The following is a 281,520-nucleotide window of genomic DNA, read 5'->3' as shown; positions in this document are numbered from 1 at the left end:
TAATAAAAAATTTTAGAAAAACAAAAGAGAAAATATTTTAATTAAGGGTTCTGTTATTTATACATCATTTATGTACACTTTGAGCTACACAAGGCACATAAATAACATACATCGTCTTATTCCGCATTGGGTGAGGGCATTTTAGACATTTTATGTATATATTGAGTTACACAATGATGTACTAATAGCATTTTTCTTTAATTAAAGGTACAACTGGTGTTTGACTTTAATACTATGTTTCATTTATTTACTTTTACTCACCCCAAAACTCAACTCATCAGTTTATTAGCTATTTCAAATGCCTTTTTGGTTTCTTTTCATTCTTTCTTGGCTTTTGTCTATACATCCTTTTATCACTTGCTGCCTTTCTTAATTTCATTCTCTCATATATTCGTAGTTTTCAGTTTCAGTGTTGTTTAGAGGTGTGCGCGTGATTGTTTGTTGGGTAGCTTTATGTTAGTATCACGACATAATCATCAAATTATTTTGGAAAATATATAGTCTTATACAGAATTATTATGTTATTCGCGTCAAGCAAGATTATAATTGTCCAATGCAAACAATTTGAAAGAAAGGTGTGGGCCCCAGGGAGGTGATGGGGTCCACACACCACCTCCTTTGCTAGCTGACAACATATCAGCTCTATAGTGTGCTATATATATATTAATTTTGAAGTTTACTTAGATCTTGTTTGGTTATGTGGTTTAAAGAAAAAAAACTTTCAAACTCTATTACTTTTAAGTTGTAACAATATATAGCAATAATAAACTATCGAAGTATTTAGATAAAATGTAATTTAAGTTGTCAATTATATAATTATGTGTTTGATAAATAAAAAACTTATAAATTATTAAAAACTATAAAATGATCAAGAAGAAAATATCATTGATCTTAACAAATAAATTTATAAAAACGATGTTTGAGTAAGGAATTTAATGGATTGTAGTTTGTGACAAATTACAACATATATTATCAAGAGTGACATAATAAATTTAATATTTAATTAATAAATATAAACTAAATCTATGTTTAATTAAATCCATTTGAGTAAGAGAAGGAGAGGGATGAAAGGACAAAGAGGTAAGGGGAAATAGCCTGATCATGGTTTGGTTCGAATTGTGAATTGAATTGGAACTATTCTTCTAAAAATCAAATCAAAATTGTCTTTTTGGTTTCGGTTAAAAAATTGAAACCAAAATCGAAAACTTATGATTTGGTTATGATTTCGATTCTAACCGTTAAAAAATAAATTTAATAAATATAAAATATATAATACAATACATAATAATTAGTACTTTCAAAAATAATTCTGATTAAAGTAAGGAGGTTATAAATTTAAATGGTATGTGAACTATATGAGTTTGAATTCCTTTAAACCCCAAAAGGATATATAGGCAACTGGATTTATATAAAGTAAGTTTGAACCCTTTTTTTTTTTATTAAATCGGTTTGAATTAGAATTATAACTGAACTGTTAGAAAATCGAAACTATTTATAGACGGTTCGATTCTAATTCCACTAGAAAGTGGAATCGGAACTGACGATTCCACAACTTTGGTCAGGCCTAGAAAGAGAAGAAGGTCTAGGAAACTAGGGTACAACATTTTTAATTGCTCTCAATTATGTTATACTTATTTCACATGATATACTAAATAGCATAGACACGTGAGAAAAAAGGTTATGTTTGTGTTTGTGTCTATGCTTTGTCAGACATGGACCCAACAACTAACACAGCTCTCAATTTTATTAAAAATAATAATAAAAAAAGAAAATTATGAACATACATGCTTGACACTTTATATAGACGTGTTGAATAGTTATAGACATACCGTGGGGGTTTTTAAAATTTTTTTAATAAAAAAATGGGTTAATTTTTAAAAATAATTTGTATTTTATATCATCAAAAAATTTAATAATGAACTCTTTTATAACTATTATTATAATATGTGTATATATATATTATATGAATCATATTAGATGTACACCCATTTTGTACATTTTGGGCTACATAAGAGGGTATTATGATCAAAATATCCTACGCCTCACATGCGCCTCATAAGGAGTCTTTTTATCATAATACTCCCTTATGTAGCCCAAAATATATAAAATAGGTGTACCAATAGCATTTTCCATATTATATATTGTCACCTCCTTTTGTCTTAATTTTATTTTTATTTCTTATATCATGTCTGTGTGATGGATGATGTTTAGCTGAATCCTAACATTTTTAAAAGCAATCTTAATTAGGCAATTACTCCACAAAGAAGTTTCGTAGGACCTAAGATGTTCTTGTGACTGCATCTACAGTGTAAGATTATTGTTTCTCCCTTATAAAAACCAAATTTGTCAAAAAAAAGTATAACTGTGATTCCATCTCCACTTCCAAGGAGAGAGGAAAGCCCAAGAAACTTCTCAGCAGGCTTACCAACGCGATTATCAAATAGGGTAAAATAATAAAATTGCTCTCGCCCATTTTATAAATTTGCAAAGTGGGCTAGTGCCCTGCTCCATCGTCTCCCCTCCCATGACCGTCGCCTCGCCTCGCCGACTGTGGTTGTATCTTTAAGATGCAGTGAGGTGAGGCAATGACGGCATGGCAGTGAGGCAAGGATAGCGATGAGGCGGCGACGACCATGGGCGGAAAGACGAGGAAACAGAGCAGTGGCCCACTTTACAAATTTGCAAAGTGGGCAGGGATAATTTCATCATTTTGTCCTCATTCGATAATTGCATTGGTAAGTCTGTTTGGCTCTCAAGACTTTTCCCTCCTCATAATCCATCCTGGGGCCTCTTCTTTAGGGTCCAAAATTATGTCAACTCATCTTTGATATTTTTTATTTAAAAATTTAGAACAGAAAATCTCAAAAGAAATAGATATTTTTTTATTAGTTAATTTTAATTTCTATAAATAAATGAGTGATTCATTCGATCGAGATATGAAAAGAATTCTATTCAAATTGCTTTTATATATTCTTTTGCATAGATTAACTTAAACATCGAAGAACTCGTGAAAAATATCCTGCACCCTTGATTATTTTTCTTTCTATAAGTCTATGAAGAATCAAAAATTCAATATGAATACTCTTTTGCATTACAAATTTATTATTGTATGTGAATAACAATACTAATAAGTGCAATATCAATATGAGACAATCTTTTCTCTAATGCAATTTGATATTTTGCCTTTTGATTTTGCTTTTTTATCTTTTCCAAACATGGTATTAGATTTTGCTGTCAAAATTAGCCGTGGATGATTGACAAGGGCAGAGAAGGAGGTTGAAATAGTAACTAATTAGAAGTTAAGAAAGGGCATGTTTGGTTACATTTTCTTGTTTTTTAACTTTAATTTTTTTATTATTATTATATATATATTCAATTTGTAAGAATGGTCTTATAATAATAATTGAAAAATGCTATTGGTACACACATTTTATACACCTTGAACTACATAAGGGGGTATTATGACAAAAAAATCCCTCATAAGACGCTGTATATTTTGATCATCATACCTCCTTATGTAACTTAAAATATACAAAATAGGTGTACATCTAGCATGATTCATAATAATTTAAAAGTATCATGAGAGAGAGAATTATAGAGATATTTTGATGCTATGCTATTGAGGATTATAGGAGTTGGAAGTGCAACAATATTACGTATGGAATCTGATATTATTTTACAATAAAATTAATTTAATAGGAGAGAAATGAAATTAAGCGAAGAAGAAGAAGAAGAAGAAGAATTTTCATTCTTAATAGGTGAGTTGACTCAACTCAAGAACCCTAATTGACGTTATTATTGCTTCTATTTCTAACGATCATCATGGTGACATACATGGCAACTCAGGGCAATTAAGAAAAGTACAATAATTGGGCAGACGGAAGGGAAGGATGAAGGAGAAGGAGAAGGAGAAGGAACCAGACTGCAAGGGCTGCGGCGGAGGGGGGAAGGCGGTGATCCTAATGATATGCGGTAGTTTGGTGTACTACCATTGCGCCTTCAGGAATTCGAGCATCGTCTCTCTGATCTCCGACGTGTTCATCGTCCTACTTTGCTCTCTGGCCATCCTCGGCCTCCTATTCCGGCACATCAACATCCAGGTCCCCGTCGATCCCCTCGAATGGCAGATCTCTCAGGATACAGCCACAGCCTTCTTTGCATGCTTGGCTAATACCATTGGCGCTGCCGAGTCAGTTCTTAGGGTTGCTGCCACCGGACACGACAAGCGCTTGTTTCTCAAGGTAATGAAAAACTAACTTTGTTTTATTCGACAATTTACCATGAATTTCGTGAAATTTGCGGTTAGGGAGGAAGTTTTTTGATCGTGTATTTGTTTTTTTTGTTTTTTGTTTTTCTTCTTCTATATAGGTCGTTGTCTGTCTCTACTTGCTTTCCACTTTGGGAAGATTGGTGTCCGGGGTTTCCATTGCTTACACTGGTACATCCAGCAAGATTTACATTTCACCTCTTTGTCTTGAATTTGACATCATGATAATTTTCTCAATTCTCGTAGCATAAGAAGATCGTTACAGTGCTCTGACTGCTTTCTTATCTTTGATCAACTCTGAGCTTCAAGCTCAATTTTTAAAATTCAGAGCAATATAAAACTTATCCATTACCTGTGGTTGGGTGGAAGCTGTTGGATTGTTTCCGATTTTTTTTTCCCTCCTTAAGCTCTGAGCCCCATCGTTGAGAATCTTCTGCACCTTCCTTAGGCTTCTGGAAATTTGAGTTTTACGGAGAGGCATATGGCAGTTCGGTTTTCAAGTTTATGTCTTACATTTCTCCTTCATTTTGTTACACTCTCTCCTTGTGCTCGCCTGCATAGCATAATGAATACACACTACTCCAAAACTGGTGAAATAATTAGGCCTAACTTGTCTTTTCCTTCTTTTTTGAATGATTGAAAAAGAAAATCTATGTCTAGGCAATATCTTCATCTCACGTGATGGTAGTGGAAGTGGTGGCATATGGAACTCCTTGAGGTGGTGGAGTGACGAAATATGAGAAACATGTATTGGTGCCAAAGTAGATGAAATTCCACATATAAAAGAATATGTTAACAAATTAGGAGTCTCAAAAGCATTCTACATGGAAACAACAACCATTTAACACTAAAAACAGGATTAATATTTATATTCATAGGCAAATTAAATGAAAACTCATTCAGTCCTAGTTTACAGATAATGCAAAAAGGTGCAGTGGCTTGCACATGTATGAAGTTTTGCAAAGCAATCTTTTGGGCAAAGCTTCGGAAGTAGACAAGCCACAGCATGCTGTAAATTTATAATATTTACAACTCAATACCCTTTTTCCCTGCTAAAATTATGTAAGAACAATCTCAAATGGATTCTTGCTGGTAGATTGATTAGTCAAATTATTGCAAGTAAACTTTATGGTCAAGAAGATTAAACTCCAGTTTCGGAATTTTTTGCGCATAATACACATAAGTAAATAATTCAAATTATGATTAACAACCAGTGTTTACTCATCAATTGGGAAGAAAAATTGGAGGAAATTTCAAATTGATTTCAAATAATTTCTACTTTTTCTTGAATTAACTTACAAATTTAACCTGTAGGTTGTACATAATGAAAGTAGGTAATCTACGTCAGGTGAAGCATTGCTTGTTCACTACAAGGGATGAGATAGGTCAACTTAAAAGATGAATTAACGATTACTAAGTAAAATTATACCCTTTGAACATTTTTGGAATTCAAGGATAAAATTCAGGCAAAGGTCTTGGCCTAGATTTTATTGAGACCGCCAAAGGTGTATGTGAACCATAATTTTTGTTAACAAAATTTCTTTTCAGGGACAATCAACACTTGTCCTTAACTAGCACAATAATCTTAACTGTACCAAAGTGTCCAGGTAATCCTTTGCCAAGATTTGACAATTGGCATTCCTGGACAAGATCTATTGTATTCTGAATGTTCCTTTTAGGTGGTTACTCATCAAGTAGCTCTTGGGTCACATATTAGAATTCTTTCAATTTAATCTTTGGGGAATGCTAAAGAATATGATCAATCATGGCCTTGAGGAACTCTTTTAGCCATGAGGTTAACATGAAACCAGAATTCCTCCCTACTTTTTTGAACTTACCTTTGGTTAAGACATGAAGGTTTGCTTGGTAGGTGCTTGGAAGGAGGCCCATGTTTTACAGTGCTATCTTTTTACTGGTTTTGCAGATTTTAACATTGTAGTTTTGTCTCAAAACTTAAATATGCAGTTATTTATGTATTCATAGCTAAGTGTGACTTTCTTACATTGACAAGGGCGGCAACATCCACAAGTTAGATGTCACTCCAAACCTTTCACACTTAGGTCATTGTTTTGCCTTTTTAGGTGATATTCCTAGAATCCTCAAATATAGCCAGGGTCATGGTAATCCCTTTGTAGAGAGTGTTATTGGCATCTCTTCTGGTGCCTACACTGTGGTCAGTATTATTTCTGAAGTTCCTCATGCTATTAGATGCCTATTTACATAAAGAACTCCTATGGTCATGAATCTTATTAATTTAGGCAAGTGGAGGAACTAGGAAGCACAAATATTTAATTTTCAATGACTTACTGATGTTTGACATGTATCAAACACTGCTACACTTTGGGCATGCTTATGTTTTTTAATTTTAGACACATGTAAGACAGTGGACATGTGGACTCGAATGCAGTTTTGAAGAGTTTTTAGAACTTTGTTAGGAATGAAATCCACAATATATATCTCAGGGAAAAAAAAATCTACAGATATAATAAGTTTTTGGACAAATAAGAATACGTATAAAAGACAAAATTGATCCTAATAATAACTTTGAGAAAAATAATTATTCTTTATATATATATTACATGATGTTTATTTTATTGTTATTATGAATTTAATGATATCTATAATTTGGATTAATGGTATGTATAAAAATATAAAATATAAAAGAATATTTCTGTCATATTACTTCTTATCAATGTCCATATTTTTTCTTTTCTCAAATTGGCACATCATGCCCGTGCTTCTTAATGGAGGAACTCCGATGTCTAGTGTTGGACTCTATGTCTAAAATGTTAACCTTGGACATATACATCCCTGGGTTGAAGAAGAATGCCTAGCTGTGGACTACATGAGACATGACTTTCAGTACCATGACTGTGTGTGACAAATGGGTAAATGCTAATACACATACAGGTTTTCCTAAAGATTGTCAAACTGGAAAATTTTCTTATTTGCCTACTTTGTAATCCTTTAGATTTGTGATGCACTTGGTTTACTAAATATTTTAGTTTCCATACTGGTTTGAAGGGTTTAAACTCTTTGTTTTGATGCCATAGACTCAATTTTCTTGTCATGAGTGGTCATCCTAAGTATGTTGTGGGAAAATTTAAGTCAAATTAAGATTAATGGGTGCATGATGCCAATATAGAATCTGTACTGCTGTAAAAAGGTACAATGCACAGAAAGAAACTTAATCGAATGAAGTGATTATGCAAGTCTCTATTTTGAGAGTGGTGAAGGATTAAGGTGCAAATGGATTTTATTTATTGAATGGAAAACTGTAAGTCATGTTTTCATGTTCTACAAGTTGATTTCACAATATAAAAAAGGTGATGGAACATGACCATATCAATTATTTTTATTTATTGCAATCTCATGAAACTTTTCCTTATGAAGTCAATTGACATTATGAATGCCCTGCCACTGATCTGAACTTGGTTAGGAGAAGATGATGATGATAATGTGGATGCCTTGTTTTCCCCGGGGGGGTGGTGCGGGGGTTGAGATTGCTTCTTGTAGGACGCAATGAGATTCTTCCAGGTTACCATGAAAGTCACTGGACAGGATTCAGGCTGTTGGAGGAGGGGGAAGGAGAGGGAAGACCTTCGGCAGTGGAGTAGAGAGAAAGATAGGAGGATATCTGAGAGGGGGAGTCATAATTTGACAATTTCTTTTAATTGCCTTATGTAAGGGCTCTAGGTCCTTTGCAGGAGGATGGATGCATCATGGGACATGGATGTAGTAAGTTTTACATGTCAATGACGAAGGCTGTGTCTCCTTCGAAATGCGTTCCACCACATGCGGGATAATGACGATTGGTGGCACCTGGCTTCAAGGGTGATATAGGGATGTTCCAACCGTCTCTCCTCTCTCCACTAGCTGGTGTAGGAAAATATTCCCTAGTGGGAGCCCTTGAATGTCATCCTTCTAGGCCACATCCTCTGGGGTCCAGAGTAGGATGCCAAGCTTCTGTCAAGGCTCTGATATAGATAGGTGGTTCTATTACTTGTCACCCTTATCTATATATTCTGTAAGTAATGCTATTATTGCGAGGAGGTCCTTGGCTCAATAGGTGGTTCTCAGCGGGCTGTTACAGTGCTTGAGCCACTTTAGATGCAGTGAACAAGCATCTGGAATTGGCTCAAGCTATCCGCCACACCTCATTCAAGGTGACCAGAGTACAAAAGGTAGTGTTTATTTACACGTGTCACCTTAAATGGGTTGACGCGTAGCCAGCTTGTATTTGGAGGAAGTGTTGCCTTGTGGTGAGCTGTGCTGAGTACCCACACATATTAGGAACAATTCTTTTTTCTATCATGGATGGGCGCTTAAAATCTTGTTAGCTGAATATTGTTATAATGGATTCTTTTCTTTTTTTTTTTGGTTTGATTTGTGTCATTTTATGTGAAGTATTATTTCCTTGGATAATAAATACTAACCAACAAAGTTTTTGTCTTATCTTATCCTTAATTGTTCTTGCTGCAACAGGATTGTGCTTGTTTTGTCTCTACATGCTTGCAGAGAATTCACAGTTGATTACGTCCTGTATGTCACGATTTCTGCGGAGAGAAACGACAGTGCCGGTCGAGGATAACGGATTACCTGCTGAGGTTGGCAGCTCAACTGGATTGCAAATTTAGTAATATCCACTTCTTCTTTCTTTTCCATGGCTGTTACAGTAGTAGTGTGTATGTAAATCCCCATTTGCACTTGATTATCAAATCACCACAATTTAGGTTGATCACGTTTTCTAAATGAAGCAAGTATCACAGCGGATCTTGAATTGCGGTGAAGTTGAGATAAATGCTGCCCTCTAGCAATTATACCCACAACTTTAGCCTATATTTGTCATTCTTCATTCCTTGTCTTCCGGAAATGCATAATTTCTGATGAAGTGAGAGGATAAAATAAGGGCAAGTTTATTGTAGAGAGAGAGAGAGAGAGAGAGAGACTTAGTGAGATAAACCCTTTAAATATAAATAGAATGGAGAGTTGATGTAGTATGAATCAAATCTAGGGATGTAAATGAGGTTCTTATTAACTTCATTTATATGTTTATTTTGATAAATTTTTATACGAGTCTTGCATTTATATCTTACTTTTGTACTTATTTTTCTTTTTAAATAAGTTAGGAGTCATTTATATCTCTAACCAAAGCCCATTTAATTTAATGCTGCTTTGTCTAATCGAGGATGACGAAAGTATGATATGGAAGTTTCAATTTTTTACTGCATGCTGTGTCTGTGTGTACGTAATTGTCCTCACATTCCTTCTAAGAACATAAATGAGGAACAAAAATGAAGAAAAGAAAAAGACGCAAATATTACGGCAGCTTTTTAATTTTTAAGCCAATGCAATTAAGATGATCCAACATATATATACGTATTGAAGCTCAGATGGACGACCAAAAGCGGCCATAGGTAGTAAAAGATTATATAAGATTGGATAGTGAGTTTTTAAATTTAGGTGATCAGATATTAAAATTTAATTCACTTAATAAATGTTAATACTAAAAATTAAATATTAAATATTAAATCTAATGAATAAAATAATACTGACATTTAACATTTAAGTAAGGTTAAATTTTATCCAGGCCACCACAATGAGTGTGTTTAAGAGAGTTATTTGACTTGAACCTACACAATAATAATCACTTCAGAATTGATTGTCTCAAAGTGGCAAGAAGAAGAAGATGACATAAGAAAGTAGAAGATTTGCTTGCTTTTGGATTTTTATGCCATTAATGATAGAAAACATAATTTTTTTTTTTTGTTTTTTATGACTTAGGTGTTTAAGTTTTGTGTGACTATTTTTGAGAGAGAGCAGTCTTCTCTTTTGGTTCGCCTTCTGAATAAATTTAGATGTAGTTACAGTCTATACGCATCTATTCTATAAATGACAAAGACCTCCTTATCATAAAAAAAAACTTGAGTGAAAAGACTATTATACCTCTATAAAACTTTCTTATGCCCTCCATTTTATCTCTCTTTTCTCTCTTTTGAACTCTCTCTCTCTTCTTCCTCTTTGTTCAATTAATGAACAACATTTTGGACCAATTAATGAACAACATTAAGGTCTTATCATTGATGAAAGTTGAACTCATTTGCATGGAGGATGAAATCGATTAGTGGGGGTTGAAAAGTGACTAGAAGGAAGAAAGAAGTCAGTGAGTCAAGGATAAAATCAGGGAGATCGAGAAGGAAAAATATCACAAAAAGAAAAAAAGTTAAAAAGAGAAATCGGGGGTTGAGGACCCAAAAAAAAGTATGGTTGGTGCTAGTTTTATACTCACAATTTGTTGGCTTAGTAAAACCCACACAAAGAAAGGTCGAGTTTGATGGTGGCTCATGGCGGATTGTGGTGGTTGGTTAGAGAGGCAATGGTTAATGGATTGGCTTATGGTAGAACAATGGAAAAAGAGGGAAATAAATAAAGAGGGGGTGGTGTGGTGAAAAAGAAGAGGAAAAAGAAGAGGAAAAAGAAGAGAATGAAGGTGGCAGTGGTTTTGAGCCAAAAACAACCATTCTATTGAAATTTGGTCAATTGCCATTTTGAGGAAAACCTTCACTAGCCAACTTTGGTCGATCAAGTCAGAACATTGGTTGACCAAATTTCATAAAAATTTGATAAAATATTAAGATTAACTTTTGATTAGCAATTTGGCGGAAAATATGGATCATTTAAACCACTTGGATTTTACCGAAATAAAAAAGAGAAACTCAAAGTATTTTTTCCTTTTTGAGATATGAATAAGATTAAAGCTAATTGAAAATATTTTCTAGAAGATCATTGGTTTTTAAAAAAAAATGTTTTTATTCTCATCAAAATCACTTATTGTACCATTGAAGTTAAAATTGGTTCCAAACACTAGAACTCCAACAATTATTGGCATTTTAGAGAGAGAAAGAGAGAGAAAAAAAGAAAAGAAATAAAAGGGTATTTTTGACATTTTATAAAATTCAACAAATGTTTGGGTATGGTAGGGCAAAGGGATACATGGTTAATGAAATTAAGAGGGAGATCTTAATTTGTTATTTTTCTGATGTTAGGGCTATTTGTGTCTTCTTACTAAACCTCAAAACGTGTGTGTAAGTTATTTGTTTTATTTTTTTTTTGTTTTTTAAAATTTTGAAAATAAAATGAAAAATATTGTTTAGTTTTTCCTTTTTGTTTTTCATCTTCAAAATTTTGAAAATGTGAGTTTTTGTGTTAGGTTGGATATTTTTAACCTAACATATTTTTGAATTAGGGCAAAGAGGATAAGTCACCCATGCATGATTTTTTACCACATGATGGATGACTAGCAATAGGGCTTATGACAATCGACGACTAACCTTCAATAAGGAAAGGAGACTAGCAATAGAGTTTATGACAATTGGCGACTAACCTTCGATAAGGAAAGGAGATCTCCTTTTGATGGTACATTTGACATTGATTCTAACCTTTCAACAACTCATTTGAAGTTCTTTCTAACTCTCTAATGGCTTATAGATGTTATTTAACAACTTTATTTTGCTAACAAGTTAGATCCTAGTGGATCTTATGCTTGACAAACTCCAACAAGCTAGAGTGTATCACCAACTTTGCCAACTAGCCTAGGGGAGCCATGCATTATTAAAAGAGAGAAGTGTGTCGACCCACCCATCATTGAGAAGAATTGCCACTATGATTGACTTTCTTGAGAAGGAAGAGAAGAACTCTCAAATACCTTGAAACTTATTGATCCTCTACAAGAATTTGAGAGATTTATTCATATATGTTATTCGTGGGTATTTATCCACATATAATCGTAATATGTGTGGGTAATTAGGTCCATTGTAGGAAGTGATGGTATGCACACATATTTGGATTAATAATTGTAATTGGATTTGTCTATTATTAATTAGATATGTAGTCAAAATCAATTGGATTTTCTTCAATTCAACTTGATTTAAAGATTCTAATATGGAAATTTAATAGTCAATACACTTGTTTATCTTTCCTTCCTTTGAGGGCACAAAAGAAGACAAACAACTTCATTCTTTGCTATCGAGCACAATAAATAGATTTTCTTATCATTACAGGAGCTATATATAGTGTACTTAGAGAATTCAACATGGAAATTACTACAGAAGGCTTTATATATATATATTGTAGCCATGTCGTCACTCATTGGAAGTCAGCCACACCATACTTGTCAAAACTTACTCTTAGACCCATATCGGGTTGGCTAGTCATATTACCCAAGACTTGTATTGGGTTGGCTGGGATGATGCCTTATGCTAATAATGTTGCCTGTTTTTTGTTTTGTTAGGGGTTTACTAATGTTGTGGTCTTCTTCTATGTTTTACTTATAAGAACGAATTAAAGGGTTTGGAATTGGTTTATTAGCTATTAGCCTAATCTAGAGGGGCGGAATTACATATGTTTGAGGGTGGACAACTTCTAAAATTACCATCAATCACTTGATATATTGTCCATACAAATTTTTATGGATTCTAACACTTGTCCCCTTAAAAAAAGAAAAGAAAAAGATAAGAGACAGTTAAATAATGTCAAAAAAGTTTAGTATACTGATTTGAGATTTTTACTCCTCTTCACCTAAAGTACTGACTCCGCCACTACTAATGTAACTAGAGATGACAATTGCAACCGAAATCGTGGAGAGCTGGATCGAAATCGAATCGGTCGATGCGGTTAAAAATCGTTTGATTAGATAATGGTTTAGTTTGGGAAAAAATTGAACACTGTTTCAATGGGTATGATTTGGTTATGATTTTCACTAAATCCAAACCGAAACCGAACCGAAATATTATATATATATAATATAAAATATATATTATATATAACAGTGGTGGTTGAGAAACCTAGCCCACTTGCCTGCAAACCTATCCCAGCCTAATCCACTTGCGAAACCACCCCACCCCATTTGCAAACCCTTCTCTTTTCCTTTCTCTCTCGACCTCGCTCTCTCTCACCCTTGCTGTCTCTCGCTCTCTGGCTCATCTTTCTTGCTCGTCCGCTCGTGCTTGCCCTCGCTCTTTGCCTATCTCTTGCAGTTTTGCCCTCGCTCTTTGCCTATCTCTTACAGTTTTGCCCTCGTTTGCCCTAACTGGTTATCTCTTGCTCTCGCTAGGGCTCGACCCCTCTTGCTCACTCTCTGCCTCTCTCTTGCAGTCTTGCTCTCACTTGCCCTCTTGCTCGCCTTTGCTGGTTCTTTCTTGCTCTCGCTAGGGCTCGGCCCCTCTCGCTCGTGCTCGCTCTCTGCTTCTCTTGCTCTCGCTCGCCCTCGTTGCCTTTTCTTTCACTCTCACCCGACCTCTCTCGCTCTTACTTTCTCTCTTGCTTGTCCGCTCGCACTCGCTCCCTGCCTCTCTCTTGCTCTCGCTCGCCCTCATTAGGTCTTGGCCCCTTTCACTTGCCCTCGCTCTCTGCCCCTTTTGCTCTCACTTGACCCCTCTTGTTTATGCTTGATTTGTTGTTGAAGTTATTGTCTTTTTTGAAATTTTTTTTACAGAATATGGCATGCTCGCAAAGTGGAGTTATCAAAATTTTTACTTGTTTATGGCATGTTTATAGAATATGGCATGCTCGTAAATTTTTACTTATTTATGCTTGATTTGTTTGTTGTGGAGTTTTCAAATTTGTTTGATCAAAGGGAAATAAAACAATCAATGGATTAGGTTGGGGAAAGTGAGAAACAAAACAAAAGAAAAAAATTTAAATCGAAATCAGTTTGATCAAAGGGAAAAAAAGAATATATACCAATCAATCGACTGGGGGAGAAGGAAAAACAAAAATATCAATATCTATCAGAGACAGGTTTCGATCCTGTGTCCTGTGGGTTATGGGCCCACCACGCTTCCGCTGCGCCACTCTGATTCGGCACTTATGTTGTCCATATTTATGATAATTAATTCTTTGAGTGACGTGGGATTTTGTCCATATTTATGATAATTAATTATTTGAGTGACGTGGGATTGCACGCCTTCTTAGTTATACTAAATTACGCTTGCCGCCCTTCAGGATTTGCGTAATTAGGTGGCCCAACCTTCCCATCATTTCGGGAATAACACAAAGTACATCCCAACTGTTCAAAATTCCCCCCCCCCCCCCCCCCCCAAACTAAATATATATACAGAGACATTCTTAGAAAATCTAATTCTAAATAAAAATATATTTTATTGTTACAGAAATTATTACATATTTTAAAAATTCAGTCAAAATCTATATCAATCCATCTATCTTTTATATATATAAATCTAATCTAGAACATTTTATATCACATTAAATTTAAATCATATATATAGAATTCTTTGAAATAATTTAAGCAATTGTTCTCTCATTTTCCTATTTAAGTTATTCAAATAAATTTGTAGGGATTAAACACATTTAACGGACTTCAAAAAATTTTATCAATTAAAAAATTCTTTAAAAAACTTTAAACAAATAAATAAAATGATAAATTAATATCGCAAAGACGTAAAAATCTAACAAATGTTCTGTTAAGCTCAAGAGTAAGTAAATATGATTTTGATGATAATAAAAATATTTTTACGAAATAAATGTATTTTTTATTCATGCAAAATATAAATTTATTTTGAATTAAAAGTGGATACAAAGAGTAAATTTATTTTGAATTAAATGTGGATTGTCTTTAAATATGTTTCCTTGTTTTGATCATTTATGTCTCAAAAGTTTATGTTTAAATTTTCATATTTTGATAAATACATTTTTTACTCATGCAAAAAGTAAATTTATTTTGAATTAAAGAGAATTATTTTGAGACATATTTTTCTCGTACTCATGCAAATAGCAAATTTATTTTGAATTAAACGAGAATTATTTTTAAACATGTTTTCTTGTTTTAATCATTTATGTCTCAAAAATTTATATTTGAATTTTCAAATATTGAATTAAAGGAGAATTATTTTTAGATATGTTTTCTCTTACTAATGTAAAAAGTAAATTTATTTTGCATTAAATGAGAATTGCTTTTACACATGTTTTTTTTTCTTTTAATCATTTATGTCTCAAAAACTTATATTTGAATTTTTAAATCTTGATTTCTCATGTAAAAAGTAAATTTATTTTGAATTAAAGGTAAGATATGTTTTCTTATTGTTTGAGAAAGTCTAAACATTTTTTGAATTTCAAATTTCATATTAACCTTTTTTTTAATGGCTAGTGTGTTTTGAAGATGTATATATATAGGGTAAGTATGGAGGCTCAAGGTGGAGAACAAATTTGATAGAGCATTCAAACAAAAGTGAGAATGTTCGAAGTGCTGAAAATGTACTAGCTGGTGGAATTCTTAACTATTGATGACTTGTTTGTAATTGTCTCTAGTTGTAAGTTTGTTATTTTTCCTCATTTGTTGTAATATCCCGAAATATGGAGATAAATATTGATTATTAATTTTGGTGTTTGAAATCATTAAGAAATATTTGAGGAATTAAGAGAAAATAATAATTAATGTTGTTTGAGGCAATAGGAAATTAAGGGTAATCAATTAAATTATTAAGGAATGGTTAATCATTATTAATGATCGTATTTATGGTAATTATTGAATATTTGTGGGTTAAAAAGGAAATATTAATTTATTTGGGTATTTGGAGATTTTTGAGAAAATATTTATTTATGAAATTTTGAAGAAATAGAAAATTAAGGTGATTAATTAAATTAATTGGAAGTATTTATAAAAAATAATAAAATAAATATAGTGAAATAATAATAATAATAATAGTAAATGTGTAAATTATATTAATTTAATTTAAATGAATGAATTAATATATATATATGTATGTATAGGTGCGCATGGGGCATTAATTTGTAAAATCAGAGGAGAGAGAAAGGGAGCCTAATTATTATATATATATGTGTGTGTGTGTGATATGATGTATGTGTGGACGCGTGCATCCCTACAAGAGTTTAGATTTTTTCCGACGGTGAGAACCGTCGGAAAAAAGTTGAATACTTAATACATAACTTTTGAAAATTAATAGTTTTTGATTCAATAGCAATAGGAAGAATACACCAAATGTGATTCATAAATTTGAGCAGAGGTAAGATATTATAAATTTGAACATAAGTAAACAAAATTACAGAACAAACATATCTTAGATAAGTTTGGAGTCACCATACCAAATGGAGCAGCAGGTAGCAGCGATTGAGCGAGACGAGAGCGAGGGCGGCGAGTGAGCAAGAGCGATCGAGAGGCAGTCAGGCAATAAGGACGAGCGCGACTAAGAGTGAGTAAGCGAGGGCGAGGGCGAGGGCGAGGGCGAGGGCGACTGAGAGTGAGCGAGCGAGGGCAAGGGCAAGGGCAAGGGCGAGCGAGAGAGACACAGCGAGGCACGAGTGAGAGAAAGTTAGGGTTTGCAGAGGGGAATTTTAGAAGAGAAAGGGTGAGGGGAAGATTTGGGCACGGGCGGGGAATTCTGTGGCTCTTATATATAAGTAATATCCCCGGCGGTTTAAAAACCGCCGGGGATGGGTTTGAAAACTGCTGGGGATATGTCTAAATCACCGGCAGTTTCAAAACTGCATTACCGACGGTTTGAAAACCGCCGGGGATGGGTTAACATTACCAGCAATTTCTTAAAACCGTCGGAGATGTGTATGGAATAACCGGCAGTTTTAAGGTTTTAAAACCGCCGGCTATTGTGTTAAATGCCCGACGGTTTCATAAACCGCCGGGGATTGGGGTGTTTTCCCGACACTTACTCAAATCGCCGGGAAAATTTTGCCGGCAATACCACTTCTTCTTGTAGTGGTGGTGCGCTGAGGGCCGTCGAAATTGCCTTGGCCTCCAAGCTCCTGACTGTGTCATTTATAAGGCCAATCGGCCACTTTTGCTACCACAACAGAGAAGGGAATTGAGAGGAATTAATGGGAGAAGAAGAAGGACGCGAGCAGCGGAAGAAAAAAGTGAGGAAAATCAAGGAATTTTGGTGATTAATTGGTGTTTAAAATATCCATGTAAGTGAGTAAAATTAATATAAGTGTTATATGTTTAAATCATGAATTTTATACGGTTAAATTATACAGTTTACGCGGTTAGAATTAATTGATTTAAGCCACGGTTGTGTTAACTGCTAGGAAATATTTTACTTCCCATCGGGAGCGCAAAAAAGGCAAGAATCAGCCGATTCCAGACAAGCTCCTAACCTTCTATTCGCGTTATTTATTTCCCATGAAAGTTTTCGAGGTTTCTTGTACTCTAAACCCTCCCTCACCTTAACACGGTTCCACACTTTAATAATAATACTCCGCGTGGCAACCACCCTATGATTTATATGTTATTTAATGAGGTTATTGTTGATGAAATAAGTTGAGCAAAGATATCTTGGGGTCTTTCTTTTTTACCGTTACGGAGCTTTGTATCGCTCCATTTTCCTTGGGAATGATGCCGAACCCATTGGGGCTAGGTTCTTAAAAGAGTTGATTATGGTTTAATGGGGTTATGTTAATAATTTGTTGTGAATGTGTAGATGGTTTTCTGTGTATGAGAAGAGATGAGAACATGAATGACATAATGGTGTGTATGTTGTTATGGATAAAGTGAGCGAAATGATGAGTTTAAGTGACCGAGTTTAATGTTGTCTATGTGTGTCTTCAGGGTATGGGGTACAAAGCCACTGACTGTCGATCGTTGGTCGTGGCAGTGGATGGCTGGATGTATGGGCGCCAGTCATCGACTGTTACGATAAGCGTTAGACAGACCAGAAGAGCTGGTACTACCAGATTCCCGCCTTGACTTGTGCATATCATGATATGTGTGCTGCATAGGGTTTGTGTTGCATTCACTTGGGGACATACTTTGTGTGTGTTGGGATGTGTGAACATCTGCATGACCCGGTTGGTCTAAGAGCTAACCTGGGTTCTTTAGGTGAGCCGGTGCATTTAGAGGCATTTCGCATGTGTGAATTCTTATGTGTGGGTGTAGCAGGGCCTGATGCTTGGTTTATGGGGGCCTTGTTATCACGTTTATGCTACAAAAGCCGTTACATTTCTTATTTGTTGCACTACATGAGGAGAATGTGCAGTTTTAAATGTTGAGTATAGGTGGTGGATGTGGTCACGGTAAGACAAGGGGTTAGAGTCCCACGGTGGCGTGGTCCACGATGTGGTCACGGTAAGACTGGGGGTTAGAGTCCCACGGCGACGTGGTCCACGACAAGACCAGGGGTTAGAGTCCCGCGGCAATGAAAGGATAAGATGATAGTGACAGGGAAATAGACTTGAAAGGGGAATGGAATAGTAGCCTATGGAAGGCTACCAACAGGTATGTATGTGGGACTTGGGTGCTAATGTGTGTTTTATGTGGGCCCCAAGGACCATTTATGTGAAGTTTATTGTATGTTTATGCATCTAGAAGTAAAGCAGGTATTGGACATGGCATGACATGATGTTGCATTGGCATGAATTGCATGAGATGTTATGGGAAGAGTCAAATCCTAAACCTATAGCCTTTCTTTCATGAGCTTGCTGAGTCTCGCGACTCACATTTGTTTTCCATCATTCCAGGTAAAAATCGCCTGAGATAGCAGGTACGTTCAACGGGGTTTGGGTCCAGACCGTCGTGTCATGATAGCAAGTGCAGAGCTCTCCCGAAACTAGATCCCGGGTGTCGTTGTACTTCTGTTAAGGTTAATGTTTACGTTTTTTGAGATTGTCGTATGTTATGTAAGCCCAGGTGGGCCCAAGAGATGAGTGGTTTTATAAAGATGTTTATAAGATGTTATAATAAAAAGAGATTATGATTTTAATAAGGGTTGTGTGTGAGTTGTCGATGCGTCATTGTTCGATATCATTTAAATAATGACCCTCTCACGGATCCTCTATCCGCGGTAGGGGCTCCGGGAGGCGAGCCGTTACATTTGTTGTGTGAGGAGATTGTATTTGCTAGTAGTGTGCTAGTGGTTATTGCTTGGTTAAGGGATTGTATGTTAGTTCTAACTCCAATTAAAAGCTAGTGTTGATTCTTCCTAGTGAAACCTCAAGCGAAGTCTTGAGAGAGGAGATTAGGCTCTTTAGAACCGAATCTCTATAAATTTCTCTTATTTCTTATGATTGTGTGATTTTATTATTATTAATCTTATTACAATCATCACATATTAATATTACAAATTTAAGAGTTTTTAAAAGAACTAAAATTATTAATTTCTTTGAAAAACTCAATTCACCCTCCTGAGTATTTTTCTGAGCAACATGTTATTTTCACTTTTACCATTAATTAAGTTGCATTAAATGTATTTAAATTGATCCTATTATATTTTTTATTTCTATCATCAAAAGAAAATTCTCTTAAATCGGTGAACCTAAATCAATTCTAGTGTTGCTTTATATTTTTCTTCGTTTATCTTTTTAATCATTCCCTTCCATCCCGACCATGCTCTTTCGAGCCACAATGGCTTAATTCTTTTTTTTTTTTTCTCTCCATCCATGTCATTTTATTTCTAAGAGAGATTTTTATTGTTGGTATGGTTTAGTGAATTCTGCTAAAAAAAACTTGGCTACAGTCGCTTAACCTCTCTCTCTTTTTGGTGTTTTGTTTTCTAAGGTTGGGGAAAGGGAGAAACAAAACAAAAGAAAAAAAAATTAAATCGAAATCAGTTTGATTAAAGGGAAAAAAAAGAATATATACCAATCAATCGACTGGGAGAAGGAAAAACAAAAACATCAATATCAGAGACAGGTTTCGATCCTGTGTCCTGTGGGTTATGGGCCCACCACGCTTCCGCTGCGCCACTCTGATTCGACACTTTTGCTGTGCATATTCATACTAATTAACTCTTAGAGCAACCTGGGATTGCACGCCCCCTTGGTTACACTAAATTACACTCGCCGCCCATCAGGATTTGCGTAATTACGTGGCCCAACCTTCCCATCCTGTCGGGAATAGCACAAAGTACATCCCAACTATTCAAAATTAGGACAAATTGCTCCCCCCCCTATCGCACCTCCAAACTAAAGATATATATACAGAAACATTCTTAGAAAATTTAATTCTAAATAAAAATATATTTTATGGTTACAGAATTTATTACATATTTTAAAAATTCAGTCAAAATCTATATCAATCCATCTATCTTTTATATATATAAACCTAATCTAGAACATTTTATATCACATTAAATTTAAATCATATATATAGAATTCTTTGAAATAATTTAAACAAGTGTTCTCTCATTTTCCTATTTAAGTTATTCAAATAAATTTGTAGGGATTAAACACATTTAACGGACTTTAAAAAATTTTATCAATTAAAAAATTCTTTTTAAAACTTTAAACAAATAAATAAAATGATAAATTAATATCACAAAGTCGTAAAAATCTAAAAAATGTTTTTTTTTTTCACTTTTATCTTTAATTAAGTTACATTAAATGTATTTAAATTGGTCCTATTATATTTTTTATTTCTATCATCGAATTTTTTTTTTCTAAAATCGGTGAACCAAAATCAATTCTAGTATTACTCAATCTTTTTCTTCATTTATCTCTTTAACCTTTCCCTTCCATCTCGGCCATGCTGTTTCGAGCCACAATGGCTCAATTCTTTCTTTCTTTTTTCTCTCCCTTCATGTCATTTTATTTCTAAGAGAGATTTTTACTATTGGCGTGGTAGAGTGAATTTTGCTAAAAAAACACTTGGCTATCGGCGCTCAACCTTTCTCTTTTTGGTGTTTTGTTTTCTAGGATTTTCTTTTTGTTAGCTTGTTTAGGTCTTCTTTTTATCTTGGTGCATTTACCTTTATTTATAAAAGAGAATTTTATTGATGGTGTTGTCTTATTGGTGTGGTAGAGTGAATTCCACTAAAAGAAAACTTAGCTATTGTCGCTCAAACTCTCTTTTTCTAGTCTTTTATATATTTTCCAGGATTTTCCTTTTATTTGTTTGTTTAGGCCTTATTTCAACAATTTTTTTTTTTTTTGTTGATGATCCAGGTATCTGGGCTTCGCTTGCCTAACCCTGGAGGAGATCAATTTTTCCTCATTGGTTCGACTTCTGAGTAAATTGAATGCGGTCGCAAAATTATACACTCTCAAGCAGAGCGCAGTCAGTCCCTATTAAATGAAACATTTTTACCTTCATCAAGAGTTGATCCCCCATCACTCTCAAAAAAATTTAAGAGTTTTACCGCTTGTGCCATGTTGTGGAGACCTTATTTCAGCATCTTTCGATAGACCTTAAGTTTTATTTGGTTTATCCATTGTTTGACCCCATGTGCTTACTTAGTTGTATTTTGTTTCTATGATTATCTGTTTGTTTTTCAACCACTGTAATGCTTTTGTTCCCTGGCCTAAGAAATATTAGGGTGCATCTGTCCTTATTTGGTTTATTGACTTGTAAGGATCTAATTTAAATAAAAATAAAATAATATAATTTTCAAAATTTCATGTACTTTATTAAATTAAAAAATTTCTTCAAGTATGAAGCCACCATCTTTTGGGGGTTAAGTTCATGGTTATGACTGATAACATTGCCACAAACTATTTCCAAACTTAGAAGAAGCTTAACCTATAAAAGCAAGCAAGGTGATGAGATTTCTCGGAAGAATTCGACTATGCACTGGTTTACAAGTTAGACCGAGTTAACTATGTGGTGGATGCACTTAGTTGAAGAGCCCCTTTACAGAGCCAGACGCGTTTACCGACGGGTTTACAGAAGCGATATCTCGCGATATTTTGGTCGTCAAAATATTGCGAGATATTGGGGTAAATTTTGATGGCTTACTGAGATCGACTTTTCTTCCTTCAGCTTGCGTTTGCACATATCCCACTAAAAGAAGGAGAGAGCGCTTACCTTATCGACGACGATCTCGATCTAGCCGCGACGTTTCCTTCGGCGATCGAGACCTTCATTCGATGATTGAGATCAACCTTCCGCAATAGAAACCGATCTTCGGCGATCTTCCCAGTACTTCCAGCAAGCGATGGAGACCGATCTTTCGCGATCTTCCGCGATGGAGACCGATCTTCAGTCTCGTCACCGTTCTTCCTCGCCGATGTCAGAGCAAGGTAAGCTAGACTATTATAATCCTCAGAAGGTTTCTTCCTTCAGATTTTAGTTTGTCAAGGACTTTTAGTTGGTTTCTTCGGATTGATCTTTGATTTTAGTTTGTCAAGGGCTGTACTCGATACTGCTTAAACTAGTTAGAGGCTTCTGCTTAAAGAGATTTGTTGTTGATTTTATTTAGATATAAAAGGTCTACTTGCTGAAAAGAGGAAAAAACTGTTTTGTGATGAACTCATTGATGATGATGTTATTTATTGTTTTGTGATATTTTGTTTATGATGAACTCACTGAAAAGAGGAAAAAATTGTCGGTTTTTGAGACCTGATGTTTTTGCATTAAAATTATTGTCTTCAAGCTTACCTGGTCGAGTCTTTTTGTTGCTTGATAGGTCGTTTATGAACTTATCATGAGTTGCATCAATTATTCGTTTGAGGTTGAGAGGAGAAAAAAATAAAAACCAATTTTGTTTGTGGTTTAGTTCTTGCTAGAATGGATAAGGAATAATTTCATTCATTTGATTGTATTAGTCTTTAATCTTTACAATTACAGTTGTGTTTTTATAATCTGCCCTTTATTATATCAATGATTTAGCATTATTACAAAAGAATGTGGCTTAGTATAATTAATTCTGATTATTAGTTAGGGAAATTACAGTTGTGTTTTTGTAATTACAGTTGTGTTTTTGTAATTCTGATTATAATTACAATTGTGTTTTTGAATTAGGGAAATTAAATTATTTATTTAAAATTCAATAGGCTGATGAATTTTTTTCTTAGTTCAATGTCCATATGATGAAGAAGAGAATGTAGTAGTTTTTGATAATGAGATTGAGACTGAAGTAGGGGCTGACAATGAGATTGAGATTGAAGTAGGGGCTGACAATGAATGCACATTAGAGGGCAGTGAGATGGTGCCTACAGTAGGGATTAAATTTAATGACCACAACGAGATTTATGAATTTTACAAAACATATGCTTATATTGTGGGTTTTCCTGTCAGAAAAAGGAATTCAAAAAAGGGTGATGATGGGTTGTTAAAATATGTGACATATGCTTGTAGTCGAGAAGGTCAGAGAAGCAGTGAAACAAGTAGCTCTTTGAAGCCTACACCAACCATTAAAACAGGGTGTTTAGCTAGGATTACAGCTGCGTCAGATGTGACAGGAATATGGAAAATTACTAGGGTAATCTTGGAGCATAATCACAAAACAAGTCCATCAAAATCTAGGTTGTATCGATGTAATCGACAATTGAGTGAACAAGTGAAACGAAAGCTTGAAGTAAACGACCTAGCTGGTATTCCAATGCACAAAAGTTACAACTTAGCTGTCGTTGAAGCGGGTGGTTACGAGAATCTATCATTTGTTGAGCAGAACTGTAGAAACTATATTGATAGAGTTAGGCGATTAAGACTTGGGGAGGGAGATGCAGCTGCAATACAAGCCTACTTTGCAAAAATGCAATCACAGTGTCCTGGTTTTTACTATAGTTTGGATTTGGACGATGAGTCCCGATTGAAGAATATGTTTTGGGCTAATAATAGGTGTCGGGAGGCATATAAAGAATTTGGTGATATTGTCACATTCGATACCACATACTTGACGAATAAGTATGACATGCCATTTGCCCCTTTTGTTGGTGTGAATCATCACGGGCAATCGACGTTATTTGGATGTGGTTTAGTATCTAGTGAGGATACCGAGACATTTGTTTGATTGTTTATGACTTGGCTTCAGTGCATGGAGGGTCAGGCACCTATTGGTATAATTACTGATCAGGATAGGGCTATGCAAAATGCCATTCAAATTGTTTTTCCGAACACAAGACATAGATGGTGTTTGTGGCACATACTTAAGAAGTTGCTTGAAAAATTTGGGGGCCACCCTTATAAGGGTTCAATACTCTCGGCTGTGCACGAAGTGGTCTATGAGTCGCAAAGTCTGGAAGAATTTGAACGGGGTTGGCATTCATTGATTGATATGTACGCATTGCACAACAATGATTGGTTGTCCGGGCTTTTCAGAGAAAGAGGTCGGTGGGTACCTTATTTTTTGAGAACAAGTTTCTGGGCTGGGATGTCAACAACGCAACTGAGTGAGAGTATGAATGCATTTTTTGATGGATATGTCAACTCAAAAACCTCGTTGAAGCTATTCGTTGAACAGTATGAGCGGGTCTTGAGGAGCAAAGTTGAAAAGGAATTCCAGGCAGATTTTAAGTCATTTTCACAGATGGTACCGTGTGCAACTAAGTATTGTATAGAGAAACAGTTCCAAGAGGTTTACACAATCTCCAAATTTAAAGAATTTCAAGAAGAGCTAACTGGAAAAGTGTATTGTGATATTATCTCTACCGAGCTGACTTGTCTTGGAACTAGGTATGAAGTCCAAGAAGATATAATATTTAACGCAACAACAAAGAGGAAGACTTTTACGGTGATGTTTGAGGGAGAGATTGGTCGCATTGTTTGTAGCTGTCACTTGTTCGAGTTTCGAGGAATACTTTGCAGACATGTTATTTCTATATTAATTCGAAACAATGTCAAAATGATTCCTGAGAGTTATATCTTGAGGAGATGGAGGAAAGATGTGTGTAGAGCATACACAAGGGTCAAGATCAATTACAGTGGTTGGGTTAGCACTCCTGAGCAGGTAAAATATGATAAATTGCAAAGTTTATTTGCCAAGGTTGCAAATTTAGTAATGGATGATGAGGAACGAACCCGCGAGGTAATGGAGTTTCTTGAAAATTAAATGAACAATGCGAGCATATCGAGACGAAGCATAAGTTCCGACAATAATATCCTTTCCCAAGGCAGTGTTCAAATCGCATTTGATTGTGGCGAAGTTGCAAGGACATCATCTAATCCCATTTTGGATCCGCATTGCGCAAAAACAAAGGGAGCTCCTAGAAAACTTCGTCAAAAAGGGGCCATTGGAAACGAAAACCATTAAACGGAAAGTATGTTTGCAACTCTATTTTAGTTATCTATTATTATCTACTAGTAGTATCATATAATTGGTTATACTGTTTTTTTGCACATGTCACTTTGAAGGCGAGCAAAGGAAAGCGGTCAATGGAAAATAATACACAACCAGCACAAGCCGTAATACAAGTAACGCAAGAAGTATTAAATCCTGTGTTGACCCAACTTACATACCTACAACCACAACAGTTGATGGTGCATGCTTCTTATATCATATACTTCAATATTAAAATATTTTTCATTTATTTTAGTTAAACTAAAATTTCTTATCTTATTTGCAGGTGGGGCCGAATTATCAACCTTGGAATGCAGCGTATGGAGTGAATTGGGTTCCGGCTTATACAATGGGTCAACCATTTATGCCATCTTATTTGCCACCTCGATGACCCCAGGAAGACGAGGTGGGCATAGAGCTGATGAACCCTGATTTGCTCAAAGAGAGGCTGCCTTGAAGAGTAAGTGAAGCGGTTTGGTCCTTAATCATATTTATTGTTTTTGCTATTACATTGTGGTTAAGATCACTTGAATAAGTTGATGATTCCTAGGTTGCTTAGTAACATTTTACTAATATGTTACTAATTTTGTTGATTCCTTAGTAATTTGATGATTGCTAGAATGATTAATCATAATTTCATATCCAAATCCTTGTCAACCTGAATGGTGTAAACCAAGGTATTTCCTTCTATACTTGACTTTAGTAAAATGTTCCATATTTTTTGCAGTCTTAGTAAGTTCGGGAATTAGCTTATTTGGGATCGGTGCTAGGCAATGATGGAAGATCGAGTAAGTTAAAACTATCATAGGCTTCGGCCCAAGATTGATAGATTAAAGAGAGGTCCAAATCCACTAATTGGTGGCCTGATAAGAAGATGGCCCAGGTAAGTTTATCTTGTTTTTGAGGAAAGCGAGCTTCGCCCAGCTACTCAAACAAGAACCAAGCATTGGGACTGATTCTTGGTTTCACCTTAGTGGGTCTTGGACCGATTGATCTGAGCCTTGAAGCCCCGCATTTGTCTCCTCCATCGCCGACGATTCATTGGAGTGAAACATGGAGTATTGTTTTGGTTTTGTTTCAATTTCTTGTTTCGTTATTTATTAACTGTTTTGTGCAATTTTTTTTATTATGAACTCATTGATGATGATTTTATTTACTGTTTTGTGACATTTTGTTTATGATGAACTCAATGTTTTGTGCAATTTTGTTTTTGATATGGCCCGAGAACATGTTAAGGTATCTCAACAGATTATCGTGGTTAAAAATATGTTTTTGATATGAACTCACTGTTTTGTGCAATATGTTCGACCAATTGATGATGATACCATTTGTTTATGATGAACTCACTGTTAAAAATATGTTTTCATATGTCAATTGCATGAAAGTCAACAATACTTTCATTTCACTGTTTTGTTTATGATGAACTCACTGTTTTGTGCAATTTTGTTTATGATGTACTCATTAATGATGATGTTATTCACTGTTTTGTGCAATTTTTATTTTTTTATTTTCTGTGTAATCAAAGCAGCCATAGTTACAAATGTAGATGCGATCGTCGGGGTGGTTTGGGGTGTAGGGTGGTTTGGTTGGTAGCTCTGACTGGACTTTTCTAATGGTTTTCTTTATTTGGTTTTGCCATTTTACTTCATTGTCCACTGTTGGATGCCTAGAAAGAGACTGGGATTTATGTTTCTTAAATTTGAATAGTCGGGTTTAGCTTACATGTTTCTCGATCCATATTGTTATTGTTTTTGGAAATATGGAACTTGCAAATCCAACATACCATTGGCTGCAATTTAATTAATTAGTTTCCCTGACTTGATATTTTATCTATTTGAATTTTCTATCCAGGAACATCTTAAGCCATATCATCCAGGAACAAAATGCAAAGAAGTAGCGTGAAAATCGACAACATACTAAGGGCTTGTGTGGGGTTGGCTCCAGAAAACAATATGATTTTGGAATACAAGTGAAGCATCATTGTTTAGGAGGAAGAATTAATAGCAAAGAACTTTCTTATAAGAGGAAGAATTAATAGCAAAGAACTTCCGTATGAGAAATGTTGTTTTTAATTGTTTTAGGGGCAAACTTGTACGTGAACCCTCTGCCCAAGTGTTCTTTGTATTAGGAACTTCATGTAGCGTTTCAATTTTGAAGTGTAAAAAAGTAGGGGCAAACTGAGATCTTGATTTTCTATCTCGACGTCTGTATTATACGGAAGCAAGATTATTATTAGGTTTTTATTTATGTCATGGACTATGCATCCTCAGCTTTGATACAGCTATCTGCCAATTCAAAGTGATTTATTCATTTTAGCACTCACTATAGTTTACTCTCTGTCTTGTGCCATGTTATTTGCATTTTTTCTTTATTCTTTCAATCTTTCTTTGGATAGATTGTTTTATGTTATTATGGTTTGAGGGATTTCATCTAAATGATGTTGTTTGCTGAATATATGGACTTGCACAGTTACATGACCATCATATTCAAATTAATTTACATATGTTTTCTTCTATATAGGTTTAATACAAGTAGGAGATCCAATCATATAGGTGTAGTTGCTTATGAATATACATAGGCTTAGCCCCCCAAATGAGAGAACATGACTGTGAGATTGTGCCATGACTAACGATCACAAACACATGCACTGCGCATGGAAGCAAGGCGGTTGCGGGTCTATCGAGCATTTAGTGGGTCAATTTACCCTGCTGATTTTTTTTATATGTAAAATATGAGTATAATTATATTTTGATCTACTTTGCAATACTTAGATATTACATGTCTATCTTTAAACTAACGTTTAAGGCAAGCTTAAGAGTGAATTCAGGGATTAAGGTGAGCCAACAAAGATTGAAAGAAGTCAATTTGAGAATTAATGGCTTGATGAGCCAACAAATAGAAAATAGTCATGTTACTTTCTTATACTAGTTAGTACTTAACGTATTTGTACAATGTGACAAAGGTCATTTCTAATTTAACAACACATGTTAACATCATTTTAGTAGATTCGAGGTTTGACAAGCTCAAGAGGGTGCGTTTCCTTTTCCCTTGCGAATTGTTAGATTGAGAGATATCTCCACATCTTTCTCTTTAGAAATGCGGCAAGACGTTGAACTAAGCGAGCCAGCTCCACATCTTTCTCATTAGATGCTTTGGCCGAAACACCACCACTTGATTCACCTTCGTCATACACCACTTCACTTACTTGTTCTCCAAAAGCATCAGCTTTCTTTTCAGGGCTTTCGTCAGCCCACTTGAAATATCTGCAATCAGCACTACAACAAAAAAACATACGTCCTTTGTTCACCGTATTTTTCTCTACCTCCATCCACTTCACAAACCCCTGTCCACATGAAGGGCAATGTTGCTTTGTGGGACATTCCGACAAATTGTGACCAGAACGTCTACAGCTATGACAAATTCCTCTATTCTTTCCCGTCATTGTCAAATTCTGCAATGTCTACAATCACAAACAAATAATAGTTCAGCAATTTCAACCGTCTAATATAAACTAACATAAAATTAGATAATAACACAAGTACTTCACTTTTTAAAATGTTTCAACCAAAACTATGATTTCAAATTAATGTAGCTTAATTTATGCATATCAACCTATCTAACTTAAAAGCTCATCAATGCTTGGATGGGTAAGCAATATAAGGAGAGATTTTAACAATGAACCATGGGTTAATCAAAAGCAAAACCATATTGCTCCCATTGGCAATGTCACATAATTAGAGTAAATATATATTGTTTTTGCTCAATATATGATATCACATTGGCAATGTCACACACCATTACTATGAAATTAAGCATATGCTTCTCAAATTGATATCATATCATAAGGCTAATGTCACATAATTAGAGTAAATATATATTGTTTTTGCTCAATATATGATATCACATTGGTCCTTCAGCAAGCAGAGCCTTCAGTAAGAAGACTTAGTCAAAATTTATCACATTCAACCAAAAAAAAAAAAAAAACATTATGCATGCATAATATAGGTTAATGTAAGGTAGAAGAGTAGTATTGGTATACTTTGTAGGTGTGGTTCAGATTAGTTTTTTGACTGTTATGGCATGAATAATCAGATACCTCCCAGATATAGATATTCCCTAGTGTAGGTTATATCTCAAAGAATCATCAAGATTCATTTTATGCATGCATAAGAGGAATCTTCACAAGTCATTTAACATAGATTTGCAACATTCTCTTAATGTGTGGGTACTAAATGGATTTGATTCATGTTTGTTTGTTATTACCTGGATTCTCCACATATACTACAAAGCTTATAATAGTTTTGCAGTTGATAATGGATCAAGGAGGCATACGTTGTACGCTAGATAATAATACATTTAGATTTTTGATAAACTCGTCCTACGTGGCTATTTTCTTACTTTAGTACTTTGCAATTTGGCAAGTCTTTAGCTTGTGAATCTAATGTGTGTTTTCTTTTATTATTTTTTTCTTTTCCCTTGCATAGCTTCATCCTATTCTGATTTTGATTGGCCTCATCATCTTTGGAGGAGAAGGTGATTTGTGATTTTTTTATTGCTATTTTCATATAATTCATGACAGTTATTTGTTCCCATGCCATTACTATATCTTTAATTATTTTCTAAATGCAGCCATTATTAGTTACAAGACTCTTCCTTGGTATAATTGGTGTTTATGCCGCATTCAAATATCACAATGAGAGCCATATAAGTTAATGTAATATGCCAGTCACAGCATCACAAATATCACAATGAGAGCCATATTATCTCTTTATGAAAATACAAATTAAATGTCTGAAATGTTTACCTCTTCAGGTAGGTGCGACTAGCCAGCGGGTGAGGGGCTTCAAAGACCGTTGGCCGACGATGAGGGATGTAGTGGCTAGCAGGTGGGGGCGAAGTAGTTGCAACCAGTGGTGGCCCCAGATGGTTGTGGGGTTCGTGGGTTGTTGCGATTGGGGGCGATTGCTGCTAGGCGATGCGATTGGGGGCGGTTGCTGATAGGCGATGCGATTGGGGGCGGTTGCTGCTAGGCCATGCGATTGAGGGCGGTTGCTGCTAGGCGATGCGATTGGGGGCGGTTGCTTCTAGGCGATGCGATTGGGAGCGGTTGTTGCTAGGCGATGCGATTGAGCTGAGAGAGACGACCGCTCCTGGTGTTCTGGTGGTCTCGTCGACGGAGCTAAGAGAGACGACAGATGCTGGTGTTCCGGTTCAGTTGACGAGAACGACCATCTTCGGGCAGCTACTGAAATGATGATGAGGAAGGGGGTTTGACGACCATCTTCGAGCGGCTACTGAAAGGATAAGGAGGAAGGGGGTTTCAATCTTCGGGCGAGAATTGAAAGAGCCAGGACTTGGAAGGGGTTTCAGGGTTTCAATGGTTTCTGTGAAATATGAACAAAAACTGAGGATAATTTTGTCAAATGATGGCCTTTCTGTAAACCCGTCTGTAACTTCTTTCTGGCTGTCTAGAATTACGCAACTTAACTTACCTAAGCAAATTTGCAGCGACACTCCTTACCCAAATCCAAGATGGGTTGGAGCAACACCTAATAGCTCGAGGAATCTATACCAAAGAAATGAGTCTATATATGCTGAGGTGGGATGGCTTACGTCAGGAGTTTATTAAAGAGTGCCATGATTCAAGATGTTTATTTATATGTTATAATCCTCGACTACTTTGGATTATTCTATATCTCTTTATAAATAAATATGCATTCATTTTAAAAAAAAGATACATTTCTGATACTTGATTAAATTTCTATTGTTAGGTAATCAATATTTACAGTGTTTGACTTAAGTATCGGAGTGTTGCGTGTGGATCTCTCTGTACTCTTTGACTGTTTCTTTCCTTGCAGACTTAGACTGTCTACATCTTTCGTCAAATAAATTGATTGTTGTATGTTTGATTCAGATTTTAGTTTTGAATCTATTAATTTTAGTATTAGATAAATTAATATATATATATATATAACTATATAGGTATAGGTAGGAGACCTATCTCTGCTACTTTATCTGTACCCAATAAAAACTTTAAGGGTGTGTTTGATAGCATTTAATTTGAAAAGAAAACATTTTTCAACTTGTATGGAAAATAAAAACCACTTCTCCCTAGCTGAAATTTTTCATAGAAAAGAGGTAAATTGATACTTTAATGATTATATCATAGAATTCAATTTTATGAAAAATATGGTGTGTCAAACAACAAATATAAAATCTAATTTCTTGAATGAGACATTTTTCATAAAATTTTTATACTATTAAACACACCCTAAATCTCTTATCTATACCTTCCCCATGGATATTTTTTGATACCCAAAACGCTCCCCTATTAGGGTAAGATTTTGGTTATACGTACCAACGGGGTAGGATACTTATCGCCATTCTTAACAGAGTAGTATTCCCTTGATAGTAACACTATGCCACACTCGGTTTTTCTAAACATTGTTACCTTGAGTAATAACTCTTATACTAAACATTGTATAGCATTATTTAATCTTGTCACTAATTTATCTCTTCCTTATTATTATTTCTTTTTTTACTTGAGAAAAAGGGAGAGATGAGTCTACCAGCGTAGCAATCCCTTATAGGAGTAACCATAAGAGCTAGGTGAAGCTAGAAAATGTCCAATTTGAGCTATAATAACTAGTGTATGTAAAACTAAGTCTATTACCTTAACCCCACCACAATGCACACGATGTGGGCCCTCACGCTCTCTTGTGTATAGTCGTGTATATTACTTTAATCAGGTTTGTGTTTGACAATACTATAATTCAATTTCCAGACCCACCAGCAACAAGGGATACCCCTTACCACTATGATGAAATGTCATCGTAGTTACAAAATAATTCATGTACCAAATACCCAGTAGTGTTAAGCTATATATGCATGGTTATGTACTTCAAATAATTGCCAATAATTAATTAATCATCAGAAGACACCCACTCTCTCGTCTTTCCCATATGATCATGATGTAAGGTTATATAATATATATACACACACACACACACGTACGTGCATGATCTAATTTTCCGATGTCCTTCTGAGCTGTACGTATTATTATTGCTGGGGTAAGGGGCCGGTGGCGGTGGGTGGCATATCATCATCCACCATTCCTCCGCCACCAGCTGCTACCTGCTAGCTGATTGCACCAACCAATTGAACGTCAACTCCTTGGTTCCTTAATCTCCAAATTAAGAGTAATTACAATCAAAAGAAATAATTAAGACTACTCCATCGAAGGAGGCCATATATAGAATCTCTGTACGCAATTAGAGATACGATGATCATCGTCTTTTACTTTCTAAGTTATGATATATAGTGGTTTTCACGTACCTTTTGCGTACTTGTTTCAGATAAAATATAGGATGAACTTTCCAAGAGATCGAGTCAGTCAGGATGAGAACATATATATATATATGTATATATATATAGCAATATATATGGTGGTTGATTAATTGATGCCGAATATATATGGGATGATATACTTGATTCGATTTCCAACATTTACAATAATATTGCATGAAAACAATCATAGAGTTAGCCAGGAGGCTGCAGAATCCACGAATCCGCCATTAGTACGTACTTTTGTATTAATTTTGATCTGATTAATTAATATATATATTTTCTTGAATTTTGTAGTTATTTTTCCGTTGGCATCAGATCGTATCTTATAGCTTTATATAGTTTTGTTTAATCATCTCCAATCATAACCTCCTAACTCGCCAGAGAGAGATGGATCCATCGATGGATGAAGAAGAATATATATTGTGTGTGTTTAATGATTTACTTAATTTGTGAAATGAGTAATTTATTCAACAGGAGCCTAAACAAGACACTAATTGCAAATTCTCATTAAATAAAAAGGTAATTTACACTTAACATCCTTGATATTTAACTAAACTACACTTGGTACCCACCCCACATTCTTAAAATTGGACTAAGCCCTCATCAAAGTCAAATAATTGTTAGCAAACTTTGTAATTTTCTAATTTTTGAACACTAAACATAGCTAGTATAATTTCTAAAAATTAGTTATATACCAAATCAGGAGCGGATCCAGAAAACAAGTGGACAGTGAACTATGTGGAATGGACAGTGAACTGCCTGGAGTAGACAGATAGTAAAAAACTGAAAATGGTAGATTTAGAGAGTAGGTGGGCACTAAAGTTCAATTGGGTTGAAGTCTGTGCCAGCCCCTCTTTGAATCCACTCATGTACCAAACCTAACGGGTGCGCGGTAGATAATCTTTTATATTAACTTATACTCTAAAAAATTAAGATCAATTTCTTGTCAAAATTATTTTGATATAGTATTTTTACATAATCTTTTATATTATTCTGTACGAAAGATTTTATTTGTGTGTCATTATTTATTTTATATGGTGTAATTATTTAATATTTGTATATCATTGCCGAACATCATCATTTTAATTACGAGGAGAGTAGTCTTAATATATAGTCCCACTGGAAAGAGTTATGACATTAATTCCCTCACCTGCACTCAACTTTCAAAGAAATCTCTGCAGGTTTAATTAATATATATTACCACCGACGACATAATTAATTAGGTTCATCATTACTTGTGTTTTAACTAATCCAAATTAATTGCAAATGGATCTGCATCTAATTAATTTCCTAATTGGGCTGTTCGATCCAGTAGTTTTCTTTGATCATTATAAGCTTAATTAGTTTTAACGAAACTGACCATCAAAAGTCAACTGTCTCACATGGGGTCATATAAAGAACTACTATGGGAATGTGATGTTTTTAATTTCAACTGGCCTAGCTGTTTTATTAGCAAGGGCACCTGATCATCATATATAGAAGTACTGGTATATATAGCAAATCGAATATGTAGATGTAGGTGTACGGTCCAAATGATATTTTTAAAATTGATTTAGAGCAATATATCTAGTAATAAATAAATAAATAAATAAATAAATAGGTAAAGTAAATTTAATTATAGTGAAACAGACATTTATCACTATGCAATCTCACATCCATAGTATATTAATTCATATATATATATAATTTAAACACATTATAATTTATCATAATAGATATTGGAGAAGAAACCTAAAAACAATCAATCGATGGAGAGGAGCTCATGCCTAAGAAGTAGGGCACTCTATTACTGTATGGTCCATCGACTTATATTTAAGTGGTAATCGACTACACTCATACAATAAATGAACCCAAAATTAAGTTCACCAATTTATAATCTAAATTCATTTGGTGCACTATATATCCTTATCTATCTGTCTAAGGACGAATTAATTTCTTAGAGTTGATGTTCCAAGGGCTTCTATACATCACTATTGGAATATTAATGCTAATTAAGTTGGAGGAGTTGAATATATAAATGCAATAAGATGATTAGCTATTAATTTAGCATCTTAAAACTTTTAATTTTCCATTAAAGCCAAAAGAGTAGTGAATAAGATAAAGAAAATGAAAGCACAAAAGAGAGAAAAAAAAAAAAGTTAAAGAAAAATCATCATAAATAAGGTAGTTATTACACTTATTATTAAAGGAATATATTCTATTCTTCTGAAGAAAGAGAAAGGAGGTTCAGTATTAAATTTACATGTAAACTTTGTATAAAATTTATATTTATACATAAATTATTAGGTACCCTTAAAAAAATAAAAATTAATGCGTGCATCCCAACACAATCTATCGAATATCCACACCCATATATATCAACACACATGATTCCATTTTGTAGCCAATTGTTCAAACTAAACCACAATGATCGAAGACAATAATTCACACTAATAATAATAATGTGGGTTATGTATATATGTGTGTTAATATATGATGCATGAGACTGTAGTAGTAGTGTTTCCTTAATTAAGACGTCAACTTGCATGGATATAATAAGCCGTACGTACATCCTCTCTATCCTCTCTCGCTCTCCAGTACCGTTGAAGAAATGGGGACTTTCACGTGGAGCTTCCAGCCACCTGCTTCTGTGCATCCGCTCCTAAATATTATAATTAATTAATCACTCTCCAAACCCAACAAATTAATTAAGAAAAAGCAGCTTCGTACCAACACACAGCAATTAATACGTACACACATATGATCCATCCATCCTCACTCATCCTTTATACTCACCCAAATGTTATTAGAGATACTTAGCCGTCATATTTTTAATAATATTTGTGTGTTAATATATTATTATATTATATTTTATAATAATATAAATAAATACAAAATATGTTAATACATGATTACTTAAAAAATATTATAATTGAGTGTTGAAATACCATTTACCAATTTATATCAATTTATCGAAAATGTTATTAAGAGTGAGTGGCAGTACTCTTACATTATTAATATATTGTATTATATTTAATTAATATAAGTGTATAATAATATAATAATATCTCACTAAATAACAGTATTCAAATAGCATTTTCATTATTTTTTTTTATATATATACAATAACGTGGTTCTCAAGAGAACCGCCCCGCCCTTCCCTTTCGCTCCCTTGACTTGGTGCAGGGGTTTGACTGTTCTGTCTCATGGCAAACCAATTAATGCATGCACATATAAAGTTAATTAATCTGATTCAACTTAATTATAATTATTCCTTTCGGTCCAAATGAGATGATCGAATAGAGTGCTCAGGACATCAACGATTTGCATGGCGGGGTGATTGATACCTATAAATACTCACACTCAAGTAATTGAGAGTTTAAGGTAACAAAATTTTTGTAAAGTTAAAAAAATGAACATATATTGGTTGGCGACCGACTAACTTATATATAGAAGAGAAATGTAAAACTCTTTGCATGTTGCTAGTTATTATAGGTGAGTTGGTAGTCGAGGATCTTGGGATAATTGAGGCTCACTATGGGCATGGGTGATTTGAGCATGGCATCGATGGAACAAACGATGTTGTTAGTCTTGACATTGATGGGAGGAGTCTAAGGGATTTGGCCCAACCGAGTTATGGGCTTTCGGTTGGGTCAGCCCTAATAAAATTAATATGATCTAATAATTATCATTTATTTCTTTAAGAAATGCTAATTTGACTTGCATGTAATAAGACCAGTCCCCTGTGTCACATCTTGTGTCCATTGAATTATGGGAGCTTATTATAAGTAATTGATATTACAGCGAGATTTATATATTTATATATATAGGGCAATCTAAATTATTGTCTTTTAAGGATAATAATTAAATAATAATAAATGTATATTATTTTAAACAATTTAAATTTATTATATCTAATTTTTAACATTCAAACAATTTTATTAGTTGATTAAATAATTCAAAATACATGTATTTATTAATACAAATAAAATTATTTAAATATTAAAAATAAATATATATCATTCAAAAATAATGTACGTTTATTCTTAATTAGCATTACCCATATTTCATTGGAAACACTACTACTAAAGCCGAAATATATAGATAGGGAAGATGAATGTTCGGATATTTATTTGTAGCTATTAAATCAAATCATTTAAAATTAATTAATTAATTAATTAAACTTTACTTCAATAATACTCCCACGTTGAGAAGAGAAAGGAAGGGTAAACATAACTAGAAGGTGTGAGAATTGGTAAAGTGATTGGGGGATTAAAAATGAGTGGGATTTAAATGGGCAATTTTAACTAACTTTAAAGGGACATTAATTAATTAAAATCATATTGTACGTATCAAACGTGACGGAGAGGACGTACGTTGAGGAATCCTATGCCAAAGCGACGGGTGCCAACTTTCAAGGGTCTGAAAACTAACCATAGGGATCCAAAGCTTTTATTTATTTATTTATTATTTATCTTTTTTTTAATTAATTAATTAGTAGATGATCATCCCCCATCCCCTTTAATGGGGTTAAAATAACTCTCATTGAAAAGCTAACGATCCTCTTCTCTCTCCTCTCTCTTTCTCTCTTTTTTTTTAAATTCTCCCTCTCTCATCTCTTTTGTCTCTTCCCATCCTTTTCGAACCAGTCAATCTCGTGTCGTCGCCTCCAATCACTTGTCGATCACCAAGATTTCCTTGTGAGTTGACTGCCTTGCCTAGTCACTGCATTCGTGAGAATGTAGCGAATGTAACAACGAGGAGGCAATGCAACGGTGAAGTGATGGTGAGGCGATGATGCAGCGACGAAGTGGGGTGAGACGGTGATGCAACAGTGAGGCGACGGCGACAAGAGAAAGGCTATGAGAGCAAGGGAAGGAGAGAGAGAGAAACGATACAAATAAAAATGCTCCCAAATAACTTTTTACCTCTCAAAATGATGGGATAAAGTTACTCACTAAAGGGGTGAATAAAATCCTACTGCTCTCCCGAGTCCCGCCCCCCACTAAATTTTGTGGCAGTTGGGACCACCAACCCCAATGCATACTGCGTATCAAACTACTAATAGAATTAATTATTAACAACAATTTGAAATCCCCATGATGCCCCATTCCAATCCCCTCTATGCTCTCTATATATATTCAACTCGGTCTCCACCCACTTGGCCTCCCTTTCCGCCATGGATTCAAGCTCCAGCAAGTCCATGAAGATCAGAGACATAGTCAGGCTTCAACAGCTTCTCAAGAAGTGGAAGAAGCTCGCCACCAACGCCCCCAAGAACTCCACCAAGAGAATCACCAGCACAGCCGCCGCCGCCGCCGCCAACAACGGTAAAACCATGAAGTTCCTCAAGCGAACGCTCTCTTTCTCCGACGACGTCGTCCCGAAGGGGTTCCTGGCGGTTTGCGTCGGGAAGGAGCTGAAGAGGTTCATAATTCCGATGGAGTATTTGGGCCACCGGGCGTTCGGGATTCTGCTCCGGGAGGCGGAGGAGGAGTTCGGGTTTCAGCAAGAGGGGGTCTTGAAGATCCCATGTGAAGTGGCTGTGTTCAAGAAGATCTTGAAGATGGTGGAGGAGAAGAGGGACGTGTTCTCCTTGCATGAAAATGGGTTGGGCGGCGGCGGCGGCGAGATCATGGAAACCGGCGTTAATGGCGCCTGTTTCTCGCCGGACTGTGACCTGATTGCGTCGCCGTCGACGTCGCACCATCCTCAGCTGTGTAGATGATTATTATAAGTAATTGGATGCTGTACTGGTTCGTTTTGTTTTTATTCTGATTAATAGTTTTGGCTTAATTAGTGACAAAAGTTAAGGCCCTTAATTTAAAGTTTAGAAATTTCAGGTTCTAATGAAGTCCTATATATTATATACAGATAGACTATATACTTATATAATTAAAATTGAAATATATTAATTAATACTCATGAAAAAACATGTAATTCATTATCAAAACATAATTTTTTTTAACATTTTTGTATAATAATTATATATATAGTACAAGTAGAATTAAATGTTATTATATTGACAATTATTAATGGGCATGTCACATGCATTGTTAAGAGTCTTATACCTTGGCTGGGCTCTTGATCACGTTCTGTTAGTTAGTTAATACTTTGATTAATTAAGTATTAAGCCTTCTTTCTCACCTGTTTTACCGTTTTGGATGCACATCCTGCCATTGGAAATGCTGCAACTCCTCATTTGACTATTCCGGCCATCCATGTGCCACATCTCACCCATCATTTAAAGCCGTCATCACTACTCACTCTATCTGGTATTCTTCGAATATTGAGCGGAATATATATTCAAAGAGATTTAATGAAAAACTCTTAAACATAGTGATGATGCTTGATAATAGGCTTATGGGCCAGGCCTTGCTCGGCCTTGGCCTGTAGAACAAGCGCAAGCCATCCTCGGCCTTGATTTTCAAGGTATCTTGCTCAAGATCAAACTTCTAAAATTTGGGATTAGTTTAAATCTCGTTGAACTTGGAATTTTGAAAGTATGTTTTATAAGGGTAACTCTAATTCCCTTAGTTTGTTTAGGATGACCATTCCTAGCTAACACAAAATTAGGAGACTTAATTCTCAGGCAAGAGTCATCTCCACATGGCACGCTGCAGTCATCATCTAGGGTCTTTCTCAAGGGCTCTTTCTAGGTCTTCCACAGGGGCCTTCTCCAATCCTTCCTGATGGGCCCTAGTAGCAGTCTTGTCGATGACCAAGACTTTCGAAGCGCATACCAAAGGTGGCTCAAGTTCTTTAGCGTCGTCTGCTTTGGGGTTGGAAACGACCTGTCTAATTCTAGGTCGATCACCTCATTTGTCGAGCCTCAAGAACCTCGGCTGCAACAAAGGTACAAGGGTCAGCCTCAACAACTTGCTTGGGGAGCTGTCTGAAGGGTCAAGTTCGAGCAGTCTTTTACGATTAGGCTTCCCCTCGGTGGCAGCTAGCGTCAGTAGTCTCCCTTCGACTTTCTCCTCCAACGAGCCTAGGTGGGGATTGACCATCTGAATCAAGCAGGTCAGGGACCTTCCTCGAAAGATCGGTAATCAAGACTACACGCATGAAGTCGTCGGCCGTAGCAAAAACCAAAAAGCAAGAGGTCAAGAAACAAACAAAGTAGAAAGAAGAGGTTTGATGACAAATGAGAGAGAGAAAAGGACTTACATGCCTACCCAATAATTTGTAGTTCTAGGGGAAGGCTTTGGAAAAAGGATTGTACTACATTGTTCAATGACATAATTGAGAGTATCATTGAATGTAATATTTTAACAATTAAATTATGAAAATATCTCTCATTTCTTTCTTTGACTATCTCCTCTCTACTTTTTCACCTTTCCTTCCCATGGTCGTCGTTCTCTACTTTCCTCATCATTGTCTCGTCTCGCATTGACCATCGTTACATCCTCATTTTCTATCACGAAAAGAGATGATATAGTAGCCATCTGCGTGAGGTGAGGTGGAGATGAGGAAGGCAACGAGTGGCGGCCATGGAAGGGGAGAAAAGAGAGCAGAAAGGAGGCGTCCAAGGGTGAGGGGTATTTTCGTCATTGCACGTGTATATGTGAAGTTAAATGTGAAGCTCTCAATCAATATAATAAAATCCTTGAAAATTCTTGAAATGACTAAAGGTTTTTCAAGCACTCGTAAGAGGAATCACCTCCAATCCCACCCCACAATTAAGGGAAGCCTTATGTTTCCAACGGTCCACGCAAACCACACCCATTTTTGAAGGATCGTCGACTCGAGGTCAAATGTAAATGAAGGAATCCTTCCAATTATCTAAATACTTTGAACCAATACTTGAAATCAGCTCTTCTAGTTCATGCTTTGGGAATTTTGAATGACAATGACACTTGGGTAAAAAGTAAGTCCAACTTCCCAAATCTTTTACTTGGTTAAACCAATACTAGAAAAGGTAAGGCGTAGCTTCAACTTCGATAGTTGAGCACAACATCAAGAATGCAATAAGTTATCTCCATGCATATAGGTAAATTAAGTTGAGTAAAATGATCCCAAACTCATGTAGGAAGTCCTAGACATGAAGCTAAGAAGGAAGTCCAAAACCAAAATTGAAGCCTTGCAGGGGACACAAACTTTGATATAATTATATAGTTATGACACCACAACCTAAGAGGGGAGTTGAATTGAGTTATTTTAAAAAAAATGATTAAAATTAATTTTTTTGGTTGAAAAATAAGATTTTAATGCAAATGAGATTAAATGAGAATTGTTTTGCACAAAGAATAAAATCAAGAACCAAAAGCAATAGAGGGACACAATAATTTATAGTGGTTCAGTTAAACTAAGCCTAATCTACTCCCTCAACTCATCACTAAAGATTTTGAAACGATTCACTATATCCTCCTATTTGATCTCAAGTAGGCCCTCTAAGTCTGCAAGACGAGGAATTATAATTCTCTTATTTACACAAGTAAGCCCTCTAGCAACAAGTTAAGAAAAAAAATCTCTTACAATCAATGTAAGCTCTCTAGCAATTTTGCTAGGAAATGTAAGAGATATACAAAAAATAGATTCTATGAGATGAATCTCTTAGATACAAGATATTTCAAAATAAACACAAGACTTGAAAACAAATGAAACAATAATGAATGGGCTTTGAGAGAAAAATGAATGGAACAATTGAGCACTTGAAATATGGAGCACTTGTAAGTTTGTAGTAAAGTCATTTAGATTTTTGAATGATACACAAGACCTCTATTTATAGTATTTGGCGAGGGATTTCAAAAATATGGTTGTTGGTGGTAGATAGCTGCAAATGATGACTTGAATTAGCCAATGGAAGTCTTTACAACAGAAACGGTTGACAGATTCAAAGAATCGGTTGACAGATTAGTTCAAAAATTCAAATATTGGTCAACAATTTAAAAAAAAAATGGTTGACACTTAGTGATGCAAGAATTCTATCGATCAACAGTTTACGAGAAACGATTGACACTTTTAATGCAAAAGGCAAGCTACCAATAACATGCTTTATGTCGGTTGACAGCCAAAGAAAACAATCGACAACCAGTACCATAACAACCAAAACGATCGACAATTTAGACCAAAACATCAAAATAGTTGACAGGTTCTTAGAATCGGTCGATAGCTTGGACTTTTGTCTTTGAAAAATTTTGCTCTATTTTAACCAACGGTTCAAGACCAATTTTTTGAAAATCAACTAGGAGATTCATTTAAGTCATAATACTTAATTTTACAAATCTCCATTTAAGATATGAATAAAGACATAGTTCATTTGATTTGATTCTCATTTTAACAAAATATTATTGAAATTAATGTTTATTTGAAAAACATAAACTTGACTTAGGCTACAAAACAATTTGTTTTTCATCATAAAAACCGAACATAAGAGTAAAATATCAAATTTCTTCAATGACAAGATGACATGCTTGGAGATTGGTGTTGAACTCCACAACCTATGTGTCTAAGGCCTCATATTTCATCAGGAACTCCTATTGTTTCGGTGACTTCCATTTCATCTTGCATCTTTAGTCGAGTGTTTCTTCGAAGCAACTAATTCTAGGTTCTTAGCATTATAGATGCTGGATGAGACATATTATGACAATCAAGAATAGATCATCAAAGATGAAGGAGTAGGGAAAGTGATAAAGAAAATACTACAGAAGAAGATGAAGAAAGAAGAAGAAGAAGACCTAGTATGCTACGATCCATTTATATGAGAAGGTTGAGATGATGATGTGAATTCCTAGGAGTACCTCGACTATAATCATGGGCACAATTTCCTTTAAAAAGTAAGTTGTTAGGGTCTGTTGTTTCCAAACTACAACAATTATATTTATTTATCTAGGATCAGGCAAAATAGAGTCATTTGCTGAGAACGAGGGTCCGAGATGTCGCGAGTGAGGTCAACTAGGTTAGACTGGGTCGGATTCGTAGTCTTAGAAGGTCGAATAAATGAGAGCCCGGATGAGATCCTCGGGGCCTTCAAGATAGCTTGCCCGGATGGGTCTTCGGGGGACTGATAAAGAGAAGTCCCAATGAGTCTTTGGGTCTTCGAGGAGCACGACTTTGTTTTAGCCTACGAGCACAAAGGACATTAGAAAGGTACGTGGGAGACTCCTCCACGCCTACCCTTCGATGCTTGAGTTAGATAATAGTCCAAGAATGATGCTCAAATGTATGTTGATGAATGTTGAATGTATGATGTATGTAGATCTTCCAGTGTCTCGAAGAGTGGGATAAAAGTAGTTTCTGGATGGGTTCTAGAGAGAGAAAAAGTAGGGTCCAAATGGTTCCAAGAAGATTCGTTTGCTATGGAAGAGGCAAATATTAATAGACAATGAGGGGACCGTGTTGAGTCCAGAGACTCTTTCAAAGAGTACAACTAGAGAGGCCAGAAGACTTAGAGACATCTTCGAGGTAAAACCCCAATGGCTATCTCCGGGTGGTCCCAAAGAGGGCTTCGGGGCCACCAAGTGGCTTTGATCTGGGAAACCTGAAGGGTATCTCCAGACTTATGCAAAATGGATAGGCTAGATCGTCCCGAGTAGACCTTTCGGGGCCTAGGAGGCTATTGTCTTGGAGACTCTATGGGGATAGACTCATTGAGAAGATACTTAAGACTTAGCGAATTTTATGACACCCCACAACAGGGTCAAAAGATGAGTGGTTTGCACAGCCAAACTAAGTGTGTGAGCTTCACACTATTATAGAGAGTGGAATTTAGAATGGTGAAAAGTTGCATGCGCCTGCACGTCACTAGTGGAACAATAGCTGCCACTTTTTTATGACTTTTGAGATTATGAAGATTTTCAAAAAGCCTAATCACAACCTTGGCTTTTTCGAATGCCAACCTTAGTCTCGATATTTCAAATGCCAACTTTAATCTCATTATTTGAAGGTTAACCTTAGCCTCAATAGTAGGCACTAAGCCAAGCCCTCATCCACTAGGGCCCTAACACATGTAAAATCGATTCTAATTACGAATAAATGGTGTTACTCCTACTTTGTTATTTTAATTACACTAAGCTAAAAAAGTAGGGGACTTCTATTAATGCCTGAGAATTGGCTTTTTTCTCACTCTTTGTCTGACTTAAGCATTAAAGTAGCTTTTTTGATCAATCTCAAGATAGTCTCATTATGTCCTTTGTAGATTGTAGTTTGCCAACTTGTAGTCTAATTGAGATTTTTGTCATCTAATACATTTCTTTCTTGGGATGCCCTTCCTTGCGAGGAGGGGGGGGGCGTCGCTCGGTTAATACATTTCCTTCTTAATAAGTACATTGATGGTCAGTAGCATCCATCACATATAAGAGCCTTCGCAACAATGCCATTCCTTTTTTTGAACTGTATTTCCCTTATATGATGCTTACATAACCTATAAATAAAAATAGTTAATTATCAATTCCCATCACTAATTTTCTAAGTTATAACAAATTTATGGTATCTTTCACTTTAATTATCTTCCATTGTTAGTAGTTAATGTGACTCGATGAGGTAGAATTTGTTAGACATATTGACTTGTCAATGACATACTTAATCCATTAAAAAGGTGACGATGGAAATTAAAAGGAATAAAAAATAATTTTAAATTTAAAAATAAAAGAGAAAGTTAATATTTTTTGGATCGTGCTATATGTACAGATGAGATGTATAAGCCTGATGATCAAATCAGACTTCATCATTAATCATCAGGCTTCATCAATCATGAGCTTCAATCACGATGCTCAAAGGTATAATTCAATTTCTGTCGGTGACGACATAGAGCAAAACCGTTCAAGTGGAAGTGGCTAAATTTAGTTCTCATAGATTTTACAAAATTCTCCCTTAGACTTTAGAGAGATATTTAATTTACAAATAAAATTTGTGTTTAAAGGATGGATGGAGCTCCACAATTACATTTTGGGTGTGTTTGATTGAAAAAAAATGGAAAAGAAAAATATTTTTCAATGCCATGAAAAACAATTTCCACCTTTTCTCTAATTGTAATTTTCTATGAAAAATGAATCAAAATATTCTTCAATGTGTTGTATTATGAAAATTTTCCATGAAAAATGTTAAGCAATCAAACATACAAGCATAAAATTTTTTCCATTGATATGACATTTTCCATAAAAAATAATTCCAATCAAACACACCGTTCAACTCTTTTATTTCTTGAATAGATTTTAAATGAATATGATTATTGGCATTGGTGCAATGGTATAATTACTTTTGTGCTACTATAATTTCTTTGATTGTTCATTTTTAACAAAACATATAAAAAAATAAAAAACTTGATAAAAATTCATAACGTTTACTTATATAATCTAATACATAGATAAAAAAATAAAAAATAATTATAAAATTATTCCTTTATGATCAAAAGTCAAAAATTCAAATAATAAAACATTTTTATAAAAAGACAAACAAAAAATTACCTCCAAATATGACTATCAATTCTCACACTTTGATGCACGAAAATACTGAAATTGTGCTATTTCAGAAACATTTCATATCCTAAAATGCCAAAAAATATTTCCAGATCGTTTTCATAATTTTAAAAACATTTTAGGATAGTTTCACAATATTAAAAAAAAATATTAAAAACATATTTCTCTAGATCACGTTAGAGATGTGAAAGCAATTGCGTCTTTCTTGTCCAGGCAGCCACGTTAGAGAGTAAAGCAACTTGTGTTAATGTTTGCTTAACTAGATGATGAAATTTATTCTTATGTTTAATTAAATAATTATTTTATTTTTTATTTACATATTTCTCCTTATTTCCATTTTCTATTTTTAAAAAATACTATTTCCTGTTTTCATTTCATATCCATTTCTTGTTTCTATTTCCATGCAACCTAATTCTCACAAACCAAAAATCTTAGTCAAGCACATATATTAACATATCTTTCCTTATGGTTAGCGTTAACATGACCATAAAGAAACTAATATTGCGCACACCATAGCATGGATATTATTTTGTTTGAATTATGGATAGCATTTATCAAGTGAAAATCACATGCGTTTTCTTTTCCAGATGATTTGTTATTTACACAACATGGTTGTGGATGTTTGAAGTGAATGATTAAATTAAACTATGAAATTGAAGCCAACTTTCGTGCTCTTTGCTAGGCCAATGAATGATGACACAACTCAGAGCCCGCCCAACAAAGTTGGGGTCTTAGGCGAAAAGGTTTGTTGAGTCCTTTTAGTATTAATTTTTTTTATAAAAAAATAAATAATACATTTTCTTACATAAATATTTCATCATTTTATTAAATAAAAAAAAGTTAAAATTCAATCAACTACAAAATATAATAATCTCTTAACAATAATAAATTTTCAACTAAAATATAATATCTCAGAAAAAAAAAAGCTAAACAACTTACAATAATAAACAAAGAAAAACAAAACTAATATTTTTTGAAAGTCTAAGAAGATCAGTGCGAGTAAAAAATTATACATTCATGATTCTCTTATAAAGAGAAACAAAACATAACATTAAACTGATAGTATTAAAGGATAAAATTCACCAACAATAATTTTTCATTCTACAAATGTGTTGGACTATGTTCATCTTTATATAAAATTAATTTTTCTTGCTTTTTGAGATGCAAAATTGTTAATTAAATTTCTATAATCAAGTTTATTTAATAAATCATGAGTTTTATGGAAAACACCACAACAACGGTTAAAAAATGAAAAATAGTGAACGAAGTTAAAAAAATTTAAAATGTTTTATATTTAATTTTTAATAAAATATTAATTATTAAAATATATATATATATATATTACAAATTTCTAAAATCTGGAGCCTTCTAATTTGGGGGTCTAATGCCATGGCATAAATGGCTTCAAGGTAGAGCCGCCCCGAGACAACTGTATAAACAAACATTGAGTTGCTTTTATTTTGCTAAGCCAATACAATTGTATTAACATAGCAGGGGCTCAAGACGGAACAAAACAAAACTGGGATTAATAGAGACTTGATGAAGCCATAAAACAATTAATAGAGCAGGAAATGGGGGACGGTTATCTCTTTGGATATTGGCATCCAAGAGGGTGCAGTGCACCTTATACGGGAATTCTATGATAGTCACATGTAGAACACAAAAGGTATTTCCTACAATGTAAATGGTATATTGTAACAATATAAAAACATGACATACAACAAGTTTCTTCCAACTCAAAGGGTTGCCGAACGGGGAGATTCTAATAATGTTGGAGTTGGTTCCGACGACCGCGGGGGGTGGCGACACCTGCAAACACTTTGATGGTGAAATAAGTAAGAAATTTGGCTGACAGAATATCAATGAACTAAAAAAAATATATCTTGATATGTGAGCAGATTGATTTATATAGAGGGAAAAAGAGATTCCCTGACATACAAGTTGGCCTTGGGTGTTGTAGCAGGATTGAATAGAAATATTTAACGCCGATGGAACTTTTCTGACGGAGGTGTGGTGCTGGCAAAACCTTCATTAAATGCTATATTGAATGCCGATGAAACTAATAGTAGGGGTGAGAGTATTGCAAGTACAGGGGGTGATGATGATCATTGCTGGCAGATATAGGACTGAGATCATGCCGGAAGGCTGATAGAGATCTTAGGTCTTCATCGGGCTGGGCCTAATTGGGCCAATACGGTCCACAACACACAGAATTTTTGTATTATATAATACATCTTTCCTTTCTTGTACCTTTTATATTGTATACAACACAGATAGCATAGAATAGAAGCCCCCAAGAGGCTATGCTAAACACGACAGCCCTTAGATTTTGACATCATTTTGTTTTTACGTTGGACAAGGCAAAGGATAAACAAACCCAGTGCCACTAGAACCTGCATCTTAGAAGAACCGGGCATACATAGAGACTGATTTTCCAGAAAATATTGGGAGTTAATTCTGATTATTGATTGTGAATGAGTGAACAAATCACGTATTAATGTACAATTTCAATGGCAAACTTGCCAGTCTTTGAGTTGGAACAGATTGTCACCGTCTTGAATAACGATCTACCAGTGCCTTGGCATTCTCTGGTGCAAAAAACCGTGCCTGCACATATGGTCAAATGAGTCAAGGCTCCATTTTAACTGCCATAATCCGACTCATACTGGGAGAGGCTTAATAATTTTCCAAATGCAGAACAAAAACCATTTAGAAATATCTCAAGTTTGTGCAACAAAATTAGAATGGATGTTTTTAAAAATTAACCGAGCCCCAATTGTCCCTGTCCAAGTGCTCATTCGTAGGCACTGTATTGAGAGATAGGTACCTTATTGCCCAACATTTTTTGTTATTAAACAAAGATGATCTTTTAATTATCTGATAAAACTTTTTTTTTTTTAAGAAATTTTATGATCATATAAAATATTAGATGTACTACTTCTTTGCGGAGTTTGAGCAACAAACTTTATTTTTACTTAATTTAAAACCTCCGAACTCTATGGTTACTTTTGGTACATCCAAGGTCGACTGAAGGGCAAGCTACTAAGACCTATGTCTAGAGCTCCCAAAATATTTCCAAAAGTCAGTCTTGTCTGCTATACAAAATTATAAATAATTTTTTTTATTATATTTTAATAGGCTCCTAAATTAATAATGATCTAGGGCCCTCAACCCCTTGAGTCGACCTGAGTACGATCAGACAAGAAAAGAAAAAAAAAATGGGAATAAGAACGGAATGGAATGGCTACGCTATTCCATCGCTATGCTTAATACAAGTATGAATGGTACACCAGCATTTTAATAAAATGAAATAGTACAAATCAACCAGTTAATGAAAATTCTCTTTTATATTACAAAAATGAAAAAAATCATATAAAAATAATATTTAATTTCAAATAATCATATAATTATCAAATATATGTAAAAAGAATTATTATTTTTGCCTTTTTTAGGTAAAAATAATCAATAAAAATTATTTAATTTTCAAAAAAGTTTTTAATTGCAAATACATAAATAATAATCAAGTAACATCTAGTGTAGGAAATATTAATTCAAAATATAGATGTATGAATTGATTACTACTTGCAGATTAAATTTGTTCACGTTTAATAGCTAAAAAAACACATAATTTAATATAATTATATGTAATGTAATTAAGAAAAACTAGCTTCATGTTAATGTAAACCCTAACCATTGGATCTGGCAATGGAAGGAAGAGAGGGAGGGGTGGTTTGCGGCGTTTGCCACTAGCAAAAGAGAAAAGGGTGGGTCCCGTTGGTGCTGGCTGCAGAGGAAGGGTGAGTAACAACAATTCTGACCATCAGTGGTGGAACTACATGTTAGTGAGGGTGTACAATTCCCCCCCCCCCCCAACACACACACACACACACAACTTTTAAAATTGCCTTGGAATAAATTACTATGCCTCCCCTGAAATAAAAAAGATGAGCGGCAATTAAGTAATGTCCCCCGACCCAAGTTCTTGACTCCGCCACTGTAACCATGTCTAGTTTGGAGGAGGTGGATGGTTGCAGTGACTGTTAGTGAAAGAGAAGGGTTGGGATGCAGTGATTTCGGGCTTATCTAGGGAGATAGAAGGTCGTGGAATGGGTGGTTTTTTGGTGACTTTTGGCAGAGGAAGAAAATGAGGGTAGGTTGCAGTGGTGTTGGTGGTGGAGAAGGGGCAGTGAATGGTGGTTTTTGGCAAGATATGGTTCAAATTAGGCAGATGTTCATGGTGTCTGACGACGAATGAAACAGGGTTGGAACCCGGCCATTTCGGGTAGATCTAGTCGCATGAAATGGAAGGTCACAAAATGGGTGGTTTCTGGTGAATTTTGGAGGAGGATGATAGGAGGGTGGGTCGCGGTGTTACTAGCTGCGAAAGAGGGACAATGAATGGTGGTTTTCGATAGGATATGGTTCGAAGGAGACAGAAAGTCGTGGTGGCTAGCGACAAAAGATGGAGGGAGATGGTGGTTTGTGGTGGAAGACGGCAAATGACGTTCGAATATGTACCTCGCAGGCGGTAACGACAGCCGACAACGGTAGATGGACGCAAGTGGCAATGGCAAGGAAAGACTCCACAAAGATGGGTTGATGAAAAACTGAAGAATGATTTGTGAGGTTTATTATGTGTTAATTTGTAATTAAAAGAATATTACGAGGGTAAAAAGGTAATTGTGTCACCTATTCCATAGAGTGGGTGAGCTTTCCATCTAGTTTATGATGGAAAGCTTTTCTATCATTTTGATGGAATGGCTGTTCCTCGGGGAATGGACCATTCCAATCCTTTGTACCAATCAAATGAAGAAATGACTGAATTTCTTTCCCTTTCCCTCCATTTGGTCCTAACAAATGTAGCTTAAAGTGTTTCTCTATCATTCAAGTTTATTATTCACAACTTGTTTTTGTCTTACCCATCAAGACAACATCTACAAAAAAAATAAACCAAGTCACTTCTTTGTGGATGTGCTTTGTGAGTTTATATATCACAAGAACAAAGAGGTAATGGGTTGATGCACATCGTTGACGTAATTCAATTGTAATTGAGAAAATCTATTTATATCCTCAACAAATCTTAACACATGTTTCTTCTTGAAGATACATGAACTTAATAAACGTATATAAGCAATCCAAACTCCAAACTGCATTCTTCTCCAACACCTTCCACAAGACTTCTATGAAGACTTTGTCATAGAATTTCTCCAACTCTAATATTATGCTGTTTTTTGTTTTAATTTTGTTTTTGTTTTTTCTTATCTCTGGACCTTTTAATCAGGTGTCCGAGTAAATAGATGCTAGGTTGCTTCCATTTTGACCTATTAGGGATAAAACTAAATTGACTTTCAGAGACTTTAGTTCCTCTAAGTACTAGATAGCTTCCATTGTTGACCTATTAGGTATAAAACTAAGTTGACTTTCAGAAACTTTAATTTCTCTATTTAACCTTTGCTCAATTACCTTCTCCCAAAGTTCTATATGCGATTCATTAGCTTGGTACCTCTATAATTATCACAAGTTCACAATTTTAAACATCTCCCTGTATTCTTATAAATAGGCACTTTGGCAGATGAAAGCCAAAAAGAAATTATACATCCCTGCCTTACTTTTATTACTCAAAATATGTGTGTGTGTGTGTGTGTGTGTATTATGGATAGTACTACTTTATTTCAAAACTTGCTCCTAGTTTATATGTTGGCCAACAAAAACACTGGAATAAAATTGGGAAATGATCACCATCTTATAAGAATTGTTTGTTGCAACAGGTTGAGGGAACTGCAGTTTCTTTAATTTATGCTAGAAGTTTGAGCCTGGATGCATTTTTGAAACGGAAATTCAAGTATTATTTCCTTGCTACTGAAAACTAGTGCTATAATTTCTAATAATGCACATAGCTACAGCGGTAATTTACTTGTGTTTATATGGTTGAACTAGTCACATTAATCCAGGTATTAAGACATGAAAATTTTCTAGCACGCTAAAACACTGAAAAGGCTCCAATTTTCTCAGTGGCAAATCATGTCTCAGTGATAGAAAACAAGTGTCACATGTGTGCATGAAACATAACCATATACTTACTTGTATAAACATCCTCTCCGCCTCTCCAACTCTACCATTTTCTTTCAGAATAATTCCCTGCAGAAGTAATAATACAATAAAGTTCACCAGCAATTATTCATAAAAGAATAACCATAGTGTTGACTACAATGAGAGAGCATTATTCTACAGATGAGTTAAGGGCAGAAGAAGGTATCCAAGCATCACCAAATCAACAAAAGAACAAGCTTATGAAGATACTGCAATCAGCATCAGTAATTCCTTCCTTCTAATTTTCTGTTTTGTACTACAGAACAAGAAATGGCACTTTTGACATCTTTGCTCGAGTATCTCTTAATTCATAGCAGTACAAGTAAGGATCGCAATTTGGGTTGGTTTGGCCCAACCTGTCCCATACCCATTTAAGCATACGAAATGGGTGGAAAATGTTTCTCATTCATTGATAACAAATACTTATATACATATATTTGTCAAAATATTTACACATGTATACACATATGTACACATACGCGCAAGCGCGCGCGTGTACATACATATATGGTATTAGTATATATGCATGCTTACATATGTGTATGTATATATATGTCTTATGTATACATATAATATTTGTATATATTTATATATGCACGTACATAAATACAAGGGGGGAAGAGGAAAGCATAAATGGGAAATTAGGAGTTTAAATGGGTATATGGGTGTAGGAGGTAGATGGGGGCGGGCAAGGGGGTTAGTGGGGCTAGAATGAGAGCTTTTAAATGGATCGTGGCAGGTTGATGCAATTTACCCTTATAACCGACCCACTTCCATCCCCAAGTACAAGGGGGAAGAGGGAGGTTGATGTTGATTTGAGTATTGCTATCACTCGAATTAGAAGCTTGTTTTATTACTTTGGTCTCAAGGATCAAAATATAGTTTCAGTTTACTGTTTGTGTAGCCCAAAGGTAGTTCAAAGACAAATTATTTGGAAATGTTTGGCAAACACATAGGCAGCAACAAAAATAATCAGAAACATGAAAACGTTTGGAACAAAATCTATAAAATATAGAAATGCAGTTCAAACTCAATAATTGAATAATAGTACATGTTTTTGAAGTCTACACGTCCTTCCACTCAATGGAACTAATGATCAATATCACAAGCCTTATCCCACTAGGTGGGGTTAGTGATAAAAATTCTAGCACTTCAATTATCTCCGTCTATGACCATATTTTCTGGAAGGTTGAAGAAAGAATATGTATCTTTAAACATGTTCCTTCTCTTTGGCATTTTTTTTTTCTCCACTGAAATAAACTTTAGGTCTCATTTGTTTTCCAATATCATATTTTAATAGAAAATATGAAATGAACAATTTTTATCAAATATTTGTAATGAGTATTGAACCAACATTATTTTGGATATGGTTTGTAGAGTTTTGGTGAGTTCTAGGAAGTTCCAACATGTTTCAGTAGGAATATTTCATGTTGATCTCCTAGAAAATGGAAATATTTTGGCTGTTTTGATGGAAAAGAGAGGATATTTTATTCTTCATCTCATCTCCATTATGTCATCAGGTCCATATCCACTCCCCATACATCTTAAGAGCAAGATACTAAAGACAGACCATGGACTGGTGATGTGTGTTCTTTCTCTGTGTGTATATTTATACAGACATATATGTCTTGGTTTCACACAATACGTATACAAAAGACATATTCTATCTTATTATATTTTAAAGTTAAAAGCATTTTATAATTGCAAAAGTTCGATGTGCCTGGCTATTGATATGGTGAATTATAATATTCTGAAATAGTTAGCTGTACATTTATTCTGGTGTGTATAGGTTGGATCTGTTAGTATCAAGGAATATTGAGAGATCATTCCTTTGTAATGCCTATTGAGGGTGAGCCTTGGTGGAAAAATGGAAGGTTATTCCTTTGTGACAGGAAGTCACGGGTGGGTTCAAGTTGTGAAACCACCTCTTTAGAAAGAAAAGGTATAGGTGCTTAAAAAAATAAAATAAAAAATAACCCCTCCCCCCGCCTTTGAAAAGCAATGAACCTCATGCACTAGGATACCTTTATTCTTCATGATGCCTTTTCCATCACAGCTGCTCATTAGCTGTGGAGTTCCCTCTGATTATCCTTCACTGGCGGACCAGCTCAATCAAAGAAAATAATAATAATAAAAGACCTCGTGTCTTAGAAATTAGTAGGCTGACAAAATGCTCAATTATGAATATTCCTGTGTGTTGTGCCATTATTTTTGGGTATTCATAATTTTCCAACAAAAAGAACAATTACACTATATCATCTAATAAAAAAGCTGAGGTGAATTTATAGGTTATAGTTTTGCATCAGAAAATTTTGGCATTCAAATTTAAATGTTGCAATGATGCACTAACCAATAACAGAAAGATATTGGAAAATAATTGAAGCTAAATAAAATTCTTGATTTAGAGTGATCCAACTTGTTCTTGACTGTAGGAGCCACTTGCTAACATCCACCAAGGGGCACCAGTCAAAAATGTGTCCCAATCAACATGAGGTGCAAATTAGGTTGGAACCAGTACAATTGTTAAACATATAGTAAGAATCATCATATTATTTGGTCCTTGCATAGTTTTATATATATATATATATATATTTAAGGACCCCAGCAATTAAATCTCTTGCTCCCCTCCCCCACCTCACCACCCTCCAAAAAAAAAAAAAACAGAAAAGAAAAGAAAACCTCCAAAAACAAATCTATAAAACTGATATAGAACTGCCCTCAAAATGCCACGTTAAGCTCTCAAGGGAAGTACATTTAAAATGCTCTGCTATCTCCATTGCCTCAGCGGGAAACTGCTCAAACTATAATGCACAATGATATTTAGATATTTGATTAAATGAGATTATTTTACTATTCAGCAAAGAAGAACATTTCTCGCCCATAAAATACTCAGGATGGTGATAAGAATTTCCAGTTCAAGGTCAGGCATTTCTTTGTGGAGGAAAGAAATGCACACCCATCAAACCTCAGAAACTTGTTAAAAAGACAAAGCAACAAGAATTAATCTGAACCACAATATGCTTGGAAAAATAGTAATTACCTTTGCTAGGTAACCTCGAAAGTCATCAGGGTGGCTGGAGATGAGTTGATCATAAACAGATACAGCATCACTGACGTGTCCCCAATCAGAGTAGGCTTTCCCAAGAAGCATTTCAACCTGAAAATAACATGTCATAGAAGAAAATAAAAAGATCCCATGCATAGAAGTGTCATACAATAAGGAATGGTGTATAAATATTTTTGGAAAGGATGGATAATACATTGCCTATCATGTTAAAAGACTAAATTATTTTGCTCTAAAAGTAAGTAGGGTCATCATCAAATTCCAAGCTCAAGTATGGATTATAACTGAAGGACATGGTTACAGAAATGAAGAACTGACATATGGCATAAGGAACACAACTTTACCAAAACGCGAACAGAAAAATGAATTTGTGAAGTTGCTAAAGTATGCAGAAAAACAGCCCTCTGCAATTTCGGCCTCAATGATCTAGATGATGCAAATAAAATAGGATGCTAAATGGTCCAGGATGGAATGAAAAGAAAAATGCTGATGGACTGGAATACCATCCATTTTAACTGGTCGCAGAAATGGTATATTTCAATAAAAACATACCAAAAAGAAGAAGAAGAAAAATCCATGAGAAGAACATTGCAGAAGTACATATATTGAACCAGACAAACACAAAAGAAGGATTGATCCAATAATGGATGTGCTTAGAAGGTCTGCAAAAGCAAAACAAAGGGAAACATTTTGAGCGTTTGAAGCTTTGAGATTTGACTATTTCTTTTCTTTTTGGGGAACCTAATAATAATAGAGAAATTGAATTTCAATTACAGAAAATCCTTCTCATATACTTCATATCTTATTGACAAAATTTCATATGTTTATTATGCAATAAAAACTTTTAATGTTGTTGTTTAAGTATGAAAATGGGCAAATAAGAAAACAATAAATTCAAGACAAGTGCAAATATAAGATAACTAACAAAAATCTTGTCAACAGAACAAATGATAAAATAGTGGCTTTTCATATTGCAAGTGAAACAAGTGAAGGATGCATGGTAACCATTTCCAATATATCATTGACACAAAACAAATAAACAAGCAGAAAAAGGAGGAAAAAAGGACTAGGAATTTTCTAAAGAATAAATTAACCAATCAATCAACTTTGCAGGAAGCTATTTACAAGCCACATGCATGTGATTTCTGAAGAGAGAAACTCTTAGGAATGGTGCCACCCCAAGAATGCTAGATTTCAGAACCATTGCCAGTCACAACTCACTTGGATTGGATCCACCAACTGATAAGTACTCTCATCAGCACTGGTACCACGATCATTTGATTTTTCTGTATTCAAGCGTTCACGAGATGCCAAAAGCACCTGAACAGCCTGTATTCACAGCAAGCAGCAGTTAGTAATGTACTTCTGGTGTGCCATTTTCCAGGAAACATCATCTCAAGCCTTAGTCCCACTGTGTGGGGTTGGTTTACATAAATTCTAGCTCGTCTGTCATTGCAGGATGATACTCAAATTCAGAATAAAATGCTTTTTTTTCCCTTGGTAAAAGCACTTAGGTACACAAAAGAGTCATAAAAATATGTAAATAGATGAAAAGATTATCATATTATAAACATAAAAAATTTAAAAGTTTATTAGTTGTTCTGTCTTTATTGATCAAAGCATAGCAGTTCCAGAAAGTACAATTAACTTTTATGCAGTAATGGATCATACTTTTACAGAGTAATGGACTGGTAGAGAGAGAGCCATTGCAACCAAAAAAAACAAGGGAAATAATCTTGGGATGTTTTTCATTTACTCAAGCAACTTAAATTGAAATATGATTGAGATCTTGAAGAGGACCAAAGTGATCTAGTAAATTCGAAGAAGCACCATGTCCAGAATGAGTCTAATGGATAAAAGCTGTTACCAATACTAATCATTAAGAGCAACAGAAATCTAGTTAACTGATTTCAGAGAGCCTGCCACCATAATTGCCGATAGAATATCAAATCTTAGTATACTCAGAGTCTCAGATCATCACCATGAAAGAAGTAAACTCCAAAGAGGCTTGACAAAAAACTCATAATCAATGACCAAAATTGATGTGGAACAGCACAAAAGTGTAATAAATACTAGGGCACAAAATACTGAGATCACGAGAGGGAGAGGAATAAGAAGAAGACTCTCGGTAATTTCACTAATCCAAGAAAAATGAGAACATCATCTAACAAACAAAAGGTGCAGCTATATATATACATAGCGTAGCACTCTTAGTAATAAACAGCGCCTAGGTGCCTAACTAACAAATAACCATAAGAACGGAAACACAATGAATGATAAAACTTAAGTACAACAAGACAATCAAGAACAACAATACAAAATACTTATGTTTCCACACTCCCCCTTAAATCAAACTCCTCGGTAGGGGAACACTCTGTGATCTACAACCTGCTGGAACATGAAGTATCATAGGTATTTCTCTGCAAAGGAGACACCTTAAGTCCAAGCTTGGTACATCTATCTCGATATGCTCAGTACGAGAATGGAACACAGGGTTCTCAGCCATACTTTTTGCTACCAAATTATCACTCCAAACAACTGAGGTAGCATTACACGGATATCCCAATTCAACAAATAAGGACCTCAACCACAACAGTTTAGTAACTCCAAGTGCTACAGCCCTGTACTCAGCTTCTCCTACTGATCTAGCCACCACAGATTGCTTCTTAGATCCCCACACAATCAAATTGTGTCCAAGAAAAACACTGAAACCACTAGCTGTCCTCCTTGCAGTCAGCATGGTCTGCATTTGTGTACACTGTTAAAGACAAATCACCAATTGAGGAAGAGAACCACAAGCCCAATCCAATTGTGAAGTGGCCCACTCCCGGATAGTCCCGCTAGCATAGGATATCCGAAAGAAGGTCATCACAAAGATGATATAGAACAATAACATACAACACCACATTACAATCCCTAGATAAATTCAACAGAAACCAACATAAAGGTTTACAACATCTTGGCACCATGGCCTACACAAATGAAATATAAGGGCACTAACAAATTTTACAACATAAAATTTCCTCACACGTGCCCTCATCACAAACACTAACATAGACTATCTGATCTAGGAGGTCTCTGTACACCTCTAACCATGGGCTCTAGCCCCATTGGCCTCGCCCTCAACCACTACTTGACCTTTACCTGGAATGACATGAGACTAAACAAGGTGAGCCACAAGGCTCAACAAATATATATAAAAAACATGGAGATATAGAATCAAAGGTATGGATAACCAAAATAGAGTAAACAACAACTCTATGAAAAGATATCAGTATACACAACTCATACGTTTTCCATTTACAACCATTTCTCATGCCGTGATTATTATGCACACCACGTAATCATTTCCATACTCATGCACATGCATCAATAATAAGGAATTTTCCACAAAATTTCCAAAGCTCCCACGGCCAATATATCCATACATGAATATATATTCATCATAAAAATACACCAACAAGCAATAATAATTTGAGCCTCGCCTACCGGGATGATGGTCACCTCACCCGCGTTAGACGTTCATAGGATATCATTTTCTCACCCACAGACATAACCGCCACACAAAATAATAAGTACGCAAATCAATATAATCATGCATCACATAAGTATATCCCAATTTCATGTCAATCCTCAATGATTAAGAAAAAACTCATATCATACTTATAGAAATTCCCAACCTATATTCATGGTATATTTTTACCCCAATAACAATCGTAAGAAACCAAAATTTATACATGCAAGAAATATCAAATCTTGCATAACTCTAAACCCTAGACTCTAATAAAAAAATGCATCATTCCCTAAGAAATATAGGGTGAATTGAAACCCTATTAAGGTTTTTAAATAAAATACTTCAAGTATTTAAGAAAAATGATCAAAGGTAAACATCACCTCAATTATAGAAAGAATAGCCAACATAAAAGGATTAATTAGGCAAAATTTTAGAAAATTTCCAGATTTTGAAGTCTAACTTCAAGGGTCTATTTCGGGTTCATATCTCAGTCAAATATCATGAATCATATATCATATCGAAGTCTCGGATCTCTAGTTTCTGAAACAACAACCAGATCCAGAATTGGAAATAACCATAAGGAGATATCCCACAAAGACCAAAACAAGGCAGAATTTGTAATAGCAAAATTTCAGAATTTTAGATAGTATTCAACAAGTCTGTTATGGGTTCAAATCATAACCAAAAATTTCAAATCTTATATCAAATCGAAGCCTATGATATCTAGTTTATGGAGAAACAAACAGATCGCAAATCAAATATAACCAAAGAGCGTTATACCCCAAAAATCGAAGCAAGGACAGATTATCCGAAAACAGAGCAGAAAATTTTCAGATTCTGGTCAAGAATTAACAAGGCTGCTGTAGGCATAAAATGCAACCAAAAATTCCAAAAAATATATATATATAAAACGAAGTTTATCGAGTCTAGTTTATACAGAAACAAACGGATCTTGAATCGAATATAACCACAGAGAGTTATACCCTAAAAACCAAAGTAAGGTCAGATTACTCAAAGCAGTAAAATTTGTAGATCTTAGCAGGGATTTATAGGGCTATCACGGGCTCAAATCTTAATAAAAAATTCAATTCTTGTGTCTAAAATGAAGCTTAAGATGTCTAGTTTACACCCTAACAAACGGATCTCAATTTGGATATAAACACAAGGAGTTATAGGCCAAAGAACACAGCATGGTCAATGAGTCCAAAATTAAGGGCAAAAACTTAAAATTGAAGGAAACAAGCCTTCTAAGATGAAAATAAGGTTGAAGAACTTGCACAATTATAATGAGAAGAAGAATAAGATCTTGCATATGAAACAATAAGGAAAAAAACTTGCCTTAGAAGATGAAACCCAAAAAAGAACTTGATGAAGCTCTTGAAAATCCCTTTGCTTGAAGCTCTAATGAAGGTTAACAATGGAGGAGGAAGAAGAAAGGAGGAGGAGAAGAAGAAGACAATCGGGAGAGGGAGAAGGGAGCAAGAAAGAGGAAAAGAAGGAGGAGTTGTCTCCAATCCAACCCCTCTTTTGGCTTCCCTAATTTGCCGCTCACATAACACACACATAATTCAAATATCTCTTACCTTTTAAGTCATTTTCTTAATCTTTTTCCTTTTTAATTAAGATACCACTTTCTATGCCCATGGCTCAGCCCAAATGTATGGCCCAATCCAACTAAGGCCCAATGGACTTTTCTTGAAATTTGAATTCAACCCAATTCATTTACAGTTAAAATTTAAATACTTATCAATGGCCTAATTCAAATAAGGCCCAAACCCATTTAACCCACAACCTTGAGACTTTTCCACTCATTTCATTTATGCTCACAAAGACATTGATCCACTTATATTTATTTTCCCACAATTATTATCTTCATTAATTTGCCCCATTACCGATACATATAATATTTCCAACACTTCATTCAATAAAGACCAAAAATTCTAATGCTCGAAAGAAAATACCACTCGACATCTAGACCCACCAACGGGTCGTTACAATTTTTTCCCCCTTTAAAGAATTTGGTCCCCCAAATTCATACCTGGCCACGCAAACAATTGGAGAAAGAGATGCCTCATCTCATCCTTAAGCTCCCAAGTAGCCTCGTTTGGAGAGTGACGCTGCCATTGGACTTTCACAAATGGGATCGTCCTGTTTCTCTATACTTTCTCCCTCTATTCCAATATACTGACTGGCATTTCCTCATAAGAAACATCATCTCTGACCTCTATGGTCTGATAATTAATAATATGTTTGGGATCCAGCACATACTTCCTCAATATAGACACGTGGAAGACGTTGTGAACACCGGATAATTGAGGTGGCAAAGCCAACCTGTATGCCAAAGTCCCAACTTGCTCCAAAATTTCAAACGGTCTAATATAACGGGGACTAAGCTTCCCCGAAACTCCAAATCGACGCACACCCTTCATGGGCATTACCCTCAACCATACATGATCACCCACATCAAATTCCATGTCACGTCGTCTTTTATCCACGTAACTCTTTTGTCTATCTTGAGCTGTTTTCATTCAGACCTTAATAGTTCGGATCTTTTTTTGTTGTCTGTTCAATGACCTCGAGTCCCAACAATGCTCTATCTCCCAATTCCTCCCAACAAATGAGCGATCTACACGGCCTGCCATATAATGCCTCATAAGGTGGCATCCCAATACTCGCGTAATGACTATCATTGTAGGCAAATTCCACTAACGGCAAATAATCGTCCGAACTACCATGAAAATCCAATACGCATGCCCTAAGCATATCCTCCAGTGTTTGGATCGTCCTCTTAGTCTGCCCATTAGTCTGCGGATGAAATGCAGTACTGAATCTCAACTTAGTGCCCAAAGCACCATGTAGAGCCTCCAAAAAATGTGAAGTAAAACGAGGATCCCAATCCGACACAATACTAGATGGAATACCATGCAGTCTCATGATCTCCTCAATGTATATCTTCGCTAAGCGGTTCAGAGGATAAGTCTTCTTTATTGGTAAGAAGTGGGTTGATTTAGTTAACCTGTCCACTATTACCCATATGGCATCGTGCCCCTTCACTGTCCTAGGCAAACCCGTCACAAAGTCCATGGATATATTGTCCCACTTCCACTCCGGAATAGATAACGACTGTAGGAGACCGGCTGGTCTCTGATGTTCCGCCTTAATTTGTTGACACACCACACATTGCGAAACATACTTTACCACATCTCTTTTCAAACCATCCCACCAAAATTGTCAACGAAGATTATGATACATCTTTGTCATGCCCGAATGGATAGTATAACGAGACTTGTGAGCTTCTGACAAGATTCCATTCCTAATCTTTGCATCATCGGGAACACAAATCCGCCCCTGAAATAGCAACATGCCCTCACCCCTCTGACTAAATCCCACTGAGAAAAACTTTTCCACATCTACCAAAATCTGGGCCAATTTCACATCATGTGGCTGTTGAACTCAAATTTGCTCAATCAAATCAGATTGCACCCTCATGTAAGAACAACACACGATAGGCCTCTCATCAGGACTAGAGATAGACATCTCACCCATCTATCTCAATAGCGTCCATTCCTGGACCATCATAACTGCTATGGAAGCTCCCCTGCGACTAAGCGCATCAGCCACCTCATTGGCCTTTCCCGGGTGATACAAAATTTCACAATCATAGTCCTTGAAAAGCTCTATCCATCTGCGTTGTCGCATATTCAAATCTTTTTGGGAGAAGAGATACTTTAAGCTCTTATGATTTATATAAATCTCCACCTTCTCCCCGTACAAGTAATGCCTCCATATCTTGAGTGCAAATACCACTGCTTCCAATTCCAAGTCAAGTGTAGGGTAGTTCATCTCATGTTTCTTCAACTATCTCGAGGCATAGGCATTCATTCGCCCATCCTGCATCAGAACACATTCTAATCCAGAATGTGAAGCATCACTGAAGATAGTGAACTTTTCCCCACTCTTGGGAATAGCTAACACTGGAATCGTTGTCAACCTCTTTTTCAACTCTTGAAAGCAATTTTCACATGCCTCATTCCACTCAAACTTTACTCCCTTCCGAGTCAATCTGGTCATGGGCAAGGATAATCTGGAGAATCCCTCGATGAATCTCTTATAATAGCCTGTCAATCCCAAAAAGCTTCAAATATCAGTCACAATAGTTGGTCTGGGCCAATCAACCACTACCTTTACATTTTCAGGGTCCACTGCAATAGCCTCGCGAAACACTACATGTCCCAAGAAACTCACCTTTCGTTGCCAAAAATCACACTTGCTGAATTTTGCATACAACTATTCTTCTATAAGCCTTTGCAACTGCCCTAAGATGGGTCTTATGTTCTTCCAAGCTCGGCGAGTAAATAAGGATATCATCGATGAACACAATAACAAAACAATCCAAGTATTCCCTAAATACCTTGTTCATCAAATCCATGAAGACTGTTGGGGCGTTCGTCAACCAGAAGGGCATGACCACAAACTCATAATGGCCATACTAGGTGCGAAATACTGTCTTCTGCACATCTTCTTCTCTGGCCCTCACTTGATGATACCCTGATTTCAAATCAATCTTCGAAAAGATTGAGGCTCCCCAGAGTTGGTCTAACAAATCATCAACACGTGGGAGAGGATATTTATTCTTCAATGTCACCTGATTTAACTGCTGGTAGTAAATGCATAGTCTCACGGATTCATCTTTCTTCCTCACAAACAACACTGGAGCACCCCAAGGTGAGGCACTCGGGCGGATGAATCCCTTCTCAATCAGTTCTTGCAATTGCACCTTCAGTTCCTTGAATTCATTAACCGCCATTCTATGAGGAGCCTTGGAAATAGGCTGCGCACATGGCACCAACTCTATAGAAAACTCAATCTCCCTCGGCAGTGGCAATCCCGACAATTCTTCAGGAAACACATCTGGAAATTCCTAAACTACTGGAATGTCTAGCAACTCTGTCTTATTCTCCTAATTTGTCGTCACAAAAGCCAAATATGGCTCGCATCCATGTCGCACCAACTTCTCTGCCTTCATTACAGAAATCATGGGTGTGGAGCTCATAGGCTTAATGCCTCGATACACTATAACCGGCTGCTGAGGCAACTCAAAATGAATTACCTTATGCTGACAATCAACCTTGGCATAATGTTGAAATAGCCAATCCATGTCCAAAATAAGATCAAAATCTTTTATGTCCAATACTATCAAATTTCCTGGGAGCTCCTTATCATGCACCATAATTTTACAAACCCTATAAACTTCTCTACATACCAATTCCACATTCCTCGGCATAGACACAATCAAATAATACAGCTGTAATGTTCTAAGAATTGGAATAAAACATACAACTCGAGGTGCAACAAAAGAGTGTGTGGATCCTGTGTCAAATAAAACACGCACGTCAATATCATATAAGGAGAGGATACCTTGCACCGTATCCTTCCCCTTCTCAGCATCAGCTGTAGTAAAGCCAATAGTCGCCCTTGAACGTGGGGTCTGCCAGCATCTTTGGTGTACGGTCCCTATGGTAGTGCCAAAAGTGGAGCCGTGCCCTGAACTCTGGGTACTGTCGACCTCTGACCTTGCTTGTAACCCTGATTCCCAGATTTCTGTCCTCCTTGTCGTGGTAGTTGAATACAAAGATTAGACTTGTGCCCCTTCCAACCACACCGGTAACAAATCACTTCTCTGTCGCCTGTCATGCCCACTCTCTATGGGCATCCTTCTATAGGTGCCCTATCTACCCACAAGTGTAACATGTCCGACACTAACCTCGATGTTTTCTACCACAAGTCTTACATGGTGGGGTATCAGATGCATTACCTACTGAACTTGGCAGCCCCTTCCTCTTCTTATCACTGCCCTATCCACAAAATGAACTCGCTCCCCGTGAAGTTGCATGTGCTGCTCTCAACTCATTTCTCTCCCTCTCAATTATGTAGGCCCTCTGCACCACTGTAGCATAATCTGTGAGTTGAGCATCGGCCAACTGATATCTAATCTCAATACGTAGTTCGCGCTAAAACTTCGCTACCTTCTTCTCATTTGTAGATACTGAGTCTGGAGCAAACCTTGCCAGAGAAGTAAACCCTGCCTCATACTGTGCTACTGATTTGTTCCCCTGAGTTAACTCAATGAACTCGTAGGTCTTTTGGTCACGGATCCAGGCAGAGAAATAAGTGTCATTGAATGCTTCGCTGAACTCTGCCATGATGGCCCTCTACCCCTGAATCTCTGCCTAGTGGTTTCCCACCACCTCTTAGCATCCCCTCGAAACAGAAATGTCGCCAACTGGACCTTTTGAGCATCACTGCACCCTATAGTCCGAAGGTGCTTCTCTATAGATAACATCCAGTCCTCTGCTGCTGGTGCTTCTGCCCCTCCATGGAACTCTGGAGGCCTGAGAGTCATAAAGTTCCTTACTAGCTGGCTTCCCGCATTTCCATCTGTCCCCTGGGGCTCCATTCCCTGATTCACTGGGTTCGAAGTTTGCCCATTATTATTTTCATTCAACCCTGGTTCATTTCCTACCCCCTGAGATACCTGACCCTATCTCTCTAGGTTTGCCATAAAGGCCTCAAGATGTCTCAACATGGTGGCCATTGTACCTCTCAGCTCGCTCACCTCCTGTCGTAACTACGTCGTAGACTCCCATGGAGTAGCAGGTGCGAGAGGTGGTGTAGGGGTAGGAACAGGTGTAAGAATAGCCTGACCTCGGCCTCGAGTATGAGTCGACGACCTTCCTCGACGTCCACTCATTTTCCTGCACAATCAAATTACTTTTAGAACACTATCATAACTTAACCTTATTTAAACCACTAAACACACCCTTAACTCTACCCGTCATTCTTATGCATACAGAGACTCCTCTCATCCCAAACTTTTGCTTTTATAGCCTACTAATGATCTCCTGTCTAGTGTCCCCGGTCCAGTACCCCAGCCTTTGCCTAGTACACGGTCCAAGTTGCTCTAATACCACTTGTAACATCCAGCATCGAACGATAGGAAGGACCGGAACAACTTACTCTGATGGGCCTACGCGAACTTCCCAGGGGTCACCCATCCTTAAGCTTCTCCAGCTCAAGCATGCTTAATCCGAGAGTTCTTTGCCTACATTCAGCCCAAAAGGTATCCAGCTGGTGTTGTTTCCCACCTAACTTATCTTCAAATTGTAACGACCCGTTGCTGGGTCTAGATGTCGAGTGGTATTTTCTTTCGAGCATTAGAATTTTTTGTTTTTATTGAATTAAGTGTTAAAAATATTATATGTGTTGGTAATGGGACAAATTAATGAAGATAATATTTTGTGGGAAAATAAATGTAAGTGGATCAATGTCTTTGTGAGTATAAATGAAATGTGTTGAAAAGTCTCAAAGTTGTGGGCTAAATAGGTTTAGGCCTTGTTTGAATTAGGCCATTGATAAGTATTTAAATTTTAACTGTAAATGAATTGGGTTGAATTCAAATTTCAAGAAAAGTCCATTGAGCCTTAGTTGAATTGGGCCATATATTTGGACTTGGGCTGGGCCATGGGCATAGAGAGTGGTATCTTAATTAAAAAGGAAAAAGATTAAGAAAATGACAAAATGACCTAAAGGGCAAGAGATATTTGAATTATGTGTGTGTTATGTGAGGGGCAAATTAGGGAAGCCAAAAGAGGGGTTGGATTGGAGACAACTCCTCCCCCATTTCCTCCTCCTTTTCCTCTTTCTTGCTTTCTTGCTCCCTTCTCCCTCTCCCGATTGTCTTCTTCTTCTCCTCCTTTCTTCTTCTTCCTCCATTGTTAACCTTCATTGGAGCTTCAAGCAAAGGGATTTTCAAGAGCTTCCTCAAGTTCTTCTTTGGGTTTCATCTTCTAAGGCAAGTTCTCTTCCTTATTGTTTTATATGCAAGATCTTATTCTTCTTCTCATTATAATTGTGCAAGTTCTTCAACCTTCTTTTCATCTTAGAAGGCTTGTTCCCTACAATTTTAAGTTTTTGCCCTTAATTTCGGATTCACTGACCATGTTGTGTTCTTTGGCCTATGGCCTATAACTCCTTGTGTTTATATTCAAATTGAGATCCGTTTGTTGGGATGTAAACTAGACATCTTAACCTTCATTTTAGACACAAGAATCGAATTTTTTTATTAAGATTTGAGCTCGTGATAGCCCTGTAAATCCCTACTAAGATCTGCAAATTTTACTGCTTTGAGTAATCTGACCTTGCTTTGGTTTTTAGGGTATAACTCTCTGTGGTTATATCCGATTCAAAATTCGTTTGTTTTTGTGTAAACTAGACTCAATAAGCTTCGTTTTATATTTTTTTTTTTTAGAATTTTTGGTTCCATTTTGAGCCTACAACAGCCTTGTTAATTCTTGCTCAGAATCTGAAAAATTTATGCTCTATTTTCGGATAATCTGTCCTTGTTTTGATTTTTGGGGTATAACGCTCTTTGATTATATCCGATTTGCAATCCGTTTGTTTCTCCATAAACTAGACATCATAAGCTTCGATTTGATATAAGATTTGAAATTTTGGTTATGATTTGAACCTGTAACAGACTTGTTGAATTCTATCTAGAATTCTAAAATTTTGCTATTACAAATTCTGCCCTGTTTCGGTCTTTTTGTGATATCTCCTTGTGGTTATTTTCAATTCTTGATCTGGTTGTTGTTTCAGAAACTAGAGATCCGAGGCTTTGATTTGATGTATGATTCATGATATTTGACTGAGATATGAACCCGAAATAGGCCCTTGAAGTTAGACTTCAAAATCTGAAAATTTTCTAAAATTTTGCCTAATTAATCCTTTTATGTTGGCTATTCTTTCTATAATTGAGGTGATGTTTACCCTTGATCATTTTTCTTAAATACTTGAAGTATTTTATTCAAAAGCTTTAATAGGGTTTCGATTCACCGTATATTTCTTAGGGAATGACGCATTTCTTGATTAGGGTCTAGCGTCATGCAAGATTTGATATTTCTTGCATATATAAATTTTGGTTTCTTACGATTGTTGTTGGGGTAAAAATATACCATGAATATAGGTTAGGCATTTCTATAAGTATCATATGAGATTTTTCTTAATCATTGAGGATTGATATGAAATTGGGATATGCTTATATGATGCATGATTATATTGATTTGCGCACTTATTATTTTGCACGGCGACTATATCCGTGGGTGAGAAAAAGATATCCTACGAGCGCTTGACGCGAGTGAGGTGGCCATCAACCCAGTAGGCGAGGCTCAAATTATTATTGCTTATTGATGTATTTTTATGATGAATATATATTCATGTATGGATATATTGGTTGTGGGAGCCTTGGGAATTATGTGAAAAATTCCTTGCTATTGATGCATGTGCATGAGCATAGAAATGATTACGTGGTGTGCATAATAATCACGGCATGTGAAATGGTTGTAAATGAAAAACTTATGAGTTGTGCATATTGATATCTTTTCATAGAGTCGTTTACTCTATCTTGGTTATTCATGCCTTTAATTCTATATCTCCATGGTTTTTTATATATACTTCCTGACCCTTGTGACTCATCTTGTTTACTCTCATGTCATTCCAAGTAAAGGTAAAGCAGTGGTTGCGGGCGAGGCCAGTGGGGCTAGAGCCCAGGGTTAGAGGTGTACAGAGACCTCCCAGACTAGATAGTCTAAGTTAGTGTTTGTGATGAGGGCACGTGTGAGGAAATTTTATGTTGTAAAATTTATTAATGCCCTTATATTTCATTTGTGTAGGCCATGGTGCCAAGATATTGTAAATCTTTATATTGGTTTCCGCTGAATTTATCTAAGAATTGTAATGTGGTGTTGTATGTTATTGTTCTATATCATCATTGTGATGGCTTCCTTTCGGATATCCTATGCTAGCGGGACTATCTGGGAGTGGGCCACTACAGTTTTGGTATCAAAGCTGACCCTTGGAGAAGGCGGTCCGATGAGGGCAGGAAGTGGCGCCAAGGCGCGAGGGCCTGAACAAGGAACGGCTCCTAGCAGGCTTTTAGGATGACAACCCCCAAATGGGAGAAGATTTGGGACCAGTTGTAAGGTCGCATGACGAAAATGTCATGTGCTCAAGGGGGGGAGAATGCAATACCCCAAGAGTCCAGAGAATGGTAGTATATATCGAGAATAAGTAAGAAAGGAAACTATACCAGCTAGATATCTTTTGGACTGAATGTAGGCAAAGAACTCCCAGATTAAGCATGCTTGAGCTGGGGAAGCTTAAGCATGGGTGACTCCTGAGAAGTTCGCGTAAGCCCATCAAGGTAAGTTGTTTCGATCCTTCCTATCGCTTGATGCGGGATGCTACAAATTGTCCCTTTGATGTATCTAAGTAGTCTCTTGCAGGTAGTCCAGTGCTGCACTTTAGGAACAGACAAATATTGACTTAATTTGTTAACAACAAAGGTAATGTCAGGACATGTATAGGTAAGATATTGTAGAGACCCAATGAGAGTCCTATACAAAGATAGATTGGGAAAAACATCACCCTCATCAGTCAAGCAAACACCAGAAACCATGGGTGAATCACAGGGTTTACAATCTTGCATGTTAGCCTTTTTCAGCAAGTCTAGACCATATTTAGATTGAGTCAAGTATATACTACTGGTATCTCGAAAGGCCTCAAACCCTAGGAAGTAATTAACTGAACCAAGAGTCTTTAATGCAAAATGTATATCCAAATCAGCAATACAAGATTTAAGGGTCATATTATTTGAACCAGTGATCAAGATATCATCCACATACACCAGAATAAACAAGACATAGGCTGAGGTCCATTTAATGAATAAGGATGCATCAGATGTTGCCCTAGAAAATCCCTAGCTCTGTAAAGCCATCCTCAACTTATTGTACCAAGCCCTAGGTGCTTGTTTAAGACCATACAAGGACTTCTTCAATTGACAAACATGTGAGGGAAACTTAAAGCTAACAAAACCTTCTGGTTGAGTCATAAACACAACTTCTTGCAAGTCCCCATTTAAAAAAACATTATTTACATCTACTTGTCACACATCCCAACCAAAGGCTACTGCTAGAGAGAATAATAGCCGAATGGTAGGAGCCTTGACCATCGGACTGAATGTTTCACCATAATCCACTCCAAGGGTTTTGAAGAAAACCCTTTGCAACTAATTTGGCGTATTTAAGAATTGAACCGTCAGCCTTATACTTGACCCTAAACACCCATTTGCATCCAATCAAATTTATATCCTTTGAAAATGGCACAAGAACCCAAGCATGATTATGATGCAATGCAAAAATCTCTTCCTCCATAGCTTGAACCCATCGTGGGTCTAAAAGAGTCTCATGAACTGAATCAGGTTCAAGAGTGCTAACTAAAGCATGAAAAGAGGTAGAAGCATTTTTGGTTTTGAATCTAGTGACCATACGATGAATAGAAGGTGCAGGGGCAAGTTTAGATCTAGGTAAGGGAGCCTTTGAAATGGGCAGTGAGGGAGAAGATGAAGAAGAAGATGAAGAACTGGAGCTGGTTTGAGGAACAGGAGAAGATGAAGATAGAACAGGATTAGGAGGCAGTGCTACTTGAGGAGGTGAAGAAGAAGAAGATGGAAAAGAAGAAAACACGGTAATAGAGCCTCCACTTTGAAACGCCCTAGAGGCGGACTTAGACACATAGGAAGAGGAGACACAAGAAACAAAGTGGGATAAGGGAACTCGAAAGGATTGAATTGGACATGAAGTGACACATAAAAAAGATTGGGGGGAGAGAGAGAGAGAGAAGAATAAGAGAACTCAGGTAGAAAAGCAGTAATTTTGTACTCAATATTCAGAATATATTGCGCCCCTGTTCATAGGCAAAATTGAAGCCTAACTAAAACATGATAATACAATATTATCTTAACTATAATTATCTGAACAAAATAAATAAAAGATAAAACCTAACTAAAAGATAACCATCTAATATCTAAACCAAATATAACTCTAAAACTGAACAAAAAAAGATAAATTTAAATTTTAAATATCCTATCAAACATTGAATTTTGATAATCCTCATTCCTTATCTTTTCTCTGCCCATATAAAGGGGTCTTAACCACTTTCCAGATATACATACACAGACAACCATTTCTGTAAAGAATCTCCATGGCCTCACAATTATTTCTCAGAGTTGACACCATAAATCAGAATCCAGCTGTCACAAAATTGGTTCGGTTCACTCTCTTCACTCTGTCTTGGAGAACTCCCTTCTGTGTATCTTGGTAACTATCATAACTTCCAAAATACATCCAGCTAAATATCCTACAGAAATTATGTGGTCTCCAATGTTACACTCACATAAACTCTGCTTATTTATATTGATATCACAAATCCTAGTCCATGTGCATGAAATAAAAGGTTTCCAACAATGATGTGAAGATAACAGTCACAATTCAAGGTAATCTGATAGAAAGGGACATGAACTCTGCATTGCAGAAGGATTTCAACATTGTTAGCAGTGTGGCAATTCATTTTTTAAGTATGAGCTTTTCTACGAACCTCATCTGGTCTCTTTGCAGCAAGCAATGCATTTGTAAGGCCACGCAGCAAGTCAAAATTGACAGTTTTAGACACCTGCAAGGTAACATAAAGAGTCATTAATAGAATTGGCAAGCATTCAATCAGGGTAAACGAATGGAGAAAATGCTTGGAAAAAAAATAAATAAGTAGCTGACATTGATATATTCAATCAAAATTTCATAGTTCCATCATAAAACTCGTCCTTAACATGTGTTTAATGATAAATTGATCATCAGCTTCTAATGATCTGGATGCATATTACACCAACAGGACACAGATAAAAAATAAATAAATAAGAAGAGTCTTGGTAATTTTCAGCATAGAAAAGTCAAAGACATCAACTTCACAGGTCAGTATAAGTCATTGATTTTAATAAAGATCAGAGCCTGGTAGTTGCATCATGAAACAAAATTTCATAAAAAGATGTCTATGTATATGTTGTAGTATAACACAACAAGCATCCTCCAGCCAGAGTGTGTTACCTCTTCATAGCAGATGTTATGTTAATGTTCCTTCAAAAATATTATCAACCAGTCACCCCCAAGAAAAAGGGAAAACAAAAAAATTGACTCTTCCCAAATCACAAAGCAAATAGAAGTTTGCCCTGTTCCACAAGCTGCTAAGCTCTCATCAAATCATGTTGAATCTGAACAACACAGATAAAAGTTTGAGGTTTCCCTCATATCAAGGGCATACCGACCATTGCAGACCTCTTATATGCAGCAGCACTCCCATCATAATCTCTGAGTTCATATTTAGCTTCTCCAAGCAAGCGAAAAACATCAGGGTCATTTGATTTTTTCTGAAGAACAAGATTGAGTCGGAAAATGAGTTATCAGATTGGAAGAACTTCAGAATGGTAGAACTCCCCTATTTTTTAGATACGAAGTAAGTCAATACACACCTTGGCTAGATCTTCCAGCATTGAGGCAGCCCGAGTATACTCTTCTAGTTCTGTTAATGTTACTGCTGCCCCCTGAAAACTCAAATGAATCATATCAAGCTAATATGTAAAAGAATACATACACACATTCTCACAAAATAAATAATTGGCAATATGCTATATCAGCAGGAATAACTTAGAGAAGTAAAGGAATGAAAAATATTTAATATCTACTGTAGATGGCATGTTGCAATTCTGAAATTTGTGATCCTGTCATCATACCAGAACAAACCAACCTTAAAAATTATTGAAAATCAAGAGAAGAATGGTAAGTCAATTACTGCATTCTGTATATTCTCAGCCAAACCACTCACAGGGAAAAACAGTAGAAAAATTATTGTAGGGTAAAGTGAAATTACACCTGGATGGAGTGGAATACTGAAACAAGTTTCATGTCTGATTCAAAGAGATGGTGCAAGGCATAATGGAGTAAAATTGAATATAATAAATTCAGTCAAGCCATCATAAAATTACATTTTGAAGTAGCTTCACGTATGCATGATGCACATCGGGGTAAAAATTATGGGTACATGCTAGTATGTTACTCATCATATTATGTCTTGAGTCTAAGTCTAGGAAACATGCGGGCCACCACATAAGTTACATGCTCCTTACACTTTCATCAGTGTTAAATCATTGCCAGTCACAATTGAAGGCGTTACACATGGTGCTTTACTTTGGACCTTGGCACTCAGACCATCCTCTTGAGAAAATGCTCACTGTACTCTTGGGGCCTGTGGGTTGGTCAAGCAAATTTTCAAGTTTGTAGATCATCCCCCTCTATTTTATTCCTCCACCCCTCTCTATGCCACCCTTATCCACCATGTGATACAGGTCAAAAGCAAGACCAAGAGAGGAGCTCAGACACAGTTCCTATGTCGAGGATGCCTCAGCAGAACCATGTGGCCAAACTGCAGAATCTCTAGGATCACCTGGCATATGTCTGGAACCTGAGGTTGCATATTTTCCCTTGGGGATTTATGCTTTCCCCCATCATTGACAGAGAGATATCTCCATGGTACTTATTTTCAGGGACATAAATCTTTGTCATGCATTCCTCTGTACTGCAAATCATGTCTAGACACCTCTCCTGTCTGTCTTCACATAAAGTTACCTTATTCACAGGACATAACCCCTACCCACCCACCTGAGGCAAACATTTATCCCCCAACTTGATCCTAGCATGTGCCATCAGTTGACTTCCATAGCCCAATTCTTTGGTAGATAAAAAGAGGGGGGGGGGGGGGGGGAATGGATAAAAGTACTGTCATCCAGTCTATTGTCCATGGAGACTTCATGATAGTCTATTCAACAAAACCCTAAAAAAAAATTGTTTTTCCTCTTACATGATTTCCCTCTCTTCCTCAGAACATTGCCTCAGCTCTTATCCAGTCTATTGTCCAAGGAGACTTCATGATAGTTGCAACAACTATGCACTACTCCATTAAAATGATAGTTGGTAAGCATAATGCCAACTTTGATCATGCAACTATCATGCTTAGCAAGATGCTTCCAAAGATCACGTAACACGTTTTCATGTGCTACAATCATTTTCATTATTTTCCATAAGATTATTAGTTGTTGTTAGGGTCTGCCTACAGAAAATACTGATCTCTCAGAGGGAACCAAAGTAAGAGGACCAAATATCCACCTTCCCACTGACCCCACAAAGGATAACTTGGTCACCGAGAAAGAGGCAAATGAATCAAATTAAATCTTAAAAGGTAACCACCTAGCCTCTGAGACAGGCTCTGAAAAGGAAAGTAGTTGTTGACATTTTGGATAAAGTTGTCCAAAATTTAGCATGTATCAAACAAGGTGGCAAGTATTTTCTTGTCGAAAACAATTCAGAATTCTGTGAGGGATTAGAATTTAGAACCATATTTGGTTTCACAATTTGGATAACAAAAAGACAAGGAAAAAACCACTAAAATATCAGAAATATCAAGTTCCTATAATTGTCCTTTCTAGTTGAGAAGCTTCTACTTTTTAACAGCAATTGCACAAAATAAACTTGTGTCAGCAGAAGCCAACATGACCCCATGGTACCCACCAATTGCACCAAGTAAGCAAATTCAGATTGTTCAGTGAAGTCCCTGAATAACTTGAATGGATTTTATGGAGTGACAACTCTAGACCTCAACAAAGCTTATTCCAAACCAGAAAATTGACTGCAGAATTTTTCTACATGTAATTTTCTTCTGAAACTCTTAAATATACTAGTTCCGAGGTTTGATTTTGGGTGGACACGATTCAACAGTTGGGTGGATCCTGTCTGATAAAGGGGGAACAGACTAATTTGGACAGCTTTTCCCAAACCCTGAAAAATTGTCAACTCTAAAAGGGAACAGATGCAAATACACATCAAGATGAAATATTGGTTCAGTAAATCTCACACCATAAAAACTTGCATATATTTGTACATAAGTTAAGAAACAAATAGTAAACACAGAAGCAGCACCATTTGCTTCTATAATGATATAATTTACCTCAAGAGCCGTGGGGTCATCTGGAGAGGCAGCAAGTCTCGCCTCATATTGTTGAAGCCTAGCCTGCCAAATGCTCAGTTTTGTTAGAAGAATTCACCAATGAGTCTCTCAACAGACATCTTCATGACAAAATTAACCTACTCGTGACTAGTGGCAAAAATAAACAAAACTTGACAAAATCAGAAATAAATTGCATATAAGTTATTGCAGAAGAAAAAAAAAACACATGATGCCAAAATAACACCAGCACAAATTCATTTCAATTAGCAAAACACTAAAGCATGAAGAGGAAAATATTCCATGAAAATATTTTGATTGTGCATGTGTATCTTTATTTAGAACTATAAAAGATAAATGCTGCCTTCTTGTGATATATTAGATTTCTTCAGGAAGTTTGGCGATGTTAAGAATGACAAGAGAAGAATGGTTCATGCAATATACTGCGTAGCTTATTCCTAATAAAAATGATCAAGTAGAATAAGAATATATGGGGCCGAAATTTGGTTTAGTAATCATGATAATGGGAAGAAGTTTGGTAACCCCATAAAATGATTTAACCCAAAAGGGTATTATGCAAGTCAGTAGTTTCTGCAGCAATGATCCAGTTTAAGTCAAAGATGGATGCTCTAAACCTGCTAAAGGGAAAAAAAAGTAAGCTAGTTCCAAAAATTTCACCTGAAGAGTTTGTTTCTCTTCTTCTGAGAGCTTATTACGGACAACTGCGGCCTCCTTAGTGGGAGTGTCACTATAAAACAGTAATCAATGAGATACTATTTACATTTACATTTTGACAAGCGTAAGTTATGAAATATTCAAATCAGAAATAGCATGGAATTTTTGAAAATAACATTGTTAAACAGGATCAACTAAGACCATAAAGGGATATTTGAAAATATCTAAGAAAACAAAATAGAATAATCCATGTAGTCCAGCCACTTCATGGTGTGAAGTCATGCAACCTAAGCTGAAGTTTTAAGCATGTCAATGAGAACATATCATGCCATCACAATGGCAGCTTTCCCAAGTAAATGAGTGAAATTATTAATGAAAACTTTTCTTTGGCTAAATGAGGAAGATAAAAGATTGTTTCTTCAGTTTGCTTGATTTAATTATTCAGTTCAAATATCCACATTTCTATGGTAGGAAAAGCTAAAAAAATCAACAGCAGAATACACGATTTTTGAGCAAAAAGTAAAGAGCCCATAAGACTGAATTTGCTCAGGATTTTTCCTATTAAGAACTAAATATAAAAGGGACAACATACAAGTCTTACCCTAGTATGTATGCACCTCTTATAACAAAATTACAACTTGTTAGGATTTCTTAATTGTAGGGATTTGATTAGATTAGATATCTTAGTTGATTCTCTTTTTTATTAGAGATCCTAGTTAATTAAGGAATACAAAACCTAATTGACTAAGGATTAAGAGCTGTCTCTCTCTATATGTGTATGTGTATTGCCTCTAGCTTATTTTTCTTAAGCAATAAAATACAACTCAAAGCCTTTGGCTGATTCAGAGATTGTTGAATGAATCACGAGATTACAAATGATTTGGAGAGGAAGATTGCAAGCAGCCTCTCCAAGAATATATTGGATTCTCTCCAAAGATTAGGAATGTAATCATAGTTTAAAACAGTTTCCTAAATCTGTAAAGTTGTATATATGGTTTCCTTGTTTATTGTGTAGCATATATTTCCTTTCATAGAACTTTCCTATAGTGTATTCTCTTCCCTATTAATAGGGAATGTATCCTATTGTTCATTACACGATTTTGATTTTAAACTTCCTTTCTACTCATCGATTTCTACATGGTATCAGAGCCAACCTAAGGAAGTTCTAAAAATCGTTTTTTCGGCCTTCATTGCCTCTGCTACAATCTTGTTTTTTCGGCCATCATTGCCCTGTTTGCTTCCTGTCCTTTCTCGATTAATTATCTTCCTACAGAATGTCAAAGATCACAGAAACCACATCTCTCACGCCAGCAAAAAAGGTGATACCTATTGAATCTACGAATGGAGGCCCATCTTCTTGAGAGTTGCCCAGCATGCATCAATCATACCAATTGGATGGTGGCAACTACCTCCAATGGTGGAAGATCTCCCACCTCACTGGACCAGCCCCTAAGTCCTCGGATTCTATGTTTCCTGCTTGGGACATTGAGGACTCCATGTTAATGTCATGGTTGTGGAGTTCAATGCAACCCGAGGTAAGTAAAAATTACATGTTTTTATCTACGGCCAAGAATTATGGGAGACGGTAAAAAGGGCATACTCAAAGATGCAAGATGCATATGTTGTTTATGAGATTAAGACCAAGATTAGTGGCACAAAACAAGGATCTATGAATGTAACAGATTATTATAACAAGATGAATGGTTTTTAGCTTGAATTGGATCACTACCAAGACATTAAAATGATATGTAGTGAAGACACTATTATTCTAACATCAATGCTAGAAAGAGATAGAATAGTAGAGTTTTTGGCTGGACTTAACCCTGAATTTGATCAAGTTAGAGCACAGATTCTTAGCCGAGAAAAACTGTCATCTTTGAACGAGGTCTACTTTATAGTTCGGAGTGAATAACATAGAAGGATTGCCATGTTTAGTGATAATCATATGGAAGGTTCTGCTATGGTTTCTAATAGAATGCAGGGAGCATGGTCAAAATCATCTCAAGGCAAGGAGCAGTTCTCTTCAAAACAAAATAAGGAAGGCGTGTGGTGTTCTTATTGCAAGGTGTTCTTATTGCAAGAAACCGTTCTTATTGCAAGAAACCTAGACACACATGCGAGACATGCTTCAAATTACATGGAAAAGAAGCAGTCTTAAGCAAGATGGGAGGAGGATTCAAGGGTTTGCAGGCCAAATAGTCCATGAAAGCTTATCTGACCACTAAAGAAGGAGAAGAAATTGCTAGAAAAGAAGAGGCTGCAAACATACCTGATTTGGGAGGACTAAACATTGAGCAGATCAGTAATTTGAAATCTTTTTTGAAAACCTTTCAAGGGGATTCATGCTCTCTAGCTCAAGCAGGTATGTACTTCAATTTTGAAAATTTTATTGTAAGGGCCCACTCTCGAATAGTCCCGCTAGCATAGGATATTCGAAAAGAGGTCATCACAGTAATGATATAGAACAAGACCATATTAAAACAAACCACTCACTTCATTTCTAGTAGTGGAATATAATTAGAGTTCCAATACTTCATAAGTCTAAGCGTGAAGGCTATACATATAATCAAAAGCCTCTAGAGAGTTAACAAAAAAAAAAAATCATCTCATTACAAGCCTCAACGAAATATCACTAAGAATCTTCAAGGTAGGTCGCGTCTCCGTACACCACTATCCCTAAGCCTTAGTCCCACTAGACTCGCCCCCAATAACAGTCTTTCATTTGCCTAAAATGGCAAAGAAGATCAAGTGAGCCACAAGGCTCAGCAAGTTCGAGAACAATGAACGGTAAATAAGGTCCAAGAATATAGTGACACCAAAAAGAGAAATCAATGACTCAACAGTTCTATAAGACCCATAATTTATGACTTGATCCATTTCAAGTTAAATGCAACATATCATCATGTATAACTATGCAAGTGTACAATCTTTATCAGTCATAATATCACAATTCCCATGGGCTCGTAAGCTATATGCCAAGCATGCATAAATGCACCATGTTAAAAATATACACAAATAATAGTGAGCACTACCTGCCGGGTTATGGCCACCTCATCCCATGCCAGGCACACCTAGGGTACCCTTTTCTACCGCGCATAATATCCGGTGAACTAACTTATAATAAAATGATGCATCATAATGAAATTATGCTACTTACGCACATCATATTAGGTTCCCAATAGTACTATCATGCTCACAATGTGTGTATATATATATATATATATTTTAATTTTGACAGAACTACACATGCACTAAGGTTGTGTGTAGTCTATTGTAATAAATTAATTAATACAAGAGATGACAGATGCAATAAATTAATTAAATGTAATGCAATAGATAATGAATGAAATATTATAAATTAAGTGCACATATCCAACGTCTCTTTTTAATTTAATTTTCTCTTTTATTTTTAATATATAAATTATATAATGTCTTTATATGTACTTTTATAATATATTATAATATGTATTATACATGTGTGAGTCAAACAAGTTGTTGTTTTCCTTCTTTTCTTCAGTGGCCCTACCCCATTAGACCCTCTTTCCAATATATAATATAATATTATATATACCTATGTACGTTCATTGTCCATTTTCCCATTTCAGTTTCTGTTTAATAATATAATATGTGTTACATAGCTTCTATATATATACTACACATATATATATATATGTTCCCCGCATAATTGCGGCTTCCCTCTTCCTTTATTTCCTTATTATATATATATATATATTTTCTCTTTAATATAACATACTATACGCATCAAATATTATAATAATATTTATCAACATTAAACATCTGACCGGTTATTAAGAACACTAGTGTCTCAATGGCATTAATAAATTAAATAATTAGACTTATGTGTATTATGAATTTATACATACCGTTTGAATCGAATATCATGAAATAATTATGGTTCATCAAGGATCCAGCTGTTAAAAAAAACATGGATCATAGAAAGAAAAACATCATTCATTTGAGAATTAGGGTGGATCAAACCCTATTTAAGCTTTTGAACATAATTCAAATAAAAGGATCAACAAGATTAAACTGATAGGGTAGGCAGAAACAAAATATCAAATTTATCCGAATTTAAAAAATTTCAAGAACAGAAATTTAGCAATGACAGGAATGAATTTACTGAAATAATAATAAAAAAATAGATACAAGAACTTGCCTCATAATAAAAGAGACAACAGAACTTGTAAGGGATTAGGAACTTGCACGAAAGTAAAAATATGGTGCAAGAAGAACTTGCCTTGATGAATGATTAAATTAGGAAAAGAAAAAAGACCTACCAAATTTTGTAATTTACACCACTTGTAGCCATTATCAAAGAAAAAGAATAAAAAATAGTAGAAGAAGAAAGAAGAATAAGAAAAAGAAGTTGTAGGAGAAGAATAAGAAGAAGAAGGGGAAAAATAAAAAGAAGGAGAAATCATTTGGGTGGAGTCAAAAGAGAAGAAAATGAGGGAATAAGGGGACAAAAAAAAGAAAAGTAAGAGAAATTTTGGGGGATGTCTGTCACCCCACCTCCCGCAAATCCCTTTCCAATTTTGCCCCTCCCAATTGCACACATGCATGAGCTATGCCCCTTTATAACATTTACTAACACATTTTCTATTTCTTTATTTAATTATTTATCACACACAAATCCCTAAATTTCTTAATGGGTACATGCTCACTTGTGAGATCACCATCTAATTAATTTAGGCCCAACTCACTACTTCAACTCATAAAATTTTTAGCCCTTTCATTATAAGCCCAATGAATTTATTCTCATCCTTAGAAATTTATATCATTAGAATTTTATCGTTTCCAAAAATTTCAAGAAATGTAAATCATAAAATATTACATGCTCTAGACCTACTAATGGGTCGTTATAATTTCTCCCCCCCTTCAAAGAATTTGGTCCCCAAATTCGAACCTGGTCATTCGAATAACTGGGGGAAAAAGGTCTGACCCAACCGGATTCAAGTTCGACCCATCCAATTAGATTTGACCCATATTTGATTCGATCCATCCAATTAGATCTGACCCATACCTGATTTGCTTAGATTTAGTTAGAACTCAAATCTATCGTGCCAAGAATCCTATTTCAATGCGGTACCTGCAGAGTTTTGAGAAAACAGTGTACCTCGCTATATATCTTTGCTCCTTATTTCTGTCATGAGGAAGGATCCACTTATTTTGCTGCCATCCACCGCATTTTTTGTGCCAAAAATGCCTCCATCCTATTGGCATATCTTCCGGTAAGTGACCGGTTTGGAGCTGTTATGACACTCTTATTTGAAGCTCAAGCTCGTTTTCAAGATCCCGTCTATGGCTATGTATCTCATATTATTGCACTTCAAAAACAAGTTAGTGATCTGCAAACTTATCGAGCTCTATTGCAGGATTTACTATTCGCACACTATTTTGCACATCCTCAACCTGTTCCACAGCCTGATCCAAACCCAAATTGGAGCTCTGATCTCCCCATCATCCCAGAAAACGCATCACTCCCTAGTTTTCCCGAGGCAACTTCTCTACCTCACCCTGATGACACTAGCAGTAGCCAGATGCCACTCCCAGATGACATCGATGAGTTGGGACCAGTCGTGTTTGGCAATCATCATCATCTCTAAGCATCGACAACATTGTCAGTTCTTTTTTTCTTTGAGCAAATATATGGCTTGATCTCTTGTAACTGTATTTAAACATATGGAATGAATGTTATGTTTTTGGTACTTTAACGTATCATTTCCTTGTCTTACCCTCGATCGCATATCAATCATAAGAAAATTATCTCAGCCTCTGCAGCTGTATAATAATTCATCAAGTCGAGGTAAAAGATACAGAATTTTAATTGTCATCTCATTCGAAGCTTGCAAATTTACATCCTAAGTCAGGCTACACAAACTTCCAAACCGCCGCGCCACGCGGCACTACCACGACACTACAATCCGCACGGAAATCAGACTTAGTCCAGACATAACCTATAGTTCGCTCCAAGTCTTCGACGTCTAATTGTCTCCACACCAAACTGGTTAGCCCACATAGAGGGCTGCAGTCCCTCAACATGAGCTAACTTGGTGGCCATTTGCCACCTACATTCAGTGGTCCCTAGCATTAGACCTATCACTGGCAGGCATCACCTGTAGCATTATTCCATGCTAAAGCCATTCCTCGTTCCTTGGGTTCCCCTCTCCATGGACATCTTGAAACACTACATGGTCTCAACATTCGGCGAACCATTTCATCACCGCTTCACTGCTATAAAGGACTTAACCCCTCATTTTCCAACACAATCAAATTACCTTTTGAACACTATCTTAGCTTAACCTCATTTAAACCACTAAACACACCCTTAACTCTACTCATCATTCCTATGTGTACAGAGACTCCTCTCATCCCAGTTTTTACTCTTATAACCTACCAGTAATCCCCCGTCCAGTGTCCCCGATCCAGTACACCCAGCCTGTGGCTAGTACACGATCATTGGTCCAGTACCCCCAGCCTTTGGCTAGTACACAGTCCCAACACACGGCCCGGGTTGCTCTAATACCATCTGTAACATCCCGCAACAAGAGATAGAAAGGACCGGAATAACTTACCCTGATGAGCCTACGCGAACTTCCCAGGGGTCACCCATCCTTGAACTTCCCCAGCTCAAGCACGCTTAACCCAGGAGTTCTTTACCTACATTCAGCCCAAAAGGTATCCAGATAGTGTTGTTTCCTTCCTTACTTATCCTCGATATATATTACCCTTCTCTGAACTCTTGGAGTATTACATTCCCCCCCCCCCCCCTTTGAGCACATGACGTCCTCATCATGCGACCTTACAACTGGTCCAAGCTCTCCCCCCATCCAGTGTCCCCGGTCCAATACCCCCAGTCTTTGGCTAGTACACGGTCCCAACACAAGTCCCGTTAGTAGGTCTAGAGCATTTAATATTTTATAATTTACATTTCTTGAAATTTTTGGAAACGATAAAATTCTAATGATATAAATTTCTAGGGATGAGAATAAATTCATTGGGCTTACAATGAAAGGGCTAAAAATTTTATGAGTTGAAGTACTGAGTTGGGCCTAAATTAATTAGATGGTGATCTCACAAGTGGGCTTGTACCCATTAAGAAATTTAGAGATTTGTGTGTGATAAATAATTAAATAAAGAAATAGAAAATGGGTTAGTAAATGTCATAAAAGGGCATAGCTCGTGCATGTGTGCAATTGGGAGGGGCAAAATTGGAAAGGGATTTGCGGGAGGTGGGGTGGCAGACATCCCCCAAAATTTCTCCTTACTTTTCTTTTTACTTTTCTTCTTTTTGTCCCCTTATTCCCTCCTTTTCTTATCTTTTGACTCCATCCAAATGATTTCTCCTTCTTTTTATTTTTCCCCTACTTCTTATTCTTCTCCTACAACTTCTTCTTCTTCCTCTTCTACTACTTTTTCTTCTTCTTCTCTGATAATAGCTACAAGTGGTGTAAATTACAACATTTGGAAGGTTTTTTTCTTCTCCTAATTTAATCATTCATCAAGGCAAGTTCTTCTTGACTGTAGTCAATACATAATCTCAAAGATCCATCTTTCTTCCTCACGAACAATACTGGTGCACCCCATGGGGATGAACTGGATCGGATAAAACCCTTTTCTATTAACTCTTCTAACTGGGCCTTTAACTCTGTTAGCTCATTAGGTGTCATCCGATATGGAGCCTTAGAGATAGGCTGCGTACCAGGCAATAATTCAATAGTAAACTCCGATCCTCTCCGAGGAGGTAATCCTGGTAGCTCATCTGGGAAAACTTCTTGGAAATCTTGTACTACTGGTACCTCGGGTAAATTCTTCTTGCTTCCTTCGTCAGTGGTTACAAAGGCTAGATAAGCCTCGCATCCATCACGCATTAGCTTTTCAACTTTCATCACCGAGATCATAGGAATCGTAGACATAGGCTTGACTCCTCTATAAATAAGAATTGGCTGTTGAGGTAGTTTAAAATCAATAATCTTTCGCCGACAATCGACTCTTGCATAATGTCGTGATAGCCAATCCATGCCAAGGATCAAATCAAAATCCTTAACATCGAGAATTACCAAATCTCCCAATAGCTTCTTATCATGGACCTCGATCTCACAATTTTCAAACATTTCTCTAGCTATCATAATCTTATCTCCCGGCGTAGACACAATCAAGTGGTACGGCAAAGAAATCTGGGAATGGGGAACATAACATACTGTACGCAGTGCAATAAAAGAATGTGTAGAACCAGTATCAAATAATGCACGCACATCATGACCATATAGGGATAGAATACCTTGGATAGTCCCGTCGCCCTGCTCTGCCTCAGCTGTGGTAAGGGCATAAACTATACCCTGCACTTGTCTATCTGCGGGCGGTGGATGCTGAGCTACTGGTAGTGCTGGTATAGGTGCCGCTCCTAGCCCTCTAGCTGCTGGTGGCCTCTGATTCGCCTGCTGACCTCTATTTTGGGGCGGTTGAGTACACCGGTTGGCTGTGTGTCCTTTTTGTCCGCACCTGAAACAAGTGACCTCTGGTGCAGGGAGTGCTGCTTGATTCCTCGGGCAATCTTTCTTTCTATGCCCCTCTTGTCCACACTTGAAACAAACGTTCTTCCCAGCTAGGCACGGTCCTCCGTGCTTCCTTCCACACTGACCACATTGTGGATTATTCTCTGTTTTATTTCCTTGTCCAGCTGTCCACTTCCTCTTCTTATTATTATTGGACGAACCCTGAGATGTACATATGCCCTTCTTGGCTGCTTGTGTTGCTCTCCATTCATTGCGATCTCGCTCGATAGCATATGCTCGCTGGACCACCGTGGCATAATCCACACTTAGAGCTCCTCCAAAAGCATGTCGGATATCCGCACGCAATCCTCTCTGAAATTTGGCGGCCTTCCTTGCTTCACTGGACACCAACTCCAGAGCATATTGGGACAATGCTGTAAACTCCGCCTCGTACTGAGCCACCGTGTTAGTACCTTGTACCAATTCCACGAACTCATAGACTTTCTGCTCCTTGACCCATGCTGGGCAATAAGCGTCGTTGAACACTTGTTGAAACTCAACCCATGTGGGCTCTCGATCACCAAACCTCTGGCGGGCAGTCTCCCACCATCTCTCGGCATCGCCTCTGAACATGAACGTGCTAAGTCGAACTCGTCGGTCGTCCGCACAACCAATAGATCGGAGATGCTTCTCTATTGATAGCATCCAATTCTCCGCTGTTGCTGCATCTGTACCTCCATGAAATGCTGGTGGTTGGAACGCCATGAAGTCCTTCAATAATTGACTCCCAGTGTCTGTCGCTACAACTGGAGTTGTTGGGGCGACTAGCGGTTCGCCTCCACTGCCTCCTGCTTCTTGGTGTACTTGCGGCTGCCTCACTTGATTCGTCACTAGGGTATCAACTACCCTCATCAAGCCTGCCAACATGCCTCGCATCTCGACCATACCCTGTCGTAAGTCACTGCCAGAATTCCCTGGTGAGCCTGGTGTGGGAACTGGAACCTCGCCTGGCGTAGAAGTAGCCTGGCTGCGAGTACGAGGTCGTCCTCTTTGATTACAAGTCATTGCTAAATTTCTGTTCTTGAAATTTTTTATATTCGGATAAATTTGATATTTTGTTTCTGCCTACCCTATCAGTCTAATCTTGTTGATCCTAGTATTTGAATTATGTTCAAAATCTTATATTCTCAAATGAATGATGTTTTTCTTTCTATGATCCATGTTTTTTTTTAACAGCTGGATCCTTAATGAACCGTAATTATTTCATGATATTCGGCTCAAACGATATGTATAAATTCATAATACACATAAGTCTAATTATTTAATTTATTAATACCATTGAGACACTAGCGTTCTTAATGAATGGTCAGATGTTTAATGTTGATAAATATTATTATAATATTTGATGCGTATAGTATGTTATATTAAAGAGAAAAAATATATATATATATAATAAGGAAATAAAGGAAGAGGGAAGCCGCAATTATGCCCGGAACATATATATATGTGTAGTATATATATAAAAGCTATGTAACACATTATATTATTAAACAAAAACTGAAATGGGAAAATGGGCAGTGAACGTACATAGGTATATATAACATTATATTATATATTGGAAAGAGGGTCTAATGGGGTAGGGCCACTAAAGCAAAGAAGGAAAACTGCTTGACTCACACATGTATAATACATATTATATAATATAAAGACAATATATAATATATTATAAAAGTACATATAAAGACATTATATAATTTATATAGAAAAAGTAAAAGAGAAAATTAAATTAAAAAGAGACGTTGGATATGTGCACTTAATTTATAATATTTCATTCATTGTCTATTGCATTACATTTAATTAAATTATTGCATCTATCATCTCTTGCATTAATTAATTTATTACAATGGACTACACAGTCTTAGTGCATGTACAGTTTTGTCAAAATTAAAGTATATATATATATATATATACACATTATGAGCATGACAGTACTATTGGAAACCTAATATAATGTGCATAAGTAGCATGATCTCATTATGATGCATCATTTTATTACAAGTTAGCGCACCTAATATTTTGCGTGGTAGAAAAGGGTACCCTAGGAGCGCCTGGTACTGGACGAGGTAGCCATAACCCGGCAGGTAGTGCTCACTATTATTTGTGTATATTTTTAACATGGTGCATTTATGCATGCTTGGCATATGGCTTACGAGCCCATGGGAATTGTGATATTATCACTGATAAAGATTGTACACTTGCATAGTTATACATGATGATATATTGCATTTAACTTGAAATGGATGAAGTCATAAATTATGGGTCTTATATAACTGTTGAGTCCCTGATTTCTCTTTTTGGTGTCACCATATTCTTGGACTTTATTTATCATTCATTGTTCTCGAACTTGCTGAGCCTTGTGGCTCACTTGATCTTCTTTGCCATTCAAGGCAAAGAAAAGACTGTTATTGGGGGCGAGTCCAGTGGGACTAAGTCCCAGGGATAGTGATGTACGAAGACGCGACCTACCTTGAAAATCCTTAGTGATATTTCGTTGAGGCTTGTAATGAGATGATTTTTTTTTTTATTTTGTTAACTCTCTAGAGGCTTTTAATTATATGTATAGCCTTCACGCCTAGACTTATGAAGTATTGGAACTCTAATTATATTCTGCTGTTAGAAATGAAGTGAATGGTTTGTTTTAATATGGTCTTGTTCTATATCATTACTGTAATGACCTCCTTTCAAATATCCTATGCTAGCGGGACTATTCGGGAGTGGGCCCTTACAATTTTGGTATGAGAGCCAACCCTTGGAGAAGGCGGTCCGATGAGGGCAGGGAGTGGGGCCGAGGCATGAGGGCTTGTACAAGGAGCAGCTCCTAGCAGGCTTCTAGGATGGTAGCCTCCAAAGGGGAGAAGATTTGGAATCAGTTGTAAAGTCGCATAACGAGAACGTCATATGCTCAAGAGGGGGAGAATGTAATACCCCAAGAACCCAGAGAAGGGTAGTATATATCGAAGATAAGTAAGAAAGGAAACAACACCAGCTGGATACCTTTTGAGCTGAATATAGGCAAAGAACTCCCGGGTTAAGCGTGCTTGAGCTGAGGAAACTCAAGGATGTGTGACCCTCGTGGGAAGTTCGCGTAGGCTCATCAGGGTAAGTTGTTCCGATCATTCCTATCGCTCGATGCGGGATGTTACATTTATTACCTCCAAAATACCTAGGAATGAGTTATGGATATTGGACTCTGGAGCTACTGGTTTTTAAAGTGCAACATGTTCTTTATGTTCCTAGCCTTTCTACCAATCTTCTTTCAATCTTTAAATTAACTCGAGACCTCAATAACAGTGTAATTTTTTCACCCTATGATTGTGTGTTTCAGGATCTGGCCACGGGGAGGACGATTGGTGTTGCTAAAGCACACCAGGGACTGTAGTATGCAGCAACAGTAGATCCATGATTTCCCTACAGGAGATTAGCCTATCCTAACCCATGTTTCCACATCAAGTTCTACAAAAGAGGCTGTATGGCTTCACCATCTTAGATTCGGACACCCTTCTTTTTCTTTATTGAAATCTATGTTTTCTAAACTATTTCATGGTCTTAATATTAGTGAGTTTCACTGTGATGTGTGTGAAGTATCCAAACATCATAGAGTTCCCTATGTTGTCAGTAATAAATTGTCCTTGTTTCCTTTTTTATTAGTGCATTCTGATATATAAGGACCCTCAAAAATTCCTAATTGTTCAGAGGCAAAATGGTTTGTTTCTTTTATCGATGATTGCACTAGAATGACCTGGGTTTACTTATTAAAAGAGAAGGCAACCCTTAGTAGTGTCTTACAATCTTTTTACATGATGATTCTCACCCAATTTGGGGTATCAATTCAAAAATTTTGAACTGACAATGCCCGAGACTTACTTTAATCACACTCTCAATCAGTTTTTCCAACAAAGAGGAATTCTCCATGAATCCTCTTATGTTGACACCCCCCAACAAAATGGGGTTGCTGAGAGAAAAATAAGGCATCTTCTCAATGTGGCTCGAGCTCTTTTGCATCAGAGTTATGTCCTTAAAACCTTTTGGGGTGAGGCTGTGCAAACTACTACCCATTTGATTAATCGAGTCCCCTCTCGAGTGCTTGGAAATTTTAGTCCTCATCACTGTCTTGCTACTCATTTTCCAACTCTCACTCTTCATTCTCCTCTCCCACTTAAGGTTTTTGGGTGCGTGGCCTTTGTGCATGTGTCTAAACAACACCGGGACAAATTTGACTCGAGAGCTCTTCGTTGTGTCTTCCTTGGTTATTCTTGTTGGGAGGCCGAGCTGCCGAGCTGATGGAAGGCCGAGTTGCCGAGCTGATGAGGCCGAGTTGCCGAGCTGATGGAAGGCCGAGCTGTCGAGCTAATGGCCGAGTTGCTGAGCTACTAAACTCGTTATCATCTGATTTATCTTCTGTGATTTATCTTGATTTATCTTGATTTATATTGTTGTTATATCTTATCTTTCCTTTTTATTATATTTGTTTGTATTTAAGGTTGTTATAATCTAGTCCTAAAAAGTAGGAATCTAATCTCTAAAATTTAGGAGAATTCTTAAGATCCACTGTGTATATATTTGTGGCATTCTCAAGGGAATAATTGACGAAGTATTACTCTTTCAAAAGAAGATTTCTTCATGGTATCAGAGCCTACTCTTCAATTCTAAAGCAACCTCTAGTCTATTTTTCCGTCCACACCTTGCTTCATCAATCAGTTTTATTTGTTTTTTCCGTCTACACCCTATTTCATCAATGGCAGATACTCAACCTAATCCCACTCTAACCGAGACTTCTGCCACAAGTTCTCCAAATCTTTCCAGCAACTCAATTAATCATCTTCCTATACAGATTACTCACCATAAGTTGAATGGTAATAACTTTAGGGAATAGTTTCAGTCAGTTATGCTGGTGATCAAGGGAAAAGGAAAGACTGGTTACTTAACGGGCTCTTCTCCTTCTCCACCGAGCACAGCAGCCACATATGGTACCTGGGAAGTCGAGAATTCCACCATAATGGCCTGGCTGATCAATTCGATGGAGCCTAGAATAGGAAGAACTTACCTATTCTATAAAACCACAAAGGAGATATGGGATTCGGTCCAAGACATGTACTCAGATTTGGAAAAATCATCTCAATACTTTCATATCAGATCTGACATTAGGACCACACGACAAGGTAATCTAAATGTTACAGATTACTTTAATGTTTTGGTTGAACTTTAGCATGAGATGGATCTGTTTTACACCATTAATTGGGAATGTTCTACGAATAGTACAAAATATAGTAAGATGATTGAGAAGGATCGGTGTTTGATTTTCTACATGGTCTTAACCATGATTTGGATGAAGTAAGAGGCAGAATCTTGGGTACAAAACCTCTGCCTTCACTTCGAGAAGTTTTTGCTGAGGTTTGGAGGGAGAAAAGCCGAAGAAAGGTAAGGCCAAATCAGCAAAGTGAGTCCCCTTTAACTCACCAAGATAGAGAAAAGGAGAATATTGAAGGGAGGAAAATCAGCAAATGTGCGTATTCAATATCATCAAAAGCATTAGTTTCTGATTACATCATAAGCCTCTTTACAGGCCGAAATTGTAACTAAAGTATAATTACCCTAGTTAAGATTATCTCAACAATATAAATGAAAATAAAATCTATAGAAAAAATCTAAAATCTAAATAGAATAAGGTAATTCAAAATAGCTAAATATCCTATCATAATTACCATAACTACAATTATGCAAACAAAATAAATAAAAGTCATAAAATCTTAAATCTAAGTTTCAAAATTTAAATAGATCCTAAATCCTAAAATCAAACATTAAAGATCTAAAAAAGATAATTCCCCACCATTCTAGACCATGAGGTCAACCATGGCTTTATCTTGATATGTGGTGGGAAACTACGAGTTTGCCAAAAATATTGGGTCTCAATATTATCTTCAAAACCTACAGTGTCATGAAAATTGAGTCGGTACAGACTAGCCTTGACTTTAAAAAATAAAAATAAAAAGACTCTAAAACAAAAGAATTAGGGTTCCATAAGTGATTTGGAAGTTCAACACCAATGGAATTGGCATTTATCTTAAATAAACAATGTCAGGTTTTATCTGTGGATCCTTGGATTTGAAATACTGGACAGCCACCAAAAGAAATAAATTGAGACCAGGTTGCCTAACAAAGATCTTTCATGTCACAAAGCATGCAGCCTATCATATTCTCTTTACCAAAAAAACTAGATTCTCCTTCACATATGTCATTAGATTAAATATGGCAACTCTCTTATCTATGCATGCATCTCTTATCCATGAAGACTTCTTTTAGGAATTCTTAGAAGTCAAATGCTCATATTTACAAGACTTGTTTAAGATTTTAGTGTCCTTCAAGACAAAGAAACTAAGCAATGAACTTTAATGGGTTAGAAACCAAGTCCAACTCACCTGAAACAATTAAAACAGTTCTCATTCAAGTTGGGAATACAGAATAAACAAAAAGAGGAAGTGGAAAAAATAAAGAAAGATAAAACTAGAAAACAAGTGAGAAAATGTTTGTTGCAATGTGTATTTCTGAAAATGTAAGCTATTAAGCACTCATGAAAAACCAGAAAAGAAACAAGAAAGAAGTGTCAATTGCATTTTAAATTAGCATTGGAGGAAAATTTTCAATGTAGAATGGCTTACCTTGTTGTGGGAAGAAAGTCTCCAAGAGCAAAAACCAACCCAAAGGCTACAACAGCAACTCCTATTCCAATCTATTCACATTCAAAGTTTCAATTATTAACCTTGTATGAAGAACATTCCCAACTTGTAGGCAGAGTATTGAAGGCTAGTCAATGAAGTGCAATTACCTTAGTGCCAAGTCCAATCGTACTGGGATCAGATGCAATTGGTTCATCATAGTCAATTGCTCCATCATAGTCAATTGCTCCATATTCTTTACTTTGATCAAACTTTTTCTGCTCAAGTGTGGACCTAAGCAGTGTAAGAAAGACCTAATGTCAGGAAAATATGCGTAAATTCAAAAAAGAAAATAAAGAAACCCAAGTTTAGATAATACTTAGAACATTAATTCACTCTATATTCCCTAATTCCTTCCTTTTAACTCCAATCTATTATTATAACTGATGAATAGAATTGATTTGTGTTGGTAGCATGTCATAAATGCTGGTGGTAGGTATGGACTGGTAGAAGTTCTTCTCTTCCAAAAGATTCCATAGAATAAAAGCAAGACTATTAGAGATATAATTGAAAATTCCTTAACCAGCCTTTGCCAGTTGACTTCTTCATCTCATGAAAGTCCAGGTGAAATCTCAAGTAATACAGTAGATAATTGGAAATGCACAGTTCATAAAACAAAATTGCAAAAAAAAAAAAATTATGCTGTTAAGAAGAAGTCTTCATCACTCACCTTCCCTCCTTCCCAATTTACTACAAATTATATATGAGTAAATGCTATAATTGGAGGATCAAATTTGCTGGTGTAAAGCTTCCATAACTAGTGGCAAAAGAAATGAAAAAAGTACACTTATGACGGGGAAGACACAGATGAACATTTTTAAAAAAACATTACACTCCAATGCTTCCTATCTTTGGCCTATAGAACTAAATATAGACTATATGTTTATTATATTAACTGTTTCATCAAGATTATCAACCCAAATGGGGTCATAACCACCAAATTAGCCTGATAACAGTCCCTAAGTGCTCAACAAACCTCAAAGCTTTTAAAGTGTTAGGTGCTTCTTCCTTCACAAAGACAACACCACCAAGCCTTAATCCCACCAGGTAATTGTCATGTACCTAGGGTTTAGCCTAGGGTTTGGATTGGAATTCGGAAGAATCCGAGGGAATTAAGACCAAGAATGGAAGGATTGGAATTGGACAAAAATGGGGGAGATAATAGACAGAAATGAGGGAGAGTTGCAGATAGAACAGAGAAAGGGAGAGATTAGACAGAAACCAGAGGGAAACAAGAGGGAATTTGAGAGAGAATTGATGAGAGGAAAAACTGAAATTCAATTATCATTTAAAACACACGTTCTCTAACTACCTTAGCCTATTTATAGGCTGTTCCAACCTATCTAACTTAGAACTACAACTATTCTCAGCAATCTAGAGTACAATACAGTAATGCATGTAAGCTAACTCATGACCCATTCCCACATAATAGTCCACTGAGAAGGTCTAGGTAGATTACTTGGTCCCATGAACCCAAAAGTTACCTTCAGCAAACATTTTTGGGTCAGGACTTGTGGTCTCATACCAGTAACATGTATTTAACCCAGTACACATATCTAGAACATTTAATACTATCATAAAATGTATTGATTACATTAACACCCATGAATATATATGCACACATATGAATGACCCTATGAATAACATCTATACATGTCCATAAATGTCTTGAAACACTAAATTGAGTTTACTTTCCAACATGGACAAGTAGTTAAAAATGCTCAAGACCTTTTAACTGCTTCCAGCCGTTCCTCAAACTGAAGGTCTGTGGAAATACTGTTTGATTTTCCATCAGTTCGTAAGCTTAATGCAGGTGCTCCTAGAAGCAAAAGCCATTTTAGTGACAATGCAGCAGAAACCAGAAGAGGAACATAAGTAAAGAAAATCCAACACAATTAGGTGAAAACAGTAGGATGTAAGTTAACCTTGCATTACAAGTGTCATGACACCAGAAATCACTAGCATAACCTTGGCAACGTCATAATCACAGCCAATAGCAGAGACAGCAACACTTAAATCAAGCAAAGAGAAGTTCCCAGACACCCAACCTTAAGAAAACTAGCCCCAAAATGCCATACTTAGGGAAAGACCAGGAAAACCAAATTGGAATAGAAAAGATCAGAACATCATTAACCACTGCTGTCTATACAATATAGCACAAAGAAATAATTCTCAAATCCAATGTATAAATTCATCGACCGGGATCTCTATGCATTCCCAAGTTATTTCAATTTTTGCTGATGATGCAAAATCAAACAAAAAATTGACGCCCCAGCCCAGGTCATAGATGGAATAGAAATTACGAAGGAAAATGCTATTGGTACATCATTATGTACACCTTAGGATACATTGTGTACACCTTAGGATACACAATAATGTACCAATATCTAAAATGTCCTCACCCAAGGCGCAATAAGGCGAGGGGTATGTATGTCATTTATGTGCCTTGTGTAGCTCAAGGTGTACATAAATGATGTACAAATAGCATGACCCAATTACAAAACTCCTGTGCCCTTTGTCATATCATGTTCTAGAAGTTTCACTATGGAGAAATATATTTGGATGAAAGTGCAAGAATAATGATGCACCATGTTTTGGCTGATGTTTAGGAGCAATTTCAATGGAAACTAGCAGGTAAGGACGTTAGGCAAGTATAGACATGTCAAAGCACAGTATACAAAAACAAAATACTAAAGCAGATAAAGGGCTGATGAACTTACTATTCACAGTGCCAGACTGTTTGGTAGATAATTTCCTGCAACAATTGGCAACCATGACAAGATGCAGCAATCATTAAACAAGCCCAGAATCATGCAATAGATATAATATGTAATCTATGTCTTTTTTTTATTTTTGGATAAAGATAATAGAGGACTCATAAGGTAATGAGTTTCTAATAAAGGTGTCAAAAGGCCATGGTTATCAAGTGACATCAATATTTAAAGACAGAGGATACTGGTCAATGGTCATTAGATTCACAGTTTTGATTGGTTTTGAACCTAATTAAATTTCTTTAGCCTTTTTTTTCTGCCTTGCACCAATAGTGGATGCACATCTCATCCTTTTTTTTTCTTTTACTTGTACCATCAATCAACCCCTCCTAGTGGAATTAAGGCTTACCATCTTCAACTAAACATGTCAATGTACTCCTGGGCATTCTTTCTCTTGTCTCACATATATCTGCACTTTTTATCCACCAAAAATAAGTCACTGTTATTTATCTTATTAAAACTTAAGGGTTCTCATTACATCTCTGAGAATGTTTTTTTTAGAAGCCTGATAGTCTTGATCCTTGATCTAAAATGAGCAAGGAAAACAGGGATAAAATCAAAGAAAAGTCCAGGAAATTTGAGTACAAAATCAAGGTACTTCTTATCTATTTTAGATCACCATGATTCCATACCAATTGAATAGAGGATAGTTTACCAACTTTGTGATGGAACACAACCATATCAATTATCTTTATTCACTGCCATGAAACTTTTTCATATGAAATGGTGTTGGAACTTTCTCATCATTCCCTCTATTGGGTTGTGTCAGGAAGGGCATCTAGAATCAAATTTTGCAGCATTGTTCTTTTTCATGGATTTGTATTGTAAATGTGACTTTTAGAAGTCAATGGGCATTATGAATTTTGAGCCACTGACCCTAACTTGCTTAGGATAAGGTGCAATTGATGATGAATAATTGAACACCAAGTTGGCTTGGAACTATCCATGTTGAATTCTCAAAATATCATCGATGTATTTCTTTTGTGAAATAAAAATTTCAATATCCATCTGAACAACCTCATTCTAAAAACAAAATAAATAAGACATTAAACCCATATTTTCATCTCAAACTGACTAAGGTGCATCTTGCGTTTTCATTCTCTTCCTTTATAATTGAGTATTAACCCCATGAGTTTGACGACATTCTTACTTATATAGACAAATAGAAACATAAAACTTCCAACTCTGAGAAAGTTTGGGAAGAAACAAATTAATGTTTGTTTATTAAATATTAAAGCAGGTACAATCATACATGGACCAATTTTTTTTAAACTAGTGTAGCAGACAACAAAAAGGTCACTTCTTCTCAACACAATTATGCTTTTCTCAATTTTTCATGAGTAATTTTTACCTTTGTTAATGCTATGCATAACTTTCAAAAGAATCATGGAAGAAAGAAGTTGGATTTATAAGAATTCCCTATATGTGATCAAGTTATATAAAAGTTAGCAAATATTCACTTGAGGTTGTTCACCAAGGCATCTATTCAAGTTTCAGTTAAGATGCAAATTCAATAAATCATCTAGTCAAGTTTTCATTTCACGAACTTAGATTGTCTTTCTTATTTCACTCTTCTAGTAAGAGGCTTAAGTTCCTCTTTTGTGTTACTACTCTTGCTAGGAAAATGTAAAAACATTAGCAATACAAACATCATTTACAATGCCGGCAAGTAAGCTGCAAAAAGGATATGATTCTCAATTTATTTCCAAAAACAAGATATGAGATATCACCTTTTCTCTAGCATAGCCTGCTTGTCACCAGAGGTCGTCACTTTGTTTGCCTGAATTGAAACATGGAAGGGTGTACTGATTACTGCAATATAGTTAATATGTTTACAAATGGGGCTACAGAAGCCCTAATCAACAAAAAGGTTAATAGGTAATAAGACTAAAGGATGATTGAAGATTCCTTCTAGTCTTATTTACTGTTACTTTCGAAGATTTCTTGACATAAAGGAGGAGCGGCATCCGGCAGAGAAGACGTACTTGATAAAATATATTTATCTCCAAACAAGAAACCCTTAAAAGAATACCCATTAGTTTTCTTCCCAAAGCATAATACTTCTTCAATAGAATATAGCAATCACACCCAAAATATGGAGAAAATATTCAAGTTAACCGTTATCGTGCCATCACACTGACGTGGCATCGCAGTCTAATGATGATCTGAAATACATGACCACGTATTGTTGGATTCGTGAATACATGGCATGTGGTGAAGATCCACTCTGTTTCGAATTTTAAATTTAATAAAAATCACCAACTGTCATGCATTCACAATTTGAATACACGACAACTACATCAACACGATAACATGGTATAGCAATTGCATCGAATATCTTTTTCAAAATATGAGGGGACGGGCTTAGGTGTCAGCAACAAAATAAATCAATCAACATTCGTTATGAGAATTTGAAAGTTTTTCTTCTTCTACTTTTTTTTTCCTTAAAATCGCTTGCAAGAACGGATGACAACACATTCTAGAGACGAATAGGGAAAGAGAGAAAGAAAGATTACCTTCTTCTTGTTGGAAGGTGGAGGGCCAAAGCCCCGGCGTGGCTTTGAGTTCGAACCAGAAGAGGAGCAGAGTACTGGAAAGGTACGAATGCGACAATGGCCATGGCGATGTCTTGTGATCGCAAAAATGCAGCCTAATCTGTTCAAAGTAATGCCACTGCTCGGTGCGGTTGCCGTTGGGATCGTGATGACTGCCATGGTGGTGTTGGCCTGAAGCTGAGAAATCTGAGTGCTCGGACTCGCACTCCTGAGCATCGAGTGCTATGATTGCTTGCCGGCCAACTACAATCACCGCCGGAACCGGCGTCCGTACATCTCTATCTCTATGCAGAGGGATTTTATGATTCAGATAAGGTCTCCCAGTCACAGAGGTTGCCTTGAGTGGAGACCTCAAGGCACGATCCTTCGCTCACGCCTTGCCACGTCGAATAAATCAACATTTAAAAAATAAAAATTTACCCCCTAATATTATCGTCGTATACATAAATATGATCTTGTATATAATACTATGTGTTGATGTACAACAATAATATATAACTTGAAAAAATAAATGGCTTTTTGCTTGATTTTTATATTTATTTTTAAATTTTGAATTACCAATTTACCTCCTAATATTTAAAACTTTATTACAATATTTTGTTTTATTATTATGTTCCCGTTTATGTCACGACCCAAAATTCGAGATTGTGGCCGACATCATCCCCTAAGAAATCACAAGCTCCAATAAAAAATAATAAGCCTTACAATACACATAATCCTTCAAACATTTAAATATCTCATATGCATTACAAAATAATTACAATTCATTTAACTGATATTGAAGTACCCACCGAACTATAAGTCCATTACATGCTTACAATAATCAAAATTTAACAATTCATGTACGAATGAAACATTTAATCCTCCATATTATCAATCTCGTGAAATGAGATATATGTGCTGTAACTAGAGCGTGACTAGAGTAAATAGAGTAGAATTGTTTACCAAGACTCCTATCATCAAAAGTAATACTAACCTACAAAATCTAAAATATTGAGGGGTAAGCCTATCACTAACTTAGTAAGAAGTAAAAAGCATTATAATGGGAGAAATGTAGAATCAATGCATCAAATGATGATCATCATACCATGCTATGCCCAATAGTACTTACAACAATATAGGAGATAACAATTAAACATGTACATGTATGAGTTAATCATTTAGAATCAAAGTTCACATATTCTATTCTCTTAGGGTGGAACGACTCTTAACCACAAAATTCGCTTCGGTGGAATCACTCTCGCCTACAAAGTATCATGACGAAACCACTCTCACTAAGTAAGAGCGAACTCACTCTCACCCTAATACATATACGTGGTGTACCAACGAGTAACTCTTATTGTAGTTAGCATACAAGGTTTTAGTTGTTACTCCATTTAATACACATTTCATACCATCATTTAATATTATCAAAAGCTACATGTAATATATCACATATAAGTACTTCCATCCATAGTCTACACAACATGAATCGTATCTTTCCATATGCATATTAACAAAGATGCAATTTAACCACAAGTCTTAATATGTGCAAAATAGACAAGATGGATTTTACTCTCTCAAATGCAATTCAAGAATGAAATTATGCAAAGTATATACAATACTATATTAATGAAATATATGAATGCAACAATTATCACCATAATACATTTCACTCACTCACTACAAAAAAATTCGTAATTTAGTGACAGATTTAGCGATAGAAATTTTCCGTCGCTAATTAGAGACGGAAAATTTGGATTTACGATGGAATCTTCAGTCGCTAAATTTTTTATTTTTTTTTTAATTTAGCGACGGAAGATTCCGTCGCTAAATAATTAAAAATTTTTAATTTATTTTTTATTTTTTAGCGACGGTGTCACCTGTCGCTAAATTTTATATTTTTATTTAATTTATTTTGTTATTTTTTAGTGATGGGGTTGTCTCGTAGCTAAATTTTGTTCTTTTTATTTATTTTTTATTTTTTAGCGACGAGTGTGACCCTATCGCTAAATTTTGTATTTTTTATTTTTTTTATTTTTATTTTTTAGCGATGGGATTGCCCCGTCACTAAATTTTGAATTTTTTTTTTATTTTTTATTTTTTAGCGAAGGGGGCTGCCCCGTCGCTGAATTTTGGATTTTTATTTTTTTATTTTTTATTTTTTTAGCGATGAGGTTTCCCCGTCGCTAAATTTGGTATTTTTTAATTAATTTATTTTTATTTTTTAGCGACGGGGTTGCCCCGTCGCTGAATTTTGGATTTTTATGTTTTTCATTTTTATTTTTTAGAGACGGGGGCTGCCCGTTACTAAATTTGGTATTTTTTAATTATTTTATTTTTAATTTTTAGCGACCGGGTCCATCTTGTCGCTAAATTTTTTATTTTTTATTTAATTTATTTTTATTTTTTTGTGACAGGACTAATCCAGTCGCTAAATTTTTTATTTTTATTTAATTAAATTAAATATATTTAGCATGGGATATTCCGTCGCTAATTAATAAAAAATTAAATAAATAATAAAAACTTAAATTTAAATTAATTATAAAATCGCTAAATAATTCAAAAAATTAAATTAATAATTAAAAAATTTAGCCAGTAGTTATAAATTAAAAAAAATTAAAAAATTAAAATTTATTAATTATGTATTAAACAAAGATTAAATAAATATTAAAATGTATTAAATGCATATTTTATGTATTTTATTTACAAACCAAAAATATGTAAATTGATATGATATTGTAAAATTAATAATAACAAATATGTATTAAACTAATTTTTAATCAAATAAAACTTAAATATTTAAGAGATAAATTAATTACAATATTTAAGTGGTATATTAGTTGAGTTAAAATTTACAATATTTATTTTTTAAGTATTAATTTATGAATTTAAAAGATTTAAAATTTATAAACTTAATTTAAAATAAAATTAAAATGGCTGACAGGTAAGTATAGTATATAGTTAATATATACAGTGTATAGGATAAGGAAGCTTGCAGCTCAGACGGTTCGCGCGCGCGCACGCACAGATGATCAGGGATCGAAATTGAGGAAGGAAAGAAAGGAGTGCACTGAAAAATTATCCCAAGACGCCACGTGGCACTGTAAGGCAGCATGCGCGACCTTCCAGAGCGGGCTATAATTTTTTTGAAATTTAAGTTAGCGACGGAACTGTTTCCGTCGCTAATTATAATTTATTTTAATTTTTTTAATATTCTAATTTTTATTGTTATTAGCGACGAAAAGTTTTCCGTCGCTATTCAGGGACGAAACTTTTTCCGTCGCTAAAATAATATTTAATTTTTTTTAAAAAATTATTATTATTATTTTAATTAGCGACGGAAATTTTCGTCGCTAATTTTTCCCGCTGAAATTCAACAAGGCCATTTTTAGCGACGGGAATCTGCCTGTCGCTAAATTTTTTAGCAACGAATTTTGATTTTTTAGCGACGAATTTTTCCGTCACTAAATTTCGTTTTTTTTATAGTGACTGTATTATAGAAGATGCAAGATCCCCTCAAATGCCTCTTGACTGAGGCATGCCAAAATCACTTAACCAAATTATCAATTCACATAAAAATTTAAATAAATATAAAATTTAAATCTCCTAAGATTTGAACAAATCCAAATGATCCCACAACGACCAAAACCCCAAAAATAACATAGTCTAACCAACCACACTGTCGCTGGCCATTGCCGGCCGAATATCCCGACGATTAGAACCTACTATTAGAAGCGCCTAGCAAAGGAGATCAATATATACAAAAATAAGCCAAATCTAACCGTTGGACTTCCGTAGATCTGGTTTTTTAATTCTGGCCATATTTGAAAATAAGCTATTTGACGTCGTCGGCCACATTTTTCGGAGATCCGAGACCACCATTCAACTCCCTTACCCTCATAAACCAACATACCCAAATATCATCAAAATCTAACGGTTAGATCTTCGTATATCTAAGTTTAAAGTCTTGGCCAACTCAACCCACATGTGTATACATACATAAATCACGATTTTTGCTGAAAAAAAAATATGGTTGATGAAGCTAAAGAACTTATCTTCTTATAAATCGGGGATTGCTTCCACAGTAAAAGTGTAGTCGGATTTAGGATCTGACGGTCAGATCGCCTAAAATCGATTGAGAGAGAGAAAGCTTGTTGGACAACAGAGAAAAAGAGGGGAGGGAACTGTTCTAGGAGCCCTAGGGCTCTTATATGACCTTATAGGCTTGATTTGTCTGTTTGAGTCTTCTCAAAATAAGGCCAAAAAATTAGGTCTTACAGTATAATTCCACTTAAACATGCCCAAATAAATATTATTTGCAAGCATATACTTAGATTAAGTATTTTGTCAATTATATTAATAATTTTTTTTAAGTGAAAGAATTCGATATCATTTTAAAACTACTTATTTCAAACATCAATAATATAATGCCGCATTATTATATGAGCATATTTATATTTAATGTAACATCTCTTATTTTGTTACTCAATAGTATAAATATAAGAATTTAAGATTTAAGATTATATTTCAATATAATATCTCTTGTTGCTCCTTTTGCTTTAAGTAGAATAATTCTACATTGCCCTGACGCCCTTACAAACGATCTTATCGAATGGGGTCAAAATGACCCAATTGCCCTCGCCCACCTTCGTCTCTCTCATCTTCTCCCTTCTCTCATGACTGTTTTGCAGAGCCCTCACCTCCCTCCTCTCTGTCGTCTCCTCACGACCATCGCACCTTGCATTGTTGCCTCGCCAACTGTCATTGAGGTGAGGGCTCTGCGCGTAGATCCGCCATGGGAGGGAGAAAGGAGAGAGGCGAGGGTTAGGCTGTGCAGTGGAGGGTGTTTTAGTCTTTTAGATCCTATTCTGTAAGCCTCTCTGTGAGGTTATCTGACGCTATAGTAGAACTCCTTTAAGTATTAGGTAAACGTGATCTTAGAATTTTTTTGTTTTAAAGAATTTTTAAAATTCTCCTGCAAAAGTGTTCATCAGTTTTGAAACACAAACACACGCTCACGCAGACCATACATAGTAATAGCATAAAAACTTATCCAAGCACAAGCAGCATCTTCAAACTGGAAAATAATCATAAAGGCATTAGGATACATAATTCAAGTTTCATTTTTGCAGTGTCTACAGTTGCATGCAAATATATATATATATATAGTTGATTTTATGGGATGTTCATCGTCTTCGTACACGCTTCAGCCGATGCCTTAGCCATCTGTTCCACCTTAATTCCAGCATTGCACATGTTGGCAATGGCACGCGCGTAACTCATTCCATACCTCGACATAGCTCCACAATATTTCTCGTAAGTCCTCATCTGCAGGAGATTAGGGTGGTTGTAGATAAATAAATTTCTCACAATAAACAAAAATAATACAACTAACCACTTAAGCAAGAATAATACAAACAACTTAAATACACAAATAATAATAATAATAATAATAATAATAATAATAATAATTAGAAAAACGCAAAAATAATATAACAGCAACAAATAAATAAAATTATAGCAAGAAAACAGTAATTCTATAAGAGGTGTATATATAATGAATGACAATTCAGTAAATAATCAAACTTTTTTGAATATTTTAATAATTAATATTATTTTGGTTCTAGATACGAATTTTAGTTATGAGAACAATTATAATAAAATTTTCATAACCATAGCCACCAGTTTCTCCAATTTTCTTAATCATAATTATAACTGAGTTTGTAATCAGTTCTTTAAATTTTTTACTGTATCTATTATATACAAATATAAATTTTTTTTTTTAGGATTAACCTAACCAGGTCTATCCGTAGTCGGCTACATAAATTCTGTAAGACTCTTGTAACTCATATCATGTCTTGTAAGTGAACAAAATGAAATTTAAGTTCGGTATTTATAGTGTGCTACTGCAATAATCCCTTGTCTTTCTTTAAGTGGTAAGATCAAAACATTAGCATGAATTTACGGAGTAAACTTACTAGTGTCTTGAAGCAACTCCAATCGTCCACCATAGGCTGCCCTGCAGGTCTAGCATTCTTTAGCATCGGCAGAGCATTTTCAGATCCAAACAAAAGCTTTGCAATGAACATCATAATCTGATCTATGCGCATCCTCTGATTTATCTCATTATGGAATTGCTGCTGAGCCTCAAGTTTCTTTTGAGAACCTTCAGGGGCTTTATGGAGCTGGATAAAAAAATGTATTCATTAAAATTGAAGAGTAATAGTAAAAAGGACTTGAGTCTGATCATTCTTGTGGGATAACAAATAAGTAAACAAAGTTTTATACAACAACGGATATTTAGATTAGGGAAATACCAAAATAATACCAAGTAACAAACAAATGAAGTGAAAGAAACCTTGTGCCAAAAGTGAAGGAGCACTGTGTCATGTTGGCTAACTGCTTTTGGAATTGGTTTCAAGGAATCATCTCTGACCATCGTATAGCTATTACTTTTAGGATTTGTACCCATGTAAGAGTACAGGCACTGCTTGGTAAGGCTCAACTTTCCATACTTCATGACATGGGAGCCATAATCTCCACCCTTATTTTCTGTCCTTTTCCTAACCTGTGAAAGCATTTACAAATTACAATAATTTTTGACAGATGGAGGTCATTCAATTGTTAAGAGGGTAAGCATAGAGCAAATTCAAAATATATTAAAAAAAAAAAAAAAAACTCAACTTATATAAATGTTCAACAAAATGAGAATTTTAATATTTTTACCACTTCGTATTGCTGCTCCAGAGTTTCTTCACGCAAGTTATGCGTTTCACTGCCAAAGAAACAAATACAGAATAATAACCAGAAAGTAAAGGGGATTACTCAAGGCTTTGCTTCAAAACATCATTAGGTTCTTCTACTCAAAAATGAAACTTTAACATAGACGGTTCCATAATCCAAAAGAAAGAACAGTTTTCTTCGCACACAATTACTAAGTTAATCCTATGATATCTAAATTCAAGTTACCATACCTGTCTTCCATCCAAGAAACACTGTATAAGTCACCTAGACAAGTATCATATTCTGGGTCAACATAAGGAGACTCATCAGGACAGTAAGTTCCATAACTATCCTCGGTTGCATTGGCTGCTGTGGTGGCAAATATGTTCAATCCTTCAGGAAGAAGGCCCTCAAAAATACTCCCAGATTCACAGGATTCAAGGTAGAATATCTAAATTTTTTATGAAAAACAAGAACTCATTACCAAGTCATCAAGCTGTCTCCACTCATTATTTAACTGTAGAACAACTTACCATGCTCTTAAAGGTTTTGGCATCATGCTTTTTCTTCAAAACGTCAATGAGATCATTAGCATAAATGTATTCATCAGAAGCCATTCCTGATACATTACAGCACAATAGCAGCCAGATCTTTAGCTTTCCTATGAATCGATTCTAATTTGTTTTATAGAAGTTACAGGCATCAAATATTACAATTTCATTTCAACTTGGAGTATGTCTGGAGATTTTTAGGAAGAACACTTTTCATTATCATTCATGCAAATTGAGAATTCAGTTAAAAAACTTGTCTTGTGTGTGAAATTTGAGACCATAATAATTAATTCAACTTCAAAATAATTATTTAGCTACTAACCCAGCACCCCAGGACCGCCATGATCAGTATAAAATATGAAAACATGATCCTCTGGACCACTATCTAAAACCTTGCCACTTCCTCCCGTAAGAGCAGTTTTATTTGCAAGTATTACAGCAAAAAGGTTATTGACATTTGCATCACGTCCTGTGTAATCCTACAAGAAGAAAGATTTGCTCATAAAGAACATAGCGTCTTAATTATATATTAAAGGAGTTGAGCCTCAAGATTGAAAGAGAAGATAAAGACCTTGGGAACTCCTTTATAAACATCTTCACCTTGAGGTTTGTTGATGATGATACCAGGCCTAGGGTTATTTTTATTAAATGCAATATCATCATACATGAACACAATGATATTTTCATCTTTAAGTCCACCTTTCCTCAGTATTTGGTAGGCATGGCATACATCAGCCTAGCAGAAATCCACAGTTGTCATTATAAATCTATAATTAGTTTAGACAAGTTTAATAACTGTATAGAAAGGGAGTAAATGTCACCTGGTGCCTATAATTTTCATATCCTCTTGAGCCTGCAATCAAGACTGCCCATCTAGTTCCTTTGGTATTATTTGTGTTGCCACCATCCCCATCATAAACATGGTGATATTCTGATTCCTCTGATGATAGCTTGGCAAGCTGCTGGCTCTCAAGAGAAAAGCTTAACAGCTCGAGGATGAGCATTGCACCAATAATGTAACTATTCATTTTGATTTTATCAGAGAATGTAACAGTCACAGATCACCAAGGAACTTTTGAACTATATCATTAATGCCTCCAAACCTGTAAGTGCAGTTCCCTTATGAGGATTTGGAAAATAAACAGCAGAGTAATAACATTCATCTAAACATTATCCTTTTCATTTGAAAACAAGAAAAAACATAAGAAGCCAACAAAAAAATGTAAGTTGAAACTACTCCTCCCAAAGACATGTCAGTTCTAGGTATTGAAATTGGATAGAATGATACCAAGCCCAAAATCCAGAAATTATGTTATGTAGATATTGATTAATTTGGAGAATAATGAATTTCTCTACATTCCTTTGATCAAGAAGTACAATTATATAGAAGCAGGAACTTCCAAATACAGCTTAGGAAACTATACAACTTAGGAAACTACTAAATATAGCTTAAGAAACTAGTAAATACATCTTAGGAGATTACTAAATACACCTTAGGAAACTATACAGCTTTGGAGACTGCCAAAAAAGAATCATTAATTCCATAGGATCAGAAAATCAGGGTTCATGAATTAGGAAACAGCTCAGAAAGCCAAGATTCTACACTCCCCCTCAAGCTGGGTTATATACATAACCCAACTTGGACTTCAAATTTTCAAATGTATTTCACGGGAGAGCCTTTTTAAGGATGTCAGCAATCTGAAAAATAATTAAGAGTATAGATCAGTTTGACAATTCCTCCTTCCACCTTTTCTTTTATGAAATGTCGATCCAATTCTATGTGCTTGGTTCGGTCATGATGAACTAGATTCTTAGCAATGCTTATGGTGGCCTTGTTGTCACAGAGTAGTCTCATAGAGGTGTTGGATTGAACCTTCAATTCCCCAAGTAACCTCATAAGCTATATACCTTCACAAATTCCATGGAACACAGCACGAAACTTTGCTTCTGCACTACTTCTAGCGACCACTGTTTGTTTTTTACTCCTCCATGTAATGAGATTTCCCCAAATATAGGAACAATACCCTGTGGTTAATCGTCTATCTGTTGTAAACCCAACCCAATTTGCATCAATGCACACTTATACATCTCTATTTGCAGTTTTCTTGAAGTAAAGGCCCTCTCCTGGGTTCTTTTTTTGTTGGTTCCCGTGAATATATGGAAAGAGAATGGGCGTAAGCTGTGCTTGCTAATATGTTTGTATTTAGGAGTTTCTAAATTAGAAGTTCCCAAAGCTATTTTGGGATACTTGCCTAAATCAGGATTAGGAAACTTCCTTAACTGCTATACATATATCTTTCCTTTCTTGTGTGATATATGTTGCCTATGTTGTATCTTTTATTCCTCTTTAAGAGGACTAAACGTGTACAGATTAAGTTATGAATGAAATCATCCCTTTCAGTATTTTACATTTTAGATACTAGAGGATGTGATGGATAGCTTTAAGGTGAAGTTTTGTAGGATTATTCATATTTCTGCTAACCATACCAACTGCAAATCCGATATCAAGTCAAGTGTAGGAAAGGTAGATGAATTTCCCCACAAACCGTTAGTATCTTCCTTTGTCTATGAGTGAGTCTCCTTCGGTTTCACCCAATTTGTTTGCTGAGTCCATTGGAGTATCTGTCAGTTTACACCCAGTCATTCCTGTCTCTTTTAGGAAGTCCAAGATATACTTCCGTTGAGAAACATAAATTCCCTTTCTTGAGTGAGCTATTTCCATCCCAAGAAAGTACTTGAGGAATTCCAAATCCTTTACTTCAAACTCGTTGGCTAGGAGCTTCTTTGCATTACTAATTTCTTCACTCTAATCTATTGTGGTGATGATATCATCCACATACACAATGATGATAGCCCTCTTCTCCTCTTTCAAAAATTTCACAAATAAGGTATGATCAAATTGACATTGCAGAAATTCATACCTTTTTAAAACTTTGGTGAGACGATCGAACCATGCTCTAGGAGATTGTTTGAGTTCATATAGAGATTTTTTAAGCTTGCAAACTTCCCCACTGCTACCTTGATTTTCAAATCCTGGAAGGATTTCTATATAAACATCCTCTTCCAAGTCACCATTCAAGAAAGCATTCTTGACGTCAAGTTGGTGAAGAGGCCAATCCAAGTTTGTTGCCAAAGTCAGTAGGACTCGTACTGAATTCAATTTCGCTACAAGTGCAAATATCTCCTCATAGTCTATGCCATAGGGTTGGGTGAATTGTTTCGCAACTAGGCGGGCTTTGAACCTATTTAAGCTTCCATCTGCATTGTATTTTATCGTAAAAATCCACTTGCACCCAATTGGATGTTTTCCTTTGGGATCAATGATTACCCAAGTTTCATTCTTTTCAAGTGCTGTAATTTCATCTAACACTGCTGACTTCCACTTAGGTTCCTTGAGGGCGTCATGAATATTTTTCAAAATCTACACATTGTCAAGTTCAGCAACAAATGCACAAAAGTTTGGTGACAATTTTTCATAGGAGACAAATTTAGCAATTGGATATTGGGTACAAGAACTTATTCCTTTCCTTAGGGCAATAGGAATGTCTATATCAACAAGAGCCTCATATAGTTTGACTCAAGTTCACAAGTTTTAGGTTTAAGAGAGGCCTTACCTGTGTTAATTTCGTCTTCCTCAGGATTTGAATCTGATTCTTGGTCATTGTTCAGAGGTGTGCAGTCCTCTACTTCCTTTTCAGTTTTCTAGCGCCTCGAGTACACAAGTAACTCCTTAGGATCAACTAGCTGATTTTGAGAAACTGTAGTAGTTGGTTGAAAGGCCAAAAAATGATATTCTTCGTGAGTATGATTCTCCCCCTGAATATCATTTTTGGTGTAGAAGGTCTAGTTTTCGAAAAAAGTGACATCCATGGAGCTGTAAAATTTCTTAGTAGCTAGTGAATAGCATCGATATCCCTTTTGATTTGGTGAGTAGCCAAGGAAAACACATTTAAGAGATTTGGGATCAAGCTTGCTTCGGTGTGGCTGACTGATGTGAACAAATGCAGTACAACCAAAGACTTTCAGGGGAATGGAGAATAATATTCTATTTAGTGGGTAAATTTCATGAAAGGTCTGAAATGGAGTCTTAAAATTCAGAATTTGGGAAGGCATTATGTTTACAAGATAGGTGGCAGTAAGGATAGCTTCACCCCAAAAATGTTTAGGGACATTGCATGCTAACATAAGAGATAGAGTAACTTCCAAGAGGTGTTTGTTTTTCCTTTCGCCAACTCCATTTTGTTGTGGAGTGTCAACACAAGAGGTTTGGATAATACCATGTTTGGATAAATAGGCACTGAGGGTAGAATGAAAATATTCTCCTCCATTATTAGTTTTGAGGACTTGGATTTTTGCTTGAAGTTGAGTAATAATCATGTTGTGAAAGAATTCAAAGATTTTCCCAACTTCTAATTTTTCTTTCATTAGGAACACCCATGAGTCTAGTACAGTCATTAATGAATGTGATAAACCATTTAGAACCAGTGATATTGTGAATTCTAGAAGGTCCCCAAATATCACTATGTATCATGGAAAAAGGGCGAGAAGACTTGTAAAGAAGGGTAGAATATGAGTCCCAAGTGTGCTTGGAAAGTTAACAAATCTCAAGTTTCTGCTTTCTCATTAAATAAAGAGGGAAACAATTTTTTGAGATATATAAAGTTTGGATGTCCTAATCGATAGTTCCACAACATTACTAGACTATCAATATTAATGCTAGAGTTCAAGGTCATACATGGTCTTTTTGATGGTTGGGGCTTGTTGGCATCTTCAACTAGAAGAAGGTAGAGTCCTACACGCAGCCTAGCACTGCCAATCATCTTCTTTGAGCCTGATTCCCGAAATTCACACAGGTTGGAAGAGAATTTAGTGATGCAATTTCTCTATTTTGTAAATTTGCTCATTGAAAGCAGGTTACAATTGAGGTTAGGGACATAAAGAACATATTCAAGGTTAATCTTTTCAGAAATCATAACAAAACGTGTGCCCTTTACTTGAGAGAGAGATCTATCAGCTATATGAATAGTGTAGTTACCATGACAAGCATTATAATTGCTAAACAAAGACAGATCTCCTATCATATGGTTTGTTGCCCCAGAGTCAACTATCCAAGATTTTGGATTTTCCCATTGGATACTTAGTGCATGCAAGTAGTTACCTTTTAAGGCGAGTGAACCAGTTCCCATGGGGGTAGAAGTGCTCTGAAGGGTTTGTTATAGCATCTTTGGAGGACTTCAAGTTGTTCTTTGCTAAATGCATTAGTCTCTGAAGTATTTTGAGACTCAACCATGTTTCCACGACCCTCTCTTTCTCAGCCTGGCTTCCAATTTGCTGGTTTGCCATGTATCTTCTTGCATGTGTCCTTTGTGTGATAGATTTTCCGACAGTGCTCGCATACTAGTTTATTCCTTTATTGCTTGTCATGATTAGATTGAGCTCCTTGAATTGCCAGTGCAAAGTTTTCAGCAAGAGAGAAAGAATGTTGTGTGCCTAGCATTACTTTCTTTTGGCTTTCTTCTAGGGGAACTTCTTAGAAGGCTTCCCGGACATTGGGAAAGGGCTTGATACTTAGGATTATTCCTCTCGCATTGTTTAGATCCTTGTTGAGCCCAAGAAGGAACTGGTAGACCTAGTCTTTTTCAACAATTTTCTTGTATTGTTGACCATCTTCCAAGCACTTCCAAACCTTCTCTTCAAGGATATCCAACTACTGCCATTGTCGAGTTAAGGCATTGAAATAGTTTGTCACAGACAGCTCTCTTTGCCCTAGCTCATGCAATACACTTTTTATTCCAAAGATCTTCGAGGTGTTGTCAACATTGGAATAAGTCTCCTTAACTGCATCCCATATTTCCTTTGTTGTTTTGTAACACATAAAATTCTCACCTATTTCATTTGTCATGGAATTTATCAGTCATGACATGACCATACTATTTTCTGCCTTCCAGATCTTGAAGGTAGGATTAATTTCTTGAGGTTGTACAGCAAGTTCGGTGAGGTAATCCTCCTTGCCTCTCCCACAAATGAACAGCATGACAGATTGAGACCATTGGATGAAATTCTAGTTGTTCAACTTGTGTCCAGTAATCTAAAGAATAAGGCCTTCAGGAAGACTGGGAACTAGTGCTGCTACTCCTCTAAATCCAAATGATACTTCAAATACTGAGTTCTCACCTCCACTAGCCACTAACTTGTTCAGACAAGATCAATGCTTCAAATTAAACTACTCTAATACCATGAAGAATTTGGAGAATAATGAATTTCTCTACATTCCTTTGATCGAGAAGTTCAATTATATAGAAGTAGGAACTTCCTAATACAGCTTAGGAAATTACTAAATACAGGAGATTGCAAAAAAAGAATCATTAATTCCATAGAATCAGAAAATCAGGGTTCTTGAATTAGGAAACAGATTAGAAAACCGGAATTCTATAGATATAATATGTCGGAAGAAAAATTTTGACTACAACCACAAGTCATTGGGCTAGCTCAAATAGATGTCAAACTTGTACTAGACTACTTTAATGGCATCCAAGTGTTTAAAGACTGATATTGAACAAAGAAATTGTACGCACTAAGCAAGCATTCATAAGAATAGTAGTGATGCATAAAGATTTGTTCTAATAGTCATGTTCTCTGGAAACAATCTTAAATCTAAGTTGCCACATAGAATTTCAAAGTCCCTTACTTGTTACTAATATGTTCATATACCTCTTGAACATAAAAAGATTTTCCAATGACAATGGAAGCCCTTATGAGAAATCAAACACTGAAGAAAAGATTGGAGAAGACAAAACAACAAACGATACTAAATAAGGTTCCTCACACTTGTAACCTATACACGTGGTAATTAATAAGCAAAGGAAAACTTGAATTTCTATGGCACTCTTTCAATTTTGTCTCCGTACAACATCATTAATGTACCCAAACCAATTTTAATATAATCCACATTATGACAGACAATTTGAAACCTAGACTTTGAAATGTGGACTGGTTTCACCAAATCAGGGACATAGAGATGAGTTTACAAACTTCAAAGTTCTAGCCACGACCTTTTTTTTAAGAATTATTTTTACTAATGCATCACTGGCCATGGTATATCATCTATGTGATGGGACATAACCATATCAATTTTTCTTCATTCACCAATCTCATGAAATATTTTTTTTAGGAGTTAGAACTTTGTCTCGTCATTCCCTAGCTAGAAGGTTGCATCAGAAAGTGCGTCTAGCATAAAATTTCATCACATTGTTCTTTTGCATAGATCTTGTATTGTTAGTGTGACTTTTATAAGTCAATTGACATTATGAATGTCATGCCACTGACCCTAACTTGGTTAGGATAAGGTGTAGTTGATGATAGTCCCTGGCGAAGGTATATACAAGCATATGAAGTGAAAGGATCATCTTTTTTAATGTTGAGAAGCTTGTTCGTGCTAGTAGAATTGTATTTCAACAGAATTAACACTGATTAATGTTGGAAATGTTGAATATTATTAAACATCAATTTTCTAGACAAGAGTGTTAATCGTATTGAAAATGCTTCGAGTTACAGTAATCAACTAATTGATTGATACTCACACTGATAATAATGATACTTTAATCCCCATGGATACTTGTATCATAAGCTTATCTTAATGCCCATAATTGAATCCGAATTGTAGAAACGTGAAATTCCATCAAAGAGATGGATTAATGGGGGAAATGTTAGAAAAATTAGGATTTTGACCATCCATGAAATAAACTCAATTCTGCAAGGGTTTGGTTATCTATATAACAACAACATATCCAGCCTTTATCCCACTATGTGGGGTCGGCTACATGAATTCTAGACTTCCATGTATTTCTGTCTTTTGTCTTATCTTCAGTGAGATCCATACACTTCATATCAAACTTTAATGTCTCTCCCAAAGTCTTTTTGGATCTGCATTTACCTCTTTTTTTGACTAATTGTTCCATTTCATCAACTCTCCTCACATGAGCGTCTCTTGGTCTCCTTTTCACATGAACAAACCATCTTAATCTAGTCTCTCTCATCTTCTCCTCTATTGGAACTACTCCTACCTTATTACGAATAATTTCATTTCTAATTTTATCTTTTCTTGTATGGCCGCACATCCATCTTAACATCCTCATCTCCGCTACGCTTGTCTTTTGCTTATGCTGGTATTTGACTGCCCAACATTCTGAGCCGTACAACAAAACTGGTCTTATAGCTGTCCTATAGAATTTTTCCTTTCAATTTTAATGGGATTTTACCATCACATAACACCCCCGATGCATTTCTCCATTTTAGCCAACCTGCCTTAATTCTATGTGTGACATCCTCGTGAATTTCTCTATCTTTTTGAATCACTGATCCCAAATATCGAAAATGATCTTTTCTTTGTAAGTTTTGGTCTTCCAATTTTATTATAACATCCTCCACTCTTGCATTCTTACTAAATTTACATTTCATATATTCTGTTTTCTTTCTGCTTAATTTAAATCCCTTAGATTTTAAATTGTTTCTCCATAACTCAAGCTTAGTGTTCACTCCTTTTGTTTCATCCACCAACACTATGTCGTCTGCAAATAGCATACACCATGGCACCTCTGTCTGAATATCTTTAGCAACCACTTCTTATTATGTTACTCGAGAGTGGTATAAGAAATTATGTAAGTCAAGATTAGTATATACCTCACTGCTCAGAACTATGCAAAAACAAAAGAGGAAGGCACAATCCAGATATGTCATAGAGGGTAAATTCAAATTCTAATTTCCTAGAAGGAAGAAACACTAAAAAGTAGTAAATTCAGCATTAGATTTCTTCTCCAAATGAAGAAGAGCACGCAAAAAATGTGATAGCTTTTCTTCATTTAAAAGCTTCAGCAAACAGAAAAAAAGGTTTCAAAAAGAAGCCATTTCAAAACTTATCCTCAATACCACCTCAGATAATGCTATAATGTTCTTATACTTTGTTTTTCTGCAATGATCTTGGCAAAACCTAACACTTCTCTATGAGATTCCTCAGGTTAAAATAACTAACTGAAATAATATAGCAGAAGGATTAGAAATGATACAGCAATCAAGAAAGAAAATCTTAGCAAGTCTTTTTGTGATAAACCCAAATTAACTTCTCATTACATATATAAACAAACGTTATTTACATGGCACAACATATCTTCATCCTATACTTGTCACTACACATGCCTACCACATACTTTAACTGATCCACATATTGTCTGCGTGCCACAGCTCTCTATTATTTATTCTTATCAATAACAACCACCCAATTAAGCAAAGATTCCATTCATCTCAATAAATTCTGAAGTTGACAGCCTGATGATATTTAAAGACATTAAAGTCATTACAACTGTTCCCTCCATTCCTATCCAATTCTAAAGTTCTTAGTCAGGGAATTTTGTATAAAACATTTATCAAAACTGCCCCCCACCCCCACCCAACAAACTCTAAAGTTCTTGCATAGTCAGGCAAGTTTGTGTTGAACATTTACCAAATCAATCCCTCTCCCCAACCAACGCAACCCCCAATCCCCGGAAAAAATCTAGAGTTCTTAGGCAAGTTTGTGTCAAACATTTAGTAAAACTGCCCCCTCCCCCAACAAATTATAAGATTTTTACTTAGTCAGGCATGTTTGCGTCAAACATTTACCAAAACTATTCCCCCTCTCCCCAACCCACCCACAAAAAGAAGAGAGATCATAAATGTAATAAGAGAGTTTTTTTTTTTTTTTTCATTTTCTGTAAGACAGCCAGAACAGGGAAACAGATACTGAAAGAACAGGCAAGAAAAAGGAGGAAGAACATAAAGAGGCTTTCCAGTGACAACAAGATAGTGAAATCCCAACCATGATTGCAATGAAACAGTTACCAGGGACCTTCAGAGCGTATAAAAGGAATCAATCCTTGATAAACTGAACAGAAGAACTAGCATGAACTCGATCTTTCAATTCTTATGGTTTAGTCACACACTGTAAGGTGAACTTACCCCTTGTTTGTGGAGAAACTGCTACCTGATTCTTTAACTCTACGTATCTTTCCTGAAATGTAAGTATAAAGATAATCAGAGAAGACAGGTGGTCTGGATTTAATTGCACAAGAAAGATAAGGACCAAAACTATAGACAATTATGCCATTTGTTAGGTTCAGAAACTTTTGAAACGGTTTTAATAGCAAAAACACCTGTTACAAGAAGCTGCTTTTCAACAAATTACAAGGTGCCAATAAAAGAACAAAAGAGCATATGACTAAATGGAGAGGTTTCAGACTATAAAATGCAAGTTAGGTATAAGAAATCTAATGATGCATGAATAACAATAAATATTCTATTTAAAAACACTAAATCTTGAAATTTTCATTCCTCTTATAACACCAACATTTGTATGCACTCCAGATAGAAGAAGAATCAACTAAATTGTGCCATCTTTTACAAAGTTGCAACAGTTGTAAAGGAGATAAAAGCTTCCACATTTTGACACCATACATGCAGTCCGTACAAGCAAGGTCAAATGGTTACTGTCATAAGGTAATCACCTAATCTTCTCCTCTTGTAATGGTACTCCAGTTAGAAGATAACTGAGATTCTTTATTTGGAGCCACCATTGATAACTACTCTGATATGCATTAAACATGAACAGTCTGTTCTATTTTCTTCAACCTTAAGCAATTGCGGTGGTAGCATCTAGTACTGCATATCATGTTTTTATAATCATGCCTCAAGGTGTAGAGACAGCTCCCCTGTCTACCCTGTATTCCTATTACAGATCCCGCACACCTCTATCAAAATATAGACAGTTACTTTCTTCACTTGAAGCGCCCCCCCCCCCCCCCCCCCCCAAACTCACTTAAGATTCCTCAACTTGTGCCAAAAGAAAGAAAAATCAGAATCAATAAGTCTGTTAAATAAGATAAGTAAAGGGGTATTAGTGTATTTATTTTTAAATATATGTATGTATATATATATATGCTTGTACTGTACATTTGTGGAAGAATACATATAGTTTATTTTATTCACATAACATGATATCAGAGCCATTTTATTCACATAACGTGAACTATACATTTTATCGACGCATAAATTCAACTGAAATAAAGCAAGCATTAAAAAAGATGAAAAATAATAAGACGGTGGGACAGGATAATATACCAATAGAAGCATGAAAATGCATGGGAGAAGAGGGCATCTCTTGGCTAACGAAATTATTTAACGCGATCCTTAAATCAAAAAAGATGCCAAATGAATGGAGGAAGAGTACTTTGGTCCCTATCTATAAGAACAAATGAGATATTCAAAACTGTGAAAATTACAGAGGAATTAAGTTAATGAGCCATACCATAAAACTCTGGGAGAGAGTAATAGAGAAGAGGCTCAGAAAAGAAACAAAGGTCTCGGAAAATCAGTTTGGTTTCATGCCTGGTAGGTCAACAATGGAAGCTATATGCTTAATGAGGCGCCTAATGGAAAGGTATCGGGATCATCAGAAGGACCTACATATGGTGTTTATAGATCTAGAAAAGGCCTATGATAGGGTCCCTATAGAAGTATTATTATGGAGGGTTTCAGAGAAGAAAAGAGTCCGAATAGCCTATATACAAGCCCTTAAGGACATGTATCACGGTGCAGAAACAAGGGTCAGAACATGCGAAGGGGATACTGAACCGTTTAAAATTACAATAGGATTGCATCAAGATTCTGCACGAAATCCATACTTATTTGCTTTAGTAATGGATGAACTCACTAAAGATATTCAGACAGAGGTGCCATGGTGTATGCTATTTGCAGACGACATAGTGTTGGTGGATGAAACAAAAGAAGGAGTGAACACTAAGCTTGAGTTATGGAGAAACAATTTAGAATCTAAGGGATTTAAATTAAGCAGAAAGAAAACATAATGTATGGAATGTAAATTTAGTAAGAATGCAAGAGTGGAGGATGTTATAATAAAATTGGAAGACCAAATCTTACAAAGAAAAGACCACTTTTGATATTTAGGATCAGTGATTCAAAAAGATGGAGAAATTCACGAGGATGTCACACATAGAATTAAGGCAGGTTGGCTAAAATGGAGAAATGTATCGGGGGTGTTATGTGATGGTAAAATTCCATTAAAACTGAAAGGAAAATTCTATAAGACAGCTATAAGACCAGTCTTGTTGTACGGCTCAGAATGTTGGACAGTTAAATACCAGCATGAGCAAAAGACGAGCGTAGCGAAGATGAGAATGTTCAGATGGATGTGCGACCATACAAGAAAAGATAAAATTAGAAATGAAGTTATTCGTAATAAAGTAGGAGTAGTGCCAATAGAGGAGAAGATGAAAGAGACTAGACTAAGATGGTTTGGTCATGTGAAAAGGAGACCAAGAGACGCTCATGTGAGGAGAGTTGATGAAATGGAACAATTGGTCAAAAAAAGAGGTAGAGGCAGACCTAAGAAGACTTTGGGAGAGACATTAAAGCTTGATATGAAGTGTATGGATCTCAATGAAGATATGACAAAAGACAGAAATACATGAAAGTCTAGAATTCATGTAGCCGACCTCACATAGTGGGATAAAGGCTGGATATGTTGTTGTTGTTGTTTTTTATTGTAACATGGTATTAGAGCCCTCCAAACCCTATCCTAACCCTAGCCGCCGTCAACCGACGTCATCACCGCCGGTCGCTTCACCTGCCGTCGCCATCACTGCTGATCACTTCGTCTGCTACTGGTTTCACCTATCACGTGGTTGTTTCCTTGATATCACGGCTCTCCTTCTCTAGATCCGACCATCTTCTTCCGGTCGCACCCAAATCTCGCCCTCGTCATGCCTGTCTAGATCCGACCATCTTCTTCCAGCAGCCCCCAGATCTCGCCCTCACTGTCGCCGCCCCTGTCCAGACCCGACCATCTCTCTGTCGTCGTCATCGCGCCTATCCAGATTCTTCCATCCTCAGGCGACCCCAACTTTGGCCGTCAGTCTTCAAATCTGGTGACTCTCAGCTTCAGCTTTTGTGTGCCCAAATCTGCCTAGATCTACCGTTGCTCTAAATCTGTTCTTCCTTCTCTTCAGTCGTGCAATCCAACCTGCTCCAGATCTGTTGTTCTTTCGACATCATGTCTTCATCTCCAGCTCACTCTTCATCCACAAGCCGCTCCACCATGTCCACACCTGTAACCATTCCCCATTTTTCGGGCACACCAGTTATTACCACGAAGAAGTTGAGTGGACAAAATTATTCTACTTGGTCATCTGCAGTTAAAATTTGGTTTCTTGGTCATGGCCTTGAGGATCATTTGTCAAAGACTATTTCAACTGTTCCTGAGAACGATCAACCTCTTTGGAAAAAGGTGGATGCTCAGTTATTGAGTTTATTGTGGCAGACCATTGAGCCGACCTTGATGCCAATATTTTGACCTCTTCGGGAGTGTAGCACCCTATGGACTCGGGCTCGTGAGCTATATACTAGTGACATCACCCGTATTTATGATGTGATTGGTGCTTTGTTCAATTTACGGCAAGCTAATTTGGATATAACCACATATTTGGGTAAGCTTTAAGCTTTTATTATCGACTTTAACGAGTCGATGCCCTTTGATACCGATATCAAGAAACAACAGCAACAACGTGATCAAATGTTTACTATCCTCAGTTTTCATGGAATTCAATCGAAGCTTGACTCAGCTAAGACACAAATTCTCGACACTGTTTCTCTCCCTCCTTTGACAGAGGTATTTGCCAGGCTACTTAGATCATCTTCTATTACTACTGATCATGGCATGTCCATACCTGGAGATCACTCCGCCCTTGTTACAACCCCAACTGATCGTGGTCGTCCTCAACCCAAGTATTTCTATTGTAATTGTAACATCCCGTATCGAGTGATAGGAAGGACTAGAACAACTTACCCTGATAGGCTTACGCGAACTTCCCAGGGGGTCACCCATCCTTGAGCTTTCCCAGCTCAAGCACGCTTAACCCCGGAGTTCTTTGCCTACATTCAGCCCAAAAAAGTATCAAGCTGGCGTTGTTTCTTTCCTTACTTATCCTCAATATATACTACCCTTCTCTAAGCTCTTGGGGTATTAATTCTCCCCCACTTGAGCACATGACGTCCTCGTCATGCGACCTTACAACCGGTCTTAGATCTCTCCCCTTTGCATGGCCGATGTGGGATTCGCCTAAGGTGCCTACACGCACCCCCCTTAAGGACTCAACGTCCTCGCTGAGGTTTGCCCCACGACTGCGCTCAGAGGGTCGACTCTGATACCACCTGTAACACCTCGCATCGAGCAATAGGAAGGACCAGAACAACTTACCCTGATGGGCCTACGCAAACTTCTCAGGGGGTCACCCATCCTTGAGCTTCTCCAGCTCAAGCACGCTTAACCTCAGAGTTCTTTGCCTACATTCAACCCAAAAGGTATCCAGCTGGTGTTGTTTCCTTCTTTACTTATCGTCGATATATACTACCATTCTCTGTGCTCTTGGGGTATTATAGTAATCATCTTGGTCACACTAGAGAGACTTGCTATCGCCTACATGGTCGTCTACCTCACGCAGCCAGTATTGCTAACATGGTTGTGGGCGCTTCAAAGGGTCAGGCATCTATCACACCCAGTGATTTCTCACCAGTGATTATCTCCAAGGGGGAGTATACTCAATTTCTTCAGTTCCGAGCAGCACAACAAGCTACTTCACTTGTCACATCCCTTACTGACACTGGTAACCCTACTACCTGCTTTATTAAGTCTTCATCTTCTCTTGGCCCATGGATCTTCAACTCCGGTGCCACCAATCACATGTCTGGTAATCGTTCTCTCCTATCTCATGTTCAAACTTTGCAGTCTCTACCTCTTGTTACATTGGCTGATGGCTCTCAAGCCTCAGTCATGGGTCTTGGCACCGCATCACCTGTTCCTACTTTACCACTATCATTTGTTTTACATTTACCACAATGTACCTTTAATTTGCTCTCTGTCAGTCAACTGACTCGTAGTCTTAATTGCTCTATAACCTTTTTGTTTGATTTTGTTCTTGTGCAAGATTGGAGGACCAGACAGACAATTGGCACAGGGCTTGAGTCTCACGATCTCTACTATCTGTCTCTCCCTGCTTCTTCAGTGGCGTGCACGACGACAACTTCCCCACTACAAGTCCATTGTTAGCTGGGGCACCCATCTCTTCCAAATCTCAAGAAGATGGTTCCCAATCTCTCTAGTATTTCTTTCTTAGAGTGTGAGTCTTGTCAACTTGGGAAACATAGTCGTAGTTCTTTCTCAAGTAGAGTCAATAAACGTGCTAGTTCTCCTTTTTCAGTAGTCCATTCAGATGTATGGGGTCCCAGTCATGTTAGTTCAAAAGATGGTTTTCGTTATTTTGTAACATTTATTGATGATTTCTCTCGAACTACATGGCTATATTTAATGAAAACGCGTTCGGAGTTATTTTCAGTCTTCACTACATTTTGTGCTAAAATTAGAACACAGTTTAATTTGCCTATCTATGTTCTTCGTAGTGATAATGCTCTTGAATATTTGTCTCTCCCCTTTAGATCTTATATGGCATCCAATGGGATTCTTCACCAATCTTCGTGTCCTGGAACCCCACAACAAAATAGGGTAGCTGAACGCAAGAATCGTCATTTAATTGAGATAGCCCGCACACTTTTTCTTCATATGCATGTTCCTCTTCAATACTAGAGTGATGTCATCTTAACTACATGTTACTTAATTAACCACATGCCATCTTTTGTCCTTAAGGACCAGATTCCTCATTCCATTCTTTTTCCTCTGGTTAACTTATATTCACTTCCTCCTCGTATCTTTGGGAGTACGTGCTTTGTTCACCATCTTGCCCCAGGTGGTGATAAGTTATTCATTCGTTCCGTCAAATGTGTTTTTCTGGATTATTCTTGCCTTCAAAAGGGGTGTCGTTGCTACTCTCCTCAATTAACTTGATATTTTGTTTCAGTGGATGTTACCTTCTTTGAGTCATCTCCTTATTTCCCTTCTTCATCTGAGGTCTCTGAGTCTGTGTCTACTGGGTTACCTTTGTTTGTCCCTTTTTTTTTTACCTTACATCATCTCCATCTCCAACGTCTTCACCGTCTCCACCATCCTTTGCCTCTCGCCTTGATCTCCCCGATCTTCATGTCTATCAACAGCGTCCACAACTTGTGACCCAACCAGCACCGACAGTAGTCACTAGTCTGAGAGAGCCATCTCCTGACTCATCCCCTATGCCGATTCATTCTTCCTCCTCTAGTCCGTCGCCTTCAACTTTTGATCTTAACTTACCTATTGCTCTTCGTAAAGGTACTCGCCATCCCATTTCCCATTTTGTTAGTTATGATTCTTTGTCCCCTGGATATTCTGCTTTTCTTTCTTCTTTATCTTCTGTTTCTCCTCCTAAATCTGTTCCCAAAACTCTTTCCCATCCAAGGTGGCGGGCTGCTATGGTCGAAGAAATGCCTGCCCTACATTCCACCGGGACTTGGGACTTGGTACCTCTTCCCAAGGGTAAGTCTACTATTGGTTGTAACTAGGTTTACATTGTTAAAGTTGGCCCTGATGGCTAGATTGATCGTCTTAAGGCTCGTCTTGTTGCCAAAGGATACACTTAGGTTTTTTGTCTTGATTATGCCGATACATTTTCTCCTATTGCTAAGATCTCCTTTGTTCACCTTTTCTTGTCCCTTGTTGCTATGTTTCACTGGCCTCTTCATCAACTGGGCATCAAAAATGTCTTTCTCCGTGGTGATTTACAGAAAGAGGTGTTATATGGAGCAACTTCCTAGCTTTGTTGCTCAAGGGGAGTCTAGGCTGGTGTGTTGCCTTCGAAAATCTTTATACGGTTTAAAACAATCTTCTCGAACTTAGTTTAGTCGATTTAGTTCAGTTGTTCTTTAGTTTGGGTTAACTCAGAATGAAGCTGATCATTCTGTTTTTTATCGTTCCCAGTCTAGCCGTCACATTGTTCTAGTGGTATATGTTGATGATACAGTACTTACAGGGGATGATGATGTTGGTATCACTAAATTGAAGGCACATCTTCACCAACAATTTCAGACTAAGGATCTAGGTTCTTTAAGATATTTTTTAGGTATTAAGCTAGCTCGGTCAAAGCAAGGCATCTATATTTCTCAAAAGAAGTATGCCTTGGATATGCTAGAAGAGACAGGATTGCTTGGATGTAAGCCTACAGATACCCCTATGGATCCAAATATCAGGCTGTTATCGAGACAGGGGGAGCCTCTTTCTGATCCTAGATGCTACCGTAGACTAGTTGGGAAACTTAATTAGCTCACAATCACTCGTCTTGATATTTCATTTACTGTGAGTGTGGTAAGTTAGTTCTTGGATTCACCTTGTGACAATCACTGGGATGTAGTGATCCATATTCTTTGGTATATTAAGGCTACCATTGATCGAGGTGTATTGTATCTGAACAAATTCAGTCCCTAGAGTAGGGAACCCAGAATTCAAGTCGAGTTTTAATCAATGAACTCGATGGATTGATTCAATAAATAGGAATCCTACTTATACAAGTTTCTATGTTATCTAATCCTAGAATTTAGGAGCTAATATACAACAGAATTTTAGAATACAATAAGATAAGAAAACTTCTATCTACTCCTATTATTTTTCCTAGATTTTAGGAACTTATCCATCTGTATTTTTATCTCCTTCCCTGATCTGCTGGAGGCTTATCTGCTGCATCGGCTTCTTATATGCTTTCTGTGACTTCCTCATAAACTAGGACTCTCCAACAGTATCAAAATCATGGGCACAGTCAGATTGTGGGATATACAGATGTTGATTGGGTAGGATCACATAGTGACAAGACATCCACATATGAATACTGTGTATTTCTGGGTGGAAACCTAGTCTCTTGAAAAAGTAAGAAACAAACTGTTGTTGCCAGATCCAATGCAGAGGCTGAATACAGGTCAATGGTCGTAACAATATGTGAGCTAGTGTGGTTGAAACAATTAATTGAAGAGTTAGGAGTTACGCAGGTTAAGTCTATGCAATTGGTTTGTGACAAGCAGGTTGCAATGCATATTGCTTCTAATCTTATGCTTCAAAAGAGAACCAAGTATATTGAAATTGATTGTCATTTTGTTAGAGAAAATGTGCTTTTGGGGGATATAATTACAACATATATGGGTTCCAATGATTAACTGTCTTATTTACTCACCAAGTCACTTAAAAGGTCTTATGTGAATTATATTTGTACCAACCTGGGCATGCTCAATATATATACTCCAGCTTGAAAGGAAGTGTTAAATAAGATAAGTAAGAGGGTATTAGTGTATTTATTTTTAAATGCATATATATATATATGTTTGTACTATACACTTCGTGAGAAGATACATACAATTTATTTTATTCACGTAACAAAGTCCATGCGGCAAAAGATCTAACAAGAATTTCTAAAATCTTCAAGGGCAAGTCATTACTCTATCACTCAGTCCAAGAAAAAGGTACCCCTAATCCCAAAAAATTTAGGACAGAGAAAGCTCTCCTTCTTCCAGCAATAATATCTTAAGTTTGTACCAGTAAGGTGATTATTGTTTTAAGATGATCAGATGAATCTATATTTTTCAAAAAATACCACTTCACTTCAAACATTACAAATATTCCTTTTTAACCTGTCTTGACTATATTACCCTCTAAGCACTGCCCTTAACATGAATACACACTTCTTTAGTCTTCAACCTTAGGCAATTCTAGTGTTCGTGACTTAATGCTACATCAAATTTTCAGAACCATGCCTTAAGGGGGTAGAGAGAGCTCGGCTTTCCATCTTTTATCCTTCTAATTAACTTTCTCGTTCAAATGGGGCTTTTATCAACATTTCAAGATGCAGTTTCTTCACTTGAAAATGACCCTACTGCACTTATGGTTTACCTGCTTTGTGTTCTTTACCCTGTACCAGAAAAGTGTATGTGTGGGCGTGCTTGTGTGATATTTTCCTGTATGAACTAGTATTCTCAAATGCATTTCAAGAAATCTTACAAAGGCTTCTTCCACTGCATTGCGAGATCCTGGCCCTGGCAATCAGATAGACCAATATTAAATATGGATAGAAAGCAGAAATAATAATTTGACTATAAATCAAGCAAACAATAAAAATAGACTCTCACTAGTTAAAACTGAATTATATTTTATTTATAGTGATTAACTTGCAGGAAACAAATCCAACCGAAGTATCTCCATCTAGAAATTAGCAGATTAGTGTGCTCTTTTAATGGGCCAAACAAAAATTAGCAGTCATAACTGCTCTAGAACCCAAAAAAAAAAAAGCATCAGATAAAGAGGAACAAGTTAAGCACTCAAAAAAGCATCAGTGAAGAAATTCCCTCATGGTGCAATTCAATTGACAAAATAAGTAGCCTAAGAATGATATTTGCTATTACTTGATGAAAGAAAATACGAGAAAGTAAAACTTCGGGAGAACAGAAACATCCTAAAACGCAAGATCCGATAGAGAAACAATGGCTGTAAAGATAGAATTGATACAATTGGCATTTCTTGAAAGAATTCTAATGCTAGTTCGCAGCATCACTAACCGTTCACAGTAGAATCCATCGAGAAATGGTTCGCAATCCTAATCCCTTCCAAACGCCCGAAAGGATCAATTGCCATTAATGTCAACGTTGTAACAACCATTGAGAGGAGCAATAAAAATGAGAATCTCTTGGAAACTGAACACGAAATCATCCTCTTTCAGCGTTTTGTGTTCGCGCTTCTTTTTTCAAAATGTCTCCTGAGAGAGTGAAACGAAGCAGCTGCGAACTTCTAAACGTTGAATCTCCTCGCCTAAAGTTTACTTTATTTGTACTAGGACCCTAAAGATTCGGAAAATAGCCATAATCCCCTATCGTTAGCCCCGTTTTCTCTTATGATTCTATTGTTGCATTGTTTGTGTGTTTTTTTTCTTTTTTCTTTTTTCTTTCTTTTTGGTTCGTGTTATTTATATATTAAAAGCTACACTTTAAATTATACAAGCGTGCATAAATGAAAATATTTTTATCATTTTAATTACATTGTATAACTCAAAATGTAGGTCAAAGAGTATAAATAATATTTTTTTATTATAACATGAAAATAATGTTAAAAAAATATTATTAAGGGTGTATTTGATAATATTTAGTTATAAAAGAAAATATTTTTTAACTTGTATGAAAAATAAAAATTATTCCCTTAGAATCAATTTTTCATAGAAAATATACCAAAACATGCTTTAAATGATTATATCATGAAATTGAATTTCATAAAAAATATATTGTGTCAAATAACAAAAATAAAATTTAATTTATCAAACGTGACATTTTTTATAGAATTTTCATGTTATCAAACACACTCTAAGTATAGTGTTTTAACTTTAAATGATTCGGTTGCTAGTTTGAGACCCACGCTTGATTCTACCCATTTGTTTTTTTTTTTGTTTTTTTTTTAATAAAATGTCAAAATTCATTAAATTGCTAAGTACCCCGCAGCCCAAAGGGGGCAAATAGCAATTATCCCATTGCCTCTCAAAAATTTCATCAATGTCATACCAAATCTATTCATCTTTTCTTTTTATATCAACAGTTCACTTTTTAGGCTTAACATTAAAAAATAAAAGAAATTATGTCTTAATTTATTTATTTTATCTAAATATACCCAATTAAACATATGATAAGCTATAATATTGTAATTTATCTATTTTATAATATAAGTAAATATCCTATTATTTTAGTATTGTGAAGTCATCATGTTAATGAATTGATTTTTCAAGATTTTATTTGTATATTTTATTTTGAAAACAAAAATTATTTAAACTTACATGATTTAATTTGATGATATATCTAATATAAAATTAATTTAAAATTATTTACGCTATGGATATTTGTCAAAAATTAATTTGATGCGAAGAGTTTGAATATCAAAAGGTACTTAATAGTAATAGCATATATAAATGAAAAGAAAGAAAAGGCTTACTTCGCTGGCTCAGTGCAGGACTTGGCTCCGTTGTTTAATGGCTTCAATTCAAGACCATGCGCCGGCGATAGCAGCGTCGTCGTCTCCGGCGACCAACAACGACCCAACTGGTGCTTTCAGCTTAATTGGCCATAATATTATTATATGCCGATGGACCGCATGCCTTCATATTATATACATATATATATATCCAAAATGATTGCATGTTCAAAGTGCACTGAGCATGCGATCGTATTCCAATTCCATTACTGAAAGTGCCCCCACTTTGATTGCTCCAACTTGATGACTTGATGTTATCATACGCCAAGCAGTTGCCAATTGCCAGCAAGTCATCAACCATTCTCTATTTTGTTTTTTTTCTTTTTGGGTAATTGATTTCTATTTTCATTTGAGGGCTCCACCTTGAAGTTACATTCAAATTTGTACAATCATATCATTTTAGGATAATATTATTGATATTTCTTGAGTTATACCTTACTACATAATGTATTATAAATGACAAAAATACCCCTCACGTCTTACCATCTTGGATGGGAGTTATTTTAAACATTTTAACTATATTATATAATCTAAAATGTACGTCATCATATATCAATAACATATTTTCTCATTTTATATGTATTCAAAGCAATAGTTGCCATCCCAACCCCATCTTCTAATTTTCTCCTTTATTTTGTATCAATTTTTTATTTAGCCTCCGTTGTTTAGAATTAATAAAAAAAAATAAGTATTTAGTTGGTGTTTTATAACTATCTTTTCAACTAAATGACAATTGTATTTAATATTAAACATAAATAATAAAAATTTTAATTAATTCTAAATTAATAAAAAATGAGTTGACGTTAATTTAATAAAATTGAAATGACTATTCTGAGTTTAAATTTTAATATGACTAAGAACCTTCGCGAAAGAGGATTGTTCTCTCTGACAGGATTGTAAAGGATGACGATTGATTTTGATCTGCTTGGTTAAGAATATTTGTGGTATTAGATAAAAGATATTTAGTGATCTTTTAATACTATAATTAATTTTTAAAATTTATTTTCCTTACTTTTTGATATGGAAAATCACTAATTAAATTTTTGTATTCAATTTTAAAAAATAAATCTTTTTTAATTGACAATATAGTCAAATTATTTAATATTTCTTGTGACATAGTTGAATGTAAATAAAATTTTATTAATTTTAATTTTAAAAACTTTTTTTGTTGCTGAAATTATAGTAACAGAAATAGTTAATAGTATTTTATAAATTATCAATGTGTTGGAAAAATAATTTATTTTTTTTAAAAGATTCAATATCTTAAGTGGTGTTTTTATGTTCATGGTTATAATTTTTTAAAAAAAACTTTTAATTTTTAAAATACATCCAAACCATCAATATAAGAAAGTATGTCATGTTTTAGAAAAATTTTAAAATTTAAACAATTTTTCTTCAAATTATCATCATCAAAGTAAATTTAACTTTTCTACATTATAAAAGAAACCAAAATGATCTTCATATATGTCTACATTTAAAATTAGTCGATCATGATTCGTAGGCTCGCAATGAATAAATAAACCGAAATACAAGGAGAAAGAATAAAATAGAACGGACATGAAGAATTTTTACGTGGTTCAGTCAGAACGATACCTGCTTCATGACTGCCTTCTAGGTATTCCGGCAGAGTAACAATATTTTATTCTCATTGTTCCCCCCCCTCCCATAGTATTTTCGTCCCCTATTTATAGTAAGGGATGTTTACAGTTGCATAAAATACAAAAGTGGAAGAATAACATCATGGAGACAAGATGTCTTTATTAATTCCATAAAACCAGAAGTAGAGCTTCGTATTACTGGAGATCCGATTTGCACCAAATAAAGTAGGCTGGTCCCTACCTTCGGTTATTCAGCAACAATGTTGTTATGCGAGCTGAATAATTTGACCGGTGAACTTGAACGGTTTGGCCAGCGTTGCGAGCTCGTTGAGTATATCGCCGAGAGAGCTCGCTTGGTTCTACAATCCGAGCTCGGGTTTTAGTGTGGTGTGACCTTGTTCTGATGAGCTTGAGCCTATTGGACTTCAGGAGATTGGCCCGACCTGCTGGATCGAGTCCAACTCACTTCATGCGATCAGAAAATACATATAACAATATATTTTAAATTATTCAAATTTGTTTTCAAGAGAGAAAATGACATGATAAAATAAATATGTAAAATAACTAATTTTAAAAGATTATTCAATAAATGATTTCATCTCCTCATTCTCATTCTCATCAATGTGTTTTTTTTTTCTTATGGTATGTTTTTCATGAAACTTTGATTTTATATTCATTTGTTTTGAAATCTCTTTAACAGAAATCGTAAAAAATTTAAATTCATTTTCTCTATATCTTTTAAAAAAAGAAATAAGACATTTCAAGTGATCTATTGCAACAACAATATTCATATCTTTACATTATAAATATTTATTAACCGTATTAACAACAAATAATATATCATATCAAATAACTATGCCTAATATAAATTTAAAATTTTCAATATCATATGTGTTAAAGAAATAGTTTCACTTTTTGTTTTAGAATTCTCACTATTTATTTTTTAATATTAAAAAATAATTAATAAATTTAGAGGGTTGGGGCTTCTTTGACTAAATGACATCTCACTATTTATTTGTTAACATTAAAAAATAATTCATAAACTTAGAGAGTTATGGGATTTTCTCATCTAAATAAAATAATAAAATAAATAGAATATAAACTCAAATAAAAAACCGTCATAAAATAGAATTTTAAGAAATAAGTCCTCATTTTTTTAGATTCCTTTTTTTGTGAGGATCTTAGGTATGGATGTTAGTGACTTATGTCTTGAATTGATCTTGCCTCATAATAGAGTCACGAGCGGAGCGTCGATGGTGACTAAAAGGGTCTGTGTTTTACTGGTAGTGGAGGAAGGATCGCCGCTGGATGGAAGTGCAAGGCAGTTCACCATTGGCAAAGGGAGCTTTCCGGGAAGTTGCAGGCGGCAGCTAGGGTTGCTATGCTACTGTAGATGGTGACCCTGGTCTTGGTTTGTTTTGTGTGGGCTTTGGGATTGTTGTAATCATTAGGTGGCTGTATTATCTGTAGGGTGTAGATTTGATTCTATTTTTATGCTCCATTATGTAGAGTTTTGGGGATGAGTTTTATATTTAATATATGCTACTTAGTGGGACAATATATATATATATATATATAATCAATTAACCAATGATCACATGCTTCTCGATACATAAATTTCTCAACTTGAAAGATTGATGTGATTTAAAGTGATTACAGCTGTTCTCTCAAATTGGAGGAGTAGTTTTACATAAGAGGGTTAATAGAATGATATATCCTTAATTTTTTATGATTTTTTCATTTAATTTATATTTAATATTTTAAAATTGATTATCCTAATTTATCTTGACATGTGTCCTTACTAATGTGACGATCAAAACTAGCATGCTAATATGTCAAATTAATGATTTAGTAATGAAATGATGTTGTTTAATTATCACCCTCTACTTCTATCATCAATGAAATGATATTGTTTTCGATGACTATGATTATTTTTGAGTCAGCTCTTGATTTTTTGGTCACATTTGTGTATGAAAGACCAATAGATTTAAACGATTATAGTGATTAGTGACTCGCCTTTTACAAATAAAGTCAAGAAGAGTAGGTTATGGTAGTACAGCTCTAAGGTAGTCGCAAGTTGTAGTAGAAGGCTCCATAGGCAATGACCAAGCTGCAACATAAAGATAAGGCCATGGGGACATGCAGCTTACACCATGCACGATCTGTCCACACATCTTCTTCCTCAAATGTAGCCAAAGTGAGTGATGATTTATGCGACAAGTTTAAAGGCAAGAAATGAAGGTTTTTTTATGGAAATGGACAATTGACAATGGCACAAGCCAATTGCTTTGGGTGCATTTTGATCTTAAATCTTGCCTTATCAAATGGAACAGGTTAGTGAAACCTAATGGAGTAATTGCGGGATGTTCAATTCACAATAACAAGTCATCTTCAATAGGTAATTGATAGCGAGATGAAAACAAAGGATAGAGAAAATGGTAGGAAGGAATTTAAACGAAAATTGTCATTGAAGATAGTGATGATAGAGGTGGGCAGTCACATGCGGTCAAGTTTTGTCATCAGTAACAATTAGAATGACATAATAGACATTAAAGATGTGAGGTTGACATGGTCAAATCGTAATCAATCTTTTAATGAGATTTTTTTAATAAGATTGGGACAACTAATGAGGGCATTAACGAAATGGATAAGCTGTCATAGTCGTTGAAAATAATGTTGTTTCTTTGATGACAAAAGCGAAGGGTGATAAAACGGTGATATTTTATTGTTGAGTCATTAATTTGACACATTAACGTGTCAACTTAGCTTGTTACCTTAATGAAGACACTAGGATGAATTAGGATAGAATTACAATTAATCTTAAAATATCAGACATAGAAGTAATTCTCAAAAATAAGATTAAATTAAAAAATAATAAAAAATGAGACCATTGACGCTACATGAGACTAAGAGTCTTAAGCATGGGTATAGGTGGACTGATGATGCTAAGCGCAACTGCTCATGACTAGGAGGACAGAGAGACAGGAAGACGTGAAAGAAATGGATCGAGTGACGGCCAATTGATTAGAGCCACTAAAACTGTCGGCCGAACGAACAAACCCTCCGTGGACTCTACTTGGCAGCATACAACTGATCATTTAAATTTGAGTAAATTATTATTTAGAAAAGGCACTCAACTTTCCTGTTCAGTTGAATAAAATGTCCAAACCAATAATGTAATATTAAGCAAATTCCAAGTCAAATTTGGCAGGCTGATGCTGGTGCTGATGGACAGAGGAATTGGACAGGGAAAAGGGATACTGGCCGCTCGCTGCTCACTGGTTTCTCAGGTCTCAATTAAGTCTGCGTCCCAACCGTATCATTGCTTTAGATTGAAAGAAACCAAATAAATAATCGGATTTGGATCCTTGTTCAAATAATTGAAGTTGAGTCAAAGTTAAAAGGCTGGCTTCATTTTAGAAAATGTTTTTTAATTTTTATTTTATAATTCAAAATATCTTAATATTTTATATTTTAAAAAATTATTAAACTGTACTACTTCTATTGGGCCCAACCCAACCGTAAGCCCATAACTCAGTATTGGGCCCAATCCATAAAACTCATCTTATCAACGTTAGCTCAGCAATATTTCCCATCTCTCATCAACGTCAGCTCAACAACATTCTTTATCTTATCAATGTCATACTCAGATCACTCGCACCCATGGCGAGCCTCAACTATCCTGAGGTCCATAACCCCAAATCACCTGTAATAACCAGCAACATGCAAGGAGCCCTCCCTTTTTCCCTATATATAAGCTAGCAAGCCATCAAGCAAAGTATGTTCACTTTCAGCCTGACAAAAATCCTGTTGCTTTGAACTCCCATTTACTTGAGTATTGGAGTTCTTGCATGTGCCAGCCACCCCCCGTCGCATGGATCACCGTCACACAGAGCCATTTGTCCAATCATCTCGTTTGGGCTAAAAGAAACAATTATATTATTTATATTTAGAAAATTTTAAAAATATCAAAAATAATATTTTTCTAATTCATATTATAAAATTGAAAATTTAAGAAATTAAATTTTTATTTTTTAACAAAAAGTTCAATTATTCAATAAAAAATTCAAATTAAAACACGCAATTTTTTTTTTTTAAATTCAACATGCCCTAATTTTTATATATGTCAAGGCGTATATAATATATTTTATTTTAAGACAAAATACAATTGTACATGTTCTTTTTAGCACTCAAATAATTTTATTGATTGATAAAATATTTTAAAAAACGATATATTTATTATCAATCAATAGAAATTATAGGGAATCGAAAATAATATTAAATTATTTATCTTAAATTTTAAATCTTCATCTAGTAAATTTCAATAATCACCCCTAATTTTTTTTTAATTGCAGAACGTACCCTTTATTTATAACGACCCGTTAATGGGTCTATTAATGGGTCTAGGAGTTATTAATATTTTATTTATGAGAATTGAGAAATTTGCTCTATTAAATTAAATATGAGTAATATTTTATGTGGCAAATATATGTAAATAAATGTATGTGTTTAAATTAAATGGAAGTGGACTTGGGCCAAGTGTTTAGGGCCAAGTGTTTAAGGCCAATGGAAGTGATGGGTTTAGAGAAAACCCATGGGCCTAAAATGGAAGTGGGTCATTTTATTTAATTGATCCTAAGCCCATGTGTATTGTGATATATTTAATTGAATTGAAATGAAATGAGTTGTATCCCAAGTGAAAGAGTGCCCATTGGGTTTAAGAATGTGTTGGGCTTGGGCCCATGTGCATAATGCTTGTTTTTAAATAAATGAAGTTATATATATATATATATTGTGTTTTATGTGGATTAAAAAAAATAAAAAATAAAATGTAAAATGCAAAGTGATTAAATAGTCCTTACTTTATTGAAAAAGGTGAAGGCAATTAGGGAATTTCATAATGGGGTTGAATAAAGAAAATAGGAAAGAAAAACAGAAATGGCAAAAGATAAGAATGGGTTTGGATATTTGTGAGTTGTGTGTGTGTAAGTGAGGGTGAAATATGAAGAGAAAATGAGAGAGTTGGGGTTGATGGGGGCAGGTGGGGGTGGCCGGGTAAGCCATTTCCCTTGCTTCTCCTTGCTTCCTTCATTCTTCTTCTTCTTCTTCCATTTTTCGTTTATATTTGGAGCTTCAAGATGATGGATCGTTGGCATCCGGGCAAGCTTCTTCGGTTTTCTTTTAAGGCAAGTTCCTCTTACACTCTTTGTTTCTATATTTTGCAAGTTCTTTCTATCTTTTGGTTGTATTGTCAAAGATATATATTGGTATTTCATCCTTTGATGTAAAAATGATTTTTCGTATTGATGGAAGTTGTTGTTTTCATTTTCGTCAAATCTCAAGTTGTGCCGAGTCTTTGTTGGGTCTTGTTGATGGTTTCGTTGGGATTTGATCACCCCATTCTTCCTTTAAGAAATGACTTTGATGGATTAGGAAACTAGAATGTGAGTTTTGGAGTGTTTGGTGGCCATTTTGAGCTATTTGTGTGGTTTTTTTGATCATTCTCGGCCAAGTCGACTCGGTTTCTAGTGAGTCGACTCGGATTTCCGTCGAGTCGACTCGGTCACAACTTGACTACTCTGCGCATGTCTCGTTGTTTTGGCCATAACTTTTGATATAGAACTCGGATTTGCCATCCGTTTGAAGCGTCATAAACTAGACTTCGAGGGATTCAATTTGATATATAATATTATATATTTTGGTTATGATTTCAAGGGGTTAAGTCTCTTCTTAATGAAAAGCAAGTAAGATGGCTAAAGTAAAATGTTATTAAATGCTTCATTTGATATCCCTCAATCCTCTATAATGATAAATTATGGTTGAAGGCACCTATATGTATATTCATGAGGTTCAGAAGATAAGAGTGTAATTGAGTTACATAAGGAAGCATGATGATAATCCTTTGGGAAGTTAATAAGAAGTGATCTTGGTTAGCATGTCCAAGTAACTCATACTTGATGCATAACTATCGTTATATGAACAATTGCCCTTAATCAATATGAAATGTGTGGAAGAGCCAAGAGCTCTAATGGAAAATCAAATGAGGATGTATGAATGCCATTAATCATAGTATGGTTAGTAGTTGTGTTGCATGACATTGTGTTTCTTTATTGTCTCACTTTGTGATGTTGGATCATGGGTTGCATTCATTGGGGGGTCATGCTTTGTATGTGATTGGAGCGTGAGCATTGGCATAACACGGTTGGCCGGTGAGTGCTGACTTGTGTATGATAGGCGAGCATATGCATTAGGGCATTCGTGTGTGTGGATTCTTACGTGGGCATAGCATGGCCTGATGCTTGGCTTATGGAGGCCTGGTCATCACGTTAATGCTGCAAGAGCCATTGCATTCCTTATATGTTACATTACATGGTTCCTTTGCGCATGGTAGTGATGGTGGTGGAAATGGGCTTGTACTTGTGGTGCGTAAGATTGTGGGTGGAGGCCTACAATAGTTAGATCCTGTGATGCGTAAGACTATGGGTGGAGGCCCACAGTAGTTGGATCTTGTGATGCGTAAAACTGTGGGTGGAGGCCCACAACAGCTTATGATCTCGATGAGATTGTGAGTGATGTGGCACATGATGACGATAGTGATGGATGTGAGATGAGAGCCTTGGGCTCATGTTCTTATTTTGGCAGCCTGCCTTTGGCTATAACAGGATTGTATACAGGGGTCTTGAGCGCCATTATGTGCATTTCTTTTATGTGGGCCCCAAGAATGCTATGTGTGCATTATGTGTGCATCCATGCATTAATGTTATGACTGGGTATCGTGCGATATAACTATATGGCATTGATTGTGTGTCATCTATGCTTCTGGGATTGGTGTATGTCTACATGTGGTATGATATGAATGATTTTCAAAGAAGTTTGGTCATATCCAACTTTCATGGTTTATAAACACTTGTCGAGCCTTATGGCTCAATTCGAAAATGTATTTCGATAGAAAGTAAGAAATTATATTCTTGGGAGATGAGGTTGTCAAGCATAGAAGGCATGGATTCAAGTGAGGTTTAGTTATCGGAATTATGTTTTTTCTTGACTCTGAATTGTTCATGCCTTCATTTGTTATCCTATTGACGTTTCTTTTTGTTATATGGTTGCTAAGCCTTGTGGCTCACCCTTGCTTCTTTGTCATTCCAGGTAAGTGGAAGACAATTAGTTGGGGCGAGTCTTAGATAGATGTGTACAGAGATGTCCCAACCTCGAAGATCCATGGGTGTAGTTTGAGGGCATGATTAGAGGGTTCCATTTTGTAATTAAAGGCTTGATACCCTTAAATTTTAAAAATGTATGGGTTGTAAACCTAAGTGTATAATGTTTATTTTGGCTCCCGTTGATAGTGAAAAAATATGGAAATGAAAAGAAATTTTGCCAAATGTTAAGAGATGTTTGTATCTGTATTCATCTTGTATGGATTCTCTCACGAATTTCCTATACTAGCGGATAATTTGAGAGCGGGCCCAAACATTATCTTTTAGAAATAATAAAAATCTCCCTTGTTAAATTTCAATGTCAAATGACCATTTTACCTTCTATCTCCATTCTTTTTCCTCTCTTCTTTCCTCTCTCTAAAAAATATTGAAAATCTAATTATAAACTAAAAATATATATTTTTTAAAACTATAGTAACATATATTATAAATGTAGAAAATAATTTTTTAAATTAAAAATATATTTTTTCATAAAAAAATATAAAAATAATATAATTATTAAAATTAAAGAAACAAAAAGCTCCAACAATTACCAAAGCTCTAGCCCAATGACGCTGGGGTTATAGGAAGAGAGAGCAAAAGTTTTAAGTTAACTAAACTAATTGAATTGAATCCACTAAAATTGTTGTTCAATTTGAATAGTCTTTTAGTACAATTTGTTTTTTTTTATTAGTTCGGTTCAATTTGAAATAATCAAATAACCAAATAGACCAAACTATAACAAAATGTTTGCGTTCTTAACTTAGTTTTGTGTTAAATATTGTAATATAATTTGTTTGATATTTTACCTTTTGTTTATAACTATTGATATTTTGAATTGTTATTAACTAAATAAGTTTCTATTTAGCTATATCAAGTTAAAAAAAATGAAAATATGCATCATTTTTAAAGTTAGGTTTGTTTAATTAATCAATCAAACTGAAGTTTCCTTTAACCGATTCGGTTTATTTGGTTAACAAGAAACTTTGAACAGTTCAACTAGATCAATAATTGAAGTTTCATTTATATAATTTAAGTTTAATCTGCTTAATTAAGAATTGAACTGTCCAAACAATGACGACAAATTTAGTTGGTGTGAATCAACAACATTTTGAGATAGGGAAAGGGAAAGAAAGGAACGACAATGGTTGTTGGTCAATTTTTGTTCTCAGATGAAATGTGTTGTGTTATGAGCAAAGGCGTATTAAGAGTCCAATAACTTAAAATTAGGGGTGTTCAAAAAAATTGGTGCACCGTGAAAACCGGCCAAACCAAACCAGCCGATTTTTTTTTTTTTTGTGGTCCAAAACGATTTGATGGTTGTACAAACCGCACGATTTGCGATTTGTATGATTGGCAATTTGGTTTAAAACCAAACCGTCCAAGAAAATATAAAAAAATATATTATTATAAAAATCACCCCAACAGCCCCTATTATTATTATAAAAATCACCTTATATTTTTATAATAATATATAACAAGTTTATAATAATATATAACTATTATAATTGCTAATAAATTATAATAGTTTATAATAATATATAATTATTCTTTCTAATATTTTTATAATATATTATATGTTGTCAATAGTTATTTTCAAACCCTGATAAACCGCACCAAACCAGACCGCGGTCTAGTTTGATCAGAAAATCGCACTAGCTATTTGGCTTGCTAAAAATGGTTCAGACAGGACAAACTGCACCGTACACACCCCTATTTAAAATATCTTTTTGAGCTAAAATGAGTAAATTTTTCACCTGTGAGGGGTCCCATGCAACGTGTAAATTAGATAATTTCAACATTTGAATTTTTTTTTGAAAAGGTAAATAATTATTCATAAAAAATTCTAATTATAAAAAGATTATAAAATATGAGGATAAATACCATCTATAAGAATCTCCAATCCTAATGAATTGAAAAAATATAAAGATAGATGTTACATGTATTCTAATTCTAACGGGTTTCAGAATGTCAAGATAGACGTTATTTGTAAGAAGTTTAATTCCAAATTAATTAAGATTACTCAACATTTTTCTAAAAATAAGCAATCACTTATTTCTAAAAATATGCGTCTTTGATATTAGTTTTAACATAGATTTTATTATTTTTAATGTCTGACTTAAATATTGGAATATTTGCGCGAGAATTTTCTCGTGTTCTAAGATTATTTTCTTATTTTTATATATTCAAATAATTTGATGATAACGTTTTTAATCAACTATATTCATTGTTATATCTAAATAAGAACAAAAGGGTTTACTATTTTTTTTAGTGGTTAGTGTTCACAAAGGAAAGAGAGAAAATAATAGTCAAAGAGGGTAAATTGACTATTTTAAGAAATTACTTAGTATAATTAATAGTTTATGCAGCCAAAAATTTGTAAAGTGAAAGGCTAATTGCAATGTTTAGAACGTCATGGTTAGTCATTATTCAATTTGTTGTCGTAAAAAATATAATAATTAAAATTTATGATATGGGGTCCGTGCAAGCTCAATGTCGGGTGAAATGAGATTGTCGTAAGAAAAGTTGTCTCAAACGAGCTTGCCGCAAGGGTGCTCGCCACAAGAATTTTGCCACTAGGATTTGTCTTGTTGCAAGGATTTTCCTTTGCCACAAAGTCTTGACTTCGCCACAAGGTTTCGTCGCAAGGTTTTTCCTCCGCCACAAGGTCTTGTCGTAAGCTTTTTTATTTACCACAACATCTCATATCAAGGTTTTTATCTTTGCCACAAGGTCTCACCTCAAGTTTTTACCTCCGCCACAAGGTCTCACCGCAAGATTTTTTCTCCGCCACAAGATCTCGTCACAAGGTTTTTCTTTTGGCACAAGGTCTCGCCGTAAGAATTTTGCTCTATTGATATACTCAGAAATGGATTAGAAGACTCGCAATAATCTTCGCCTGCGATGACCCTCCGATGCCTAAGTTAGTATCGGAAGCAAATAACTATTTTCAAAAACAGTGAAAATGCAATCAATGTGTTGAAATTTGACAGAAATCAGAAGTTCTCTTTAACTCCTTGTAGTTGGGTATTTATAGTACACGATTCTTAATAATGGCTGGTGATGACACGTGGCGCTCACTAAATGGGGCCAAATTTAACAAAAAATGGGAGATTGCCATGAATTTGTCGCGAGGTAGCTCGTAGCAAGGTAGCTCGCGACAGGCTGTTGCAAGGCTAGCCCCGATGTCAAGAGGCAGCTCGTGACCAGCCCTACCGCGAAGCTGGCACTTGCGACTAGCTTTGCCGCGAGGCTGACCATCGCGACCAACTTCTGCAGTGAGGCTTACCTTTGCGACAAGTTGCCGCAAGGCTTGGCCTTCGCGGCCAGCACCTGCCACAAGGCTAGCCCTCACTGCTAACTTCCTTCGTAGAATTTTTTAATTTTTAAAAAATTCCTCATTTTTTTTTCCTATCAAATTTTTATGGCACAACACAATTTAAATTAAATAAATTAAGCTAATTAACTCTTTGTTAATTATTCAATCTATTAATGTTCATTTGATTTGAGTACAAAAGTGATATCTTATTGGTTGATTTTTATAATGAGATGCATTTATTATTTTTTGGGTGCATATTCAATAAATTTAGAATTCAAATTATAGTTTACAAGATCGTGCATATCAAGACAGACAATCGAAATTGACGATTCTGTGCTCGGAGACAGATTTAATCCCTAGTAAGCAATATGAGATTTGTTGGCATTGATCAAACTGTCAATGTTATGGATTGCTACGTAAATTTTGCATTAATTGAATAAAAACTTTAGGAAAATTTGAAAAAATAATATTATAAGTAATGGTAAAAAATATTATCCTTGATGTCACTCTCAATAATATAATATGGGGGCTGCTAACAATGTGTTAGTCAATACATGTAAATCGATCATTTATTTGGTGGGAAGTGACAACGTCGTTATATAGATTCATATTACTTGGTGTGCACTCGTGAAACAAAAGAAATTTGATTTTATGATAATATATATATACAAAAGGATAGTGATATTAAGTCACTTAAAAATGATGTAACATACTCAAAATATTGAAAATATTTACTAGACCGTACTAACCCATTGGGCCATGGGCCCATAGCTTGGCATCGAGCCCAGCCTTTGATTAAAATTCAGCCCAACAAGCTCTGATAACCTTTCCATATAAGTCGAGATTCTTGCATCAATAACAGATCCTATTAACTCCGAGCAACTTGCACGTTGATCTTTATTAGTCCATAATCTTCAACGAATCTGAGATCCTCGAGGATTGTCCCTATCACTATCGTGCATCTTGACTCTCTATTCTCCCACAATGATTGGCAACACTTAAGGCGTTTCATCTCTTTATAAATTAGGCTGATCACAGGTCAAGATATGCTCTTTTCAAGACTTACCCATACTCTGTTACTTTGAACTCTCACTGACTTGAGTGTCGAAGTGCTTGCATGTGCTAGTCATCATCGACAGACCGCGACATTTCTCTGCTATTGCAGCCAATCTTGCCAACCGGCTAGAAGGAATATTTACAAAAATATCATTCTTCTCCTAAAAGAAAACTATTGGTTGAGGAAGACTACCAAATGAAAAGGAAGAAGGGTATTTTTGTCTTTTTAGGCATTTTAATGTGTTAATGACATTTGATCTTATTTGATAATTTTACATGAAAGTTTTATTGTATAAAAAGTACACAATACTTACTAAAATCAATGTAAAGGAAGGCATTTTAAACATAGACAGTGGTAGGGAAATCCAGTGGCAAATTTCTCAGACTTTTCTCTTTTAAACATTAACTTCATGTAGTAGAACTAGCATTTATGATTATGGATAAACTTTTGGGTAACCATTTGGGTTCCCCAAACCCGCTCCAGGGTTAGTACTTGATTCCTTAAATTTAACTTTTAATATTTAATAGATTAATCAAAATTTAACAAATCACATGAGTTTGGGAATTACTCAGTTTTTCAATCACTATCCTATCAAGTAGAACAAATAACATTATTCTTAAAGTTTATTTAATATTATTGTGCTTTTGAATCGCAATAATTTAGTAAAGTATTGTTATCCTTTTGAAGTATGGTTTATTTTTTAAAAAAAAAAAAGTTAGGCCACTACTTTTCTAAAAAACATAATTTTTTTAGTGAAACTTATCACTTTTAAAAATTATATTATAATTTTAACATTAATAAGTACAACAATACACTTACTTATCAAATCTCACTTTTAATAACATTATTTTCACAAAATAATACTAAAGCATATCACGACGTAACACATCGCAATAACCATACATAACATAACACAACCCAACAAAAAAAAAAATGCCTTATTGGGTATTATTATTGTAGAAAAATGTTATATTATAACATAAAATTTGTTCGATATGAACAAAATTAAAGAGGGAGCGTAGACCTAAGTGTAAGCCCCACCCCCTTACATGCATGGATCGGATAACATAAGTCATCCTCTATTATTGTATTGTATATACATATATTTGGTTTTCCTTAATGAACGAGGAATTCATTGAGGATTAGATGTCAATGATGAATAACTCAACATTTATGAGTTTTTCATTTAATTTTTATTATTAAAAGGTAATAGAAACTTAAATATTTAATTATTATAATTATTTTTTAAAAATAATATTTATTAATCAAGATATAAACAAAAAAAAGAAATATGAATAACATTATAGACGAAAGTATTTTCTATTATATTTGTTAAATTTATCTGAAAATTCTTAAAAAAAAAAGTCACGTGACTTCTTATTTAAATTTTTTTAAATAAATTTATCCATCCTTATTCGGATAAATTCATCTTGGTCCATATAGTTAAAAAAAAATAGCATGTGTTCTATAATATATTTTAAAAAATTTAATAAATAATTTAATAAAAATATTAAAATACTTCATAATCTTATTTAGACCATTCCATATCTTGGTTTAAACAACATTTCAATATTATTTTAATATAATCTTATTTTATTCATTTTAACAAATGCTACTCAAATAAAAGAGTCCACCCATCTAAGTACTAGTAGTACTAACAAAAAAACTTTTAATTTTAAAAACTCTTTAATAAAAAAATTATATTATTATGTCAGACCCTTTAAGAATTTTTTATGAATAAACTTCCAAAAATATTCAAAAAATTAAATTACTTGTCACACCACCAAACCAAGCCATAACTTTACAACTCAAAAGAGCCAATACCGAATAGAATTGTTTTTCTTATGTAAATATTTCATCTTTATTTAGAAAGAGAGAATTTTTAACAATAGAAGACGTCCCTCTGCATATTAATTTTCAGTCTAGCTAGTTGCTCACAAATTCAAATTCCTAGAAGAAAGAAGGTACCAAATATGATAGTTAAGTTAGCCAAGCTGCTGAACCACATTGCCATTACATATCCAACACACACAACAAAACCTGCAAAATCCATATATTGTTACAATTTACAGAGTACTCAAAAAGGCAACATTTACAACATTGTTACAATGTACAACATTTACAACCACCTACATCCTCCTAGGTACAACAAAGCAAGCTCCAACTACAAAGTGATGATCGATCCTTCAAAGTTCAAAGTAATCAATGTCATATATGAGATTTTGAGGCCCTAAGTCAAAATATAAAAATGGGCCACCCAAATTGTAATATACATTCAAATTTTATTTTATTTATAATAAAGTATTAAAAAAATAAATAAATATTCATATCATATCAAAGAATAAAATCAAAAATTTTCTAAATAATCAATTAAAAACTACTCTTCTTATAATTTTAGAGGTGAAAATATCAATCAAGTTGTTCGAGCATTTTTTTCTCAATAGACAACATAGCCAATCTATTCAATATGTCTTGTGACATAATTGAGCAGATATAAGTCATGATCAACTTCAACTAGGAGAAATTTCTTTCTGCAAATGCAACTGTAACTTGTATAGTAAACAAAATTCTATAAGCAATACAAACATTTGGGAAATACCCATCCATTCTCTTCAAATAGCTCAGCACATCGATTATTTTTTTTGTTTCTCTAGGTAAAGAGTATTTCAAGACTATCAACTCTGAAAACAAATCATCTCCATCAATATCGGAATGATCATTATGCATTAAGATTTTTTCAAGAATCTTACAATACCCCAGCAATATCATCATCAGCACATTTCAGCCTCTCCAACGTAAACAAAAATTCAAATGTTTTCTCATATTTTTGGAATTGTTTAAATCTAATTTGAAATGAAGAACGAGTTTGATCAATTATGAAGAGGAAATAATTTACTCTAAAAGAATATTCTACTAATTGTGTTACCTCATCATTGCCATCCTCATTTGCTGATTGTGTTACCTCATTATTGTCATCCTCATCAAATTATTTTTTTCTTCGAATCATGCATTTTTCTTGAAATACAACTTCAACTCCTATTTCATTTACCATTTGTTTCGCTTCAATCATAACCTTATGAAATCCAGATTTTCTATAGTCATCAAGAAATAAAAGAAGTCTTTCTAAAAGACTGATAATAACATCAATATCCATATTTTCAGATTAAAGAAATTTACTTACAATGTTGATTGCATGTAATAACTTGTACCAAATTACCATGCCAAGCAAGAACTCAAAATTTTGAAGTTCATATGTTGCTAAGGACTCAGCTTTGCTTTTTATTTTAAGATCTTCGCTAGTATCTACCAAGTCAAATAAAACATTTCTTATTTGTACAATTTACTCTTTTATAGGCCTAACACTTTCAACATGACTTTTCCAACATATTTGTGACAATAACTTAAGTGTAAGACCTTTCACACGATTGTTGAAAATTTTTCACTACTTCGTAGAAGAAAAAAACAATGTATAGATGCATTGCATCACTCCAAAAAATGAGATAATTTTAGGACAACAATTTGCCATGTCACATAATGTCAAATTAAGACTATGACAACCACATAGAGTATAAAAAGCCCTCAGATTTATTTCAAGTAGTCTTGTCTATACACTTTTATACTTCTATTTCATATTAGATCTGTTGTCATACCCCTAACCTTTTATATCGTCAATGTCAAACTCCAGATTGGTCAACATGTTTTTAAGCTCAGTAAAAAGTCCAAATCTTGATGTATCATCAACCTTCAAAAACTCTACCCAATATTCTTCTACCATTATAGAGTTTGTTGAATTATTCACACATCGTATTACAAGAGACATTTGTTCTTCGTGACTAGCATTTGGAGTAAAATCTAATATGACTGAAAAATATTTTGCTTATTTAACTTTTCTGACAATTTAACTTTTCACCTCATTTGCCAACATTTGTATCAATTCATTCTGAATTTTAGGGCCTAGATATGTATAATAAGTCTCGCGTACTTAAATATACCAAATGTGTTCTTTCATAATCGGATCAAATTTAGCAATCATTTGAAAAAAAAAAAGAACATTGTTTTCCACATAAACCTTCTCACAATCTCCTCGAAATGCCAAGTTATTTTTTGCCAATATTTGAACAACAACTCTTATTCTTTTCAACACTTATCTCCAATGTTCTCTTTCTTTATTGATTTCAATCTGCATACTTTGATTAATTGTTTTATTTTTTCATAGTTTTGTTTCTAATTCAATCCAACTAGTCATGACATCAACGTGATCATCTTTATATTCATTCAATTCATCAATCTTTTTACATTGTTCATTGACATTGTCATTCTAAATTTCTTGTTCCTCTACCAAAGTTTCATCCAAGTTTTCAATTATTTATTCCCTCTTTGTTATTTTATTGCTATTAAAGTATTTATTTCTTTTGTTCTTTTTTTTTTTATCTATTCCCTCTCTAGGGGAAGGGAAAAAGGTGGGGAGATTCCCGCCTCTTAAATTTTTTTATATTTAATATTAAATAAAAATAATATAATTTATTAAAATAACAATAATTATTATTATTTAATTGATAAAAATAATATAATTTAAAATTATAATAGCAGATAAAATAATTTAAATTATGATAATTATTAAATAATTTAAATAATCATTTAAAATGTCATAAAAAATAATTTAAATCATTACATTTCAAATTAATATTCATTTAAAAATATCATTATATGATAAATCTAATAATTATAATAAATTCATTTGATATATTGGATTAGTTATTATTAGTTTGTTACATCAAATAATTAATTTTTTTTATGAATAATATTTACATTAAATGAAGATCAACAAAACTAATTTATTTCTAATAAAAAGAGGTCAAACGATGATTAACAAAACAACGAACCGACGCATGAATATGAGCATTTAGAGAGTTTAGAAATAATTTTCATAATACTTCCATAAAAAATAAGGAGACATTTCGTGAATTTATTTTAAAAATAATTTATTTATAATAAAAATTGCATGTTCGAGTTAAGTTTTAAAAATCATTATTATATGTTGAATTTACACAATTATTGTTAAGATATAATAATGATTTTTTTAATTCGAGATAATGTTTCAATCAAGATACAAGAGAGTTATCTCTTAGCGTCTCCAAAAGGCTTTCAAAGAAAAAAATAAGTTTAGGACTCGAATTAGATCACTTGTAAATTTTTTGATGCATAACTCAGTTTTTGTGTTCAAAGTTAAATTATAATTTCACTAAAATTATGACATATATTAACTTAGCATTAAGTTCTTTTATTTATAGAGAGCAAGAGACCGACAAGGTAACCCCTAGACTCCTTTATAATATAATCCCTCGATATTATTTCAGTTTTGATATTTCTAAAATTTAGAATAATTAAAACTAAAAAAATATTATTGTTTTTAAATTTTTTATTTATTTTGTAAATGTAGTGTTTGTTTACATTTTGTACACATTTAGAATTTAACAATATTATGATTTTTAAAATTAATATATTTATTTAAAGTACAAATTTTAAATTTTATAAATTATTTTTTTTATATTCATCACATTTTTAAATGTATATTTAATTTTTTAAATATATTTATACATTAATATATTTCATTTTTATATAATTTAAATATTTAGATATTAAATATTCCTCTCAAATTTAAATGTTTATAAATTAATTAACTAAAAAATAAAAGAAAAATTGAATTTTGCGATGGATTGTCTAAATCCGTCGCTAAAATAGTAATGAATTATCCAAATCAGTCGCTAAAAGTAATATTGTAATTTTAAATTATTTTTGTTATTTAAATAAATATTAAAATTAATTTTTTTAATTTCAATTTAGTGACAAAATAATATTTACGTTGCTGAATTTAGTGATGAAATCGTGTTTCCATCGCCAAATTTTAATAAATAAAAAAATTAAATTAAATTTTAATTTAGCAATGAAAATAGTTTTTCATCGTTAACCGGAGCGACGGAATGAGTTTTCCCTCACTAAAATTAACGATGGAAATAACAAATTCTGTCGCTAAATTAAAAATGTAATTTTACTTTTTTTTCTTATTAAAATTTAGCTAGTGAAGCACTTTTTTGTTGCTAAATTCAGCGACGAAAATTTTAATTCATCGCTACAAAATTAAGAATTTTTGAGTTTTTATTTTTTTAATTAGTTTAGCAACAGAGTAATTTTTCGTTACTAATTTGTATCACTAATTTTATAAAAAAAATTTCTCCTATTCTGTTGTTGTTCTGTCGCAAAATAGCAACATACATATCCGTCGTTAAAAATAGCAACATACATAACCGTAGCGACGGAATGAGTTTTCCCTCACTAAAATTAACGACGGAATTAACAAATTCTGTCGCTAAATTAAAAAGTAATTTTACTTTTTTTTTTTCTTATTAAAATTTAGCGAGTGAAGCACTTTTTTGTCGCTAAATTCAGCGATGAAAATGTTAATTCATCGCTAAAAAATTAAGAATTTTTGAGTTTTTATTTTTTTAATTAGTTTAGCGACAGAGTAATTTTTCGTTACTAATTTGTATCACTAATTTTATAATTTTTTTTCTCTTATTTTGTTGCTGTTCCATCGCAAAATAGCAGCATACATATCCGTCGTTAAAAATTCATTATTAAATGTCGATTTTCTTATAATAAGACATATATTTAGAAAATATAATTTGCAATTATTGCTCAACAAAAAGAAAAAAAAGTTATGACAATACACGATATGCTTAATAATAATAATATTAAATTCTAAAAATTGTAAAAAAAGTATAAAAAATTCATCAATAATCCCACAGAGAAGAAAAATTCACAAATTCAAAAAACACATCAATAACAAAAGGAAGTTGGATGTGATGCAAGCCATGTTGGATGTGACGCAAAAAAGATGGCAGATTGCTGTATTTGATAAATAGTCCATGTCTAGCAAAAAGAAAAAAAAGTAAAAAATGAAAAGAGGAAACAGAATATTCCACAGGCTGCGGAATGGCAGAATCATCATCAATATTGCCAACACCTTCCCTACCAATTAAGATAAAGGGTGTTGGCGGTTCCATCTGATCGATTTTAAGTTAATTTAATGCGTTAAATTGTAAATTTAATTTTTTTATCAAATTAAACTTGTTTGATTTGCTGTAGAAAATCGAACGAATCGAATCGAATTGCACTACATTTTGTGGTTCGATTTTCACAATTTCAGAATATTATATATATATATTTTAAAATTATATATTATCTATGTGGGCAGTTACGTCGGTTTGTCAAATCACGAATTGTGTAATTTGACAGTTTTCTAAATCAAACTGGATCGTTAGTTAAAAAACATTAGTCGGTTCGATTTGACTGGAAACCGCAATCTAACGACTTTTTTGAACACTCCTAAATTGAGGTAATAATAGCGCTCGGGTAGAGGTCAAATAATTAAACAATAATAAGTTGAGATTTACACTAATAAGTCGTGAGTTCGAATTCTTTGCTTTATGCAATAAAGTAAAGCTTTCACTTGTAATTTATTTTCTTTGTTGAAATTGAAGACACAAGCGACAAAAACTGCACAAGAGCAGTAATCTCAAGAAAATATAGATAATAATATATATATAAAAAAAATTGCCACTGTTGCATGTTAAGCATTCATATGACTTGGTGTTAATAATTAAATTTGGAATTACAGCATTCTAAAGTAGATCAGTATAAATATTTAAAGTATTATTTAAAAAAAATATTTGAAATACTTATATGTATTTGCCCAATAATAGAAAATATGACAAAAATATATAATAATAAAACATAAATTCTCTCTTTTTTGATAAACGTCACTGATAAACACCATAGACCACTGTGGCTGATGATTTCGACAATAAGAGACAACCACCCGACACCCTTATTCTCATCAATCAATATACTAAAAAATTAACAAGATTTAACAACTGAATCTCTATAGATCTAAATTTAAATTTTCGGCCTAACTCAAATTGCACATATATATATAAATATCATAATCTGTGCTAAAAATAATTGTTGATAAAACTAAAAATTTATCTTCTTGTAAATCGAGACTATTTTTAAGGTAAAAATACGATCGAATTTAACATAAGACGGTTAGATTTCACAAAATCAATAATTTACGGAAGTGTTCTTTTGAGAGACTGAAAGAGGGAGAGAGAGATTGCTAGAGAGATGTTAGGGTTCCGCAGATTTTTTTTTTTTTAAGAGATTTTATATAGGGGCAAAATGATCACTTTAACACAGAGGTGGTCTCCCAGATTTATAGGCTTCCTAAATTGACAGAATTTTGGGCCCATCCGCCTCTTGGGCCTCATTGTAAGTCCGGGCCTGGTTCAAACCCAGGTACCTTTGAGAAGCGGCGCAGTAGAGGCTGTCTCCCCAAAAGTCTTGAGCAAGTCGGAGCACGACTCCTCCCCCTCGCATTCCGTCTTCAGATCCAACCCCAGCTCCTCCTCTATGTCCTCCGCCGCCGATATCAGCAAGAACTCGCACCCCTCGTAGTTCAGAAAGTCCGGGGGGTCGGCCGGCTGGAATCGCTTGTGCCCGAATTGCCCTTGCAGATGCGCCGGGAAGGCAGCTTTGCGCTTGTTCTGGAGTCCCCTGAACTGGGAGGATCCCTGCTGATCGGGATCCGGGTTCTTTATTTGGATCAGGAACGAGCCTTCGCGCTCGATGTTCAGGGTCCGCTGGGCCTCCTCCGCCTCCTCTTCCGGTGGGAACTCCAGCTTGTAGATCAGATGGGTGTGCGTTCGCTTGCGGCTCTCGTGCCTTAGGATGCGGTAGACCCCTTCGCCGAGCGCCCTGGCCGGAGAGTTCCGCCGATGTCCTCTGGTTGAAGTCTCATACTCCTCTGCACGCGCATATCCCACACGTTAATGCATGTTCTTCAACATATATGTATGTTGCTCCCCTCCCCTTTACACGTTACAGTAACTTAATACCACCTCTTTTCCATATGTTCTGTTTGGAAAATATTACTTGACGTTGACTAAATTTTTCTATACACATATCCTAACACACAAGTTATTCATTCCAAAACCAACAAAACAGAGAATAGGGTAAAGCAAGGCATCTCCACAAACCTCCCTTGAGAGCAGTCTTGACATCTTCAATCCTTGTGGTGACCATCTCCACAAAGCCCCAGTACGGCCGACTTTTCTCGCTGGGATCCGGAAGGCTTTTCCTCCCCATAACGATGAACCGGAGCAAAGCCTGCTTCTCAATGTCCACCTCCTACAAAATCAAACTCAAATTACCCAAAATTAATCAACTGGCAGAAGAGAATCAATAACTCTGTAAAGCAAGGCATTCCAATTCAACGATCGGAGAAGACGACCGAGAGATGACCTCTGCGCCGTGCCCGCCTTCGGTACTGGTAGAATCTTTTGCCTGCTTGTTATCATCGCCGTCGTTATTGGACTTGGACTGGCCTTCCTTGCCGGAGCGAGGATCCTGCTTCTCTTCGACGGCCCTCTCGCCGGACTCCGGCCTCAGAACTATGTAGAGGCGTTGCACGTCGTCCGGGCCGTGCGCCTCTTCTTTGGCCACTTTCGGCCTATAGAAGAAGAATATTTCCCCTCGTTCCTGCAGCATCCACATTTCACAATTATCAGAAGCCCCTAGTTTTCAATGGAAAGTTGGATGAGGGTTAATGGAGGGCGTCGAGTGGGGTATATCTGGAGAGAGACCTGAATCTCAACTTTGGGTTCGCTTCTGGTCTTGATTTCCTGGCCTTGTCCCATTCCGGAAAGGGGAATTGGATCTTTTTTAATCTGTGGTACAGTGAAGAGACAGAGAGAGATTAGAAAGATGTAAAGAAGAAAAAGAGAGAGAACATAAGTGATTGTTGGATCGTACAATTGACAATGCCTTTCTTTAAGGAAATCCGTGAGTTTGCCCACTCTTCCAGTCTCACTTTGCTTTAGTCTTCTCCGGCGACGGAAGGAGTTACGATGATGATGATTTTACAGAAATATGTTTCCGGGTAGAGAGGAAGTTGGCGGAGCGGTGCTTCGGACACGTATCCAGCGAGGGAACCTCTCCTTCGACACGTGTCATTTTCAGGTAGAAACTTCCAATTGAATATCCAAAAACTAACGGATAGGGTTGGGAAGGTTCTCAAACTTTTGCGATATTGTAAAAGTTTGATTGATTTCTTAAATATATTAAAATTACGTATTAAATCTAATTAATTAAATTATTACTAACGCTTAATTGATTTTGAGAAATTCAATAAATTCTCTAAAAATGATGCTTGGATTGGTGTGACTCTAAATAATAACTGTGCATATATTTATTTATAATAATTAGTTTTATATAATATTATTTTTTATTAAAGGAGTGTCCAAAATTTAATGAAAATAACTTACACCCTATGCCACACAAACGTTGTTATTAACGTTATATAAAATAGAATAATTTAATGTACAAATAACAAAATTAATTGATTCAAAAAGTGATTAAATCTAATTTCTAGTCTTGATTTTATCATTAATTAGACTTTTTTCTGCATGAAAATAGACAATATATTAATTGTTATGTAAAGTACTCAAAACAAGAGAAAGTGGGGAAGATAAGACAGAGAAGAAGCATTTCCAAGTCAGCATAAGACACATTTGTGAATCTAAACTTGGGGCTCTTAATCATTTATGTCCCTAAACTTTCAGGCGACTTGGGTACCTCAAGTTCTAAATTAAAACATATTATATATTTGCAGTCTGAATTTTGAATTTATTATGTATCTCATTATCCAGCTAGCAATGTGAAATTACCAGTTGAGGAGGGTGAGTGACTAATTTTGACACCGGCATAGGGAGGCGGGCAGAGGTCAGCTAGCGACCACTGTCATATACGTCACCGTTGACCACTGTTCAATCAACGATTAACGTTGAACAACGATTGACGATGAACGATGGTGGTGTACGCAATCTCTGTTTGTCGGTGGTTGCATACGCTGTTCATAGTACGCCGTTCATCGTCAATCGTTGAACGATCGTTCACAGAACATTGTTCGCCAGCATCCACTGTCGTAGACGCCACCATCGACTTGGGTCCTTGCTCGACTGACTGCCATCGTCGACCACTTGACACTCCTACATCGCGACCACTATCATAGGCTGACCACTCGACGCTTCCCCTTACATCGTGACCATCAGCCTTTTTCTTCGCTTTGTTGCAACTGACCCTGCCTCATCGTCGATCTGTTTTGGTCAGTTGCTAGCTGCCATCGATGACCCCCTCCCTCTCTAGCGGCCCACTGACAATGCATGTGTATCTCATGCTCACACATTTCGATTTTGAGTTGTGAGATAAAATCAAAATTAAAACTCGAGGATCGAGCTATTTGTACAGAAGGAGTTTACAAAACCCTTTTACAGGTGTGATATATCGCGATTTGTTCACCCCTTTCTATCTTTCTCTCATTTCTCCCTGCTCGCCTGCAACCTCACCATCGCCTCTCCTCGCCTTCTTCTCTTACCGCCTCGTCTCTGCGCCTCCCTTCCTCGCTGCCTCTCATCGCCTCGCCTCTGCACCTTGCCGTCTTGCCTCTGCGCCTTGCCGCCTCGCCTCTGCCACTGCAACCTCTAACAACCAACGATCACCCAAATCAACCGAGGTGCAATGGGCGGTAGCAGTTGGCAAGTGGTTAGGGCGAGGGTGACACGGGCGAGAGAGAGACGGAGGAGAGAGAAATAGTGTGTGTATGTTTTTGGGTCATATCATAAGGTAATTTTGTCATTTTATTTTTTCGTAAAGTTTTTGTATATCTCTTTCTATACAAATAGCTTTATCTAAAACTCGAAGGGCATGAGAGATGGCCTCAAAGTTTAGAGTCACAAATGATTAAAAGTCCCAACTTCAAGGGCAAAAATGTGCCTTATACCTTCTAAGTCTAACTGCATATACATATATGTGTGTATATGTGCATATGATAATAATATATACATAAGTCGTTACCTAACTTAACTGTCTCAGATGGTTATAAATGAAACAAAAATGGGAAAGCACAAACAGCAAGACCAACTTTTCCTGCTTTTATAGAACATTTTCCACCCTGAGCATCATCATCATGAACATCACAATCAAGCTGTAGCAACAGATCAATCGCTTTTTTTTTCCCCTTAATTTCCTGAGAAAAAGGAAAGAAAATTCTTTAAAAATATCACGAGCTACATAAAAACCAGCCATCTAGACTCATCATCATCATCGGCAGCCCCCATAAATTCATTCAACTCATCTCCTTCACCTCTTCAATCTTCTCCACCACCTGCTTCAGATCCCACCTCTTCGCCACATCCTCCTCGCAGCAAGCCATTCCGATCTCGAACAGCTTCATCATCTCCGCCTCGCTGCTCGACGGCCGTGCCATCCCCTTGTCGAAGAGCTGCGCGGCGTTCTGGCGCTCTCTGGCAATGGAGTCGACCCAGCTCGCCAGGTTGGCCCCGATATTGGCTGTGCCTTGGGCGAGATAGTAGGACGGAAACTTGCCGGTGAGGATCTCGAGGATGACGATGCCGAGGCTCCAGACGTCGGTCTTCTTGGTGGTCCGGCCGTTCCGGGTGTACTCCGGCGACCGGTAGGCCACCATGATCTGTTGGGCGTGCTCGAGGTTGACGACGGGAACCAGAGTGTAGTCCATCATGAGGGGATCGAAGGATTCGTTGAGAAGAACGTTGGAGGATTTGAGGTGGCCGTGGGGGACGATGAGGCTGGCCAGCTCGCTGTGGAGGTAGAGCAACCCGCTCGCCACTCCTTTCACTATTTTCAGCCGCCGCCGCCAGTCGAGCCCCGGCTTGTGGTTTCCTGAAATAACCACAACATTCACGTAGGGCTCTTTTTAAAATCTAGATTCAACCGATACAACCCAAATTTAATTTGGCTGAGTTTTGTTTTATGATGAATTAAGTTGGTTTAAATCTAATCGTAATTAAGTCCAAAAGAGCACAAATATGACTGACACAGTGACACATGCATGCATCATGATCCTTGTATAAAACTGGGATTCTTACCATGAAGGTGACTGGCCAAGCTGCCATTGTGCACAAAGTCAAAAACCAGGAGCTTTTCCTCTTTCCTGTAATAGTAAGCCACAAGCGGCAGCAAGTTGGGGTGGCTCAGTCGGCCCAGCCGCCGCATGTGCTCATGAAACTCCTCCCTCCCGACGTTGTTCATGTGCTTGAACCTCTTCACCACCATCACCTGCCGGTCCACCAGCGCCGCCTTGTACGACGACCCGAAGTTGCCGCTGCCCAGCACCTCCGCCGACGCCCTCAGCAAGTCCTGCAGGTCGAACCTCGGCCTGTCCTCCCTCACGAACAGCAGCTTGTTGCTGCTGTTGCCACTCGCCGCCAGCTCCGCCTTCCTCGAGTTCCTCCGAGTCAGAGACGCCTGCCGCTCTCCTCCGCTGGGCTTCTGTATCGTGCCTGCCGCCGCCACGATGGCGCCGCTCCGGCTGGCATCGTTGTAGGCGGAGTTGGCGCGGCCGAGCTGCGGCGTTTGGGATTTCCTTTGGAGGCGGAAGACGAGGAAGAGGGCGAGGATCGCCACCAGAAGGAGCAGGAGACAGACCACCAACATGGCTATTTTCAGCAGCGATGGCCGGCTCCCCGGCGGCCTACAGGAGACGTCCAGAGGCTTCCCGCAGAGATCTTTGTTGGCTGCTCAAATTGCAAGAAACAAAGGAAAAATAAAACCCAATAATCAACTAGTATCCAACCGAAACTTAAAAAAGGATAAATTTCACTGAATCACGATGTGTATTTCAGGTTTCAAGAATTACATTGATTTTTCTCATCAAAGTATCCCGTGTACCAAAACTTCATAATATGGGCTAATTTGATAATATAATTTCCAACTAGTAAAGGTACATATATAGTAGTTTGACTTGTTTGACTTAAAATATTTCTAAATTTTTGTTATTTATTTTCTTTAAACTCAAACACCGTACCTTTCCTTGTCTCAGGGTGAAAAAATGTAAATTTTCTTGCAAATGACTCAAATTCTAAACAGTAGGAGGTATGTGTGTGCGTGTGTGTGGGTTGGGGAAGAAGTAGTTACGTAAAAACGAGGTGGGGCTGAAGCTACTAAGACGAGAGGGGATTGGACCCTCCAATTGATTGTTGGACGCATTGAAAACATTGAGATCTTTCTGCTGAAAGTTCGGGATTTTGCCGGAAAACTGGTTGCCGTCTAGCCACAGCTCCAGAAGCCTCGGCGCCCGCGTGAGCGAGCTCGGAATGGACCCCGAGAACTGATTGTTCGACAAGTGCAACTTCTTCAACGACATCATGCCGGAGAATGCGTCGTCGGGAATCTCGCCGGAGAACTGGTTGTCGGACAAGAAGAGAGACTTCAGGTAGCCAAGCTTCTTGAAGGGGGGAATGGGCCCCTCCAGCTTGTTCCGCATGAAGCTGAGCGCCCGGAGGTACGGCATGGGGAGAAGCGCGTCGATGTCTATGTCGCCGGAGAGGTTCATGTTCTCCAGCTGCAGGCCCCAGACCTTGCCGCTGACGCAGATGACGCCGACCCAGTTGGCGTAGTCGCCGTGGCACGGCGCCCCGTTCGGCGTCCAGCTGGCCAGCATATCGCTGGGGATGGAGAGGCTGGTCTTAAACTTCAACAAGGCGTCGGTATCGGAAGGAGGGGCGCCGGCGGCCGGAGAAAAAAAAAAGAAGAAAAAGAAGAAGAGGAAGAATGGTGCGCGCACAGGTGGATGCGCGCCCATGGCCATGGCTGCTGGGTGGAAAACGTCGACGGCCAAATAGAATCGGAGACGCCGGTGCCGGGGGTGCTCCTCCCGAGAACGATGGAATAATGGCCGGAAAGTGATGGAAATGTGAATATTATTGAAGTTGACGGCATCTAGCCGGCTAGCTAGGCTTGTTTTTCTGATTTTCCTTTCTTCAATAAAATTTTTGTTAGTTTTGTTTTTCCCACCCAAGAATAGAATGGTGAAGAACGGGAGGCAGCCATGGCGTGCAGCTTGGAGGTGCAGTTTCCAAGAGGATAAGAGCTGCCAATGCCATGGAGACATCCATGCCTCGCCTCTTAATTTTTAGTACTTCCCTTCTCATTCCCTTCCTCTTTTTCCGCCACCTTAATTTTCCCAATTTGGCTATCACGTCACGTCTTTTTTTAAATTTTATAAGGACAATGCTAGATAAACAAACACTTTGATGACTTTATTGACATTCTCAAATCATCCTGATATTTTGGCCTCCAAATATCATGATAATTTGGAAATAAAATAATTTGAATCACCATCCACTTATTCCTCTCTCTTCAATTGTTCTCTTCTTTCTCTCTCCTCTAGAGATCTCTCTTTCTCTATCTCTCCACCACTTGAAAATCTTTGGCATGACGTTGTGGTGCTTCTATCGTCGATCCTCACCAACAAGGATCACCATCTTCACTTCCCTGTGCATCTCAACATTGTCGGCCTCTCATTCACCCACCCCTTCACCTACTATGTCTTTCTCACTTTGTTTCTCCATCACGTGTCCATCTCCGGCGTGATGTCGCAGTACTGCTGTCATCGATCCACTTTTTTCTCTCTCTCTTTCTCTCTTTTCCCTTTTTCTCTCTTTTTTTTTCCTCGTTTTTTCGGTGTTTGCTACGCTCCTTCTAGTCACTGTTTGCCTTCGCCGTTCCAACCCCCGTCGAGGCCTCCATATCTCTGTCTCTCTAGATCTTCTCATTTTCACCTGTGGCTTTTCCTCTCCTATTGCCCAATAAGTTCGACAACATGTATTTCCAGAACTTGCCAAAATGGCTAGGGCTCTCAGTGACGGATCGAGCCCTATTCTCGGGTTCGAGGACAAGGCATTATGTTGAGGAGTTCGTAGCCAATCAAAGCATGTTCTTTGAGGCATTTGGTTGAGCAATAGAGAAGATAAGCTTGTACGGGGTGAAGACTGGGCGAGCCGAAGAGATTAGTCGTAGGTGGATGCTACGGATTGAATATTTCAATGGTTGTATATATTTGGGTTGTTCTTCTTCTGTTGCTGCAGTTGTTGATGATGATGGATGATTCCTTTAAATCTTTGTTTGTTCTTTTTATTTTAAATGATGAGTTTATTCTATAAGTTGTATACAAAATCTCTATGAAAGTTAAAAATACTAAATTTTATCAAGATATATTCACTTATGGGAGTCATCTTAGTTTTCTGGGTATGTATGTGGCCACTAATTGCTTCATCAAGCTCTTCTTGCCCCACTTAATCACTCACTTTAATGATGGATTTGGTTATTGTATTAGTTAGAAAGGAGATTTGGTAATATGCAAATGTTGTTTATTATAACACTTACAGATTCGTTATGGGAGTGTGTGTTCGTGGAAACAACTTTGTGTTTAATGTCATAATTAATGTCGTTAAACACTGATATTATACAAACTACTTGTTTAATATCGTTGAATTTGTTGTTTCCGTTTTCGTTTGCAACTTCGGGTTAAATATACATATTTTTAAAATAGAAATATAGAATAAATATATTCTATCTAAATATAAATATATATACAATATATTTTTTAAATACAACTATAAATTAAAAGTATATTATACAAAAATTATCTAAGTCAAATTAAACTCATTTTAAAATTTTAAAACATTTTGGATGTTGAAACTTTTAAGAGCATAGTTTGCCTTATTATTTTTAAAAAATTATTTTATAGTTTCCTTTCACTTTTTAAGTTATGAAATGAAAAACAAACTATAAACTATAATATTATAATATTTATTTTTAATAAAAAGATATATTCATATATTCATCACAATATAATTATATTTCTTCTCTTTTATCATTTATACAAAAGATAAAATTTTATGTATTTTATAATTATCTTATGTATAAATAATTATATATATTTTTTATATTATTATTTATTTGTATTACTTAAATTAAAAAATAAAAAGTATGTAAAGTTATATTTAATATTTGGGTTTATATATATATATATATATGTTTTGATAATAGTAACAGCGACTAGAACAATGGAGGCGATCGACGATTGAGACGTCAACGATTGCTGCAACGGCTACAAACAACAGGAAACAACAAACGGAGATATGAGAGGAGAAGCTGTGGGTGAGAAAGAGAAGACCTAGAGAGAGAGAAATGAGATGAAAACGTTGATGGTGGCTAAAATGGCGAAAACAAACAATGATAGAGGTTGCAACAGAGGTGAACGGTGACAAGAACCGTTGATGGTACGTAGAGGCTTCAACGAGGCAAATGTGATGGAGGCGACAACAGATATGACTGCGTCGGAGGCGAATAACGACAGACGATAACCAGAAGAAGCGTAGCAAATGAGTGAGAGAAAGAGAGAGAGAGGGGAAGAAGTTGGGTAGCCAAAGATGGAGGACACAATGTGGTGGGGAGAGAGAGAGAGAAAGTAGGTGAGGAAGAAGAAGCTTTTACGCAGATATTCATTTTAAGCTAAAAAGTTAAAAGGTATATTTATAATTTAAACTAAGAGTTGTCCACCAAGTTGTTCTTATAGCATTGTTGTTTTTCTAAACACAAGGATCAACACATTTTCTCATGATCATACACAATGACTTTTATTTTGTTACCAACTCCTGCCCCCATCCACGTGGTTATGTGTTTTTTTAGCTAAACTAACAGCCGGAAGTTGATATTAATTAATAGAATATGTGCATGAGCCATCAAAGATTTATGTGGCAAATCGAGAGAAACCAATAAACTAGATAGATAGATAGATAGATAGTGTTACTTAGGCATATATATATATATAGTAAACTTGGATGACATTTAAATATTTGCATGCTAGCCACACTAGTATGTTAAATTTTACAACCTTGGAAAACAATCCTTCTATATGACACCTTTTGAAGTTCTGTATGATATGCATGGTAGGGTACCTAGCTAGCTAGACAAAAAAATTAAATTAAATGGGAAATAGAGGACACACATAGGCTTCACTAATTATCACAATATATAGCTTCAGACCCAAGGTTAATTAACACAAATGAGAGAACAAGAAGAAAAATAATTAGAACAAAGAAAGGAAAAACAAAATTTGGACCAAATTTTGTTTGAATGTAAAAACCCAAAATTTTAACCAAATATATATAAAAAAGAATATATTTATATATATGGATGGATATCTGCAATATATATAATTAGAAACATATAAATTAAGATAACAGATAATAAAATAATATTTTAACCTAAACCAAGTAGGAATAACTAGTTTTTATTAGTATTAGATATCATAGCTAGCTAGGGATGCAAATAGATAAATGATATAACTACACTTATTCAAATTTTAGATACAAACCTTATTAAGATCTATAGGATTAGAAGGCTAATAAATAATTAGAAGTATATCTATTCAGGTATTTATATATATATGTGTGTATACATCTTGTGATTTTGTTTATAAAGTGCTTTTCTAAAATATTCTTTATGCATATTGATTAAAAAAGAAAAATTAACTATATTAATAAGATTTGAGCTCATTATGATATCTAAATAATAATTAATTTTTCAAATAATTTTACTAATATACCAAACCTTGTTTTGTTTAAATTTTATCTAAAAAATTAAAAAATAAATCACACCCTGAATTTTATTAAAATATTTTATTTTTTTTACACATTCATAACATGGGCATGGGTCACCCCCTATAGTCTATATGTATATAAATAAACATGGATAGTGTCAACGTCGAGGAATATTCGATCAAGATTGGTGGGCTCGTACTGATCCAATAATCACAAATACGAGAGGATGAGAACAATAACACCATCAACAAACAATGTGCAAAAGTTTTTTACGCGGTTCTACCACAATGATGTCTAACTTCTGATCACAATGATGTTTCTACTACAACGATGTCTAGTCTGTGACCGTTCTCTGATCATTTTTGCAAAGTAACAATATGTATATTTTTTTTTATCTTCCTTGTACAATAGCTTTCTGATCCCCTATTTATAGTGTGAGATATTGGCAATTTACACAGTTTAAAGTAGTGGGGCCATATCGTGAGAGACAATATGTCATTATCTCCATAAAACAGGGAGTAAAAGTTCCGCACCATGTGGGGACTGACTTTCCACAGATAAGGATAGGTAGACATCAGATCCGGTTATTTTATCTCGTGGTCTTCTTTGCGAGCTGATGATGACACGATGTGTGTAATACCCCAAGAGCCCAGAGAATGGTAGTATATATCGAGAATAAGTAAGGAAGGAAATAAGACCAGTTAAATATCTTTTGGGCTGAATGCAAGTAAAGAACTCCCAAGTTAAGCGTGCTTAACATGGAGAAGTCCAAGGATGGGTGACCCTCCTGGGAAGTTCGCATAAGCCCATCAAGGTAAATTGTCCTAGACATTCCTATCGCTTGATGTGAGGTATTACAAAAATGTGTGTTAACATTTGACCCCATCTATGGGAACCCTTTGAGGAACCGCCCATCACCCCCCTGTACTAGGGGAGCCAAGGGGCCGATTGGCTCATAAGTGTGGTGGGGCTTTTGGCCGTTGAAGGGCAAGACCTAAGAGTTGACCTGTAGTTGTGGGTCCCATGATGATGACACGATGTGTGTAATATCCCAAGAGCCCAAAGAAGAGTAGTATATATTGAGAATAAGTAAGAAATGAAATAACATCAGTTGGATACCTTTTGGACTGAATTCAGGTAAAAAACTCTCAAGTGGACCTGGAGAAGCCCAAGGATAGATGACCCCCCCGGGAAGTTCGCATAGATCCATCAAGGTAAGTTGTCCCGAACCTTCCTATCGCTCGATGCGGGGTGTAATAAAAATGTGTGTCAACAGATAGATTTAAAAGATAATTTAAAACATAAAAAAAAATTAAATAGATATACAAAATTTGAAAAAAAAAAAAATATTAATGAGAAAAGATAAAGTCGCATCCATTTAAATTTTGAATACAAACTAATTCTCCCCTTCCTCACCCAAAAAAAAAAAAAAAAAAAAAAAACAAAGAGACTTATGGAACTGATGAGGGAATATTTACAGGGGAGCAATTTTACTGTACTACCCCTGGGAGGTTACCATTAACTTGGAGCCATGTGTGCCAGTAAAGGCCAATATGCGATCGCCACGTGTCAAATCTTAAGAGCTCCACTTATCCTTATAATCTTTATTATGATTTTGAACTGGCAAGAGATAAAGAGGAATATTCAGTCAACCAATAATATCTCTAAATATCCAAAGAATTATCTCTATTAGGGAATATTATCTTTTGTCCCCATGGAAAGGGGATCAACCTCTCTTTTTGAAATATATCTTATCTCCTAAGGGAAAGGCTAACGGACATCTATAAATAGAGCACAGTCTCTACAGGTATGGGGATCTGATTCCTAAGGGACTCTTTTATTATCTTCCATTACTATTATACTCCTCAAAAATCCGTGAACTGACTTAAGCGTCGGAGGGATCACGGGGACCGAGTCCCTCCCCTTTTTTGCAGGTACTTGGTCCGAGACAGAAGAAGGTGATTGGTTCCGCATTATCAATTGGTGCCCACCGTGGGGCCCTCGTTTTTCTTTTTGTCTGCCAAGTATAATCTCAAGCCACTCGAAGCACAATCAGATTGAGTGGGAAAGACAAGGTTTCACGTATGTGGCCTCATTAACGGTATGCTCCCTGGTTTAATATTTATACATCGATCACTGTTACATAAAAGGAAAAAAATAGATGAAGGCACTATGCGTATCAACTATTAATTTATGTGTGTAAAGATCAATTTTTGTATGTGTCAATTTTCGCTGTTTTCCCATAAGCTTGGCTCTTATGTGACCTCATTAACGGCTTCCGAAAAAATGGGAGAAGAAATTGGGAGCGGTAATCCAGGAGAAAGAAGATGTTCATCTTATTTTATAGATCCTATGAGGCTTGATTTTGCCATCTTATGCGGCTTTATGTTAAAATAAAACCTTTTAGAGGCTAGGAAAAAAAGACAAGCAGAATCAATGGATGAAGTTTCACGGCAGCAAGGTACTGCTAATTTTTCTAATCCATTGAGTCTATGTGTTTGTTTATCATCGTTGCTTATTAATTGCACTTGTTGAGGTCAAAAACCTCAAGATGATGAAGCTTGATTTTGTTCATGTTGTATACATTATATTTTTCTGGCCTATCTTTTGGGCTACAACGTCAATAAAGGGCTTTTCCAATAAGCATAGCATCTTTTTCTACCCATGGGGGTTTTATTCCATGACGGCAGCAAGGGCCAAATTGGGCTAGCTCCGAACCCTCAAAGAGATGGCCAATGGTTAGTATGATGCATCTTTGCATGACAAGACGGTAGAGATGGCTATCGGGGACGTAGGCATCAAGACCGAACCGCGAAAATAAAATATGAATATTATTTTGGATTGCGGACGTAGGCATTTCGCCGAACCGCGAAGACAAAATACGAGCATTATTTCGGAATACAGATGTAGGCATCAAGACCGAATCGCGAAGGCAAAATATGAACATTATCTCTGATTGCGGACGTAGGCATCAAGCCGAACCGTGAAAACAAAATATGGATGTTATTTCGGATTGTGGAAGTAGGCATTTCGCCGAAAATAAAATATGGATATTCTTTAAAATCCCGTCATCAACTACAATCCAAGCCAGCATGTGCACATGAAGACCGAGGGTCTGAAATGCCTTGACAACGCAAGAGTAAAGGATCAGATGTGATCCTCGGGGGGCCTCGAACCCCCAAACACTCAAAAACAAAGGATCAGATATAATCCTCGGGGGGCCTCGAACCCCCGAACACTCAAAAACAAAGGATTAGATATGATCCTCGGGGGGCCCCGAACCCCCGAACACTCAAAAACAAATGATCACTTATGATCCTCGAACTCTTGACAGCTCAAAACTGAAGGTTCAAAGGGGACCACCCCTACTAATTAAGGCACCAGTTCGGAGGCTACGAACCTCCACCAAATGAAGACCAAAGAGGACCACCCCTACTGATTAAGGTACCAGTTCGGAGGCTACGAACCTCCGCCAAATGAAGACTAAAGGGGACCACCCCTACTGATTAAGGTACCAGTTCGGAGGCTACGAACCTCCGCCAAATGAAGACCAAAAGGGACCACCCCTACTGATTAAGGTACCAGTTCGGAGGCTACGAACCTCCGCCAAATGAAGACCAAAAGGGACCACCCCTACTAATTAAGGCATCAGTTCGGAGGCTATGAAACTCCGCCAAATGAAGACCAAAGAGGACCACCCCTACTAATTAAGGTACCAGTTCGGAGGCTACGAACCTCCGCCAAATGAAGACCAAAGGGGACCACCCCTACTAATTAAGGCACCAGTTCAGAGGCTACGAACCTCCGCCAAATGAAGACCAAAAGGCATCAGTTCGGAGGCTACGAACCTTCTCCAAACGAAGACCAAAGGGGACCATAGCTTCAGCCAACGGCCCCGAAGGCAACGCACGCAGCCTCAACCAACACAGCTTCGGCCAATGGCCCCGAAGGAAAAGCACACAGCCTCGACCAACACAGCTTCGGCCAAACGGTCCCGAAGATAAGGCAAGCGGCCTCGGCCCCCATAGCCTCAGCCAGCGGCCCTAAAGATAAGGCACGCGGCCTCGGCCACCATAACCTCGGCCAGCGGCCCCCAAAGATGAGGAATGCGGCCTTGACCAGCATAGCCTCGGCCTTAGGCCAAAAATAATGATAATATATATATATATATATACTAATTTAAGAGCTGTTCCCTTTCTACCATAGAAAAATCCCCGAATGTCTCTATCACCTCGAGCGACCTAATCACCCTCTGCATGGGAAGAGTGAAAGGGCACTGGAAGACTTAAAAAGCGAATTCAGCATCTGAGACTGCTAACCCAATTTTTAGTAGAACTTTTTTACAGAGGCTCAGAAAAACAGTGACAACTACTCCTTCAACTGCCCAACCTCCTCACTCGATCAGCTCAAGGAGTGGGGGGCAAGTGATGAAGGAATATTTACAGGGGGGCAATTTTACTGTACTACCCCTGGGAGGTTACCATTAACTTGGAGCCATGTGTGCCAGTAAAGGCCAATATGCGATCGCCACGTGTCAAGTCTTAGGAGCTCTACTTATCCTTATAATCTTTATTATGATTTTGAACTGGCAAGAGATAAAGAGGAATATTCAATCAACCAATAATATCTCTAAATATCCCAAGAATTATCTCTATTAGGGAATATTATCTTTTCTTCCCATGGAAAGGGGATCAACCTCTCTTTTTGAAATATATCTTATCTCCTAAGGGAAAGGCTAACGGACATCTATAAATAGAGCACAGTCTTTACAGGTATGGGGATCTGATTCCTAAAGGACTATTTTATTATCTTCCATTACTATTATACTCCTCAAAAATCCGTGAACTGACTTAAGCGTCGGAGGGATCACGGGAGCGAGTCCCCCCCCCTTTTTTGCAGGTACTTGGTCCGAGACAGAAGAAGGTGATCGGCTCTGCATCATCAGGAACCAAATCTATATTGGAGTATGGGTTATGTTTGTTACCCATGAAATAACCCAATGAGGATGAACTGGAATTTTAAAATCTCCAATTTTTCTAAAAAATATTTGTGTGATGTGATTTAAGATATAATTATGATATCAAACAAGTTGGGATGACTCAATTATGGGCTCTAAGAAAATGACTTAGCTTAGGCTTAACTCATTCATGGGATAGGTCGTCTAACATAAGTATGTCGGGCAAACTCATTTTTTAATATAATTTTAAAATATTGCACTTTAAAAAATCCTATAACTCTTCATTTATTACACTTTTTAGGGTAGTAAATGAAGAGAAAAGAGAAAATGAGAGAACAAATTAGAGGAAATAGAAAATGTCTCTCCGACAAGTTAGCATATTTCAAACTTTCTTTTGGTAGTCTGACTTTGAAAGAGAATTTTCAATCTTCTTTTTCTTTTGGTTCTTATTCTAATTTTCTAGTACTTTGCTCTTTTAGAAGTTCTCTTTTACTTAATTCAACCATATCTTATTAGGATCATATAGCAATGGCATCACAACCTAAGAGAAAGAAGGGGAATTGGGTGTTTGTAAAATTTAAAAACTTTTTAGTAGGATTTGAAATGAAATGTCAAAATAATGAAACACAATCAAAATAAATGCAAAAGGGACACAAGCGATTTATAGTAGTTTGGCTAATCTAGCATAATCTACTCCCTTAGATCTTCATTAAGAGTCTTCAAACAATCCACTAAAATTTCCTACCATACTTGGTAGGCCCTCTAACAATATTGATAGAAATACAAACCTTTTACCAAAACCCAATAGGTTCTCTAGCTCACAAACTATAAAATACGAGAATGATACAAAAGAGAGGATGTAAGAATAGATATTCTTAGTTACAAGATCTCTCAAAATAAACATAAAGTTTGAACAAAATGGTACAAATAATAATCAAAGTCTTTTGAGAAAAAAATGATAAACAATTGAGTATATGAAAGATTGAGCACTTAAAATCTCGTACTAAATTCTCTTAGATATCTTGAATGATCCACAAGACCTCTTTTTATAGTGCTTGGCGAGCTATTTAAAAAATATAGCGATTTATGGTAGGTAGCTGCACTTGATGACTTGAGAAACTAGTCGTTGAAAGACTTTGCAATAAAAACAGTTAACATATCTAAAGGATCAGTCAGCAAGTTAGTTCTCAAATTCAAAAGGCTGTCAACACTTGATGAAAGAACAGTCGACAGTATTGAAGAGCGATCGACAATTCATGATGTAGAGGCGGTCAACAACAAACTACCAAGAGCATGACTTTTAGTCGGTCGACAGCCAGAAGAATGTCGGTAAACAACTTGTCCAAAACAGTCGACAACACACTAAAAGTGGTCAACAGATTGCCTATGCAAAATAAGAAAATTGCTACAATTTTAAGCACATGCAAAATTATTTTTTATACAACATTTTTAATCAAAGAAAAACATAATTTTTCAAATGCCATCAAGAAATTTGAGAATAAGATTTTTGGCATTGTATTTGCATAATGAAATTGATTTTCAATTTGGTGCTTAAAAGAACATATAAATTTAATTAGGAGTACCAAGTTAAGAACCATTAACAAAATAATTTCATCATTAAAATACAGTTATTTTTCATCATTAAAACCATATCAAAAACAAAATATCATATCCATTTCCTTCATATGTTTAAAACGCATATGCCACAATTTAGTGATATTAGTATTTGACAAAAAAGAAATAGTAATAGTAGAACACTACAGAACATATAATTTTTCATATTGCTTTTGACATTTCATTACAACAAAAGCATCTCTATTAACCTTAATGACTCTATATTCACTAATGAACTTGTATCCATTCAAATCAAGAATATTCAATGAGATAAGATTTCTCTTAAGGTCAGGAACGAGTCTGACATTAGTTAAAATTCTAACAATGCCATCAAATATATTAATTTTAACTGTTCTAATGCCAGTAATTTTATAAAAAAAAATATTTTTCATCAACACATCACCAGTAATCAAAGTTTTATATGTCAAAAACTAATCCCTATTAGAAGATATATGAAACGTGCAATTTCAAGTCTTGGTTGTAATAAGTATGCATACTTTTATAAATAAATATGAAAACATATACGTGTGTATATGTGTGTTATACTAAATCCATAAGAGAATAGGTATACAAGTTATACTAAATAAATACATAAATAAAATTCAAAGTTAGTAAAAATAATGCTCAATGGTAATTTTGATAATCATTGCTAGATTGATAAAAATTTGGGGAACTACTGCACTACAATGCTCAATGCTCAGTCCATCCATTGCTTGTACAACTAGGAATGAATGATAAGACTTTAGGACATAAGTTGAGCGATTGGATGAATAATATATATGTGTTAATCTGGTGGGTTGCGAGTTCAATTTTTGCTCTGCACAAGGTTCAAAGGATTAACCTGCGATTTACTTCTTCTGGCATAATCAAGGGCACCAACATCAAAAGGTGCATAAGAGTGATTATTCCAAAAATAAATGATGGATTGATTGGGTGAAGGGCAACGAGAGTCATCCATGAACCTAAATCAAGTTGAGGAGTGGAAATCAACACCAATCCATCTCCCCATTTATTAAATTATCTAGTAAAATTACATTGAATTCATCCTAAACTCACTTTAAATTTTATTCAAATGTAGGATTAAAATCAAAATAAAATTAGTAAGAGTAGCAACTTATAACATATAATTAAGATCATAACTCTCTTCTTAGAAAAGAGAAAAATTATGATTGTAAAACTAAAGTTTAAAATCAAAATAACAATTTTAATATATTTTGATCATTTACAAGCATAATAACTTATCTATAAATTAAAATATAAATAATAACTTAAAATGTTGATATATAAATAATGAGTGTATATATATATATATAGGTTTAGGATGAGAATTACTATACTACCCTCACACCCTTACTGCAACTATGCTTTTTTCACTTGAGAGTTTTTCTCAAACTTTGAACTCAATCCCTAATTAATGAGGGAAAACTCGGGGTGTTTAAAAATATCGTTAAATCATAAAAATTGATTTTATTGCATCACACCTCTTGATTTTTTTAAGAAAACGATTTGAGATGGTTTGAGAAATTCACAAATAGTGCAATTTGCGATTTGATAAAAACACTTTCAATTTTTAACCGAATTGCCTGATTAGTCTAACAATATAAAAATAAAAAAAATAATTAATAGTTAATTGATTATGCTTTAATTGGTTATGCTTGATGTTTGAAATTTAGTAATTAGTAATAAGTTTATCATGCTTGCTGTTTGGACTTTAATAGTGATGGCATGTTTTAGAATAAATTTTTGATTTAGTTGTAATTTGTTTAAACTATTTACTAGTATAGTTTCTCTTCTTTCTTTTTTTTTCCTTGTAAGAAAGTTAATTTTGAAGTAAAAAACTCAAAATATATTAAAATGATCAACCAAAAATGTTGTAGGTTTAATTTGTTAAATCTATCATGCCCAAAAGAAAGCCTGCTCGAACAAACCATAGAAACTGTACCATATTTTGCAACTGCGGTTTATGAAGACTAAATTAGATCACACAGTTTAGAGTAATAAATTAAAAAATCACATATATAATTTAACGTATTAAAAGAGCTTAGACCGATCAAACTGCACCGTGAACATCCCTAATGAATATGGTTATATACAGAAATATCAATTTATATCCATCCTTGGATATAAATTTGTATAGGACTCAAGAGGGTCATGGCCTGCATTTCCCCACCTGTGTATACATAACATATACATATGGATAGTTGAGATAAAAAGAGAAACAGGTTGTAATATAAAGAACAAGAAAGTTTAAAAAATTCGTAATATTCTGATAAATCAGTTTAGAGAGAAGGGAGGGGTATTTTGAAGTTTTGAACTGTTCACGAACAATTTTGTTTGTATCATAATTTTCTTTTAAAGTTTAATATCGCTAAATACTATTTAATAATAAGAATAATATAATACAACTTTAAAATATATATATATATATATATTTACTTTGCTTTTTTAAAGCATTAAGAATACTTCCAGCTTTTCCATCAAACAAACATCAAGAGTAAAGCACACATTTCATCCAATATGAAAGTTGGAGAGGTGCAATGACTTGTATTGAACTCTTGATTTGGATAGTTACAAATGAAATGATCATTGTAATGTTTTTATGGAAAATTTTTTATTTTCCACTTTCTAGAGTTCTTGAAAGAAATATCTCCCATACTCTAAACTAAATGCATTCAGATCTATCTCCCTCTAAAACATATCATATTATAATATTATTATTATAAAATATGCTATCATCATCGAGAACAAACCAGAAATTTCTCTAAGTCTTTGATATTCCACGACGACAATCATGACATCATTCATGCAAGCCACAGTATTCTGCTCTATCACAGTATATTATATATTGGGCAAGATGATATTCATCATCCCCTCTAAAATTGTTAATTACGTGCCAAATCGAAATAAGAAGACATAAATACCATCCTCCTACATCTTAAGATTAGTGGAAGCAAATTTGTGAAGCAACAGCCAACAGGATATTAGTTTGTGTCTTGAGTAAGGAATCTCAGACTTAATCATGGTCTTAGCACCGAGTACAGAGTTTTTAAAATATAATAATCATGCTATTTCTGGATTGATAAAAAAAACAAAAAAGAAAAAAGCTAATGCAACATGAAAAACGAGTGCTCTTTGCTGCATCCATTTGGTCAAATTTACAGTACCAAGAGACATCGACATCGCGGGCTCAGAAGGTTCCAGAAATATATTTTCTCATTAACAGCTCATACCCCCAATATTAAAAGCAAAAACAGGCCCCGCGAAGGGAAGAAGGAAGGAAGGAAGGAAGGAAGGAAAATGAACCCCAAAACAACAAAACAAAATAAAAAACAAAGCACTCTCAGGGAAGAAGCAGCATTCAGCAGTAGGGATATGCAACAAATATACAAGAAAGGGCGGGCGTCCATCAGCCAGCCAGCCAGCCATGTCAACAACTCACCGGGAGGAGGAGGCCCCTTCATAGCCCACTCTGATGCCAACTTCCCCATATCCAGCAGAAACAACCAAAAGCGCGCGAACAACTTGCCTAGATGGCGGTAGACACCACTGCCGACATACCATTGTCTTCAACTCTGTTGTTGATGGAGCCATCGGATGCAGAGGCACTTCTCTCGGTCACCACTGGCCCTTCTTTACCAAACTCCTCCAGCCTGACAACCTGAGCAAAACTCTTGGACATTGGCTTGAGCAGATTGTCGGTAGATAAGGCGACAACCTTTCTCTGTTCCTGTCCTCCAACTACCCCCATGCCTACCAAGCTGGCCTGCTGCCTGGCCTTTCTTTCTTGCATCGCCTTTTGCCGGTCTTCATAGAAGTCAAAATCATCTAAGATGGACATCTCGCTTTCATAGTTCTTGAAAATGTTCAACATTTCAATACCTTGCTTGAGCTTAACCTGCAATGGTTTTAAGTTGAGGGATACGTGTAGGCAGTTGTTTCTCGTTGAGAGCAAAATAATAAGAAGAAAGAAGAGATCTCAAGGGGTATACGAAATAGAGAGAAACCGAGGTGATCTGCACCTCAAGAAAGATTAACTCTCCAACTAATATTTTAAATTTTCAAATATTAGTTCTATCCTGCCACCTCAAGTTGTGGCTCAAGAAAGATTCTACACATTTCTGGAATTTCAAACTGACTTCTTACCTCCTGAGTGTCTCGGCTGTTGGTTACTGGCTTATTGTCATTGTTTTCAAGCACAATGTGGCGAAATTGACTGTTCGGAACATCTTTAATGATATGCCACTTGACAGGGAACTGGCCACTCCATTTGTCTTGCTGCCAGTAGTCGACACTTTTATCAAAGTCTACAGGTCCAACCATTTCAGCCACTCCACAGAATTGGGCACTAGCATTCACCTGTATATTATTGGGACAAAATGAGTGCCGGAATATATGCATAAATCAATCCCTTGCAGATAATTATTTACCAGATTACGGGATAGCACTATAAAGGCTTAAACCAAATTTTATACAGGTCAAAAGCATACTCAAATGCTGGCTATCAGCCAACAGACGCTCTGATAATTTTTCTGGGCTTTAGGTCTTGGAAAGCCCTAGCTCTGCAAATGGATGGTGGAGATGCTTAAACTTATAACGCTAGCAACAAGCAGGCCTTCCATAATGATACATCTTAACATATCATTCCTTTATTGAAAACAATGATGATGCTACATGCTGACATAAGCCTCACTACTGCCAGATCAACAGATAAAACTTATAAGGAAATACCAGTACAGCAAAGGACTAAAACAAAATAGGAGGATAGATGGTCCAGTAACAATTTTCCAAGAAAACCAATATCCAATTAGACTTCGTGCATTTCAATAGAGTCGTTATTCCGTAGCTTAATTTAATCTGCACTTTGATTTAAGAGAAAAATGTTCTATACATCATGTGTATTAAATTGGATTTAGAGAAAATTTTCATCAAATCAAAGTGTCCTAGAGGAATTTATGGGCACCTTAATTCTGATCAATATCAAAATTATCAACAAAACTTAAAGACATTTTTTAATACACAGATTAAAAGTTCAATTAATGGAGAACCAAGCAAGGTGGTTGCACCCCTGTACACTAGCAGTATAAAAATCCTCCAGATATCATTAACTGACAGGTAAAAGGGATCCTTTCTCCAAGCCAAGAAAATAAACTACCAACCAAAATATATATATATATATATTTATATATCTTTAAGACTGAGAGCTCAGTCCTCCAAACCATCAAAAGAACATCTATTTATCTCGCAGCAAACGCACATCATAGAGAAAGTAATTGCTTAGGATTTCCAGTCTCCTAATCCTAAAACATCCACAAGACCGATGATGAAAAGAGACGTTACACTAGCTTCCAACATTCAAGCAGCTCCTAAGATAGAAAAGATAAAACTCTATACCTAAAATTTGCATAATAATCAATCAAGAAATTGACACCTATGCCCTCTTGCTTACACATAGAGCAACGACTTAGAAGTATGTGATAGCACTTAAGCCCTTAGGGCCCTTTCCAAGGAAAATCAGACCAACCACAAGCAGAAAGACGAAAGTGGAAGGAAAAGAATTTGAAGCCACCATTTGGCAACGCTTTCAATGTCATGGAACCAAAGCATCTTGTAAAGATCAAGCTAGACTGAAAGGATGTCAACAAAGTCTCCGTTCATTCCACATCCCAATCCTGCAAATGCTTCATAACAAGGGGAACCAAACCCTCCATCCCTGATGAGATCCAACAGTATGCTACAAGAGCATCTTTGCGTAGCATAATTCCCAGAGCAATGTCTAATCATGCCAACCATCCTGCCAAAAATGGATCCTACAACCATACCCTACATTATAGGGAACCAGAACTACATCCTAAAAGTACCTTTTCCAACCCCCACCTCAAATATCTCCCCCCCCCCGGGGCAACAAAAAAAAGGGAAAAAAAAAACTCAATTTTTGCACTACCACTCATGTCAACAAACAACCATTCTCTCATGAAACCTCCCAACCAGTTTCCAATATAGCCTTGCTAACAGGGATAAATCTGAAATACTCAAGCACCGTCCATAGGATGAAGAAGGGCACAAAATAAGCTTTTCAGAAAATTCTTCATAAGCTTTTCAGCCTCCTAGATACAAAAGTCAGCACATCAACTATGGGCACAAAATAAGTTGCAAGACTAGAAAGGACACACTTGGTAAGAGTAAGTTGACCCTTGGAGATATATTACCCTCTTACACAAAGCCAAATGCTTCTCAAATTTCTCAAATACTCCATCCACACTGAAATGGCTTACAAAAGAAGAACCTAGAGGAAGCCCCAGACACACTCTCTCACTCTTATCAAAGCAAAGATCCACCTGGCACCCAGATTAGTAGGCAAGAGGTAAACCTCCAGCACACTTGAAATCCCAAGTAAATTTTCAATGTTCACCTTGCAAATCAAACCATGAATTAAGCTCTCAAGCATTAAACAATACAATAAGCCTTCTTCCCACTATGTAGATTTGACTACATAGATTTTAGTTTGTTAATAATCATTTCTATCTATGACCATATCTTTTATAAGACTCTTATAATCCAAGTCATGCCCAAGAGCTTCCTGCCAAATTTTTCTCAATCGTTCTCTACATTTTGTCTACTAACTTCTTCCATTCCATCTATCCTCCTCATAGGAGCATCTATTTTTCTTCTTCTCACATAATCAAACCGTCTTAATCATATCTTACACATATTATACTCAGTAGGAGCTATTCAACCTGATTATAGATATTCTCATTTCTAATTCTGTTTTTTCTGTTTTTTCTCTTGTGATCACGCATCCACCATAACATTCTCATCTTAGTTAAGCTCAAATTTTGCACATGTTGGTTCTTTAGTATCAAACATTTTGTGCTATACCACAGAGATTCAAATAAACCTCCTCTTTAGCTTTAAGGCCTAAATTCACATTTAGATACCCAAACTAAAACAATAATTTCTCTTCCACCAATAAAAGCCTTTATTTACTTCGAGATTATATTACCATAGCCATCCTTAGATGAAGAACGCCTAGGCAAGAACCTAATATAAACTCCTCCCAAAGAATATTCAAATTGACCTTGACCTCCTCCACATTGTCAGGTCAACTCACTAAACTAAGCTCCCTATCTGACCCACCCTCTTGTCACAATCCAATCCCATATTGGTAGTCTACTGGGGAAATATTGGGTATATTACTTAGTCCCATGAGCCTATATGTCACCTTTAGCAAGCACTTTTGGGTGAGAATCCGAGGTGTTATAAGTGGTATCAAAGCTAACCTAGGACTAATACTACGTGGGGAAGTGTTTTGACTCAAACCTAACCAGAAAGTAGTTTTTAATCTGACTTGGGTTAGATTGATCAATATAGTATTTTTGGCCTAGGGAGGATGCCAAGTATTGAAGGAGGGGAGTTTATCACTACCCAATCCCTCATCAATAGTTTACTAGGGAGGTCTTATATACTACTTGGCCCCATGAGCTGTAAGTCACTTTTAGCTAGCATTTTTCAATGAGGCCCTGTGGTGTTACAAATGGTATCAAAAGTAACTCAAGACCATTACTGTGAGTGTGGGACAGGAAAGTGTAATGAATCTAACTTGGGTTAGATTGATCACTATGAGATTTTGGGCCTAATGATAGGGATGTAAATGGGGCCCCAATTAACCAATTTACATATTTGTCTCAATAAATTTTCAAATAATCTTATGCCTATATCCCATCTTCATACTTGTTCCAATTTCAAATTGGGTAATTGGGGACCCATTTACACCCCTATCTAGCGAGGACACCAAGTATTAGAGGAAGGGAATTTGTCACGATCCAATCCTATAGTGGTAGTTTACTAAGGTGGTCTTGGGAATATCACTTAGTCCTCTGAGCCCATAAGTCACCTTCAACTAGCACTTTGGATGAGGACATATGATGTTACACCTCTGCAAGCCCAAAATTCATCCCTCCCTTATGAATTCCCACATAAATAGAAGAAGAACCACAATGAACCTTCCTCCCCTTCTTGAATCTTTGTCCACTCAAATTACAGTCAAAATCCAACTTAGATGGCCACCCACATGTCAGATCTTAGAAATCTGACAAGAGTTCTCGAGAATTCTGAGGAGAATTCTAGAGAATAGGGTAGAATTTGAAAGAGAACAAAGAGGGAGAGAGAGAAATGCAAGAAAATGAGGGAGAGCGATCGAGAAAATTGAGAGAGAGAATTTCAGAATTTGAATTAAAACTTCTCGTGTCTTCCTTGGGGACAATTAGCCTCTATTTATACTAATTCCCCAAGTCACGTGGGAGTTCTTTCTCGCCAAAAGCAATAACCACCTAGGTACAACCATACAAAGCATACACTTAGTGCAAGGCTTCTCGGCCAATGTTTTTCCCCCCTTAATCCCGTGTACAACATATTAAGTAGGTACATAACAATTTCCCACCCCTTGAGGAATTTCTTGTCCTCAAGAAATACAAAGTAGGTTAGCCACCCTAGGGAATTGCTTTAGCGAATCTGGGAGGTATTCCCAGGTGTTGTTATCTGCATGAAGGTTGGACCACTTCACCAGCACTTGGGTGATAGGTGCTCCATGCCTATAGATGACCCTCATTTCTAAGATAGCTGCTAGTTCTTCCACCTGTTCACTGGTTCCGATCCTTGGAGGTAAGCTTGGGCTTACTGCTTGATTCCCTGCAGATTTTTTAAGTAGGGAAACGTGGAATACTAGATGAATTTGGAAATTCCCCAGTAGCTGGAGCTTGTAAGCCACACTCCCCAACTTGGCTATAGTGGGAACGGGTCCATAGTACCTTGGGCATAGTTTGGATACAAGTCCTTCCATTATTGCCTTGAGGTAGGATGGTCGTAGCTTCAAATAAACCTCCTCTTCGACTGCAAATTCCCTTTCACTCCTTCCCTTATCAGCTTGTTGCTTCATTCTATTTTGGGCCACAACCAACTCCCTTTTGAGTTGCTGCAAAATCTCCTGCCTCTGTTGAAGGTGTACATCAACAGCTGCCACATTGGTAGGGTTGTGTATGCTCGGTAGGGCAGGGGGGGGTTATAACCAAATAGGGCTCCAAAAGGTGACATCCTGATTAAGTTGTGGTGGCTAAAGTTATACAATCACTGGGCTAGGGATAGCCACTTATGCCATACCTTAGGGTGTAAGAAGCATAAACACCTAAAGTAATTTTCCATGCACTGATTTACTCTTTCTGTTTGCTCATTGGTTTGAGGGTGATAAGCTGAAGACATACTTAGCTTGGACCCGAGAGACTTTAACAATGTTTACCGTAGGAGACTAGTAAAGACTTTATCTCTATCAGAGATTATGATGCTGGGAACTCCATGCAGTCTGACAACTTGGTCAAGAAGAACCCTAGCAACCTCTTGGGTTGTAAAAGGGTGAGTTAGGCTTAGGAAGTGTGCAAACTTCGTAAACCTATCCACCACCACCGGTATACAATTCCTCCCTTCTGACCTCGGCAGCCCTTCAACAAAGTCCATTGATATACTCTCCCAAGCTTGCCCTGGTATGGCTAAGGGTTGCAACAACCCTGGTGAAGCCACGGTTTCATGCTTGCACCTCTTACAGGTGTCACAAGCCATCACAAACCCTATTACAGTCCCCTTTAGTTTAGGCCAAAAGAAAAGTTGTTTAACCTTATGGTAGGTGTTTTGTATTCCTGAATGCCCTCCTAGTGGGGACTCATGCAGTGTCTGAAGTATCCTCTCCTTAAGATTTGAAGAATCACCAATTACCATTCTCCTTTGATATCTGATCAACCCATTCCTTAGTGTGTAACCCCTCTTGCTGGCAAGGTCTAATATCAACTGCTCCAATAGACATTTAAGCTGCTCATCTGACTCATAACTCCCGGTACCCGTTAGGCACTAGAGTAGAAATAGCAGCCAATTCTCCTTCTTGGCACCTTGATAGTGCATCAGCGACCACATTTTCTTTTTCTTTCTTGTATTGAATTACGTAGTCTAAGCCCATCAACTTGGTAATCCCCTTTTTGTGTAGCTAGGTGTGAAGTTTCTATTGTAGTAGAAACTTCAAGCTTTCGTGATCTATCTTGATTACAAATGTGGCCCTTTCGAGGTAATGCCTCCAGTTCTCTATTGCAATTAACACATCCAATAATTATTTCTCATAAACGCTTAGGCCCTCATGTCTCGAGGCTAGGGCCTGGCTGATGAATGCTAGAGGTCTTCCCTCTTGCATTAGAACAACCCCCACTCCTTTTCCACATAGATCAGTCTCCAACATGAAGGTCTTGTTAAAGTCTGGCAATCCCAACATTGGAGCCTTCTCATTGCCCTTTTTAACTGTTCAAAGGCTACCTCAACCTGGGGACCCCATTTGAAACCCTCCTCCTTAAATAATTTAGTCAACGGCCTACTTATCACTCAATAATTCTTGACAAACTGTCTGCAGTACCTAGTTAGGCCTTGAAATCCCCTCAAAACTTTAATGGTGGTTGGCCGTGGCCAAGACCTCATGGCTGCCACCTTCTTGGGATTCGTGCTAACTCCTTAGTTTGAAATGATGTAATCAAGATACTCCACCTGCTTTTGAGCAAAGGCACACTTTGACCTCTTTATATACAGTTTGTTGACCCTAAGGATTTCAAAGGTAGCCTTTAGGTTTGGTAGGTGCTAGTCAAAGGTTTGGTCATACACCAATATGTCATCAAAGAACACCAAAATAAAGTTTTTGAGGTAGGGCTCAAATATCTTATTCATCAAAGATTGAAATGTGGCTAGGGCGTTGGTAAGGCCAAAGGGCATTACCAAAAACTCATAATGGCCCTAGTGGTTCGAAAGATGGTTTTTGGTATGTCTTGGGGTGCCATTCTAATTTGGTGATAGCTTGAACGAAGGTCAAGTTTAGAAAAAATGTTAGCATCCCTCAGTTCATCTAGTAGGTCTTCAATGAGTGGAATAAGTAATTTGTTTTTAATTGTCATGGCATTTAGCTAACGGTAATCCACGCAAAAATGCCAGGATCCGTCTTTCTTTTTGACTAATAACATTAGGGATGCAAAGGGGTTGTGGCTGGGTTGGATCAAAGATTTTTGTAGCATGTCTTTAACCATTTTCTCTATTTCAGTTTTTTGGGTTGGGGGGTACCGATATGGTCGAGAACAAGCTCAAAGTTGGATTTCAGGCTAATGGAATGATCATAGGGTCTAGGAGGGCGTAGGGTACCAGGGCTCCTTAAAAAGATCCTCAAATTCAACTAAGAGCATATGGAGTAAGTCAAGTTGTTTTACCTCCCATTCCATCTGTGGTGGATTGCTGACAATCAACATAAGTTCATTCCTCTAGTCTTAACTTCTTCCTCGCATTCTTTTACGGCCTGAATAGAAAAAAATTGGGCCATCTGAGTCATCTTCTGTCTAAACATCTTCTGCAGGCGTTTCCACATGATCATTTTGCACACTCCCACCTTCTTACTACCTATTAGGGTTATCTTTATTCCCCCCTTCTCAAATGTCACCTCCATCTTATTAAAGTCAAAGCATATGGGGCTCAAATGCTTCATCTAGTCTACTCCCAACACCACATCACAACCTCCTAATTTGAGCAACCTCAAATCGGCCTCAAATTCCTCCCCATGCATTTCCCAACAGAAGCCAGCACAGGCTAACTTACTCATCACCTTATTCCCATTCACTACTATTATTGTGAGAGGCTGAGAGTTAACCAAAGGGCATTTCAATTTCTTGGCCATCCCTTCATCCAAGAAACTGTGGATACTCCCACTATCGATTAAAATCATCAGTTTGCTATCCTCCACTTTCCCCTCCACCTTGATAATCTTGCTATTTGTCAATCCTCTCAGTGCATGTACAGATCTCTCCCCATTATCCTCCTCTACTCCTTCTGGTACCTCATTCATCTCCTCCTCTACTTCTTCACTTCCCTCTTCACCTTCTAGTAGGAGTAGTTGCTTCTTACACTAGCGGCCCGAAAAGTACATGTCTCAACATCTAAAACAAAGCCCAACCATCCTTCTCTATTCTATAGTCTTGTCCCTTTGTATCTTAGGGGCTAGTAAAGGCAGGCTTCTAGCCCCCTGCATGCCTCTTTTTACTTCCTTACCAAAATTCCTACTCACAGGAGTCAACACATTGTGTGTTCCACCCCTAGCCAATAGCTTATGTTTTCTCATCAGTGCCTCCACAGTCAACTGGTGCAATCTTGCACTCTCCATGGCATGCTTAAAGGTTTTAGGCTGTAATACCTTCACCATTGGCCTTAACTCTTTATTCAGACCGCTTATGAAGCTTAAAACAAAATAAGCTTCAGTAAGATAGGGGTTGTGGTTGAGCATGAGTGCCCTCAACTCCTTAAACCAACATTGGTATTCCAACACAGATCCCCCTTGCCGAATCTTGTTGAATTCTTCCACCACATTTGCCAAACCTCTTTTCCCAAACCTTTCACATAATTCCTTTGCAAATTCAGCCCACAGACACACTTCCTTCGCCTTAGACCATCCCTAGTACCAGGCATCACCAACATCATTGAGGTAGGTTGTAGCTAAGGCCACCCTCTGTTGATCTGGAATTCCATACCACTCAAACATTCTTTCGCACCTTCTGATCCACCATCTAGGGCTAACCGCATCAAACATGGGGATATCTAGCTTTGGCATAGGGAACCTTTGATGGTTATGCCCCCCAATTCCTCTTTGCCTACGTTCTCCCACATTCTCTCCTACTTCCGCTGGATCATCTCCAATTTCAGAGGTTCCAAGCATCCTTTGATTCATCCCTTGTCTAGGGAGAATCGGTTTAGACCTCTCTCTTGGAGGAAAATCAAGGGAAAGTCTTATTGAATGTTGTCCAACAAACATCATCATAAACCCCTGTAACTGCTCCCTAATTTGAGTCCCAACCTCCTCTCGGATCTGAGTAACCTCTTCTCGGATCTAAGTGACCACTCCATCCAATTTCCGAACAATGGAGATCGCTTCTTGGTTGCAATTGGATCCTACCTCCAACTAACCCACTCACGCTTGTAAATCGGCTGTCGTGGAGCCAAATTGTTGTAACTACATCTCCATATTCTTCATCCGTGTTCCCTCCGCCATCAATCTAAATTCACCACCAATTGATCCAGCCTAAGACATGCTCTAATGCCAAATTGTCAGATCTTAGAGATCTGATGAGTTTTCGAGAATTCTTAGGAGAATTCTAGAGAACAGGATAGAATTTGAAAGAGAACAAAGAGGGCGAGAGAGAAATGAGAGAAAATGAGGGAGAGAGATCGAGAGAATCGAGAGAGAGAATTTTAGAATTTGAATTAAAACTTCTTGTGTCTTCCTTAGGGACGATCAACCTCTATTTATACTGACTCCCCAAGTCACATGGGAGTTCTTTCCAGCCAAAAGCAATAACCACCTAGGTACCACCATACAAAGCATACACTTAGTGAAAGGCTTCTCTGCTGGTGTTTTTCCCCCCTTATTCCCGTGTATAGCATATTAAGTAGGTACATAACACCACATAAGATAACTTATCTAGATCACAAAAATCGCAGGCGCCATAATAATCCAATACATCCACAACTTCTCCAACCTATTCTTCATGTGCCCCTATTTCATGGTCATCAGGGCCCCTATGCTCCCCATCAAGCAATGATCAAGGTTCTTTATTGCCTATCACCTCAAGATAAGATATCTGATCTTTTGCCTAGACTTTCTGCAATCACCACTTCCTTGCCAACATTTCATCAGCATCTAATCTCCTCAAGAGAAGATATCTGATCTTTGCCAACATTTCATCAGCATGCATTATTTTAAGCATTTTTCTTTCTTATTTATTGTTTAATTTCTTATGTATAAATCATGCAGAAGATATCAAACATATGAAAAAGGGTTTTTATAAGCTCTATTGTCAGTGCTATCTAGCCAATTCCCACTTAGCAGGATTAATGCTTGATATGTTATTGTCAGTGCTATAATCTATAATTACCATGATTCTCCAGTTAACTTTCCAATCCAAAAATTATCAAACATAACAAAACCAAATCTTCAAGAAAACATGTTTTGCAACTATCCTAGTAAGCCGTAATGTTTTCTGCTAAATATTAGATAGAAAATCAATTCAGAATTTTTTTTTTCACTCTGATAAGACTTCAAAATTGATGGAAATTACCGAGAAGAAGAGAAAAATAGGACAGCTGCTCTGCTTCTCCTTTGCTTCACGGTAAGCAGCATCCAATTTTCTGTTTCCATTTGGTGTGCTAGCCCAAATACCATATTTAATACTCTTGTGGACATTATCTTCGTTGTAAGATTTGATGATAAAGAACTTAGCATCCTTGTAATCTGTGACAAAATCTGGGTGGTTGTAAGACTCGTCAAGGGTCTTGGTTGTGGATGAGCTGTATTTGTTACCATCAGCTGATGCACCATTTTCAATGGCAGTCTGGCTCTTCAGCTTTGAGGCCCTTGGTCCACGATTTTGCTCATTGAGAATATCAAGTGTACCACTGCAATTGCATAAAGAGCTATCAGCCCTTCCACGACGTCTGCCATAATCAAGAGCAAGCCAACCCCTATCTTTTGTTCCCAAATGGGGGACTGATGCATTTACGAAGCTGGAGCCCTGATTAAAATCACTGTGCAGGTGGGCTCTGTTATAAGAATTTGAGCCAGATCCAAACCCATAGGATGGCCTTGCTTGTTGAGAATCCTGCACATTATAAACAGAAGGCACAACCAAGAAGAAGAAGAAGAATATAAGCCATGATCCTAGTTTGGATTCTTATTTCTTTCAAATTATGAAGTATCAAGATGGTTCAACAATACGACAGTGTTTTAGGAAACAGAACAAATTAAAATCCATTGAGGACAAACTTTTTGATATTTAAAATTTGTAACCACTGCATATAAAATATCACAAAATCCTTTTCTAATCCCAATGACGCGTTTTAAAAAATCAAAGCATATGTTAATTGCTAAATTTTTTCATTAATAAGTTTAATTCATACTACTGCCAAAGCAGCCACCCATGGAAGAGCTAATAATAGCTCATTCACCGAGCAGTCTAGCTCTGAAGATAAACAAGACTAAGAAATTTGCAAACACTATAGGACGTGGGATTTCAACAGCTAGGGGTCTGTTTTTACTTTGCTTTTCACTATTCTCTTTTCTTTTATTTATCCTTTCACATTTCTTATCGAACAAATGGAGGAAAATTTTCAAATAGATAATGTATGATCCTTTTGGACATCTATGAAGTTAGTTCCTAGTATAGGCGATCAACCATAGGGAATTATGCCTTTTGGAAAGAGTAGAGATACATTGACCATTGAATGAGGTAAATCAACAAACATATGCTAAGGCACATAATAGTCTACAATAAGAACATCATGAATTCTCTTGTAATGAGATCATAAAACTATAAATAAATAATTTTGATCACTGTATAATTTTAATTTAAGATTACATGCAAACCAGTTAAGAAATATAAAATATTTATTAAAGGAGTCACAGAATAAATAAACGCACGCACGCACGAAAGTATCAATCATGTCTAACAATTATTGCCAAAATCACATGTTCAATATATCATTATTCATTATTCCTAACAAAGGTGTCATGACCCTATGAGCAATAAAGGAGTATTATTGTAAAAGGGTATAATAGTTTGGTAAGGATATTTTAACAAGTGATTAGAAGCACATGGGAGCATGTGCTAGATTGTTAGAAGGCAAATACGCCTATATAAGGTTGTTGTAATAGGTTTGTTTCTTTATCCAGAAATTAAAGAACTGAATTTGTTTTCTCCTTCCCGAATTCTCTCCCCTTTCTTTCTTGATCTTCATCTCTTTCCCTTCTATTCTTCTAATCCCCCTAACACTTCTTCTAATCTCTCCCTCATTCTTTCAAATTCCCCTCTAATTCCCTTATGTTCTTGGCCTTAGATTCATCCGATTCCTAAACTGATCCTAAGTTAAACCCTAGGTTCATGACAAATTGATATCAGAGTGGTCATCCTTGGTTGTGTCTTCCGTAAAGTCGTTTAGTTCTCAGCAGCAAGGTAAGCTATAATCTTAGGAGATATATTAGATGGTTCCAACGGCGAATTCAACAGAGCAATCGTTCCTCAGCTGTTAATTTCCGACTGCTCTTGGTGTGAATTCTAGATCCACTTGAAGAAGGAAGGACAGATCAAAACAAAGCAAGCCATTCTCGAAATTTAACCGAGTCAAAGGAGGCAACTCACGGAGGCATCGCCAAGCCAACACTCCTTGGCGGTAACTCCTGCAAATAGTAACAGTAGCTCCTGCGATCTCAACAGCGAGTTTGGATTGGTGGAGTCCGACGACTAGGTGCGGAACCGATTGAGTAGTGACTTAAGAGATTCCACCCAACTTCTAGAGTTTTGACAACTTCACTTGGCCTCGGCATTGATGGACAAGCGCGACCAGTGATTGCGACCCAATCCATAGCGATCAGTTGCAATTGAATTCCAGCACTCTTGGGTGTTAGTTGCGTTTAACATCCAAACAAATTTCCGACGATTTTGGGTCGAAATTGAGGGCGAAATTGGTCAGAAGTGATAGGCGTGAAGTGGACCAAGTCTAAGGCGAGGCGGGCAGACCCAAAGCGATCGCAATTGTCTAAGATTAAGCAATCTTGGTTGAAGATTTAGAGCTAGGTGATTCTCGATGGCTCCTAGGAGCAATTCAACGACAGAGAACACACAGTTGCACTGGTCGATTGGCTTCGAGGGTGATCGAAGCTGGTTTGGTGGAAGTTTGGCAATTCTTGTTTGTCGTTGGGAGGTGAAGTAGGTCAGGCGAGTCCTCTGACCTGTTCTTGGTGGCTCTGAAGGTGGCGGAATAGGTCTTGGATCTCGGCTAAGAATCTCAACAATTTCGGTAACTGATTCTAGCAAAGCTCGGAGTAGTTGGGAGTGGATTGTTGAAGGCGAATTTGGATGGGTGATTCATGGTTGTGAATTCCAGTGCTCTTTTGCGGTAATTCCGATCCGACTTCATTAAGGTAGATCATAACGAAGCAGTAATTTCAGGCAATAATTACAATCAAATTCTAGGCTGCTCGTAAGTGTTCTAACGAAGCAGTAATTTCAGGTAATAATTACAATCATATTCTAGGTTGCTAGTAAGTGTTCTATTGGTGAGAAGTCGACCATGGGGAGCAGTTCATGCATGAGACAAATGGAGTCTCAAGGCCCGCAAAAGAAGGCTGTATTTTTAGCTGGGAACAATAGGAAACATAAGGAAGTCGGCCAAATGCTACATGAACAATTGCGGAGTTTGCAATGATACTTACTAAAAAATATCATCACAGCTTCCCTGCAGAATTCTTCGAGGATTATCGTGAAAGTTTTAATAAAGAGGACTTCCTAAAAATGGAGCAGCCGAAGGAGAAGTCAAGATTATGGAAGAGCGATTCATTGCTTACTTTAGATTTTGGGCAGAAAAAAAAGAATTTTGATTTCAACAACAATGACAAGAAGGATGACTGGCATTATCCAAAGAGAATCGGAAACAATTAGGTGGATAGGACAGCAGATGCAAAAGGAGAATTAAAGAACACACTGGTTCCTTTGGAAATGAAGTTCCCAATGAGGATGTTTCAAATGATACTCATGGAAGGCCAAAACTAGAGCTGAATGATGCAGCTACCTGGAAGACAGAGATAACAGAAGGCAGCCAGGAGTTTTTGGAGTTGGAAAAAAATTATCTGACTAAGATTGACAAGATAGAAGAAGAATTAATACATCAAAGGGCAATTACCAAAAGATTACAAGAGGAAAGTTGGGAAGTATTTGATCAAGTGACCAACGAAACCAAGGCCAACTTGTTACCCTTGGCATCTAATGCATAGACTGAAGGATTAGATAACTTGGAGGGTTCTTTATCAAACGATAAGAGGAAGACAACACCAGTAGAAGGAAGACTTGTTGATCCTAAACGATGCCATCATGTTGCTGCCAATTTTGAAGATGATGAGAAAAGGGGAACATATGCGATAGCTGGTCGGTTAGAGTTTCGAAATGATCGACATTTGAAGGCTGTACGGTTGCAGATTTCAGCTGCTACCTGCAACAAGGAGCAGCTAAATTCATTGAAAGCATTTGATGGGGACACATTGACAGGTTTTAGCATTATATTGGATCCCTAGACCATGGGTACTAGCAACCTTAATTTGGTAGCTATTGCAAACCCAAGGGAAATAGTATGTTACTCTTTGGAGGAAGATGCAGCCTTGTTTGCAATGATTATCATTTTTGTTTCAATTGAGAACCTAAAAATGAAGAAGAAGAGACCTAGAAGGAGGACAAAGGAAAGAAGGATGAACCAGATAGAGAAGGTTGGAATTGTATGAAGAGCCATGGCTACTTGTTGCAAGTTCTTGGGAACAAGAACTCTCTCAAGGAAGGAGGAATTGTCATGACCCTATGAGCAATAAAGGGGTATTATTGTAATAGAGTATAATAGTTTGTTAGGGATATTTTAGCAAGTGGTTAGAAACACATGGGAGCATGTGCTAGACTGTTAGAAGGCAAATATGCCTATATAAGGTTGTTGTAATGGGTTTGTTTCTTTATCTAGAAATTAAAGAATTGAATCTGTTTTCTCCTTCCCGAATTCTCTCCCCTTTCTTTCTTGATCTTCATCTCTTTCCCTTCTATTCTTACTTCTTCTAGTCTCTCCCTCATTCTTTCAAATTCCCCTCTAATTCCCTTCTATTCTTGGCCTTAGATTCATCTGATTCCTAAATTGATCCTAAGTTAAACCCTAGGTTCATGACAAAAGGGTACAGGCGTTATCTCTCATACACAAGCCGCAACGAAATGCATGCGGAATAAGGAATTAGTTTGGAATCCAAATGCCTAAAAAAATAGAAAACAGAATAAAAAATAAAAAATAAAAGAAGAAAAAAAAGAAGTTAAAGCAACCATTAGTAGAAACAAAAAAAAAAAAAAGAGGGAAAAGTGCAAAAACTAAAAAATAGGGATTAAAGAAATAAGAGAAAAATAATAATAAATAGGCATACCAACAAAAGTACTTTAAAATTGAAATGGCTCAACATAAGGTTTAGGTTTCTATTTAGGCCCTATTTAAATAATTAGTGTACGAGACTTGATGTGAATTAGGTTGGGAACAAAAGAAAAGTGCACATGCAGGAGGTGATGCGAGAGAGGGAACAGGTGAATGGTTTTTCCTTGGGGAGTGTGAAGTGCATGCTATTATATGCCAAGAAATGTTATCTAATCAAATGCTATTACATGAGAAGAAAAATGAGAATTGCTCTGTGAAAGATTGACAAATCATATTTCTGAAAATTCTCAGAAAATTAAGAATTTCTCAATCAATTTTCAGAAATATGCTTTTTCAATCTTTTATCCATAAAAAAAGAAAGAAAGAAAGATTGACAAACCATATTTCTGAAAATTGATTGAGAAATGTTACTATTGCAAATGTTGTTACTTGAGAAGGAAATTTAAAAATGTTCTGAGAATTTTTTTTTTTTTTTTAAGTGTTCTGAGAAAAATTAAGAATGTGAGTTTTAGAAATGGATTTAAAAAAATGTAATTGAGAAGCATTTCACTTAATGCTGCAAACCTAAGAAAAAAGGGACCACAAGCTTCCTGAGGTCATATTGATTTACAGAACATTATTGCATTCCTTCCAGCAGTTGTTAGGATCTTTGCTGAACATAATACTACATGCCCCACGTGAATTATTGGCATCCACTAAAGCATCACAAGGGTAGAATTTACTATTTTCTATAATTGGCTAAAATGGAAATCCTTTTTTAACAAAGAAAATATTTGAGTGGAACCCCAAAAAGGAAGTAGTTCAAGAAAGGGTTGCATTACGAGTTATGCCTGAAACCTAAAACTATAAGACTAGCTCACTATTAGATGTTTCTGAATGAGAAAAAAGTCTCTGAGTGAATGTTTCCCAATGAGAGTGAAACCACTAGCAAAAGTTGCTTAGCATAAGCTTCTAGTAAGCATGCCACAGTTTCAGAGATGAGAATGATTTAGATCTGATATTTAAAGATCCTATGCCCCAGACAGAATCTATTTCTCCTATTCTTCAGCTTTGATAGCCAACAGTAACTAATATGTGTGTGTACATATACTATTTTCTTGTCAGAAAAAGCAACACACAGAACAAACTTTTAGAGCATAATGAGATCTGAAAACATAAACTACACGTCCATAGGAAGAAGAACAAACCATTGCAAGATTTTGTCCAAATGATCCCAGGCCGCCAATTGTTTGTGGAGATACTGCAGGCGAAAATGCAGGAAGAACCCTCTCTCTGTCCAAGGGTTTTGGCCAATGTGAAGAAAGTCCACCAGATCCAAATGCATCAAATCCTAGCTGCAAATCAGGGAAACCAAGACTTGCAAGATCTCCAGAAAAGTTGCCTCTGCCAAAAGGCCCCACTGGGGAGGGATAACTAGGTCCTGGCCCAAAGATCATTCTATCATCTTGTTGGTCAATGCCCACCACTGAGTTCAGCTCCGGCTGAGAAAATGTTGTCGGTGGGCTGGCATACTGCATGCTAGGAGAAACCAGTTGCTGATAATATGGTGGCCCTGAGAATTGGTATTGCTGAGGGGAGTATAATTGGGCATCTGCCCCAACAGAAGGCAGAGGTGTTGTAACAGGGGAATATGGTCCATATGGTATTTGGGGGCCATAGCCATAACTGGTGTGAAATACAAGAGAAGGTTTGTCATTGTAGATTCCCTGAAAAGTATCAAACCAAAATAAGAAAGTACATAAATATACATATATATATATAGTGATATCTATCTATAAAATGTATATAGACATGAAAGTAAAAAGGATTCTAACTTACAGGAGAGCCAATATCCAACCGTTCAGTATTAACATATGAAGTGTACTCATCCCATTGACCAGGACCTGGAAATATATCAAAGATAGCATAATAACCCCTTCAATGTTATACGAATGGCATCAAGTACATAATATAAATTATAACTAGTGAAGTGGACTGACACACACCTCAATATAGCTGTACTTGTAGCTCAATGAGGGGAAAAAGTAAACCAGTAAAGTTGAATATCGAGAAGTAAAAATCTTAGTTGTTGATTTTTTTTTTTTTTATACCTGTTTCTCTTTTGAAGTCATTGTTTGACGAGCAAAATTTAGCAGTTGAAATACTGCAACAGAGATTAAAATTCTGGTCCTATCAAGTACACATTTTTCTTTCATTCTTCCATTTTTATTTTCCAAATGAGTGCAAAATAAATATTTTCGAATGCAAATCAACAACCCTTTGTCCCAACTACTGGAAATAAGCTAATTGAGATCCATTTCCCCTAGTTAACTGCATTAGAAAGCAGAATCTAAATAAAGCCTAAAGCAATCATGTCCTTTCTTATTGCCTTAAAACAGTGTTCACCTTGCTGATCCTCTATCGATTACTGCCACTGACATGGATCAAATCACTCCTCACTAGAGAACTGGTTTTTCCATGTTAACATACCATTATTTCGAATGGCTTTATTTACCTCATTTTAAATCTAAGCATCTCCTCAACAAAATAGGAAATAGATAGTATATTTGACAATTTAAATATCCAATAGAATTACTCAAAGCCAAGGAAAATGAAATTTACAGGGATCTACGTTTTCAACCCTACCTACTGCAGATGAGAAATGCACAAACCCTCTTCTTTTTAAGGTCATTAAGATAGTTTTATTCCTGGTATTAAACAGAAACTTCCCAAAAAATAATGTGCTATGGTCTTACATTTGTGCATGTTGATATTAGGACTTACAAACCAGGAACAATGAGAAGAAAAGTTCCACACAAACCCTTACACACTCACGAAATTAGAGAGCCAATAAAGTAATCAGTTATAACAGAAGAAAATATAAAAACAGTAAGCGAAAAATCAAACCACAAGATCGAGATTTATCCTGGTTCGGAATGCACTACATCCAGCAGTCCAACACCCACAGAGCAATCTTTATTCAGTTGAAATTATGATCAGTACATCAGCCTCTCTCCCTCATCTATATCCCCGAGTACAAACCTCTCATTCTCTCAAGAATACACAAGACTAAATCCTTATCACTTAACCTCTCTTTTCTCAAGAATGAAAACAGCACTCGATCACAGATGAAAGTGAGAACTCCCCTCTTGTAAACTCAACTGCCCCCCTGCCCTCTGATTTATAGAAAGTGCGGACACACCAATGTAACTAACCTACATTGGGATATTATAATTAGACCCCAAAAACTAACTAAATTACACTTGGTATTTGAAACCTAATTGTTCTAACTTCCAGCCGATGAATCACCAATATTTTACTGATCTCCTATCGCTCAAACTCGGGGCAAACACAGGAGTGCATGAATTCATATATTCCCTTCACTGCTAACTTGAACAGTCACCCTGAAATCTCAGGTTTGAAACTTGTTTACCTACCACCTGGGATTCTTTAAAGGTCCAGAATTAATTACAAATCCATGAAACTGAAGTTTGATCTGAAACCAATTTCCAAAGATTTCTACAGTACATTAGAAAGAGGCAAAAAATAACTTGCAGGCAGTACAACCCAACATAACTTACAGGCAAAAAAAAAAAAAAGGAAAGAAAAGACAAATGAACAATCACCCTGAAATCTCTGAATCTAGTTTACAAATGACTGGGATATATCCTCTACAGTTAAAGAAATTGATTGCAATTCAACGAGACTAAATTTTGATCCAAGGCATTCAAACCCTTCCAAAGCATGGCAAAGTACAAACTAATGTACCCACCAAACCATTCAAAGATTTCCTATAATGGTTATATCACCCAGAACCTTGAATGCTGTTCTTGGAGACAAAATAAACTCACTTCAGCTCTGCCTCAGAAATAATAGCTCCATGCTTATGTTCATAAATTTAAAACATATTCTCATTGTCCAGTTCATGTACTGGAAACAAGTAAAAGGTACTGGAAAACAGAACATGTGTTCTTATTGTCCAGTTCAGACAGGTTTTTTGTCAAGTATATTGAGTAATCCCATGCTGTCAAAAACGTACCTTTGTAGTAAAGTGCCTGAGGGGCATATACATTAGATTGATAGACAGGGTGATCTCCACCTAAACCAAATGATCCTGATTGACTAGCAGTGTCCCCCGGTTGACCTATCCCAGTATCCTTGGAAGCATTTGGAGATATCGACCTCCCATTAGTTGATGAAAGTAGCTGATAGCAGAAAACAAAATAACATATTATAATAAGAAATATTTAACTAGAGTCTAGACTTTACCAAAAGAAAAAAAAAAATGTCTGAAAGGAACAGCATTTCATGGATTGCTACCTGATCTTTCATTTTGTCTGATTCCACAGGTTTCTCTTCTGCATCCAAGATCAGTAAGCTAAGTGACTTAGTAGAGCTTTAGAAACACAGGCAGTGCAATTACTGACAAACCAAAGCTAATTTTGAAGATATGAAAAATTGAAGGAAGAACGTATGTGCACAGATCCAGAGGTGCACATAATAAATAGCATGAATATGTTTAGAAACAAATAACAGACCAAAATACACTGGAAAGAGCATTATCTGATCTATGAACCACAACCATTCAACAACATCAAACAAAACAGTGGCAAAGCCAGGATTTGAGGTCAGTGGTGTCAATTAACTTAGCTATCAAACAAAATAAAGTAATAACAAAAAGAATATGATTATAATAACATTTTAAACGTAAAAATATGCTATTACAATTGTCCATGATGAGTTTTCATATTTTGAAAGTGTTGTATAATTGCTCACTTCATTATTAAAACTTTTGATCATAAGCTTAAACAATCCAAATTTAATAATAGGCATCCAACAATACCAATTCAATAAAAATCAAATCAGAAATACCACAATCACTAATGTTCCAACTTGTTTCTCAAGCAATTGATTATTACTAAATATAATTATAAAGCTAAACAATTCCTAATCTAAAGTTAGGGTTAAGTTAGGGTTAAATTGTCTCTCTCTTCCACGTTGTTTTCTTATCCACTACTCTCCTTTTTTGTTTTATCCCATTATTTATCTCTCTCTCTCTCTCTTATCTCTTTCTTTCTCTCTCTTCTGGTATCATAGATGTCAAAGGCGTACATCCTCAAGGCTTAGCTAAGGGTGCCTCATTATGAGAGGTGCACCTAGGTGCTAAGGTTGTGCCTCACTGAGGCACAAGGCGCACATTGTAATTTTTTTAAAAAATTTTGATGATCTAAATCAGAAAAAATTAAATGAGACTTGAGAAAACAATAAAACACCGAATTGTTTAGTTAAATAGTGTTGGTTATTTGTTAGTTATGATTTTATAAGTTTGCATTAATCTCTTTATACATATATATTGAAAATAATGATGTGTAAGTATTTTTATACAATTTTTTTAAATGTGTGCCTCGCATCCAAAGGCCCGCGCCTTGCACTTCTAGCCTAGGCTCCAAGCACTCTTACAGCTCGGTGCGCCTTTAGCCTTTTGACAACTGTCTAGAATGGTGATGTTGTAAAAGGGAAATTGGGGATTCTATGTCAAAGAGAAGATAGGAGAAAAATAGAAGACAAAGGATTGTCTTCACTGTGGACCCCACTTGTCTTTTATTAATTTGGGGGTCCCACTTGTCTTCAAAGTGAGCAAAACTTATAAAGACACTAACTTTTTAAATTACATTGTTACCCCAATTTAATTTCACAAATTTACAGGCACATCACTTAACAATTAATTTTTTATTTGCTAGAGGGCCAATGCCAATTTTTCTTAATCACTTTTTGTAATTTTCTAATGAGTGAGATCAATAGAAAAAATTTCAGTTTTTCAGTGGGGTCAAACTATAGTTAACCTCAAATTTTACATATACGTAATATAAGTGGAAAAAGTTCCCTTGCGGTCAATTAACCCCACTCACAATATGCTGGCTCCATTCCTGGAACAAAACCCATATACAAGACAATCCTAAATAGTCTAACCACATTGACAGAAGAGAAAACAAGCTTTGACTGTTTCAACCCACAATTCAAATGATGCAAGAAAGAAGACAAATTGTAAGTAGAACTAAAGATTCACTTCCCAACACAGAAAAATGCATGCAGCTTCAAGGAACCACTAAAATAACTGAAAGGAGGATCAACAACATGCCACCTTGTTATGCCAAAAGAAGGCACACAAAATGGAACAACCACCTCAAACATTGATCCAGGCTTACATCATATAGTTAACAACTGAACATGGAACAGCAGAAATCCATTTCTGTTAACCATCAGCTCCCTGTCAAGCGAAAGAAGGGGAGGGGGTAGTATTTTCATAAAATAAAGAAAGAAAGAAAAGAAAAAAGGTCTTGTAACATCCCATATTCTAGCAACGTCTATGAGACATGGTGATTAGTGAAAAAAGGTTATTCTAAGTAATTAGATTTCCTCTTTTAAGTAAAATAACATTTGAGTAAAATAATGTAAAGGGTCCTAAAGTAATAAAGAGGACTTAAGAAGCTCAATGTACAGATTTGCTAAGTTCTGGGAAATTATAAATATTTTATTAGATTTCCCCTTTCGATTGTCACATTGATGTTGAAGATTGTTGAGATTTCTTAATTCCTGATATCTCCTTTCCTAAATATGTTGGACATTTCTTTTCCTGTTTTAGGAAATAGGAGATTTCCTGTTTTTCTTTCTTTCTTTTTTTTGTCTTTCTTTTCCTTTGTATATTGTCTTTCTTTCCTTTTTTTGTATACCTTGTCTGTTCTTCCTGCCGTTTCTTGTTGGCCTTCATCGCCATCACCTTCACTGATTTGGCCTTCATTGCCATTCTTGTTCCCTTCAATCTCCTTCATTGTTTTCTGGTTATTCCGTGGGGAGATGTCTGAGATTTCCAAGAACATGATGTCCAATCTTGGAGCTATTCTTGATTACCAGTTGACTGGTTCAAGTGGAGAGCTTCAAAGCGTCAATGCTGTTTATCGCTAGAATGGAAAGAATTATCTGCAATGGTCGCAGATTGTGAGGATGCTCTTGAAGGGAAAAGGGAAGATTAGCCACTTAGATGGGACTGGTCCGAGTACTGATGACCCCAAGTTCAGGGCATGGGATGAGGATTATCTGCAATGGTTGCAGATTGTGAGGATGCTCTTGAAGGGAAAAGGGAAGATTAGCCACTTAGATGGGACTGGTCCGAGTACAGATGACCCCAGGTTCAGAGCATGGGATGAGGAGGACTTGATGATCATGCCTTGGATATGGAATTCAATGCAGCTACAGTGTGAGATTTGGGTGATGCTTAAAAAAACCTACTCCATGAAGAAAGATGCTGCAATGATTTACGAACTGAAAACCAAAGTTTCATCAGCAGTACAAGGCTCTCTCTATTACTAACTATTACAACCATTTGGGCGTGTTTGGCCTGAAATAAATCATTATCAAGATCTTAAGGTGAAGTCTGCTGAAGATGCTAAAGTCCCACTTGAATTTCTTGAAAGGGATAGGATTTTTGGGTTTCTGGCGGGACTAAATATGGAATATGATCAAGTAAGAGTGCCAAGTGTTGGGAAAGGATCAGCTACCACCTGTTATGTTAGTTGAATATTGGGCCAATGTAATAGGTTGGAAGCATTGATTTAGTGGGCTGAGGCCTGTGTAAATAAAGGCCACAGATAAGCATAGCTGGAGGAATGTTCCAGCATGTTACCGGACAAGTTGTTAAGCAAGTGGGGAGGGCATAACCGCTTTTGGCGCCCATTTAGGCCATAGATCAGTATAAAAGCAACTGATCTACGCCTTTATCCATATGTTGAATGAAATCTGGAAATTAGTTTCCCTCTCAAACTCTTTCCCTCAATTCTCGTTCCCTCTTTCTCTCTAATTCTCTCAATTCTCCCATTCCCTCCTTCTCTCGCCTCTCTCAATCGATCGAGACTCTCTTGTCAGATCACCACCCCTTAGAGAGGTTTTCTCCATCATTCGAGCAGAGGAAACTAGGGAGAAATGTCATGCTTGAGACACAACCAACTGAAGGTTCTACCATGATGTCCAAGAAAGGTACAGATGGTAGAGGAAATAAGCCATTTAATCCAAGACAAGGGTAGAACAAGGCTGATTCCTCTAAACATTCCAACCGAGATGGATTGTGGTGTTCCTATTGCCAAAAGCCTCAACATACAAGGGATAACTGCTTCAAGCTTCATGGGAAGGCTCAAGTATTGGCTAGGAATGGTGGATTCAAAGGACAGAAGCAAAATGAATCCATTGAAAGGCTAAAAGGTTTGCTAATAAGGAGGATACTTCTCAAGAGGAATCAGCTGTCAGTAGAGAAGAATTCAGCAAAGAAGACATTGAAAGGCTGAAAGGTTTGCTTAACTCCCTCACCAAGACTTCTGGTACGTCTTTATTGGCTCAGAATTGTAAGTGTCTCATTTCTGATTTCTTTAAAGCTTCCAACATCTTCCATTCCCAATCATGGGTCACAGACTCTGGTCTACCGATCATATGACTCACTACCCAAATAAATTTACCAATTACATGCTTGTACCTGAAAACCGGAAGACCTTTGTAGCTGATGGTTCAGCTATTCCAATTGCTGGACATGGCAACATTAAAGTTACCCCTCTCCTTTCCTTACCTAATGTCCTACATGTTCCCAAACTATCAACCAATCTTCTCTCCATCTCCAAAATCACCAAAGACCTGAATTGTATAATCAAATTCTTTGATACTCATTGTGTTATTCAAGATTGGACAACGGGGAAGACGATTGGATTTGCTATGCAAAGGAATGGGCTGTACTATCTTGAAGGGACTAAAGGTGACTAAGATTGACAAAATCAGTTGTTACTATGCTCACTTGATAATACCTCCATCTCTCCAAAAAGGTCCAAAATTTGGCTTCATCATTTCCTTCTCTTCAGCTTCTTAGAACTATGTTTCCTTTACTTTTTTGGAACATTTCAATTGATAGTTCACATTGTGATGTGAGTTTGCAAAACATCATCGTGTATCTCACCCTTTAAGTTCAATAAAATCATCTAAACCCTTCTCTTTAATTCACTCTGGTATTTGAGGTCCATCCAAAATTCCTAATGTCACTAGTGCTAGGAGGTTAGTTTCATTTATTGATGATTATGCCTGTACAACCAAATCCTATGAAAGAAAATCTGATCTGGCCAAAATTTTTTCTGTATTCCATAATATGATCAAAACTCAATTTGGGAAAAATATTAAGAAGGTTCAATCTAATAATGGGAAAGAGTTTAAGAGGGCTCGGTCCGATAATGAGAAAGAGTATTTCAACCAATTTATGATCTCCTTTTGTCAAAAGCAAGGAATAGTTTGTGAATCCTCATGTGTTGACACTCCCCAGCAAAATGGAGTTTCTGAACACAAAAACAGACATCTCTTAGAGGTTACTAGGCGTTACTTTTTCAATCTATTGTTCCTAAACTTCTTTGGGGAGAAGCAGTTTAACTGCCTATTTGATAAATAGGCTTCCTTCTCATGTCATTTGCAATCAAAGCCCTCCAGGTATGTTGTCCCAGTTGTATCTTGAGAGTGTCAATCCAAGTTGTTTATCCCCAAAAATATTTGGTTGTACTTCATATGTACATGTCCAAAAACAATAGCACTAAGGTAGATCCTCGAGCCTAAAGTGTTTCCTCATTGGATATTCTAGTCATCAGAAAGGGTACAAATGCTACCATCCTCCTAGTCGAAAAATCTGTCACTATGGATGTCACTTTTTCTGAAACTAACCCTTTCTACTCAGACCAGTTCTCTCATCTTCAAGGGAACACTTCAAGGGACAATGAGAGTGTGGATTTAACTTTTCCTTATGCGATTCTACCTAGTCAAGCACCAGTACAACAGCCTACACTCACACCTAAACTTCCTTACAGAAGAACTCTCAGAATCCAAGTCATTTGAACCAGAACCACCTCAACTAGAACTGAAATCTCAAAATGTCCCTCGAAAACGGCAACAATCACAACCAAATCAAGCATCCAAGGAATTGATAGTTTATTCAAGACGTGTACAACCCAATCCAAACCAAAGATAGATCCATGATGCTAAACCAAGTCCAGGTTCTGAAATAACACTTTCTCCCTCATCTATTAGTGAGCAATCTGACCTTGATCTTCATATTGCAGTAAGAAAAGGAACCAGAAAATGCACTCAATATCCCATATTCGATTTTGTGTCCCTAAATCGATTGTCCCCTTAACATAAAAGCTTTCTTACCACTCTATATTCAATTAATATACCAAAAACAGTTCAGGAAGCTTTAAAGAATAAGAAGTGGGCACAAGCCATGAAACAGGAGATGAATGCACTAGAAAAAAATCAGACTCGTGTCAAGTCTCGGATCTGAGACTTTGGCAATTCTAAGAGACTGTGGGTTTTTAGAGAAGAAAGGAGGGAGAGTTTGAATTAGAGAGGGAGAAAGAAAGAGAGGGAAAGATCCGAATGCTTTCATTGATAGATCCCATCCTCTTGTACAATGCCTTTTATAGGCTAACACCCTCGGGTTGTTATTGTAACCGACTAGGTACAAGTGGCCTAAGCGGTAACCGCCAATCACATGCTACTATTCGTTTATTACAGCTATAGCTATGCATCTACAGCCTTATTACACTTATGCCCTTAGGCTTGTGACAGTCCCCTCCCCTTGAGATCTTCCTTGTCCCCAAGGAAGGTGAGTAGTTGAGTAGCTCAAGGAAATTGGTGTCACGACCCTAGGGTTTAGCTAGGGTCTAGGAAGGAATTGGGGAGGATTCGGGAGGGAAACAGAAAAGAATTGGAGAGAGATATACAGCAGAAATCAAAAGAAATGAGAGAGAATTAGGAAGAATGAGAGGGAAAAAGTAAGGAGGGAAAATATGAATTCACTATGTTATTTTCAGCATACCTTTTCTCTATATACTAGGGCCTATTTATAGGCTATTCAACAGTAAATGAAATATGGAAAATAGCACCCATGTGCTCCTAACAACTCACAAAATACCTCCTACTAACTACTACAACCTTATTACAATAATACCTTCTAACTATCCTTGAGTTGTGACATTCCCCTCTTCTTGAAAGGTTTCTTGTCCCCAAGAAACTTATTACAACCAAGCTATCGTTTCTTTATCCAATGCCCATCTTCACCCATTGGCTTCTTCTTCGTTTTTCTTTCTTTTCATCTTGTTTCGCTTTATCCTTTTGCTTCCTCCATTGCTCCAAATCAGAAACATATTGCTGAAAGGTTTTAGTGTAATCAATATCATGCAAGCATCCTCCCTTAACCTCTAACCATTCTTGAACTGCCCTCCATTGGTTATCCACTTCGATTAAGGCAGAAATTTCCTCCCAATTGACTGATTTCTCAGTTGAAGTTACCCGATCCATAGTAGGTAATTTAGCAACTCCTTCCATTCCTATTCCTTCAAGAGAAATAGATTTAAGCTCTCCACAATCTAAGGTTGTTGTGGTTGTTTCCACTCCAAGATCTTTGGCTCCCGGATTGCTAGCAAACATCTCAACTTCATCCTCAACAATTACCTCCTCCAACGGTGTTATATTGAGGGTTTTAGCAGTTGGATTTCCAGTACCAGAGAGAGTGCTTAGGATGCTGCCAACCGTTGGACTGCCATCCCCCAATTCTTCGATCCCTTCTACTACTTCAGCTTCTTGCATCTCTAGATTAACAGCCTTAGAAGCTCCATTGATCATATAGGTTTTGATCCTTTCTCCAAACCGGTTACACAAGTCAATTACAAACTGCGGCCAGCTCAATTCCACCATTCCCCAGCTCCAATTCTGGAACCAAACATATGGAATTCCACTCAGATTAGTTGCAGCCATTTGTACCTTCTCCTTTTTAGCTACTCGGTGTTGGTAGAACACCCGTTCACGTTGCCGGATCCACCATTTTAGCCTATCCCTGTCAAACACCGGAATAGCCAATGGAACAAGAGTGGGCAAATTGGCACTTGGAACTGAAGTCAACAAAGTCCAATTAGCAGTCTGAAATTTATGTGAACACATGATCAAAAAATCGTCCAACTGCCTACGGAGGTCCTTAATTTCCTTTGTTGCAGCAATTAGTTCTTCAGCCATCTCCTCAGTTCATTTCCCTGAAATTACACCCTACAACAGCCTCTTAATCAGCTTCCAAAGACCCTCCGGAAACTTATTTCGATACTCCAAACTCACCGGAATTCAGTCACTGAAATTGCTTCGATAAATCACCAAGACCTACTAATAATCGATCGTCGCAACTTAGTAGTTTCAAGTTCAGCCAATCTAAATTCACTGGAACCTGAATTCAGCAATCTATTCTGCCTCGGTCACTGCTTCGCCTCGACTACAAGCTAATCACTGCTAATATTGCTTTGGGAGCTGCCTGACTCACAGCCGAGGAACGATCGGTTCCATTGCAGTACTTCAAAGTCGCCTCCAGATCTCAAACGAAAATCACCGCTGGAAATTAATAACAGAGAAGTATCATTCCGCTCGCTGTAATTCCTCTAGATCGCCGAGATTCACCCCTGTACCGTTTATGATCGCACCTTCTTTCCCGACTCAGTCACATGCAATGACCTAGACCTGAATTTCCGCTCTTGACTGCGCCTGCCTTCTCGCCTCAACTACATGCAGCGAGTGTGCTGGAATCAAAATGATTCAAGGATCGCCCAGTCTCACCCAATCACCGACATCTACTTGAAATTCTTCTGAATTCTTGAATCGCCCACGCCTCTGCTTCAATCGCGCCTCAGCTTCGCCTTTCAAATCCGATTCACTTCCGATCAACGTTTGCTTTGCTCGGCTTCTCCATTCAAATTCGAGTTCAGTTCCGCCTTGCAACTAGTCGCTTTCTACCCAATTGATGCGAATCAAATTCCCCCAGCGGAGTTACCACCCAATCACCGTCCAATTGGCTCCAGAATTTCCCTGAGTTTGCTGCTTCTTGAATCTCCTTCCGTAACTTGTTCGATTCCACACCCAATCACCGACCAGCTTCTCATTTTCGGTGTTACTTCCGTTGCGCCCTCTGATTCGCTTGAAAATTTAATTCAATGTCCAGTTAGAACTCTTTCAGCTTGCAACGCCTTCCTGATTTTGATTCCGCGGCTAAAGATGATCTTTCAATTCCGAGCATCAACCTCCGTCAGACCTTGCTACGAATCCTCGATTCTGAAAGTTGCCTGATCGGATACGATTTTGCTTCGCCACACTTCGTCACTTCTTCTGTGATTCAACACAACTCAATTCCGAGTCACTCGCTTGATCTCAAATCACTCGGAATCCGCCGAATCTCAACACCAATTCGAGCCGCCCTCCTCCGTTTAACTATTCCGACGCAGCCATTAAGATTCGCCTTCTAGGATCAATTTGAATTCCGCTTCACCTCTCAAATCAGACATATCCAAATCTCAATTCTGAACTCAATCGCATGCAAGTTCTTCGGACTCAATTGTTGCTTGAAGGTGCATGAATTACAGATTTCCGAAATCACCTTAGCCTCATCTTCACCAGAGTTTGATTGAAATCACAGCCAAGGAAGGATTGGCTCTAATACCATTTGTCACGACCCTAGGGTTTAGCTAGGGCCTAAGAAGGAATTGGGGAGGATTCGAGAGGGAAACGGAGAAGAATTGGAGAGAGATATACAACAGAAATCAAAAGAAATGAGAGAGAATTAGGAAGAATGAGAGAGAGAAAGTAAGGAGGGAAAATATGAATTTACTATGTTATTTTCAGCATACATTTCTGTACATACTAGGGCCTATTTATAGGCTATTCAACAGTAAATGAAATCTGGAAAATAGCACCCATGTGCTCCTAACAACTCACAAAATACCTCCTACTAACTACTACAACCTTATTATAATAATACCCTTCTAACTATCCTTGAGTTGTGACAATTGGTTCAGCAATGGGGGTAGGTACTCCCAAGTGGTATTCTCGGGATGTCGGGGTGACCACTGGACCAACACTTGTATGAGGGGTAAGGGCCCTTGATAGACTACCCTTCTGTCTATGATAGCTAGAGGTTCCACCTCTCCTTCTACATCTTCATTTGCTGATGGCAGGTTGGGGCTAACACTAGAATTAGGCTTTATATACTGCTTTAGGAGAGAGACATGAAAGACCAGATGGCATTCCACGCCCAGAGGTAATTGTAGCTTGTAGGCCACTTTACCCACTCGTTCCAATATGCGAAACGGTCCAAAGTACTTTGGACTTAGCTTGGTGGGGGTGGTAGCAGAGAAGGAGTGTTGTAGGAAACGACTAACCTTTAGAAAGACCTGATCCCCCACTTCGAAATTCCTATCACTTCTCCTGCGATCAGCTAGGGGTGAGCAGAAAATCGGTTTAACCGATTAAACCGAACCGAACCGACCAGTTCGGTCAGTTCAGGTTCGGTTATCCATAGGTGGGCGGTTCGGGTTCAGTTAATTTTTACAAAAAATTTGGGTAATCGGTTTGGTTCAGTTATTTGGGTAAAAATACCCACAAAACCGAACCGACCCACACCCAAAAAAAAGGGCAAAAGCGACCCGTGCTGCTGCTACTGCCCATTCTGTCCGTTCCTTCTTCTTCCTTCTTTTCACTTGCGCATCAGTGAGTCACAATGTGATTCAGACTCGATGGCCCGCCCGAGCCGAGAGATCGCCTCACAAACCCCCCCACCCTTCGTCAACCTTCATATCGTCGTCGTCGTCAGAGCCGAACAGCCTTCATCGTCGGTTTCTCCCCTACCCGACCCAACACCCAGCCCCCCTCACTCGTCGTCGTCGTCGAAGCATCAACCCACAACCCTATCCCTAGGTCTTTGGCGGCTAACCCTCACCTCGCCATCGTTGTCAAACCCAAACGCCTTCAAGCCCTTCATGCTTCACCGTCGGCTTCTTCCCCACCCAAGTCCAACACCCTAGCCCTTCACGCTTCATCGTCGTCGTGTGATTTGGTTCGTTGATGCTTTGACTTGGCTTTGTGATTTGGTTCGTTGGCTTTGCGATGTCGTCGTTTCTCTTTTAATTTGTAAGTGTATTTCTGTTTTGTGTTTTGTGATTTGATTTCAAATTTGGTTCTGTTTTGTGGTTTGCTTGTGATTTGCTGTTTGTTTAACCTATATATACATCATCCATCCTCCCAGTGGTTTTGTTATAATTTGAAATAGAACTACATCAAACTATAAGAGGCTGCATTGCACAGGTCAAATCTAGACATTCCTTCCCCCAATCAAGATGTATTCAATTCTGTTTTTGGATTGTTTTTCGGTTTAATTTTTGGTTCAGTTAGTTTAAAGTCCAAATCGGTTATTTCAATTCGAAATTTGAGCTATTTTTTTGGTTCGGTTAGTTCAAACTCCAAATCGGTTAATTCGGTTTCAGTTATTTCGGTTAGTGTATTAAGTCGGTTCGGTTCGGTTAGGCAAAATGGGGCGGTTCGGTTCGGTTATAACCGAATGCACACCCCTACGATCAGCAGCTTGTTTCATCATGTTATTAGCTGTAGCTAACTCTTGCTTGAGTATAGAAAGCATCTCCTTTCTGCCCTGTAAGTATTTTGCTGCATTAGTTCGTGTAAATGTCTGGTATCTGAATAAAGCCTCAAAAGGGGTCTTCTTGATTGAACTATGGTAGCATGTATTATACCACCCTGTGCTTAGGATAGCCACTTTCCCCAACTCTTAGGCTTTGCAAAACACATACATCGTAAATAGGATTCCAAGCATTGATTGACTCTCTCAGTCTACCCATCTGACTCAGGATGATATGCTGATGACATATGTAGACCCACCCCTAGGCCTTTGAATAGCTCTTGCCAGAAGTGGCTGGTAAATATTTTGTCTCGATTTGAGACAATGGATTTAGGTATCCCATGTAGCTTAGCCACCGTATCAATGAACACTTGTGCAACTTCTTGGGAAGTGAATGGATGTGTGAGGCTGATGAAGTAAGCAAACTTTGTGAGCTTGTCAACTACTACCAGGATCACGTTTTTGCCTTCAGACTTGGGTAGACCCTCAATAAATCCATAGATATCTCCTCCCATGCCTGCTCAAGTATAGCCAGTGGCTGTATTAACCCCGGGTAAGCCACTTGTTCATGCTTGCATCATTGGCATGTCATGCAGGCTGCCACAAACTCCATAACTTCTTTTTTTAAGCCCTAGCCAAAAGAACATCTGTCAAACTCTGTAATAGGTAGCTCTAACCCCTGAGTGTCCGCCTAGAGGAGAGCTATGTAGCACCTGCAAAATCTTAGATTTTAATTCTCTATCATCCCCCACAACTAATCTTCCCTTGAACATGATTAAACCATTGGAGATAGAGTACCCTTGTTCATTGATATGCCTGACTGCCAATTGAGTCTGTAGGGATTTAATCCATTCGGATTTATCATAGCTCTCAGTAGCTTCTTTGACCCAATCAGGTACCACCGCTATGATGGCTTTACACGCCCCTTCTTCCTCTCTTCTCGACAAGGCATCTGTTACAATATTTTCTTTGCCCTTCCTATATTGTATCACATAATCCAGGCCCAGTAATTTTGATACCCCTTTCCTTTGTAGATGTGTACGCAATCTTTGTTGTAAAAGGTGTCGACTCTCATGGTCTGTCCATATTATGAAGGTGGCTCCCTCCAAGTAGTGCCTCCATTTGTCAATGGCTATGATCATTGCTAGTAGTTCTTTTTCATACACACTCAGTCCTCAATGCCTAGCAGCCAGTGCCTGACTGATGTAGGCTAAGGGTCTCCCTTCTTGTATCAACACTGCTCCTACCCCAATGTTGCATGCATTTGTCTCAATCACAAATGGCTTAGAAAAATCAGGTAGGGCCAGAATCGAGGCTTGTGTCATTGCCCTCTTAAGTGTACTGAAAGCATCTTTAGCCTGGGAACTCCATTTGAAATTGTCTTTTTCGAGTAACTCAGTCAAGGGCTTACTGATCACCCCATAGTGTTGTATAAATCTCCTATAATATCTTGTTAGCCCTAGGAATCCCCTCAACTCCCTTATAGACGATGGCTTGGGCCACTCCAACATGGCTGCAATTTTACTGGGGTATGTACTGACTCCTTGACCCGAGATGATGTGCCCTAAACATTCCACCTCACTCTTTGCAAAGGAACACTTGGAGGGTTTCACATATAGCTAGTTTGCTTTCAGGATTTCAAAGGTGGCTTTAAGGTGGGTTAGGTGTTGTTTGAGGTTGGGGCTGTAGACCAAAATGTCATCAAAGAATACCAAGACAAATTTCCTTAAGTAGGGGGGCAAATAGGTGGTTCATAAGAGCCTGACAAGTGGTTGGGGCATTGGTGAGCCCAAATGGCATCACCCAAAATTCATAGAGGCCCTGGTGTGTTCTGAAGGCCATTTTTTGTATGTCGGCAGGGTTCATCCTGATTTGATGATACCCTACCCTTAGGTCCAGTTTAGTGAAGATGGCATCCCCATTTAATTCATCGAGTAGGCTCTTCAATCAAGGGAATGGAAAATTTGTTTTTCACGGGAAAAATCATTTAATTGTCTATAATCTATGCAAAAGCATCAAGTGTTATCCTTCTTTTTGACAAGAAGTATGGGAGATGCGAAGGGGCTCCGCTAGGCTGAATAATTGAAGCATGGAGCATGCTTCTTACTTGTTTTTCAATTTCAACCTTCTGGTAAGGGGGGTAACGATAGGCTCGAATATTGATTGGCTCAAAGTTAGGTTTCAAGGGTTGAAAAGTCGTTTGGGGGCAGTGTGTGGTTTCACAAATAAGTCTTTGAATTATATGAGCAATGGATGTAATTTAGTAGGGTAAGTTACCTTTGCAAAGAGGTTGGTGATTGGAGGGCCCTCCTATTCTCTTTCATCCATCTCCATGGCTTGGATGGAAAACATCTAAGATATCTAACCCTTTCCTTTAGATAACAGCCTTTGTAACATTTTGCCTGTGATCATCTTACATTCTCCTGCCTTTAGGCTTCCCTTTAATGTCAACTTCTTCCCTTTCAGATCCAGAGTGACTTCTAATTTATTGAAGTCGAAGGTCAGAGGGCTTATTGTCCTCATCCAATCCACCCCTAGGACTATGTCACAACCTCCTAACTCCAGAATTCTCAAGTCAGTAGAGAACTCCTCCCTTTACATCAGCCATTTAAACCCCACACTTATATAATGGTTGTACATCTTACTGTCGTTGGCTACAGTTACTAATAAGGGAGTGGTATCCATGAGTGTGCAAAACCCAGTTCAGTGGTAGTTGCTTCGTTGAGGAAGTTGTGGGTGTTGCCACTGTCAATCAGTACCATGATCCTTCTCTTGCCCACTCTACCTTCCACCTTAATGATTTTTCCTGCGGGTCCCCCCTTAAGTGCATGAAATAAAATTTCCCCCCCTCGTCAACAAGGTCATGTTGGGGGGTCTCCTCCACCGTCTCCTCAATATCCTCTTGCTCTTCCTCGGTTATCTTCTCCTCACCTCCTTCCATGTTCAATAGTTACCTTCGACATTGGTGGCCTGGACTGTAGGGGTCCACATTTGTAACATAACCTTATCTGCCTCCTTTGCTCCATAGTGGGATTTCTGATGGTCAGGGCCTGCTGATTTCCTCTTGGTGGACCTGAACTCCCTGTTGCTTCCACCTCCCTAGTGTGTCCACTAAAAGGTAAACTGATCAAGGGACCCGTACGAGGGGAAGCTTTGTTTCTCTTGTAGATTGCTTCCAACGTCAATTCTTGTAACCTGCCTTTTTCTGTCGCCTGCCTAACTGTGGTTGGTATCATCACCTTAACCATCGATCTCAACTCATTCTTAAGCCCACACTAATAAAGCTAGACACAAAGTATTGCTCAGTAAGTGTTAGCTGAGCATTCCACATTAAGGCTCCTAACTCCTCAAACTTTTCCAAATACTCTGTTACAGCCCCCTCTTGCCTGAGTTTATTGAATTCTTCTATCACATCCACCATATTTTTTTCTCCAAATCTCCTACACAATTCTTCAGCAAAGTCGATCCATCTCACCCCAAGCCCTCTGTACCTGAACCATCCTTGGAACCAAGAATCAACCGTATCATTAAGATAGGTTGTGGCCAATGTAATTCGTTGTGGCTCAGCCAAATTGTAATATTGAAAAAAATGTTCACACTGACGAATCCATCACTTTGGCCTTGTTCCATCAAACAATGGTATCTCCAGCCTTGGCATTGGTATGCAAGCACCAAATTGTAAATGAAAATCCCTTACCTGAGGTTCCGTCCCAATTCCTTGCACCTCTTCTGACTCTGTTTCTCCTGGAGGCCTCGAAGTATACTAGATCCGTTCAAGTTCAGGTCCAGCTTCAGATTGCAGGGGAAATTCCGGTGGTAAACAGAATTGTGATAAGGACGACAGCATGTTGAACATGTTGTTAATCCTTTGGCCGAATTGATCCATCGCATCTCTGTGCCTCTCCAATTCCCATTGCATATCCTCACGAGAAGTCGTCAATTCCTCTCGCATTCCTTCTCAAATTGCAGCCACATCTTCCCTGCTTTGAGTGATAGCTTCGTGTGTCTACGTCATCTCAAACTCCAGTGCTTCCATTCTCGACTCCATTTGTTTGAGTCTCATTCCTTCCGCCATCGTTTGCTTCCACACTTTCACTCACAGATGTTGCTGAGGGTCGCTAGCTCTAATACCAATTAGTCAAGTCTCAGATCTAAGACTTGGGCAATTTTGAGAGACTGTGGGTTTTTAGAGAAGAAATGAGAGAGTTTGAATTAGAGAGGGAGAAAGAAAGGGAGGGAAAGATCTGAATGCTTTCATTGATAGATCCCATCCTCTTGTACAATGCCTTTTACAGGCTAACACCCTCGGGTTGTTATTGTAAACGACTAGGTACAAGTGACCTAAGCGGTAACCGCCAATCACATGCTACTATCCGTTTATTACAGCTATAGCTATGCATCTACAACCTTATTACACTTATGCCCTTAGGCTTGTGACAATTTGGGAGTTGTGCCTCTGCCTAGAGACAAGAAACCCATGGGAAGTAGATGGATCTACACCTTGAGGTATAAAGCTGATGGTTCTCTTGAAAGGTACAAGGCAAGGTTAATTGCATAGGGGTATAATCAGACATGTCGAATTGATTATCTTGAAACCTTTGCACTAATAACCAAGATGAACGCCGTGAGGGTCCTATTGTCTTTATCAACACACTTTGATTGGAATTTACAACAATTTGATGTGAATAATTTCTTCACAGGGATTTAGAAAAAGAAGTGTTTATGGAGATTCCACTTAGTTTTTATGGAAGAACTGGACCAAGCAATATGTGCCAGCTAAAGAAAGCCCTATATGGGTTAAAGCAGTCACCTCGAGCATGATTTGGGAGATTCACAAAAGTTATGTTGCAAGTGGGATGTAAACAAACTCAAGGGGATCATATGTTGTTTATTAAACATACCAAGGGAAGTAAGGTGACTATCCTACTTTTTTAAGTTGATGATATAATTGTTACTGAAAATGATGAAACTGAATAAATGGCCTTAGAGATTGCATAGCCCTGAATTTGATATTTAAGGAGTTGGGTAAATTGAATTATTTCCTTGGGATTGAGGTTGCTTACTCCAAACAAGGAATCTTTATTTCTCAAAGGAAGTATGTTTTAGATTTACTCAAGGAGACTAGAAATCGTGGTAGCAAATCAACAAATGTCCCTATTGAACAGAACCACAAATTAGGCAAAGAAGAAACCAGCAATGTTGTGGATAAAAGGAGCTACCCAAGACTTGTTGGGAAACTAATTTAGCTTTCACACAAAAGGCTAGATATAGTCTATGCTGCCAATGTAGTAAATCAATTTATGCACGATCTTAGGCAAGAGCATTTGCAAGTGGTTTAGAAAGTACTTCAATATCTCAAATCTACACTCGAGGGAGGATTGTTATTCCAAAAAGGTGGTGAGCTAACTCTAGACGTTTATACTAATGCAAACTATGCAGGATCACCTGTTCATAGAAGGTCTACTACGGGTTATTGCATGTTCCTGGGAAGTAATCTTATGATATGGAGGAGCAAGAAGCAATCTGTTGCTGCTGGGTCAAGTGCTAAAGCCAAATTTAGGGCTATGGCTCATGGGATTTATGAGTTGTTGTGGCTAAAAGTAATCCTAGATGACTTGAGGATTAAAAGAACTAGGCCTATGAGACTGTATTGTGATAACAAATCAGCTATCAGCATTGCATGCAATCCAATCCAACATAATCGAACTAAGCACATAGAGATCAATAGACACTTTATAAAAAAGATGCTTGACAATGGGCTAATTAGCACTCCACATGTGTCATCGTGTGATCAATTGGAAAATTTCTCACTAAGGGACTTCCTACTTCACGATTTCAAGAAATAACAAGTAAGTTAGGAATGAAAGATATCCACTCACCAGCACATAGAGATCAATAGACACTTTATAAAAAAGAAGCTTGACAATGGGATGATTAGCACTCCACATGCGTCATCGTGTGATCAATTAGCAAATGTTCCCTCTAAGGGACTTCCTATTGTACGATTTCAGGAAATAACAAGCAAGCTGGGAATGGAAGATATCCACTCACCAACTTGAGGGGAAGTGTTGAAGATTGTTGGAGATTTCTTAATTCCTAAATATGTTGGAGATTTCCTTTCCTGTTTTAGGAAATAGGAGATCTCCTGTTTTTCTTTCTTTCTCTTTTGTCTTTCTTTCCTTTTTGTATGTTGTCTTTCTTTCCTTTTTCTGTATAGCTGTGTCAGCTCTCAAAGGATCTGACCAATTCTCTCACCAATTCAGTGAGAATGTTAGAGAAAGAGGAAGAATTAAAGAAGTTTAGAAGGAATTAGAAGAACAGATAATGGAGGAAGCAAAGAATAAGAAAGAGAAATTCAAAAGAATATCAGAATTCTGGAATTAGATATTCTCCTCGGGTGTGGACAGCTTGTATATATAAGCTTCTCCAGCCACCTATGTGTGGATAACCGCCTCCACATTCTAGGAATTACAAGCAATTAAGCTATTTCACTAGGTACAATTCTTACAGCCATAACTAACTAGGTACAACTCCTCAATGTTGTAACTTCCTGAGTACACTACTCATCATCTATAGCCTTCTCTAAATAAGGTACCTCCCTACATAGCTCATACATGACAATTACCCTCCCTTTCAGAATTTTCTAGTCCTCAAGAAATGCAAAGAAGTTTGGCAACTTGAGGGAATTGCTTGAGTAACTCCAAAAGGTATTCCTAGGTGTTATTGTCTAGATGAAGGTTGGACCATCAGATAAGGACTTGAGTGATAAGAGCCCCTTGTTTGTAGATGGCTTGCTAGTCCACTATGGCTGCAGGTTCCATGGTGTTGTTGCCTGTATTAGGGAGAGTAGGCAAGGAATAACTCATTGATTGTGCCCCCACTGATTTCTTAAGGAGAGAGGGATGAAATATCGGATGAATGTTGGAGTCTTAAGATAGTTGCAGCCGATAAGCAACATTTCCAACTCTGGCAGTAATTGGAAAAGGACCATCGGATTTAGGGTTCAATTTTGAACTGGGCCTCTACAGTAAGGCCTTCGGGTGGCCTAGTTTGAGCTTCAAGTACACCGCATCCCCAAACTAAAATTCCATTTCACTCTTCCTCTTGTCTGCGAATTGTTTCATGCTTCTTGGAGGTGGCCAGCTCAATTTTCAACAATGTTAAGCCTCTGTTGCAGATAAGTGTCTAAAGCTGCCACCGTAGATGAATTGCTGAGGGCTGGTAACAGGGGTGGCTTGTAACCATAAAGAGCCTCAAAGGGAGACATCTTTATGGAACTATGGTGGTCGGACTTGTACCACCACTAAGCCAGGGCTAGCCATCTGTGCCAAGTCTTAGGCACCAAAAACCACGCACCATACTCGCATGCAGAAATTTCTCATTACTTGCAGGTTTTTAACATATATCTTTTATACATGCTTGAGTTTACAGATCCTCCTGAATATATGCTTACATATGTTAGAGCAATGCTTTCACATTTACTGATGAAGGAGAGCGACCTGTGTTTGGGGCATCTGATTGACTCAAATTCATTTACATATCATGAAATGGCAAAACCCAGGGAAGAGAGGATTAAATACTCCTCAATTAATTAACCCAAATAGAAAAGCCAACCAAAAAAAGCATTGGTTTTTCACCGTAAATGTGTAGGACAAATGAAAAACGCCCCCAAAAGACCATGTTCAATGTGGGATGCCTACATAACAACAGAAGCAGAGAGAGAGAGAGAGGAGTCAACTTCTCAAACTTCACTGCAGAATCTAGCGACCAAACTCAACAACCTCGCTCGGTCACATAACAGATCCAATCAACCGTCCAGATATAAAATAGTTGGCGATAAACAAAAAATTCCCTTAATGATAATGAACATGATTCCGATTCAGATCCACGAAGAACATCCTACAGGAAAGACGACAATTTGATTTCTCCAAATCAAAGAGATGCAACGGTAGGGCAGAGGGATTCACATACCAGTAGACGTAGCAACAGAAGTCGGCGAAATTGTTCGATCGAGGATCGCTTGTGGCTCAGATGCAGCGGCGGCCATCAGTATCTATCTCACTGTAGTTGTTTAAATTTTCTCAGAAAGAAAGTCGGTTCCCGAATCCCAATCAAAAGCAAGAAAAAAAAGAGGGGGCCGGTGGGGCGGAAATGAAAAAGGAGAAAACGACGATTCTTTCGTATCGTCCCCTATTACACGGCCGAAACGCCGGAAATAGAGAAGGAGAACATCCTCGCCTTAATCATGGTCGTCGTCGTCGTCGTCGTCGTCGGAATTGCTAAGATCTTTCCGATTTGATGTTGAAGACGATTAAGATCATCTGGAAGTAGTAACAGTGGAAACTAGAAAGAAATAACATGAAAATAATGAACAAAAACAAAAGGAGGAGGATGATGATGATGATGACATCCACGAAGCCATTTCTTCCTTCTCCATCGTCTTTTTTTTATTTTTCTACCCTTCCATAGATTAAGATTACTGGTAACTGAACTGAGATCTAATTAAGGGAGAAACCGAAGAAACAAAAAGAAAATATTCTAAAATCTGTACGAAATTCACCACGAATCTGGATTTGGAACAAAAATTTAAAAAAAAAAGTGAATGATTTGCATAAAATATTTATTATTAGAGAAATTGTGAAAAAAAAAAAATTTCTCATGGTGCATGGGGGGTGGGGGGGGGTAATATAGAAAATAAAAGTAAACATAAAATTGTTAAATTTTTATTTTTAAAATAAAATAAAAACTAAACATAAAACATTTAAAACAAAAATTATAAATAAAAACAAAAAGCTCCATCTAAACACTTTTTTAAATTCTTAAATATTCAATTGTGGTCGAAAATTAAATAAAAAATTAATATTCTATTTTTCATTGTTCTTTAACCAAAGCTAAAGAAACAATAAAAAGGTGTAAATTTTAGTCATGTTATCTTTGGAAATGTAATTGTTAAGGAAAATTTGGTAAAAATATAAGAAAAAGAGTTAAAAGAAAAGAAACTAGAGAAGTTGGTAATAAATTTGTCGAAATGTTAAATTATAAAAATAATTACTGAGCTTTGTACTAAGGTATAAAAATGTCATTGAACTTTAATTTATCACAAAAAGGTTATTGAATTTTTTACTAAGATATAAAAAGATTTTTGAACTTTAGTTTTGTATACAATTCCATAATTATTGTCAGTTATCGTTAAAAAAATTAATGGAATATTGACGTGACTAGCAACATGAATCTAATATGATATTAAAATGTCACGTTATACAAAGATCAGTAATGTTTTTGTATTTTAGTATAAAGTTTCGTGACATTTCTATATTTTAGTATAAAATTCAATGACTTTTTTATATTTTAATATAAAATTTAATGATCGTTTAATTATTGGACCAGGTTTAATTTTTAATAGTAACTGATGGTAATTATGAACTTGTATGCAAAACTAAAATTCAATGACATTTTTGTTACAAATTAAAATTCAATAATTTTTTTGTACCTTAATGTAAAATTTAATTATTTTTTTTGCAATTTAATTGAAGTTGAAATAAACATTAATAGATTCTTTTTTTGGGTTCAATCTATGACTATTATGTATTTATATACAAATTTGTTTTCCTTGACATTTTTTAATTCCGAAACTATCGTTTACACTCTTGATGGAATTATGACATATAAATAAACATTTGTGTAGAATTTCATGTCAAAATTATATGATGACCATACATGAAAAAAAATACCCTTTACACTAACTTAACAAATAAAAAATAAAGATGCCTCCATGCACAGGACTCCGATAAACTCCCAAAGTAAATGTATCTAACAAAAATGGAAATTTGAAGTAATTCCACTGTTTGATTTTCCTTTCCCAGGTAGAGCATATATGATGTTCTTCTCCTTGCCAAGGCTTGGAAGGGCTCATCCTAGAACTTCCCATGATGGTTGCAGAAATAAGAGTTCCATAATTGGAGAGGTTGCTAATTGTGCACAAGCACATCTTGGAGCTGCATATTTTGTGCTGTTGTTTTGGCTTCAAAGGCCGCTTCTCCTTAGAATTGTTGTCTAATAAGAAGGTTGTAGATTATACTCAGAACTCTGCTTCGAAGCCTTCCATTGCCAATAATTCTGCCTGGTCTATGGTTAGGATAAAGAGAAAAAAAGAAACCCCAGCAATCCATTTAGGGCTGAAAGGGTGGGCCAAACAGATGAAAAAGACACTTTTGCCCTTGCATCTACATGTGTTATCTGTTGTTGCATGGGCAAAAGCATCTTTTTCACATATTCGGGCCCACAATTTCAGCCTAAATTTGTTGTTCTTTCACCAGTACCAAGCCACTGTCATCTGACGAGGACCTTTATACTTGCAAACAAACAAAATTTTCAATTGTAGCTTAGTATAATGTGCTCATGTCAACTCCAGCACATAGTATCATCAGAGATTCAGGATAGCTTCAACAAAATAAAGAATACAGAGCTAGGGTGAGGGTGAATCTGTAAAATTTTAGCAAATGCACATAGATCCTCTACGAAAAAAAAGAAATGAAAATGAAAAATCTTCTACCATAATAAATTGCTCAGCAAAATAGACTTAAAGAATACCGAGCCACTTCATTACTATATCTGAACAAACTGACAAGACAGATAGGAGAATAGAGGAGCTTACAAATTCAGCCGGCCATTCCAAGCAGGTTGGCACCAATAGTTCTATTTTCAGTTTCCATCAAACAAAATATAACCAGCTACTGTTTTCAAGATTGATTCGTACGGGTGAGAACTGAGACATGAACATATATTCATTTCTGCTACATTTTTTACAGATCATGTAAATTACAAGTCACTAAAAATAGATCCTACAATTGCCCTTTCTCAAGTAGAGATGGCATGGAGGAAACTTAAGTCCTCTCTTTGGTTTGATAAACATCATTTGAAAAGGTACATACAGTATAATGCTGTCTAGCTCATGCTAATGTTCAAGCCTATTTGAACTAAGTATACTGTCACTTAATTCACGACCCTTTGTCTCAAAGGGAAAAAACAGTACACAAACCCCTGAGAGAAAGATAATAATCTCAAATAGAACAACAGCTGCAGCTTGATGACATCCATGTATCAGACCTACTGCCACAAGAGGACATACCATCCCACCAACTCTTCCCACCGAGCTTGCAATTCCAACTCCTGTTGTTCTTACTGATGTTGGGTAAATCTGATCTCACAAACAAAATATACAGATGTCAATTCCCAGGCTTTAATGGAGAATGTAATAATACTAAGCATGCAGATTTATCCTTAAACCTTTCCCTTTCCAATTTTCTGACACACATACACAAATAAGGACATACGTATATAACCAAGTAACTATGTAGATGAATAAAAAGAACATTAAGAAATCAAATTTGAGAATATATATTGTTAATTCATTTATTTCTTTGTCTTTTCTTTTTAGGCTATGCAATAGAAACAAACCGTATAATCCTCATTCTATGTCTGTTCCTTTCCAGTGTTTTTACCATGCTTTTTGCTTCTCTTGCACTGTATTAACAGTTAACTATGTGGTGTTGATGCCAAACTTGTTTGACAGGTTAAGCCATTTAATGAGTGTGGGTGAGTTTTCTAAGACCTAAAGTTATAATCAAACTCCTTAAAAAATGACTTTGGAGATGCGTATAAATGGGATAGACATGGACAATGGTGGTGTGCGTGCTAAATATGATACCCAGGGAGGATACACTTTTTGAAAGTTTCAATGTTTACGTGGTCATGCTCTAGAAAGGAAATCAATAAAAGAGGGTTAGGTTCTTTTTTCGCATTTATTTTGTAGTGGGGAATTGTGAGAGGATTTGGGCTGTTCAGTTGTAGAAAATGATTTACAATTTTCTATCTCTATTTTTTTTTTATAAAATATGTAGTTTTCATTTTCCGTATAAAAATTGGAAAACACTTTCAAATGCTAGAAATACATAAACTAATTTCCAACTAGAAAATTGGAACATATGTTCAAAAAAATAGATAGATGTTTTAATTTTTTCTGTAACTTGTGTTGGAGAAGGAGATGGAGATGATTTGTGAAAAATTTTGAAAACCCGCGTTTCCCAAATCTCCAAATTAATAAGGAAAACTTGAAACTCATTTTAGGAGCATTTCAAGTTTAGTTCAATTTTGGAAAATTACATTTTCCAAATCTCCAATTTCTATTTGGAAAATTTTTGTATTTGAACAAGTTTCTAGTTTTTTGTTTTCTATGGAGTAATTTTCTAGAAAACTGGAACAATTTTCCAGAACTAAACGGCCCCTTTGTCTTGGGAAGGGATTTAGAGCTCTACCCAATCTTGCTTTCTTCATTTGGATAGTGGATCAATCAAGTATACATCAACCACGTGTAACTTAATTAAAAAGAGACACACAATCTGCAGGTCCCTAATTTTCATGGGTGAATTGCTAAAGAGGCCCTTGGCCCTAGCTATATTCAACATTTAGTTGGTTTTTCCCATATGGAAATTTGATTCAGGATCGGAAAAAGGGACAAAATGGGCAATGAAAGAAAGCTGGAGGGAATGCCTTTAGCTTTAATGTGGCTGATCTGAGGGAAACAGAATACAAGATCTTTCCACAGGTCAAAGCTCCCATTATTTTCTCTTAGAGGATTCTTTTTCTTTCTTTGTTTCTTTTGTCTTTTGGGTATTGCAGCCATAGCCAGCCATCAGGGATATGGAACCTTTTTGAGTTGTTCTTTGGATTTTGTAGAGCTATTACATGTAAAATTTTTGCTTTTTTTGACATTGATACTTGCATGAGGATGACATACCAGTGCCTTTTTGGTTAATACCATTCTTCAAATATGGGTCCTAACAAGGTAATGTGAGATATTATACAATATCATATTAGAATTCGTCTCTCATTCATTGTGGAATGGAGGGTGTTGTTCATACTTCATACTTGGATATGGAATGCACTCCATCACAGGCATATATAGGTTTGCAGTTGTTCAAGGAGCAGGAGACAAGTGTAAAGGATCCTCATGGTAGTCAGGTTTGATTTTGCATCCAAATCTGAGTGTAAATTTTTGAATTATGTCCAATAGTGTATATTTTCCAATAAGAATTTTTCCAATACTAAGAGCAGAAAAATGTAAGCACATGATAAAATTATTTAAAGAATCTATATTCTGCAAACGAGTATTTGGATCTTGCCATGCAAATGAGATGCTGTATTTGGTATCCTTGGAAACAAAAGAAAACAGGGAAAATTCAACCAAGGATCACTTTCACAAATCAGATACAAGTAATTCGAACTGAAAATCAAACACATGTAAGTTATTGAATAAAAGGTTAAGGATCCAAACAAAAACCGCAGTGCTATGTGAACACAAAAGCAACAATAGGTACACCATCTATAGCATGCAAGGAACAAAAAAAAATGAAATTATGAGTTTCTTCCTCTTTGATAAGTTATTACTTTGTTCTTATCTCTTGTCTTGCCATCAAACAGTTTCTTTCCGGGAATAAAATACCCTGTGCTACTCCTTTTCTAGATTGATGCACCAACACATTTTAACTAAAAAATACTATTACCATAGGAATTGACAAAATGATTCACAGATTCAATTAATGGTGAATAATAGTGATTTAGAGAGATCCAAAAGATTTTTAATATTTAATTTGTTAAAGGTTTCCATATGAGAGAAAAATCAAATATATTGAACTGAGATTTCTGGAAGTGGAGTTTGACAGGAAAAAAGTTTAAAAAGGCCATCATGATCTAAGAAATATGTTTTTACAAGATAAACTTGAAGGAAAAGGTTGTGTTATTATCTAGTTAGATGTCTAATTGTTAGAAAAACGTATTTGGTATGTTTTAAATTCTAATAGTGTAATTTATTCAAGTCGACCCTTATGGCACCAGTGTTAGAATGTGTGGCATAACATGTTCGCACTCCTTCTATACATGCCAAAACATTCCACATTCAAGGTAAAACAGCTCTGGAGTGGAAAGAATCGAACAACAAAATGATAGAGGTGTGTGCCATACCAATGTCTATGTCCTGAATAAAGTTTTCCCTTTCTTTTCTGGCAGAAGAACTTTACACATGTCTAACTTCCTTGAAGGACAAACAAGTGACTAAGAGACTCCATATTTCTATCCGTAAGATGTGTGCCATACCAATGTAGTGCTATGTCCCATATAAAGTTTTCTTGTTTTTTTTCTAGCTGAAGAACTTTACACTTCCTTGAAGGACAAACAAGTAGCCAAGAGCCAGAAATTTCTATCTGTAATCTTTGTTTCTTGTTTGTGAGTTTTGTAAGACACAAAAGCTATCTAGCAAGGCCGCAGGAATGTACAGTATCAAATGTTATTATTGCTCTCACTGCACATTTGCCTGGACATAGTAAAGATTTATCAATCCTTTTTGAGATAATAAAATATTTTAGTTTACCTCTGGAGCATATATATACACAACTGTGAAAGTTGCGGTAATGCATATGCGAGCTCCAAATAGAAGACTAGTCGTCAAGCCTGGAGTCTGATGAAGCACCAAAGGGAGGAGGAAAATGCAACACAAGAAGAACATAGCTGACATTGAGAACTTCCGACCAAGTTTATCAACTGTGGCAGCTGATAGTATGATCCCAGGGAACTCTTCAAGAAAATAGTAATTAAATTTGTCTTAGTAGCCTTCCAGAGATGAAAAGATATGCTATCACATAATAAAATAAACTTATCCATATTAAAAAAAAATATGGCATTACAATGGAAAGCCATACCAGCAAAACTTGTGATGAAAACATCTCTGTAGCTAACATCCTGGGAATCATTGGATTGCAACTCAGTCGGTCTGCATTTATTATTTCCATTATTTAACTCAGTGGTCAGAAGAACCAGACCATAATAGGAGAATGCATTCCCAAAAAATACCACCCATAAAAGCAGGGTAGACCGAAGTAATTTTGGTGAAAGAAGCATAGACAGTGATGAAGTATCTTCCTTGTTGGATTCTATATAATTGGCAGATTCATCTTCTTTTGTTTCCACTGAGAGCAAATGTGAGTCTTCTGATTCAGTACACTTTTCATGTAGCTTAATTTGGCAATCAGAAATAAGAATGCCTGGAGGGAGCTTTGTGGAATTTCGTTTTGCTACTTTCTCCAGGATATTTAGTGCTTCATTTGTTCTCCCTTTCATGCTTAAGTACCTTGGTGATTCAGGAGTAATGCTGTAGAACAAAAGAAGCAGTGAAGAGGGCAGAGCAGAGAGTCCAAGTAACCACCTCCACCCCAATGTAGGCATGACAAACTGACAAGACAGGAAGATAATGAAGATTTAGCAAATAATCCCTTTTAGTGAATTAAACAACTATCTTAAACTTGAACAAAAAATAATTGCCTCTGCAACTGTCATCGCAATTTTTGCAAATGAGTCATGACAAACTACTACCTCACTATGCATCTTGGTTGTTGACAGGTAATTATGCAATTAAGTCATACTTAAACAATTGGAGGCATAATTGATCTCTAATTAGTTAATCTAGAATATCTTAAATTAAGCTCCCATTTATACAGTTATAGGTACTAGTGATGGTAAAGATATTTCATTTCAACCAGCCGAACAGAGAAATCTAGGGAGACAAATATCAATAGATATCAGACATACGTATTTCTGTCCTTATATCAGACAAATATAAGGACAGAAATACATGATTTATATTTAAGGAGAATAAGTTGTGGGACGTGGAAAGGTTTTGGGTTGGGAAGGCATATCAATTATCAAATTTCATTTACGCAGGACCAAAAATTTTGTAAATGTCCTTGGACAACATACAAGAAAAACAATATACCCGTTTTAACTACTTGCTATTGCAAACGGATTCAAGGAACTACATTAATCCATAAGAAAACTAGCCATACCCATGCAAGTGAAGCTTCAAAAATAGTTCCAACAGTCCAGAAAGCTGAAAAAACAACCATCCAAGTGCCTCTGTTTGGAGCAGGAATGAACTCTAAAAACCAGGAAGAGAGTACAGGTCCACCTCCCAAACCAATACCAACAAAAAAACGGAGAATTATCAGTGAAATGAAATTTGGAGCAAATGCACTTAGAAAACCAGCTCCAGAAGTAACCATTGCTGTAATGAGGAACCCTTTCCTGAAATGATGAAGAACAGGGGAAAAAGGTCAAACGAAGAAAACAAAGTTCATTAAGGAAACTCTTCTTGATATGCTAGACAACCAGAATAAAAGATAACAAGATGAAACTAGTGTCTTTTTTCCCCTTCTCTTTTCATGGACACAAGGAATATTATAAAAGCATATATTCTGAATCATGGATATTCTAGTAAAACAAGAAAAAGAAGAACAATAGTTGTAATTTCTCTGTCAAAAAAGTCAAACACAGGTCTACTTTATAAAGCTGACATGTAAAATGAAAGATCATAGGCAGGAATTCAATATCTCAAGCAGAAGAACAAGGAAGTACTTGTTATAATATAAAACCAGTAATCAACAGAATGGCACCCAAGGCCAAGAAGCTTTCCATAATCATACAAGCACAATTAGGAATTACAAAAACTGGTCAACTATGGAGCACTGATTCTTACGAAATGTGCTGACGACCACATACACACACAAAACCATAAAAGAGGTAATATATAACTAACCAGGCAAAAGCAAGGAGAATGGAGAGTAGCATAAACAGTGCATTAAGCTGCTAATTCCTGATGGTTTAACAAGTAAATCGCTTTTTGATCTTGTATATGCATCTGCAAACTACAGGACAGCTGATCGAATATGATGCACGCACAATTAAAAAATAGTTAGTTGTCATAATCAGTTGTAAGGATACCTATTTTTGTAATCCTTCAAAAAAACTATCTGATGGCATTTCTGGTGGTGAGAATGATATGCAAGGAATGACCTTTGTTTTGAGGCCATGGAAAGAGAAGGAGAGGGCAACAGGACATATAACACAATGGTAGATAAACAAAAGCAGTTCCCTGATAAAGTCTCAAGTTTTATAGAGAGAAGCTTTGCATCCAAAGAGGAGAGTAGGGATGATCAAATTGTGTTCCCACACCACTACTCAAGTCAAGTAAGCTTTTTTGCCAAACTAGTTGGGATTGGATAAGATACATCCCTACTATCTTAGAATTCACACAAGTGGCTAAAATTGAGAATCAGAATGATATCAAGGAGGGGCACATAAGAGTAATGCAAATCAGATTCTTATTTGTCCTTATTTTAGTCCCAATTAGTTATTCTTAGTTTTCCATATTTTCTTTTGTCCCTCCAGACTACCCTAGTAGGTTAAGCTCAAGTTCAAGTCTCACAGGATTGTTGATGAGGGTACTTTTGTATTTTCAAAGAGCTACATTATTGGTTCTAGATGTGATGCCCTGGACATTTTACCCAGGGAAAGTATACCATAACGTGGATTGAAATGGGATGTTCTTTCTATGACTAGGCAGTGGTGAATGTACTTGGAAAAAGTTGGGATGAAAGATGAGCAAGTGTGCCAGCAGCTGACACAAAGAGTTGATTTTGGTCAGGGCCGGCCCTGGGCATAGGCTGCCTAGGCAGCAGCCTAGGGCCCATGCCCATTTTCAGCCAGGAGAGGGGCCCATGCCCATTTTAATTTTAAATTTTAAATTAATTAACAAAATAAAATTAATTAAAAATAATAATAAAAGAGACGTTAGGGGCCATGCCTATTTTAAACCATTGTAAATTTTTAATTAATTTCAATCTCTCATCTTTCTTTTATCAATAATTAATCCCATGAGTATCAATATAATTTTTAATTAATCTCAATTTCTCACCTTTCTTTATTAATAATCAATTCCATTCTTATGCGTCTGGTAGTAGCACCCATCCCCTCACAACTATTCCATGCATTTTTAATTAATCTCAATCTCCACCTTATATGATTATATCACAATTATTTTCATGCATCTGGCAGTAGTCACGACCTCATCGTCTTCCTTAGTTCCACTCCTTCTCAATTTTTTATCCATCTATTATCACTGCATCTGCCATCAATTTGCACAGGTGTAAGTCCTCAATCCAATTGATTTCATAATTATGCATTCTCTTTTGTGATTCCATTTTCGTCCTCATCATCCCGTTGTGTGATTTATCAGTTATGTCTTTTGATTTTTTTTATTAGCCCTTAAATTACTAATTAATTTTGTGTTTATATTTCAATATTTGTGATCTCTCTCTTATTAGTGAATTTATACTAATGGATTGACGATTATGTCTATTGAAAAACATATGTTAGAACAAATTAATTATAATAATTTAATTATTAATTTTTCATCTAAAACTACTAAAAAAATAAATTTAAAGTGAAATATTGTGAATTTTATATAATAATTTTTTTATTTATATTAATTTTATTTTTAAATATAATCGTAAAGGGTCCCATAAAAAATTTAGCTTAGGGCCCCTATAATCTCAGGGCCGACCCTGATTTTGGTGTCAGCTGTGCCTACTAAGAGTTGGCAACAGAGCGTGAGTCCATTGCTGTATCAATTGTACTGCCAGGAGAAAGCTGAGGAAGATGAGAGACCACCATGAGTCGACTGAGAAGTTAGCTGTATATAGGGATGAAAACAGCCAACCTAGGAGTAGATTGACCATTAGGCAAGGAGTTGGATAGGAAGTAAGGCCTATTGATGAGGGCAGCTAATCAGGGAGTCAACTTTAGCATCAATTGTCCAAACAGGCAAGAATTTCCTAAGTTCCACAGATTTCAGTTTTGATTCAGAGCTGATTTTGAGGTTAATTTTGGAGGCCTTAATGAATGCATGTAATGCTCCTAGTTCAATAAGCATTGTGTTAATAGAAAATAATGGACTTTTTTGTCATTTAGTTCTGCCAGATAGTCCCTTAAAGCGGAAACGTCATATTCCAGCATTGGATTCTGCCGTATAATAAAGCCATCAATAACTACATCCCTATTTTCAACAAAAAAAGGATTTTCATCTACTCTGGCCATAGTAGAGGCGACACTTCGTTTCATAATTTTCATCTAGCATGGATAATATCAAAATGCAATTCTAATAGTTCAAATGATCTAAAAAACGTTTTACTCTCCTTTACTTGGAAGAATTTTTATTCAAGTAGCAATATTTTTTTCTTTTTTTATCAAAGTAGAATCGGATTCAGGATTTTTTTACCCAAGTAGCATCAGATGTGATCCTGAGCCTCAACCAAGACAGACCCGCTAACTTAACTCACGGACCTACCACTTAATCTGGCAGATATTATGCATGTCTCTGATATTCTTTACGTCTTCTAGCCATCATAACAAATCACTCACAGCACTGCCACACATCTTCTTATTTTTGGCTGATTGCATTGCACAACTAAACCTTTTTTTTCTTAGAAAAAAAAAAAAAACTAGACCTTCTTCAAACTGTCATGCAAGGACATGACAAATCCTAAATATTGGGACATAAACATGATGTGGACACAATATGTACTATACATACATTGCATAGAAGGATATAAAACCTAAGTAATTGCACTTCAACTGACAAGATGCCTTTCGTCACTCCCCTACTCCTATAAGGACTCCTATAAATATAAAGGCATTGACCACACTCCCTCTCCTTGGCTCATAGTGGAGAAAGCCAGACGGTGGGTCTAAATTTATTAATATGCACAATTGTAAATACAGGAGGTAGAACTACATAAAGAATGCATGCAAATATACAGGAGGTATCTTTTCTCATTTTCTTTGTATTTATTGTTGTGTATTTTTTCTATATTGGAAGTGTTCATTGAATAATTTGTTCCACCTACACAATCTGCCCACTAGACTTGTCATCCAAGTCAACCATCTAGATCTCCTCCCATTGATATCAGTAGGGATAGCCAAATGAGAAAGTTACCACACTGAAACACAAAAGAGACTAAAATGACTAATAGGGGATGGCTCAATGCACAAAGCTGATGCTTGACTGGGGGGGTTCACATGTACAAAACCCTACCCATGCATGTGAAGAAGTTGTTTTTAGTGTTAAAGCCATGATGCATAGATTGCAACAAAGAAATGTTATAGCAGCACCAATGCCTACCTTCCTCCAATTCTATGACTAAGAGGCCAAGCTTGGAACAAAGCCACTCCCATCATTCATTTCGTCTTTGATACATAAGGCTGGGCATGTAAAATAAAAGTTACTGTGGTTTTGCATTCATCATACCAGCCTGCAGGAGTCACATAAGCTTGACAGAACATTTTTCTTTAAAACAGAACTTGAAAGACATTAAAGATGCAGTTGAACAGCTACTGTCAAACAGTTCTTAGATAACATTTCCTGTAAAATAATTGTTACATAGCAAATAACAATTTGCATGAATTTTGATTCGCTAACTAACTTTTACCTTAGTATATTGAAGTGACAAAGTGGAGTTGAAGAAGAAATACATTTGATCTCACCCTAAGCATAAATAACCTAAAGAAAAACATTATACATATGAAAGAAGCCAGCAATTGAATATTATCATGCATTTTGATAAAATTTGACAAGAATGAGAGAATTCATCAAGCAGTTCAAGCAAATTGGTGAGTATAATATGGATTATGATTTTAGCAAGCCTCTTAATAAACTGAAACTATACAAACAAGCTTTACGAAATCAAGACAACTAGATACCTTAAGGAATCAGAGTAGCATCTCACCTCCGTCCATAGTTATCTGAAACCATGCCCCAAGAATATGCACCAACCAGCATACCAGCAAAAACCATACTGGTTATTAGACTCTCTTCATGAGATGAAAGGCTCCATGCAGACTGAACTGCCGGTCCAACAAAAGAGAGAAGCATCATTTCCATAGCTTCTGAGACCCAGCCCATACCAGCATATGCAAGGATAAGAATTTGATAATTGCCAAACCCCACAGCAAGAAGTGCTTCATCGACAGTGTATGTTCGCATCTCCTCTCCCATCTACAAGCCCAGGAAACATAGCATGAAATTGTGAAGAATTATTTCATATGAAATCCTCATCAAAGATTTCCTCATACCATAGTGTTGTGAAGAATTACTTCACATTAAAGCCCTCCTATTTATATTTCCAAGTTCCAAAAACATCTAGCCTCTAACTGCTCCTCTTAACCTTTCATATTTTGGTAAATTTCAAGAATTTGTTTAGTGTTAATGTAGATATATTTTCCCTAATTAGAGGAATAACAATGTTACTAAGGTTTGAAAGTTTTCGATTGCTTTGTCACTAAAAATCATCATTTGCTTGGATAGGTGGGATTACATTGGAAGAGCGTGATAAATTCTTATATGGAAGTTGATTTACTTGAATGTTGCAATTTATAGTTACACCTAAACAGACCAGACTCACACTGCAAAACCCAACAAATACAAGCTGGCATATTTAGCTCATGCTTGGCACTTCTATTGTTTCAAGTCTACAAACATCAACTTCAATTGTATTCGTACAAAAGTTTTAAAGGTTTCCCAAGGTTTTTCCACCTATAACAGCCTCCAACAAAGTGCTAAAAGTTAACTGCTTCTTTCCCTTTATCTGGTAAATGAGAAACGATATCAAGAGAAAGCCAAAGTGCATTTCACATTAGCGCCTCCTACTCAAGCTAGTTCACAAGGAAAACAGTCAACTATAGTAAGACCGGTATCAACAATCTAAATATTGGCTCTTAATAATAGCATCCGGCACAGGTGGCCGCTGTTTGGGAGAATGGATTCAGAAACCAAATCTTCATGTTCGACTAAACGACAAAAGTAGCTTGACGACAAATTTTCTCATACATAGAACAACAATGAGCACATCTACTGCGAGTCTATATTCGTGAAGAGAAACAGATAACAAACACGGATCCCTGGAAAGAGAAACGGAGAAGGAAAAGATACGATCGAATTTGTTTCTTAAATGCGAACAAGAAGAAGGAAACGCACAACGATTAGAAGAAAGTACGTCAAATGAGCAAAACCTAACCTGATTGAAAATGACAAATGACAGAAGAAAATGGAATCAGCCACGGAGGAGGATGAAGCTGCCTCAGCGTTGGGGGAAAGCCAGATTTGAAGAATCTATTGATGCAGCTTTGATTTCGGCTTACAATTGATCAAACTGTACACGCAAGAGATTCATTCACATTCGATCGAATTCAACTACCGCGTCAATTCGAATTTGTCAAACTGAAACATGAGAGAGAGACAGAGGGGCGTTGATTCATTGGCCGAACATCTCCCTTTCAACGCACGGAACGTGATATTTTAAATTTATCTTTACAATCGACACAAGCTACCAAAAGTGAGGCGTTGACGTTCTACGGAACCGGTCGGGTTTTCTTTCTACCGAAAATACCCTTCTTATTTAACTCTGGCTGCGATGCGTGTTTCTCTAGGGAGGGTAAATTAGTAAATTTGGAATCCGTAACTAACCAACTGTAGACAAATTCCTAAAATTGGCGGAGTAGAGTTTTTATTTTCTTTTAATACTTGTATTTATATTAATTTATTCTTCTATTTTATTATAAAATAAAATATTCATTTTGATGACTATTTTGGATTGGATATTTATTTGGTCTCTGTCAAGATTTTACTTTTTAAAATATTGTTTTAATTCATTCCCTAATTAATTGGTTTCTCCATCACAATGCACATAAAATTACATATAATAGCCAACTATAATTATTTACACAAAAAAATTTGTAGCTATTTGTATAATAAATGATTTATTTTTGTACCTATTTGTATAATAAATATTAAATATCAAGATCCTTGTTAGCAATTAGCCAAATTATTCGTGTATTATATGCGAATTATTTTATATTTTTATTAAAAATATTATATTTATATATTTTTGAAATATTCAAAATAATTCATATATTTTAAATCTAAAATTTATAAAACAGGTATTAGTTGAATTTTTTAAAAATTCAATTGAAAAATTCGTTGTGTGCTCCTAAACTATGTGCATAGCAAATTATGATGTTTAATCAGAAATATTTTTTAATTATTACTATGGCTCATGATGATTCATTATTTAATTATTTTCAATTTCTCACTTTTCACTCAACTCTTCTTTTGTTTTTATTAAATATTAATATTCAATTCTATCCCCAATACATATCTCTCATTTCTTTTATCATCTATCTAATAAACTTCTAATCTACCACATTTTTCTTTGGAGTGTTTGTTCTTCGGTCCTCAACTTCTCATCAGGTTCAATAACTTCAACTCATTTTTATCTCTCTATAGGTTACTTCGTTTTGTTTCTTATTTTGTGGTCTTCTCAATATTTCTCGAAGTAATTTTTTTGTGCTGATTTTTCATCTTTATCTTCCATTTTTATATGCATGGAAGATTATTTAGGGTATATTTTGTTACATTTTTTAAATTAATTTTTAGTTTTAAAATTAAACAATGAAAGATTGATAGATTTGAAGAACTGATTTTTGAAATTGTTTCTAAAATTAAAATTTAAAATTACTAAACTTTATCAAACAATAGAAAATTTACAGAAAGAAAAACAACATGAGCAGTTATAAAAATTACAAATTTGTTATTAAAAAATAATAAGAAAAAATAAACTGAAAACACACAAATTATAACAAGCAACCAATAACCACTATTATTTTTGCTTTCCTTACTTTCCATTTCACACAATTTCCAAATATAGTCTCAACTAACTTCAATTATTTGTTCAAATTAAGATCTCAATTCCCAACCACCACGCATGCATTGTTCGTTAACTTCAACATAGTTTTATTAATTTGTTTTGGAACTTGAATATGTTATTTGTTTGTGACATCTAAATTTTTTCATGTTATCTTGCGTTAATGTAGGTTGGTTGAATCTGTTATTTTTTTTAATTATATAAGTTTTAATAAATTTATTTCTACTTATACATGTTAATCTTTGTTAATTAATTATTATGCATATTAATAAATAAAATTAAACTATATGTAGAAAATGAGACAAAGAGACAAATTTTGGAAGAATGCTGATAATCTGAATCGACAATTCAAATATAAATTTTGTCAGAAAGAGTATCCTAGTGGTATATCTAGAGTAAAATAACATTAATGTGGCAAAACATGGCGTGATATTATGGTTTGTCCAAATGTGTCAGATGAGGTTTAAGTTCTAGCTGTTATTGTTGTTGGAGATAGTAGTAAAAAGACAATTATCTACTGAAAATGTTGAAACTAGTCAAGAAACTTTGTCAAGTTTACAACAAACTTCAATACCTGCCATATACAATAAAAATGATAAGGATATGGTAGACATAAAAATAGCTCAGCATTTTTTTTTAATAATATTCCTTTCAATGTTATTCAAACACCTGCTTTTATTGAGATGATTAAGGTTGTTTGTCTTTGGTATTGGATATTCGTTACCAAGTTATTCTACTCTAAGAACTAAATTAGTGATGAATAACAAAACAATGGTTGAATATTATATAGTTAAAGTGAAGGAATCATGGAGTTTATCAGAATGCACATTAATGTCTAATATTTGGACAGACATGATATTGGGTAGCTTAGAATATTGAAATGGGAAAATCTCTTGTGCAAATTTCATTTCTATTCTTAAAAAAATAAAATTAAAAGGCCGACCTAGATCCACGGTGTGGTTCACCGTTCCATTAGATCCTCTACGTCGGCCTCCCTCCTTCAAAACCCTATCTGTTTTCTCTGGTTTTAGCTTGCTGATTGTTGTCGTCGTTCTCTCACTCTTCTCTCACCCGAATACCCCTATCTCTCTCTCTCTCTCTCACTCACTCTTTCGTTTTCTCTCTCATTGTCGGTGTTATCTTTATCGATTCCCGCTGCCGTCATCACCTCTATTCTTCCCGCGTCGTTCCATATTCGATCTCCCTCTTCGAGCTCATGTAAATAAATTTTTTTCATTTCGTTTTGGTGTGTGTTACCATGTCTCCATCGCAGGGCCAGTCCTGAATCTTTTAGGGCCCAGGGCAAAAGTAAAAATTCGGTCCCCATATATATATTTAAACATAATGATAAACTCATTCTTATTTTTCAATCAAGATCTAGCATGTCCAAATTAACTAAAAATTTAACATTCAAGCCAAATAAATTGTATCAATTCAAACTTCAATATATTCAAATTTAGAATAAAAGGCTACAATATATAAACAAGATAAATACTTTTAACAATTCAATAAGTTCTTTTTCATCCAGCAAAATAAATTCACTTTCATCTAGAAAAAAAAAATCTCTACACGTTGAATAGCTAAAGCAAAACAACATCAATCTATTTGAAATCTCTTTGCATTTTTAGCGTTAGCAACCAGCAAAACAAAAATATCATTACATCTTCAATAGCCAAAACAAACTGCAGCAACTTACTTGAATCCCTTTGCATCCTCAGCGACCAACAAATTATCATCACCACTTGCAAGATAAGGTGAAAAACAACAAAATCACAACTAAAAAAGTATTATTTAAATGATTTTCTTCTTACATTTTGAGAAGCAAAATCCTAATAATGCTTTCAAATTCAAGTTTTTCTAACATCTATTTTTCAATAGATAATATTGCTAGCCCATTTAGCCTTTCTTGTGACATGGTAGACCTCAAGTAAGATTTCAATAATTTTAATTTAAAAAAGCTTCTTTCTGCAGATGCTACAGTCATAGGTACAGTCAATAATATTCTATAGGCAATCAAAACATTTGGAAAATAGTCCATATCTTTTACAAACTCTACAATTTCAAGTGTTGTGTTTACTGCTGATGGTAAAAGATATTGAAGCACCTGTAACTCTGAAAACAAATCACTTGCATCAACATCAAAAAGACTCACCATTTCTTAAAGTAGTTTCAAGCTTCACACAATAATTTTTCAATTCCTCATCACCCAATGAAGTTAACTTCTTTGAATTAAACAAGAACCCAAAAATAGCATCATATGTTTGCATTTGTTCAAATCTACTCTTTAATGAAGAAAGAGCCATATCCACTATACAGATAAAATAATTGACTCTAAATGATTCTTCAACTGATTGTCCTGTCTAATCATTGGCATTCTCACCAAATTGTTTCTTTCTATGACTTTGACGTTTTTTAGGAAATTCAGGTTCAATCCCCATATCACAAGCAATAGTTTTAGCTTCAATCATAGCAAATGCAAATCCATTTTCTCTATAATTCTCAAAAAAAGAAATGAGCCCTTTCAAATTTTTTAAAGCAGCATCAATGCACATATCTTTAGATTGTAACTTTTTGCTGACTAAGTTAATTTTCAATAAAATATCATGCCAAATAACCATGCCTAATAAAAACTCAAAATTTTCCAGTTCATGTGTTGCTAAACTTTCAGCTTCACTTTTTGTTTTAGCATCTTCACTAGTTTCTACTACTTTAAATAAAGCTTATTTTATTTGAGCAGTTTGGGTTCTTATTGCTTTAACACTCTCTACACGACTTTTTCAAAGTGTAGTTGACAATGTTTTGAGAGTTAAACCATCGACATGATCTTGTAAAATCTTTCAACGCTTTGTAGAATTAGCAAAAACACAATAAATGCATTGAACCACCCTGAAAAAAGGATTTCGCTTTCACATAACAGTTTGCCATATCACACAGTGTTAAATTAAGAGAATGACAACCACATGGCATGAACAAAGCTCTAGGATTTATTCCAAGTAATCTTCTTTGTACACCTTGATGTTTTTCTTTCATATTAGAGCCATTATCATAACCTTGTCCTCTAACATCATCAATTTTAAGATCAATGGACTCTATGACAGATTGCAATTTATTAAAAAGTCATAATCCTGATGTATCTTTCACAATTAAAAACTCTAAAAAGTATTCTTCTATTTTTACTGGACTCCTTGATACATCCACACACCGTATCATCAAAGTCATTTGTTCCTTGTGACTTAAATCAAGAGTGTAATCAAGTATCACTGAAAAATATTTTGCTTGTTTGATTTTCTCAATGATTGCACTTCTAACTTTTGAAGCCAGCAAAGCTATTAGCTCATTTTGAATCTTATGGCTAAGATAGTGATAGTGAATCTCATCATTTTGAATTCGTCGAAAATGTTCTCGCATTATTGGATCAAATTCTGCAACCATTTCCAATATACCTAAAAAATTACCATTATTTTATTCATAAATTCTCTCTTTTGTTCCATGAAATGCAATATTATTTTTAGCAAGACATTTAACAACAGAAATTATTCTTACCAAAACATGTTTCCAGTGTTCCTTCTCTCTCCTAATTTGTTCTTGTAAGCCTTTATCAATTGTTTCATTTTTTTTCAATCTGTTATGTAATTCAATCCAAGAACTCATGTTAGTTATGTGTTCAATGTTGTTTTCATGTTGTTTAAGTCTCTCACTAAGATGTTTCCAATCTCTAAGTCCTTCGTTTGCTAATTGGCTTCTACAACACATTGTCTTAAACAACTTACAAAAAAAAAAAAAAACCTTATCCAATTCCTTTGAGTATACTAGCCATTTTCTGTCATGAGTCTCTCTATTTGGTAACTTTCTCATGTAATAAGTAGAGGAAAAATGTGTAAAGTTTTCATCCATAGGAAATTTGATATTATTATCTCTTGCAGGACATTTTTCCATAAGTAAAGCTCTCATTTTTTCATCTAGATTATCCCAAATTCTTGGATTAAAAATGTCTAAAGGAAACTTGGTTCTATACCCTCAGCTTCAGTTTCTTCATTATTACAAAGATGATCAAAATCTTCATTCTCAATATGTTCATCTTCACCTAAGTCACCTACATGTGCATTAAAATCATTCTCAGTTCCTACCAATTCTTCCACATGATTTTGTTGTTCAGATTTATTGACTAAATCATTATCAATTCCTACAAATTCTTCAACATGATTTTGCTGCTCATATTCATTGACTAAATCTTCAGTTGAGTTATTAAGTGAACTATTTGTTTTGTTTTGAAAAAATTTATCCAGAGCTCCTTTTTGAGATTGAGTTAATTCTTTTCTCTGTCTTTTTCTTTTTTGACTTCTAGATGAGTGTTTCTTACTAAGAATTGTTACTTGAAAATAGAAACAATACAAGGAAAGCCAATACAATTTTAATACTTCAAAGAATAAATAAAGAACAATATAACCTGGAATTTGAGAAACTCCCCAGCGCGCCCGGCATTCTTCGAACTTTAAAAGCAGACTTAAAATAACAAATCAAAAAAGCAGACTTCAAAAGCGGACTTAAAATCACAAATCAGCGCGCTGAAGACTCTCCAGACTTTAAATCAAAAGTAGATGACTGAAAAAAGTGAAAGCGAACTTCTTCAATTTCAAAAACGAACGTGAAGTTCGCTAAAAAAAGTGGAAGCAGACTTCTTCAATTTCAAAAGCGGACTTGAAAAGCTGAAACGGGCGGACTTGAACTCCGTTGATTCGCTGAAGCGGACTTGAAGTCCAAGTCCGCTGAAAAAAGCGGACTTCAAGTCTAGCATGTGGACTTCAAATCCTTCTTCAAGGCCGGGCTTATTCCATCGTCTCGTCGATTGGATCAATCCTATTCGCCGTAATGGTTCACCGTATTTTCAATCCCTTTTCATTCCATCAGATCCACGGTGTGGTTCACCGTTCCATCAGATCCACAATGTCCCTACTTTTCATCGGTCTCCTTCCTTACTTCAAAACCTCCTCCCTTAAATCTCCAACATCTCCATCGTCCTCATTGTGTCACCTTCAACCAGATCTACCCAAATCTGGCATGCTCACTAGCTAGATCTATCCAGATCCGACCTTTGAGTCTGTCCGTTTGTTTGTCCAACCTAATATACCCAGATCCAGCTATATTTAACAAGATCTACCCAGTCCCGACATCCAGCCAGATCTATCTAGATCTACCTAGTATCCAAATCCGACCAGATCTACCCAGTCTTAAAAAAAAAAAAACCTATAAAATCATGTCAGGACCCGATTCTTAGTACGGTGCATGCAAAGTATTGAGAAGAAAATGTACCTAATCATGCGTCTTTGCTTCTTACTTCTGCCATGAAGAATGATCTACTCATTTTAAAGGCATACACAATGTTTTTGGTGCCAGTAATGCCTCCAACCTCCTAGCCTAGCTTCCGATAAATGACCGCTATGGGGCTGTAGTTTCACTCGTGTATAAAGCTCTAGCTAGGCTTCAAGATCCCATTTACGGTTGTGTCTCCTATATTTTTTCCCTCCAACAAAAGGTTATCGATCTACAATTTCATCTAGCTTTATCGGAGGAATTACTATTTGCAAACTCTTATCCAAAACCCTCTAAATGTTCAAAATTGGTTTCACGTAAAAACTAATTCAAACCCATATTGTGACAATGGATATTTACTCGTAGATAATCCACACCCTATTTTCAACGCCTCTTCTTAGATATGTATCGTTGTCACCAAATAGACCTTACTTTTCCCTTAGGCTTAAGTGGTTTGGGGTTGCATAGCCTCAACTTGTTGGGCTATTTGTTGAGCTTAAAGGGCTTAAGCTTTATATTGAACTACCCTTACTTGTGCCATAGCCCTCAAAAGCCTCATTTTTTAAAACACACACAAAATAAGGTTAGAACAATGTATTTGAGGTGTATAACCAAAAGTGTTGGGTTAGATCAGATCATACGCAATAGAAAAATTAATTTTAGGTATCACGTTTTTCTAATTTTATAATTTACTAAAAGAGGAAGAAAAACGATAAATATCTTTTTTTCCGCAGTCCAATTGTAGTGTATGTTCACCCATCATATAATCCTCTAAAAAAGATTCAAAAATAAGAATAGTGAAAAAAAAAATTGTTCTCAAAAGTTTTTATTAGATTAGTATTTAGGATCATGTGTTATGTTTCTATTTATAGGGAACCCACACAAAATCCTAGGACGTATTTGATTTAGGATTTAATGTGCTAACATTAAATCCTAATTCAATTTTGAATAATATTGGTAATTTTATTCATAATAAAATTACCTTATTATTTTTATTTTTTTTAAATAAATGTTTTAAAATTAATAATTTCTAAACTTAATATTTTATTTTTCTCCTCTTGTAAAATGATTCATTTTGGGTGTGACTTTATAGATTCACAATTAAATGAGTAACGAGAATAATCTCATATTAATTTTCGTAAATTATGAATAATATTTAGTAATATATCATAATTACCCAATTTAATATGAAACAGATATAGTAAACATTTCTGTTATGATTCTATGCAATACGATCCTTCTATCATTTTATATTCTAACAAGATATGAGATTATAGACAACATGTCAAATATCTCAATCTTATCATATGATAAAATAAAAAATCTTTATTGACTAATATGACGCAACTCATGAACTACACTTTTTATTGTCATAATATCTCAGCCAAACATTTATCGTCAAATGATTATTGAATTGCATAGGATATCGTCCTCGAATACCCCGAGATGATAGATTCCATATCTGATGTACACATACTTCATACATCACTAGATTAAGCACATAAATACGTATAATTATTCTATTATTGATTCGAACAATTATATAGCATAATTGATTTCTTAATTTACCAATGCACGGATATCTATGTCATCTCAGATCTAAAGACTAGTTGCACAGACACAACTAACATTGAATCATTGACCCGTGAATAAAGACTCGTGTGCTTTGAAATTAATAGTCCCGTTCAGTGAACTCGTTCATGTAACAAGTACCCACTCATTTTCCTTACATATCTTATATAGAATGGTATGAGACTCATCAATCTTTATTTTCAGCATCTCATATTGAACAAGAAAGAATACGATGTGCTAGTCTTTACAAGTTGCTATTATCCACATTAGGAACTCTATAATTATAAATATGTTTATAACATAACGAACCATGGATTAACTGTCACTCGTATTCTTAATTGTTAAGAATGTATTCACTCTTTATTATACTAATGGATATATATTTTAATTTAAATTATTTTATAATTTAAATTAAAACATAAAGTTATCATTTTATTGATAATTAAATAATTACAGTAATCACTCAAAACGATCTCTACAAAATTGTTTGTAACTATTTATATTATAAAAAAAATCCAAAAGTTAACTTGTACTTTTATTTGTATAGCCATTTATTTAGTTACACAAAATCAACTATTTGTATTAAAAACAACAAAATAAAACAAACTTTTTTTTATATTTGTGTAACTATTATTTACTTGTATGTGCATAGTATGTGTCCCCTCTAGTCGGATAATAAATTTAATCATTCATACTTGTATTAGATATGCATGCTAGTTCAATTTAAAATAAAATTATATTTATTAAATTTAGGTAAAATTGCATTTAATACTCCTAAGATTTAGCATAAATCTAGCGATATTCCTAATATTTGAGAAAATATAGTGTATACCCTTATTATACAAATTGTATTGTAATTAAATATTTTTAAATAACCAAAATACTCTTGTATTTAACAATTAGATTAAGAGCCAATCTCTCTCTCTCTCTCTTTATCACAATACACATAAAATTACTTACAACAATCACCCAAAACTATTTACACAAAATTGTTTGTAACTATTTATATTATAAAACACCCAAAAAAATATTTGTACTTTTTATTTTTATAATCATTTATTTAATTACAAAAAATAAACTATTTGTATTGAAAATAAAAAAATAAAAAAACTTTTCTTTTTATATTTGTATAACCACTATTTACTTGCAGGTACATAGTATGTGCCCTCCCTAATTGGGTAATAAATTTAATCATTTATCCTCATATTGAATATGCATATCCAGTCAATTTAAACTAAAGTTATATTCATTAAATTTTAGGTAAAATTGTGTTTGATACCCTTAATGTTTAGCATAAATGCAGCAATATCACTAACATTTGAGAAAACATAATATATACTCTTACTATACAAACTATGTTGTGATTAAGTAAATATTTTAAATGATCAAAATGCACTTGTATTTAAGAGTTAATTAATACCCAATATTTCTCTTTCTTTCTCTTTCACATCTAGCAACAACCCCACTGCAAATCAGGTTGTAGAAAAACTCATAGCTAATTACACCCCCTTACACATAAATCTGTGCAAGCTTGACAATCTGGTGGATTATATAGTTGTTGGGTTGTCTAAAAACCCCATGGATATGGTCTGAAATTTTTTGAGAAATATACAAACATCCCAACTTTCAATGTGTTAGAATAGACCTTGCACACTAAGTATTTGAACTATGTGATTTAGAATATTTGAGATGATTTTATGGAGGAAATGTTTACATATATACATATACATATATGTGTGTGTATTGTGAAGATATTGATTAAATTATCATATCTATTTCATTTATAATTGCCTTTATCTATTTAATTGGTTTAGATTAGATTACATCTCTCTTTTAAATTCAAGATTAGTTTAGTTAGGTTTATTTTTATCTTGTAATTGTAATCTACAAATAAGGTGTATTTCAACTCAGTTTTGCATATAATTCAATATAATTTATTTCTCATACTTCTTCTAACATGTATATATGATTTGTTAGATAATGAATTTGATTATATGTTATGATTTCCTTTTGATTACATACCCAACACCATTACCTACTTTCTTTCTTTCTCTCTTACACACACATAAAGTTGGGTTTGTTGAGATTGAACTTCTACCATCATAGGTGGAAGTTCAATGATTGAACAAAACCATCTCTAGGTTTGATCAAACTCTCTTTCCTTCTTTGTCTCTCAATCTCTCCATCTGTTTGATGATATTAATGCGAAGATATATGGCATGAAGCCTCATCCTCTAATGGTTGCCAACAAAAGCAAACGATAAGAGATGGATGGCGTTTTCTTAATTTTGAGAAAAATGCTTTTGTAATTATATATACTTTTAATTTTATTGTATTGTAAAATATATAAATTTATTTTTTTAGTTGAGGAAGAAGGGAAGTGACCTAAGAGTAAAAATGTTAATTTTTAACTATTAAAATTTTAATAAAACATATTGACATATAACAAAAAAAATAAAAAATATAACACGAGATACTTATAGCAATCCTCATAACAACAAAGTCATAATCAATATAATTACTCAAAATCATTAAGTTAACAATGTTTGCAACTTCAAATATCCATACAATATAAAACATTGCTAATGAAATTCCAAAATCATAATACCTACAACATATAAAACATCTCCAATAAGAATTAAATCATTTTATAGTGTAATTGAAATCCATTCATTTCGAAAATTTCTCTTTCATTTTGGTAGAAATGGAATGAAAAAATGTGACCTAGTGTTTAACAATCGAATTTCCATTTCAAATGCTAAAACATGTTTCATAAAAAAAAAAGGGGGGGGGGGAAATGATTAAACCTTATTTCAATTTTTAGATTTTATATTTTATTAGAAAGAATCAAAACCTATTTCACATCCAAATAGTTGTATCTCGTTCTCTCATTCCCATTGTCGACCACTCTTCCATCACCATTCTTCTCTTGTCGACCACCATTGCCTATCACCATCCCCTTTATCTTCTTAATAACTATATCCATTAGACATTTAATAAAGGTGTATGAGGACACACAAATGGAGTGTTGGAAGTGGCATGATGGATGTGACATATTCATAATGGTAATCCTTTGGTGATCATATTTGATGTTGAGTGCTTCCTTATTGAACCAAGCTACAAAATATTTCACTAACTCTTTAGGTTTTGTTTAACATTAACCAAAGCCATTGAAGATTTGTGATGCTGCTTTAGGGGCGTTAAGTGAGCTTGGAAACAAGTATTTAGTTGCTCAAAGTTGGAGATCAAGCAGTGAGGAAGATTCGAGTTCCATACCATTGCATGCCCTTCCAAAGTTACTATCGAGGAGGCATTACACCATATGACATCAATGGTAGCCTAGATGAGCATCTGGGAGAAGAAAAGCTCCACATGGTCGGGTTGGTTGGATGGTTCTATCATAAAGTTGTATGGTCAAAATCTAGAACTTTTTCAAGAGAACTTATATCATGATAGCTCATTTCAAGGGTTGGTTCAAACCTAAAGTGTAACATCCTGCATCGAGCGATAAGAATGACCAAATCAACTTACCCTGATGGGCCTACACGAACTTTTCAGGGGTCACCCATCCTTGAACTACCCTAACTCAAATACGCTTAATCTGGGAGTTCTTTATCCATATTCAATCTAAAAGATATCCAACTAGTGTTGTTTCCTTCCTTACTATCCTCGATATATATCAGCTTCTCTAGAGTCCCTTCTTGGTCCTGACTTTGGGCTTTCGGGGTATTACATTCTCCCCCTTTAAGCACATAACATCCTCGTCATGTAACCTTACAATTGATCCCAGATCTTCTCCTTTTGGGGGGTTGCCATCCTAAAAGTTTGTCAAGAGTCGTTCCTTGTTTAGGACTTCGCGCCCTAACGCCATTACCCGCCCTTATCGAATCGCATTCTCCAAGGGCCAGCTCTGATACCACATGTAACATCTTGTATCGAGTGACAGGAAAGACCAGATCAACTTACCTTGATGGGCCTACATGAACTTCCCAAGGGTCACCCATCCTTGAACTACCATAACTCAAGCACGCTTAACCCGGGAGTTCTTTATCCACATTCAACCTAAAATGTATTCAACTGGTGTTATTTTCTTTCTTACTATTCTTGATATATACTAGCTTCTCTAAAGTCTTTTCTTGGACCTGATCTTGGGTTTTCAGGGTATTACATAAAGATCGAGGCCTTTCCTAATCTTTTTCCAGTCAATGATCACATTTTTCATGGGGGTTTCCCCATCTCGAGTTAGAAATATACTAGAGCTTTGCCTTTTCTTTGAGTGATGTCGATCTAACTCGTTCTAATAGGAATGAACTTCTCATTCTGTTATAATTGGTGGTGTTTTTTCTAGGACTGCTCTTAACGGTAGTAGTGGTGGTTGTTCTAATAATGCTCACTTTGTTGGAAAATGAATATCGTCAATATCTCGGTAACCTATTATTATACCTATACTTTCAACTATGTAAGCCAATTCGTATGTAGCTAAGGTAGATTCTCAAGGTTTTGGTTTAGGTTATCCAATTGATCTTGGTTTGGATTCAAATTATCCCTCCATTATTATCAATGAGAAGGATCACGTCTCATGGCCATAATAATGGGAACAAGGGTTGAACAACTTAGTTACGATGGATGAGGTAGAGATGAGTAATCAGCCTTATGGTAATCGCTAAATGGTGATAGATAAGATCAATCACTAAAGCTCACCTCGATATAAACACCTACAAGAAAAGGCACAATTTAGTCCCCTAGTATAGCCTCTGACGCCCAAGTTAGTAAAGGATAACAACGACATCTATGTAATTAATAAGCATTTATGAGTGAGATGGTTTACCAGTGAGTGTCTTGGCCCTTATATAGGTAACCAAACTGAGTTATCTTAAGCTCAGTTATCTCTGGTTGGCAGAAAATTTATCAGCCCAGATTGGGATAATGGAAAATCTCTTGGATAATTCGGGATTGTCTGTTGAATTCTATTATTCAGGATTGAGATTTGAAGTTGAATTATCTCTTAAATAAGAGAACATGTGACAATCTTGTATTACTCAAGATGGGACATGTGGCAATTTGTGATTCATTGCTCTGCAAGGCAATTTGGTAATTTCGTCATTTCAATGCTTTCTCATCATCCAAGCACTCCCAAACCATCATTGAGTTTATAGCTATAGGGTTTAAAGAGATTAAAAGCCCAATTAATAGTGTTAAACTATAGTTTGTAATTGAAAAGAAATTAGGAGTTAGAATATCCCAATTAATAAAATTATAAGTTGAGCACAAGCAAATTGGAATGGACCAATCTCATGACAACCCTTTTTCCAAATATCATTTTAACTTTTCCCATAAGTAAAAAAATGAGATAGTTGTAAAGAGAACGAATTAGGAAATCAATTTAAATAGGTGGAATTAAAAGGAATAAACGGTAGAGTGAGATTACATGCTAGTTGGATAAGATGACATGAAATCATTAGGGTTATTTTTGAAAAAGTTACAATAGAGAAAGATGATGTTGCATTTGTGTATGAGAACATCTTGAAATGTGTCAAAAACCTATGACGAGACCAAGCTTGAGATAGAAAAATTATAGTACCCCAAATTTTTTAGTTTTGGAAAATTAAGAGAAAATATATATATATATATATATCTCCTTTAAGACAAATTAAGGGGATGAATCTCATAAATGATTATGGGATAAATTAACTATATCAATGTTGGAAAATATATACATGAAATAATATAATACATTTAATATGTGGATGAGATTAAACAAATAAAATTAATTGATAATTTAAGGATAAATTTTTGGATAATAATGATGATTACTAAGATAAGATCAAATTAAATCAGATAATGATTAAGGAGTCCAATTGTAATTAATTTTTGAAATATCTTGAGGACTTAGAGAGAGAATTTTTAATTTTTACGGGGTTAAACTGTAATTTTATAACTTAAGCAGATCAAATGTAATAAAGAGAAAGCTGGTTGGGCCTATGTATTAAAAGAAAGGTTGAGATGCAACTTTTCAGTGTGAAAACTACAACACTGTATTGCTACCTCCAGGCACACACCATTTTGAGGGATGGAACATGGGGCAGTGAAGTGATGGGCTTGTGGTCGGCATAACTGGTGGATTTGGGCTCAAGTTTGGCTATAAATAAAAGGTTTCAGTCGAAGCTTTGGACACAAACTAATCGACTTTGATTAATGTTCAGGGCTACAATAAGAGCACTTGTGATTAATGTTCAGGGCTACAAGCTTCTGTTATTGGACATGGATTGAAGGTGTAGCCTTTGTCAGGCGGTGGATGAGTGTACTCCCCACATGTTCTTTCAGTGTTCCTTCAGTTCAGCCGTTTGCAGGCACATTCGTGATTGGCTCGGTATGTTCCGAGCCATGTCAATCTTAACTGGCGCACTCAAATGGATTAGAAGAGAGGCTTGAGGCTCATCTTGGCGTAGCGAGGTCAAACGGACAGCTTTGGCCAGCACGGTTTACCATCTTTGGGCTGCTAGAAATTGATGTATTTTTGAAAATATTAAGTCTTCGATTAATATTGTTGTCAATAGAATTAAAACATGTATATATAGAGTCATTTTTTTTTTTGTATCCACATGTTTTAATCCTATAAGACTCTTGTTTTATGAGTTTGTAAGAAGGTTTTTCTTTTGATTTTCTGGGTTTGCCCAATGTTCTATGTACATTTTGATTTATATATAATTTATTTATCGATAATTAAAAAGAGCACTTTGGTTGAGGAGATTGAGAGGGTTTGATTTGGTGTTTTGAGGAGAGATTTGCTGGAGTTATGGGTTGTTTTTAGGACTCATTGGATAATCGGGATTTGCCGGAGGCAAGTTTCTTTAATTGTGTAGCAAAATTGAGACCTCCTGGTGTTGTATTTGAAAAATCAAGGTTGGGGAAAGGAAAAGTGTTGTTGCCAAGTTACAACAAAATATTTATTTATTTAGAGATCAGATTGAGCAAAAGTTTCCATCAATATCATTGGTTTAGGGTATCATTAGCGAGGCTTCAATGAATCCGGATTGAGTCAGAGTTGGAATTCAACAAGGCCTGAGTCTGGAATAGTCTCTAGAATCTTCTCTGGGAGGTACCCAGATGAGTCTTCGTGTGACAAGCAATGTGAGATCTTGAGAGGTCTTTAATAGATTAGTCTTCCAAGACTAAAGACAAATCGTCTAGAATTTAGCTTGTTGACACAACAACAGTTAGAAGCCACGTAAGAGAATTCCTCAAGCGAGCTCTCTGACGGCTAAGTTAGATAATATTTTGAGAAATATGTCCAATGCATGTCGCAGATAATATATGACATTATCGATATGTGCATAAATGTTCATATTTATGCTGATGAATAATTGTTGATGAATAATTACTCTTTCATGATTAGTATTGTTCAAATAATTGATTGGCCCTGAATAATGAATGACTTGAGAATCGAGTGACCTTGAGTAACGATTGGGGTTGAGAATCAACTGGCCTGGGAACCAATTGGCCTAAGAATCAACTAGCCTTTAATAACGATTGGAGCTAAAGAATCGAGTAGCCTCTAAAAACTAACTAGCCCTTGAAATACTTGAAAGCAAAATATAGTCATTGTCCTAAAAAATGAATCCCCGAGATGAAGAGGCAAGCCGCCTATTTATAGAAGAGGGAGTGTACGTAGCAGTCATCCCAAATTTCCTAGAGGACAGGTGGCAACCATCTGGAGCTTCCCAAATGACATATTTTGCTCGAAATTTTGAAGAGCACGGAGCTAAGAACCAAGTTGGTCTCGGTTGGCTTCCCACTTGAAACCGAGACCCACTCGGTTGGGTGGCCAAATTTCAACCGAGTGGGGGCCTCGCCTTGAACCGCGCGGGGGCCGTGTTGCTCCCCTATTGCTACTTTTCTTTGAATTGTTTAATTGCTGTGCGGTCCAAGTTGCTTCTAATTCCCTGCATGCCATTATATTATATATATATGGCTTGGACTTCCAATTTAATCTCCTCCAATGTGCACTTCCAATTATTTAATAATATTCATGTTGCTTCAATTGTGCGTGTAGGGCTTCAACTTCAATTGCCAAGTTTCAGACTCCACTAATGCTTTAATTGATTAAATATTTCAATTGCCAAGTTTCATATTTTAATGTTGTTGATGGGCTCTGGCTCGCCTTCACGGGCTTTTTACAGTTCATATCAAAAAGATTTGGAGCAAATTGAGATTTAGAGAGAGAGAAAATGTGAGTTTTAAGGGACTTTGGGGCCTCGCTGGAAAAAAGAAAAGGTTGTCAGAACCATTCAGGCAAATAGTAAGGTTGGTTCTCAGGTAACAAGCAGATTGCACCCAAGAAAAAAGGAAAGAAGGGAGAGGAGAAGATTAAATAATATTTCAGAGTTGGATATGTATATATTATTAGGTGGCGTGATGTGAGCATGAAAATGAGTAATGAGGCGTAGAAAAGGTTGGGCTAAGTAAGGTCCTGTCTTATGTGCAGAAACCCAACACCAGAAGTGAAGAAGAATAAAGGTATTGGGACTTGGGAGACCCCAAAAGGCAAAGAAGGAAGGAAAAAACAGTTGCGTTTTGCGAGGCTGCGCGCGGCGTCCCCATTTGGTACCCCATGCAGCCACCCTGCGGCCACATCTTCCGCTTTTTTGGGGGGCTCACCCTCACTCACCCACTTGATAGATTTTGAGGCGAAATTATGATTTTAATTAATAAATTTTTCTATACCAAATAATATACTTATTATATTTATATAATTAAACTATGCATATGTACCTATTATATAACTTAAAAAAAAAGAAAGAAAAAACTCTACACCTGCCAGCAACTAATATTTATCCCATTCCGACGAAAAATCTAGCAAAATTCATCGACAATGGGTTCTGCTAGTGACTGAGAAAGCAATCTTAATCTTCTCTGAGAGAGAGAGAGAGAGAGAGATGGCAATGAGTTGTTATTGTTGCCTCTTTTGCATGATGGCAATAGCAGTTTCTGGAGACAATGATGATGAACACTGGCAATTAAGGAAGACAGGGACATTTGTTAGAATTTTTCAGTTTATTTGAGAATATATTTGTCTTTCTCTTTGTTAATTTCAACTTTTTAAGTATAATTTTAATCTTCAAAATTGGAAAGTTCACCCCAAAGTTTTTTAAAAATGTTGGTATTGAGGTTTTAAGTTGGGTAGTATTTTGGCTATTTAAATCTAGCCAAGTAGGGTAAATTTTTTCAGAAAACAAACAGATTCATAGCTTTAAAGTTGGTGTTGGCTAGGCTTAGAAGCGGGTCAACATTAATTTGAAAGTTTATCAACTTTTTGAAACTAATGGAAGTGTTTGGATAGCTAAAAATGGCTACCAGCGTTAAAACTTTGGATCAACGGTCTGAAAAAGCTTGAGGAGGTTTAGATTGTGTTTTATTTATTTTTTAATTTTTAGTTTTGAGTTTTGAATTCATTTTTAATTTTAGTAGTCTGATTTTAGAAAATTAAAAATACGTTTTATTTGTCATTTTAAAAAATTATTTCTCAAAACAAAATATTAAAAAATGCGTTCTCTTTAAAATTTTAAAAATAATTTTTTAATTAAATTTTATTCAATAAATTTGATTATTTAGTAAATTAAAAATATGTAATTTTAATATATTATTAAAATATATATACATTTTAAAGTTAATAAATTTTGTAATATTTTTTCCCATTACAATAATAAAATACAAATAAATAAATGTGTTTTGAGTTTAAAATTTATTTTTGACGAAAACACTCATGAGTTTTCTTTATAAATTTTTTTTTTCAAAAATATATTTTTAAAAACAGTAAAAAGAACGTGTTTTCATTATTTAAAAAAATTAAAAATTAAAAATGACTTAAAAACAGTAAAGAAAACGCAACTTTAATTTTTGATTTTTAAAACTTTAAAGTTGATGGAAAACGCAAAAGTTAACTCAGCAAAAATTGATATATTCTTGAACAAATCTAAAAATTCCAACCCATGTCACTCTGTCTTTCTCGCTAATTTTCTTCGTTGCTGACTGCCGGAAGCCGTCACTATTTTCATTGCCTATTGCCAGCGTCAAGCAAAAGAAGCAATAGTATCAACTATTGCCATGGTAAAAAAGGACGAAGCAGCAACCTCCCAACTCAATCGTCATCTCTCTCTCTCTTTGGGTTCCGTATCAACTTAAAGAGGATCCATTGTCGTTGGTTCGACTAAGTTGTCTATTGGCAACAGGATCGATCCCAATTGCCTGTAGACCTTAGTTTTTTTTTAAGTATAAATATACATGTGCATACATATAGATAAATATATAGTTTATATAAAATTTATACAACTATATAAATCCAAAATATATAAATATATTGTTTCATACAAACAAATTTATTAATTAAGATCATAATATATGTTATACTTTTGTTACAAAGTATAATTAATTATGTTTTTCCATGTCATTACTCCTTAATGAGTTTATTTATATAAATGGAAATGATATGTCATTTTTGGTTATTTTTTATTCTTTTTTAACAACTATAAACTTTTATTTTATTAAGGTAGTGTTTGTTAAAATAAGTAAGATAAAACTTTATCAAAATAACTTATTTGTAAAGTTCATGATAAGTTATTCGAACGAGGGAGAAATGATAAATTTATCTTGAAAATTCAAGATAATAAGCCATGTGACTTTTTTTCACAAAATTTAACAAACACAATAAAAAAATATTTTTATTCGAGATACTTTCCATATCTCATATTTTTTTTGTTTATATCTACTTAAATAAATATTTATATAACTGACAACTTAAATACACTTTATCCAAACACTTTCATTAGTTTAAAACACTATATAACTTAAAACTCTTTTTACAATTTGAACTCTTTTTAAATTATAAAAAATAATTTGTTTACAAGAAAAAAAAAACCCCATGATTCTATTTTTTATAATAATATTATAGCTTTTGTAATTATAGATCATATAACTTAAGTCTTAAACCTACTTGAACATTAATGAACCTAGTTGACAAACTCACTACTTGTAAGGTAATGTTTCACTAAGTTGTTCATTTATGGACAATAATTTATGGAGATCACAGTGACTATGGTGGCTGAACCAATCAGCCAATAAATCTAAATCACCCTTTACCTATGCATAAAAGGATAATTTAAGCATATGGGTAGACTATTTTACCCACTCCTTGTGATCTCCATCATTATTTTAATTTATATGTTGGTGCAAGTGGAGCATCAAGCCATCAACATCGAAGGGGCCTAGGAGGTGGACATTTTTGGGAACCCGTTTGTTAATCACCAAGCTTAATTCGAAGGGGGAAGGGGGGCCTATTCTTGAGCAAGACACAAGGATATCCTTTTGTAGTAAAAGTTGTAGTAATAGTAGTAAGTGATTGGGACGCATTGGCTTTTTGGCGATAGGGCCAGTGGCAATATTGCTTCAACATTACATCTCAGACACCAGCCTTCAATCTCGGTTTGGCCCACCCTTCTCCTCCTCTCCTCTCCTCACCAACCATCCACTTGGATGGGTAATAATCACTAGTCTTAGCCCCGCTTGGTATTGTTCTTTAATGTGATTTTTCTCTGTCATTTCAAGTAAATTGTTAAATCAGATTAGGCAGAATTCATTTAATTGTGTGCGAACAATTAAATGAATAAGGCCTCCCAACCGAAGGGGTTTTCATGAGCACAGGTGTGGGAGATGTGTAGGCTCGGGGCAGTGGGGCACACGTGGTCTGGTCGACCCTGCTCTACTCTTCCTAACAAACAATTTGCGGCCCACATGGCCAGCCCAGTTAGTCAAGAAGGGGGCACAAAGTACCTTTCGTGGTGAATCTTGGATCAAGATTGAGGATTGAGTCTCGCAAGCAACAGTGTGGGTACCTCTCTCTAAAATAAGGGGGCTCCTTGTGCGCGGTGAGTCCGGGTCTAACTATTGCATCCGACTGAATCACCATAATTAATCTCCCCACATCTTGTCAGATCGAGTGTGAAGACGTCCGAAATAAACAATTTCACCTTTTGAACCAACAAACAATCTGCGTTTCGAAAGACAAGGCGCCTGGCTGGACTTAAATTTCATGATGAGTAAAGTGATAATGTAAGTTAGCAAAGCTAAGTGACAAAAGGCAATTTGAGTCATCAAATGCGGGGCCACTAAGATTCCTCTGCAAAAAAATTTAAAAGTCAAAAATACCTAAATACAAAATAATATTTTATAACATATCGATATATTAATTTAAAAAGCGTAAAAAACCATCTTATCACTAAAAGTACATGTTAAGTGTGGCAGTGTAGACTGTTGAGTGTTCCCACACTCTCTGGGACTGTTAAATACATAATAAAATTAAAAATATTATTTAAATAATTAACTTTAATATTTTTATTGATATTACAAATAATATAATATAATAATAAAAGTATCCTCATAAATATTTAATTAATATTTCCGTAATAATGATGATGTGAGCAAATAAAGTTAAATGGGAATTCTTAGGCAGCCAAGGAAATGAAAGAATGGATGGGCTTGACATCAGCAGAAGACTTTATTTATTTACTTATATATTTATTTCCGATGGGGCAACCATGGAGAGCAAAAGTCAGTGCCAGCGAGGAAATATAAGCCAATTGGCAAGTTGCCCAGGACCAATAATTGAGAGTTGAGTGCCCACATGGACAGCTTAATTGGTCAAGAAGGAAGACACAAAGTGTGTTTTATGATGAATCTTGAACCAAGATCAAGGATTGAGTCTCATAAACGACAATATAGGACTATCTCTCTCCAAAGTGAGAGGGCTCCTTGTCCATAGTGAGCTCGGGTCTAATCACTGCATCTGACTGAATCACTATAATTAATCTCATCCCACATTTTGTTGGACTGAGTGCGGAGAACGCTCGGAATGAATAATTTCACTTTTTAGACCAATAATCAAGAGCTGAGCCATCTCCCTCGCGCACACACACATCATGAGAGAGAGAGAGAGGGGGTGACGTCAGTCATCAGCTGGGCCACCACCTGAATGAACTAATAATTGTAATCCGGTTGCTTTCTTCTCCTAATATTCTGCCCTGACGAGTGACGACCATCGTCAATTCATCAATCCTTTGAACCCCAATAATACAGACATTTTGACGGACAATATTTAAGCCGACAAAAATTTATATGAATAAGACGTAGCTTAAGTAAATAAAACTTACCACCATATATGTACAAGATTTAATTTTATTTTCAAAATCTAAAAACAAACTATTGGTTTTTTTCGTTTTCCATGTCTACGAAACAACTAATCTTCAAGCCCCTTTCGAATGAATCTACTTTAAAATTTAGAATTTATTTATAATGAATTCTAAATAATGAATGAGGGTCAGAGGCCACGGGTGTAGACAACACAAGGATTGAGGCTAACGGCAAAGGAGCAGAGGAGACAAATGACACTTATCTGGGAAGCAACCACATATGGCACAACTAGGTGCATATGAGAAAATAGTTTTTTTTTTATTTTTTTTTTAATTTTGAGAAGGGAGGGTTAATTTTGTAATATGAAGGTTATACATATGCTAGGATATTATTTATTAAAATGCGTAAAATAATATTATATTAAAATAAAATTTGAATCTTTTCCGAATTAAGATATTGAAAAATCAATATAAGATTGAAAAACATTTTAAAATTCTTATCAGATTATTTGTTAATTTTTTTGTAATACACTAAAAATTATACTTTTTATTTTTATATGTTTGTTAAAATACATATGATAAGCTTGAAATATGAATTTTTTACTGAAATATTCATATTCTAAAAAAAATCAATACTTAATACTAATATTTACACAAAAAAATTAACAAGTAATATTTAATATTTATTTAAATTAATTAAAATTAATAGATAATACTCATCTACTATAACAAATGAGTTGCAATAGAAGGTTAGTGCGGGGGAGACGAAGAAGGTGTTAGCAGAGATGACGACGACAAGCGAAGCAAGTTGTGGTAGGTTGCAACAGTAGCCATTGATGACGTAAAAATTGGGAATAAGAACATAAAATAAAATAAGATGAACAAGAAATAAGATGAAAAAAAATAAGATCAACAAGAAAGAAGATGAAAATGAGATAAACATGAGAGAAGATGAAAAATAAAGAAAAGAATATGAGCATGTGAAATAAAAAGAGATGAGCGAAGGTTTTATAGAGGGGCATATGGATCATTTATTTTTATTTATAAAATTTAAAATAAATTTATTTCGAGAAATATATATAAGAATAAATTTATCTTATTTTCAATAGGTTTACAGATAAATTTAACAAATATAATGAAAAATACTTTTACTTTAAATACTTTTTATATCTTACTTTTTTTCATTCCACATCTTAATTAACAAACACTACCTAGATAAATCTGCAAGCGGTAGAAGAATCCCTTTTCCTATTTGCATGTGTATATGTATATGTATATATATATATACATGCATGTATTTTTTTTAGTTTATAGTTATATTTATATTTTTATAATTTCAAAACATATTTCTATAATTAAATACTAATTAAGTAATTTAATTATATTTTAATGAATATCATTAGTAACTAAAGGGGTATTTAAGAAAAAATATAAATCATAAAAATTTGAAAATATTTTTAAATTATAAAAGGCGTCAATGTAAATGTCTCAAACTATTGGAGATTTAGGATAATATCTTTATTATAACATTAAACTGAAACTCAAAGTTTATAAAATTAAAAATAAATACAAAGTTTGGTATAATATGAAAAAAATTAAAGTTCATTCTAAAATTAAATCAAAGTCGAAAGTTTAGTATTTTTCTATAATTTACCCCATACTTAATGAAAATCAAATGATATGTCAAATTTTAAGTAAATTTATGTAATTATCTTTAAAATTACACTCAAATCTTATATAATTTGGTCTACTTATACAGAGACCTGGTTTGTATAAAAATAACTCTAAAATTCTTTATCATTCATCTTTCTTGTTAGCATTGTTTTAAGAATCAGATCGGACCGCCCGGTTGGACCGATTTAACTGGGAACCGGTGGCCTATCTAGTCCGGTTTGACTCAAAAAATTAATTTTTCTTCAACTCGGTCAAAATTCGGTTGGACCGATGAACCGGGAACCGGATTGACCCCAATTTTTTTCACCCTTTCACTTATTTTTAAAATTTTAATTATTAATTAATTCTTTAATAACATATATAATATTTATATATAAAATATTAGTTGTATATTAGTTAATAATAGCATTTCTCATAAGAGCATCTCCAATGTTGGACACCAAATTGGACGCCAATTTGGTGTCCAATAGTGATTTACGCCAATTTGGTGTCCACTATTTTGGTGTTCTCTCCAACGTGTAACACCAAATTGGTGTAAAAGAAAATTTTTAAAGATATTCTATAAATAAATATTTAATAAATATTAATAGTATAATATAATTAAAAATAATTAATCATATTTTATAAACAAATTAAAAATTACAGTCATAATTTTTTTATATTTTTTTCAAAATATGTTATTCTAATTAATTTTTTTACTAAATTTTTAATTAGTTATTTTTGCCTAATTTTTAGCAAACTAATTATTTATCCACCTAATTATTTATCCATCTCATTTTTCAACTAATATTTTAAATCAAAGAAACTATTTTTCCAATAAATGTTTTTTTCACTTAATATTTCAATTAATTTTCTTATCTTCTTTTTTTTCACTATTTTTCCAATAAATGTTTTTTATTTTTAAGTCATGTTGTTGTTGTTGTTTTTATTTTAAACTTTTTTTTTCTATTTTCATCATGTATTTTTAATTTAAGTTAATGGAAATGTTATTGCTTTTTATTATATTATTGAATTTTTACATTAAAAATATTTTCTTTCTATTAAGTAATTATTAAAATAAAAAAATTCATATACATAAATAAAAATAGTTCATTTTATATTAACATAGTATTTATAAGATATATTAAATATTTTAAAATATATTCAATATTATACTCATTTTATAGATTTTAATAAAATATTTCTATCAGTATATATTTTTTGTAATAATTTAATTTATATTTTTAATTATTAATCAAATATACAAATGTAATCAAAATGATAAAGGATACAAAGGGAATAAATTGTTTTGAAGTTATATAAAGAGGGGTAAGATTGGAAATAAAATAAAAATAAAAATTTGGTGTTGATGAATAGTGTAACACCAAATTTGGTGTTACACTATTCACTCAACACCAAATTTAGTGGTTGAAACTTGTGCCCAACACCATTTTGGTGTATTCATTGGAGATGATTCTGCGCCAAAATGCAATTGGCGCTGCATTTGGCGCATTCCTTGGAGATGCCCTAATAATATATAAAATATTAGTATTTCAAATATATATTTAATATATATTATTTAATTATAAAATATATATATAACATCATCCGGTAAGACCACTCCGGTCTAATCGGTCGGACCAATTAACTCGTGACCTAATTAATAGGTTGGTTCGCTTTCCGATCCAATTTTTAAAACATTACATGTTAGTATATCATTTTCATCAAGAATGGTGTAATTAAATTGTAATTAACTTAAACTAAACTAAAATAAGGTGAAATTAAATTAAATCCAAAAAATATTAAACAATAATAATAGAGTGTTTGAAGATGTAATTCAATTCATGTGTCTAACATAACAAAATTACTAAAATACATCAGCTTCAAATCTTTTATTTTATGAATGATATTATTTTATCCAGCCAAATTACTTGGCTGATAAAAGGGAAAATCGAGAATGCTTTTGCGGAAATTTAATATTAATGATTAAAAAATTAGTAATTATTCATTACGTAATATGTGATTATTTATTGGTCAATAAATAATTAGTTATAACTATTAATAAAAATATCATATAAAATATTAAATTTCAGGGTCAAAGAAGAGGGGTAAGAAGGGGATTTTGTCCAAATATCATTATTTTTGTCGAGCAGCCGAACCAGGGCGCCAGACAAGAGGGAGAGCAGAGATGACGCGCCGAAGAAGCGCGCTTCTTTCACTTGCGGTTAGGTCTTGGCCTCTAAGACTGGCCTGGCCCACGCGGGACACGTCACCTGCGTTGCGTGTTTAAAAAAAAAAGAGAAAAACCACAAAAGGAGGAAGAAAAATGAAAACCGCAATCTGCAACTCGAAAGTGAAAATCAAATGATTCGGGGCTGCGATACCAGCCCAAGATAATGTACAGCACGGCGTATCACAAAACTCGAATCCTATCTGTTGATTCCTCTGCCTGCCTCTGCGCACAGCATTATGCAGTTCGATTCCGAGTAAACGGGGAGCAATCGAGCAAGACCAATCCGTTCCTCGTTTGCTTTCCAAACTGATTCATGTTCGTTCGTAGTTGAATCTTATCAATCTTCCAGGTTTACTTTCTCTCTCTCTCTCTCTATATATATATATATATTTATATATATGTATCTTCTGGTCTTCCCTGTCGTTCTAGTCCGAGGTCTGGCATTTCTGCAATATGTATGTGATGTGTTCCCGTGTTCTGTAATCTTTGTGCGCGTGTATATGCGCCGTTTTCGCCGTCTGTCGGTCTCTCTCCAGGGCGAGGGATTTACGGTTCTTTTGTCCGTGGCTGTCCGCGTAGGGGAGAAAGATAGGAGGGGATAGGGGAAGAGATGGAAGTACCGATTTTATATCAGCATTTAGTTTCGTTTCGGGATTTCTGGTGTGACTTTTTCCTTTAATTGTCTTATTTATTGTTTGTGTGTTTTAACTTTGGCTTCTGGTTTCCTTGTTTACTGATTTTTTTTTTTTCCGGAGTTTTTCATTTGATAACATTCGATATGAATATGATTTTTATATTTTTGATCTTTGTTGTTCGGAATAACTTCAAATTTTTGGAATCCGAATTTTGTTGCGATACCTCGTAGTCGCTCTTTTCCAAATTTAAAGACCAAGATGTTATGTTCTCACTTTACTTTGCACCTTTTGATGTCTTGAGGGTGCCGAAAAGAACTTTTGGTTAGTAATGAATAGGTATTCCAGTCCCATTATGCCATTTGACTAAGATAAACAGTAGCTGTTCCATTATGTCATTTAACTAAGAAGGAGCCATTATAGGATTATATATGAAATTTCTTGTACTGGGACCAACTCGGTGATTGACAATGTTTGGCAACAATAGCAAAGTATTGGTATCCATTAGATTGCTTACATATTTAATGAAGTCAGTTGTTGGGAAGCTAGATAGGATAACATGGTTATGATCATTATACAGGCGCTTTTTATCTTGATCAGAAGTCAATGTGAGCCTGTTCTTTCCTGATTTATAAGTCAGTTTTTGGGCTGATGATCAGAACCACAACATGCAGTGGGAAGGATTCTGCCATGCTAGAAGTTCTAATAATGTGTTGACGTTTAAAATGGCTAGACTAACATTGTGTCTATGGTTCTTTATGTGTTTTTCTGGTGCTTCAGGAACTGTTCAGTGGTACTACCTGGAGCGTATATTAAATTGTAGGACCAAATTTTAATCCGAAAACATTTGATTTATAACCTTCTGCCTTCTTAGTCATGGGCTAAGTTGAGGTCCATTATCTTAAATTAATGTGCCTCTGGTTGAGAAATTTTTGCCCAGAGAAATGGGAAATTGTCACTTGAATATTGTTGACTAATTCACTTTAGGAATTGAAGTTTTTCATGCATCCTCCATCAGAATTAAAAATTTAAACCACCTTGAATCACCCTCGTTCCTGCAGGGGCTGTTCTGGTGGGTTTTGAACTTGTCCATAACTTATGTCCTCATTTCATTTCATATACTGAGTATGAGTAGGTCCTTATTTCATTTTACTCATGCATCTGTATCACTTTTCAGATATTTACCAATCAAAGTCTTATGGCGACTATGACATGTTGCATCTCTATATTTGATGGAGCAGATGAAATGTTTTGCTATTATCAGGGGCCATGAATCATCGCAGTTTCATCTTTCCAGAGCATACGGAGCCTGCGAAGGGAATGACGCACTCTTGTTGCGGGTTGCTGTCTCCAGTTCATAATATATCAAGTGTTGAAGCAGAATGTCAAAGTTTTTATGCTGGTGAATGCTCATTATCTAAAGTATGCAAAGACCCAAATAGTCTCCCCAGTTCCATGAGTTCGTCTACACTTCAACTCGAGAAGATTTGTGTGTCGTGTGGTTCTGATAATCAACACTCTAAAAGCACATTTTCTCGTTCATCTATGTTTTGTACCAGTTTGTACTTGTCATCTTCATCTAGCTCTGAAAATCAACAGCGACTGGGCAATCTACCATTTCTACCACATCCCTCATCACAAAACCAACCTTCTTGTGCTGTTCAACATGCAAAACATCCACTGATTTTCAGTGATACAAATAGTTTGTCTGAAGGGAACTCAGAGGAAGTTATCAGAGACTTTCTTAATCCAACAGGATACATTTTAGATGGCAGTGCTCATGGTATCAGTTGTTCAAGTAACAGTTTAGCACTTACCGAGCAATTGGACCTACATTTTTTGTCTGACGAACTTCATATAGCAATAGGCAGCAATGTAGAAAACCCCAGGCTTGATGTGAGTAATTTCTTGCTGACATTTGCCCAAATTCACTTCAGGGATACTGCCCTCCGTTATAATTTTGTGTGTCTTTCTGTCATAGTTTTTATTTTCAGTCTTAAGGACCTGTTACAGTATCAAAGAATTATTTAATCATTGCTACTGTTAAGACAAACAATAGGTTATACTTGTAGGTTCTGCACTATCTTTTTTTGCTTACCATTGTTAATCTTCTGAAGGAAATATATGAAGCACCTGAAGATTTAAGGAAACCAGTAGTTGGACTGGCATCCAATCAGAATGATGACTCTGTTACACCAGCAATTGATACACTACCAAGTCAAAACTCTTCCATTCTGCCTGCTGCAAACAAGCCTAGAATGAGATGGACTCCTGAGGTCCATGATTGTTTTCTGGAGGCTGTAAACAAACTTGATGGAGCTGAAAGTAAGTAATTAGTTTATCTTCTTTTTGACTTTGTCTAAACAAACTTTTAGTTATTATTAAGCAGACAAATTCTGCATGCTAGAGTTAATTTTTCTGATGATTTATGATCATAACATTAGATGTTAACTTTTCCTTAAACTCTCATTTTATATATACTTAATACAACAGTTTTTTTTTTCAGACATCTTTGGTTCTAGTCACACTCTTTTGCCTCATGAAATCTTGGGCATTGAAAAGCTTATCATGTATTTATGGTTTACTAATTATTGGCATACTCTATAGCTACTGCTAGTGCAGTTCCCTATCCAGGAATGTTATATTAAAAATCTTATGTGTGATTAAGCTGATAAAGGGTTTCTAACAGGGTGCTTTTGGCATTTTAGTTATTTGTATTTATGCCGTCTATGCTGAAGTGTTGCATGATAGTGAGTATCTATTCAAACTGGTAGGATTTTGATTATTAATTAACAGAAGCATTAGTAATTCAGGATAGACCATATATATTTTCTCAAGGAAATTGTTAGATTCCATCTTATTGAGTTTTTAATTAATAGCTTTTGTAGAGTTCACTCCTATAAAGATAAACACTCAAAACAGTTTCCAATTTTGGCAAGGCTCACGATCTTTACTTTGAATATATAGAGGCAACTCCAAAGGCTGTACTGAAGGTCATGAACGTGGAAGGTTTGACCATTTATCATGTGAAAAGCCACCTGCAGGTTGTATTCTGAATTATGTTTCAAGTTTTAAACCTAAAATTAGTTGCTTTTGCAAGCAATAATGTTTTTTTTTTTTTTGGTTTGTTTCTACAGAAATACAGACTTGCCAAGTACATGCCCGAGAGAAAAGAAGGTAACCAATTATATCTGGGAAAGCAACTTGTTCTTATGCCCATTATTTTATGCTTGGTTTACCAAGAAAAGGAATACCATTCTTGTATTCATTTTGTACCATTATTCATCTGCATCATATAATTCCTTTGTGAAAAATTCATGGTTAACATCTAGTTTCAGCTTCTGAAACACCCTTTCAATGTAGACCTGACATTCTGAAATCCCATAGCTTCCATTCCGCTGATGCAGCTAGTAGTATCTAATGTGCTTGAATCGCCCCTGTACTTATATGGTGCATGCTTTCTTTATTTTATGAATCTCAAATCATGAGATTTATTTATGGAACCCCTAGTGGATATTGTATTTACAATTGTTTTCCTTTTTATGTGATCTTTCCTATTGTTCTGAATCTAGCAACAGAGGTAGAGGAAGACCTAGAAAAACTGTGGGAGACTTTTAGGTATGGTATGAGTTATAAGGGTCTTGTAAAAGATAAGACCTATGATTAGCAAGCTAGAATTCATCTACAGACCTCACATAGTGGGGTTAAGGAGAGAGAGAGAGAGAGAGAGAGAGACATCTATACATTTGTTGAATCATGCTAGCTTTTTTTTTTCTTTTTTGATAAGTTAAATTCATTTACGATAAAAGCACCACCCATTCTAGCCCTGCATTTGTTTAGTCATACTAGACTCTCTAATGGACTTGACGTAGGGGCATCCACTTCAGCGCATGTGGGATGGGGGTTGCGACCCTGATTGTCAATGTGGCTATCCTCATTTTGGGATTCTTTGGCACTTGCAAATGAGGCTGGGATGGCGTTAGATCACTCAAAAGGCTCAGCAAAATCCAGAAATTGATGAAAATGTGAATCTTTAGCACCTGGGAATCAACTACACAAAAAGAAAGAATTCTACTCTTCTTTTTTAAACAAAGGCTTCTCATGAAGTTATAACCTTGAGAAACTCTATTTTGTTGTGTTCTCCCCAATTAATCCACATCAAAGCATAGAGTGTGAACCTTCTTCTTAGCAACTGAAGCTAGTCCAAATCTCCAAGAGAATGACACTTATATTTGTGTACATTTTTTGGATGTTTTCATTTATGAGCATTTCTTTCTCAACTGCCCCTTGCTAGTAAACACTTTTTTTCCTGCTTGGGGGGGGGGGGGGGGGGGGATTATTATGCAAACAGAGATGAAGCTCCCGATAAGTTTCATTCAAAAACTCTTACAAAATTCTAGAACTCCTCCCTCATAAAGTAGTAATGCACTTCTCAAAATTTCTTTTGCTTACTCATATTTCTATGTCTTATTTTCAACACTAATATGAAAGAATTGTCTCAGTTTTTCAAGATATAGTTTGATGTCAGTATTTTGATTGATCATAAAAGTATTCAAATGCTTCACCTTGTTGTGCCAAAGTTAAAAGTTAATTTTCTAATGCCCGTACCGCTCAATCATCTAAAAAGATGGGGAGATTAATGAGGATGCTACCAATAAAATTAAGGCGTGATGGTTAAAATGAAAAAGTGCATTTGGTATTTTGTGTGATAAAAAAATTGCATTAATGCTAAAAGGAAAATTTTATAAGACAGGCCAGTGTTGCTATATGCCACAGATTGTTGGGCATTAAAGTGCCAACATGTGACAAAATATGAACATAACTAACATGAGGATGCTAAGATGGATGTGCGGCCATACAAGAGAAGATAAAATTAAAAATGAGGTTATACGTAAAAGATCAAAGTGGCTCTCACTGAAGATAAGATGTGGGAGACACGATTAAGATGTGTTGATCATATGAGAAGAAGATTGGTAGAGGCCCCTATGAGGAGAGTTGATGGAATGGAACAAGTAGTTAGCAAAAGAGGTAGGGGAAGACCACAAAAGACTTGGTGGGAGTGGGAGATTCTTAGGTTTGATATTAAATATATGGGACTTATAGAATAGAGGACAATGGATAGAAATGAATGAAAATCTAGAATTCATGTAGTTGACTTCACATAGTGGGGTAAAAGCTTGATATGTTATTGTTGACATGTTGTATGCATATCCTATTAGATTTAATGTTGACTAGCTATTCGTGTTTCTAATAATATGGTTGGATCATGTGTTTTATGTTCTGTTTCATTTATTGGCAAACTTGGACTAGCCACATTGTGCCCCATGATTCATGGGCATAGTTGCCTCAAGGTAAGGAGGTGGTTGGTTTATTCTCTTGAAGGGAAAGAGAAGAGTGAAGCGCATGGTATTGCAAGTTCTGCTTGGATCTTGCCCCTGAATCCTAGCAAAAGCAAAACTGGAATTTAAATTGTATTGAAAGGTCATTGAATCAGATGTTGAAATGATGCGGATGGAAATGGTAGATAGGGGTAAATTCTTGCAGCAGTGGAGCTATCACCCGTACTCAATTTAGTAAAATGACTAAGGGGGGACAGTTACCCTAACATGGATCAAGTCTCAACACCTCAAGTCTTGATTTTATTTGACCATTGTTACTCTAAACGATTGTGCACATGGAAAGACAAGATGGGGACCTTGAAGTTGAACTTTTCAATTCATAACAATGGCATTAATGAAAAAGACAGTAAAACAAGTCCTCTCCATTTATATGGGAATTTATTATGTCCTACATGTCATATTCCCATGATTCATGTCTAGTGTGTAGCTCTTGCAGTTTACTCCCAACAGAGTAGTTGAGGACCCAAGCCCTTTCTACTTGATCAAACTTTGGCAGATTTGTTCTCTCTCTCTCTCTCTCTAATTCATACACATGCGCACATTGTCAAGGAGGAACATACATGTAGAAAAGGGAGATGCTTATCTAAAATACATTTAGATGCAGCTTAAAATACGTCTAGACTTTCAGGTGTAATTTTTATTGGCCTACTTGTCAGAAATCAAGGCCATGCATTATGGTTTTCCTCTGGGGTTGTACAGGCACAAGCACTGCTGGGGCGTGAAGTTAATCTCTCCTTAGATATTGCTTGTTGGGTCCTAATACATTAGATACAGTGCTTCTTATTTTTCTTTCTGTTCATTTATTCTTTCCCTTCCTAAAAGGTAGTGGTTGCATGAGATAAATTTATCCATCCTCCTACCATGGAAGCAAAGAAAATGTTAAAAGAAATATAGAAAATAAACTGTGTTGAACTCCATAATAATATTGTTGACAGTACAGAGTATTTATAGACAATTAACAAGACCTACTCAGAATAAAGATAGTCCTAATCTAAAATTAAACTTAAACTGATTTGATCTAATCTAGCAGATATGATGATTATTTTTAACATCCCCCCTCGTACTCAAGAAGCCAAGAAATTAGCTAAATTGAGTTTGAATTCCAATTCATGAAAGCACCTGGGTAGATGAAGCAGCTTCACATTGATTTAGACATCATGACCGATGGCGGCTCTAGCTCAAGAAAGCAGCAACAATGCAGCCGATAATCACGATTGAAAAGACACACAGTTGGAGAGAAGCACACCCGGAAAGATGCCTGGCTGGAAAGCATCAAGCAGAGAGCAGCCGTTGGTGTTGGCAAGAGTCTTCTTCTTTGGTGATCTGCGCTGCAGTAGCAGCAATTCATATTTGGAGCAGTGGTGAGCAGCTGTGACCGTTCTTCTTCTTCCTTGGGTGTGGCTTCTGGGTGATGACTGATCGACGATGAGGCACAGTGGAGAACCAGCTGATGCGGCGGAAACCGACTGCTAGAGAGATCTGGAGTGATGGCATCCACGGGGAAGATGCTAGTGGAGAAGGGACAGATCAATGATGGCACATGTTTGGTTCTAATTGGCGGAGACCTTCCTCTCTATAATGGCGGGCTGCAATTGCTGCGACTGCAAGGGCAGTGGCTGGGTCACCAGCGGAACAAAGAGAGTGAGGATCGCCACGGTGGTGATGGGAACCAGTGGTGGCAGCAGCAGAGCTCGATCTGGAGTGAATGATCAGGTGACAGAAGATCTGAACTAATCTCTGTGAAATCACTGGAATGTGGGCAAAGGCTTGGAGACTGAAATCAACAACGAGAACTCTGCTCCAGTGATACTGGTTGTGCCTTCTGCTTCAACGTGTAGACATGGCAGAGTCAGAGAGCAGTACGGTTGCTGTGGCTCCAATGATGATGGCAAGAAGTGGGAATGATGACGTAGGCAATGAATAAAAATTAAGAAATAGAACGGACGACTGAGACTGTGGATCGGAACTGGAAAAATCGAAAGTAAACAAAGACTTAAACAGAGCTATTGGAGATTGGCTTAAACATAATCGGTCTCCTGTTTAAGAAAACACGAGATTCAGAACATGAATCAACGAGGCTCTAATACCATGTTAAAAGAAATATGGGAAATAAACTGTATTGAATTCAATAATAATATTGTTGACAGTACAGAGTATTTATAGACAATTAACAAGATAAGACCTAATCAGAATAAAGATAAATCTAATCTAAAATTAAACTGATATGATTTGATATGGTCTGATCTGATCTTATTTTATTTGATTCTGATATGATGATTATTTTTAACAAGATAACAGTGGTATTTTAGCTATGGGTTGTTTTTGTTATCTCCTTGTTCCTAATGCTTTTTAGTATTTCTGCCTCCTGACTTTAGCAGTTGAAAGTGTGAAGCATCTGTCTTTGAATGCCTGACATGTGTACTTCTATGGTTTAGACAAGAAGTCTTCTGGCTCCGAAGAGAGAAGGGTCGCCTTAAGTAGTAATGAAAGTGATGGAAGAAGAAAAGGGTAAAGATTGTCTTTCAACCATAACTTATTTTTCTTTGTTATTTATTGGTTTATCTGATTTGTAATGCCTTTTCCTTTTCAATTATAGGAGTAGTCAATTTACTGAAGCTCTGTGCATGCAAATGGAAGTTCAGAAACAGCTGCACGAACAACTTGAGGTATCCTTTTTCTACTAAATTAGCTTTTCCATTCCATCCTGGTTGCATTGAGGGTAGGTGAGCAAGTATAAGAAATGTTAAGATGCTTTAGCCTTTGTTTACACTAACGAGCCTCTCATTTGGGAATATTTTGGCCTTTGTTTACTAATAGTATACACTTGTTATGTTTGTGAATTTTATTTGGTTGGACACTTGTGCATATTAATAATGTTTGTATCTGCTTTGTGTAATTAATTTATTTTGCATTAATTTTGTGTACTGAATTTACTTTCAAATTGTTTATCTGCACCCGTGTTTTATGTACTGAATTTACTTTCAAATTGTTTATCTGCACCCTGTGTTTTATGTAAAAGATGTATAGGCCTAAAATATACGTAATTATTTTAATTTCTAAGCTTGTAAAAATATTTATATGCATGTAAAAATTTTTGTTTTTCAATATTTTCGTTTTTTTTTCCCCACTTTTTCCTCATGTTTCTGGAATATTTCCTTTTCTGAGCCCAATCAAACACATGCAAAAATGAAATTTTGATCCTTACACAACACAGCACTAGAGGGTATCTTGGAGTACACATAGCAATAACTTAAACAGCTGCAGTGTAGCTTAAAATAACATACCAGTACTTTGTAAAAGTGTGTTTATTAGTTCTTCAAGGTAGATGAATAAATCCTTTTGGTTAATCTTCAAATTTTCTTGTTTTCTATAATTCTTACTCCTATAATCCAAGGAACTCATTAAATATGATATTGTAAGTGTTTGTCAATCAAATTAACTTTTTTGTGCTTAGACTTGGCACTTCCACTCACTGGTCATATAATTGTGTGCAATTCCAGTTTTCATTTAGGCATACTGACAGGTATTTGCTGAATGGCTAAGTGTGCCCTTGGAGGAATGCAAGCTGTAAGTTGGTACAAGGTGCCCAAACAGGTATACTGTTTTTCCTTAATGAGTCATAATATGGACAAGTTACAAGCAAATTTGACGAGGGATGCCTTCTAGGCATCATGGCAGACATCAATCACAGAGATTGAGAGAATGAGACAGAGAAAGTTTCTCTGTCTCTCTTTCCCCCCCCCTCATCAGCCAAGAAACTTCAGGAGAACAGTATCTTTTGTGGTAACTGAAGGAACTCTATAATTACCAAGGAACAAAGTGAGAGTTTGAAGGTTGATATGAACTTGCAAATGGAGATATGGAAAATGCTCCTTACGATGGAGACTCAGTCTTGAATGCCTGTGTCCAAGGAAACTAGTAGTTTATTGTGGCTTGACACTCTTAGTGGGGGTGGCCACGTTGTCATGGAGGTAGAGGTGGTAGTGGTTCCAATTTCCATTGACTTTGAAATATGCTCTAGGGTGCAGTACATGCCACATTCTGCTAGTGATTGATTTTTCTCTTGTGATTGGTGGAAGGCCCCCTTGAGGGAGGAATTGCAAGGACTTGATGAAGCTGATAGGCAGCCCATAAAATTCCGCTACCAAAGGCATAAGAAACAAGGGCAAAATAGGGATTGATAAGACCATTGGGTGCATGTGCAAGCCACAAATTCAGTTAAGGAGTAGAATGGGAAGAGCAATCATGGGGGGCATGTGCGGCAAACATATTCTGTTGAGGAGGAGTGGGGGAGCTAACAACCTATAAATAGGGAAGCAAATAGAATTAAAGAGGGGAATATTTTTTTGGTGAATATTGTGGGCGAGTTTGAACCTCTTGAATGTCCATTTTTCTTTGATTTTGTTAATTCCCAGCGTTGTAATTCCCTTCTCTTCTCAGTAATACAAGCTAGACTATCATCAAAAGTCCATCATTTGGTATCAAAGCAGAAAATTGATCCCATGGCAAACCTCACTAAGCGAGTAGGAGACTTGGAGGGGTGGTTGGATGGATTGCATAGTGGCTTAGACTCGCCGAAATCGGAGATGTAGTGAATGCAGAGCTTGGACAAGAATATGGCAATCATGATGGAGCAATTTAGTCTCATGAGATCGAAATGGGAGGAACAAGAAAGGGACAGGAAGTGCAAGGGAACGTTGGAGCAACCCATGCCAGAATCCACTTTGAATTCTGGGATTTTCCATGGTGTTGAGAGCAATAGTAGAGAAAAAGTGGAAGTGGGAGATGAAAATTGGAGGTGGGAAGTCCGTAACAAAAGATTGGAGATGCCGATCTTCAGCAAAGACAACTCGGATGAGTGGTTGTTTCGGGCAAAAAGGTATTTTGAAGTGAATCAGTTGGAGTAGGAGAATGTAAGTTGGAAACCTTAGGGCTTAAGAATTTGAGAAACAAAGGAGGGAGAAACTAATGCACTGGAATCTTATTAAGAGAATGAATGAATTCCAAACAACTAACATAAGCTGCTTATATATGCAGCTTAAACATACAAGAGGCATTATCGCCTCATACTAATAATAATAACATAAACAACAACATAAAATAGAAAGCAAACAACAAGCCAATACTGTCTCAATGTTACATTCTCTTCAACACTCCCCTTCAAACCAAGCTCCTCCGACGGCTTTGTAGTATATAGGCTTCTATGAGATGCTTCCTTTGTTGTATATCTTTGTTCACCAGCACATACAGGAGTCCAAGTTAGCCCAAGTTTGCAACACAATAGTTTGAATTTGTCTCTAGGCAAACTCTTAGTTAGAATATCAGCAACTTGCTCCGATGTAGGAACATATTGAATTTCCACTTCACTATTTTCAACTTTCTCTCGAACAAAATGAACATCAACACCAACATGTTTCGTATGAGAGTGAAAAACAGGATTTTCAATCATACTCTTGGTTGCCAAATTATCACACCATACAATAGGAGTCGTAACATTCGAATAACCCAACTCCACAAACAATGACTTAAGCCATAGTAACTTCATCACTCCTAATGCAACAACCCTATAGTTAGCTTCCCCTACTGAACGTGCAACCACTGACTGCTTTTTGGGGCCCCAAACAATAAGATTTTGGCCAAGATAAACACAAAAACCACTGGTACTCCTTCTAGTGACCTTGCATCTAGCATGGTTTGCATCAGTGAACACTGCTAAAGCCAAATCTCCAGGTGTAGAAGAGAAAAACAAACCCAGATTAGTCATCCCCTTTATATACTGAAGCAATCTCTTGCAAGCTAACCAGTGTTGACACTTAGGATTGACTTAACTTGTTAACAACAAAGGCAATATCAGGTCTTGTATAGGTTAAATATTTTAAAGACCCTATAATTGTTCTATAGACAGTTGGATTAGTAAACTCTTCTCCTTCATTAGTTAATGAAATTCCAGTAGTCATGGGAGTGTCACAGGGCTTATAGTCTTCCATACCAGCTTTCCTTAACAGATCAACAACATATTTGGTTTGTGTAAGATAAATGCCATTTTTGTTTCGATATGCTTCAAACCCTAGGAAATAATTGACAGCTCCTAGAGTTTTTAAAGCAAACTGATGGTCTAGATCATGAATATAGGCCTTAAGAGCGGCGGAATTAGATCCGATAATAAGTATGTCGTCCACATATACTAACACGAACAACACATACTCATTTGTCCGCTTTATAAACAATAAAGCATCAGAAATGGATCTAATAAAACCCCATTTAATCAAAGCTTCCTTTAGCTTAATATTCCAAGTGCGAGGAGCATGTTTCAACCCATATAAAGATTTCCTCAATCTGCAAACATGAGTTGGAGTGGCAGCATTGACAAACCCTTCCGATTTAGCCATATACACTGTCTCAACTAAATCGTCATTCAAAAATGCATTGTTAACGTCCACTTGTTGAATTTCCCAACCAAAAGACACGGCTAGAGAAAATAGAACTCGAATTGTAGGTGCTTAACCACTAGACTAAAAGTTTCAGCATAATCTACTCTTGGATTTTGTAGAAAGCCTTTTGCAACTAACCTGGATTTATACTTTAAAATGGACCCATCGGGCTTAAACTTCACCCGAGAAATCCACTTACTCCCAATAAGATTCATATCATTAGTGTAGGGAACCAACTCCCAAGTATTATTCCTTTGTAGAGCAGAATATTTTTCTTCCATGGCTTTAACCCATCGTGAGTCTAAAAGAGCCTCACCAATTGAAGTTGGTTCAAGTGAGCTCACTAAGGAATGAGTAGAAGAACTGACAAGCTGTTTGGATTTAAGACGGGTAAGCATAGGGTGAACAGAAGGGGCTGGAATATTCTTATACTTAGGAACCTTTGAGGTAGGAGGCGCAAGAAATGGAGAAGATGAGTAGGATGATGTGGTGGCAGTAGAGTTAGAATTGTCTAATGTACCCATAATTGGACTCGAGGAATGAACTACCGAGGGACACTTGCAAGAAGAAGATGAAGAAACAATACGATGAAGAAATTATGTAGAAGGATTGCTAGGCTCCAAATTTGGAGGTAAGTTAGCACTCACATTAGATGAAAAAAATATAGTGGAGTAAGGGAAATCTCGAACATTAAACTGAACATGCCGAGTTGTATATACATGGCCAGATGGATGTAAACATTTGTAGCTAGCTTGAGTGGAACTATATCCAATAAAGATACACTTGGTTAGATGAAACTCAAATTTGTGTTTGTTATAAGGTCGAAGAAAAGGAAAACAAGCACAACCAAAAGGTTTAAGCAAATGATAGTTGGGAGGCTTTTGATATAACAGTCCAAAAGGGGTCTGAAATTTAACAGATGAGGAAGGTAGGAGATTAATCACATGAACAGTAGTTAGAAAGGCTTCTACCTAGAATTTTAAAGGCATTTTAGCATGTGTTAATAAGGTCAATCCCATTTCAGTTATATGCCTATATTTTCTTTCAGCAACTCCATTTTGTTGATGAGTATGAGGACAAGTGAATCTTGGCTGAATGCCATTGTCATGTAGGTAGGGGTAAAAAGGCATGGTATTCGCGCCTCCATTGTCAGTTTGTAAGGCTTGAAGTTTGGTTTGAAATTGGTTTTCAGCAAGTTTATGAAATGTAATGAACACTGATAAGACATTTGATTTGAGTTTTAAAGGATATAACCAAGTGTATTTAGTGTAAGCATCTACAAAAATGACATAGTATCGGAACCTTTCCATAGACAACATTGGAGTTGGTCCCCATAGATCAGAATATACTAGCTGTAATGGACGAATTGTAGTAATCTCATGTGTAGCAAATGGAATTTGATGCAATTTACCAATCTTGCAAGAGTCACTAAAAGATAAATTAGAAGATGAACAAGAAATTCTAATTTTATTCAACACATTTTGAAGTACATTCAAAGAAAGATAACCCAATTTATTGTGCTAATCTTGGCAAATACTGGTACTTTGAGCCACATGTACATCATTTGACAGTTCATGAACAAATGAAGACTGTCTTTTACATGCTTTTTCATCATTACATGAATTGAAAGAAGTACAAGCTAAAATTACAGAAAATGGCTCTAGGGATTGGGCTTGAGTGCTTGGTGTAGTGGAACAAGATACTGGAACTAGTTGATACAGCCCATCCTTAAGGTGTCCCCATAGAAGAACTTCCCTTGATCTTTTGTCCTTAATAAAACAAACATTAGAATGAAATTTAGCCACCAAATTACGATCTCTAGTGAGTTGAGAAACACTTAAGAAGATTTTTATGTATGCTAGGAACATGAAGGATATTAGGTATTGTTAACCTTAGCTCGTAGATTACAACCTTAGGTGAGAAAACCCTCACATAAAGCCTCTCAAACACTCTCGGATGCGGTGTAAATGTAAGAACAGAAACATGAACAACAGAAAAGAAAATAACAGAATTGAAAAGATCAAACCAAACAGCATTAGGCGCAGATTTATCCTGGTTCAGAATGCCTTTGGCAATCCTACATCCAACCTTCAAACACCCACTAAGAGCAGCCTTTTATTAGGATGAAACTGATCAGTACAAAACCCAAGCCCTCTCTCAATCCTATCGCTCAAGTACAACCCTTGTTCTCTCCAAGAAAACTCAAGAACACAATACACATGCCTCACTTTCTCTAGAACAAAGAATACTCACAATAGAAGCAGAGAACTTGACAAGAGAGAAGAGAGATTAGACTGCCACCTTGCCCTCTTATTTATAGAGGAGGCGGAACCCCCCATATAACTAATAACTATAGGGAAATTACAGTTAGACCCTCAAAGTTTACATTAATTACACTTTGGTTTAAAAACTTTAACTGTTTAATAACTTCTAGCTAATAATCTTCAATACTTTACTGATCTTCTACCGCACAAACTCTAGGCAAACTTCAACAGGTATACAAAGAAAAGAATTAGACGTGGTATTTAACATTCCTGTACCAACATGAGTAATTGGCAATTGCTTACCATTGCCTATGGTAACTTTGTCCCCGCCATGATAAGGTGAATGTAGGGATAGGTTGTTAAGGCTCGAAGTGATGTGATTTGTGGCTCTTGAGTCCACAAACTAGACTGGATCAGAAAGAGAGGGTTGAGTAGCAAATTGCTCAGGAGCACTATGATACGGTGAGCCTGTCACTGATCCATTATCATTAGTGTAGGCTCCATTAGAATCGCTAAAGGTAGCCATATAAGCACTTGAATCTAACTGATTTCCAGTGTTATAACCTCTAGTAGATCTGTCAGTGCTTTGATTGTTCACTTGAGTAAAATTACAATCAAAACAATAATAATATTTGTCCACTAGATGCCTTGGTTTCCCACACGGTTGACAATAAAATTTTCAGTTTGAAGATCTACCTCGGCCTCTATCTCCTCTAAATCTAGAACCTCCTCCTCTCTGAGAATATTCTCCTCTACTATAGCCAAAATTTCCATTACTTTGATGTGAAGCCACATTAACATTCATAGTAGAGGACAATGAATCAAAATGCAATGAAGACTGAGGTACATTCTTAATAGTTAAACGTTGTTCATGCATGAGGAACAAATATTGAATCTTCTCCAAGTGTATATCATCCATTTGATAGGTTATCAAGCTTACAACAGCATCATAATCTTGATCTAGACCATTAAGAATTGCAAGTAATAATTCATTATCATTTAAAGGCTCTTCTATAGCTGCAAGAGAATGACTTATAGTCTTGATCTTTAAGACATAGTCATTAATTGACAAATTCTCCTTTTTAACAGATCTTAGTTGCTGTTTTAATTGAAATGATTTGGCTATAGTTTGTCTAGCATACAATTTTTCGAGATAGAGCCATACCTAGGTAGATGATTCGCATTGAATCACCTGTGCTAACACTTCTTCAGTGATCGTGGAGAAGAGCCATCCTAGAAGTAGCTAATTAGATCGAAGCCAACTCATGTACTTTGGATTCACCGTTGAATTACCGCTATTTGAATCGACTACATATTTCGAAGGAGGAGATGCTTTATTCAAGAATGAGACTAAATCAAAGGCTCAGACTATGGCTAAAATCTGAGCCTTCCAAAAGATGTAATTCTTCGAATCAAGTTTCAGAGGAATGAAACTGAAAGCTTTAGACATTGCAACAAAGTCGAATTGAGATACCGACGAAAGATTTGAGGTAGATCGAGTAGGAGGAAAAGTAGAGGAGGAGTGATTTTCGTGAACTGAGGCCATTAGCGAATTTGGCTCTGATACCATGTAAGTTAGAAACCCTAGGCCTTAAGAATTTGAGAAACAGAGGAGAGAGAAACTAATGCATTGGAATCTTATTGAGAGAATGAATTCCAAACAACTAACATAAGCTGCTTATATATGCAGCTTGAACAGACAAGAGGCATTACCGCCTCATACTAATAATAACATAAACAACAACATAAAATATAAAGCAAACAACAAGCTAATACTATCTCAATGTTACATTCTCTTCAACAGAGAAAATCGAAATGGTAGCACTGTGTTTTGAAGGAAGAGCCCTGGCTTAGTACCAATGGGAGCGACGGAGAAGGGGATTTTGGAGTTAGGAGGAGTTGAAGATCCACCTACGTAACCAATTTCGATCTTTGTAGGAGGGATCAATGGAGGAGAGGCTCTTGGCCCTCAAGTAGGACGACTTCGTGTAGGAATATCGCCTCCTCTTTGAGACTTTGGCGGCCCCGGTGGCAGGAAGTTTCAGAGGCCATATTGGAGGGCCTTTTTGTTAACGGGTTGAAGTCGGAAATCAAGGCAGAAGTTAGGGTATTACAGCCTTCGGGTTTAATGCAAATCATGGAGACAACCCAACGAATTGAAGACAAAAATCACATACTCCAAACCCAAGTTGGTCTTAGACCAAGCAAAGGTAAAAACTTCCCTAATCTGACCCACTTGTCAACCCGCATACCCTTTGTTCCAAACATGAACCCCATCACCAAGTCAGCCACTCCTTACGGACCGAGGCCTTTGGGTGCAGTTGTTCCAACCTTCAAAAGGTTGAGCGAAGCCGAATTGAAAGCCAAGAGAGAAAAGGGGTCGTGTTTTAGGTGTGATGAGAAGTATTCCATTGGGCACTGGTGCAAAAATAAAGAGCTACGGGTTATGGTGATTTATGACGAAGAGAAGGAAGAGGTGGGGGGAAAAGAGGAGGCCAAAGGAAGTCATGAATGGGAAGCTTCGGAGGCTAATGGAGAGGTGATCAAGCTGTCAATGAATTCGGTGATGGGACTCACCTTACCCCAAACTATGAAGGTGCGGGGGCGAATTGCTGGCCAGGAGATAGTGGTTCTCATAGATAGCGGGGTAACCCATAATTTCATGACTGCTGTGTTGGTACAGAAATTGGGGTTGTTGAGTGTCACGGCCTAAGCCTGACAAATCCTTCTTTCTAACTTGATATGAATTAGAAAGCCTCTTGCAAGAATAGAGAGTAGAAAATAGAGAAGAATAAGAGAGAAAGAGCGTAAGAATGAGGGAGAAAAGAGAGAAGAAGAAAAGGAGAAAGTTAGAATTCTTTGTAATATTCTTCAATGAAATCCATCCATGAAGGATTTGGACAATTTATACAAGGTGCCTGGAGGAGTGGATTCTCCTGCCAAGGTGGGCCATACACCCTTCACGGTTGTAACAACCTGCTTACACCCCTAAACTCCTACACATGGTAGCCCATGGCTAGAAACTAACTACTATAGCAATAATTACAACAATAAAAATTCAAAATTACTATAAACTTTGGTTCCTCTCGTGACATTTTCCCCCCTTTACCAATTTCTTGTCCTCAAGAAATGCTGAGGAGGCTGGCAATCCTAGGGAATTGCTTGAGCAGGTCAGGGAGATACTCCCAAGTACTGCTACCCACCGAGTTGTTTTGCCATTTAACTAAGACCTGAATAAGAGGAGCCCCGTGCTTGTAAAACACCCTCCTTTCCAGTATAGCCTCTAGTTCCACCATTTTGTTAACCTCTTTAGGAAGAATTGGCAATGCAGAACTGACTGGTTGTGTGCCCACTGACCTCTTTAAGAGGGAAACATGAAACATTGGGTGGATTTGCGATTATTTTAGAAGCTGTAAACGGTACGCTACCTTTCCCACCTTAGCCTCTATGGGAAATGGTCCATAGTACTTGGGATTAAGTTTGGTCACCTTACCTTAAGTAATGGACCTTTGATGGGGATATCTCAGGCTCAAATACACCTCTTCCCCTACTGCAAACTCTCTCTCACTCCTCCTCATGTCAGCGAACTATTTCATTCAGTTTGGAGCAGATGCCAACTCATGCTTCAGTTGCTATATCACATTTCTTCTTTGTTGTAGATAATCTTCCACAGGAGCCACATTAGATCCTCCCCCATAACAAGCAAAACAGGTGGCTTGTACCCAAATAGGGCTTCAAATGGAGACGTTTTGAGTGAAGAATGGTGGTTAGTGTTGTACCACCATTGGGCCAGAGACAACCACCTATGCCACCCTTTCGGTTGTAGTAAGCAGATACACCTTAGGTAGGTCTCTAGGCTTTCGTTCGCCCTTTTGATTTGCCCTTCAGATTGGGGATAATAAACTGTAGACATGCTCAATTTTGTTCCCAAAGCCTTCACAAGCTCTTGCCACATCAAACTGGTGAAGCTTTTATCCGGTCTGAAATGATGGACTTAGGAGTCCCATGTAGTTTCACCACCTGATCCAAGAAGGCCCTAGCCATCTCTTGAGCTGTATAGGGATGAGTAATCCTATGAAATGGGCAAACTTGATTAGCCGGTTTACTACCACCAATATACTGTCTTTGCCTTATGACTTTGGCAACCCCTTCACAAAATCCATGGACACACTAGACTATGCTTGGTTGGGAATAGGCAAAGGTTGCAATAGCCTCGGATATGCCACTGTTTCTAACTTACACCTCTTGCAGGTGTCACAAGTCATCACAAATCCTTTAACTTTTATCTTCATCCTCGACCAATGAAATAGTTGTCTAACCCGCAAATAGGTGTTTTAAACTCCTAAGCACCCTCCCAAGGGAGAGTCGTGCAGGGCTTGCATTATCTTCCTCTTTAAGTTCTGCATTGTCCCCAATCACCATTCTTCCCTGGTATCTCAACATACCCCCCACCAGCGTGTATCCATCAGCCTCATTAGCCCCCACAACCAACCTTTCCAACAATTCTTTTATCTTCTCATCTCCCTCATAGTTGTTTATCACCTCTTGGTATCACTTAGGAATCACCATGGTTATAGCTGTTGTACTCCTTTCTTCATGTCACCTGGAGGGAGCATTAGTTGCCTTATTTTCTTTCCCCTTCTTGTATTGTATAACGTAATCTAAACCTATCAGCTTGGCCATGCCTTTCTTTTGCAGCTGAGTTTGTAGTGTCTGTTGCAACAGGAACTTCAAACTTTCATGATCCGTTTTAATTATAAACCTACCCCCTTCCAAATAATGCCTCCACTTGTCAACAACCATCAATACAACTATAAATTTCTTCTCATATATGATGAGCCCCAAGTGTTTAGGGCTCAAGACCTAGCTTAAGAATGCTAATGGTCTTCCCTCCTGCACCAACACTGCCCTATGCCTATCCCACATGCATCAGTTTCCAGGACAAAGGGCTTGCTAAAATCAGGCAGCCCTAGTATTAGAACCCTGCTCATAGCCCCTTTCAATTTCTCAAAAGCTTCCTCTGCTTCTGGCCCCCAGCTGAAACCCCCCTTCTTCAAAAGGTATGTTAAGGGTTTGCTTATTGCCCCATAATCCTTCACAAACCGGTGATAGTATCTGGTTAATTCCAAATATCCCCTCAAGGGCTCTCACCGAAGTAGGCCTTGGCCAAGACACCATGGCTTCTAGTTTTCTTGGATCAGGACTAACACCATCCCTTGTTATGATATGCCCCAAATATTATGATATGCCCCAAATATTCCACCTGCCCTTGACTAAAAACACACTTAGATTTCTTAATAAAGAGTCGATTAGATTTGAGGATCTCAAAAGTGGTTCTTAGGTGAGCCAAATGTTGGTTGAAAGTAGGGCTGTAGATAAGTATATCATCAAAGAATATAAGTATATATTTTCGAAGATGGGGCTCAAAAATTATGTTCATGAGGGATTGAAAAGTAGCTGGAGCATTGGTGAGCCCAAATGGCATCACAAAAAATTCAAAATACCTATGGTGAGTCCTAAAGGTTGTTTTGTGTATGTCCTCAGGTTTCATTTTAATTTGGTGGTAGCCTGAGTGTAGGTTAAGCTTTCAAAAGAATTGGGCATGGTGTAGCTCATCCAAAAGGTCTTCCACAAAGGGTATAGGGAACTTAGCCTTGATGGTCATAGCATTAAGTTGGTGATAATCCACACAAAATCGTCATGATCCATCTTTCTTCTTGACTAATAGGATTGGGGAAGCAAAAGGGTTTTGGCTAGGTCTAATGATAGATTGTTGTAGCATTTCCCTAACCATTTTCTTAATCTCATTCTTTTGGATTGGGGGATAACAATAAAATCTAATGTTGACAGGCTTTGTATTTGATTTTAGGTTGATAGCATGGTCAAACATTTTGGTAGGAGGAAGGGATGTGGGTACGATGAAAAGATCCTCATATTCTTCGAGCAATTTATTAATGAAATCTAAATGGTGTACCTAATCAGGCACTCCTTGAGGCGTGTTGAGGTGTGTTGACTATCAAGTAGATTTCTCCTTGCACCTTCTTGTTGCCATGCCCCTCCTCTATGGCCACAATTGAGAAAAGATGGGCCAACTGATTTCACTTCCCCTTGAACACCCTCTCCAGCCTTTTTCCAGAGATCATCTTGCAAGTTCCAGCTTCCTTTCTCCCTGTTAACGTCATCTTCCTTCCCTCATTCTCAAAGGAGATCTCCATCCAGTTAAAATCAGAACTAATGGGGCTTACCCCTTTCATCTAATCTACCCCAAGAACTACATCATAGCCCCCCAATTGTAATAGTCTCAGATTTGCTTGAAATCTCTCCCCTTGCATCTCCCAATAGAAGCCATTGCAGGCTGATTTGCTCATCACCCAGTTGTCGTTACCTGTTGTCACACTCAAGAGTGGTGTCCTTGTGAGTTGACACTTCAACCTTTTTGCCGTGCTTTCATCAAGAAAGTTATGGGTGCTCCCACTATCAATTAGGATCATAAGGTTGCAGCCCTTAACTTGACCCTTCACCTTAATGATTTTAATGTTGGCCACTCCCTTTAAAGCATGAATTGGTATCTCTCCATTGTCCTCCTCCCCTTTCTCCTCATAGTTGTCTTCCTCTGCCTCCTCTTGTTCATCCTCTTTTAGCAATAGAATTTGCCTTTTGCATTGATGTCCGTGATAGTATTTAACCCCACATCAAAAGCAAAGGCCAACTAATCTCCTTCGCTCCCTTAATTGCTCTCCATAAGGAGCTGAACTTGGTCCAACCACATTTTTTACCCCATTATTCCCTTTCACCATATCCCGGTTATAGCTCCTTCCTCCTACATTGGATGTTCCCAGAACCACCCATTTCGGTTGCTGCCTTTGCTTCTTCATTAAGGCCTCCACTACCATCTCTTGTAACCGGGCACTCTCAGATGCCTGCTCTACAGTTTGGGGCCTCATCATTTTAACCATTGGCGAAGCTCCTCACTAAGGCCACTCATAAAGCTTGACACGAAATAAGCTTTTGAGAGGTAAGGGTTGTGGTTGATCATAAAGGATCTCAACTCTTCAAACCTTTGTAAGTAGGCTCCCACACTCCCAATTTGTCTCAGTTTGTTGAATTCTTCTATAATATCCACCATGCTCTTCTCCCTAAAATGCTCACACAGTTTTTCAGAGAATTCCTCCCAAGTATACTCTTCTCTCACCCTAAGACACCCCTGAAACCATGTGTCCACTACTTCATTAAAGTATGCAGTGGCTAAGGATACCCTCTGCATCCTCGGTATGTTGTACCAGTTGAACAATCTCTCACACTTCCTTAACCACCACTGGGGGTTAGTTCCCTCAAATACTGGGATCTCCATCTGGGGCATGGGAAATCCCGAATGATAGGGATTAGGTTGGTCGTTCCTTTCCTTGCCTATCATCCTTTCTAACTCCTCCTCTAGGTTTACCTCAATCTTAGAGGTCCCGTTTCCCTTGTTCATCCTATTCCCTTGTAAGATTGGTTCAGTCCTCTCTCTAGGGGGAAAGTCAGGAGCAACTCTTACCACATTCTAGCGAGTAAACATTACCATAAATTGTTGCATTTGAGCTCCCATTTCTTCTTGTAATCTTACAATTGACCCATCCAACCTTTGCTCCAGCTTGTCCATTGAACCCTCTATCTTGCGATCCATCGCCATGATCGCTTCATGGTTATGGGCACTCCTAATCTCCAATTGATCAATTTGGTTTTGGAACTCCGTCATGGTTTAGCTAACTTGTGGCAGCTGTGACTTGAAGTTCTTCATGCAGGTTCCCTCTACCATTTAGCCAATCCAATAGAGCCCCAACCGAGAATCGTTGCTTTGACACCAAATTTGTCACGGCCTAAGCCTGACAAATCCTTCTCTAACCCGATATGAATTAGAAAGCTTCTAGCAAGAACAGAGAGCAGAAAACAGAGAAGAATAAGAGAGAAAGAGAGTAAGAATGACGGAGAAAAGAGAGAAGAAGGGAGGGAGAAAGGCAAAATTCTCTGTAATATTCTTCAATGAAATCCATTCACGAAGGATTTGGACAATTTATACAAGGTGCCTGGAGGAGTGGATTCTCCTGCCAAGGTGGGCCCTACACCCTTCATGGTTGTAACAACTTGCCTACATTCCTAACCTTCTACACATGGTAGCCCATGGCTAGAAACTAACTACTATAGCAATAATTACAGCAGTAAAAATTCAAAATTATTATAAACTTTGGTTCCTCTTGTGACACCGAGGTCAGAGACTGTTGGCTACGGGGTGATTATGGGAACGGGGTTGGCCGTGCTTGGCGTCGGAGTATGTAAAGGTGTGCTACTTTCTCTTTAGATCCTAGATGTAATTGAGGATTTTCTTCCCTTGGAGTTGGGCAACTTGAATGTCATCTTGGGGATGAAATGGTTAGTGACGTTGGGCAAGGTGCAAGTCGATTGGAAGTCCTTAACTATGAAATTCCATGTGGGAGGGATGATGGTTACATTGCAAGGGGATCCGAGTTAGCTCTAGCCTTTAATGCAATAATGTTTGGGAGTACCTTGTGTAGGAAGACCATGGCCTTCTCCACATTGTGTTGAGAGCATGCGTGGGGACCCCACCTCTGCATGGCAGAAGGAGTACTACTTAGGCAAAGAGTTTTGTTAGCTAAAAGGAGTTGGTATGCATGTCAATGATGACCACTCTCATGGTGAGAGTTCTTTGAGGGCCAATGGAAGTTGGAACACTTTAGGATAGTGTCAAGCCCTTGACTTAGGGTTTGACAATGGCTGAAATTCCAAAAGGAATTTCCATCTGGAACAGAAAGATAAGAAGAGAAGGAGAGAGAGAGAGAACAAAGAGGGCGGGAGAGTTTGTTATTCAATCCAAAGACCCTTTACTTCTTCTACAATAGCCTACTTATTAGGCGTAGCTCCCACAGTAACTAACAGTGCCTTCCCTCCAAATACATCTCCCTGCCCATTAGTTATTTAACTACCCGAGCCTTTATTACAATTATGCCCCGGGTCCTAACAAATAGCCCCATTTATTAGGGTGAGGAGGTGCCATTAGCATCCTAGTGGTAAGCATTTAATATGGAATACTTGGGTAGATAGTTCCTTTAGCTTCACTGAGAATGTCATGTGAATGTTCATGTAATCTTGAGTAGAGAGTTTCATCAACTGAGTTGGGTAGGTGTCACTGGCAGGTGTCATGGGCATGCTTGTAATAATGGCCCATGCATATTGCTTAGTGTGATTGCATTACTCAGCTGAGTGCTGATGAATAAAAATATGGGGATATACAGGCCACTTAATTAGGATGGCATTTAGAACTAAATGTGGATTTTCAATTTCTCGGGGAGAGATTATGGGAAATCATGGAGGCATTAGTGATGTGGAGTTGATTGGGCATGCCATCTATAACACAGCAACACACATGTTCACAGCCCTAACTGTAGATTTCTTCAGGTGAAAGACCTGATGTTCCCTTTGAAACCAGCTTTTATTTTATTCCTGATCATGTTCGAGCTCACTGTTCCTATATGCTTTTAGTGGCAAGGTTGAGATTTTGCAATATGTGGAAATGCATGGGAGAAGAGGGCATTGAAAATGTTAGAAAAGAGTATTAAAGAAGTTGGACCAGATAATATCTTGATAGAAGCACGAAAATGCATGAGAGAAGAGGGGAATTTTTCTATTAACAAAATTACAAAGGGATGTTGGATGAGTGAAGGAAGAGCACTTTAGTGTTTATTTATAAGAATAAAGGCTTAGTTTGTTGTTGTAGTAACTAGATAATCAAAATATTTTTCTTGTGTAATGCCCAAATGAGATTCCAGAAAGGTGCCATTAGTGGATGGCATTCACATCTGGAAAGGAATTATTGCCATGAAGATGGGGTTTCCCAAAAGGGCAACCAAGAGATGGGTGTTGAAGAAGATGAAAACCTCTGGAATTATGGCAGAAATAATTTTGTGGGGGCTTTGTGGTCTATAAATACGAAACCATCTAGATTCTCAAGGGGCATATGGTATTGCTTCCTTGCAAAACTTGTATGAGAATTCAACCGGTTATTTACCTATAGAAGAGCTGGCTAACAAATGGAAAAAGAAATTGTATTCTTTGGAATAAATAAGTGTCGTTAGGATCAAATCACACACATCACACACAGAAATCAAAAGAAAGAGGATACATAAATTTTAATGTGACTTGGTCTTGACAGATCCATGTCCATGATCCCATAAATCCTCTCAATTATTAGTGTTGTAGCTTTTGAGTGGATAAAACTACAAACCCTCTACAAGGATAACATGCCAAGTCTTTATACCACTATGTGGGGTCAGCTATATGAATTCTAAATTTTCGTTTAATTCTAGATTTACAAACCCCCTCACAGTACAATTTTTGGATGGACAAAATTGTAAATCCTTGGAATCCTCACAAACTCTAGATAACTAGTTATTTTCAAATGACTTTGGTTATCGAGTCATGATACATAGTCTTTATCATGTTTCCTATTGAAAGAAAGGGGGGTCTATCTATAGGCAACTGCCCCAATAGGATTGTGCCCTCGACTCAAATTCCCATACGCTTTGATTTCATCAGAAATTTGGATTCTCACAATTTGGCAAGAAAACTGGTTCAGCAGCGAAGTTTGTAGCTTCACAGGGACTGTAAAGGGGCTCCTCTCTGTTGGTTCAAGATCGCCTGCAGCCTTTCTTTCTTCAACCAATAGCCTCTCTGATCTCTCTCAACCTAAAAACAAAGACAGGCTAGCGTTTCACAGGTTACAACTAACAAAACTGGGTCTCCATAAGTAGATAATGGGTTGTTGGCTGGGTCTATGTGAGGAAAAGCAACAGGCTTCTATGATCTTGTTACTGGGGTGCTCTTTTTACTTCCGTGAGCTCTCCAATGGGTTCAACTCCTCAGCACTAATGGCAACAATCACATAGCGATGGTCTCTAATGGCTGTGGCTTTGGTGACTTCAAGCGGTCAATTGGGTTCAATCCAGTGCTCGAGGCTCCATGTCATTGGTAAGTGGCAACAGCAAGGGCTCTTGCTGGTTTCGCCTGATTCCTGCAAGCAGTAGCAAAAATTTTAGCTATGGGTTGGTAACAATGGTAGTGATGCATCAGGCTTCTCTTCTTCAATAAATTTGCTGCTCCAGAGCAACGGGGTTGGTTATAGCGTGTGGGAAACTCTAAAGGATTTCTTTATTTACAATCAATGAAAACCTAGCTTTTACAACTTGTTAGGTTTGGATCACATCACATGCATAACACAGCATTGCACACACAAACCAAAATAAAGATGATATACAGTAATTTTAACGTGGTTCAATCTCAACACACACATGTTCATGATACCACAATGATGGAATGAATCCACCTGATAAATAATACTGTAGCTTTTGAATGGAAAAAACTACTAACCCTCTTATAATGCAACTTATGGACAGAAAAAATTGTAAATCCTCACTCGCAAATGACACTGATATGGGGTTGTGACACTCTTTGCTGTTTTCCTGCTAGGATAAAGGGGCTTATTTATAGGCAACTGCCTCAGTGGGATTAGGTCTCGTTTCTATTCCTATTCAACATAGGATTGAGTTTATTGAGTGACCTCATTTCTATCACATTTGGCTTACCGGAAGAGTTCAACCCATCTCTATTTAGTTTGAATTTCAGGAATCATGTACGAGTAACATGCCCCTTTAGATGATGAACATAGTTGTCATACACATTCATTAGGTTTAAGCCAAAAGAGTTCGTTTCTGGGGTCAGTTAAGGTTAGATGCCTAATCTTCTTCGCCAATTCCTCGGCCTCTGAAGCGTATTGTCCATTAACGTCAAACTGTACCATTTATTTCTTTTGTTAGGTCCAGAAGGCTCTTCAGTTACGCATAGAGGAACACGCAAGATACTTGCAGAAGATCTTAGAGGAGCAGCAGAAAGCCGGGAACGCCTGGGTCTCCCCTGAAAGCATGCCACGGCTGACAAATCCACAACCAGCCTCACAACTGCAGCAGCTTTCATCTCCGTCCACCGGCTCCTTGCCCTCTCAACCAGCCGAGCCAAGAACGGATTCCTCCACGTCTCTGCCGTTAAAACATAAAGCTTCAGAAAGAGAAAGCAGTGATTCTGAGGAAGTTTGCCAAAAGAGAGTGTGTCTTCAACCCAAAAGCTCTGTATAATGGCTGTTTAATTGCTGCCACTGCTCGGATATCTATCTCATTTGTACTTAAGGTTTCCAGAATTATTACTATTTGTCAGTGGTGACGTGTAAAACTTGTAGATAAAGCCAGCGATTGGTTTGTACTTTTGTATCTTGTAAGTTGTCGCTTGCAAGAAAAGGTGGATCTGATTTGGTCTGACGCATTCATGGCTTGCATTCGAAATTCTGGCCATTTCCCCCCGGTGCGAATTTGTTCACCCCGGGTAAAAACGTCATTTTGATTTTTCTTCATACCTACCATTCCGTTTTTCTCTCCTTCCTCCCGCCATCGACTTGCCGATCGCTGCTCCTCGCCTCGCCACGCCACTGCACAACAGGGTGAGGTAGAGATATAATGAGTTGGTAATGGCAAGGCAATGAACTTGCCAACCGCTGCATCGCTGCCTCGCCTCACTGTTGCGTAGCGACGAGGTGAGGTGACAAGGTAGAGTGACAGGAGAAAAGAGAGAGGAGAGAGAAACGGTGAGGCGAGGCGACATGGTAGCGAGACAGCTATGAGAGGAAGGAGAGAGAAATAAAAGAGAAAGGGAATGGGTAGAGAGGGAAGTCCAAAATGACTTTTTTATCCCAGGGTAAAGTTGCCTAGGATAAACAAATTTATGTCTATATATTTATAGACAAAAATTAGAATAAATAAAATTTTTAATTTGATTAGGTTTTGAAAATAAATTTATGTTTTGAAAATTTATGTCTTAAGTTTTGAAAATAAAATATTTAATTTGTTTAGGTTTTAAAAATATTTTTCTACTTAGGGTTAAGGGGCTTTGCCCTCGAGCTCTCACAAGGGACATCATCCCTTGACTCGAAACTAGTAAAACCTTGTACTAGTTTGATTTTACATATTTAACAATTAAGACGTCTAGATTATTATTTTTGTTGAAATTTTGAGTTTATCATCATTATTTTGAACAATCAAGGGCAAAATAATTTAAACGCCCATTCAAACTGCAATCTGGGTCTAGGCATTCGCACTAAATATCATTCTTCTATCATATTTTTTATGTTAATTTGCTGTGTAATGAAGGGTTTTGGCACCCAAGGCTAGGCAAAAACAAGGTGGTTTTAATTTGTTAGAATCTCATCTTAACAAGGAAATGCGAAATTTGCCAAATGAGGACGGGTAAAATTTAAGCCAACGGAATGAATTTGGTGACTAAGATGTATGGAAACATCTCATGTTATCGTTTCAATATTTTTGAAATGTTTTTATTTTTGAAATATGGTCATTTCTGTAATTTAATTTTTTTTTTGAATTTGTTTCGTAATATTAAAAAAATATTTGAACCACAAAAAGGTTTCTGTCTTTAATTCAAAATTATTAAATTTACTATTTTCCTTTTAAAAGTATATAAAATTTTAAATTTATTATTTATATTATGTTTAATTATTTTTTAAAATTTATTATTTATTTTTAATTAATAAGTCATGATTTATAGATGATAGAATTTATGTTTATATTTGTTTGAATGTATTATGAAATTTATGTTTATTTTTATTAAATAATTATATTTATATTAAAAATTATATTTACAAAAAAGTTTCTATATTTGTTTTAGTTATTAGTTTTTCTCACATTTACGTTTCTTATTTTCTTGAAAAATGTTGTTTTCTTGTTTCAGTTTTTGTGTAATCTATTTTGGTGAGTTAGTAGCCGAAATTTCTACGCTATTGGATTACTGATCTAAGATTCAGTAATTTTATTTTTACAAATTAAATGAAATTAGGAGGCTTCATATTTGTTTGAATGAAGAAAATATTTTATATTAAAAAATAATTTTGCTAACATATATAATTTTTATATTAAAAAATTGATTTTTCATGGTCTTGCATTTTAAAATAAAATGAGATTGGCCATTGAATGCATATAAATATTAGTTTTGGGTTTTATTGTGGAAAATGTATATGCGGACACCATATATTAATTTTACATATGGTTCAAGTTCAAGGTAGCATTCTTATTTCAAATATTTTAGTAAATAATAGAAGATTGACATTAATATTGATATATTATATATATATATATAAATAAGACCAATATATAATAAGATCAAGACCAAGTAATTTACCTAATTCAAGGGTAGTTGCTGCCTTACTTCCCCCTCTCCATAGGCAGCTTGTAGATGGAATCACATTTTTTTGTTTTTTCTATTTTATCTTTTCCCAAATGTAAGATCTAACAACCCTAATATTAATTTTTGAGATTCATAATTCTTGAGAATGTTATCAAGAATTTTTTATTATCAAGATTTATATAATTCTATATTTGGTTAAATTTAAATATTCTCAGAAATATTAAGTATTCTTTTTTTAAAATTTTATATTCTTATGTTTGGTTTAAATGCAATATTTTTGAGAATTCATATTTTTTTTTCAAAATTATCCTTATTTATTTTTTTGTTTAAAAATGATAAATTATTTCTAGTATATAAAATATTGGGATTCATGACCTTTTAGGAAGTTAAAAAATGTCATTTTTTACACATTATATATATATGTGTGTATATATATACATAGTTTATATTTTTGTATAATATATTATGTATATATATAATATATATATATGTTGGTATGAAAAAATATATATATATATTTGTAAGAATTAAGTTATGACAAAGATAATTGCGAAAGATTATGAAGTTATAAAAGAGTAAGAGGTGTTTTAGAGTTTTTACTTGTTAAAAACTTTTCCATGGAAATTCAAGATTTTTAACCCCCATGAAATTTTTTTTGTTGGAATATTGATTAAAAAAAAATTATGAGAATGTTATTTTCTCAAGATTATTTTTTAAAAAAATTATACTAAGTATGTGAATGTAGATTCCTAACCTAATATTCTCAACAATTTGAAAACTTCGTCTGTACCAAACGCCTCCTAAGAATAATACTAAAATAAGGTGTATATTTTGCCCTTATAATATAAGAGTAATACTAATTATTGTCGTTGGAGCAACTATTAAAATACAATAAATGTATATTATTTTTAGATAAAATATATTTATTATATCTTACTTTTAGCTACAAAATACTTATTTTAGTTGAAGTTAAATACATGATGTTTTATAACATTTCATCAACTAATAGAAATAGAGGTGATCAAGAAAAAACAAAATCGATCCAAACTATCAAATTATCAAACCGTTATAGAAGTAGTCAATATGGTTTTATAATCTTTAAAATTACTTAAATGGTTGGTTAATGTGTTTTAAATTTCAAAAAACCACCAAACCACTAATTTTTTTATAATTTAAAGTTTTTAGCTAATCATAAAATTATAAACTTTAATTGATTATCAAGTAAATAATAAATTCACCATTATTATTATTTATTATTTACTTGGCCCTACCACTACCAGTTAAGTGCTTGGCCTAGCCATTCAGGTAAGCTCTCTTTTTTCAAAATTTTTTATTTAAAGAGTTGAAGTGCGGTCATACTCATTTCCTATGCCACTCTTTATCTCTAAAAATAATTTTAATTTAAATAAAATATAATCAAATTTATAAAAATAAGAAGTCTTAAATAAAAATTTACTGTAACAATTTAAGCGAGCTCCTAATGCAAAAAATCAAAAAATTAGAAAAAAAATTGGGTAGTCTTCCATAGTTAGAAGAAAGAAAAAAGTAGGAGAGAAAAGAGAACAATAAAAAGTTAAGAGAAAACAAATAAATTTTCTTCAAGTAAAATAAGGTGATGATTCATTGTTAATTTCAACTCATATTATATAATATATTATGCGGTCGATTAAATGTACGCCAAAGTATCAAAAACATGAATTCATAATTCTTGAAACTTGCTTATGAAAGAAAAAAAAAGTCATTTATTGCATGTATATTGCTATGATCATAAGGTTAACATGGTATTGTGGGCAGAGGTATATCTTTTACCATAGATGGATCATTAAGTCTCACCCTGTATCAATTTTGTAAATTAGTTAATTTGATAAATATTGTAAAGATTACTCTCTATAGATCATTAATGTAAAAATGTTCGTGCTCGTTATATAGTCTTGCAAAAATCTTTTCTTAACCATCACTAATGTGAAAATTTAGCTATTGTCCTTATTAATCGTCTTTGGACTTGATCCATTAACAAATTGGTAACAAAGCAAACCATGGGCTACAATGGGTTTTGTCAACTCCTTGAATCCTTCATGAAGAAGTTTAAAGACAACCATGTAGTAAAGGTTGCCGAGAGGGAGAGGATGTCAGCACAAATCCAAAACTTAGCACACAATGTTGAATCCAATGAAGACGGAGTCAACGGCTTCAGGAAGAAAGAGCCACAATGCCCAACAGTCCAACCATGAGACTACCAAACCTGCAGGTAACAGAGAAGGATTTTTTCCTTGATATTCTAAGCTTGAGTTCCCATCTTTTGATGGCATGTAGGACCTACTAGCCTTGCTAGTTAAATCTTTGCGAGCATTTTTTTTATGTCAATGAACATTAGAGGAGGATAAGGTAGACTTGGCATCCCTCCACTTGATAAAGGATGCACAAGTTTGGTTTATGAAGGTCGAAAAGGACAATCTAAAGCTCATATGGACATAATTCAAGCAAGAATGTCAAACACGGTTCAACCTACCTATTCAGGGAGAAAGATTTGGTGAACTAGCAAAGGCAAGCAAGTGCAGTTGTAGATTATCAAAGGGGGTTTGAGCAACTACTTGCCAGGTTTGAGAAGATGACAAAGTCATAGGAAGTGGAGTTGTATTTCAATGGGTTACAAAATCCTATTGAGACTGAAGTTCTAGTATAAGTCCTTAAAAGCTTAGTTGTAGCTATGCGTTTGGCTCGGATTTATGAACTCAAATATTGAGAATCTCAACAATGGTTTGGAAAGTCTCCTACCATACTATAACAACCCCCTAACTCCATGGTGATGGACAAACCAAGCTCTCCACCATTAAAAAGGTTAACACGTACGTAGAGATGGTCGAACACCACAATAAAGGGTTGTGCTTTAACTGTGATGAATTTTTTACTCCTAGTCATCGTTGCAAGCATTTGTTTTGTTTATACCTCATAGTAAAGAATGAGGTATACTTCCCAAACACTCAAGGAAATTATTTTTAGAGAATGAGGTATACCTCATAGTCATCGCTGCAAGCTTTCCACCATTTGTTTGACATGTGTAAAGATGGAGGGCAAGAATTACTTGATGAACCAACCATATCCTTACATGCAATCACAGGAGTGGCAAACACTCAAGCCATGTAGGTTTGAGTTGTGGTGTAGGGAACTCGGTGTAGGGAACTTAGGTGTGGATACTCGTTAATTTAAGGAGCACCCATAGCTTTGTGAGTACTTCGTTAATCATGTATTTTTCAAAATATTTAAAGGTATATAAGGTTTTTTAAGTTATGGTAGCCAATGGCGAATGGGTGTGCAACATAAGGTTTTGTAGGAGAGTGGTCTTTACCATAAGATAAGTGCAATTTGAGGTTGATCTATATGTGTTACCACTAGATGAGTTTGATGTAGTTTTGGGGGTAGATTGGGTGAATGCACTCGGACCCATAAACAGAGCCGACCCAAGTATAAGGCAAAATAGGCAGCTGTCTAGGGCCCCAATTTTTGATAGGCCCCTATTTTAAAAAAAATACAATTTATATATATTTATTAATTAAATATAAAATACTAAATCTATAAAAAAATCTTACTACAGTTCACTTCCATTCCCCCTCTCTCTCTCGTAGAAGCTCTACCCAAATTTTGTACCATTGCTTTCACACTTCCCAATTCCCAATTTCCCATAATCCCACCATTAATTAAACCCATTTTCACTTCCCCCTCCTCTCTCTCACTTCCTTTTCTTTCTCTCTTGTGCACTTCAGCAGAATCAACACTAAGCTCAAGTGCTCAACAACATGTTTGTAAAATTAAAATTTGTTCATTATTGATGAATTTTATCTTTTTAATACTATTAATTTAATGTTTCGTTTTGTTTCCTTCTATAGGAAAATTAGGAATATATAATTTTTTGCTCGACTTGCACCGATCTTCTTAGAGTTTTAAAAAAAAAATAGTTTTATTTTTTCTTTATTTATTGTAATAGGTTATTTGTTTTTTTTATTTCTAAGATATTATATTTTAATTAAAAATTCATTGTCGTTAAGAGATTATCGAATTTTGTAGTTGATTGAATTTTAATTTTTTTTAATTTAAAAAAAAGATGAAATTTTCTCGTAAAAAGGTATATTTTTTATTTTTTTATAAAAAATTAATACTCTCAAAAAAAGCCTCAAAATTTTTTTTCGCCTAGGGCCACTAATGTCGTTGAGTCGACTCTGCCCATAAAATGGGATTTCATGAAGATAATGATGGCATTCTAATAGAAAGGGGAAAATGGTGATGTTATAGGGAAAAAAAGATTCACTCTTAACCATAATAACTTGTAAAATAGTTCAGCTTCTAGAGTGGGATCACAAAGAAGTGGATAAATTGCTAGCAAAATTTGCAAACCGTTTTGCTAAACCACCATGATTGCTACCCCCATGAGCACATGACCATAGGATTCATCTGATTCCTAGAATAGGACCAGTGGTGGTTCAACCTTATAGGTATCCATACCTTTAGAAGGATGAAATTGAGAGATAGTGTGAAACAATGTTGTGACAAAGAATCATTAGGCCCAACAAATCACCATTCTCATCTCATGTATTAGTTGTCAAAAAACATGATGGCATGTGCCTTTTTGTGTGGATTATCAAACATTAAATGCTTAAATAGTAAAATACAAGTTCCCTATTCTGGTAATTGATGAACTATTGGATGAATTATATGGAGCCAACTTCTTTACCAAACTAGACCTATGCTTTAAATATCACCAGCTTTGTATTCATTTGGAGAATTTGATGAAGACATCTTTTTGAACCCACCATGGACATTTTGAATTCTTGGTCATACATTTTGAGTTAGTGAATTTACCTTCAACCTTTCTAGCTTTAATGAATGAAATATTTAGACCCCACATAACCAAGTTTATCTTAGTCTTTTGTGATGATATTTTGATTTATAGTAGAACTCGTGCTAAGATATGTTGCACCTAAGGCTAGCATTTTCTTTATTGCATATTCACCATCTATTTTTTATGAATGTAAAGGTATGTTTGCCCAAGTGGAAGTGGCCTATTTGGGGCATGTAATTTTGGCCAAAGGAGTGGTAGTAGATCAAGAAAAAAATTATGTCATTAAGGATTGACCACAACCCAAATTTGTTCGAGCTCAATGAGGATTCTTGGGTTTAATATGATATTATTGAAAACTTATTCAAAATTATGGATATATTACTGCACTACTAACATCTTTATTAGGGACGAATTTGTTTCTATGGACAAGTGTAGCATTGGAGGCTTTTAATTAACTTAAATATGCTTTCTCAACAACACTAGTCTTGATTTTACTGATTTTACCCAACCTTTTATAGTGGAGCGTGATGCTTCAGATGTGGACATTGGTGCAATATTGTAGCAATAAAGGCAATCGATTGCCTACTATAGTTAGGCTCTTGCTAAACACCATCATGGTTTTCTAGCTTATTAAAAAGAATTAGTTTGGTTGGTAAAAGTGATTAGGCATTGAAACCCTACCTATGGAAGATATCTTTTTTGGTGAAGACTGATAGTTATAATTTGAAATTCTTATTAGAGAAAATGATTATTTCCTCTCCTCTATAAAAGTACTAGTTAAGCAAATTAATTGCGTATGATTTTTTAATTAAGTTTTGGGTAAGAAAACAAAATATAGTTGTAGATGTTTGTTGCCAACATCAAGATGATCGCTTAATCCTTGCTATAACCATGCCTCAACTAATGCTATTTGATTTGGTTTGGGAGAAGATTCAAGAATTTGCATAATTTCCATCTACGACAATGTAAATATAATAAGGGGAATTAGGACAATAATGGACAATGCACAATAGGCTAATTCTTTATTGGAAGTACGTATACCTTTGTCATAATTCCTCACTTTGACAAGTTATATTTGTCTCTCATGATTCCACATATGAGGGTTATGAAAAGACTCTCCATCTAGTGCAATCAGATTTTTATTAGCAATGAATACGCACTCAAATCTAAGAATATGTACGAGCATGTGTGATTTGCTAGCAAAATAAGCCTAAACACTTGAGGGTAACTAGACTTTTACAACCACTTCTTGTGCCTCTTCATGTTTGGGAAAATATTTTTATGGATTTTGTTGAAGGATTGTGAACGTCCTCAGGTAAGAATGTTTTGTTTGTCGTGGTGGATTGATTTTCTAAGTATGCACATTCTATTCCCTTGGCACACCCATATTCTGTTGTTACTATGGCTCACATCTTCTTTGATCATATTTTTAACTTACATGAGCTGTCAAAATTGATTATAAAAGATAAAGATGTCACTTTTACAAGTACCTTTTAGAAAGAGTTGTTTAAACTTAGTGCTACTACTCTCAATTTTAGTTTCAAGTTACCATCCACAATCAGATCGATAAATTGGGGTAAAGCACCATTGAGATGTATTTAAGATGTTTTGTGGCGGAGAAGCTGAATGAATGGGTATATTGGTTAGCATGGACTGAGTATTGTTACAATATAGGATTTTAGTCATCTTATTTGTAGGTCACACCTTTTGAGGTGGTCTATGGGCATGCTTCTCCCATATTACTTTCCTATGATTCTAGTACATCTAGATTGGAGGTTGTTTGATAATGTCTGAGGCAATGTGATTCTATTCTTCAATCCTTGTAGAATTGGATGTTAAAAGTTAAGACACAATGAAGAAATATGATGATCACAAAGGGGGTGATTTGGAGTTCTTAGTTGGGGATTAGGTGTGGCATAAGCTTTAACCCTCTCGTCAGAATTCAGTTACTCAGCAGGTTAATTAGAAGCTTACACATCACTTATGTGGGCCATTTTAGGTGATCTATCGCATTGGATCTGTCACTTATGAGCTTGCTCTTTCTAAAGATAGTTGATTCATCTTATTTTTCACATCTCTTGCCTGAAGCATTTTTGTGTAATGCTACTTATAGTAACTTCAACACTTCTACCCCTCACGAATGAGCCTAAATTTAGCCCCTAAGCTATTCGCAATTTCTGTGTTCATTTAGGTTGCAAAGAGTATTTGGTGCATTGGATGGGCTTATCTCTAGTCGAGGTTCTATGAGAACGCAAGGATATCTTGAAGATCAATTTTCCTTCATTTATGCTTGAGGACAAACACGTCTTTAACATAGGGAGTGATGTTATTGTTAACGATGTGCCCTAATTCTAGATTTAGTTGACATTAATTGGGGTGTAAATCATATGATATATCTTTATATATTAATAATAAAGGCAAGTTTGTATCATTAATTATTCTCCAATTTCTATATGAATGAGTTCCTAAATATCCTGTTTGAGATCTCATTCATAAGATGTTAAAAATATCTGATAAGATTATCTAATAATGAAATTTCTTAAATGTTCCTAGTTCTTAGATTTTTCAGATGATGACTCTGATTAATCAATTACGGATTGACACATAAGTTTATTACTTTGATTAATATGAGTGACTAATGGTAAGGAGTGGTGAATCACATACCGCATAACATGGAATGCTCGTAGTAAACTAGTGGGTGGTTATTGGAAAACAATGCACCTAACGTGACGTTGATGATAGGTCACATGGTATGATGGATAATTATATTGTCATTAAGTTGCTATTGTGTAACTGATCCTTAGACTTGAAGTGGCACAATTGTCTTGCGCATTGATATGTGAGATTTTTTGATAGCCAGACCATCCAATTGTGAGATCGGCACGTATCTTGTTTGGTCTTGTATTGTTAGTACATAGAGGCACGTGCTTATGGATAGGATCTATCACACTTGTTAAGTTGAGGTAAAAGTTATATGTGATCTACTTTTAGTGTGACAGGAAAGTTCTCGGCCAAGGCAGTATGAATGATTAGGAAATGAGTTTCTTGATGTATCATCTAGTCACACTGATGAGATCAGACACAATTATTGTGTTTGTGAGTATCATTCCATGACTCTCGCTTTATCGAATGTTTGGTGATTTAAGGGTTGTATTAGATAGTAATCATTAGATGTAGTAGGTTCAAATATAAATAAACTTTATTACTTCTTAGATTGTTCTGAGTTGTTGCTAGGCACTATTTATAACCGTTAGAATGTCTTGAGAAAATAGAGAGATTCTTGAGATAGATCAAAGTGTTCAATCGGCATCAAGGGGATTTGATGTTATCTAATTGTTGTAAGTAGTGAACCTAAAAAGTCACACACTGAAAAATATAATGCCTGAAAGGATATCTGTGCACTTGTTGTGTTCTCAACACCATTAATAGTTAATCGTAGGTTTGAATATGTCATTAAATGCTAATGACAGGGTTTGTTAAGTGTTAACAGACTAGATACAACTAGATGTTGGACTGTGAAGCATGTAAGTCAAAACAATCGACATGTTTCAAGAAATTGTCGACTAGTTTTCTCATAAGTGGGAAAAAGATCGACCTATTTTGGAGACTATCGAATGGTTTTTCAAATGGTTGGAAACGGTTAACAGTTCATGGTAAATTATCGACTGTTTTATGTCTCAAACTAACTCTAGAAGCTTCGAGAGAAATTGTTTCTTTCATGCAAGTGGCTAACACGTGGATGTTTGTGGGACATGTTTGAGATCACTCTTTAGTCTTTTAATGAGCTTCCAAATTGACTAATTAGAAGAGAGATTACTAGAAGAAAATGGATTATGAATGGGTTACTATTGCTCGTTACTTCTCTCAACTATCTTCTTACTCGCGCATTGCTTGTTCTTCCTTAATTCTTTTTGAGATTTGTAAGCTTCAATAGGCGTAGGTGTTGGGCTGAGGTTTGAGACTCTAGGAAGAACACAATGGGTGCCAGTAGCTTAGCATAGTTAGGCTACCACTATAACACCCTATATTTTCGTGAAATTGTCACGTATTTTAAGTGAGTTTAAAATACCGAAAAATATGATTGAAATG

General features: G+C 36.0%; 11 protein-coding genes and 2 non-coding genes across 22 annotated transcripts; 5 read left to right on the top strand and 8 right to left on the bottom strand.

Annotated features, from left to right (window-relative positions):
- The first annotated feature begins 3,652 nt into the window (after positions 1-3,652).
- On the top strand, positions 3,653-9,362 carry LOC127790683 (reticulon-like protein B23). 2 transcript variants are annotated; one of them, XM_052320286.1, is made up of 4 exons: positions 3,653-3,758; positions 3,847-4,241; positions 4,369-4,438; positions 8,753-9,362. In XM_052320286.1, the coding sequence occupies exons 2-4, from the start codon at positions 3,891-3,893 to the stop codon at positions 8,902-8,904; spliced, it is 573 nt and encodes a 190-aa protein (XP_052176246.1). In that variant the 5' UTR covers positions 3,653-3,758; positions 3,847-3,890; the 3' UTR covers positions 8,905-9,362. The 2 variants fall into 2 exon arrangements, with proteins under 2 accessions (XP_052176246.1, XP_052176245.1); XM_052320285.1 differs by lacking the exon at positions 3,653-3,758 and having other exon boundaries at positions 3,768-4,241.
- Positions 9,363-14,053: 4,691 nt separating this feature from the next.
- TRNAM-CAU (transfer RNA methionine (anticodon CAU)) lies at positions 14,054-14,125 on the bottom strand. Its single transcript has one exon. It is a non-coding gene; the product is annotated as a tRNA-Met (tRNA).
- Positions 14,126-19,931: 5,806 nt separating this feature from the next.
- TRNAM-CAU (transfer RNA methionine (anticodon CAU)) lies at positions 19,932-20,003 on the bottom strand. The gene has a single exon. It is a non-coding gene; the product is annotated as a tRNA-Met (tRNA).
- A 2,179-nt stretch (positions 20,004-22,182) lies between these two features.
- On the top strand, positions 22,183-23,979 carry LOC127790911 (protein FAR-RED IMPAIRED RESPONSE 1-like). Its single transcript, XM_052320642.1, has 2 exons — positions 22,183-22,267; positions 23,042-23,979. Exons 1-2 carry the CDS (start codon positions 22,183-22,185, stop codon positions 23,977-23,979), a joined length of 1,023 nt encoding a protein of 340 aa, XP_052176602.1.
- A 24-nt stretch (positions 23,980-24,003) lies between these two features.
- On the top strand, positions 24,004-25,636 carry LOC127790910 (protein FAR1-RELATED SEQUENCE 5-like). Its single transcript, XM_052320641.1, has 2 exons — positions 24,004-24,993; positions 25,532-25,636. Exons 1-2 carry the CDS (start codon positions 24,004-24,006, stop codon positions 25,634-25,636), a joined length of 1,095 nt encoding a protein of 364 aa, XP_052176601.1.
- Positions 25,637-37,690: 12,054 nt separating this feature from the next.
- LOC127790499 (auxin-responsive protein SAUR50-like) lies at positions 37,691-38,393 on the top strand. The gene has a single exon (XM_052320042.1). It carries the CDS (start codon positions 37,751-37,753, stop codon positions 38,297-38,299), a length of 549 nt encoding a protein of 182 aa, XP_052176002.1. The 5' UTR covers positions 37,691-37,750; the 3' UTR covers positions 38,300-38,393.
- An 8,102-nt stretch (positions 38,394-46,495) lies between these two features.
- Positions 46,496-95,251, bottom strand: LOC127790027 (uncharacterized). Of its 2 annotated transcripts, XM_052319251.1 has the most exons (16): positions 94,849-95,251; positions 94,063-94,112; positions 92,282-92,316; positions 91,290-91,380; positions 89,672-89,795; positions 89,505-89,575; positions 74,276-74,345; positions 73,601-73,663; positions 71,073-71,144; positions 70,869-70,970; positions 70,148-70,222; positions 55,366-55,473; positions 54,121-54,237; positions 51,072-51,128; positions 47,514-47,597; positions 46,496-46,799 (listed from the first exon to the last, which is right to left on the bottom strand). In XM_052319251.1, exons 1-15 carry the CDS (start codon positions 95,101-95,103, stop codon positions 47,538-47,540), a joined length of 1,350 nt encoding a protein of 449 aa, XP_052175211.1. In that variant the 5' UTR covers positions 95,104-95,251; the 3' UTR covers positions 46,496-46,799; positions 47,514-47,537. The 2 variants fall into 2 exon arrangements, with proteins under 2 accessions (XP_052175211.1, XP_052175210.1); XM_052319250.1 differs by lacking the exon at positions 46,496-46,799 and having other exon boundaries at positions 47,421-47,597.
- A 4,685-nt stretch (positions 95,252-99,936) lies between these two features.
- Positions 99,937-123,285, bottom strand: LOC127791048 (vacuolar-processing enzyme-like). Of its 3 annotated transcripts, none has more exons than XM_052320780.1 (12): positions 123,118-123,285; positions 121,150-121,184; positions 112,134-112,185; positions 102,965-103,246; positions 102,715-102,879; positions 102,466-102,622; positions 102,126-102,211; positions 101,844-102,043; positions 101,590-101,644; positions 101,228-101,437; positions 100,848-101,054; positions 99,937-100,197 (listed from the first exon to the last, which is right to left on the bottom strand). In XM_052320780.1, the coding sequence occupies exons 4-12, from the start codon at positions 103,169-103,171 to the stop codon at positions 100,045-100,047; spliced, it is 1,440 nt and encodes a 479-aa protein (XP_052176740.1). In that variant the 5' UTR covers positions 103,172-103,246; positions 112,134-112,185; positions 121,150-121,184; positions 123,118-123,285; the 3' UTR covers positions 99,937-100,044. The 3 variants fall into 3 exon arrangements, with proteins under 3 accessions (XP_052176740.1, XP_052176743.1, XP_052176741.1); XM_052320783.1 differs by having other exon boundaries at positions 101,596-101,644; positions 123,118-123,284; XM_052320781.1 differs by lacking the exon at positions 123,118-123,285 and adding an exon at positions 121,704-122,043.
- Positions 123,286-144,437: 21,152 nt separating this feature from the next.
- On the bottom strand, positions 144,438-146,361 carry LOC127790450 (uncharacterized). The gene is made up of 5 exons (XM_052319973.1): positions 146,197-146,361; positions 146,028-146,111; positions 145,687-145,923; positions 145,422-145,572; positions 144,438-145,189 (listed from the first exon to the last, which is right to left on the bottom strand). The coding sequence occupies exons 2-5, from the start codon at positions 146,079-146,081 to the stop codon at positions 144,672-144,674; spliced, it is 960 nt and encodes a 319-aa protein (XP_052175933.1). The 5' UTR covers positions 146,082-146,111; positions 146,197-146,361; the 3' UTR covers positions 144,438-144,671.
- Positions 146,362-148,567: 2,206 nt separating this feature from the next.
- On the bottom strand, positions 148,568-151,372 carry LOC127790909 (pollen receptor-like kinase 1). The gene is made up of 3 exons (XM_052320640.1): positions 150,397-151,372; positions 149,349-149,996; positions 148,568-149,142 (listed from the first exon to the last, which is right to left on the bottom strand). The coding sequence occupies exons 1-3, from the start codon at positions 151,370-151,372 to the stop codon at positions 148,568-148,570; spliced, it is 2,199 nt and encodes a 732-aa protein (XP_052176600.1).
- A 13,182-nt stretch (positions 151,373-164,554) lies between these two features.
- On the bottom strand, positions 164,555-204,455 carry LOC127789980 (YTH domain-containing protein ECT1). 2 transcript variants are annotated; one of them, XM_052319138.1, is made up of 8 exons: positions 203,957-204,455; positions 184,792-184,867; positions 184,511-184,676; positions 182,311-182,375; positions 181,680-182,198; positions 175,608-176,147; positions 165,583-165,795; positions 164,555-165,334 (listed from the first exon to the last, which is right to left on the bottom strand). In XM_052319138.1, exons 2-8 carry the CDS (start codon positions 184,801-184,803, stop codon positions 164,966-164,968), a joined length of 1,884 nt encoding a protein of 627 aa, XP_052175098.1. In that variant the 5' UTR covers positions 184,804-184,867; positions 203,957-204,455; the 3' UTR covers positions 164,555-164,965. The 2 variants fall into 2 exon arrangements, with proteins under 2 accessions (XP_052175098.1, XP_052175097.1); XM_052319137.1 differs by having other exon boundaries at positions 184,792-184,829.
- Positions 204,456-206,559: 2,104 nt separating this feature from the next.
- On the bottom strand, positions 206,560-218,213 carry LOC127790695 (organic cation/carnitine transporter 7). 2 transcript variants are annotated; one of them, XM_052320308.1, is made up of 6 exons: positions 217,942-218,213; positions 216,655-216,923; positions 211,879-212,116; positions 210,739-211,267; positions 210,411-210,613; positions 206,560-207,182 (listed from the first exon to the last, which is right to left on the bottom strand). In XM_052320308.1, the coding sequence occupies exons 2-6, from the start codon at positions 216,921-216,923 to the stop codon at positions 206,940-206,942; spliced, it is 1,482 nt and encodes a 493-aa protein (XP_052176268.1). In that variant the 5' UTR covers positions 217,942-218,213; the 3' UTR covers positions 206,560-206,939. The 2 variants fall into 2 exon arrangements, with proteins under 2 accessions (XP_052176268.1, XP_052176269.1); XM_052320309.1 differs by lacking the exons at positions 216,655-216,923; positions 217,942-218,213 and adding an exon at positions 216,051-216,578.
- Positions 218,214-243,659: 25,446 nt separating this feature from the next.
- LOC127789902 (myb family transcription factor PHL6) lies at positions 243,660-270,664 on the top strand. 4 transcript variants are annotated; one of them, XM_052318988.1, is made up of 9 exons: positions 243,660-243,925; positions 245,386-246,104; positions 246,326-246,533; positions 247,176-247,252; positions 247,346-247,385; positions 252,043-252,115; positions 252,204-252,273; positions 253,131-253,201; positions 270,170-270,316. In XM_052318988.1, exons 2-8 carry the CDS (start codon positions 245,478-245,480, stop codon positions 253,176-253,178), a joined length of 1,143 nt encoding a protein of 380 aa, XP_052174948.1. In that variant the 5' UTR covers positions 243,660-243,925; positions 245,386-245,477; the 3' UTR covers positions 253,179-253,201; positions 270,170-270,316. The 4 variants fall into 4 exon arrangements, with proteins under 4 accessions (XP_052174948.1, XP_052174947.1, XP_052174946.1 ...); XM_052318987.1 differs by lacking the exon at positions 253,131-253,201 and having other exon boundaries at positions 243,661-243,925; positions 245,473-246,104; positions 270,170-270,664; XM_052318986.1 differs by lacking the exon at positions 253,131-253,201 and having other exon boundaries at positions 243,661-243,925; positions 245,450-246,104; positions 270,170-270,664.
- The last annotated feature ends 10,856 nt before the right edge of the window (positions 270,665-281,520 follow it).

Source organism: Diospyros lotus, chromosome 14 (genome assembly GCF_014633365.1).
Source record: "Diospyros lotus cultivar Yz01 chromosome 14, ASM1463336v1, whole genome shotgun sequence".
Classification (NCBI taxonomy): domain Eukaryota; kingdom Viridiplantae; phylum Streptophyta; class Magnoliopsida; order Ericales; family Ebenaceae; genus Diospyros; species Diospyros lotus.
Note: the sequence above shows the minus strand (reverse complement) of the source record. Positions and strands in the feature narration are given on the sequence as shown.

What these genes read in the sequence shown, in the direction of transcription:
- LOC127790499 (XM_052320042.1), top strand. Translation starts at nt 37,751, where the DNA reads ATGGATTCAAGCTCCAGCAAGTCCATGAAGATCAGAGACATAGTCAGG.
- LOC127791048 (XM_052320780.1), bottom strand. Translation starts at nt 103,171, where the DNA reads ATGAATAGTTACATTATTGGTGCAATGCTCATCCTCGAGCTGTTAAGC. An exon ending in GTTTCTTGGATGGAAGACAG is followed by an intron (nt 101,645 to 101,843) that starts GTATGGTAACTT and finishes TTTCTTTGGCAG; the next exon opens with TGAAACGCATAACTTGCGTG. An exon ending in GGAGTTGCTTCAAGACACTA is followed by an intron (nt 100,198 to 100,847) that starts GTAAGTTTACTC and finishes AATCTCCTGCAG; the next exon opens with ATGAGGACTTACGAGAAATA.
- LOC127790910 (XM_052320641.1), top strand. Translation starts at nt 24,004, where the DNA reads ATGGAGGGTCAGGCACCTATTGGTATAATTACTGATCAGGATAGGGCT. An exon ending in ATGAGGAACGAACCCGCGAG is followed by an intron (nt 24,994 to 25,531) that starts GTAATGGAGTTT and finishes TCTTATTTGCAG; the next exon opens with GTGGGGCCGAATTATCAACC.
- LOC127789902 (XM_052318987.1), top strand. Translation starts at nt 245,478, where the DNA reads ATGAATCATCGCAGTTTCATCTTTCCAGAGCATACGGAGCCTGCGAAG. An exon ending in TAGAAAACCCCAGGCTTGAT is followed by an intron (nt 246,105 to 246,325) that starts GTGAGTAATTTC and finishes AATCTTCTGAAG; the next exon opens with GAAATATATGAAGCACCTGA. An exon ending in CAAACTTGATGGAGCTGAAA is followed by an intron (nt 246,534 to 247,175) that starts GTAAGTAATTAG and finishes TTGAATATATAG; the next exon opens with AGGCAACTCCAAAGGCTGTA.
- LOC127789980 (XM_052319137.1), bottom strand. Translation starts at nt 204,032, where the DNA reads ATGGCCGCCGCTGCATCTGAGCCACAAGCGATCCTCGATCGAACAATT. An exon ending in GGTTGGATATTGGCTCTCCT is followed by an intron (nt 182,199 to 182,310) that starts GTAAGTTAGAAT and finishes GATACTTTTCAG; the next exon opens with GGAATCTACAATGACAAACC. An exon ending in ACAGCCGAGACACTCAGGAG is followed by an intron (nt 165,335 to 165,582) that starts GTAAGAAGTCAG and finishes AAACCATTGCAG; the next exon opens with GTTAAGCTCAAGCAAGGTAT.
- LOC127790683 (XM_052320286.1), top strand. Translation starts at nt 3,891, where the DNA reads ATGAAGGAGAAGGAGAAGGAGAAGGAACCAGACTGCAAGGGCTGCGGC. An exon ending in ACAAGCGCTTGTTTCTCAAG is followed by an intron (nt 4,242 to 4,368) that starts GTAATGAAAAAC and finishes TCTTCTATATAG; the next exon opens with GTCGTTGTCTGTCTCTACTT. An exon ending in GGTTTCCATTGCTTACACTG is followed by an intron (nt 4,439 to 8,752) that starts GTACATCCAGCA and finishes TTGCTGCAACAG; the next exon opens with GATTGTGCTTGTTTTGTCTC.
- LOC127790027 (XM_052319251.1), bottom strand. Translation starts at nt 95,103, where the DNA reads ATGCTCAGGAGTGCGAGTCCGAGCACTCAGATTTCTCAGCTTCAGGCC. An exon ending in CAGGCTATGCTAGAGAAAAG is followed by an intron (nt 92,317 to 94,062) that starts GTGATATCTCAT and finishes CAATTGTTGCAG; the next exon opens with GAAATTATCTACCAAACAGT. An exon ending in CGGCTGGAAGCAGTTAAAAG is followed by an intron (nt 89,796 to 91,289) that starts GTCTTGAGCATT and finishes TACACTGCTTAG; the next exon opens with GTCCACACTTGAGCAGAAAA.
- LOC127790695 (XM_052320308.1), bottom strand. Translation starts at nt 216,923, where the DNA reads ATGGGAGAGGAGATGCGAACATACACTGTCGATGAAGCACTTCTTGCT. An exon ending in TTGAAGCTTCACTTGCATGG is followed by an intron (nt 211,268 to 211,878) that starts GTATGGCTAGTT and finishes CTGTCTTGTCAG; the next exon opens with TTTGTCATGCCTACATTGGG. An exon ending in TTTCATCACAAGTTTTGCTG is followed by an intron (nt 210,614 to 210,738) that starts GTATGGCTTTCC and finishes ATTTTCTTGAAG; the next exon opens with AGTTCCCTGGGATCATACTA.
- LOC127790909 (XM_052320640.1), bottom strand. Translation starts at nt 151,372, where the DNA reads ATGTCTCCATGGCATTGGCAGCTCTTATCCTCTTGGAAACTGCACCTC. An exon ending in CAGCCCCACCTCGTTTTTAC is followed by an intron (nt 149,997 to 150,396) that starts GTAACTACTTCT and finishes CAATTTGAGCAG; the next exon opens with CCAACAAAGATCTCTGCGGG. An exon ending in CTTGGCCAGTCACCTTCATG is followed by an intron (nt 149,143 to 149,348) that starts GTAAGAATCCCA and finishes TGGTTATTTCAG; the next exon opens with GAAACCACAAGCCGGGGCTC.
- LOC127790911 (XM_052320642.1), top strand. Translation starts at nt 22,183, where the DNA reads ATGGAGACCGATCTTTCGCGATCTTCCGCGATGGAGACCGATCTTCAG. An exon ending in CTCGCCGATGTCAGAGCAAG is followed by an intron (nt 22,268 to 23,041) that starts GTAAGCTAGACT and finishes TTTTTTTCTTAG; the next exon opens with TTCAATGTCCATATGATGAA.
- LOC127790450 (XM_052319973.1), bottom strand. Translation starts at nt 146,081, where the DNA reads ATGGGACAAGGCCAGGAAATCAAGACCAGAAGCGAACCCAAAGTTGAG. An exon ending in AACCCAAAGTTGAGATTCAG is followed by an intron (nt 145,924 to 146,027) that starts GTCTCTCTCCAG and finishes TGGATGCTGCAG; the next exon opens with GAACGAGGGGAAATATTCTT. An exon ending in CAAGACTGCTCTCAAGGGAG is followed by an intron (nt 145,190 to 145,421) that starts GTTTGTGGAGAT and finishes ATGCGCGTGCAG; the next exon opens with AGGAGTATGAGACTTCAACC.